At 37.6% G+C, this 259,896-nt stretch overlaps 1 protein-coding gene across 1 annotated transcript; it reads left to right on the forward strand.

Moving 5' to 3' along the window:
- Window positions 1-62,165: 62,165 nt before the first annotated feature.
- On the forward strand, window positions 62,166-236,117 carry ABCA12 (ATP binding cassette subfamily A member 12). The gene is made up of 53 exons (XM_008690501.2): window positions 62,166-63,187; window positions 76,403-76,496; window positions 116,731-116,884; window positions 128,453-128,544; window positions 131,498-131,595; window positions 135,744-135,929; window positions 137,415-137,593; window positions 143,567-143,679; window positions 148,893-148,968; window positions 152,298-152,413; window positions 153,469-153,575; window positions 159,626-159,882; window positions 159,980-160,092; window positions 161,312-161,436; window positions 163,336-163,509; window positions 167,005-167,169; window positions 167,495-167,705; window positions 168,659-168,798; window positions 170,574-170,693; window positions 173,702-173,792; window positions 175,949-176,128; window positions 176,695-177,010; window positions 180,206-180,320; window positions 186,093-186,422; window positions 187,510-187,579; window positions 187,668-187,802; window positions 189,217-189,363; window positions 190,290-190,476; window positions 192,774-192,992; window positions 194,187-194,383; window positions 195,149-195,309; window positions 196,700-196,936; window positions 197,462-197,609; window positions 199,969-200,221; window positions 200,814-200,900; window positions 201,725-201,818; window positions 204,520-204,647; window positions 207,217-207,304; window positions 209,027-209,132; window positions 212,946-213,000; window positions 213,588-213,765; window positions 215,729-215,844; window positions 216,852-217,011; window positions 218,128-218,381; window positions 220,423-220,627; window positions 221,704-221,813; window positions 222,110-222,251; window positions 223,241-223,375; window positions 225,423-225,526; window positions 226,936-227,028; window positions 228,305-228,410; window positions 231,294-231,431; window positions 234,526-236,117. The coding sequence occupies exons 1-53, from the start codon at window positions 63,119-63,121 to the stop codon at window positions 234,631-234,633; spliced, it is 7,782 nt and encodes a 2,593-aa protein (XP_008688723.1). The 5' UTR covers window positions 62,166-63,118; the 3' UTR covers window positions 234,634-236,117.
- Window positions 236,118-259,896: the final 23,779 nt, after the last annotated feature.

The raw sequence follows: 259,896 nt of genomic DNA on the forward strand, positions 1-259,896 counted from the left end.
CACACACACACACACACACACACACACACACACAAATCCATCACAGGAAATTACTAAATTTAACTGTTCTTTGTGAAGGTCTCATTTTAAAAAAATTAACAATTGTCAATAATGAAATAAACCCAGATCACCATGTAAAAACAAACCTACTAAGACCAAGAAACATCTCATCAAATTCTGAATTCATGTTTTCTTCAGATGCTGTAAGACTTCTCCAATATGTGTGTTCCACCACTTTCCATAAAGTTCATGATAAATAAAAAAGACACCAAGCAACTAAATTCTAGGGGTTTTTTTGTTTGTTTGTTTTACATGACATATTTCAACCACATGTCTTGAAGGTAATGAGCTTGAGGTAAGGTGGAAAGAAATTAGAACAATTCCCTAGAACCGACATTTCTTGTATTCCAACCCCAATTAAAAGTTAATGAGTCTTCTTCTTAGGGAATTGGAGTTCAAATAATGGGTTAAAAGTTCACAGAACAGAGTTCAGGGGAAAACTGGAAGGCAGTCAAAAGAAAAATGAAGAGGGGAAGGTGAAAGAGAAAAGTTTAAAGCAAAAAAATATTCTGAAATATATTGCACGCAACAGCACACACTTAGAACTAGACTAAAAACTTTCAAAAAGAAAGGAAAACGAGGTCATTCCCCATTGTCCTCCATGGCAAGAGCTATTGATAGACATTGCTTAGATGAATATCAAAAGCTATAATTTTTATTCCAATGCCCTCTCATGCTAACATGAACAGTCACCTCCCTCTGATAACATTTTACAAGTAATTATACCAGTTCATTCAATTGGGGGATGACCTGGCCTTTTTTTTTTTTTTTTTTTTTTTTTTTTTTAAAGAGGGACAGAGGGAGAGGAATAGAGAGAATCTCAAGCTGACTCCACGCTGAGGCCGGAGCCCAGAACCCAACCAGGGGCCGATCTCACAGCTCTGAGATCACAACCTGAGCTGAAACCAATGGTCAGAAGCTCAACCAAATGAGCCACCCCCAGCCTTGCAGTCTGGATAAGTCATCAATACTCTACTCTGCCTCAGTTTCTTGATCTCCATTGGAATCATTTCGCAGCCCCCCACTCCATAGGGTGTGAGCTAATAGCACCATAGACCTTATGCACATGAAATTAGTACTTCCCCAATGGTATGCCTATCTAGAAAAATAACTCATGGGGATTGCAAGGCGTGAATAGAATGCAGGGATTATTCACAGCTTTGGTGGAAAGACCCATAGCACAAGAAATAAATTTGAATAGATTCGATCCATTACTCAGGTATTTTCTGAGCTGTGCTTATTTACCCACCTCAGAGAAGAAATAGCTGAGAAGAAACACTATTGGATAATAGGGCGAGAACAAGAAAAATAATAGGAAATGGCTCAGTGGAGCTATTTATGGCAACTGTAGTTCATGGCTATGTTTCCTATTTTCCTCTGCCCTGAAATTAGAACAGAATGCCTTTGCAGGGTGACTTTTTTCAGAAGTCCTTGGAATGGTTTTTTTTAGATTTAGAAACAAGCCACTGGGATTTAGAGTTAATGTTTAAACTTTCTGTTCTCCTATATTTATTTATAGGGGAGCAATCTGAGATTTAGGGATAGACAACCTTCTCATCCCAAACATAATCTTGGCTCCTATGGCTTTTGAGACTAGTCATCAAATACCTTACTTACAGAAATTTTATTTTTTTCATTTTTTCTTATGCTGTAACTTTATTGCATATCCATAGACTTGATTCTATCTGATAAGTTACCTTTTGATTCCTAAAGCTGAATGCATAAGGAAGGAGAGAAAAAGCTTTAATAATTTACTGTGTTACATTTTATATTCAAATAAATTATTATAACCAATGTGAGCTAAATTGAAAGCACACATGGGGAGGGGGCAGTAAAAACTTTTTTCATTGATATTCTCAGGACTATAAACTCACCAGAGGTACTTTGGAGCAAACCAATCAAATCAGAGTTCATTCAAGTGTCAACATAATAATGTAGAAAGGGCATCTACTCTGTGTGAAGGCAAGACGGAGGGACAATGCATTATCTACCAATAAGGAATGCCAAGATGGTAGGCAGTGTCTCTGTTGCTATTTTTGAAAAATATGTGGGTCAGCATTTGCAAGCCTGGCAAAACAAACAACTATTTCTTCACAGACTAGTACCAGTTCTTTAATGATCAGAAAGTACCTTGTGAGTTGGTCATGATTATTACAAAACTGGTCTTCTACCATTTGATTTTCGTGTTATTTCATATTTAGGAAATGGATTAATTATTATTATTTTCCCTATTTAACAGTTGGTAGATTTATATACAAATGGTATCAGAACATAAAAACTTCTTTGCAATTTACCTTACTTTAACGAAATATCAGGAGCATCTTTTCATGCCAGCCCACACTACCTGGTTGCAGAGTATTCCAGATTCTGTGTATAATTATTTACAAAGGCAGTCCTATATTGAGGTTGTACCCCATCTCCATTTTTTCCTGTTTATACAATTACTCATTCAACTGATTTTTTTTTTAGTCTCCAAGTATCAAATTTTATTTTATTTTTTAAGATTTTATTTATATATTTGACAGAGAGAAAGAGAGTACCAGCAGGGGGGAGCTGCAGAGGGAGCAGGAGAAGCCGGCTCCCGACGTGAAGCTCAATCCCAGGACCCTGGGATCATGACCTGACTAAGGGCAGAAGCTTAACCGACTGAGCCACCCAGGCGCCCCTCCAAGTATCAAATTTTAGAACAAATTTTAGAGGGGTGGTGAGCCTGGATACCAGTGGCTTGGTATTAATTAAATACTGAGGTAAGCCTGGCATGGTCTAATTGCTGAGTTCTGAGAGACACGAGTTGACCTGATAAAGGTAGCAAAGATTTGATTGTTTAAGCAGTACTGATTATCTCTAACTTTGTGTTAAGTTTTGAAGGATTTTTATATATTCATGTAAACCTTCTATGCATCAGCTGTAGTGCTGTGTTTTCTTCTAATATTAAACTTTTATCAGAGTGAGGTATAGAATTAAATAAAATAACAACAGCTGGCATGTATTATAAATTTTCAAATTTTAATTGAGACAGATGCATTACCGTACATATGTGGCAGGTGCGGTTGCTGCTATGTATAGTTGCATATACCATATATGTACTAAGTAAAGAATCATAGTAAAATTAATACTTACATCCTCACCACTCAAGTTAGGAAATAAAACTTGGTTAGGGCTTTAGAAGACCTCTCGTGCTCTGCCTTGATCACATCTCCTCCTTCCCCACCCCACCCCCGGTTACCACTATTGAATTTTGTCTTTATAATTCCTGTCATTTTCTTAATAATTTAGCCACCTAGTTTTTGTTGTAGGAGTACCTAGGTATGTGCTCCTAAGCAATATATTTACTTTTCCTTATTTTTGAATCACGTAGAAGTGGTATCATAACAGTATAGATGCGGCTGGGACTTGCTGTTTTTGAGATTCATGCATGTTTATTTTGTAGTAGAGTGTTCATTTTTACCTATGTCCTGCATTACATGAACATACCACATTGTATTGATCCATCCTACTGGTAATGAGTACTAACATAGTGGTGCTGTCATAAACATTTTTCTACTGTCTTCTAGTACATACATGTAAGACTTTCTGTAGACAGTGGCATTCAAACTTTTGCCTGAGATACACAGAAAAAAATGTATTTTTCTTCACAATTCAGTTAGTACACATACATGCTGTGTAAAGAAAACAATTTCACAAAACAATACTTACTAACTGTAGTGCATTCTGATATTTCTATTTAATTCTATTTTTAATTGAGTGTGTCATAATGTGCAGTTTGAAACACACAGACTTTGAATACATATGTGGGAGTGGAAGTATTGTGTTATGACATATACACATGTCCAATTGTATTAGATGATGCCAAACCCTTTCCCAGTGACCTTTTGTGGTTCCTTCTTCATTTCCTCATTCATTCTTTCAATTCTTTGACTATTTTTCAGTTGGTCTGCTTGCCTTTTTCTTATTGATTCATAAGGTATACTTTACGTGATTTGGATGCAAATTCATCATCAGTTAAATATATTGCAAATATCTTGGCCAATTTGTAGCTCATTTTTTTCACTCCTTTAATGGTGTCATTTGATGAGCAAAAGTTCTTAATTTTTAAATCTTCCCTAAAGTTGTTGATTTTTGCTTCAGAAATCCCTTTTTACCTTGAAGTCATGAAGGTATTCTGTTATGTAATCTTTTGAAAGTTTTATACTTTGCCTTACAAATCTTTAACCAATCTGAAATTGATTTTTTATACGGTGTGAAATAGACAAATTTCATTTTTTTCCCAATGGATACACTAAATTATTCAGAATTCTTTCTTGCAGTACCTTTTCTTTACGTTTGCAGTGCCAACTGTATTATTCTGTGTGGGTCTGTTTCTAGACTCTATTCCATTGGTCTATTTGTCTCTGTACCAATACTATACTGTCTTAATTACATAGCTTTGTAATAAGACTTTATCTGGTAGGGTCAGTTTCTTTAGCTTGCTGTTTTTCTTCAGTTAACTTGACCTTGGTCCTAAGGTCTCCTATATAAATTTTTAGAATGACAATTTCCCCAAAATAACTTTGAGATTTTGATCAGAATTGCTTTGAATCTCTAGAACAATGTGGGAAGTAGTGACCTTTTTGGGACAGAAAGTTTTCCTAACCAGGAAAATGGTCTAACTCTCCATTTTATTTAGGTCTACTTCAGTGTCTCTTAATATGTTTTATAAATTTCTCCAGAGAGATCTTTCCACTTATTGAATTTATTTATTAGTATGTTATGTTTGTTATTATACATTTGTTATGTAAAAATGTGTTGTATTTTAAAATACGTATCTTGTATGTACAACTTCCTTTTCAGTCTAATAGTCTTATTGTAAATCATTTGAGTTTTATACTGAAAATGTCATGTGATTTATAAATGATGACATTGTTTTTCTTCCTTTCCAGTTTTTATACTTTTTCATTTCCTTATTGTAGTATCCTGGAGAAGGTCTCAAGAATACTTGGAAAGGAAGTGATGATAGCAGGCATTTTGTTTTGTTCCTGATCTTAAGAAAATCTTCACAACTATTTATCACTAAGTGCTGTGTGTACTTAGTTTTCTTGCTTATAGACATCACTTTGTGCTGTATGTCTTCCATTATCCCTCTAGGTTACTTTCCACTTTCCCCACCAGCTGAGTGCCCTGGGTGACTGACCTATATGGGCCACTTCAATGGCTTTTCTTGGCTTCCATTTGCTTCTTGGGTTCAGTCACTGGAGATTGCTAGAGGTAGAAGAAGTGCAGAGGGAGAAAGAAGAGGTGTCAGAGTTCACTTGGTTCTTTGTAGGTTCTTTTGTGGGCCAGCTGCATCACTAAGGGCTTCAGCTTCTTCCTATCTCTGTGTTGTTGTTGTTGTTTCTCTTTAATGTAAAAAACATAAAAGTAATGTAAAAAAAGACTTTTTTTTAAAGAACAATTTTAGGTTCATAGCAAAATTGAAGGGAAGGTAGAGAGATTTTTCATATACCCCGTGCCCCTCTGTATATATGGCCTCCTCCATTACCAATATCACTCACCAAAGTGGTACATTTGTTATAACTGATAAACCTACACTGACACATCATAATCACCCAAGTCCTTAGTTTACATTAGGGTTTACTCTTAGTGTTGTATATTTTGTGGGTTTAGACAAATGTAAAATAACATGTAGCGTCATTATAGCATCCCACGGAATATTTTCAGTGCCCTAAAGGTCCTCTGTGCTCCACCTACTTATCCCTCTCCTCCCACTCCAGCAACCACTGATCTTTTTACTTTTTTCCGTGGTTTTGTCTTTTCTGGAATGTCATAAAATTGGAATCATATTGTATGGAACATTTTCAGACTGACTTCTTTCATGTAGTAATATACACTTATGGCCCATCCATGCCTTTGATAGCTTGGTAGCTCATTTCTTTTTAGCTTGAAATAATATTCCATTGTCTGGATGTACCACAGTTTTATTTATCCATTTACCTAGTGAAGGACATCGTAAGAGGCTGCTTCTAAGTTTTGGCAGTTAAGGATAAAGCTGCTAGAAACATCATGTGCAGGTGTTTGTATGGACATATGTTTTCACCTCTTTTGGGTAAATACCAAGAAATGTGATTGCTAGAGCATACCCTAAGAATAGGCTTAGTTTTGTAAAGAACTGCCAAACAGGCTTCCAAAATGGCTGTCCCATTTTGCACTCCACCAGTGAATGAGCATTCCTGTTGCCTCACATCCTTGCAGCTTTTGGTGTGGTCAGTGCTCTGGATCTGGGCCATTGGAAAAGGGTTAGTGATAATTAATTGTTGTAATTTGCATTTCCCTTATGACACATGATGTAGGCCATCTCTAGTCAACTTTTAGTGGATAATTTTAACTTAATTCCTCTGTAGTCAGAAAGTGTGACATGTTTGATATCTTTGAAATTTCTTGAGGTTAGCTTTATGGCTTAGCCCATGGTCAATTTTTGTGTAGTTTTTATGTATGTTTAAAAAATGATATTTTGCAGTTGCCAAATGCAATATTCATTCTGTCAACAGAATTTATTGAGGGTCTACTATGTGCCAAGCATTGTTTTAGTTGATATAGATACAGCATTAAATAAAGGGACAAAAATTCCTGCTTTTTTGAAGAGTGTATCTAGGGGGAGGAATTAAATTAAAAATTAATTAAACATTAAAAAGTGGAACATACAGGATATGTAATAATAATAAAAAGGTAGTGGGGAAAATAAAGCAGGAAAAGGGTCAGAAGTGCTAGAGGAAAATTTGTTAGTATTGGTCAAAAATGGCCTCCCTATAAGAAAGACACATTTGAGTCAAGTCTTAAGAAAGAAAGTCATTCAACTATTTGTGAGATCGAATAAATATTAGCTATTTTATTTGTACTTTATTCTAATTATCTTTATCAGCTATATATTCTAGAAATTTATTTTAATTGTAAGGACTTTGAAAATTTCTAGAAGTTTTTGTTTTGTTTTGTTTTAATTTTATTTTTAAGTAATCTCTACACTCAACATGGGGCTCAAACTTACAACCTTGAGATCAAGAGTTGCATGCTCTACTAACTGAGCCAGCCAGGCACCCCTAAAAGTTCCTTTTAAAATCACTACAACTGTTCATATTTTCTCCATCAACCTGAAAATAAGCCTATTCTTTTTCTAAAGAAACTACATTCAAGGGAAATTTTGGAAGTTTCTCCCAGTTTGGATATCTCCTCTCCCCCCCCCCCCAGTAATATTGTAACAGTGGTGTTTTATACAATATTTTATGGTAAATTCACAATATTTAAATTATTCATTTAATCTACTAACATGAACACTTAATGACATTTTCCTCCCTAAGAAGATACTTTCTCAGTTCTGAAAAACCGATTTACAATTGGATCAACTATCACTATAGATCCCTGAATTTAATTTGCACTTTATTTGATTAAAACTCCCCCCTCATCCTATTAGAAAAGTTTTAATGAGACTAAAATAAGTCCTTTTTAATATTTAATTTGAATTTTCTAATTTAGTGTAAAATAATTTCACATATTACAGAAAAAACATATTTTCTTTAATGAATTAATTAATATATGTGAACAAATTATTTCTGGGCCTCAGATTTTTCATCTATAAAAATCAAGTTGATGTTCTGGTTTGTTTTCCTTTTTGATCGTCTCCAGTCTTGCTTACCAATATATCTTCCAAGATAAAGTTGGTACCAGTATTCTTATCGACGAAAGATCTTTGTTTTGAAGAATAATTCCTGAAGTTTCTTTGCTAATGGGGAGCAGAGTACATATTGGAAAGTGCCTTGTGTAGAGATGGAGGGAAGCAGAAAAAACAGGAGTCTAACAACATGGTTGGAAGTTGGAACCTGAGTTGATGGAAATAGCCAGAGGAGATTTTAAGGAAGATGCTTAATATTCAATTTAAAATCTTTTATGTTTCTTCAATGTAAATTCCCAAATGGTCAGAATGGTCTAGTGTAATTTTCAAAAGTTAATAATACGGCTCTCATGCAAATATAAAATGAACGTATGTCAAGGATTTTATTCAACTCATTAATTAATGCAGGAAACTATGAATTAAGACTAGTTCAATTGAGAATGTGAAGAACGGTGATAAATAATGAAATCAACTTGCTAATAGATATAAAACTGGTTAATTTCTTACAGAGCAATAACATCGTGTGTTTGGGATTGATCTTTTCTATAAAGCAGAAATGAATTGTATCTTTACTGGGCACAATTCATTCCCACCGCTTTGGACAAGAATCATTTGCATTACTATCAGTTTTTTACAACCTTAAGGGAGTTGTAAAACAGCCTAGTTAATAGAAAGATAATCAGAGGTGCATACCTGGATAAAATCAGATAATCCCTAGAGGTCCACTAGACCGTGCCTAGGCCTTCACTGAAAGGACACACAGTATTCTCAGTATTTTCTGTTGCTCATTTTGAAGTCATAGGCAGTTTTTCTTGGCGGAGAGGACAAGTAGCACCCACCAAGTCGTATGAAAATTATGGTGGAGGATTGAAATACTTGTTTGAGTTGATTGTGTTAAGGAAACAAAATAGCATGGGCAGAATGGTGTGAGAGTCTATGCACTAATCTAAAAAAGTAGAAACTGGCGTTCCAACTGGAGTTCTTAGGTGATCCTAAGAACAGAGACTGTCTGGGAAGTCTTGGAGGAGGAATTTGGACTGCTTATGAGATGTAAACTGGGGGCCAGCCAGTCTCATCTGGATTTTAATTGACAAGGAAACCCCAACCACAGCTGACCTCTTGGCTGTACTTTTCATAAAATGATACTTAATTGTGAGAGTTAACTTCCTTCAACTTCTGTGGGGAAGTTTTGGAAAATAAAAAATTCTAAAGCCTATTAAGTAATGGTAACCTCTTCAAACATAGCAGCAATTAACATTGCTTTTTCAAAAGCCAGTCTAAACCTCCTTAAAGACCATAGTTGCTCCTGATTTGGTAGCTAATATTAACAAAAATCATGGGTAGATAAACAGAGATGCGCTTTTATCAGCAATGGCTTTTGAAGTGCACCCACTCCTAGTGGCTGAGGATTCTTCTCATCTATTTTGTGCATCCCTACTCCTAGCAGAGATTGCAGATCACTGTTTGATAAGTTTGGAGTTAACCGAGAGATAAGAGACCTAGCTGGATTTGGTTCCAACAACCAAATCAAAATCTGAAGTTGGCTGTTCTAGACTTCTTAATTCTACAGTGCCATTTTGTAATCTGTGGGAGAAATTCAGGACTGGTTCCTAGAGGCAGCATAACAGTGTGGTTAAGAGTTGTGGTTCTATAGCCATATTCCTTGAGTTTGAATCATGATTCTACCTCTTACCAGTCGCGTACCTCTGGTGAGTCACCTGACTTCTTTCTGGCTTAGTTTCCCTAATTGTAAAACAGGATAACAGACATACCATTTTCATAGAGTTGAAAAGAGCATTAAATAAATCAATTTGTGTAAAATAAACTTGACACATATTAATTACTATATGTGTGTTAGCTTTTGTTCTAAGTTGATGGTTTTATCTCACAAGATCAAGGTTGAAAACTGTTTCCATGAGTAATATACCTTCAGATATGTTCAAATATACATATGTATGTACACCTATATGTATGTACATATATACATATATATACGTATATACATATATACACACCTATAAGTATATACACATGTACATACATGATATATATGTGTGTACATGTACGTATATGATATATATATAATATGTATTATATATGTATATGTGTGTGTGTGTATATATTTATCAGAGGTGTATGGATCAGAATTCTACCAGAGAAATAGAACAGATAAGATACAAACACACACATATTATATATTACACATAAAGAGAAAACATTTATGTAGCACATATTTTATATATTGTGTGTATACATGTATATACAGAGAGAGAGAGATTGATTTCAAGGAATTGGCTTCCGCAATTGTGAGGTCTGGCTGGACAAGTCTGATATCCATAGGGCAGGCCCAACAAGCTGGAACCTCTTGGGTAGCAGCCAATACTGCAGAGCACAGGCAAAATTTCTTCTTTCTCAGAGAAACCTCAGTTTTGCTCTTAAGGCCCTTCAACTGATTAGATGAGGCCCACCCATATTATTGAGGAGAATCTCCTTAAAATCAACTGAGTGTAGGGGCGCCTGGGTGGCTCAGCTGGGTAAGCATCTTCCTTGGGCTCAGGTCATGATGCCAGGGTCCTGGATTCGAGCCCCAAATTGGGCTCTCCACTCAGCAGGGAGCCTCCTTCTCTCTCTCCCTCTATTGCTCCTCCTGCTTGTGCGTTCGCTCTCTCTGTGTCCAATAAATAAATAAAATCTTGGGAAAAAAAAGAAAACTGAGTGTAGATGTTAACCACATCTGCAGAATACCTTTATAGCAGCAACTAGATTAGTGTTTGATCGAATAAGTGGTTACTGTGGCCTAAAACTAACCATCATTGGAAGCTTTCAATTCCAGACTGCACTCCCTGTTGTCTAGGCTTTTTAATAAAGGATTGTGAGGGAGACTTTCATCTGGGCACTACCACTCCTATGATGCTGGCATCTTTTGTTTTCGATTCTGAGATATATAATTAAGTAGTTACTTGTTTTGTTAACAAATAACAATATCCAGCTACCAATATCCAGAAGTTATCTTTCCTCTATTTTTCTCACTTGAGAAGTACTTTAAGAAAATTATCAAGAAGTCAAAGTGTCTGTCACTTTCCATCATCCTCTTGGGGCACAACTTTCCAATAGGACCTGAAGAAAGCCTTGAGGTGATAGGAGGGGCTTTCTCTCATTTCTCTCATTAAGATCCTTGGAATCATTTCTCTCATTAAGATGCTTGGAATCACAGAATTGCAGAAGCCAAAGAGCCACCCTCCTTTCCTCATTTTTCCACAGAAGCACAAAAGCCAAAGGATTCAACATCACACAGCAAACTGGTGTCTGAAACAGGAATACAAAAAGATTTTCTAACTCCCTGGGGAGTCTATAATCCCTCCCAATCTGTTCCACTCTCCTTTTCTCAGTCTACACATTTTCCTCAGGTACTCAAAGTATAATGACAAAAAGCTTAGCATTCAGCCCAATGATGCTATAAAGCATCTTGAGACTTTTTCAGGAAACTTAATGTTAAGTCAGGTAGTTTTTTTCCTTCTTACGTATAGTAGTGGGGTGAATGGTAGAATACTTGATAATATAATGCTGTAGATAAGCACAAAAAATCTAAAGAGAATAGATAATTCAGTTTGAATCACTAAAAACGTAAATGAGTGTTCATTTCTAAAATGTCTCACCCTATGTAAAAATGGGTAGAAAGCTTTGTTTCATTAACATGTAGACCAATAATAGCTACAAAGGTGTCATCCAAAATGAGTGGATTTATTTCAAGTGAATACTCATCTATATGGACACGAAGGACATAGTCAGCCTTGTATGAAAATTACCCCTGAGCATGTCTGTCTCCTTACATGCTACAGAAGTCCTTGGATAATCAAATATCATTCAACTGTTTTAACCTCTAAGGCCTAGAGCAGTCCTTGACACGTATTTGACGATTAATAGATGAGATGAATGTAGTGCTCTCCTAGAATTAAGGCCTCTACTTGCCGTAGTAGAGGTGGTTGGTAATGACAAAACACTTCCCAGTTCTTTTGAAATGGAGCAAATAGCCATTACTTCTTACTTATTTATAAGATATACTTTCTGAAAAAAGTTTCAGCGTATTTACACTGGAGCTATCAACAGATGTTTTCAAAGAGGAATGATAACTTTTAATGTCATATTAACACCATGAGTTATTACTTTGCTTCCTTATATAGAGAATGGAATATGAGCTATATTATGGTTTTTTGGTGAATAATTTCTCTTTTTTCCATTAAAAAGGGGCTTAATGGGGCGCCTGGGTGGCACAGCAGTTAAGCGTCTGCCTTCGGCTCAGGGCATGATCCCCACGTTATGGGATCGAGCCCCATGTCAGGCTCCTCCGCTATGAGCCTGCTTCTTCCTCTCCCACTCCCCCTGCTTGTGTTCCCTCTCTCGCTGGCTGCCTCTCTCTGTCAAATACATAAATAAAAAATCTTTAAAAAAAATAAAAAGGGGCTTAATGATAAATACGAGAATTAATATTTAGTATTTACTTAGTACTCTATTGCACATCTAATTAAATGTTGGGCTTGTAATATATAAAAAAGCAATGCTCAAATTTTTATAGCTTTGTTACATGTACATAGGACTTGTATAGTTATGTTTACACTACTGCAGGGTCGAACGTGCAGGAAGAAAAAAGTGAAATGGCTAAAACATAGAGGAGTTTTTTTGGAAGAGAGATGGAATTACATGATCCCACCAGTAGGCATTGTAACAGACCCTCTCCTTGTCTAAACCACAGGCAGATGTCATTATTCAGTAAGATCTTAGCTAGGAAATCCTTTGTGGGTAGTACTTGTTGAAGGCTGCAACTATTTCCAATTTGGTATTTATAAATCAATCATTCTTTGATAGACCTGAGTTCTTAAACATAATTTGAATTCTAGGACAAGCTCAGTCTCAAGAAGCTCATATGTTTTAGATTAAAGTCTGTGAAATGCACTCTACTTGACTTTCTTAATTTTCAGTGCTTGGGACCAACCTTATATTATCATGGAGAGGGTTACGCATTTCTCTGTAAGATTTGAGCCACAGAAGGGCAGGGACAGTGTACTTGTCTCTTATGTAGTATAGTACTTAACATGTAATAATGGTAGCTGCAATTTCCATTTATTGAACATTATTTAATGGTCAGTAATTATATTAATTTAATAATATCAAAATATCAATTAACTTAATAAATTCTATTTAATGTAGGCATGGCTCTAGGCCTTGGAACACGTTTAAGTATTTGATGCTCACACCTGCTTAACAAGGTGGATTTATTATCTCCATTGTAAAGGGGAGAACTAGAATCAGAGAAATATGGGAATCTAACTAGGAAGTGGCAGAGCCAAATTTCAAGGTGAGCTTTGTCAGATTCCCCTAGGTCTGTTTCCTTTCTTCCATGGGATCTGTACTCAACAGATGTTGAATGAATGAATGTTCTTTTTAAAGTCTTTATGAACGACGTGACAGTTGCCTAGTATGCATGTAATTTTAAGGATCTAAGGAGACATTTATACTTTAAGGAATTAATACTGTGTTCTAAAGTAGACATTTTATTTGTAGTAGCACAAAAGCAAATGTCTGGGTATTACATTCATTCATAAGGTTTGGGAGTGTTTCAGTGGTTCTGATAGACCTTGTTTGTTCACACCTCCACACAATACGTTGATTTGCTATTGTGCACCCACCAGGGAGGGGACTCCTTATTCACACACGCAAGATAACTTCTTTTTAGATCATCACGTTGATAAGCACGGGTTCAACTGAAATCATCTTGAGTAAGGTTTAGAATATAAAAGTGTGATGAATCGACGCATAAATCTCATCATGATTACAAAGTGCAAAATGTTACAAAATTCTCCTGACCTCTATAGGTAAAGAGTTTTGCCGAACACTCTTAAGTTGTCTCATCACTACAGGAAAGAGTTGGCAAGCTGTCACCCACCACCAAGCTTAAATCCAATCTTGAGAACAAAGAGGAAGTGATCCTGTGTTCCATAAGAATAATGTAGAGTTTTTATATGGGTCCTTATTTTAAGTAAGGTTGAATAAAGCAGTGAATAAAGAGTAAGATTTATAAATTGTATATACCATTTACTATATGCCAAGAAATATTAAAAGTGGTCTACTTAAATTTTCTCATTTAATCCTCCCACTTAAACCTATGAGGGAGGTATATTAATTTCATTTTACAGATGAAGATGCTGAGTAGAGAGAGTAACTTGCCAAGAGGCACACAAGCTGCAAGGAGCGGGGACAGGATTCAAACCAACATCTGCCTAATTCCTGGGCGCATGTTCTTAACTTCTTTCCACACCGCTTCTGAGAAGTCTTCCTTGTCTCAGGGATTGAGGAACTTTGACACGGTGTAGGATCTCTGTGAATATCTGGGCCTTCACGTTCGCAGCCGACTTTCCTCTCCTATCCCACCACCCTGGGCCTAATCATCCTCCTCTTATTCGCCTTATTCCTTTTCATATGGTCCCAAACATGAAAAATGAGCCTCTCTCGGTGCCCTACTATTCAATTTGTTGCCAAGCTCTGTGACTTTTTCCTGCAGTGTGCCTTGAATCTGTCTCTGATTTTTCCTACCTAATTCCCACTACTTCAGTTCAGAGCTCATTGCTTCCCATCTAGAAACCTAAAGTCATTTTCTGACTGTTTTTCTCTACTCCATTATTATTATTGTTGTTCTTGTTAGTACTATTATTGTTATCACATCTTATCATTGTTCTAAGAGTCATCCCACAGTTAAGCTATGATGATTCCTGTCTCCTGATTTTTAAAAACAATCCTTTCATCTCTTTCACATTTGGAATTATGCCCAAATTTCTCACCTAAGATTGTGGGGAGGTAAATTGAGACCTCTCTTCCCAGGGGCTATCAAAAAGTACTTGGAGATTTTTCCATCCATTCTCAAGTAAGGCTGGAATTCAAAAAGTCCCAGGAAGTAGTCACATGCTTCTTACCATAATGAGTCCTGGGTTGTTATTTCACAAGCAGGGCCATCAAGGCCATGTTACAAAGAGAAACATGATTTCCTCATAGAAGACTAAACTGTTGTGTTTAGAAGAAAATTAATGTTTGCTCTAGTGAGATGTGTTTGCCTTGGAGTAAACTAGGGAGGAACCCAGCTGTGACCTTTGATGGTTCAGTGTCTTCTGCATCTCGAGGGAGGAGAACCCACTTATCCTTCCTCAGAGCCTGAAAACTCTAAGAAAGAAAAGACTGCCTTAGTATTTGGTTGAAGATCAAGGCACCAACGCTGGCAAAATTAAAAAAGGAAAGTAGCTTTCTTTTCTTAATGAGAAGGGGGTGAAGCTTTGAGATGAAAGAGTTTGGAATTCCATGTGTGGAGAATTGAGATTAAAAAGGGATTATGAGGTGATGTGCAGAGGCATCTAGAAGATAAACCATGGCTGGGAACGAGAGGGGCAGCCTCCTTCTCCATCACTCTATAAGCATAAACTCTTACTCTGATTTTTCTTTCTCCTCCTTTTCTCCCCCTCTTCCTCTTTTTAGCAGTTATACTCCATCATCTATAAATTTGTTTGTCTGGTTATTATCTATCTCCCTCTACTAAAATGTAAGCCCCATGAAAGCACAGAACTTTATCATGGTTGTCTCCCAGCAGAGCCTGGCTCAAGTTAACCACTGAGTAAATAGTGTTGAAAGAATGAAGACTAGAACGAAGGAAGGCATGAACGAACCTTCAGAAGGCACAAACTGTGAAGTTTTTCCCTATCACATATCCTGTGAGGTACTGAGTTGGACTCAGTTTTTCTATACTATTCTGCTTTGGTAAATCTCACCTGACCTTTTAAGAAGTTAGCTACTTAAATAAACCCCATATTGAGCAAAAGAAGTAAGGCACAAGAGAACGCATACAATATGAGTCCATTTACATAAAGTTTCAACAGACAAAAGTAAGCTATTTTGTTAAAGGATGCCTTCAAGGTTTGTAAGGACACTTAAAAAAAAAAAAAAGTCAAGGAAATTATTCCAAAACCTCCAGGATAATGAAAATTAGAAAGAAAGTGTGGTGGCCTGGGCTATTTTCAGCCAGTATGTACCCTTACAGTTCCCACAGGTAGGTTGCTCTCAGTTGGTGCTCTTCTGTCTTTTCCATGAACTAGAACATATCTTGAATAATACCCGGAGTGGTTTGGAAGGTGTTATGGTTAATGTTATTGTATAGCAAACCGCCCCAAAACTTAGTGATCTAAGAAAAGATTCTATTATGTCCATAGACTCCACTGAAGAGTATTGGACTAATTACTTCCTGATCTAGGGCTTGAGTAAAGCCCCTACTTTGTATACTCTGGCCCTTTGCTTCTCTTTCACTGCATTTTTCCCCTCTTCATCTCCACTTATTTTGGTTTTCAGGTAAGCAGAAACAATAAAGGATGCCATTCTTTTACTACATAAACTTGAAAGCTGGAGATGGCCTTTGACCTGTCTGTTGATTTGTCTGAGAGCTTCCATCCTCTAGACTCTACCTTAGGCCAGTACTTGGTCAAGATGAAGAGAGATCAGAACCCCCAAAAGTAAGGTAAGGGAAATAAGTCAGCTGAAACATTAAGTAAAAATTTATTATTACAATAAGAGGGAGGACCAGTTCTTCTAAATAAACTAGTCAAAGAGAAGTCATAGGTGAGATTAGACAGTGACACGTACATCCTGGAATTCCAGACTTTGAAACAAGGCAGTTTGTTGTTTTGGTTGTATAAGGCATCAGTGTGAACTCATGGTAAACAAAATCTAGGATTCCCACCGGGTTTTATCTGTCTTTATGCTGGGCATGCTCTCTTACTTGGATGGGATGTTGACAGATTCACTGACAGATTGGCTCTCCCTCTGTCTGGAGCAAAAACACATTCTCTATGTGGTATCTGGAGGCAAGACTGTAGGGTAGAAAAAAGGTTCAGAAGAGTTAAAAAGCATAGATCAGACTGGCCATTTATACTCAAAGTGTTATTTGCTTGTTACTTTCTCAAAAATGGATTCTCAAAGTAAAAAGAAACATGCACCCATAAAACACTATGATGGATCCCTTATCGTCATGCTAGTTACTTGTCTCATTTCAAAATTTTCTCACACTCATATCTGCCTACCCAGTGGACAAGAACACATTGTCATAGAGCATGTGGTGAAGTGTTTGCATTTTTAAAAAATTGGGGGCGAGAGTAATTTCCTGTTGCTTTGGGGACTGCCGCAGAGCTAAAGCATCGAAGAATTTGTAAAGGCCACCTACTCAGGTTGTTTACACTTGCCATCAAAAATAAAATTCCCATGCTTAGAACGTTGATGACAATATGAAATACCTCTTCAAATACTTTTTCTTTTCGACGTGACTTCCAATATACCAGCCAAGCCTGAGGGTTCACATCACTGCATAATTTTTCACAGTAATGACTTCTGAGCCCTTTTCCATCAAATAGTGTGTAAATGGCCGTATGGTTTGCACTTGAAGGGACTCTCCTCACAATGCCCGTCATGGAGCATTCCTTGCTCATTTCTGGATGGCCACCTGCTTCTTTCTCTATACCTTTGCTTTCTTGTACCTCTTTGTTGGCTCCAGGTCACCCACACATCTCCACATCTCTTGACTTCCTAGGAGGCAGGGGGTCATCTGCATGGGGAAGGTCCCAGCTCACATTAATATTGCTCTTCTTTCTGGCTCTTCTTCATGATATGGCTTTTAAATGACTTTCAGTGGAAGTTAGCAAATAGTCATATATCAATAAAAGACTGGCAGTAGGCTAAAAAAAGAAAAGCCAAAGAAGTCTGGATAACCCGTGAGCTATTGTTAATTATACTGGTTTCTTTAAGCTGTTAATTTTTTTTAAAGATGTTAATTATACTTTTTTTTTTTTTTAAGATGGTAGGAGTAGAATTTTAAAAGTTAGGATAAAAAGAACATTTCATTTTGGATCAACCAAACTGATTGTGAAATCTTCCAGAACCGAATTCTCTCTCCATATCTCTCTTTATGATTTTTTACTACATTTTGGCTCTTGGTATTTTTGAAGTGGTACACTAATTACATGTAAAATGTAATAGTTGAGCTTGATTGCACATATCGTTCCAACAATCTCTAATGCATTTTATTGTTTGCCCAAGGGTTAAATATAATTGTTTTAATTCTTCACTTAAAGAAGTAGAAGGTGAAATGACTGGCACACAAGGTGGTTTTCTTCAATATGTAATTTGTTAACCATCCCTAAAGTATCTGGTATTAAAGGCAATAATTTGAACAAGAGTTGAGCATCCAGTTATATATAATAAACTGTGCACTGAAATATGTCTGCAAGCTAATTAAAGATACTGAGACATTTTACACTGCCCAGTACTTTTTTTATTCCAGCAATTTGGTATATATAGGCTCTGTCTGAGCTTCCAAATTAACGTTTACAGCATGAACATAACTTTGCCTGCTAGACAGCCAATCACCAGTATTGTGTTAAAAACAAAAGCAAAAACCAGCTTGTGAACGTAAAAGGCTATAGGGAGAAGTGGCCCTGATGGATGAAACCATTATAAAGGATCCAGAGAGTGTGGCTATTTAGTAGTTTGAAACTTCAGAAGAAAGCAGAAATCCATGTTTCGGTGCAAACCAGGCACTATTTACGCAATCCTCCGATTAAAACGGGAATAATATTGTAGTTGATCCTCTACAGTTAGGAGCTTTATTATGGAATAAATTTAAAATCAATACATGCGAAGTTCAAGAGAGGGTCATTGCATGAAAGCATTGCTAGTAGTAAAAGGTCCTACAATAAATGCCTAAAACACCGAAGTTTGCACTAAACTTTGCATTTAGAGATGAAGCTAACATAAAGACTAATGTATAAAAAATGGGGCTGTGTAGAGGATTCTTGAAACCTAGATCTTGAACAAAATTTGGGGGTCCTCTCGCAGGAGAATGTACCTTTCCTCTTACCTAACCCTCACCTGGTAACCCATTAACACAGGCCGGGCTCATCCTCACAGCTGGTCAGAGTTACTCTTTCACAGGTACCACTTGGTGAGAGGCGGGGGATTTCTCTCTCCGAGACCATCCAGAGATGAGCAGTCCCGTTTTGTTCCTTCACTGTGATTTCCTTCCCCACCAAAGTATTTGAGGTTTTATGAGAACAAGTGTGCTTATCTCCAATCGTAAGTAGGTTGTACAGCCTGGACTAGACATAAAGCCCCAGAAAGTCCCGTCTAGCAACTGCGACTCCTTCCCCCAAGTCCTCAGGAGGCCCCTTCAAAAGGTCTTTGCTATTGAGGTCAGTGTGTTGTCTTTTATTCCCTTTTACTTCTTGAAATGAAAATTACTTTACTTTTTTGTCTTTATTATAAAAGTTTCATAATGCCGCTCCTTTTTGTTGCTAATAGATTTCATTGGCTATGCCTAAGATCAAAGCTGATGTATCCTTCAAACTTCAGAGATTGTTCCTGGCTGGGTACCAGGTGAATCCCTCACCAACCCAGCCACTCTGCCGTTTTATTCTGTTTGGGGGAAATCTTGGGCTACTCATTCTCCCCATTATGAGAACATAGATTCTTTTCAGACACATTTACTGAGCTGAACTGTCTGTCTGTCGCTGAAGGACTTTTACATTCTCCCTTTTGCTTGTCTACCAGTAGCACAAACAATTAGCACATAGCCCCACAAAGGGAACAAAAGCGTGCAGGAGAACGGAATTCACCAGGTATTTGTAGACCATCTGAAAAAAAAAATGACTCCTAATTTTCTAATAAATAACCTTGTAATTAAATACAAACTTATGAATATTTTTATGAGTGATTATTTGTTAGATTCATTTGTTACTGTTGGGATTCATTATGAGTTTTTTTTTTTTCCAGTCTTTTTCTTTTAGTTTTTGAATAGGCAATACGTGTATATGGTGCAAAACAGAAAAGTATATAAAAAATGTATACTCAGAGAAGTGTCACTCCCATTTACACATTCATGTAGATAACCTTTGCCATTAGTTTCTGGTTTATTTACCCTGTGTTTCTTTTTCCAAAAATAGTAAACATGTGTGTGCTTATGTATATTATGGGTATTCCTTTTTCCTTATGCAAAAGATAGCATAGTACATACATCTTTTGTTCTTTCACAATAATAGCATTCATAGAGACCTTGTTCTTTTAGTTTCTGCAGAGTACTCCCTTATGTAAATATTGTAATGAATATTTTTGGTCAAAATATCACAAAATAAAATTTCAAATGATAAAAACTATACATTATAAAAATTGTTAAAAGATTAAAAATCTATGAAAGAAGCACATTGGGAAAGATTACACAAAATCAGAGTTAGTATAGGTAGTGATCATAAAATAAAACTAAAAAAGCAAAAACTTCACATAATAAGGTTTATGAATCACTAAAATCTGTTACCAGAATAAAATCTGCTATCAGAATATTCTTAACAAAATTTAGACATGTCAAATTTGACCTGGGAAAATTGAGTTTGTTAGAAGAGCTTCTAAAGAAAAATCGCAATAGCAGAAGTTATAATTGGGAAAATACGAAGTTTTCAAGAAATCCAATAGAATAATCATAGTTTGAGAGTAATATTTAAGTTGGAAAAAAATCAATTTCAATAAAAGTAATTTCAGTTACATTAAAGATAAAAATGGAAAAAAAGAATTAACTACACTGTATAGAAAATTGATCAAGGAATCAAGCTGGCTTAATGAAATAAGCTCCAGAAAATATTTTCATGATGAAAGCTGATCATGTTTGTATAATCCTGCTTAACATATCTTATATGGGATCAGATTATCTACTGGGGCATAAAGTGGTATCAAAATAAGCTGTACTACCTTGTCCTAGGGTCCTTTTCTACACGTTCTGCCCTTGATTTTTTTTTCTCATCTCCTCTTCTCTTTTCTAGAGTCTTTGATGTATCATTTCAGAGCTGCTTAATTGTGAATCAACTCATCTTTTCTTTGACGGACTTCTTTCTCCCTCCCATTTCTCAACAACTCAAAGCCTCTTTGCTCTTCCACCCCTTGACTTCATCTGGGAGGTTGGACCTCCTTTCTTCCTTTCATCACACATCATCTTTGTCAATTTGTTTACATTTGCATATTTAAAATATTCATTAGCATGTTGCACAAAGCAACCAGCCTTCCCTGAAAGCGCCCTTATCACCTTTCTTTGAAATCTACGCTGACCTTTCTGGCTCCCTGACTCTTTTCTATCTCCTCACCTAAATTCCTGATTCACCAAAGCATGGTTAGTCGAGCTGCAGCTCTCGGGCCAGTCCTTTGCTTGGTTCGGGCAACTCTAGGAACCCTTGGTGAGGAGCTCCAATGACTAAGCATCTCACTAACCCTGATGCCATTTCTCAGTTGGCAATGTGCCCTGAGTTGGCAATCATATTGAGGCTTGTGCTTTGATATAGCTTCCATCATATACTCTAATTCCAGAGTTTATATTCTTGTCTTCTTACTTGTTGCTGCAGTTTTTTTTGTTGTTGTTGTTGTTGTTGTTTTTAAAGATTTTATTTATTTATTTGACAGAGAGGCAGCGAGAGAGGGAACACAGGCAGGGGGAGTGGGAGAGGGAGAGGCAGATTTCACGCTGAGCAGGGAGCCCGATGCGGGCCTTGATCCCAGAATGCTGGGATCATGACCTGAGCAGAAGGTAGCTGCTTAAGGACGGAGCCACCCAGGTGCCCCATGCAGTTTCTGTTTTGATAGCACGCTTGGTACTCCTGTCTCACTAAGACTGCAATGTCAGCCTTTATTAGGGTCTAGAGTCCTACCCTTGACTTGTAGCCTCAGATCTGGGGCCCTGTTTCCAGAGATTCCTGATGTCTGTCAGCCAACTGACTGGCTGACCTCCAAGTTTTATCTGCTCTACACCACCCATTTCCAGGCTCCTCCTATCTACTGGAATGCCTACCCCTTATGCCATGTTGAACTTCCCAGGCACAGACCACTTGGCTAGAATCCTCCCCCATCCCCATACAGTTTTCTCCATATAGAATCTAGGTCAGGTTATGCTTCTTTCCATTTCTGGATGCTGGCTTCACCCTCTAGTATCTGCTCAATTCTGGGAAGTAATTTCTTGTCCAAAGCTCAGGTTAAGCCTTCATTCCAAATTCCCATTTTGACAAAACCTTTAATATATTTAAGTACCTAGATTAACATTTTTAGTGTGTCATTCTCCACTCTTTTTGGAGTTCATCTGTTAATGCTTATTTCCTCCTAGGAGAGACTTTTTTGATTGATTGATTTTTATTTATTTGCTTTGTAGTGCTTTTAAGTATCTTTAAGATAACAAATAATTCACTTATTATGTACAGTTGTCCAAAGATTTCATATCATCACTGTAACTAAAATAGATTTATCCATAATTAATTTATTGAAAACTTGTCATGTGCCAGTCCATGTAGGAAACAAGGATAAGTAAATAAGACTCCTTGTCCGTAGCTAGCTCAGACACCGTAGAGTTAAAATAAAATATGGATAAATGTTCTAGCAGGTGGGATATGCAAGGAACTCTGGGAGGTAGGCTTGACTTACCTACTTTGAAGTAAGAGTATCAGGGGTTGCTTCACAGCTTATTTGAGGTGGTTGCTTAAGAGTGAGTAAGAGTTTGCTGTAAAGGTAAGGATATGCCTGGCAGAAGAAACATGAAGGAGGAAGATACGCAGGCATGCCAGAGCATGGCACATTCCACTGGAGGAAGCATGAATAATTTGGGTGGCCCCATTGTAAGCTCTATTGAATGGGGGAGGGGCAGGAAATATGCCTGGAGAGACAGGTTGGGGACCACTGGTGAAAGATCTTACATGCTATGCTAAGGAATTGGGACCTGATTCTATTGGTAATAGGGACCTATCCCTGACAGTTGAGCAATTCAGCTGCCTGGTAGAGTAATCAAGCCCTTTTTGCCTGCCTCAAAACGTATTCATAGCATTTGAAGAATCAGCAGGACTTCTGTGCTCTGGAAGTTACATTTTATCAGTGTGACTCTTCCAAAATGTAGGGATCATTCTAGACATTATCCCTACAGATATCACATTTTACATACGAATACCTTTCCCTACTTTGTAGATACCTTGTAGAAAACTACACTTAATAGCACTTAATATCAGATTAACCTGATATCTTGATATTTATTTATTGACTTACTTACATTTGAATATTATGGTGACTAGAAAATTTTTTATAAAAATGGTAACTTTTCACACGCATGCATGTGCACAAATGCAAAAGAAAGACAGAAAGTGAGAGATTGGGTTTTTTGATTTGGCAGTGTACATTTTGTATTTCTCTTAAGTCGTATTGATCATGTATGGCTTCTTCCCTGTCTTGTTAGGATAAGCTGTAGAAATTTTCTGGCAAAAGACTAAAAACTTCAATTTTATCGTATAGTTCTATAAAAGAAATTATCTGTCAAGTAGCCATGAAGACATTTCCAAAACTCTTCCCTTTCACAAATATTTTCAACAGCTGTGATCTAGAGAAGCATGAAAAAGTACTCCTGAGAATGGTGGATTTTCTGTCATGTTTGTTCATGTGAATCTTCGTGAAATGCAGCAGGATGGATCATTTATGTGTTCAACATTATTTAGCATTTACACTGGGCACTTTTCTAGGTGCTAGGGTGAGGTTTACAAAGAAATAGAGTGATTCCCTTCTTTCCAGTGCCCCCTTGGGAACTATTAGTGGCTTTCTTCTCTGTCCTCTGGCTTGAGGCTACTTCACTCAGCAGGCTTTCCCCTGCATTCCACCAGGGAGGATAGTACATGGACATTTATGTACTCTCTGGGAGACTATAGCCACTGACAGAGGGAGGAGAGTTCCTCTGAAATTGCTTCTGTGACTGGCATCCCATTCTCTCTCTTGTGTCCTCCATTCCCTACCAGTTTTTCCTGGGAGCACTGGGGACAATGGATGATGGTAGCCACGTGTATAAACCAGGGTTCTTCAGAGAAGTAGAACCCGTAAGAGATAGATAGCTACATATTTATGCATATATACATGCCATTGATTCTCGTTATTCACAATGCACAGTAGTTATGTTCTGTTAGTTGCCACAAACACTGAATTAGCAAATACTGAACCATTGGTCCTAGAGGAAATACAGGATTGGTACCTGGGGCCAACACTGGCAACATTTTCCTCAACTGATCAACACATAACCTTGTTTAATGTGTATTTCTATTTTAAAGACATCTTATTTAATATATATATACTGGATTCATTAACCCTGAACTCAACTCATGCCTAACACGTCTTTTCTCCACAAGGCATATCCTAGTGTCCCTGCACTTAGGAACACAAGACAGCACGTTAGCACTATGCTGAGGGACCATTTTAAACAGCAAAATCAATAAAAGCACAAAAATGCAAAAAATGGCACTAAGTAGACCATGAAAAGGATACTTGTTTACAGTCGTGAGAGCTGAAAGAAGGTAGAGATTTGCCTGTTTGACCTCAGATGAAAACATGTGCATTGGGCAACTTAGACTTTTCACTACTCTGTGCACGATGTCTGTGAGTGATTGCAAAACCATCTTGAGTATTGGTTTGGGGGTTACTAATAAATCTTAATGAGTAGGCAAATTAGCAAATACAAAATCCACCAATAATAAGGATTGACTGAATATATTTTGTGTGTGTATTGTATGTATGTGTATATATATATACACACACATACACGTATGTTGCATATGTATATGTTACACATGCATGTGTATAAATGCTATATACATATGTGTGCAATTATACATATATAAATATATATACATTATATATGATGCAGGTAGTCTGGGTCCCACGACCTGGAGGAGGGTCCCACAGGACCGGCCAAGAGAGTCCTTGGCTTCACGCAGGATAGAAATCAAACACAAGCCACAGAATGTGAAAGCAAAGTTTATTGAATAGCGTGGGCGACAGGTAGAGAATAGCAGATGGAGAGTCTGGGAGACTTGGAAAGGAAAGAAGAATGAGTCTCGTCATTGCTTAGAGTTAGGGATTTATATTGTAAAGGGGCCCAGGGTATGCGTTCTTCAGGAATCCAGGGTAGGGTCTGATGAAGGTGAGTGTCAGGGGAACAGTAGGTGTTATTCCATAAATCATGGAAGGTAGGGGGTACTGATGCCAGTGTCAACTGAGGTTTGTTCAAAGCTAAAGTCCTGGGATGTGTTCGGGGACATCTAACATTCTTAAGTGTTATTGGATGTTTGGGGTCTAGGACAAAACTCAGAGAACAATTAACTTCCTTGTTTTCCCCCTTGAAGGAAGAAAATAGCTTCTTTGGCTTATTCAGAGGAAAAAACAGAACGTGAATAAATGGGGCCTAGCAGAAAAACAGCAGAGATGGAGCCTTTCTAAAATGGAGTCCTTTAAGGTTCCCTACGTTTTATAGATATAGATACAGATACAGATATAGATATAGATATACACACACACATACACATACAAAATATATATACACAAATATATATATATAATGTATGTATAACATATGTATATAATGTGTACATGAAGTGTGTGTATAATGTCTAATATATGCATACTATATACACACATGTATACATACATACATATACACATGCACACGTGCATACAAGCTAGAACCCAGGCAGGAGTTAATGTTGCAATCTTGAGGCAGAATTTCTTTTCCAGGAAACCTGTTTTTGTTCTTAAGGCCTTCAACTGATAGGATAAAGCCCAACCACACTAATAAAAGTAATCACCTTTATTTAAAGTCAGCTGATTATAGATGTTATCCACAGTTACAAGATACCTTCACAGCAACACCTAGACTAGTGTTATTAATAACTGGGGTACTAGAGCTTAGTCAAGTTGCCATAAAAACCAATTCTCACACCATGTAAACAACTTTAACCTGCAGTTGGTTTCTCCATTCCTGAAATATCTGTGGCTATGCAACCACCTGGTAATTCCACTGGCAGTTTCCGGCAAGGTCTTTATCTTATCTCCTACTAGAGATCTTTCTCTTTCCTTTCTTCGAAAGAATAGGGTAACCATCATTTTGTTTCTTGGGATTATGCCCTATGTCTCAAGAAGTTTAGCCAAGTATTTTCTTACATAGCTATAAAAAAAATTCCCCGTGACATCTTGTTTTATCTGGATGGGGGATCAGAAATAAAGGGTTTGGGTAGATTTGCAATGGCTTTTGCAGAATGAATAGGATTGGAGGAGACTGAGCTAGACTGGGTGTGAGTAGGGGGAGGGACAAGTGTGAACAAAAGCACAGGCGTGAGATAGGTGCAGAGCACACTCATTGGAGAGAAGTTCTGAGCTGGCTGAACAGGAAAATAGTGTCTGAGGACTGAGGGAGATGGACATGGAAAGGTGGGCATGGTGCACACTGCTAAGATTCCTGAATGAAATGATGAGTGATGATGTTACAGGGTTCTTGTCTCATGGAGTTGAAGAATGAATCTCATGGACACGGAGGAGTGAAGTGATAGTTCATTAAGTGAAGGTGTGAACAGAAAAACAGAAAGCTCGGGGTGCCTGGGTGGCACAGCGGTTAAGTGTCTGCCTTCGGCTCAGGGCATGATCCCGGTGGTCTGGGATCGAGCCCCACATCGGGCTCTTCTGCTATGAGCCTGCTTCTTCCTCTCCCACTCCCCCTGCTTGTGTTCCCTCTCTCGCTGGGTGTCTCTATCTCTGAAAAAAAAAAAAAAAAAAAAAAAAACCAGAATGTTCTCCAGGGTGAGAGGTGTCTTGAATGGGTTGCCAATGAGGGCTTTTACTGGAACTCTTTTATTTAAAAATGATCAGGAAACTTGTGGCCTCAAAATTCCCGTGACATGTTTTATTGAGGAAGGATTTATGGTTAGCATCTTTAATGGTTAACTTCTCCTTTGAGGCCTGGTCGTTTTCCTTTGTGGTCATTTTCTGTTTTCTGTGGTCGCAATGTAATTATCATCAAACATTCCAGCCCTAGCGGTTGGGGCAGAGTGGTCTGATTTTTCTTCCTGGTCTTTGGTTTTTTTCTGTCTCAGTGTCTATATACCTGAAATACCCTCAGAGTCCTGTTGGGGCCCCTATTCTTTCCCTACCTAAAGTCCCATTCTTTCCCCAGTCGTTGAGGAGCTATTGTTTGAACATAGCAGCTTAGGCATTGTATCTGTTTTTATTTCCACCTCTCCCTGCCACCTAGCCTCCCTCTCCTCTCCTTAAAAGAGGCCCTGCCCGAGCTCAAAGTCTTTCAATGTAGCCTGTTGTTATGAGTGCCTGGCTGAAGGTCTGGGAACACTGGTTGTAAATGGGGAGAGAGGTAATAAAATTGAAAAGGAGGATTTTGGGGGCTAAACACTTAAGAAGTCCTAGAGAGTGTGATATATACCCCACTTTTCACTTGCCACTTGAGTGGAAAACCAGGAGAAACTCTGATAAGGCAGCACGCATGCAGACAGGGCTGTCAGGCAAAGTGCAGCAGACTGAAAGGAAAGGCATTTGCAAATGTAAAAAACCGCCTCTTCCTCTCCATTCCAGAGAGTGACCCCAAAGAGAGTGGAGTGCATCCTCTATTCTATTCTCCAGGCTGTGAAATACAGAAATCACAAAGCACTGACTGAAAATGGCTGTTTCCTTTGTTCTCCTGCATACAGCTAAGGGACTTTGGGAGGTATTTACAGGCAGTTCAAGTGCAAATGGATGTTGAGTAGTTCTCACTTTCCAGAAAAAAAAAAAAAAACAAAACCAAAAAACTCGAACAAGTTGCCTCCAGGTGCATTCCAAATGGCATGTTGATTGACTTGGTTCAAAAAGAAATTAGGGATGTAAATGTGTTTGAGAAAATTATTACCCAAATCACAACATCCTCTTCAGACAGTTGTTTGATTGAATACTGAAAAGAACATTAAAAATCTTCCAGCAAAAACCTTTGCCAAAGTATTAAATGATAAACTGGTATGAATTCTCTCCTTGCCCTCTGAGAAAAAGATCTTCTTTGCCTTTGATATTAATTCAGGTTTGTTTGCATGTATAATTCAGACACATTTGTAGGTGGCCTTCTGTCAAAATGTCATGAGATTTCATAGTTAAAATTACTAATACTTGGAGTGATGTAATGAGTATTAATTATTGGCCTAGTCAACTGTCACTAGTATCTTCAAGCAAATGGGGTGCAATGTGTCCCAAAGTGAATATGCTTAACCAGACATGATAATAATAAAAATATTTTTCATTTGTATATTAATCTTACAAACTTTTCTTTACTTTTATTATCTTTTATGTAGACGTACTAAACACCTGAAGTTTCCCTTGATCAAAGATTTCTGCCTTATTAGTTGATTAATTGATTCATTCTATAAATAAAGGTCGGTTATTGTTAGACCCTAGAGAAATGGCAGTGAACAAGACAGTCAAGGTTGCTGTGTATGTAGAGTTTAAATCCTGCTGTGGCAAAACAGACAATATAAATCAAACAGATGCGTAAGAACATCTGAGAACTTGAGCTTCAGTTCCCCCCTTCCACCATTAATCTACCATTGATGATTAATTTCAAAAAACAACATCATCCATCACTTTAAATTATTACTGGTTATTTCATAGAGTTTTGACAGTAATTTTGTAACATGCATGTGTTGAGTTAGGAGGAAGGAGGGAACAAAAAAGAATGTGTAATTTTTTTCTGATGTCACTCTTTTATAAGTACCTAACAGGTTGACTTCTCTGTGTTCCCTCAAGGATGGTTAATGGATAATTCTGGAAAGATAATGCTGTTATTTTATTATCACGCCACTAGTCCTTTCATGATGCTCTAGTTTCTTGCAGATTTCTGAGGACTGTGAGAAACATGTATAAAAGCCCATAAACAAACAAACAAAAAATATATTGATTAGCAATGTATTCATTTGGTCAATGAACCAAAATTATATATTGCAAACTGCTCTGAACGATGTTCTGTAACTAATAACTGTAGTTTTCGGTACTCAACCAAGTGAAAAAAATCCATTATCTTTTAGTTGGACTGAGTCTCTCTCTCCCTTTCTCTCTGTCTCTCTTTCTCCCTCTCTCTTTCTCCTTCAGTAGTCTCTCCAAGAACCACAAATTGAAGGCAGGAGGCCAGCTTCCACAGGGCAGGGCCATCTCTGACTTTAATCCCTTACCCCATTTCTTGGATCTTTGTCTGCCTTTTTTTTTAGGGACAATACACTTTTTGGGGGGGGGCGGTAAACGGATGAATCACTGCATACAGAGAATTGAGATTTGGTTACACAGTTAATTGAAGAGGTTAAAGTCAGAGAGCAACCTTCTTAGGAATAAACCAAGAAATAACCTATTTAAATGAAGAACCTGCTATCTATTTCTGTATGCAGATGTGACACAGAGCCCATGACTCTGGTCTGGTTTCTGTCCAGATACAACTTTCCACCTATAAGAGGCGGGGGAGAGAGAGACATGCTGTCTGAGAACTAATAATGGATTTTTTTCATTTGGCTGAGTTCTGAAAATTGCAAAATTATAGTTATTAGTAAAAGGACACTGTTTAAAAAGGATTGTATTTTGCCACTTTAATAAAATTTCCAAATATACATATTTTCCCCCACTGTGTCATAGAATGTTTAAATTGTACATTTGGGGCTGTATCCTCCCTTCTTTGGAAAGAACAGCAAATTGTAGTTTTGTAGAAAAAAGAAAAAAACAAAAAATAAAAAACACTAGACTTGGAGGCAGAAGACTAAATTATACAATTTAAGAATTCTGAGACTTTGGCAAGTCACTTCATATTTCTGGGCCAGTCTTTTTCATCTATAAAACAATTGGGATCCTTAGATGATCTCTAAGCTGGCTTTCAAGCTTAATTATTCACCTACTTTGGATAATCAGCCTGCAGTAGTCGTATTGGACTCCCAGATTGTGTCCCCATCTGAAATTCGCTTCCTTCTTGTCCTCTCTTATTAGTTATGCCCGTTGTCCTCGAGTGAATTAGAGAACACTCTAAGGGTGAGGGAAGGGAAGAACATATTTTTTTAAATTAATTATTGGCCTCTTTCTGTGAAGATATTGTGTTTGTATAATATTTTTATTAAAAATTATTTTCATATGGAACAACCGTATGGAAATGCTGTGGAAAATGAAAAGTTCACTTAAAATCAGTTCCAAGCACATTTTGTTTTGCTCACTTGTCTCCACACATTTATAACATGGGAGATTCTTTCCATGCCTCTATTCCAGAGACAGAAATCAATGCGCAATTCTGAAATGATTTTTCTTTTTTAATAAACTGGAGCTGATTCTCAAGTAAAGAAATGCTTCCAGTTTTCATGACTGTACTCATACCTAGACTGTGTCACAGATAATTTCCTTCTGACAGTCCTTTCCTTGGGCCCCCACCTGTCACCATATTTCTTAGGGTCTGCTAGTCCTCTGCTCATAACCACTTCCACCTTTTCAGCTAAATTCAGACTGCTGACCTGCTAGGTGAATCTGTCAGTCTCTTCATTTTAAACAAATCTTTATGGAGCTCTGTGTGTGTGTGTGTGTGTGTGTGTGTGTGTGTGTATACACACATACATTTTTTTTTAAATTTTAATTTACTTTTTTTATGTATAGTTATGTAACTTCTGACCAATGCATAGTCACATGACCAGCACCACAATTAAGATATAGAACAATACCCTACACCAAAATTTTGTTGAGCTGCCCCTGTGTAGTCAAACCCTTCCCCTACCCCGACCCTTGTCAATTACTGATTTGTTTCCTGACCCTAAAGTTTTACATTTTCCAGAATATCATCTAATTGGAATAATACAGTCTTGATCTTTTGAGTCTGATTTCTTTCACTTAGCATAATGTCTTTGAGATTTATTTCTGTTGGTGTGCGTACTGGTAGTTCATTCCTTCTGATTGCTGGGTAGTAGTCCACCACATGGATATACCACAGTTCATTAAGCCACTGAAAGGACGTTTTGAGTTGTTTCCATTTTTTGGCAGTTACAAATAATGCTGCTCTAAATTCATGTACAAATTCCTATGTGAATGTAAGTTTTAACTTCTGTTGGGTAAATACCTACTGAAATTGTTGGGTTATATGGTAAGTATGTGTTTAATTTTATTAGAAACTGCCAAAGTGTTTTACAGAGTGGCCATACCATTTTTACATGCCCACCAGCAATGTATGAGAGTTGCAGAAACTCCTCTGATAATACTTGGTATAGCCAGGATTCTTGGTTTTATAGGTGAGTACTGAAATGTGCCTTTTTTACCACAAGAATGTCTTTTACATTGTGAAACAAAATACTTACATTCCAGTTTAATGTATTTGCACTTGTATTAAATCACCAGTATCTCGAGCAATCCCAAGGGCCCTGAGTAGGCATTTGCCTCACTTCTGGTTAGTCAAGAGGATGTATAAAAGAGATGCATCCCCAAGCAGAGACAGGTTCCCATAATGGTGAACTACACATCCCGAGCTATATAGGAATCAAATGTGTAGTTTTAGACTAGCCCGCTTGCCCCTGTAGCCTACTATGAAGTGTTCAGAAACAACTAAAGACTCATCAGATCACACTTCCATACAACTAGGGAATATTTAAAATAATAAGAAAGAGACATTTGCTTTATAGCACATGTTAAAATACAGAACTGCCAGGTTTAATGTCAGACACAAGACACCTTTAGTCTTATTTTTAATAGGAATTACATCTGAATCCGTTCTTGGAATTGACTTCTCTCCTGCTGTTTGCTGACTGCATAGGACTCCTGGTCTTAAGTGAGTGAGTCTCAGATTTATGATGTTGTAGGTGTGCATTAGAATAGCTGATATCCTTACCATGACTTTTGTCCTAATAGCATCTGAAAATCTTACTGACTTCCTCATTTACTAGATTAGCCTAATACTCATGGCTTCCCCCATCTTGAGACTGCTTAGAACCTGGTACAGCTGGGTTATATCTTAAATTGGAGTTAGGTTCTCAAGTCAGGGAGAAAGGAAAAGTTGCCTATAGTCCCAGTTACTACCAAAATCCCTTTAGGATGATGCCAGGTTGGAGGCCACCGCAGCATCTCACAGCTGAACTCAACTCAGCCAGTTTTTCCTCCAGCTTTGGAACAAGGTATTTTTCTTCTGTTAAGCACCAGATGAAGGAGTTGGCTTCTGTTTAGGGGCCATGTTGTAAGAAAACTATCTTCCGTGTCTGAGTACCAGAATTCTATTTAGTGCATCTGATTCTCACACTTGAGAAGCTCAGAGGAACTGAGATAATTGGAGAGAACAGATTCATGTCTCCTACTTTTACTCATCTTGGGCATACTTTCAGCATATCGAGAGATGGCAGGTGGATTTTCTGGCACCATCTTAACTGTTATTTTTTCTGTCCTTCCTGCTACCCTTTGCCTACCTTCCCAAGGTATATGGTGGGATTTCCACTAGAAAAACATGTTATAAATGTGTTGCTGCTGTTCTGTACTGGCAGTGTAGTTGCTGGCTACTATATTCTTTTCCATTTCTTCACAGCGAAATGGGGAAAAGTGGATAGGTTTTACATACCTCTTGATATCTAATGGCAAACTTGGCCAGCTGTACTCCTGCCCCAGGCAGTGCCCCCTGCAAGTCGCATATTTGATGAGCTTGCCGGCAGAGCAGTCATACCCAGCACCATTCTTGCACTAGTGAGAGACATTCTCTGATGCTGCTTCTCGCCTGAAGCCGTAGAGTTCTCCTCCTGAGGTCTATAAATGCTCAGGCAGATTATAGAGTTGGGCTTATTAAAATCTGGCTTTAGAGCAGTGGTGGTAACAGAATATGATGTGTTATTACTTCCATTTTCATTTTCTGAAATGACTGTGGCATTACTCATTGGAAATACATTAGACCTTTTGGACATGTTTTTATGCAATTAACTTCACGGAAGTAAAAATGCCAACAAAATTTCGAAATATGGCAATGCAAATTTCCAAGTCTGGTTTAATAACACAAAATAACTGCTGTTTACATGTAATAAATAAAGTATGTAGAAATAGGTAAAGACTCATAAATGCACTTAATAAACACACTATTTTAAAAATAGGTAGATAAGAATTGAAAAATTGCTAGCACGAAGCCTTACATAATAGGCATTCATTAAATATTAATCTCCCCGTTTTCTTTCATTTTTAACCCTCTGTATTTAGAAGATGGGTTTGTTTAAAAGTCCTATTCATAGCAAAAAGGAAAAAAAAATGCTTAAGAAGAGTTAGTCCTTGGATCACCCATTTCATTGTTTATTTTGGGAAAGAAATGTGATACAACAGAAATATTATTAATCAGACCAATCTAGATTCAAATACCAGCTAGCTGTGAGGCCTTAGGTAAAGTATTTAATTTTCTGAGGATTGATGTCTTATTGTTAGAATAAGAAAATAATCTGAATATTCAAGGCAATGGTTAATAACACTGCCTTGCAGAATCATTCTGACAATTTAGGATGAGGCCATTAAATATTCAGTTCATTGCATTTGTGTAGTTCTGGTTCCAAGCAACCTTCTACCCATGTAATTTCCTAGGTATCTCTCCTTAGAGGGAGATTTTGTGGTAAGCACATGGGCTTCTGTACCTTCTCAGTCATTACTTAGTGGAAACCAAAGACTCTCATTTACCTAACCATGTTGCTTTACCATAGAAAAAGAATGAACCATTTTTACGGACATAGGATGCTGATTACCAGGATAGTGGGGCCTCATCCTAATTATTATACTTTATCTCATGCGTGTGATTGACTTTCACTGCTTCTCTCAGAGGTGTTTTTTTAGGTGCAGATGAAATTAAATTTTTGAGCCCACAAAGCTGAGAACTAGAAGCTGAAGGTTATACATTTAGTAACCCAAGAGATTTTCTGGATAGAATGGGTGAACTTCTTTCCCTGACTACTCTACTTCTGCATTGCCATTAAAATTTAAATTTAATGATTATTAAAGTAATGAGTGAATAATTTTAAAAATAAAAAATAATACTTGGCTTATAATGAAAAACTCCTAACCCCTGCTGCTCAGGGACAACCACATTCAACTTTTTAAGCTATTTCTTCCGGTGTTTGCCTCCATATTTCTAAATTGCGTGCTTCTTGTATTGATTTCTTGGTTTTTAAAGTTTAGACATTTTCTGTTTATCATACTAGAGAAGAAGAGGATTTTGCCACCCTATACACCAACTAATCCATATCCCTACTGCCAACACACACACAGACCCCCCATATGCTTATATTGCAATTTTTGTTGAGAACAGTTGAATGATTATAATGGTTATGTAAACATTACTCATAACTGAGACATTGTTCATTTGAGTATTATAATTGTACATCTTTTCTTGCATTAATTTTTTCTTTTTTCTAATTAACATTGAGGAAGGGCCACTGTATGAGATCATGCTGTATGACCTAGTTAACAAGTGCTAGAGTCTCAGCAAATGACGTACTCTAAATATTCTACTGGAACAGACTCTGGGGTCCTTTTAAAATGTTCGCTGTCCACACCCCCTTCAAATGCCCATTTTGAAATTTGTTTACTTACACCTACAAGCCCTATGCTCTGAAATCTCCTCTCAACCTGGAGATTCTGCTGATTCCGGGGCAATTCCTAGAAGAGACCTTAGGTTTTATTCAAGTACACTAAAAAACAAACAAAGAAACAAACAAAGAAACATACAACACACACACACTGCTGTGCTGAGAATTTGGGATGGGATAGTTTCAGCCTCTGGCTGGTGAACATCTCTCTTCTTTTCTTGCCTGCTCTTCTTCTTAATGACAAGGGTTATTTCTAAATTCTGAGTTTGGGTCTTCATTTCCACAACAGTTAATACTGTTCTGGTTTTGTTATGCTTTTCACAAACTCTTCTAAATAATTTCAAACGTATTAGAACTTTATCATGTTTATTTTTTCTTGGAGATAGGTCTCCTGAGGCCTTGCTCCTGCTGTAATGAGGACTGGTTGGTCCAAGCCTGGTGGCAAAGCTGTCGGGCTAGGAATCCCCTTCCCCTCCCCATCACAAAGAAGGCTGTCCACCTCTCTCCTCCTTGAGGCTCTGTTTCCTGCAGTGCATGCCTTTCTATTTCCTGATTTACTCCTTTGTTTCGGGCAGCACATCCTTAAGTAGATTTCTGGGAAAGGACTCATGGTAGGTACTTCTATTTACTTTTTTTATGACCTAAAATATCTTTGTCCTATTTTCACACTTGCTAGTATGACTGGGTTCAAGTATTAGGGTAGAAATTCCTTTTTTCAAATTTTGAACGCATTGTTCTGTTATTTTCAACTTCCAGTGATGAGGTTGGGAAGTCTGATGCTGTAACTGATTATCTTTTCATTATTTTTATTAACAGCTTTATCCAATGATCATTTTATACTGATTCTTGATCCTTTATAAAAGATGAGGATTTCTTTCTTTACTCCCTGTTGTTTAAAATAATCCTTTATAGCTATTATTCATGAATTTTGTATGATGTGGTTTGATGTAGGATTTATCTGTGGGTGCCTTAAACCTAGAAATATATGTGTTTCAATTCGGGAAAATATTCTTGTTTTATCTTTCGGTAATCTGGTATCTTCCGTTTACTCTAAATTTCTGGAACTATTATTTATTTATTTATTTATTTATTTTTAAAGATGTTATGTATTTATTTGAGATAGAGCTAGAGAGAGAGCATGGGTTGCGGGGGAAGGAGCAGAAGGAGAGGGAGAAGCAATATCCCTGCTGAGCAGGGAGCCTGATGTGGGGCTCAATCCCAGGACCCTGAGATCATGACCTGAGCCGAAGGCAGACATTTAATGGAGTGAGCAACCCAGGTGCCCCTGGAACTATTATTATTTAGATGCTGGACTCCCTGAATTGTTTCAATAAACAAAATTTCACTATCTTTGTATTTTCATTATCTCTGTATTTTATTTCTGCTTTGTACTTCATTTTTCAATGTTCCTGCTTGAAAGGATTCAAAACCCACCACCCCAAAATATGCCAACTTGGTATATTGACCCTTTTGAGTTAAAAGGAACTTAGGAAACGACAGGTGCAAGAAAGGCACTCTGACCCTTCCCCTTTTTTCTCCCTAAAAAGAGAAGATAAAACTTCCATGTGAAAGATACTCTCCCTGAACATTCTCATCACCAGAGACAGGAATCAAGGCTGAAAAGAATCTGGACAAATAAATCTTGTTAAAATAACCCTTACCTTCCTGTAGCCATCCTGGATATTTTAGTTACTCTTTTCACAATTACTGTTCTTGGTGCAGCCTAGCACGTGAGCACGTAACCCTAACCACTTTGTGGGTCTTGAGAAAAATACAGTTTGTATACTTTTTTCCTATTAATCTTTCTTATGCAAACTTAATTCTCAGGCCCAGTGACAGACCCTAAGAGGGTAGAGGAAAAGTTTTGCCTCTTTTACATGTTGAAAGGTTTATTTTTTATTATACTTTTAATTTTCTTTCTTTCATTTGTAGCAAACACCCTTTGCTTGTTTCGTGTATGCTGTAGCTTCTTTTAGACTGTTGTAGCATCTGCTCTTATGTTTTTAACAACATTAATTTAAATGTTTTAGAGTTTCCTTTTGTTTCCTCCCTTATCTTTGTTTTCTCTGTGTTTCTTTACTTCTGTTTGTTCAATTTCTGCCTTCCATGCTGAAACTTCCCTTTCCTGGTTGCTTAGTTTTAAAGAAAATGTTACTGGGAACTCTGTTTCTGGGAACACATTTGCCAGTTTGTGGACCTTGCCACAAGGTGATTGGTTGCAGAGTCTGGCTCTCCCACCAGGACACTCCCAAAGTACTTTCTGAAGTCTTTTCTTTTGGGTAGGTCAGTTTCCCCAGAAAGAAAGCCTCCAATTTCTTACCTAATTATATAAAATTGACTGAAAGCATATTAGGAGTCTAGCAGGGAAAAGGTGCTGGTGAAAGGAGTGGAGAAGGGGGAACAGCAGATTTTTATCAGCCCTCTAAAAGGAGCTTTTTGGAGAATGAGCCAAATCTTACTCACTTTAGTATTCTTTGTGGCATTGAGTTAGATCCCGTATATGTTGTGACATGGGGGCACATGGGCAGTTTGGCTGGGATATTTGTCATGCTTTTATTTGTCCAGGTTGATTTGAGTGTAGGCTTGAATATCCATGTGCGACCCTTTAAGAACTGAAAGAGGGTGAATGGCCTTCACCAGTAGAGAAAGGCTGCTCTTGGATCATAGTGAATACATTGTTGAGTATCCAGCTAGAAGACAGAAGATAAGGTAGTTAGCATGTATAAAGTATTTAAATTAGTTCCTGGCACAGGAACTATTATTAGATTCATAAATCAATGATTTTAAATCAATTATTTATGTCTTTTGAGCCTACATATGTGTGTGTGTGTGTGTGTGTGTGTGTGTGTGTATACATTTGAATAATACTTTTCCCTCAAGTATCTTACATTCTAGGAGAGACGCAAGAAATATTGGTAAATTAAATAAATAGATTTGCAATAGTATCGAAAATAATAAAATCTTTAGGATTTTATTCCTTAGGAATAAATGTAGCCAAGGAGGTAAAAGAGCTATATGCCAAAAATTGCAAGACATTGATGAAAGAAATTGAATACATAAATAAATGGAAAGATATCCCATCTTCATAGATCAGAAGAATTAATATTCTTAAAATGTCCATATTACCCAAAGCAATCTTTTGATTCAGTGCAATGCCTATTAATTCCAATGACATTTGTAACAGAAATAGGAAAAAAAAATCCTAAAATTCATATGGAATCACAAAAGACCCCAAAGAGCCTAAGTAATCTTGAGAAAGAAGAACAAAGCTAGAGGCATCACACTTGCTGTTTGAAACTTTGTTATAAAGCTATAAATCAAAAGAGTATGGTACCAGCATGAATATAGACACATAGCCCAATAGAACAGAACTGAGAGCCCAGAAATAAACACACATACATATAGTCAACTAATATTTGAGAAGGGACTCAAGAAGACTCAATAGAGGGGCACGTGGGTGGCTCAGTTGGTTAAGCCTCTGCCTTCAGCTCAGGACATGATATCAGGGTCCTGGGATCGAGCCCCAGTTTGGGCTCTCTGTTCAGCATGGAGTCTGCTTCTTCCCCCTCTCCCCCCCCGCTCATGCTCTGTCTCTGTCTCTGTCTCAAATAAATTAGTCTTTTTTCAATAGAAAGTGGATACTCTCTTCAATAAATGGTGCAGGGAAAACTGGATAACTGCATGCAGAAAAATAAAATTGGGGGTACATGGGTGGCTCAGTCAAGTGTCCTCCTCTTGATTTCAGCTCAGGTCATGATCTCAGGGTTGTGAGATCAAGCCCTGCATGGGGCTCTGTGCTCTCCCTTTCTCTCTGCCCCTGCCACCTCCCTTTCTAAAAAGAAAGAAAGAAAGAAATTGTGTCAGTCACAAAAATCAACTTAAAATGGATTAAAGTCTTAAATCCATGACCCCAAACTATAAAACTAGAAGAAAACATGGGGGAAAAAGTGCCTGGACATTGGCCTTTGCAAAAATTTTTTGGATATAACATCAAATGTGTAAGCAACAAAAGCAAAAATTAAGAATAGTTGGATTACACCAAACTAAAAGCTTTAGCACAACAAAAGAAATGATCAGCAAAATAAAAAGGCAACTTATGAAATGGGAGCAAATATTTGCAAACCATTTATCTGATAAGGAGTTAATGTCCAACATATGTAAAGAGCTTATATAACTCAAGAGCAAAAAACTAAACACTCTAATTAAAATATGGGCAGAGAAACTGAATAGACGTTTTTCCAAAGACATAGAAATGGCCAATGGATACATGAAAAGATGCTCAACATCACTAATGATCAGGGAAATGCAAATCAAAACCACAATGAGACATCACCACATAATCTATTAGAATGACTACTGTCAAGAAGACAAGATAGAACAAGTGTTGACAAGGATGTGGAGAAGAAAGAACTCTTATGCACTATTGCTGGGAATATAAATTGGTACAGTTTATGGAAAACAATATGGAGGTTCCTCAAAAAATTAAAAATAGAACTACCACATCATCCAATAATCTCACTTCTGGTTATATATCTGAAGAAAATGGGATCACTACCTCTAGGAGAGAGGTGCACCCCTAGTTTACTGCAGCATTATTTATAACAGCCATGACCTGGGAACAACCTAAGTTGTCCCATTAACAAATACATGGATAAAGCAACTGTGACACACACACACACACACACACACACACACACAGAGTATTCTTCTACCATAAAAAGGAAGGAATTCCTGCCACATGTGATAACTTGGGGGCACTATGCTAAGTGACATAAGTCAGAGAAAGACAAATACTGTATGTTCTCACATGTGGAATATAAAAAAGTTGAACTCAAAGAAATAGTAGAATGGTGGTTGCCAAGGGCTGGGAAAAGGGAGAAATGGGAAGTGGTTCATCACAGGGTACAGACTTCTAGCTACAAGATAAATAAGTTTTGGGAATTTAATGTGCAGCACGATGACTACAGTTAGCAATGTTGTGTTACATATTTGAAAGTTGATGAGTAGATCTTAAATCTTCTTTCTCACTACATGTACAAAAATGGTAGGTACGTAAGGGGAAGGAGGTATTAACTACCCTAATTGTAGTAATCATTTCACAATATACATGTGTATTAAGTCGCTGAATTGTACAACTTAAAATTAACATATGTTAAATGTTAATAATATCTCAATAGATCTAGGAGAAATATAAATAATTGGGGATAACACCCATAGGATGAAAAGCAGAGAGTGAGAGAATGAATATCTATGTTACTCAAGAGAATAACAGAGACCCAAAGAAGTCACCTTGCTCAAAGGTAGAATGAATCCTTTCTCCACTCAGAAAGAATCAAGGACTCCTTCCTGCCAAGTGTCTGGGGCTTCAACCAATACACATTTGCTTGGTTTTTATTCTACTTCAGAGAGGTGCTCTGGGTTCCTTTAATTCATGTAACCCAAATATTTCCTCTGAGAGGTGGCTCACTCGGATGTTTGTTTTCTCCTTGATAGATTATATATTTAAAGATGTGCTAACATTTAAGGACAGGTTTTATTTTTATAGAAACAGGAAGCATACCCCACTCAATACTTTTGATAAGAATTTTAGCTGTTTTCTGTTACCCTTAAAGAAACAAGGTGCCCAGAGGACTTTAGCAATAGGAAGCTAAAATGAATAGCATTATCCCACAAGAGGATTAAATACAGTAGAGGAAAGCATTAGCACATAATATAAAATGATGGGAAACTAGGTTAGTCCTTTTAGCAGGCTGGACTGTTGTCCTTTGAGGGAGAACTCTGAGACCTACTAATGCGTTTCCACAGTGGCTGCTGAGCATCCCTGCATTTCTATTCCTTGCTGAGATCAAGGGCAGCTTATGTTCTCAATAAAGATGCCCGACTTGAAAAGAAGTTGATTTTGTAAAAACTAGCTTATTGAAAGGAAGATCTTGTATAGCTATTGGCATCATTACCAATATGTTGCTTTGCTTATTTGTCACGTGTACAGAGGTCATTCAGAAAGAGAGCTTCTTCCCCAGGCAGTGGCACTTGACTGCCTTCAGTTTAAAGGGAATATAGGAATGACTTAGGCAAATATTTACTCAAAAAAATTCGCTGAGAATCTTTCTTGTGTGAGGCACTGTGTAGGCCTCACACAATATGATTCCAGTATGTCATGGATTTTGATAGATAATTCAATCCAGTGGAAGAGACAGCCAGCGATGAAGTAAGCACACACCAAAATCTAAATTGCAACAGTAATAAGTGCTATCAAGTCCATAAGCACAGTGCTATGGATTTTAGATTAGACATTTTTAAGGAAGTAACAAGTAAAAAGGAGCGAGTCGGTAGGAGAGGACAGGAGGGAAGTGTGTGTTAGGCCCTGGCCCTGGGGTGGGAGGAAGGGTGGTGAGGGGCACTGACAAAAGGCAGGTGGAGAGAATTTGGGAAGAGGATGGTATGAACACTGGCGTCAGACCATAGCAGCTTTTCACTGTGATAGGCTTTGTGGATCATTAAGGTGTTCTGTCTTTGTCCTAAACACAAAGGAAAGGCATTCAAGGGCTTTAAAAGGGGGTGTGTATGATGTCTTTACACCTGTGTTTTGAAAAGATCATTACGGCTGCAGTCTGAAAAATGATTTGGAGAGGCAAGAGTGGATGATAGGGCATGTATCACTGATCAAACCTTATTGAGAACTGTTACATGAAAGTAACATGTAATTTATAAGAGAATAAAGCTGAAAAGGATGTCAGGAAATTTAATCTGATATTCTCCTTTCAGACCAGCAGATGTTGCAAACTTTCAGGACAAATGACTTCATAAAGTCTCCCAGAAGAGAAAATCTACCATATCTCTCGGGAACAGATACTGACGTTTGACTTTATTGCAGGGGAGCTCATTTCAGTGTTTTAAAATGCTGTGCATCTTATTGGATAACCTTCACAATAGTATTGAAAAGCAAGTTGATATCATAATTTCAGTTTTACCGATGCGGAGTTTAAGAACTTAGGCACAGTGAGTAATGTCGTATCTTGGGTCATTTAAAATATTTCGTAGCAGTGCTAATTGGTGACTTTCTTCCTAACCTTCTGGTTCTTAGAGTTGTCCAGATGACTTCACCAGAAATGTCCCAGAGCACTTAAAATTGGACAAAGCCAAGTATAATGTTTTCACTTTTGGAGCATCTCCCTAAAATTACTCTAAGCATGAGGCTACTCCCTCCATGCTACCTCAGTTTTTACTTTTTACATTCACATTATGTGCATTTTTTTTAACTGAATTTCACTAACTCTCCTTGTAACTTATTAACCTTCAAAAGCAGGTTTATAAACAATAGTTTTATGAACTCATACACATTTTGTTAAGTTCTCCCCTTCTCTATATGCACCCAGCAAAAGCTGTGTGTTCAATGCAGTGCAAGTAGGAACGTTTTCAAAGGGTTGATGTGTGTTAGTTAACCTCATGGAAAATGATGTACATAAACTTTGGCCTTCTAATGCAAACTTTGTCCATTTTTTTTCCTTATGTGATAAAACATGAAGTCTATTAATTATTTTAAACATGAAAGTATAACTAATATCTTTCCATAAGGTTTGATTTTAATTAGTATCTCGTTTGACCTAGGTTTGTAATATTGACTTCCCATGTTCTAGCATTTCCAAGAAGCTTTAAATGTATTTTGTGTTATAAAACAATTCTTGTAGAATGTGAATGGGAGCACGTTCCTTCTTTCTTTCTCCTCCCAATTTAGGCATAATTTTGGTTTAGAATCTGAACTCAGGACTTTTCATTACCTCTTTTTAAATGGCATTAGAGAGAGTAGTTTAAATAGTTTGAGTATTTATCATAGTATGGCATTATCAGAGAAGAAAGTATTCATATCATAAAATATATCATAATAGATGCTGAAATTCACCTTTGATGTTGGCAAAGCATATAATACTATATTTGGGTCATTCAACTGTCATTTCCTGGATAATGTAGGCAAAACCACTTATTTGTTTTTAACTGTAATACTCAAGTAAGAGAGAAAAGCCTGGGGCTTTTTTGAGATTTTTTTATCTAAACCTCTATACCATGTCAGGCTAGTACATTTTCCTGAAGAGATTTCTAATTTTGCCATTATTTAGTCAAAGTGTTTTGAATTCTTTAGATCCCATAATGATCCAAGTAGCAGTCTGGATGAGTGAACTTAGTGGGTAAAATTAGTAAATAAACGTTTAAGGAGGAACACGATAGTGACAGGTCTTAAGGTATCTCTCCCAAATTAGTTAATAACTTTACAGTTTAGAAACTTAGCAGACTCAGTGACGCCTGGGTGGCGCAGTCGTTAAGCGTCTGCTTTTGGCTCAGGGCGTGATCCTGGCGTTCCGGGATCGAGTCCCACATCGGGCTCCTCCGCTGGGAGCCTGCTTCTTCCTCTCCCACTCTCCTGCTATGTTCCCTCTCTTGCTGGCTGTCTCTCTGTCACATAAATAAATAAAATCTTAAAAAAAAAAAAACTGTGCTCTGGAAAGAAACTCCATGCTCTTTGACCATATGTACCATGATGGAATAAAAGCCTGTGAAAATATAAATTCCATAATTCTTATAAGGCAGGGACATAATCTTTATTCAACATAGTTATCTCTTATACCTTTAGCGTTTAACAAGTATTCAGTTTTAAGCAGGTACTAATTTATTTGACACTTATTGAACATCTACAAGCAAATCTAGTATAGAACACACAAACACACGTTAAGGCAGAATTCTGTAAGAATTCTGTTACATGGTTGGGCCTACACTGGGTTCAGAATTTGACTTAAGCAAATGTGTTGGGTCTTCCCAGTCCAGGTGCCTTTAACTCTGAACTTTATAAAACCCACAAAAGTTAGTTAAGCATAACTGAAGTTAACCCAAAGAAAAAAATAAATATCCATGAGTCCATATTGATACAAATAAATACTTGAAAAACTATATAAATGGCATAGAAGGGACAACACTTCTTTATAGAAGAATTTCATTTAATAAGTGCTGCAGGAAGGTAGGAAATAGAAATTCACTATTATAGCACCACAGTAATAATTGCTACAGGCAAGACCCACCAATAGATGCTACAATTAGTGGGCGCAAGTTTAAAGAGGAACAGAATAGTCCCATGATTATCTCTTCCAAAATAGTAACTTTATAGTAAAGAAGCCTTTAAATATAACAGAATACTCTCTTGATTTCCATTTATACCTCAATTTTCCTTGCATACAAACCAATTTCAGCATTTTCCCTGGAGAAGAATGATGAGAATATCTTTAGAGCAAGCATCACGTGAGAAATACTTGTCATCTCACGATCCACCTGGGTGCTTACTTCTTCAGTAAGTTCTGGTGTCTTCAAAGTACTTTCCTTGCAAACAACTATTGGTTGTTAATAATTTTTGTTATTTGGATAATATTATCTGCAAAATACAATATTAAGGCTTTTGTTGTTCTTGCTGACTTATAATATGTAACACCTAATAGTGCTGTTCTTTTTGCTAGAGTATCTTATATAAGAAAATGATAAAACAGTTCGCAAATTTCTTGTATATCATATGGAGTATTTGTGGTAGAAGAATAATTAGAGGGGCCATTGTCTTTCTCTTTACAGCTAGTAATTTTGCTGTACTATTTTGTTCCACGATTATATATCAGTTCTGTGTGTACTTCTGAGTATACATATACACATAGCATATTCAATAGTTCTAACAATTTAATTCATATAGTATTCATAAAATTAACAATTATAACATGACATAATGGATATGATATGATATGATATGATATGATATGATATGATACAATTCAGGAAAAAGATATTCAGCAACATGTTTCCTAGAAAGAACTTTGGACCTAGGATTCATACCTTGTCAAATCTCAAAAATTCTTTATTTGCAACCATGGAAAATGTTTGTCAGTTGATAGCTTTTTGTTTGCATTTTTAACTTTTCTAAAACTCGGAACTATAAGAAAATTGTTTTTCTTTTGTTTTTTTTTAAATCTTAGTGAAGCCTTGTGTTGTGCAGTATTACCACTGTGATTAATGGGAGCCAAATGAAAAAATGAAAAACATCATTTTTCCTTAATATATTTTTTTATTCATGGTTTTCATTATGAATGAATCAAAGATAATTTATCCTGCATGTTTTTATATACAATTTTGAGGGTTTTTCTTCTGCAGAAATTCTGAAGATGCAAAGTTGCCATTTTGTTTGCAGTTTCTCCTCTCAGAACACGAAGATTGCAAACTAAGTCCTTTTCTTGATTTGATGCCTAAATGTAATTAAGTAACTAATAGAAAATCATTGTTCTTAAAAGCTATATTACTTATTGTGGTAAATACTAGTACGTTAAGCAGTTCTACAAAGATGAGAAATATGGTATAATCTAATCTCTAATACTCTGTTTTTTATTATAATTAAAAATAATTCTTAGGCTAGGTAGTACTATATTTGTAGTAGTTATGTATTATTGTATCAGAAGTTACCCCAAAGCTTAGTGGTTTAAAACAATAAGCATTTACTATCCTCAGTTTCTGTGGGTGAGAGACTTCAAGAATCTTGTGTTGGACATTCTGGGTCAGGGTCTTGAGGTTGCAGTCCAGGTGTTGGTCAGGGTTGCAGTCATCTGAAACCTTAGCTGCGCTGGAGGACCTGCCCCCAGGTTGGCGCACACAAATGACTGGCAGGCTGGTGCTGCTTGTTGGCTAGAAGCCTCATTTCTCCCTACATGTGCTTCTTCACAGGCTGTTTATGTGTCCTCACAACATGGTGGCTGGTTTCTCCAAAACAGGTGCTCAAGAGAGAGCAAGGTAGCAGCCTCAATGTCTAGTTTGACATAGCCCTAGAAATCACACTATGTGATTATTATTTACAGAGGTCAGTTTTATTTAGTAGGGGAAGGTACTACAAAAGGGCATGAATACCAGGAGATGAGGAGATTGGATCACTGGGTGACATCTTGTTACTATACTACTCTCTGTAAAAGTAGAAAGCTTGTGCGTTCTCTCTTAGCATTCATATTAGCCGTCAATCTATTTTCCTATTCACTTAATAATTTTAAGGTTCTTAATTTTTTTGTCAATGAATTAACAGCTTTGAAAGCACACCATTGTAGTAATGTGTTAATCTTGCTATAATGAATATACGTTTATATGTCAGTTGACATAGAATTTCAGTATGGCGAACATGTAAACAAATTTTAATTCCAAATTATATCTAGATATTTGGTATTTGAAAAGAACAATTAAGATAATAATAAATCCGAACATGTCTTATTCATATTAATGACTCAAATTCTGACAGGGTATAATGGTAGCATGTATGATGACGTAATTACCAGTCACACACAGGATCAGGGTTGTCTGAAATGGCAAACCCGTAAGTATTTGATTTTTCATCCTCCCATGCCTGAGGCCATAGGGCCGATTTTGGTCAAATAATGAGGCTAAAGCGAAACTTCAAGATAGTTCCACTACAAAAAGCCGTGGGAATTCTGATATAAAGCTCCATATTCCTCCTCACTAAGGAGCTAGTGCTAACTCTTATAGGACTACAGTTGTCTTAGCGGGTCAGTCTGGATTGGTTGGGATCCCCTTTGCCTTTTCCTCCCTCCAAGTTTGCTCTACGCCAGAAGGTTTGAGGTCTGAAGGGAAATCAGAGCCTTAATTCCTGATTATAAATGGCTCTTAACCTTTACCAGGAAGACCAATCTCACTTTTTAAATGTTAGGCTACATTTTATCACTTGGGTACCAAAGAAATTCTGCTTTTACTCACAGTTTCACAAGATCTTTTGTGAACACTTCTATCAGTTTTGGGCTCTCAACCCTAAAAACCTCAGTGATTAAAATTTAGTCCAGATGATTTGAAAAGGAACAGATGCCATGCATTCCCTTCCATTATCTTTCTATTCTAATTCATCCTCAAATTCTCCCACTTTTCATAGTTCTAAGACAAACAAACAGAACACCTCTAGGTGTATTCCTGGGCACTAGCCGAGGAACAGGTTTTGGTGAATCATTTGACACCACTAGTACTTTGATTTCGGTTCTTTCAGTAAAAGAGCCCAGAACACTTTTATGTATGACCACAAGGTTAAAAACAGTTCTCCAAGTTGGGTAATTAATAATACAGAGTTTGACAGTCTTTTCCAGTCTACATAGCCTGTTTCTGGTGACTCAGTGTGTTGGGGAGAAAGCCTTAGTCTTTTGTATTTCTTCTCACTCTGTGTGATCCTCTTCAGGATGATGATGGGATTTATTGAGGGCTTGTTGCATGATCTGGAAGTATCAGGAGCCAGGTTGACAATGAGGTTTGTGAAATGGGAGGCTCACAAATCCACATTCATTCTGGACCCTCACAGTCTCTGCTAGAGTGGCAGATCTTGTTTTTTCTCTGTACTTGTTACCCCTGAGATGGTTCTCTATGGTGGTTTGGCGCATCACTCTGGTTCCCACCACTCTTGGCCGTTTCCCAAGACTATTTGTCAATATCTTTCCTGTTCATTCAGTGACGTTTATAGCAATTGTTTGAAACTTTCCCAGTTTTATGATTCATAATGTTCTTTCATAAGAAGTAGAGAACATTTTAAAAAAAATATTGAAAGCAAATGCCCTTTTTTCCCTTCAAGTATTTGTTTATAGGTATAACAGTTTCAGCAATTTTTAAAAAATAAAGTGTAAAAAAAATTGAGAGTTTAGTTTTCAAATACCTACAAAGTTCTGCTGCATTTAAATTTTTATGTGGTATCAGTTCCATACAATTGCTGAACATCTGCATGCCTTCAAGTTATTAAGGTCCTGTATCCAGTTGGTTCCACCAAAGAAGTAGAACCATCAGGAAATGTATATTAAGAGATTTATTGTAAGGGGTTGGCTTATGCAATTACGAGGGGGTGGTCAGGCAAGTCTGAAATCTGTGGCCCAGGAGGTCAAGAAGGGCAGGCTAGAGCTCTGCGCTGAAGTGCTATCCACAGGGTGAATCTCTTCTTAATCAGGGAAGCCTCAGTCTCACTCTTAAAGCCTTTCAACCATTGAATAAGGGTCATCCAGCTTATCTAGAGTAATCTCTCTTACTTAAAGTGAACCGATTATAGACTTTAATCACATTTAGGAAATACTTTCACTACAACACCTAGATTAGTTTTTGGTTGAATAACTGGGGACTCAACGTAGCCACGTAAGGCATCTAGACAATCTCAGGACCCAAAGTGTTTGTTCCCAGAATTTCTTGATGTTGCTCATGATCTAATTTTTGTCCTTCATCCCTTTAATCATAGGGATTCAGTGTGCATGTTTACCTGATATTTTTGGATATTTAAATGGATTGATTCTAACCTACAAAGAAGAGTCACTATAGTCAGTATTTTCTAAATGTAGGAAGTGTGTGTTCGTGTAAGTCTTATGTAATGTCATTAATTACTTTAAATCTTTGCTAGTTCAGACTTTATATTTACCCAGAACCTTCCAAAGACCAATCTCCTCTGAATTTAAAGTGTAACCAAGAAATCTTGATTTATGCTTAGTTTTTTAAATGCCATGAACAAGTCATTTACTGCTAATTTCCTTCTGCTGAAACTGTTTTTCTAAAACATGTGTTTGCATTTGTTTTACACTACTGTGAATGTATAATTTCTGTATTAAGTCTACCTCTTTTTTTTTCTGACCCACTACAATTACAGTATTTACTTTGCTTCACTATATAGTGTTAATGATGTCAAATCAAAGCCTTAATATACAGAAAAAATAAGAATTTCAGCTATGAAAAATCATTTTTACAGAGAATTGCTACTTGTAAAGAAATGTAATAGTTCTTTTGAGTTTGAGTTCCAATAGCAGATACGTAACAACTATTATCATTTTTTATATTAGGAAGGGACAATTAGATAAGTTTATCAATTCACTAAAAGACTGAACATTTCTACCGCAGATGATCACTTGACACTTAATTGTTCATAAGGCATTCATCCAGATGAAGTGGAAGATACTTACTTTAATTTTTCTCAGATCATAAATGTGAAAGCCCCAAAATGTTAAATCTTCAGAAAGAATGCCCAAGCCCCTGAGAGTATGTCACAAATCACGGAGGGGTCTGCACTTCTACTCAAACTGCCTTAGGTATAGGAAAAAGAGAAAGTGACAACATTTCATAAGCCCTGATATATAATTGAATATTTCTTTGAGTGTGAAATAATTGCTGTGGAATTAATCTCATTATCTTCTCTGATTGTCATTGTTCTGCAGGTTCCAAGTGATCAAGCTTTATTTTAGCCAGTAATAATAGTAATTAACTGTAAGGAGTTAGTGAAATTTTACTCCTTTAGCAGCTGCTACCAGAGTTTCTTACGGAACGAGTACAGCCCTTACTCTAGTGACTTACGTATAAGCTTTGGTGTAAGTGCATCCCTCTGGAGTCTGGAGGTCAGGACGTAGCCAAGCCTCAGAGAAGGAGGCAGGATTACTCAGGAAAAGAAAAGGAGAGAAATTTAATTGTTCCAGAATGGGGAAGGAATAATGAAGAGAAGAAGGAGATGGAAAAAGGAGAGAGAAGAGGGAAAGCCGGTGACATTGAGAGTTCACATACTCTACCAACCTGTGGCCCCACTAAGGGCACCAATAGGGGCACTAAGATCACCAAATACTTCGTGTGCATCTTTGTTTTTGTTTTCCTGTATACACCATCATGGGTTGAGTTTTTCCTCTGGGGTTTATAGGGTGTTAACTCAAGCCACATGCATAGACATGGGAATTGGGGGGGCAGAGAGTCCTTAGCTAACATCTAGGTTGTTGACATTTGTCTGATCCTTTAATTCAATTCCCAAGCAAATCTTTAGACTAATCCCACTTTCTAAGTAGAGCATTTTTGCCTCAGAAATTGACCTCGTTGGGAAGTGACAGAATGGCCTCTACATTCATCTCATCACTAGATTTGCTCTGCTCTTCCCCCAAAACATTCTGCTTCCTTGTTAGTCTAAACAAGTCATTTTTAAATAAGCTCTTGTAGTGTCTCTCCCACCCAGAAGTTGATGCCTTCTCTTTCAGCATGGTCTCTGGTTTAGGGAATGAAGTTGCTGTATCAAAATTGCATCTTGCCAGTGACCTCCTGAGTCTGCAGAACCAGTACATCAACAGAACTCCATTTCATAGGCTCCTTGTGCTACACCAAATGCTTGTTGTTTGCTCTAAGCAATGAACTTTCTTTATTGAAAGAGGGTTGAAGATTTGAGGGTTAAGCTGTAGGTGAGAATGGGATTATGTTTCCCATAAGAGCACTCTAGTGGTGGGAAAGTTTGTGCAAGCCTCTTGGAGAGTTTTGAACAAGTTTCTTCTTGGTTATGGCCTATATCTAGATCACAACCAGCTTTCAAAACAATTCCATGATCCAGAGAGAAAGCCGGAGCAGGTGCAGTAGGGGCAAGATTAGCTTCATTGCAGTCATTCAGATAGTGATTTTAGGTTAAGATGTATTTGTTTTGTGTTCCATGTGAGTGTTTCCTCCTAAGAAGAAGATTAGTTCATGAACTTAGTAAAACAATGAATGAATGTGCAGTTATTTAATTTAAAATGGTTTTAAATTTGTGTGTTTAGAAAAATACTGTATAGGTGTATCTATATACTACAAAGTTTGGTTCAAAAGATCTGTCCAGTTCTCTGTAGAAAGACTTTAGTGATATCATGGCCATATGCTCCATTTGTCACATGCTATCATTAAAGCACTCATTAAAATGCATATCTGGAGGACCAGATGTTTCATTTTTATTATATACCATTTTCTTCACATTTTCAATCCATGTATGCTTATATAAAGGCTAAATTTTTGTGAATGGTTCTTTACATACATATGCATATGCTTTGTATCTCTAGTTCATAAAGAAGCAAATATTGGTATATATTTATGCTATATAAACACATGTAAAAATGGATATTTTTGAGTATGGACTTTTGAATTTATTCCACCGTACTTAAAAAATACATTCTTTTGTTCAAAAGTCAAACTACTGATACCAATATACATGACAATTGGTTATTCCCTTCCATTTCTTCCTGGTAATTTTCCTCCTCCTTTTTTCCAAAATATTGCTTGCGAAGGTCTGATTGAAGGAAGATGCTATGAAAAGAAGGCATGTAAAGGGGCAGAAAACAAAAACTTTTTTTCTTTTTAAACATTTTTTAATTTAAATTCAGTTAATTAACATATAATATATTACTGGTTTCAGAGGTACAGGTCTGTGATTCATCAGTCCTACATAATACCCAGTGCTCATTACATTACATACTCTCCTAAATGTCCATCACCCAGTTGCCCCATACCCCCCTCCCCCTCCCCTATAGCATCCCTCAGTTGGTTTCCTAGGATTAAGAGTCTCTTATTGAATGGAATATTAGTCAGCCATCAAAAAGGATGAATACCTACCATATGCATTGACATGGATGGAACTGGAGGGAATTCTGCTAAGTAAAATAAGCCAAGCGGAAAAAGACAATTACCATATGGTTTTACTCATATGTGGAATATAAGGAGTAGTGCAGAGGACCATAGGGGAAGGGAGGGAAAAGTGAATGGGAAGAATTCAGAGAGGGAGACAAACCATGAGAGACTCTGGACTCTGGCAAACAAACTGAGGGTTATAGAAGGGAGGGGAGTGGGGGTATGGGGTAACTGGGTGATGGGTATTAAGGAGGGCATGTGATATGATGAGCACTGGATGTTATGAAAGACTGATGAATCATTGAACACTACACCAAAAAGTAATAATATGTTGGCTAACTGAACATTAAAAAAAAGAAAGGAAAGAAAGGAAAGGAAAGGAAAGGAAAGGAAAGGAAGGAAGGAAGGAAGGAAGGAAGGAAGGAAGGAAGAAAAAGAAAGAAAAAGAAAGAAAGAAAGAAAGAAAGAAAGAAAGAAAGAAAGAAAGAAAGAAAGAAAGGGAAAGAAAGAAAGGGAAAGAAAGAAAGAAAGAAAGAAAGAAAGAAAGAAAGAAAGAAAGAAAGAAAGAAAGAAAGAAAGAGAAAGAAAGTCTCCTACGGTTTGTCTCCCTCTCTGGTTTCATCTTGTTTTATTTTTTCCTCTCTTACCCTATGATCCTTTGTTTTGTTTCTTAAATTCCACATATCAGTGAGATCATATAATTGTCTTTCTCTGATTGACTTATTTCACTTAGCATAATACCCTCTAGTTCCATCCACATCGTTGCAAATGGCAAGATTTCATTTTTTGATGGCTGTGTAATATTCCATTGTGGATATATACCAAGTCTTCTTTATCCATTCATCTGTCGATGGACATCTGAGGTCTTCCCATAGTTTGGCTATTGTGGACATTGCTGCTATAAACACTGGGGTGCAGGTGCCCCTTCGGATCACTACATTTGTATCTTTGCGGCAAATACCCAGAAGTGCAATTGCTTGTTCTAGGGTAGCTCTATTTTCAACTTTTTGAGGAACTTCCATACTGTTGTCCAGAGTGGCTACACCAGCTTGCATTCCCACCAACAGTGTAAGAAGATTCCCTTTACTCCCCATCCTCGCCAACATCTGTTGTTTCCTGAGTTGTCCATTTTAGCCATTCTGACCAGTGTGAGGTGGTATCTCATTGTGGTTTTGATTTGTATTTCCCTGATGCCAAGTGATGTTGAGCACTTTTTCTTGTGTCTGTTGGCCATTCACATGTCTTCTTTGCAGAAATGTCTGTTCATGTCTTCCACTCATTTCTTGATTGGATTGTTTGTTCTTTGGGTGTTGAGTTTGATAAATTCTTTATAGATCTTGGATACAAGCCCTTTATCTGATAAGACATTTTCAAATATCTTCTCCCATTCTGTCGGTTGTCTTTTGGTTTTGTCGATTATTTCCTTTGCTGTGCAGAAACTTTATATCTTGATGAAGTCTCAGTAGTTCATTTTTGCCTTTGTTTCCCTTGCCTTTGGAGACGTGTCTAGCAAGAAGTTGGTGCGGCCGAGGTTGAAGAGGTTGCTACCTGTGTTCTCCTCTAGAATTTTGATGGATTCCTGTCTCACATGTACGTCTTTCATCTATTTTGAGTCTATTTTTGTGTATGGTGTAAGGAAATGGTCCAGTTTCATTCTTCTGCATGTGGCTGTCCAGTTTTCCCAACACCATTTGTTGAAGAGACTGTCTTTTTTCCATTGGATATTCTTTCCTGCTTTGTTGAAGATTAGTTGAGCATGGAGTTGAGGGTCCATTTCTGGGTTCTCTATTCTGTTCCATTGATCTATGTGCCCGTTTTTGTGCCAGTACCATACTGTCTAGATGATTACAGCTTTGTTAATAGAGCTTGAAGTCTGGAATTGTGATGCCAACAGTTATGTTGCTGGTTTTCTTTTTCAACATTCCATTGGCTATTTGAGGTCTTTTCTGGTTCCATACAAATTTTAGGATTACTTGTTCCAGCTCTGAGTGGTATTTTGATAAAGATTTCACTGACTGTGTAGATTGCTCTAGGTAGCATAGAAATTATAACAGTGTGTGTTCTTCTAATTCATGAGCATGGAACGTTTTCCCATTTTTTTGTGTCTGAGGAAATTTCTTTCATGACTGTTCTATAGTTTTCTGAGTACACATCTTTTGCCTTTTGGTTAGATTCATTCCTAGGTATCTTATGGTTTTGGGTGCAATTGTAAATGAGATCGACTCCTTAATTTCTCTTTTTTCTGTCTCATTGTTAGTGTAAAGGAATGCAACTGATTTCTGTGCATTGATTTTATATCCTGCCTCTTGTTGAATTCCTATATGAGTTCTAGCAATTTTTTTCCTTCTTCTATTAATGTAGTGTATTGCATTGATTGATTTGGGGATGTTGAACTACCTTTCAGTCCAGGAATAAATCCCACTTGGTTGTGGTGAATAATCCTCTTAATGTACTTTTGGATCCTAATGGCTAGTATTTTGGTGAGAATTTGTGCATCCATGTTCATCAGGGATATTGGTCTGTAATTCTCCTTTTTGGTGGGGTCTTTGTCTAGTTTTGGGATCAAGGTAATGCTGGCCTTATAGAAAGGGTTTGGAAGTTTTCTTTCCATTTCTATTTTTTGAAACCAGCTTCACAAGAATCGGTATTAATTCTTCTTTAAATGTTTGGTGGAATTCCCCTGGTAAGGCACCTGGCCTTGGGCTCTTGTTTGTTGGGAGATTCTTGATTCCTGCTTCAATTTCCTTGCTGGTTATGGGTCTATTCAGATTTTCTATTACTTCCTGTTTCAGTTTTGGTAGTTTATACATCTCTAGGAATGCATCCATTTCTTCCAGATTGCTTAATTTATTGACATATAGTTGCTCATAATATGTTCTTGTAATTGTTTGTATTTCTTTGTGGTTGGTTGTGATTGCTCTTATTTCATTCATGATTTTATTTACTTGGCTCCTTTCTCTTTTCTTTTTGATAAGTCTGGCCAGGGGTTTATCAATCTTACTAATTCTTTCATAGAACCAGCTCCTAATTTTATTGAGCTATTCTACTGTTCTTTTGGTTTCTATTTCATTGATTCCTGCCTTAATCTTTATTCATTCTCTTCTCCTGCTGCGTTTAGGCTTTATTTGCTGTTCTTTCTCCAGCTCCTTTAGGTGTAAGGTTAGGTTGTGTATTTGAGACCTTTCTTGTTTCTTGAGAAAGGCTTGTGTTTCTATATACTTCCCTCTTAGGACTGACTTTGCTGCATCCCAAAGGTTTTGAACAGTTGTGTTTTTATTTTCATTTGTTTCCATGAATTTTTAAAATTCTTCTTTAATTTCCTGGTTGACCCATTCATTTTCTAGTAGGGTGCTCTTTACCCTCCATGTATTTGAGTTCTTTCCAAATTTCCTCTTGTGATTGAGTTCCACTTTCAAAGCAGTGTGGTCCAAAAATATGCAAGGAATGATCCCAGTCTTTTGGTACCATTTGAGACCTGATTTGTGACCCAGTATGTGATCTATTCTGGAGAATGTTCATATGCACTTGAGAAGAATGTGTATTCTGTTGCTTTAGGATAGAATGTTCTGAATATATCTGTGAAGTCCATCTGGTCCAGTGTGTCATTCGAAGCCCGTATTTCCTTGTTGATCTTCTGCTTGGATGCTCAGTCCATTGCAGTGAGGGGGAATGTAAAAGTCCCCTACTATTATTGTATTATTATTGTTGTGTTTCTTTGATTTTGTTATTAATTGGCTAATTTAATTGCCTTCTCCCATGTTAGGGGCATAAATATTTACAATTGTTAGATGATCTTGTTGGATAGACCCTTTAATTATGATATAGTGTCCTTCCTCATCTCTTATTACAGTCTGTGGTTTAAAATCTCATTTGTCTGATGTAAGGATTGCCACCCCAGTTCCTTTTGATGTCCATTAGCATAATAAATGGTTTTCCACCCCCTCACCTTCAATCTGTAGGTGTCTTTGGGTCTAAGATGAGTCTCTTGCAGACAGCATATTGATGGGTTTTGCTTTTTTTTTTCCAGTCTGATATCCTATGTCTTTTGATTGAGTCATTTAGCCCATTTACATTCCGAATAACTGTTGAAAGATATGAAGGTAGTGCCATTGTATTACCGGTAAAGTGACTGTATATTGTCTGTATTGTCTGTATATTGTCTGTATATTGTGTGTATTGACTGTATAAAGTTACTGTATATTGTCTCTATATATTGCCTTTGTTCCTTTATGTTCTATGTTACTTTTAGGCTCTCTCTTTGCTTAGAGGATCCCTTTAATATTTCTTTTGGGATTGGTTTGGTGATCACAAATTCTTTTTGTTTCTGTTTGTCCTGGAAGCTTTTCATCACTCCTTCTATTTTGAATGAGATCCTAACTGGATAAAGTATTCTTGGCTGCATTTTTCTCATTTAGCACCCTGAATATACCATGCCAGTCCCCGCAGTCCATCTTCCCATATATCACCTTGGATTCACTGCTCCGCAGCTCCTACCTGGCAGAAAGTGGTTGCTTTTCTATCCGTAGAGGTACAGCTCTTCTTTTCTTAGATCTCCAGTTGAGCTCACAGGTGTTCAGAATGATTTGATAGCTACCTAGCTGAATTCCTGGGGCCAGACGAAATTAAGGTCTCCTACTCCTCTGCCATTTTTGCTTCCTCATCGAAATAAAAGGCTTTTAATTGTCTGTACTCTGGCCAATTAGTGTTCGAATCATCAGACTTTTCACCTAAAATATTTTATTATTGCTTTGAATTGAGGTCATTGACCAATCCCTTGTCCCCCAGTCCCATTCTTTCAAACAAGTTTAGTAGTGACACACACAGGAAATATATAGGGAAATTGTGTGTTGCTCAAGTTTGAGAGGACAGATAACTGGGTGACTTGTTTTTCCTATACTGAAGGTTTCAATTTTAAAATTCTAGGAATGAAAAATTTCCAGTTTATTTAAGAAAATTCTATTTTTCTAAAATAGTTTCTGTTCTATTCAAGAGAATGCATGTTGCCACATGAATATAGAAATCTTTAGTATTTGTGATACTCTCTTTTAAATTTCTCTGGTAACAGGCAAATCACCAAAGACTAAAACACACCTTGAAATTGGTTCCTTGTAATTTCTTGTAATCAATAAATGGTACTAGATAAAAACATATATTTGTCTTATAAGCCACTTTAGGTTTTATGGGGGGAGAAAGACATAAGATGCAAAGAAGGAAACAATAGTATTTTTCATTTTCATTTTTTCCTCCTAAGTGGAGAATTGATTAAAACTTCCACACAAAAAGAAGACTGATCTTTTTTTTTTTTTAAGATTTTTATTTATTCATTTGAGAGAGAGAGAGCACACACATGAGTCAGGGGGAGGGGCAGAGGGGCAGAGGGAAAGGGAGAAGCAGACTCCCTGCTGAGCAGGAAGCCCGATGCAGGGCTCCATCCCAGGACCCTAAGATCATGACCTGAGCTGAAGGCAGATGCTTAACCAACTGAGCCCCCTGGGTGTCCCAGGACTGATCTTTCTTAATATTCTACCTCAAATTTTTCCTTAAGTTTTAATAGATTGGACCAAAAAGGACCAATTATTTCTTATTTCTTGTTTCTTATCCCTATAGGATTATAGCAACACATGTAGTAAAATTACTTAATTCAACATACTTTACCAGTCTAACCAAGCAAATTATTACTCATCCTGCGTGAGTAGGTGAGTAATTCTTTGCAAGACTGTAAATCACCCTGAAATTCCCAGAGTCACATGGCTCAATGGTAAGCAAGATAATCAGTTAGTTTATCAAACTGGCTTTACCAACAAGACCATGTTATTTGTGATGGGGCATTCTGTATCATTGTACCATCTTGAAGAGAGAAGCTACCTTACAACTAGCTTGGAGACAGTGAGTCTTGTTTTAAGCCCCCTTAAAATATGCCTTACTTCCTAGTTTTGTGGATCAGATTTTTACCAGTTGCTTCCTGACATTGTCCTTCTATCCACATCATCATTCAAGTGCCTCAGTGGTGATAAAGCACCTGAAAATCCTGAATCTGACACCTTCCTCACACCTACCTGCTTCATAGCACTAGATATCACCACCTTCCATCGCAGGTAAGGTGTATCTTAGGTAATGAGGTATTAGCAATTGGTGCCTCATTATCTTAAGCCTCTGAAGGAGCCCCACCCTCCTCATAAAAGAAGGATGCTGTTATTTTTGCCAGGAGTTAGCTTGAGTTTCTCAATGTATTGCACATTTCCACCTGGGTCAAATGTACACACTTGCCATGTTTTCTTATTCATGCTTGCTTTATGAGGGTCTACTGGAGAATAGGCTTTGCAGACACAGAGGCCTGGGTTTAAGTCACTGTTCGAACACTCATTAGCAGTGTGACCTAGGAAAGCTACTTACCCTATGTTTCCTCTTCTATACAGTGGAGATTCTAAAATTGTCCCTACAGGTTTATTATAAAGGTTACATCCTATATGTGATGAGCATCCTATAGCATCTTTTTTTTTTTTTTTTAAATAAGCTTTGTGCCCAGTGTGGGGCTTGAACTCATGATCCCAAGATCAAGAGTCACATTCTGCTGACTGAGCCAGCCAGACATTCCCATTCCATAGCATCTTAATGTAAAAATCAATTAATGGTGCGAGGTAAACAAGGAATTTGTCTCTGATGCTATGCATAAAAACCAGGGTGGAAGTAAAGGAGTAAAATAATGAATCTGGTTACCATTAAAATTTCTAAGCTCTTTCTCTTCATCATTGACTCAATCCCACATTTGTTTCCCATTCAAAATAGAGGTTTCAGGTCTCAACCACTTACGTTTCCTTTTCTTTCTTTCTTCCTTCCTTTCTTTCTTTCTTTTTTTTTTTAAGATTGATTTATTTATTTGAGAGAGAGAGAGTGGGGGGAGGGCCAAAGGGAGAGGGAGAGTGAGGGAATCTCCAGCAGATTTCCTGCTGAGTATGGAGCCAACATGGGGCTCAGTCTCATGACCCTGTGATCATGACCTGAGCTGAAATCAAGAGTCAGATGCTTAACCAACTGAGCCACCCAGGTGCCCCCCAACCACTAACATTTTTATCTTCCCACAGCATCAGTTTTATCTCACTTTTTCTCTTTAGAAGAGTTGGCCAGGAACTATCCTCAAAATGGCATCCTGAGTTCTTTAGCATTAAGGTCCCTCACTCTTCAAATTTTATCTGCTACCACTTCAAACCAGTTCTTAGATCTAGTGAGGTCAGAGTTCTCACCATTATCCAAAGATATAGACTTAATCCTCAGTCCAGTGTTTCTGTCCTCGGGGCTCAGAGTAGATGAGGAGCAAGACTGACTATGACAGAGGGTAATAAGGAGTTGATTATCTTCAGAAAGAATGAGTTCTCAACATTTGCTACAACATGGACGGCACTGGAGGAGATAATGCTTAGTGAAATAAGTCAAGCAGAGAAAGACAACTATCATATGATTTCTCTCATCTATGGAACATAAGAACTAGAATGATCAGTAGGGGAAGAAAGGGATAAAGAAAGGGGGGGTAATCAGAAGGGGGAATGAAACATGAGAGACTATGGACTATGAGAAACAAACTGAGGGCTACAGAGGGGAGGGGGGTGGGGGAATGGGATAGACCGGTGATGGGTAGTAAGGAGGGCACATATTGCATGGTGCACTGGGTGTTATACACAACTAATGAATCATCGAGCCTTACATCGAAAACCGGGGATGTACTGTATGGTGACTAACATAATATAATAAAAAATCATTATTAATAAAAAAAAAAGGAGTTGATTATCTTTATAAACGGAGATCTATAGTAAAGAGATGAAGAGGTGATTAATTCATCCTGGAGTGGGAGCATGGTGGGTGGAAGAGCTGAGAAAGGTTTCAGAGAGGAAGCAACACTTGAGTCAGTTGTTTAAGAATGAGCACGACTTCGTTTTGGGTCAAGGGAGCAGCACGACAGAGCCTGAAAGTGAATAGTCTTCATCCAAGGCATTACAGCATATGGCAGCAGGGATGATTGAAAGTGCAGAGACACATCTAATGGAGCTGGCAAGGGCCACACTGGGAACTTCTTTGCTGTTCTACCAAGAGCAGCCTTATTTTTCCTGACTTCCTGGTGCAATAATTCTTTGTGCACTTATTTTGGCAATAATTTTTCATTTTCAATAAATCTCTACAAGTGATTTATGGTCCCCTAGAAAACCAGGGAAAACCCCGAAGTACTTTTCTTTCCTCTCCGTTCTTCCCACACAGTACAGTATACAGGATTGGAGGCAGTGTGACACAGAGATGAAAAGTATTGATGTAGGAGTTGAGATCCCTTCTCACCATCCCCATTTTTAACTGGGTGATCTGAGGCAAGTTGTATCCTCCCTGAATATCACTTTCTTCCTCTGAAAATGGGGATAATGCCACTTTGTACATGATAGCCCTCCTATGATGATTCAGTAAGAGCTTAACAAATGTTTGTAACTCAGTTATTCAATAAGCATTAATTGAACGCCTAGTATAAGGCAAGCTCTATGTTAAATCCTATTATACAGTAATGAGATAAACAAAAATAGGCTTTATAGTCTAGTATTTATTATTATTAATGTAGATCTTTTATTAAAACAAGTTAATGTGTTTCAGCTATGTCAATACCATATTCATGGTTGGGCCCACTCTCTCTTGCCCTATTCCTGGAGTGTGCTACATGATGACTGACTGCCAAGAGCTGCCATTCCAGTGCTTATGATGCCTGTCAATTACACAGTTGTGCAGCCTTGGCCGAACCACCATTCTAACTAGGTTCAGTAAGTGAAGTGACTCTGGAGGTGATCCTAGATAAGTCCAACCTTAGGAGGATAACCATGCATGCTCAAAACTAATTCTGTACATGGCTCAGTCAGATTTGGGCTGTTTGAACAGTTCTCCAAAACTTGTCATTACTAGAATTCAGGAAAGCACAACGCTGGAATCCTAGGATTAGCTAATTTTTGTGCAAGCTATTCCATGATAAAGCTATCTATATTTTTTTGATTTTACTGTTGGTGAAGTGAGCACACAAAAGCAAATACTACCTAAGTTCTGGTAGACTCCTTGCTTGATAGAGGGATGCATCTGTTGATAACCAAGAAGTAGAGTCACCAACATCAAAGAAAGGTAGGAGAGACAGATATTATGGTTCGAGACTTGGAAGTCATCCTAAATGCAACCTGGGTCTGCTGGCCTCTGGCAGAAGCACTGGAACACTGAGTAGCGTAGCAGATCACTGTGGTCCGGCCAAATTGAGTAATTTAATTTCTCGGTACAACTGTGGGAATCAAATCTGTCAACAGTTTACTGGTAAATGTATTCATTCATGGATTGTGTATTATTCTAATTTGCCTCTGTTTATTTGCTTTTTTTTTTTTCAGTTTAGTTTTTTTGCTTTTTAAAAAACATTTTTTTTAGCAACTATGTGTCCTGGGTATGACTTATTTCTGGTTGCTAAATTGTTCTTTCTTCCCTCAAGGGGGACTCCTAAAATATCTGCCAAAAGCACCTCAATCTGTAGTCAGGTGTAGGGCACAAAGCTGTATCTTTCTCTGTGTTAAACAAAATAGAAAAGATTTCACTATCTTTAATCTCCTTCCACATTCTCTTCCATTTCCTTTTGGTTTGTCTAATAATTGCTTTAAGTTCTATTCTGATCAGAGATTATGATTCCTGATTTACATAAGCTATAGCTTCCAAGATTAATGTTAGCTAAGGCCTTTTCTGAAATGAAATCATAAAAGATGCTTTCAAAAGTAAATATTAAAAGAAATTTGAAAACCTTAAAGGAGAGAGTAAAGCAGATATGGCCAACATAGATGCTAGAATATAGATACTTAGAGTGGGGCAAAATTTGGAGGTCTCATTGTCTATGTACCCCACCTTAAACTACTTAGAATTATGTCTTATGAAAGAATACCCCAGTCCCCAAGTAAGTGTGTGTGACACTTAGAGTTGTGACATTATATGCCTTCCAGTATAAAGGAAAACCTTACATATATTAACACTTAATGCATAGTTTTGAAATTACGTTGAAGAGGTAAATCTTCTGGGAAGTCATGGGTTGTAATAAAATACATAATCATCATCAGAAAATTAGAGGTAGTTGATGAAGGTGTCCAGGCAAGAGAACAGCCTGAGAGAGAGACTCTTTAAACAAAGTTAAACCAACAACAGAACAACTCCCGTGATTACACTGGAAAGATGACAGGCAGCTACTAGGAGAAACCATTTGATACTTTTAAAGCTGACCTCTGACCTGCATCAGTCACGTGGTGAATCAGTACTTTTTAAGCTGAAGTAACCTGACTGAATTAAGTGACTCTGAGCACTTGTAATATCCCTCGATAGGTAGCGTCACACCCCCAAATCCCACCTTGACTTCACAAGTGCACAAGTGAATGGTTTGTGAACCAAACCATTAGTGAGTTGTAGACTGTGACAGATGACAGAGAAAGAAAGCAGGGAGCAGGAGCTCAATTCATCTGCAAAGCTTGAAAAAGCCGGAAGAATCTTGGACACTGAATCCTGGAAGTGGTGAAGGAGGGTATTACCTCCAGAGGCACCCAGTGTCTGAAGAGCACCTTGTCTTTAACCTTGTTCAGAAAAAAAAATTCAAGAGCCAAATTCTTGATATTCAGAACTGACTGCCTAATGGGGATTAGGCTTGGAAAGACTCATTACAGTAGGGACAGAGCCAAAGTTGAGGTAATGGGCATGTGGCAGCATGGCTCCAATCAGCTCCAGGCTGGCTGCCATCAACATTGCAGAGTTGGCATGAGGACCAGGAAGCTGAACCAGCATTTGAACTCAAACATTGAATGGAGAACTGACACATTGCTTTTTACTGATTTCACAAATAGAACCTTGATCGATCATAGAAAGGTGTGAGGACGAAAGGAGGGTTTCACTAGCCTTGTCTCGAATAGTCTCTTCAGTATTCAATTACATTCAACAGCAGTTATTGAGCATTGATCATTCTAACGTATTTTGATATAAAATAGTTTATGATCTTAGAGTTGACAATCTAGTGGAAAAAATAAGAAACACAGGGTCCTTGAGAGAAATATAAACAAAGAAATATGCTGGATTCAAAGGCAGGTGAGAGGATATCCGAAGGGTATTTCTCAAAAGGCATCATAGAAGACATCAACCTGAGGATGATATTGAGAGGTAGGATCTTAGAGAGGGAGGAGTTTATCTCAGGTTAGAGGAGATGGCATAAGCAAGTCAAGGACCAGAAAGCAGAAGTATGTTTGCACATTGTAATATGCATGAGTTTGGCAAGCAGTCAGACCGTAGTCGACTATTGAAAAAGTGGCTGGAGCCAGGTTGTGAAGGCACCGATATCAGAGGGAGTAGTTTGTCATTAAGGTGTATAAGCAAGGTTACTCCTGGAAACCTTTATGCCAGAGTTCTCCTTCACATGTATCCTGAAATCACAATTAAAATTACTTAATTAGAAAGTACCTTGAATAATTTAAGCATAGAGCCTTTTTCTTTTCTCCTAATTTACAATAGATTTCTTTTGCTGATTTGGATATTCAAGTGCACTAGAACTCTGCTATATCATAAAGTTAGTAATGTCCTGGGTCAGCCTGTGTCGTCTTTAATTATAAAAACCTTAAACAACATGACTTTCCTGCAATGGATACATGAACCCATCCCCCAAATGAGGGAATCCATTGTATGTCATTTATTCCACCCACAGACTACCTTTTATTTTCTGAAATTTGTTTAACCTAATAAATTGTAACAGAAGGTGAAACCTGGGCAACACACATAGTTACTTCCCTCCAAATCAAATCATTCAACTTAACTTCAGGCTAAAGATGGGAGACTTTCTCCATGGTTGAGGTTCAGAGTGTTTTAGCTGAGCTCTGGCCTTATTGAATTAAACCACTCTTAATGACAATTTAAATATTATGAGTCACTGGGCCCAGAGTCTGTAAAATGCTATGTGTCCTGCCTCTGCTACTATGTAGAAAAGAAGGCGAGAGAATGTAGGACAAGTCCTACTGGCCTGGCAAGAGTCCCACCTAATTCCTCATGACGTGTCCAATGCAGGTGACACCTTCTGGAAGGTGTGGATAGGCAGTTAATTTCATGGAGGGTAGGAGGTGTGGGTTCAGTTTTTTTTTTTTTTTTTTTTTTTTTTTTACAGTAGGGCATTATCTGAATGATACTTACTCATTCTCTCTTGAGGCTGGACTTCATGCAACAAGCAATAACTGGATGTTATTTTAAAATAAGCAAAGCCACTGACAGGTCTGGTCTGGGTTCTTGTTTCAGAGGGAAGAGTTGGTTGAGAAGTGCTCCTTGGTCAAGGATTAAACCGAAGGAAAAATCCAGCAGCCGAAGAACTGTGGGTTTCTTACCCCAGCCCTCAGGAAAGCTATGCCGTGAAAAGGCTTTGACCCATTGACACAGCAAGTTGGACAGGGTACCAATTCTTCTGTGGGTTGGAGGAAAAGAGAGGAATTCTTTTGTTCGTGGTGTTTGAAGGATGGCTTCCCAGTTTCATCAGCTTCGGGTGCTGGTCTGGAAAAATTGGCTAGGTGTCAAAAGGCAGCCGGTGAGTAGAAAAAGGGAAGGGGGGGCTGCCCAGGGACAGTACTCCAGGCAATCCTAAAATGTGATGTTAATGAGAGGTAAAAAGAGAAGAGTTTTAAGCCATTTTCTAAAGCAGAAATAAGATATTTAGAAAACATCCCTATATCTGTCTTATAGCTAATGGGGCAAGTCTAAACATACCCCCAAAGCTGCCTTTTGATTTCAGTAAATTAAAAGGGTAAACCAGGACATGCACTGGGCAAAGAAAAGGATGTACTTTGTGTTTGAGTTTGAACTAGTGTTGAATTCTAGGTTTCAGGTCAAAATACTTTCAGAAATTTTCTTAATAAATGTAGCTAAAAATGAGATGAAGGAAAATATCAGATGAAAGGAATAATAAATGGGAAGAAATGCATTTGAAAACCAAAAGTGATGGAAAGCTTGTTTGAAAAGTAAGATATAGAAAGGAAATTGTTTGAAGGCTGTTGGGATAGAAAAGCTTCTACAAAATTTCAGTACCTAAAAATTATTTACTAGAAATGCCAAACAAGAGTCAATATCTGTGCCATACTTCAGGAGTATTATTGAATCACTTAACTTTATGGCTACAGTCTCTCTACTCTATTGTAACATCTTTTTTGTGCTCTTACATTCATGTTTGCTTTTTAAATTACAAAGCTAGCTATCAGATCCTCATCAGATAGGGTGTAGGGAGATTGAGAAAGGAATTGGCTTCTATGGGTCATCACACATTCAGAAGAATGTATGAAAACCAGAGAAATTCAAAAAGGCTTGCCATATATTTCACTTTAGAGTGGCAGTTCCCAGACTCAAATGAATAATATAAATATCATGCAGATAATGAGGTCCTAGAAACCATCTGTGTACCTAATCTCACTCTGAGTTTGCTCGCTGTGCCTGACACCTTACTTAAGTGTTCTGATGTGTATATTGAGAAAGAGAAGGAATGTTACTCAGCTCTGTGAATGTGGTGGGTAGGATTTAAAAACCAAAAGATGTTATGTGATTGTACTGATGTGGGGTTTGGACGTAAAATTTTAAATCATTAATATTTTTTAGTTAAATCATTAGCGTTCCTTTTCAGTTGGAAACAACACAAAAGAAAACCTGCCATAATTATTCCATGGTAGGTTACATGTGGAATTCAGCAGGAAAAGAGTCTGGATATGTGGTTGTGGTCAGAAGATGAGAGCTGGTTTTTTGGTTATGCTTCTCGAAAACTGCATGACCTGAGTAGTATAGCTGTTCTCTGAATACTGGTTTTCCTCTTTGCAAAATGGGTCCATGGCCTACCATATCTGTCTCATAGAGTGGTAAGAACCAAATGTGCCAGTGTATTTCAAAGTGCTTTACAAATGGTGAGACACTTGGCAAATAGATTATAGAGGGATTTGGAGTGATGTGTGTGTTGTATTTTATTCAAAGTAATGGTGAAAGGAAATCCAGGAGAAGGGAGTGTGGGAGAGAGGAAGAAGTTTATATATAGTGCAGTTCTTAAGTGATGAAAACTCACTAGTCAAAAATAAAAGCAGAGAGGAACTGAAAACATATCTGTTATTGCTGATAAACTGAATGTTGAGGTTGTATATTTTCCTTACAACTCTATTTTACCTAAAAATTAAAAAAAAAAACCCTCAGATGAATGCATTTTTTTCATTGAGAAATTTTATCTTTAGAAACCTTAATAAGTCCTTTCCTTATCTGTAAAGTAGCTTGTATATCAATTTTCTACTTTAGAGTTTTTCTCCATTTTAGTCAATTTCTGTTGTATATGGCATATTTAAAGGAGGTGGAACTCAGGCATGCTAAAACATTTTCACCATGATGCCTTGTATTATTCTTATGTAGTCAAAATCCCCAAAAAGCCCCTGGTAATTATACTTTTGCCCAAAGAAAGAAAATACATGATCTGTTAGTTCATTTGGGGATATCAGAGGGTTCAGATCTTAAGGCTACCTTGAGACCCAGGACAGGTTAAATGTTGGTTGCAGGAAATGAAATCAGAAATAGTTCTGAATTTGGGGAAATGCAGAAGTCCCAGTTGATTCCATTATGACCAACTAGAGGAACACAGGAGACCTTTAGAAAATGGTGGTGCCCAAAGGAGAGGGAAAGACAATTCTAGGTGGAGGGCAAGAGGGCAAAGAAAGGTACATCCCTTCTTCATAGGTTGCCTCGGGCCAGCCCTATTTCCTGCTCTTGGAGAGAGGACGTGAGGACACAGGTGGAAAGGATATATATGTGATGAATGAAAAAAATTGTGAAAAGAGAAACGATAAACAAATTGAAAGAGAATGTGAAAAGAAGAGGTATATAAATTTGAGGAGAGGATGTAGTCTGTATGTAGTGACCGGACTTTTGTCATCCACCAAGCAATTATTTAAAATGCAAGTATTTTTATTTATCTCATAATCTTTCTGAATATGATACTTTAAAAATGCAGTTTGATACTCAGGAAAATAGAAATGAAGCTGTGTGACACTGGAAATATATAGTCTTTAGTGAACGTTAAAGAATAATCACTACCAAGACATCCTCCTCCACTGTGTTTTTAAGAGATTCTGTCACAAAGCAAGATGGTGGGAAGGATAGTCTGTAAAGGAAGAAGTTAGGAATCTACTAATGGAGAAACAAATAACATACAAGAAAAAAAAAAAACAAGAAAAACAAATGTATAGTGAAAAATATCAGAGCAGGGATTACTGAGGGAATATATTATAAAAATATATACTAGAATAGAAAGTGAGAAAAAGAATTTCAAACACCTATATAGTCTAAGAAATAGAAAGGTACTAGAACAAGCTAGATGTTGAGTTTGGCTACAAAAAAAAGGAAGGCAGGGTTTTCAATTTTGGAGGTGATATCCCTCAAAATTGTTCTGAGAGTAAATGTTTCTCTTTAATTTTTTAATAAAATCAAACATCAGAATTCTGGAATATTTGGGATTATCTAACTGCCTTAATTCTACAGGGCCCCAGAGAGCTCAAGGCACTTGTCTGAGGTAACACAGTGAGCTTAAGGACTCAAAGTCAGATTTCCCCCCAAAAAAGATTTATTCTTTTCACTACCTCCTGCTGCCTCCCTATTGCCACTGAGTTGAGTTTCCTTTTCCAACATTCTTGGATCCCTGCTCAGAGTTCAGTCAACCAGTGAAGAGATCATATTTGCTAAGGAGGCCTTAGATATTGCTGATTTTCTAGTATTAGTGGTTACTTCAATTCTCAATTACATGGCAGAAAAAAAAATGAATGCAAAAAGGGGTGTGAAAAAAATACATTAAGCACCAACAGAAATGTTAGGTAATACAGAAAATCAATTAGATGCAGTTGCTACCCTACTGGGCTTGTAATTTAATTCTAGAAATAATACAAACATGAAGATACATTCCACTGGAGATGGTTAGCAACAGGGAGGCTCACCTAATGAGATGCTAGTTAATGATAGGAAACTGAGTCCTGGCACAGCAGAGACTGCAGGATGAAAGACTAGATAGTGCAAGATCAGAGTTTATCTTTCATTAAGAAGATGAATTCTAAATAGGCATATCAAGGATTGACTTCAGATCTCTATAGAAGTGGAATCTAATTCCGGACTTACGACAGAAGAAGAAAAATTACCTTGAGCTATTTATTTTAATCTAAGTGTTGGGCTAGGGGGTCGCACTTTAGCTCAGTTGGTAATAGAACCAGTTTTTCTATCACATTCCCACAACTTGACTGATTTCTAACACTTAGGGTTTTTTTAAGATTTTCTTTATGTATTAGAGAGAGAGAGAACAAGCACGCACATGAGTGGGGAGAAGGGCAAAGGGAGAGAGAGAGAGAAGCAGACTTGATGCTGAGTGCGGAGCCCTGTTTGGGGATCAAGCTCATGACCCTGAATGACCTGAGCTGCACTTAACCAGCTGAGCCGCCCAGGTGCCCGATTTCTAACCCTTTGGCTAAAGTTTGATACTTCCTCCCCAATCCCCATCTTGCTCATATAACATCCCCTCACAGTGTCTAGAGAAAGAAGACGTGCTAGCTTCAAAATTTTGGAGAAGTTGGTCAATGCAGTAAGGTAATGTTTTGACTAAAGCAATTTAGGATTAAACTGTAATCTCAAATTTAATTATACATTGGATTAAAATAAACTAGGTCCTGAACAATTCAGGCAAATACCTGATCAACTGTCCCAGGCCCATTTACCTCTTCCAGATCTATAACATTTATTCCCTTAATCCTTTTAATTGTTGAAAAAAAAATTTAGATCTACCTGTTGATATTGGTGCTTGTCTCATAGCAGACATGCACGTTTTGTTAGTTTAGTCAAATGATAAAAAGCAAATGAGGGGTGCCTAGGTGGCTAAGTTGCTTAAGCATCTTGATTTTGGCTCACAGTTGTGAGATCAAGCCCTGTGTTGGGCTCTGTGCTGAGCTTGGAGCCTGCTTACGATTCTCTCTCCCTGCCCCTCTACTGCCCACCCCCCGCAAGTGAGATGAAGTTGTTTTAGGAATGAGAGCAATAGAAAAATAGATTCGTTTAAAGTCCAATAAAAGCGTTGTTTTAATATATGCATCATAGAAACTTTACCAATCTCAAGGGGTGCCTGGGTGGCTCAGTCAAATAAGTGTCTGCCTTCTGCTTAGGTCATGATCCCAGGGTCCTGGGATTGAGCCCTGCATCAGCAGGGAGCCTTCTCCCTCCTCCCCACTCTTGCTCTCTCTCAAATAAATAAATAAATCTTAAAAAAAAAGAAAGAAAGAAAATTTACCAATATCCAAAATGTATTGTAATCTGTAGGTATAGATTTCAGAAAATGTCCTCTCTCCCAGTTTTTAGATGAGTTGTTTCTATGGATGGCAGTGTTCAGTAGCAGAAAGCCCAAGTAACTGATAGCTCTGCCACTTCTGTTTGCTTGTTTTGGGGGTGGAACTAAGGTTTATTCCAGATCTAAAATAGCAACCTCCTTCTTCAGAACATGAACCTGGGAATCTTCTTATTACCACCAAGTAAACAGTCATTCTTGATTTATAGGACAATGCAAAGGAAAAGAACGGGAGAAGAAAGAAGAAACAATGTACTGTATATGTGGAAAGTTGGGCCTTTTTTACTTTGAAGCTTGTAATAAAAAGTTATGATTCTAGGGGCCCCTCCGTGGCATAGTCAGTTGAGCGTCTGGCTCTTGGTTTCATCTAGGGTCTTGGGTCTCAGGGTCTTGGGATGAGCCCCACCTTGGGCTCCACTCTCAGCAAGGAGTCTGCTTGGGATTCTTTCTCCCTTTCTGTCTGCCCCTCCCATTCGTGCTCTCTTGCATAAATAAATAAATAAATAAATAAATAAATAAATAAATAAATATATTTTTTAAAGTTATCATTCTAGATTAAGGGGCAACTTTTAAATGATTTTCAATGCTCTTATACATTGAACTAATAAAAGTATAGTATTGTGATCAAATAGAGCTAGTACTATATCCTATAGTGATTTGACCACACAGGTTAATGATTAACTGTTCAGCTGCTGAAGCCAGACTCCTGGGGTTCAAATACCAGCTCTGCCATTTAGTGGCTTATGGAATGAAGGCTTATTTAATCTCTTTAAGATTCTGATTTCCCACCTGCAGAAGGAAATGAGGTGATTATATTAAATGAGAAAAATGCATGTTTAGTATTTAACATAGCATCTCACACATTTTTTTTAATTTATTTATTTATTAGAGGGAGAGAGAGAGACAGCCAGCGAGAGAGGGAACACAAGCAGGGGGAGTGGGAGAGGAAGAAGCAGGCTTCCCAGTGGAGCAGGGAGCCTGATGCGGGGCTCGATCCCAGGACCCTGGGATCATGCCCTGAGCCGAAGGCAGACACTTAACAACTGAGCCACCCAGGTGCCCCAGCATCTCACACATTCTAAACCATCAATAAATATTAGCTATTAGCATTTGGACTATTACATTGAATTGATACGAATTATAATAAGACCACTTGACAAGAATTCATCCTGGGGAAGATATTTTGAAATCATATTATCAGAGAATTGTTGAAGGAACTGGCATTGGTACCCCAGAGGAGAGGGGACTCTGTCTCTCTTCAAATATTTGCAGAATTCTCATGTGGAAAAAGGGACCAAACTAAGAGGAAAGTGTTAGTTTCAGGAAGGAAGATATCACCTTGATATGAGGGGGGAAAAATTCAGACAATGTGAGTTGTCCAACAACGGAGTCTCTTGAAATAGTGAACTTCTAGTCACTAGAAGCATTCAAGTAGAAGCTGAGTAACCATATGGCAAAGCTGTTTTCCCTAACTTTTGATATACCAATCATTCTGGACTTACTTCTTTTCCTGGAATATTCCACCCTCTTTCCCATCTGTGGGTCTTCACCCATATGTTTCCTCTGCTTGAAAGACTCCCACTTCTTTTTCACATCCCATCCAGCACATACATCCTTTCTTCTGCCTGACCCTTCTTAATCTTTTAGGTTTTAGACTCCGTTCCCCTGCCTTTATCTTCCTTTTGCACTCTCTGCCCTGTGTCTTAGCATCATCTATTACACTTGGTTATATTATTTTAATGTTTTCCTTCCTTAAAAGACTGGATTTTTTAATTGTTCTATCCTCAGTACCTGGTATACAGTAGGTGCTCAATAATTTTTTTATTGTATTATGAATGTAAGACTCTCTAAGACCATGATTCCAGGAAGGAATGGAGAATCTTCATCTGAAACATTTTATTTTTGCTGATTTTCAAATTAGGCAAAAGAATCCCCATTGGATCTTGGAAATTATACTGATACTCAGTATCATTCATTTCAGACACAACCAACTTCAAACCACCCTAGTGCAAGGGACACAAACTCAAATGTCTGTACAGGAAAGGAAGTAACATGACTATGTGCGGTGGGCCAAGCACAAGGCAGTAGGGAATGGTGACATTTATGATGAAGACTAGAGCGTGGATGCCCTATTTAACAGCATTCAAATAGTAGTAGTTTCCTCCAAGTTTTAAATATATGGTAACCCTTATTAATTTAAAGTTCACCTGTATCTTATTTTCTTATTTACTTTCAGTGAAAATGATTTTTAAGCATAATAAAAATGGTGGATACGAATAGAATCAGATGGGCCAGCAGTAATTAGAATAAAAGGTTCTGACAAAGTAATGGTGTATGAATTCCCCAAAGCTGAAATTATGTGCTTTGCTCAGATTTTTCAGAAAATTAGATTTGAGAGGTTTTCAAAGATTTGAGATAATAGTTCTTAGCAAATGCAGAGGCAGATGTTACTAGGTAATTCAAATTAGTTAATAGGTACTGCAGATCAGCTCTAAATGAAAATTTTGGAGTGAATTTATATTTGGTTTACTCAAGGAATTTCTTAAGATTTAAATTTGAGATTTTGAGTGGATGGCTTTGCTGACTTCAAGGTCATTGAAATGTGTCCTGCCATCACCATTAATTTCCCAAACCTTGTCGCCTGTGTGCAGTGGGATAGGATTCCCGAATATGAAACATGTTTGTTTTTTTATCTCTTTTCTTGGCTCTTCATTTTTTCTCTTTTGCTGTTTTTTGAAAATTGGCTCTGGATTTTTTTTTTTAAGATTTTATTTCTTTATTTGATAGAGAGAGACAGCCAGTGAGAGAGGGAACACAAGCAGGGGGAGTGGGAGAGGAAGAAGCAGGTTCCCAGCGGAGGAACCTGATGCGGGGGCTTGATCCCAGAACACTGGGATCACGCCCTGAGCCAAAGGCAGACACTTAACGACTGCGCCACCCAGGTGCCCCTGGCTCTGGATTTTTTAAAAAGAATTAATTTAAAAATAATTTCTAAATTTTAAATTTTGAAACAGTTTCAAATTTAAAGAAAAGTCGCAAAGAAAAGAAAAGTACTGTTAAAGAAAACAGTACAAATAACTTTCTTTGTAGAGCCAGTTGAGATTGATGCCCCATTACCCTGGGTACTTTAGTGTCTCTATTTTACAAACAAGGACATTCACCTTCATAACTCAATATCACCTTCAGATCTTTAGACACAATTCAGGCTCCATTATTTGTGCCAATCATATCTTTTATAACAAAAGATTCCAGTTCAAAATCACGTTCTGCATCTAGTTTTCATGTCTCTGGTCTCCTTCAGTCTGTATCAATTGGTTAGTGTTTCCTTGACTTTTCTGACCCTCACACATTTTGAACCTTTAAGACTAGTTGTTTTGTAGAGTGTCTGTTGTTTCCTTATTTTTAGACTCTGGCTGTTTATCTTTGGCAGGAGCACTACAGAAACGGTGCTGTGTTCTTGCACCATTGCCTCACATCAGGAGGCACATGATGTCACTTTGTCCCATTTTGGGGGGAAACTATTTTGAGACTGTGTACCTATCCCTTCCTCATTAAACTTCCAATTTATCTGTTTGCTTATGTATTTATACCTACATAGATTACAGGATTCCTTGTTTATTCAGTTAAATGTAGTTTTTTATTGTGTTAATATATTTTTTTAATATTTAAATTTGGCCAGTGGGTCAAATTTGATGCTTGAGTTTGTGATAGGCTGGTATCTGTGTCGTATTGCCATCCCCCTCATTTTCTTTTCTTTTTTTTAAAGATTATATTTTTTATTTGAGAGAAAGAGAGCATGAGCAGTAGTGAGGGGCAAAGGGAGGGGGAGAAGCAGGCTCCCTGATGAGCAGGGAGCCCAATGTGGGGCTCCATCCGAGAACCCTGAGGTCATGACCTGAGCCGAAGGCAGAAACTTAACCAATTGAGCCACCCAGGCTCCGCTCTGCATCATTTTCTGACATTCTCTAAGCAGTGTATCTATCACCCTTCTCTCTCTCTCTCTCTCTCTCTCTTTGTATGTCTGTACATATATTCTGTAGCTTTGGCTGGGCTTGGAAACAGTGAGACTCCAATAGCAATGAGCACACCTAGCTCTCAGCTGTATACTTAAAGAAGCTAGGGTTTCTTGGAAAAGTGGGTATTTCCAGGGTTGGGACAGAGAAAATACATGATGAGGCAGAAACAACTTTTCTGAAACCAGAAAAAAAGGAAATAAATAAGTTATACACACCCATTTATAGCTAAGTTTCATGTCTCTCTATGCATTTTGAAATCCAGGCATTCATACCCATATCTTTAATTCTAACCCAACACTATAGCAGTCTTGTTTTCCTGTTTTTCATGTTAATAATTCCCTTGATGGATAGTGAGAAGCCTGGCTCCTCTTATGAACAATGTATTTACTTTTTTGGTCTACCTCACTGTGTTGAAACCAATCCCCTGCTTCTCACTCTGAATAGACACCCTCCTTACCCCACCTGGATTTTGACCTCCCATGTCTGACTTCTGAACTGTGTGTTTCCTCTTCACCTTGTTAGGGACCCACCTTCTCTGTGTTACTGTGGTGCCTTCTGTCCTAGTATGGAATAGCCTTTCTCTAGGCCTCTGAAAAAGGATTTTCAGGCGCTGAATTGTTCCAGAAGGGAAAGGGAAGAGAAGGAGAACAGAATGGGACATCTCAATGGAAAATAAACGCTGGAGAAATAAGAGACAAATGCTATAGCCCACTAAGGAACTTTACACTACTCAGTGTGCATATGCCTTTAGATGTCAAGAGTGCGGGGTAGGGGGTGGAACACAAATGAGATATAGAGGCGAATGTGAGATAATTAAAATATTAACAAAAATATGAAACTTTTAAAAACTGTTTTTCCCTTAGTTTTCAAGTAGCTCCAATATCTATACGTGTAAAATCAATATATCAGCCCTTTCTCCAAACAAACAAAAATGAGTCATGGCTCATTGGTTTAGTATTTGGATACCCGACACTGCATTTGCTTCTACGTTGTTTATGATAATATTTAGAATGGTGTTGGGAGCAATCCTGCTGCTATGAAAATTTAAATTTTGTTTATTTCTTTCTTTTGTGATTAACTTGTCAACCTTAGCATTCCCAAGATCATAGTATGGAGGGCTTTGTGTTTATTATCCTTCTAAAATGCCGTATGCAGAAATATTCTCCAAACCCCTCTGACCTAAAAATCCCAGGGGAAATATTTTGACAATAGATTGCTTACAGGCTTGCTGTAGTTTTTACCTATAACAGAGTCCAAATTTCTTAAAGTATTCTGATACAGATTGCATTTTTGTCTGACTTAAATCATGTCTAAAATTAATTTCAATGTTTATCAAAACATCCTCATGGAACCATCAAATTAGATCAATTGAAAGACAATTTAAAGAAATCCCATGACATATGCCCTTATTTTAATGTGAATGTACGTATTTGTTGGTACAGTTGGTCTCTGTTGCTCACTGAATTCTCAGGAGATTGCTATAGAAAATGAATAGATGCTCCTGAAAGTAACTATGGGGCACTAAACCTTCTAGATGATTTTTGTTTTAAAGAATAACTGTGACTTCAAATATAAAGCCAAGAAATCCACAAACATTAAATTTTTAAACCCTAATTCTTTGTAGTCTACATTTCAAATAAGTCATATAGAATAATAATGGTACCTGTATCTTCAAAGAACAGACTCTAATTTTCTACTGTATCAGAAACTAGGCTAGAATAACACATATTTCTATAACACTTACATTTTTCTGATAAACTTTCTGTAAGGCATTATTTTTTCCTCAGAGTAGGATAATTTTTAAAAAAAATCTAGTCAAAGTATCTTGATATTCAGATCTTCATCCCCTCTCTGCTTCCCAACTGGGTATGTGACTGTGGGTAAGTGAATGGATAAAGCTGTGCTAACCTGCACCACAGAGACTAAAAAAGAAATTTGGATCAGATCAAGGCTTCTTAGCCTCTACTGTGTCATGGATGTCTTTATCAGGCTGGTAAAGCCTATGGTCCTTCTAAGAATAGTGCTTTGAAATCAATATAATAAATAGAATTACAAATAAAACCAATTATATTGAAATTCAGTTATTAAAGTAGTAAAACACAAATTTATATGGTAGTTTGTGTGTCTTTATTATAGCACTAAAGAAATAAACAAATATGGTAAACCCGTAACTACTGTAATTTGTAACGTCACCATGAGTAGAAACTGACCTTTGAGGTATCTGCAACAACACTAGTGTGATTTGAAAATATCTGTGATTTTTATTTGTAACAAAGTCACAAGTACTTCTAAGAACATTGTGGCTTGTTGCCCACATTCATCATTAATGGAAATGCTAGATTTTGATCAAAAGGTAGAGAAAATAGAAGTGTAATTTTTTTTTCCTTTCCAAGTTTACAAATGCCCTGAATGAATTCTATCCATTAGTTAAAGGAACTTTCCTACAAAAACATTCTAGGACTTTATAAACGATCCTGCCAGTTAGGTAAGGTGGCATACATTTAGAACTGCTCTACTCCAAGTGTGGTTCATGGACCGCGGCAACAGTGTCACCCACCTGCAGCTTGTTAGAAGTGCAGAATGTCTGCCCGACCTCAGATCTACTGGATCTGAATCTGCATGTTTCCAAGACGCATAGGTGATGTGGTGTGCACAGTAATGCTTGAGAAGACTGCTACGGATGAAGCTGTTCAGGCTGTCTGGGAGCTTTTTAGCTATGATCAAACCAAGTATCCTAGGATTGCTTAGATCTACAGTCAACTTCTTCCATTTGCTAAAAATTTGCTCTTAAACATGCGGTCCAAGAAGTTGGTTACAGGCCTTTCAGCAAGGCCAACAGTGCTGTAGACACCCAATTGAGATTTTCATAGTTACTTCAGGATCAATAATTGAGCAAGATGCCAAGAGCCCCAGGCAGTAGTTTGAGATTTGTCAGAAGCAGATTGTCTCTGAAGTGGTAGGGTGTGGGGGAGAAGTGGTAACAAGTCTGCATAGAAACATAGGTCCGAGTTGAACTTTATTAAGCATAGGCGAAGCAGAAGAAGGTGGTTCTTGTCTCACAGAGTTGAAGAATGAACCTTGCGGACAAAGGAGGAGGAGCAAAGTAATAGGATTTTATTAATCAAGGATACAGAAAAAGCTCTTAAGAGTGAGAGGGGTCCCAACCAGGTTGCCAATGTGGGCCGCCACCAACAGTCTTTTATTTAGAACTGACCAGAGATCTTGTGGCCTTAACATTCTTGGGATGTCTTGGTTTGAGTAAGGACTAGCCATCTTTAATCGCTTACTTCTTTGGAGTCTAGTCATTTTTTTGTCTGCCATGAAAAGAACCCACCTCTGACAACCAAGGCAGGGTGGCCTGGTTTATGCCTCAGCATTTCAGGGATTTTTGGTGAGCCTAGTCATGTAGTCCCCTACCTATCCCTCTCTACCTAACCCCGCTTGTCCCTTACTCATTGGCAGTGTTTGTTCTGTAGGGTTTGGTTTGAGCACTGTTAACTGTTTGCATATCACAGTTGATGTTCTTGTGAATATGTGTTTCTCACTGCTCTGGAACCAGTTTTATAGGTATGTAAAATATTAAGTAGTTGACGTCTTACGAACAGAATCATGTCTATGTGGATAGAAAAGCCACTCCTGAAGTGTCTTCTAGTGAAATCCTCTAACAGAAACTTCGGTGCAGTGTAAATTTATTGAGCATCTGTTTTGTACGAGTGGAAATTCAGAAATGAAGAAGACACTGTTCCTGCCTTAAAAGAATTGCCAATTTGTTGTAAGCCAAGAAAAAAATATATAGATAGTTAGATAGATGATAAGAGTTTAAGTTCTATGATAAAAGCAGACACAAGATACTATTTATAGTGGTATGGGGGGGTGCATAGAACTTTTTAAGTTCCCGTTTACTCATCTACTCATTGACCCACACTAATTCATTCCTTTACCAATGTTTACTGAGCCATTATCCAATGTCACACACTGATCTTTATGGCTGACTGTAGAATGCTGACATTGGAAGTGGTAACATAGGTCTAGGTTGAGATTGTTTTGGGGTTTTGTATGCCCTGTTTAGAATGTTGAACCTTATCCAACAAGGAACTAAAAGATTTTTAAGTAGGGAAATTACTGATGAGATTTGAATTTTAAGATCATCACTCTTGGGACAGAGGATGAGAGGTGACTCTAAATGGGGCTTCTGAAGCTCATTTTAAGGAAGATAGCATTCTTGTGTTCACTTCAAGTTCTCTTGTAGCTTTAAAAATCTCTCATTCGTTTCTAATTAATAGTGTTTACAAGCAAATATCTGGTTTGTGTTGGAATTTTATGTGTTGTACTTTTTGTGAAATTTTTAGTTCAGCAACATAATTAACATTTTTTTCCTGTCATTATTTTGCAGCTTTGGACCCTTGTCTTGATTTTATGGCCAGTCATTATTTTCATAATTTTGGCTATTACCCGGACCAAATTTCCTCCAAAAGCAAAATCAACTTGTAAGTAAATGAGATTTGTTTGTTTCCCTAATTTTAGGATTTGGGGATTCTTTTTTTTTTTTTTTTCCAAGATTTACTTACTTAATTTGAGAGAGCAAGAAAGAGTGTGTGTGTCTGTGCACATTGGGGAGGGGCAGAGGGAGAAGGAGAGAGAATTCCAAGCAGACTCCTCACTTAGAGTGGAGCCCGACACGGCACTCAATCTCATGACCTTGAGATCATGATATGAGCCAAAACCAAGAGTCAGACGCTTAACCAACTACGTCACCCAGGTGCCCCTAATTTTGGGATTCTAGTTAAAATTTATTTTGATACCTCCTTAGTGTTCTATTCTAAATTTTTAAATAGTGTTTCCACTTGAAAGTATTTGTATAAATACTTAGTCTGTTTTATTCTCCTGCTTTTTGAATTAGTTAGAAAGGTAAGACTGTAAGATTTATCTAAAAAATTATGAAGCAGGTAGGAGCCAGAATATATTTTAATCTTCGTAAAATTTTGACTCATTTATTAATCACCTCATAAAGTTCATTATGGTATGTATGACACAAACAAGTGGCGGTCTCAAGCCAGATCATCCTTTACTTTCATGTTGTAGCAGAAACCATAGACTGGTATTTGATCAGCTGGCCAAATGAAATGCAGAGTACTGTACGAATCTCTTCTCTCTGTTCAGGGCTGGTATGAGTGGTGCAAACGTATCAACACATTTAGTTTGAAAGAACATTGTTCTCCAGTTGGTGTTATTTTAGCTACGTTATTGTCATTACCTAGTTGAAAAATGGGCACCATGCCAACTCAGGCCATTATTTCCTTTGGATCCAGAATGGAGATGCTGGAAAACCTCAGAGAAGTCCTCAGAACTGAGGGGGATGAGCTTTTTAACCCCAGTGATCTGACCGGTGGCCTTTTTTGCTTTTGTTCTTAAACTTTGGAGCAGTTTTCTTTTTTTTTTTTAAAGATTTTATTTATTTATTTGACAGAGATAGAGACAGCCAGCGAGAGAGGGAACACAAGCAGGAGGAGTGGGAGAGGAAGAAGCAGGCTCATAGCGGAGGAGCCTGATGTGGGGCTCTATCCCAGAACGCCGGGATCACGCCCTGAGCCGAAGGCAGACGCTTAACCGCTGTGCCACCCAGGCGCCCCGGAGCAGTTTTCTGGGTAGAGGAGTGAAGGTTAGGTGAGATGTTTGATGTCTCACAAAGCAGTCATCTTCTGAAAAGCTTCTCGTAGGCCAAATTTCTGTAAATCAGATTGTATTTCAGATAAATTATGGTAATTTGCTATGTAAAAGAAGACTATACTGAATTATTTGTAAAGAGAATAATGAGCTAGTGACTTTAAAAAAAAAGGGTTTTTCAATCACCCATTCCTAAGAAGATGACAGCCATGGCAGAACCTTGATTCATACACAATAGAATAATTTGGAAGAGAACATCAGTTCAATTAGTGTAAAGTATTTAAACTCTTGGTGCTAGAATAAATAATTCCTTACATCTGAAAAGCACCTTTCCATTTCTAAAGGACTTTTGCTCAAGTTATTATGCAGAGTTGTTGATGAGATTTTATTAAGTTGTTTATAAAAGCAGCATAATTGTGTTCTCTTCATACTGTGTGTATATTAGTTCTTTATAACAGATTAAGTCCATTGTATATTGTTGAAATTTATGTATTCTTGCTTACCTTAAGTAGCATGGACTTCAGAAATAATGCATTCAGCACATAAGGATAAACACTTTTTGAACTGGTTTAAGATGCTGATTATCAGTTCACTAACAATAGTGACAAAAGGAGTTTATTAGCTTCTTTCAACAACTTATTTCTGCCAGTTTCTTGTTTATAAGGAGTTTTTCAGTTATGTAATGAGTTTCTCTTAAAAAACTTACAAGACAGAAATACAAGGTGTGTGAGTGAGTCTTAACTGGCGCTACCTGATGGAATTTAGAGATTCATGGAGGAAACCATGGAGAGCACTTACAGTTCCACTAAATTATGAAGAAAAAATTGGAAAAACCATGTGATGAGTGCTTAAGACCTAATCTTTCAAAGGTTCTTCAAAAACACAATATCCAGAAGGAGATGAATAACCACCTTTTACTATGGACTTATGATTTTATGCTAATAATAGTTATGAGGTGATTGTCTTTATGTTTGTGGGTAGGAAAGAACAGAATTATAGGGAAGTTCAAACATTGGAAGTATTTTTGCTAGTCTCTCAGACCTTATAAGACTCAGTTAAAAAATAGTTTATTGTTTTTATTAGAACTTTTTGAGAACTATTAGAGGGAAAGTACCCTCTCATTTTACAGAGGAGAACACTGGGACCCAAAGAGAATGTAATTTTTCAAAATTCAGTCATGTGGGATAGGAGAGAAAGGTTTTGGGAACTATCTTTACTTTGTTCTTGAGATTTGTCTCATATTTTACCCTCTTATACGTAGAGCCAAAATACAAACTGTGTCCAAAATGTCAACTCATCCTCTAATCAGGCGAGTATAAAATATAATTTTATAATTGAAGGTGCTATCTGTAGAGCAAAGTAGAGAATCTGAAACTGGTATAGATGCAGTTGCTTTTTCTCCCTGTTGTGGTAGAGAGGGAATAACTCCAAAATGAAAGTTTGGATTCAGGGATTTTTATTCTTTTTTTTTTTAAATTATTGTTGTTTTTCTTTGTTTCTCATATCTATTATAGTGAAAGATTAAAGGGAGTTCATAATAATCAATGATAAAAATAAATATTTCTTGATTTCATATGAGCCTGATGGTTAGAGTGGTAATGGCCATGTTACTCAGTTCACAGTGGAGAAAACCAGTGCACGGAGAGAGTAAGTAACTTGACCAAGATTGTACAGTTAATAAGTGGTGCTGTCAGGATTTGAACCCAGGCAGTCTGACTCTAGACTCTCGTTTTAAGCTTATGGATTCACATTTCTTATATCTGTGAGTCAGTACTAATTTCTCTTGTTGCATTATTTAGGTTTCAGAAAAGTAGACTAAAAGTTAGAGATTAGGAACGTAAACACCCCATCTCTGTCTCTATCATGAAATCAAGAAATAGGAGGAAAGGTACATTACAATGTATGAATCAAGAGTCTAATGAAGACATACAAATGGCTAAAAGACACATGAAAAATTTTCAAAATCATTAGCCATCAAGGAAATTCAAATCAAAACCACACTAAGATACCACCTTACGCCAGTTAGAATGGCAAAAATTGACAAGGCAAGAAGCAGCAATCGTTGGAGAGGATGTGGAGAAAGGGGATACCTCCTACATTGTTGGTGGGAATGCAATTTGGTACAGCCACTCTGGAAAACAGTGTGGAGGTCCCTTAAAAAGTTAAAACTTGAGCTACCCTATGATCCAGCCATTGCACTACTGGGTATCTACCCCAAAGATACAGACGGAGTGAAGAGAAGGGCCATATGCACCCCAATGTTCATAGCAGCATTGTCCACAATAGCCCTTCAACAGATGACTGGATTAAGAAGATGTGGTCCATATATGCAATGGAATATTACTCAGCCATCAAAAAGAATGATTTCTCAACATTTGCTGCAACATGGACGGCACTGGAGGAGATAATACTAAGTGAAATAAGTCAAGCAGAGAAAGACAATTGTCATATGGTTTCTCTCATCTATGGAACATAAGAACTAGGAAGATCGGTAGGAGAAGATGGGGATAAAGAAAGGGGGTAATCAGAAGGGGGAATGAAGCATGAGAGACTATGGACTCTGAGAAACAAACTGAGGGCTTCAGAGGGGAGGGAGGTGGGGGAATGGGATAGGATGGTGATGGGTAGTAAGGAGGGCACGTATTGCATGGTGCACTGGGTGTTATATGCAACTAATGAGTCATCGAACTTTACATCAAAAACCAGGGATGTACTGTATGGTGACTAACATAATATAATAAAAAATATTATTATAAAAAATAAAAAAAGAGTTATCCTAAATATTAGTATTCAGTGGAGAATTCTGCCTTTCTCTGACTAATTCTTCATGAATCATTGTAGTTGTAATAGCATCGAAATCGGGTCCCGTTTAACAGAGTTAAAATCCTTTCTGGGCTACCGTGACTGCTTCAGTGCTAGTTGGGCAACAGAGAAAGGAAGAAACTCCAGGCTACATCCCAGCTGAAACTCAGCTATGGTGAGAAAGGAGTTATCTTGTGGGCACATTATGCTCCCAGAATAGCTGGGCAGGTGTGTAGGACTGATACATCATTTAGAACAAATATAATTAGTGACTCAAAGGGCTCCCTCCACGGTTTTCTTACTGATGGGTGTCTGGAGAAGTGTGGATGTTTGGTGAGCCAGGAAGCTGCTGCAGTGTCTGCCGTGGTGAGCACCTGTCCTGTGCATGATACTTACTTCTGGCACCGCCTGCCTTCACTTACGCCCTTCTGTGTCACCAGACACAGCTTCGTAACTAGCTTCTGCAAATAATAAGTCCCAGGAAAGGAAGGCTTCCCAAGCCTGGCAGACGGGCCCGGATGCTTCTTGTTCACGTAGAGAAGAAATGGGCTAAGGCACCACATTTGAAATAGTTCCAACCTCTTATAATCTTTACATGCAGTGACTTGTCAGGAGGCAAACTTTAAAGCCGAAACATCATGCTTAGGAGCAAAGATAAACAAAACAAAACAAACCCTCAAATGCCTTTAGACTAAGCCCAGCTCTAATGTAGTGAGTAATCTTTGTCTCCTTTGAGCGCGCACATACCCACGAAGTGCCAGCCAGCAATTCCTAATTACTGCGGAGCCCACTACTTTTCAAGAACAACAACAATAAAAAAAAAAACCCTGCCATCATGAGATAAGTGGACTCCAAAAATTGCAGTCTTGCCAAATAAGGAGTCGCATTTTTATGAAGTTAATGAAAAACAGTATTTTTCAAGTAGTCGAAAATACCACTAAAAGCACAATGGAAATTATACTGTGTAAGTGTGACATAGCCTGGATTAAACTCTATCTCGAGGCCATCACTTTTAATACCTCGCCTCCCCCAAAGAGAAGAAATTCAGCCCATCTCACATCTGAAAATGAGCTGCTGGTGGAAGGCAGGATCCAACCGCTAATTGAATTGTATCCAAATGTGTGCCCGCACAGGGTTACCCTGAGCACTACCCATCTGGGTGTGACTGTAGCTTTGGTAAATGCACGATCACCATGACCAGCATGTCTTTTGACCTCCAGAGCATACCTTTTGTCTTCAGGGATGCAATAAAAGTAATAATGGGGTGCAAATTTATTGAACACCTTAGTACGTGTCAGACACCGTGCTGAGTCCTTCACATAGATTTCCTTAGTGGATACATCGTCTCTATAAACTACATAGTATGATTGTCCCAATTTTAGAGATGACAAAACTGAGGCACAGAGATGTTAAGTAATCTATCCATATTCGCACGGGTACTATGTGCCCGAGCCTGGATTTTAAACAGAGTTTTACCTGCAGATTCAGTAGTTGTATTCAGGTCGTGATCGCCAGCAGTGGCAGTCCTAAGGTCCGGCTCACTTCCATTTACAGCACCTCCTTTTCTTCCTCATGCCACCTGTTAGCACTAGCATAGATGGAACATGGCTTTAAAATTGAACTCTATTGGCTTTTCTACTTGTCAGCAGCTCTAGGAAGAAATGTGAGAAGGAAGATTGAAATTATTGATTAATTGGTGGCTTGTGGGATCCCTGTGTGTTGCTGTACCTACAGTCCTGAATTGTTAAGAGGAAGCTATTGTGTGGTTTTATGTTGAAAGAGCCGATGAGTCATCACTCGAGAGAGTTGTGAAAGTCAGATGAGCCAGGCTTTTTCTGGCCCTGCTCTTGCTTCTGACGTTCCATGTGGCCTGTTTTCAGCGAAGGGACGGCAAGTGCATGAGGACAGGATTCCATTCTGGGGTACACCATGCTCTCCAGCATGCTCATGATTAAACAGTAATAGTTGAGGCACCCATAGTAAATATTTTCCTTTTCTATTTTGATTGGCTCAAAGTTAATGCAAGTTTTGTTCTGGGAAGCTCAGAACTCATCATCATTTATCTCCTGCCAGGTGTTGCCCCACCTGATTTCTCCATTCTCACGTGTGCCAGCAACACCAGGCATCCCAGCTTAGAAACGTCTGAGTCATCCCTGACTCCTCCCGTTCCTTCACCTCCCATAACTACGAGCCTTCGAGACAGAATCTATCTTGTGAAATGTGTCCTGGAGTTACCCCTCCCTTTCCATCCTTCCTGCAGTCCCTTGCTTCAAGGTCTCATTGTATTACACTTGTGTTTCTTCAGTAGCTTTTTATTGGGGGGGGGGGCACTCTGGAAGTCCAGCCTCTAATTCTTCCCACGGTGTATCACAGATAATCCCTTAAAATTTTCTTTGGGTCTATTAAGTTTCAACTCCCCTTTGTCCTACTTTCAAGACCTTCATAATCAGGATTCACCCGCCCTTCTGTTCGCTGTGCTCTGCAGTATGAGGCCTTTGCCTAAAGAAGCTGTGTTCATTTCCATGTTCATTCCCACTTGGAGACACATGCTCATGTCTCTTACTTCTCGTCTATCAAAAGGCAAGCTCACATCTAAGGCTTACCCTTTTGTCTTCCCTGCTCATTCAAAACTCCAGTTATTTGTCCTTATATCTCTCTTGTGGATGTACAGGCTAATGGTGGTTTTTGAATGCTTTATGCTTTAATCTCGACTCACTCATTAGACAGATAGTACATCAAGAGCAGAAATCATGTCACAGCCTCATGCTGATATCAGATACCGCACGATTCCTACCAGAGAGAACAAAATAAGAATGTAATAAATCATTCAGAATTTAGTACAGTTTGAAAGATACGGGTGATTGGATTATAAAATTCACCCAGAGATGCATAGTAATAAAGTTCAATGTGAATCTGAGATAGGTAAAGGGCAAGAAGTTAGCTTGCTTTTGGTTTGGTTTTACTTCTCCGATCCAGGTAAATCTGACTGTCCTATCAAAAATATCTCTAACATTAATATCGGGGCAAGAAAAGGGGTATAAAGCTCCCTCACTCCACCCCAGGTAGATCCACTTGGGAATTTCCCTCACAAATACCTAAGAGTTTGTGTGAATGTGTAGCAAGATTGTTTGTGTGGGAGAGATTTATAGTCTGCTTCTTGCTTAAGTTTCAGAAAATGTGAGAGCAACTTTTGAATTTCCCAGCCAAAGCGCTATCATTTACTTCTTTCATCAGCAAATCAGTAGTTAACAATTTTGGAGGGAAACATTACCCTTTAGATGGCACCATGGAGATAAACTCTGTGAAATTCAAAAATGGAGATTATGACTGTGTCCCCTTGCATTCCGCACCGAGCTGGAGGAACCCAGCAGGAGGGAGGCAATGTGAACATGGCCTGGGCACACTCCTGCATAGGGGCAGCTGCAGCTTCTGCTGGGGGCTGTCCCTCTCCCCCTGCTCCTATGGGAAATTCTGCGGTGCTCTCACGCAATGCCGATGGGCACACCCTGATGCCAGATAACAGGACAAAAGGATTTCTCAACTAATGCCCTGTTTGGCTTGGTACACAGAGTTGCATCAGAGAGCCGGAAATATCTTGAAGTACAATAAAACTTAATTTAACAAGTAGGAAAATAGGGGCACCTGGGTGGCTCAGTCAAACATTGGGCTCCTGGTTTCGGCTTGGTTCATGATCTCAGGATCTCGGAATCAAGCCCCAGGTTAGGCTCCGTGCTCAGCCCGGAGTCTGCTTGAGATTCTCTTTCCCTCTCCCTTTGCCCACCCACTCCTCTCCTCGTTCTTTCTCTCTCAAATAAATCTTAAAAGAAAAAAAAAGTAGAAAAATACAGAGTAAATAGCAGCGGCTGATTATACAGCGGAAGATTTCTTGTCTTTTGGGTTTTATTCGCCCATCCTTTCTGCATCATCCCTCCTTCTGATGACTTACCTTACTAGCTTCCCGGAGGTGACAGCCGCACTGGCATCGTCTCTGGGGGCTACATGTCTTCTCTTTTTCACTCCTTATCTCTCTCCTTCCCTTCATAAAGAGCAGAGGGGCTGCTGTTACTCTCAGGTAGGGACTTCTAATACTCAAGTCTATATGATAAAGATACATAATTTGTTATTTATAAAAGTCTCACTAGTAAGTCATCTCACTCAGTGGATGTTTCCAATATACTCCTGAAACTAAGAGGCAGATTTAACAAAGTTCAACCTATTCTCCTTCACTTATCCAAGAGCACAGAGCCCAGACACAGGCTCCAGGTGAGGGTCTGGCTCTGTGGTCAGCTGATGGTGTGTTTTCCCAAGTAACTATTAAGCATTCTACTAAGTATCCTACTAAGGAAACCTGGCCCAGCAAACCTTAGTCATTTTATGTTGCTCTCACTATTCAACTTTTCTCATGCTCTTTGATTAGGTCAGATTGTGTCTTTTGCTTTGATAAATGAACCAGTGTATATTTTTAGAATAGAGCAGCCCTCATGGAAGAAATGGCATAGCATACGATATTTGCTGATCTTAAGTCAGTTAGAATTTCATTGTGGATTCAAATGACTTATAATATTTTTACATTAAGAAAAATAAAATCTGTGGTTATTTAAAAATAAAATCTTTTGGTTTGGGTTATATATTTACATATTTATATTTATATGTAAAATTATTATTGTGAGAGGCAGTATAAGGGCTTAGAGCACAGACTCAAGATTCATACTGCCTGGATTCAAACACAAGCCTTAAGTAAATCTCTTGGATGCTCTGAGCCTCAGTTTCCACATTTAGATATCGAAACTAATAATAGCACCCACTTCACAGAGTTACTGTGAAAATTGAATGAGTTAATATTTGTTAAATACTTAGATAAATGTCTGGCACTTAATAAGAGCTGTAATTGTGTTGGATTTTATATTTTATATTTATATTATTTATAATATTATATAGATATAGGGTATAACATCAATCATTGACTATCATTGAGCTAATCTAGCATCATATTACTTGACAGATAAGATAACTGAGACTCAGAAAATTTAGGACTTGATTATAGTTTCACATTTATTCTTGCTTCTGTCCCATATTTAAAGGGTACCTGTTATGTCTGCGCTGATCAAGAAAGCCATGAACCCTCAGAACAATCAGATCTATAGGAGGTTAATAAGTGTGTCAGAATCTGTAATAAATAAATACGCAATGTGGTAAATTCCACAGTGGAGGTAGGCTCAAAAGCGAATCTGCAGAGGAGAGAGAGTCCAGACAACCTTACCTGAGATCAGGGCTGGGACTATGGGGATACTAGTGCAAGCAAACTTGGAGTGGTTAGCAAAATCTCAGTAATCAAGGTCAATCATATTTCAATGCAATATTCTAAAATATAAAAATTAATTTAAAAATTCTATGATGAACAACCATGAGAGACTGTGGACTCTGGGAAACAAACTGAGGGCTTCGGGGTGGGGGGGGATTGGGATAGGCCATTGATGGATATTAAGGAGGGCACGTATAGCATCAAGCATTGGGTGTTATACACAAATAATGAATCATGGAACACTACATCAAAAACTAAGGATGTACTGTATGGTGACTAACATAACATACATATAACATAATAATAAATTATTATAAATTAAAAAAAATTCTATGATGAACAAAATATTAACATTTCAGATAAAGTCAGGCTCAGTATTACTGACTTCTTTTGCCTTGGGCTCCAGTATGACTCGCACAGCAGTGCCTGTGATATCAGGAACGTCTTCACAAGAAGTCCTACGTCTTAGCATGAGTTTTAATGAGGAGGAGTTTGTCAGCTAGGCAACCAGTGTCCGCATTCCTCACAGACAGCGACCAACATGAGTGGGGCCACAGGACATGACAGAGTTAGATGTGCCAGGAATTAGGAGTTTGTTTTGTCTGGAAAAGGAGGATTTTTATTGCAGGTAGGGAGCTGAGCCTATTTGGTCAGTATCGAGAAGATTGAACTTTATTTTGGAGAGGATGAGAAGCCATTGGAACTTTTTCGTAAATTAGCTTTGTTTTAAATGTAAAAATATAACATTTATATTTTTTCTGGTCATGGATATACATGCTTATTATTTAAAAATAAAATAAGTATGCATATTGTAAAAAGCAGAAGTCCTGCATAATCTTGCCTTCTGAAGATTTAACTGTTGTTACCATTTCAATGTACGTTTTCTCAAGCTGTTTTCTATGTATAAACGGATTAACTCAACCACTCTACCTTAATCCAAATCATATAAATACACCTGTTGAAAGATGTGGATTACCCTGGCCTTTCTAAACAGGCGTCTGGTGGTGGTGGTGGAGGGGATGGCAGAGACGAGCTGGATGATGAATAGATGAGGTGCTGTAGTGAGTGGGGCCATGAGGACCAGACAGTCTACAGAACTCCCCAGGTGATGCTGATGCAACTTCAAGTGTGAGAGCTACCTTTTCCTTTCTTTTCAGCTATCTTCTCAGTTATCTTGTAAATCCGTTGCTTTTTTACTAGCTCACTACTGTGAAAGTCAACCAGGGAATGGATTTAATTCTTTGAATAGTTTCGGGGAAAACTTTGCCAGCAATCCCTGCTTCATTTTAGCACTGGATCTCTCACTGTAGTCCTCAGGATGCTAGAAGTCACACACCATTTTCATGTCTTATGAAGATCACATCTTCAGGGCAGTTGAGGAGAATGCCTCCACTCTGATTAGATTGGTAACTAAGGATGAGAGTGTTCATGATTTCCTGAACTTGTATGCACATGGGTTTGTCAAAGATGCTTTCATAAATGTAGTTGCATGGGAATCTAGTTCCACTTTGACAAGTACTTCACACGCTAACATAGTATCACTTGCTTCTAGCTTCATAAATGCCAGGGGAATGAGATAATGTCAAAAATTTTTTTGTGGAGGTTCATACTGTACCAGGTGTGCGTAGGCTATGAAGAATAGGTCTGTGTTCAGTCCTCAGGTTGCTTACAGTCTAACTCTGGAGTGAAAACACACACACACACACACACACACGTTATATGCCATAATAGCTTTAAAAAAAAAAAGTTAAATGTAACTAAAGTAAATGTTAAATATAGCTCTGGGTACAGTGCTTTGCACATAGTGGGAACTCAAATATTTAGTGATTAATTGACAGTAACATGTAGTAACAGTCCAAATACTTAGGAAAAAAGTATTAATAAGTCATATTGGCAATAAAAACTACTGAAAGTTTTAAAATTATTGTGCGCTAGTTTCATGAAGAATTACTCCAGGACTTAAATTAAGCTTGAAAGGAAGACAAATGAATGTGCTGAATACACAACAAGAAGAGATGTGCCCTTCAAGACTGAGGAAGGTCATGATCAAAAACTGACTGAGGATAGGCAGACTGGATCGGCCAATGGAGAGTGTCAGTGCTGGAGAGTAGGAGAGACCAAGCTGCTTCTGATCATGTGAGCCTTTCAACACTAGACCGAAGAGTTTGGATTTTCACCTTATAGGAAAAGAAACACTAGAAGGCTGTGAAGAACTATTTAATTTTTCTTTTCCAACACGGGAGATAAACTAAGGGAAGCTTGAAAAGGTCATCCACCATAATTGTTTATCTTCATCCAGATGTTTCTATCATAGGCTCAGTTATCTATCTGTAAGAAATTGCCTCCCCGAACTCAACAGCAACAACAGTGAACATTTATTATCCTCCTGTTCCCATGGCTCCAAAATTTGGGAGCGGCTTAAGTGTGTGGTTTTGCCTTAGGGTCTCTCATGAGATTGCAGCAGTTTTACTGGAGTTGGCTTCCTAGGATAGCTTGACTAGGGCTGGCGGATCTGTTTTAAAGGTGGATGGCTGACATGCTTAGCAGGTTGGTACCAATTGTAGGTCCCAAGTTGTGGCTTCTCTCCACAGGCTGTTTTAGTGTTTTCAGGACAGGGCAGCAAGCTTCCCCAGACCAAGCAATCCAGGAGACAGTCAGGCAGATGCTAGTCTTTTTATGACCTAGCCTCGAAAGACTCCAACCACATTCTCTTCATTAGAAACAAGTCACTAAGCCCGCGCTCATATTCAAGGACAAGAGAATTACGTTCTACCTTTGGAAGGAAAAAGTGTCAGAGATACTATAGATACATTTTAAAACCACCACACAGACTACCAAGAGTCAGTGATGTAATAGTAGTATGTGCTGAACATGCTTGAAATATTCAGCCCCACCATGGGCGAGTTCCTATCTGCTCGAGGCCATACTGCATTCCTCACACCTAGCACAGTGCCTGCTTGTGGAGGCATCATTACATATTTTTTTAACTATTACTGTTTTATAGATGAAGATTCTTATTTTCAGAGGTTGTAGCGACAGATCTCACTAAGTAAGTGTTGAAGCCAAGATTTAATTTGGTCTTACTACTCAAATCCCCTTCCTACTCCCAATGCTATCTGTCAAGCAGAATCATTCATCTCTATTAGAAACACTCACCTTGCTGTTGGCATAGCTACCAGAACCACTCTCCGAAATATCGCCTGGTACTTAGTCGTCACCCAACAAATATTTGTTGAACAAATGAACAAATCTGGTACAATACCTGAAGTCTAGAGATACAAAGAAATCTGTTCAAATTTACTTACAAGTCAATGGAAGACTGTGAAATACAGGCCAGAATGCTTGCCTCTTGAGCAGGTTATCATTTTGTCATATTCATTGAAAGTATGCTGTGTTTAAAGTGTAGAAGTGAGATACTAAAAATAGAGAAAATGTAGAGTTTCTGTGTTTTGAGCAGCTTATGATCTGATGACCACCTACAAGGAATCTATGGAGAATGAACTTTATATCATTGCGTCATTATTTTGAATATAGTCTCTTTGAGAGTGGGAGTGGAATAGAGTAGAAATAACTGTGCATCATCTAGAATTTCCCTCATATGAGTAGTAGTATGCTTTGACATTTAACCCATAGACAAAAGGAAACAAATGCATTTGAGTAGAGCATGACAACTTAAGCTCTCACACACCTTTCTACACAACTACTAATGCTATTACTCTGACAGATTTTGTACCAAATTGAACCTAATCTGCTTTGAAAACTTCACTCGCCTCCATTGAATCCTGTTAGCTCTAATTAGCTCTTTTAAGATTGCATGCTAAGCAGAACTCTGAAAACTAGAAACAAAAACAAAGTAACAGAACTTTGTTTTAGATCACATTTCTTTTGGAGGCATGCCAAGAGCTGAGATTTAAGGTCTTTATTTTGTTGATTTATCTTTAGTTTTATGTGGAAATTTGGCATTAAGTAGATAATCTGGAAGGCAAATGACAGGGATGAGTGGATCTCATTGGCGAGCTCAGTTTCAGGTTATTACGAATCCTGTGGTAACATTAGGTGATGTAGCCAAACCTCCAGAACAATAAGCAGTCCGTTTTCCTGCAGTGTTAATTCAAAGAGTATCAAATATTAGCTCAAATAAAACCTAAAGCAAATGAACAAGAGTGGGATTAGGTTAATCTTAAGCAATGAAGGTTGCTTAAGGTATTAGAGCCATGTTCCTGATCCCTACTTTTGTAGCCTAGATTTCTAGACATCTAGATGCACACACCCACTGAACACTCAGCTTTTCATTAAACAAATACCCATTTATCATAACACTGTGGAATCTAAAGGTGAAGAACACAGGCTTTTTAGATAAAAATATCAATAATCAAGTTGTGAGGGCAAGACTTACCGTACCTGACCCTAAAGCCCATAATCTATTACATAGTCAACTTTGATAAGGAACAAAGAACAACAGATGCACTAATTTTTTTTAAAAAAATACAGTCCTTGCAGGCTAGAGAAGTTAGCAAAGCTTCATATTGTGAGTAGGACTTAAACGGCATCCTGAGGAAGGCTAATAGGATAATTGGATTTGCGTGGAGGAGAATGGGACTTTTTTTTTTTTTTAAGATTGTACTTATTTTTTGAGAGGGGGAGAGAGCACAAGCAGGGGGAGTGGCAGGCAGAGGGAGAAGCAGGCTCCCTGCTGAGCAAGGAGCCCGATGCGGGACTGGATCCCAGGACCCTGGGATCATGACCTGAGGCGAAGGCAGACACTTAACTGACTGAGCCACCCAGGCACCCCAAATGGGACATTTTTCAAGGGAAGGAAGTTCATGGTGTTGGGGATGTAAGGTGAATGGTCTTTACCTCAGGCAACCTTCCCTGAACCTCTGTCCTAGGTTAGTTTTCACCCCCACTCACCCCTCCTCTATATAATTGTGATCTACAATGCATGTATTTATTTGATGCTTGTGTCTCTGGTCTCTAATTCATGAGGCCCCTGCCTAAGCTTGTCTTCTCCACCAAATATCAGCAGTCCCTCCCACTAACAGACACCCACTAAAGAAGTTTTTCCTCCCAGTTCCATTAGATGCTACTGAGAAATGAGTTTGAATGGGTGATACAGGTCCAAGAGACCCAGAGTCTCAAATACCAGGGTGATGTCATTAGGATGCCCTTACCTGATAAGCAATAAAAAAGATCACATGGTAATGGGAACATTGTATTTTGTGTATATTAATCAGATAGCATGGGAGATTATATCAGAGTGAGTAGAAGGCAGGAGCAAGAAAAAGAATTACACATTTATTGAAATTACAAAAAGTGGTGGGCACTGTCACTAACACAACTGATGAAACAAATGGGAAAGAATGAATGATATTGGGAAGTGTCAGTAGGGGATGGTGGAGATTGGTTTTGGGGGATAAGGAAATAGTTGGAAATGAGAGAGCTCTCATAGTTTTTAATCTGCTATAAAGAGAAAATAGAGCAGCAAAAACTATAACAATAGTAATGATCCCTTTATGTAATATTGTCTCAATTATTATAAAAATCTTGAGATTGAGAGAGTCATTATTCTGATTTCCATTTTACACATGAGAAACTCAAAACTCTAGGCAAATTGAGCCTACTGATCAAACCCATGGGCCTTTGGTCTGGTGTTTAAGTCCCAGTTCAACCTTTGTGACCTTGCAAAGTCACTCGACTTCTCTGAGCCTTGGTTTCTTCATCTGTAAAATGAGGATAATCAAACTACCTATCTCATAGCATTTTGGAGAGAGTTAAATAAGATAACACATCTAATAAGATAGCATGTAATAAATTAATCTGTGATATCAAAGAGCTTACCTATAGTCTACTGATGTATATAGTAAGTTCTCAATGAAAGATTTTGATTAGATGGCTTATCAAAGATTAAACAGCTTGTAAGTGGAAAAGCTTGTGACTTGAACCCAGGCCTTTTGATGTATTTATTATACATATCTGTTGATATTAGGGGGGGGGAATAAGACACAAGGATAGAGTGGTGAAAATATTAGTTGCTTAGTAGCCAAAGGACAACCCTTGTTTATTGCAGTCCATGCATTAAGAAGTTGCATCAGAAACTGGGGATGTACTGTATGGTGACTAATATAACAAAATAAAAAAAAAAAGTACTTATCGATGATTGAAGAGAAAAAGAAAACCGTGGTTCTCATCTTAGTTCTGCCAATCTAAATTATCCTAAAATTTGGGAAGCGATGTAAATTGCTCTTTGGTTTCTATGCTTATGTGCTTGATCATATATGTGAAATTGTGCCAAGAAGCACACTGGATAAAAATCCTCTTAATGCTAAATTAGTCCTATAATCTTCAGCAACAACCAGTGTTAATGGAACTTGTTTCTCTTCGTGAGGCTGCACTTTAAAACTGAAGGCAATAAAAATGTTACATCAACTGTTTATAGTTGAGAAGCCAAGTACATTTTAATAGAACCAACATTTGAAAGAATTCTACTCCCTCCAGTAGGCCCCAGACAGCAATCACACAGGAAGGGGAAATTGATGAGAAAATGTTTTCTGAGAGCAGAAATTCAGAGGATTTCTGGCCTGCACATTCATTTGTAAAAGATAGCCCTTGTTTTATTATCATATCCTTGCTAATATTTGTTTCGATTGCCTTGCATAAGGGGGTTCCTAATAGTTTTAGAGTATCAATAATCACGTTTCTCATATTGAGATGTTCTCATCCCATTCTTAGGAGAAGGCACATGGATATCACAAAACAATAAGCAAGAAAAGATTATACAGTTTATAAGGAACCTATTTAAGCATAAGTAAGGCTTAGGGGAAAAAAGAACAACTTGGGCTACAGTTAAAAAGAATCCAATCAATCCAGAGTAGGTATTCATTCACTTTAGTTATATCTGTCATATCTCTGGACCCTTATTTATACAGTAGAAGTCTGAAGCACTAAAACCTTCTTTGAATGAGTTCTGGCCAAGATTTGATTTTTTTTTTTCCTTTTTAAATTTGTTTCAACTCTCCCAGCTATTTCAGTGTGCAGGGACCTTAGCAGATGCCTAGTAAGTATTTACTAGATGGATGGATATAGGAGTGCTTTATGGAATGACTAAATCAATGCATCACAGAGGTTTCCCCCAAAATACCAACTTCCTGTTTACTACTAAAACTCATTTGAGGAGCCACTGTGTTACATCACCAACATCATTCAGCATTACTAATAACCAGTGCATGATCATATCTAGGGATTAACAAGCCTTTGCCCAAGTATAGGTTTCTTCATTCTCTTTTCCCTTTCTTAAATTTCATCTCCTCCCATTTATTAAAATCCTTGTTTTGCACTGATGACAAAGACCCCCAAACTAAGCCTCTGACAGCTTTGTTTCCAAATCTCCCAGTCAACTCATGATGTATCTAATCTAGCTCAGCTCAAGCTACTGAAATCGAATGGCTTTTCATTATGGTAGACTAACCCAATTGCAATACCTAAAGAGAAATAATTAAGTAATTGTGGGTTTGTTAGAAGTGTTCAACAAATCTATTAATAACCCCCTTTTCTTCCCTTTCTCCCAAACTGGCCATTTCGTAATGTGGGGAATGGATCTCCCATCCTCCGAGTGATCCATAGCAATAAAATGGTACCATCCTTTCCCTTCACTTTCACACCCTCAGTTACCAAGTCCAGTCAGTTCTTGCTTCTTAATGAAACTCTTCTGTCTTTACCTCCACTGCCACTGTCTTAGTTTAGATCTTCCTCCTGTCTCTTTGCTAGGACTACAGCACCTTTTTATCTGGTTTCTGCACCCCTGATCTAGCTCCCTTTGGTCTATCATTTATACTGACGCCAGTTCTTTTCCTTTTTTTTTTTTTTTAAGATTTTTTTTTTTAATTTTTAAGTAATCTTTACCCCCAATGTGGGGCTTGAACTTACAACCCTGAGATCCAAAGTTGCCTGCTCCACTGACTGAGCCCACCAGGCACCCCTAATGCCAGTTGTTTTTTGAAACAAATATTTCCATGCCATTGTCATGCTTAATATCATTCTGACTCAACATTACTTTTGGGATAAAATCCAGACTCTTATCACATGGCACCTAAAACTGTTCATGTTCACGCCTAACTCTTTAGCACCCTCTCTGGCCGTAATTCCCTCCCTATCAGTCACAGCCATGTACTTCGCACCCCAGCAACTTTCAACAGACTACGGAAATTGCTGCCATTACGTTATACGTGGGGTCCAGAACATCCAGTCATGTAAAATGCAGGAGCCTGTTTTGCAAGGATAATGAAATGACCTGGTGAGCCAATTGCTTTATATCTGAATTCAAGTTTTTGCATTATCGTGGAGTTTTATTGTACTTCAGCCTTCTCAAGGGCTTGCTTACATTTATGCCTTTGCATATATTATTTTCTCCTTTCCCTGTCATTCTCTCCATTAGCTCCAAGTTGTCCTTCAAAACTCATGGTAGATGGCCTTCTCTACCCCACCTGCCCACTTTACCTTCTGCCACAAATTATATTAGAAGTCCAAATTTCATACTTTAGTATCAAACACAGTGCATGACCCTGTCACATAGCAAGTATCATGCCAATGATAATTGTTTAGACACATGCTTGTCTCTTTTCCTTTATCTTCCCAAACCCCTCATCTCACAGACACACACACACACACACACACACACACACACACACATCGTGCATGTGCACACACCATTTAGGATAAGAATTTTATTTTTCATATCTCTATTTGTTCTAAACACACAGCCCAGTGGCAAGCACAAAGAATAAATTCATAATCTAAGTAGAAGCTAAAGATCTGCATTTGCAGTAAACCATTTGAATAAATATTTGCTGCTTCGTGCTTTCTAATCTGTTAGAAATATCCTAAGCCGGGCACCTAGGTGGCTTAGTTGGTTGAGTGTCAGCTCTTGGTTTCAGCTCAGGTCATGGCCTCAGAGTTGTAGGATCAAACCCCGAGTAGGGCTCTGCATTCAGTGGGGAGTCTGCTTCTCCTCACCCTTTCCCTTTCCCCCTCCCGCTGCTTGTGTTCTCTCTCTAAATAAATACATAAATAAATAAATCTTAAAGAAAAAAAATTCTCTCCCTCCCTCTCTGCTCCTTGGCCCTCCCCACTCCTTATCCAAATATATGTATATAAATATCCTAAGCCAATTTGGCCAATCATGATCTCATTAGATTCTTCTTCATAGACAATAATTGTCTGATAACTTGAGATAAGTGAACCTATGGGTTTCCTCCCTCACAATCTTTTTGGCAACATTTGCAATGACAAGTCTTGCAGTTTGCCATCCATAAAAACATTTATTGGCAAGCATGCACGAAAGAGGTCACATGAACCTGTTCATGAAGTTCCATAGAGTCCCAGTTCCTTGTCCTTGCAGGCACTCTTAACAAAGGCCTTCCTGGAACGTTGCATTGGAGACACCTGCAACCATATGTCTAGTAGCAGTGGGCTTTAGCCCAGAATCACTTAGTTACTGCTAGAGCACAGGACTGAATGGGACTCCTAGACCACACATACACTCCTGAGGGTATCAGGACCCTGGGTTTGCTGATCTTCACACCTTGTTCATGCAAAGATGGAGGTACATTTATAATATTTTCTAGGCAAGCCACATTAACTTCAACACCATTCATTTCACCAATGAAAACTTACCTCTAACACCTCTTACGCTTCTTAACACATTCCAGGGCTGCCTGAAATAAAAGCAGGAGAAGCATTGCCTTTGCAGAATGTCATCCTAGCTTGGGTCCTCCTAGAGTTTCTCATTTAGATTTAACTTCTCCTGGACTGGGTATCCCTGATTTGGGAACTTCAAAAATTAATAGTCTCTGGATTTTAGGTTAGAATTAACTTCAAAATTAATGGATAGTTGCTAGGTTAAATTTAAGGAACACACTTAACCCACTGTATCCTAATGTATTTTTAAATAAAGTATCAACTATGTAACTTCAGTTACCTCTTAGATCTTATGGACAATCGCACTGATTTTTGCCAGCCCCCTCCTAAAGATGGCACACAATAAATGCTGCTGACAGCAATGAATTTTGGCAGAAGGATTGGTTAACTGAGCAAATACTTTCCTGTCACAACCTAAAACATTTCCCATTTCTTACTCCCTCCTATGTTCACCTTAAGTTGTGAATGCTCTCTCATTGTCCTGTCTTCAACCCGGGGGTTCTGACTTCTTCTACCACCATTATTACTTTTTATGTTTTATATTAAAATTATAGAATGGGCTTCTCACTCAAATTTGAGGTCTGTCGATTACATAGTATCATTTGATTCTTCAAGCGCTTATATGTTTAATATCCTTGTGGAAGCATATTGATGCTTTGTCAAACATTTCTGCCCTTCCTCCTGCTTTTTACTTTCCCTCCCTGTGGCAGTAACTCTTTGTAGCACTTTTACATGCACATATAAAGTGCTAGAATGTCTATAGAATGAATGAGTGACATTCCAAGTTATGGAAAGGAGAAACTTATCCTTGTCTGCATAATGCTAACATGAAAGAGATGGAATTTCTGCATACAGAAGCCAATTAATTTAGGCTAGTTCTTGTTGGAGTAAATCCCATTATAAAACTATTTGTGCATGAGAAATTAATATTTATTGTACCAGGACTATGATGAATCTTTTACATATAACATCTCATTTGAGCTTTACCATAGCACTTGGAGATAGATGCTGGTATCGCCTTTTGTGTCCTGAAGAAAAGAGGAAGTGAAATCAATTGTTTCAAGTCACATAGTGGTGAAGCTAAAGCCAGGCTCTTAATTCCAGGCCTGGGCTATCACCATACAAATTCTTTTTATAACCTATTGCCAAAAATATTTTGAAATCTTGATCTGGGTCACTTAATTTCAATTAATACTTACAACAGCAAAATCTAATACATCTGAAGTACAGGGAGCTCGTTGTAATTGAGATTTAGATGCTGTAGCGTTAGCTTCTTGCACAAGCACCAGACACTGTATCATAAACTCATTGGTTCATTTGTTCAATCAATAATATTGTTTGAGCTCCCATTCCAACCATATTTTGACAGCTCTATCTATGGCATAATATGCATTATAAACCCTTGCCGGCAAGTCAAATTGACCTTCACGGAGAGTTTGTAACTAATAGGTTCCTAAGTTCAAATGAGCATATTGATCTCTATGCAGTTGGGATAAAAGTTATGCCCCAACTCCCTCTTTGGAGGGAGAAGGATTTTAGTCTTAGTCGCTGCAAATTTTGGCTTTAATCTTACAGCCATTTCAGGTCAGTAGAAGACTATCGTTGATCTTAGCGTTTGTATTTCCTTCTCCAATTTTAAATCTTAGGCTTTAAAGAACTACAGAAAGACAAAAGCAAACATTTTCTTTGAGTAATAAGACAATCAACTATTGTTACTCAGATTGACATTTAATAAGTAAAAGGTCACTACGCTTTTTTGCTCCTTGAAATAATGCTGTCTATAAGTGTAAGTTGTGATTCACATGTAAATTATATATTGACATGTTGGGTGCAGTTTGAAAATATTCTTTATAAGAAAAAGGGGAAAGAGAAACCCATAATGATAACATTAATATAAAAATATTTCCATTTTGAAATGGTGGCTTACGGGGATAAGATACACAGCAGTTAAAGCTAAGTCATTCAGCATGGCATACCACATAGCTTTGTCATGGGACTGAATGCCCATTACTATTTTTTTAAAGATTTTATTTATTTATTTGAGAGAGAGGGAGAGATCATGCACGGCGAGGGGAGGAACAGAGGGAGAGGGACAAGCAGACTTGGTGCAGAGTGTGGAACCCAACCTGGACCCAATCCCACGACCCCAAGATCACAACCCAAGCCACAATGAAGAAACAGAAGCCCAACTGAGCCACCCAGGCTCCCCTGAATACCCATTTTAAGCCACTTGACATGCCACCTGATCTACTCTTCCTCAGCACATCCACCTGAACTACGGGTTTCAACCTCATTGTCCCCAGGAGAGCACCATGATGGTAGTATATAGAACTTCCAGTTAGTATTGACATAGAAAAACAATGAAAAGTGGTATTATGCTAATCCAAAAGACAACTGAGTGTGGTTGATTTTTTTTCCCTTCTTGCAAATTCTTTCTGGTTTTTCAGTGTAAAGGGACTTTGCCAGATAATCTCTTAAGATGCTCAAAATCAACCAGTGTTTTTAGATCACAGGGTATTCCCAGCCTTTCTCTTTGGTTCCTATGTTGCATCCAGTCCTCTCTGATACTTTTGTACTGAATGCAGATGTCTAGATCTCTCATTCTGATGTCTTACTCAGGGACAGCTTCATGCATGCTCAGGACAATTTCCAGCTTCTTTCTCAATCAAACTTTCACATTCCACTCTTCATTGCCCCACACACCTGTTCTCTCCTAGGTGAATCTACATGTTAATGACTAATAAACACTAATCCCTGTGAATAAATCAGATATCCAAAGCCTTACATATTTCAGGTAACATAATCTGGTTTAAAACCATACATATCCAGGGGTGCCGCTGGCCTGCTCAGTGGTGCGTGTGACTCTCGATCTTGAGGTTGTGAATTTGAGCCCCACGTTGGGTGTAGAGATTATTTAAAAATAAAATCTTTAAAAATAAATAAACAAACAAACAAACAAACAAATAAAAGCGCACATATCCAGAGAGCCATTACTATATGGAAATACCTATCATTGCCAAATTAGAGAAGAATATTTAGAGGTGGGAGGGCACCTGGACCTCCATCAGCTTTCAGATCACACAATATAAACAGACTGATATGGAGGAAAGAGTATGGGATTTGAAGCCTAGTTTAAAGTTCCAATTTTGTTTACCTACAAATGTCACTGAGATTTTATTACCTAATCTATAAAAGAGGAAATGATGCTTACCTCCCATGGTTATGTGAATGAGGCTCAAATGTGATGTTATTCATGAAAGTCCTTTTAAAGCTGAAAAGCATTAAAACATGCTAGAGTTACATATAGTTACGTATGTTATTATAATAGTTACGTATGTTATTATTATAGTAATTGAAAAAGACACTCGCTTGAGCCAACTCTTCAAGATCAAGCAAGTTGTATGTATTCCAAGAACTACAAGAGGACTGGCAGTTAGCAAGGGGTTTGTTTTGGAATGGTGGGTCACAGGCTCAGGTGTTTTATGCATCAGCCTCTTCATTGACTCTTCACAGGCCATTGATCCTTCTTGCCCCTCAGTTAGGCCTGAAGACCATCAGGCTGGAAGCACTGAGGTGAAAGAAGGCAAGTGCTTGAATAAGGAAGATTGCCCCAGGCCTATACTCCTGTGAACTCTGTAGCACAATTATAAAAGTCTTATTGCAAAATATAAACAAAATGATTCATTTTAGTGGGTGGGAGAGACATCCTGTTGTTGGAAGTGAGTTGAGCATGGGGGCTAGGAGGAGCCCTACCTAGCGCTAAGGTTTGGACTTGATCCTGAAGGTGGGAAGGCTGCTCAGAAAAGAGAGCGTTGACACCTTATGATGGCATTCCATGTCTGTGTTTGGGCACTCATGTCCTTTCAGCTGAGGCCTACATAACTGTGTAACACTCTCGGTGAGGACAGTTCCAATAGTCTAGAAACAAAAAAATACCTAGCGCCTTTTTAAGGTTGGTTTTGTGTTAGAAATTGCAAAATCCTCTATTTATTTCATAGTAGAAGAGAACTCCATTCTGAATCTCTTCTTTCTGAACACCCTTTTTTTCCGTGTCTGAATTTCCTCTCTTGCCTTCTCTTCAGCTCTCTTAAAGACATGTAGGTGTGTGTGTGTGTGTGTGTGTGTGTGTGTGTGTGTGTGTAAGTACACAAATAGATATAAAACATATACCATGCAATAACAAATATATATAATATGCTTAAATGTAAAATGTTTAATGTTATCTCTGTGATGCATTATAAAGTAAGTAGTGTGTATTAGGGTATCCCAGTGTTTAAAAGTAATTCACCATTATTTAGGGGAAAACTAATTGTAAATCCTCTCATTTTTGCTTGTTCGTTTTGTCAAGAAGTGAAGGTAGATAGACTAAAGGGAGCCCATCAAGATTAATTTTAACTGAAGCTTTTGAATACAAATATGTACAACATCGAATTTGACGAGATAATTAGTATCTTCCTTTTCTTGGCCAGAAATTGGCACCGTAGAACCAAATTAAGGATAAACCAAATGATTCTCAACTTTGATCATCTAATTCTTAATTCTCAACCAACTAATGGGGGAAACATCCTAGCATTAGTCAAGGAAAGATTGAAAATAAGGTAGTTCTGAAAGGAAAGGAAAGAGAGGCTTAACTTACACCTCCTTCAAAGAGTTACCTTGTTATTCTAGTCCTGTCGGTATGAAATCCCAGTTACCGCAGTAAGCAAGAAAATGGAGTTGAGTGGAATATAGCACTTAAGATAACAATCTTGACTTCCCAACAGAGCATCCCACTGGACATGGGAAGGAATGGTTGTTACTTATGGCCACTGACTGGGCTGCCTCCGGTGTATCATTCACTCCTGCCCTGTCTTTCTTTTCTAATCCATAAGGTGTAAATAAGTAACTTTTCTTGGGGCGCCTGGGTGGCTCAGTCAGTTAAGTGTCTGCCTGCCACTCAGGTCACGATCCTAGGGTTCTGGGATCGAGCCCTGCGTAGGGCAACCTGTTCGTGGGAGGCCTGCTTCTCCCTCTCCTCCCCATTCATGCTCTTTCTCTCAATCTCTCTCTCAAATAAATAAATAAAATCATTTAAAAAAGTAACTTTTCTCTTTTAAATCTCCCAGAGCAGTTGTTTCTTAGATTTTTAAATATCTATTTTTAAAGCATTTTGAAACTTAATCAGGAATGTTTTAATTTATGATAAACCATTGCAAATTTCTGACTCTTAGCTGCATCTTAAGGGGAGAGTATCCACTTAATATTTTTTAAGGAATTTTAAGAAACTACACTAGTAGTTATTAATAATAGACCTTATTTCCCTGTCAACAAGCAAGAAAAATGATGTGGGACTGAAGATGCAAAACAGACCTTCCAAATACAGGCAGGTTACTCTGAATTACTATATGTAACAGAAAAGAAAATCACTTTAAAGAGCTGTTGTAAGAATTACAAATGATATATGTCACATAAAGGAATAATTATTAGAAATACAATAAATTATCGTCATCCATTTACCCATTTATCCTTTGCGGCATCCAGTCCCAACCAGTATTCTGACATCAGTCCTATTATTATGTCTAACTTTAATTTCTTCCCAACTGTCTATATTGCACCTGATTTCATCAGCCTTTTTAAATATCAGAAGTTATTGGCCTGGAATTTAAAGTCTGTTAACTATTTTCTAAACATTTTATTAAGTAACACAGAGTAAGAGCTGTTCAGTGTTGCCAAAAGGAATAATTAAAGAGAGTCTGGTGCTTTGAGGGAAATCGGTGCCTGTCTAGTAGCAATTAAGCAAAAGCTGGCAACTCATTTTGTTGACTTGAATGATACAAAACAAGAGGGACAATGATCAGGAAGAGATAAAATTGAATTGGAAGAGTTTGATGGAATTTACCCTGACTCCACTGTTCCTTTGAGCATAGTAAGCAGTCAGTGAAGTCACATCAATTTTGATATTTGAAAATTGAAGATTGGCTTGAACTTTCAGATATCTTCCATGTTTCATTTCTATTATTTACCAGTATTCTCCAGGACTGGCCCTCCATGGTTTGATATTGAATAGCTAGTAAGACCCCCTGATTGACACTTTATTGTCTCAAAGCCAGAAAGAAAGTGTTGTGACTTCTAAGTTTTAGTCCTTTAGCTTCATGTAGTTGCTCATGTTTTTCTAAAAAGAAACCCACCAGTGTCTACAGAAGGGTTTTCTTGTGTCTTATGGCACAGCTTTGTACTTCTTTCACCATTTCCAGGTATCGAATTGGGAAGAGGGGTTGGTGTGAGGAATGCAATTTCAGTGTCTGTTATCTCTGAAGATGAAGCACTTGGAGGCTTTTTGCATCCTTCTGTTTTTCTCGACATCATTAGGCTGAGAGAGTAAAAGCATCTGCGTGCCTCAGATACAAAAGAGGCTGCTACAAAGTCCACTAAATATGCATAAAAAGAGACAAGAAGGAAGAAAAAAATTATATATACTAAGCTACTCACCTAGTTGATGTGCTGATTCATATTCCAGTTTATTTTAATTATTAGATGTATGGGAAGAATTTAATTTCATTGTTAGCCCAGAGAAGTCTAATCCTGGAAGGGCAGTTCCAAAATAGGAAAAGGGGGGTGGGGGTGCCTGGGGGTTATTGTGTCAATTACATATAATTCTCAGTTGTTAATGACCCCAAAATAAAGATGGGGCGGCTGGGGTTTGTTTTACTAACATGGTGAGCTCCCATGTTTTCTCCTGCCCCTCATTAGTCTTAAAAGTGAAGGTAGTTATGGTTCTCGGGTCCACCAACAGCATTTCCATGTTCTGTCCGTAAAAGGTGTTCAGTGGCCATTCGTGGATTGAATTGAATGAATAATGATGCTGCATTGCTAATGTAGATAACACATATTAGAATAATATCTACCCAGAAAGGATAACAAAGGGCAAATTTATTAGCAGGGCTGCATAAACTAAGACTTTTAAAATTAAGAGGGGATCTGAAGGCAATATTGCTTCCAACTCAAAAGAGTAACAAGAATTCTCGGATAGCAGGCATGTGGTAAAGTCAGAGGAGTCTATTAGAGCAAGATTCTCTCAGATAGGCAAGAAGGACAGAGGCTAAACACAATGCCCCATGATCTTGTGTTACTCTCATCCACGCAATGATGGAAACCACTGACCTGAGTTTGGCAGTGAAAGCTAAAGGAGCCTGAGAATGACATGGTATTGCTTCCCTTGGTTATCATTTTTAAAAATGTGAAGAAACTGCAGAATGAAACTGATCCACTAGAAAAGCTGTATCATTCACCATTAATTGTGAGAGTATCTTTAAAGAGCTGCCAGCTGGCTAATAGCTAACCTGTTTTGTTTTGTTTTGTTTTAATGTGAGAAAAGAGATCCTGGGAATTCACATTAAGTGTGGGCCAATTTTTCCTTTAAGATAAAAAAAAAAAAACAAAACTGCCCAAGCAGTTCATTTGATATAGTTTTAATAAATTCAGTTATGTCTTTTTAACCTGCTGAAACTCCTTGAAATAATTAACTGAGTATTTGCAGTTAGATAAGCCAGTAGTTGGCAGTTTGTTGTGATCTTCCCACAGGACTCTGAATGAAGGGCCCTTTAAATAAGTTGGGGAACAAGTTAATAATAGATAAAAGGTTAGATCCCAGATAATTCTGAAAACCAGTTGAGATATGCAAATATGTAAAGTGAGAGCATGACAATCAGTTTGAACAGTGTGATGACTTTTAGAAGCCTAGAAACAATTTTAAAATGTATTTATTAATGATTCAGAAGCAATGCAAATAAATGGTACCTATTTGCCAACAACAGGTTTGGAGGATTATAAGAAACTCTTGAAGGACTTAATTAAGCTCAGTAATGGGGTAAACACAATAGCAGATGATGCTCAGTGGAGAGAGGATAGAGGTAATATATAATGAACAGTTTGGAGTCGTGCATTTAATGAGTTCTGAATTAGCCGTGCCTCTCAGGAAGAGAGACTCCCGGCTAATATCGTAATAAACAGGGCAAGGAGGACAATGGATTAAAAAAAATAGATTAATGAGTTACTCACAACATTGACAAAAAGTGCATGGAATTTATCAACCCAGAGAGCATTGTTATAAAGCTATTCTTGAACTGGCTTGTAGGTTAGATTGCATTATAATGAACATTCTGTGATATTTCAGTAACTAAAACTTCCTAAATTTTAATGTAATTCCAGTATACAGGTAGTTCCCAACTTATGGTGGTTCAACTTACGATTTTTCACCTTTACTATGGTGTGAAAGCAATATGCATTCCGTAGAAACCATACTTCGAATTTTAAATTTGGATCTTTTTCCTGGGCTAGCGATATGCCTTAGGATCTTCTCTCATGATGCTGGGCCAGCAGCCAGCTGTAGCTCCCAGTCAGCAATCAGCTGTGTGTTCAATCATTTTGCTCAACTGTAGGCTAAATCTGAGTGTTCTGAGCACATTGAATGTAGGCTAGACTAGGCCATAATGTTCAGTAGGCTAGCTGTATTAAATGCGTTTTTGATTTTTGACTACAGCATTTTCTTTTTTTTTTAAAGATTTTATTTATTTATTTGACAGAGAGTCAGAGAGCACAAGCTGGGGGGACTGGCAGAGGGAGAAGTAGAAGCAGACTCCCCACTGAACAGGGAGCCCCACATGGGGCTCAATCCCAGGACCCTGGGATCATGACCTGAGCAGAGGCAGACGCTTAACCGACTGAGCTACCCAGGCGCCCTGGCATTTTCAACTTACGATGGGCTTATGGGGATATAATGCCACCATAAGTAGAGGAAGATCTGTATTATCTTTAAAAAGAAAAGTGTGTGCTATTTCAAACACATTGGCAATCATAAAAGCAGCACAAACATTCATGTATCGACTTCCGAACTTGATCAAACCCTAACATTTTTAGCCATATTTCTTTCAGGATCATTTGTTTAAAAGAAATGAAACATTAAGCTACCATTGAAGCCCTTGGGTAAACCACTCAGATTCTAAGTTCTCTCCTGCCTGCCTGAATCCCTCCCTCCCTTCCTGAAGGATGTCATTACAATTTTATTTGGTGTATAGCATTCCCATGCTTGTTTTATATTTTTTACTATATATTTATATACCTGACTACATTATATAATGTTACTTTGCAGGTTTTATAAAAAATTCTGTCCTTTCTGGGTTTTATTTAACTTTGTTGTTGTTGTTGAATAAGTTGAATAAGTTATGTTGCAGCTAGGGAGGAGTGCCCATGGTGAGAAACTGTAGAGTGACTCAGTAAGAGGGTGCTAGAAGGAACCTATCATAGGAGTTGGACTTCGGGTGACAACTGAGGAGGGTCCTAGGAAGCAGAGCTTTGTTCTGAAATGGGTGCTGTGAAGAACCAGGGATCATTCCAAGATTCTTTGCCGAAGGATGTCTTTGATAAAAATTTCTTTGCTATGTAGTATATCAAGTGGTTCTTTCTCTTCTTCCCCTTTTATATGTCTTCTAATATAACTGTAAGGGTTTTTTCGAGCTTTATTGAAATATAGTTGACATATAGCATATTAGTTTCAGATGTACAACATAATGATTTGTTATGTGTATATATTGTGAAAGGTTCACAATAAGTGTAGTTAACACCCATTACTTCACATGGTTACTAATTTTCTTCTCATGCTGAGAGCTTTTTTTATTTAGATTCAATTAGCCAATGTATACTATACCATTAGTTTTTGATATAGTGTTCAGTGTTTCATTAGTTGTGTATAACACTCAATGCTCATCACATCATGTGCCCTCCTGTTGCCCATCACTGAGTTGAGAACTTTTAAGATCCACTCACTTACCAACTTTCAAATATATAATACAGTATTGTTAACCAGAGTCACCATGGTACATATTAAGTGCCCAGGACTTATATATCTTATAACTGGAAATTTGTACCTTTTGACCAAGGCTTTTAAACTTCATAGAAATGGTACCCCAACCTAGCATCCTTTTGCACCACACTTTTTAGACTGGACACTATGTTATTGCTCAGCATGGCATTTTGTATGTTTATCTCCATTGATTTATGCAGCTTTAGTGAATTCATCTTGACCACGTATGCCCCATACATAGATAGATCACAGTCTTTTTATCCATGGTCTTTTGATGAGCACCTAGCTTATTTTTTCAGTTATTTCCAATGGTATTGTGATGGATGTTTTAAATATGTCTCTTGGTGCATGTGTGCACATGTCTCCGGGGTATATTCCTACAACCGTACATATTTTAAAGTTTGTTCAATGTGGTCAAATGCATTCTGTGGTGACTTTACTAATTAACTTTTTCCCCACCATGGGATGAGACTTCCCACTGCTGTGTATCCTCACCAACACTTGATATTGTCAGACTTTTTAAATTTTTGCCAATCTGATAGGTAAATGGAATCTTGTGGTTTCTATTTGTATTTTTCTGAATTATTTCCTTTTAGGAAAAAAAATTTTTTTTTCTTAGAAAAAAAATCAGAAAATACTAATTACCATGTTAGCATTTTTTTTCTCTACAACTTAGGAAAATGCCCCTTAGGGATTTTTCTCTTCTTTCTTTTTTTCCTAATGATGAAAAGTGATTTGATGAAAAGCGATTCTACATAGAAGGAGAGAGAAGGCCCTTAATATGTTGTGGTTACAAAGCAAGCCATAGGTCACTTAAATTGTCTCTTTATGATTGGCAGAGGTCTTGGTAAGAGAATCTCTGGTTTAGGAGAAAGTCAAGACTGACAAGAAGATAACGTTGCTACCTGCCAGCTGTGCTGCTTGAAAGAAAAGGTTGCGACATACATTTTCCACTGGCAGGTTGTCACACGTATCATTTGCAAATAGACGGAATATGAATACCAAAGACATAAATATTACACAGGCTGTTGAGAAGTGATAGGGTCCAAAACCAGACCCTTTTTTTCCCAAGTGAATAGACCATCTGTTGAATTAGAGGTGTTACTAAGCTTCTGTGTTTACGGGACTTTCTTTTTTTCTGTGCAATGATCCTGAGAATGTACTTCACTGGCTTTTATTTTTACACTATAACACATATAATTCTCTGTGATAACTGAGTCAGATTTCCAAATGAAAAAAATAGTTCTTAGTAACATACCTTTATAAGGGTAATTACTGAAATTCTTTTCTCCATATCATTACTCTTAATGGGTTACTGAGATCACATTTTAATTTCCAAACATAATTTTCATCTTAGGTTAAGTGCTTAATACTTCAGCATGGCTAATCTCCTTTTACAGGAGATGCTTCTACTTGTAATAGTTTGATGGATGGGTGGTCCAGATTTATGTTTCCTGCGTAAGTGAGGAAATGACTCAAGGTAGAGGGTCGTGGTTGCATAATAAATCATTTGCATAGGATTAGAATGATGCTTTTTTAACTCTTGCTCCTGCTTGGTGCTTCACTCACAAGAGTAATTCCTAAAATTTCTGCCAATATGTAGTTCCTGGCGATGACTCATAACTTAGTCCAGACACCAGAAGGGCAACTATTTGGGAAACGAGTTGAAAGGGACCTTTTTCCTGGCTAACTCCCAAACAACTTAGGGACAGGACCCATTAGGGATGGGTCACTGGGATGGTGAGTCACTTTCATTGGTGCTCCTTTTCTGGGTGGAAGCAAATACACTAAGACCCACTGAAGTTCTTGGTGCCTAAAAGGTATGATTTCTCTGAGTATGGGAAAAGCTATACCTCCCCTAATACGTTTATTTAGTCCTATTTTATTCTGGGACATTCTAAATGATTGTTTCTGTAGTTCCTTAGGTCACTCAGATTCAAATTTGCAGCCAACTTCTAATAACACACATACCTTTGGCCCTTATTATTGTGCTGGCTTTATTCTTTTCTGTGCTTGTTTGCTCTCATTCTGATTCCTCATTACCTTATTTTTTCCCATTATGGAGTGTGTACTTTTATAAGCTTCCCCAAATCCTTCTGGAATGAAATTCTCTCCCCCAAGCAATGTCTTAGACAAGTTTTACTGAAGGACTCCCACAAATAATAGTCAGGCACCGTTGTAATGGACTTTCACAAATAAACACCAAGGTTCTTGTTGACTTACTGTATTTAAGCCAAGTTAGTGAGGTGGCAGCTTACAAGTAAGTTCTAGTACATCAAGACTCAAAGCCAAGATATTTCCTTACATTAAAAGTTCCCTCCTGGAGGGGAAGGAATAAATAAATATCCAGTTCCAGATTCCTTTTCAGTTGGGAATATGTGGGATCATGAGTAAAGGTACTGTTTTCCAAAGTGTGACCTATGGAATGTTCATTCCCAGGAATCTTATATAAAAGCAGGAAGAAAAAGAAAAAAAAACAATTAATATTCTGTACTCAGGTTTGTGGAAATGTGGAATTAACTAAAGGTATTCATGTTTTTTACTGAAAAACTTCTCAGAATCTTTAATATGCAAATGTATTCTGGCTTTCCCAGAACAGGAGATGAAGCTTAGTTTCCTAAACTCATTTGGCCCCAGAGCTTGGTTTATGGAAATGCTTATGCTCCCCCACCCCCTACTCCCCCAGCCACAACTGCAGCATCACACTGGAGACCACCATGGTGGAGGGAGAAGAATCAGTTCTGCAGTTCATCCCTGCTGACCCCCCCACCCCCACCCCATGCACAGGCAGGTTTGAGTTAACTCCCTAAACTGCTGAGTGCTATCACTGTGGGTAATAATTAGTGCAGCACTTCCCTGACAAATCCGAAGGAATGCAGTGGCACAGGAGGAAATACCTCCACCCTTTACTTGATGCTAACAGATGTCACTGGATCTGTGGAAGGGGGCGGTGTCTCAGGGGAGTCTGTGGCTGATGGGGTGCAGCACAGTGACTCTCAACCCACTGGTACCAGGTCTTCTTGATGTTGGCAATCAACCCAGCCATACACCAATGTGGATCCAGCTTCAGATCAGCCCTGCCCAAAGGCTGTGGGGCACTTTCCTGGTTAGCTGTATCTAAGAAGAATTAGGAGACTAAGTTTTATAGGAGGAATGTTCTACAATGGAACAAGAATCTAGGGTTCATTTTTCTTTTAATGTTAGATTTGGAAGGAAATAAAACTATTGCCAAGATTCTGTTTGCAGATGGCCATGACAAGGAAGATTTTTTAAAATGCAGTTGTGAACGTTTGTTACTGCTGAAAGACAAGCTTCAGTTGGTTACTATTAGTCCTGTCTAAGAAGACAAGTGGACCCTACTCACTCAAGAAGAGTTGTAGAACTCAAGATTCCTTGCCAAGTGCAGATTTTAATAGTATTAGTGAGTATTTTTAAACTCCAAATTCAATCCATGTGGGAGTTCATTATCTGGCATGTATGGATTACAATTATTTCTCCTAGACTTGAATCAAATAATTTTGTTTACAGTTTAAATAAATCAAGCCATGATCTTTGGAAACCATCACCCAACAGGGTCTCCTTAACCTTCAGAAAGGAAGGAGGCACATCTCTTCTGGAAACAAAGAAAGATGGGTTATGGAGCCCTTTGGGCTGACCATCAGTTCAAGTGTTCACTTAAGGATCAAAGAGGTAACATCCAAAGAGATAGCAAGGTCCCGAGTCTAAACTGCCATATCCCTTTATCCTAAAAATAATAATAAGCCAAATATATAAAAAGGGCAAGAATCTTTTCATACCTCCTGTAGCACCTGCAATTTTATAGCCAGGGTGTACATTTCAAAACCTGTTGGTTGTGGTACTTGGAGACAGCTCTGAGAATTTGTGGGAAAGCTCCCAGACACCATCTCAAAAGACCCAAGGTTTCTTCTTGGTCTCTGTGGCATAGAAAGATGCCATCCTTTTGAGCATAGGACCTTCTTACCCACTGCTTTAAGGATTAAGCATCTTGCCTCAGCTCTCACTGCCAGAAACAGTCTAACTTTTTGCCAAAGGATTTGAACTTGGAAAAGCACCTGTATGATGGAGCAAGACTTGCCTGGGGAGAATTGGGAAGAATGTATCATGGTGCCACACCCACGGAGCACGCAGTAGTTGAAGCACTGTACCAGGTGATACGGGTACATATTATGAATTACGAGGGAGAGAAACACCTCATGCAATACTCCTGACCATTCATTGGTTCAAGGCACTGAGATGGGAGGCTAGGCGGAGCAGCACAGCCCCGCTCGCTGCGTGGTAAATGACACACATGATGCAACAGCAGTCGGACGGGCAGTAGGGACTCCGGATTCCACGCGGCCTTCCCTCTCCAGTCTTCACAGTGCCTTACACAAGTTATCTGATTAATCTTCCTTGTGCCCTGTGAGGTGGCAAGGCCCATTATCCTCCATTTGGTAGATGTGGAAATAGAGACACAGAGAGGTTAATTGACCCCTGGTGATTTAATGAATCAGCATCAAAACCAGAAGTGGTACCTGTTTTTCAAATTCTCAGTCTGCTCACTCCAAGATATACTAAGACTTGGCTGAACAGAATGCTGTTTTCATTATATCATTATATCATGTCATATATCATATATCATGTAATTCTGGATCCATCTCTGGCACTTAACTTTTCATGTGACCTTAAGCAGATTGCTTGATCTCTCCGAGGTTATCTTCAAAATGGTCATAACCCTTGCCCTGCCTGTCCTATAGGACTGTCATGGGGCTTGTATGAAATGATCATTGTTTAATTCCACCAAAAAACAGGAAGTTTTTTTTCTTACCAATGTTTTGCTCTTTATTTTCAAACATATGCTATTTGTATACATAATATTTCTGACAATTTAGGAAAACAAATGACTCCATATGCATTTTATATAATGAAATTGTGATGAGCTTTGAAAATAAGTGGTCTTTCACACACACACACACACACACACACACACACACAACCTAGAGATACATTCTTAAAATGTTTAAATGAAATATTTCTTATTTTTAAAAAAATAGAAGGATGAGCCTTACTTAGCACCTTACTCAGGGCCAGACACACAGTGTCTGTTTGGTAAATACTCACTGAATAGATGATGGCTGGATTCTCTCTGTGGATAGTAATTTCGGTGGTCGATATTATAGATGTCAATGTGTACTCGCTAGATTTTCAAAGAAACTGAGACCTAAATAGCCTATAATAAGTATTACTGGTTTTATCAATATTGATTTATCCATTCTTATAAGGCACATAAATATAATGCAGTATTATCCATTGTACTTACTATCAGTTGAACTTACAGTATCCATTGTTATCTATTGAACTTATGGTAATATGGGATAAAATTTGAAATTTTGCCTTATATATAATAAAGATAAAGATGAATATTATGTTAAAGTCCTAGATCGTGTAGTCTTCCTGTGACTTTAGGGGTTCGTTCATTCATTCATTCATACAGTTAATAATTGTTTGCACTGTGTCAAGCATTGTGCTAAGAACTATGTAAGATTTTTCTTTCTTTCAAGTAGCTTATTCATCTAGTCTCTCAAAATTGCAATTTTATTGAGCTAGTGACTTTGCCTGAAGATTCAAAGTCATAATCAGTATTAAACCCTAGGCTAAAGTCTCTCTGGGTCACAAAGATTAAAAAAAAAAAAAAAAAAGCCCTCATTCAGAGAGATTAGAATCAGGAAGAGCTAGTGTATTTGAGTTTACTTGGTGAAGAGTTGGGGAACAGGACACTTCCCCTCAGGGATCAGCTCTCTCCTCCAAATGGAAAGGGCCTGTGAAGAACCAGAATAGTCCAATGGGTTCCTGATATGACATCATAAAATAATTTAAAAGGCTAGGTTTATGTCATTTATATTTTTAATTATGTCTTAAAAATGTTGTTGAGATCAAAACTTGCCGGAAAACTATAAGAATAAAAAGACTTACTTTAATAAATTATTACAAATATCCTTCTGAGATTCATTTACTTTCTCATATTTTCTTTATTCTTATCTGGTTATTTGTTTATAGGTGATGTTTCTAGATACACTTGTCTCATTTTGTACTCTTGTCATGATGAGAAATTTGTTGTGGTGTTTCATGAGGAGACTTACCACTTAATTGCTCAGAAGGCCTGATATGTATTCTGCTAATGTGACCCTGTATCTAAAAAGTTAAGAAAACTATAACATGCCAAATGAATAACTTCGTATTTTAAAAAGGCAGAATTTCCTTCCAGGGTACATCATTCACTTCTTTACTGGGGTAAAGACCAAATTCCTTTCACCTGGAAACACGAAATACCATCTAGGTTGGGTTCTGACCAGCTTTGAGAAAAACACAAAGAAACACAGTGGAAGTTCTCCAATATCTACCATTATTATAATATCTACAAATGTCACCAAGGCAGCCTACAGAATGCTTCCTAAGCCTAATGATGCCAAATGGAAGCAGCTTCATTATTGAAAAGACTGTGACATTTCTTTCTTTAATAATACAGTAAATAGAAAACAGCACATTTGTGGATAGTGCCAATGAGCAATGTGCTCCTGAATTTATTATGGAAGGGGGCCAAAATTCTCCTGTGGAGGTGAAAAAGGAAAAGAAGTAAAGGAAGATATTGGGGGAAATGTGAGTAAAGAGATACAGGAGTTGGTGAAGGGGGAGTAGCAGGAGAAAGAAAAGAATGGAAATTGAGTCAAAAGAGGGGGTGGTCAGTGGAAAGGAAAGAACAAAAGACCGAGAAATAGAGTAAAGAGGATATTAGGGATATTAAGTAAATTAGGTAAGATGAAGGAAGAGAGAAAGAAGGATGGGGAAGATGTGAAAATTTAAGAAGGGAGCAAGGCAGGAGAGGGAGAGGGACAAATATAAGAGGTCATCCCGCCAGGGGTTGGCAAACGAGAGCCTGTAGGCCAAATCCAGTCTGTTGCCTTTTTTTGTAAATCAAGTTTTATTGAAATACAGTCAGGCCCTGGCTGCTTCCATACTGCATTGACGGAGTTTAGTTATTGTGATGGAGACAGTTGAGTCTCACAGCTAAAAAATATTCACTGTCTGACTCTCCTGCAAGTTTGTAGTTCAATCCTGTTGTTGGTAAACTTTAATGTGCATCAGAATTACCTAGAAGGCATGTTAAAATAAAGATTGCTGAACCCCATCCCAGAGTTTCTGATTGAGTAGAGTGGGATCTCAAATTTTTATTCCTAGTACGTTCCCAGGTGGTGCTGATGCTATTGGTCCGGGACCTGTGCTTTGAGAACCACTGCTCTAATCTTTACATTATGTCACAGAAGTATTGTACTGAGTAAAGAATTTTGTGAAGAAAGGGAAAGGGAAACCAAACCTGATCCCCTTTTTAGGTAAACATAGATGTATAGGTTTATATCACAATTCTTTACGAGTATTTTTTTTAATTCTTAAACTGACTCTTTTAATAATGCCAGTTTCATTCTTAAAACAATGAAAACTGAATTTGATTAGTTAAAAGCTTAGCTAATCAGTGATTTATTCCTAAAAATATTTTATAGTTTGATTTGATTCAACTCCCTGAAACAATGTTGGAATCCGTCAATGTTACTATTATGTAGGTAATATTGACTGTGTCTATTTTATGAGAATAACCTCTCCCCTCCCATGAGTGTTTGCTCAGACCACTTCACTGACTCTGCCTGGAGCTCCTGAGAAACTAAACCATAGGTGAATTGGGATCTTGCTTACTACTCGCCCACCTCACTCTCAGAATATACTATAGTCTTCTGCTCCAATTTCCCCATGGAATTGCAAGGGCTTCGATACTATTTCTGCTGGAGATAGTCATGAATGTTGTTCTGAGTGTAAGACCTCTGGGAATCATGATACCAAGGAATTTATCTTGCCTTAACCCTCCATCCGAAGCCCCAGAAATGGTGTGTTTTTTTTGTTTTGTTTTGCTTTTTTGTTTTGTTTTGTTTTGTTTTTTACTTACAAGTAGTGCTGTGGTTTGCATGGTTATGGTGTTCCTCTACGTGTGTCCTTAAATTTGTGCTCTGGCTGTGAATGTGGGCAACCAGTTTTTAGCTCTAACTCTGCGTGCTCCATGCTTGCTGCACGGAAGTCCTGTGAGGGATCGAGAAACGTTTCTCTTTTTCCTGCATCCTAGCATTTACGGACATAAAGAGAAACATGATTTGGGAACCTGAAAGTGCCAGAGACACCTTCAGAATAGAATGAGTTCAACTTAGAATTAGCAGCTCTTTAAAATGTGTGATGGTTTGATTCCACCATTGCTCTGAGTGGTTACTTCCTGACACACACGTAACCGAGATGGGCAGAAGATGGGGAAAAAATCTATTCCCCTCCCTCAAAAACCACTAAATAAAGTTGAATTGTAGTTAGTTTTAGAGCATCTCCAGATTACGTGAAACAGTTTCTATGTATGAGAAACTATATTATGGGTATCAAGGAAGGATGTGACATAAATGTATGTCACTAGTCTACCATACTATGGTGAATGAGTGAACACTTAAATCAGTGATTGTTGTTGCAACAGATTTCCTTATCTTAATGAGTGTGTGGTTCTTAGTTAAAAGGTGAAATAAATAATGCAGGCATTCCATTCTGTGCATGGCACTGTGTTTACTATAACATGTTCACACCCAAACCAATTCCTCATTTGCATGAACCCATTGTAACAGGTTAAATATCAGTTGTCAGAAAATTCGTGTGAAGTATGAACTGTCTGTACTTTGAACATTGTAGGAACTTTTAAAAAGTTTTTAAAGCAACCCTGTGATGAATTTTCCTATAAAGAAGTCATATCTATAGTAATCACAGTGAGGAGTCTTGTGGGTTTAAATGCTTCCAAGTTCCTCTCTAATAATTTGAAAGTTATAATCAATGCCAGAGGAGCTAAAATTGAATGTCATGTGCCATCTCTTTTCAAATCTTCTTCCCATGATGTCTTTTCCCTTTTTTTTCCTTGTCTTCCTGTTGTGATACAGCTTCTCGTGAGTTGCTGTTGTTCTCAGCACTGCCTGGCTCAGCTGTTCCATCACCTCGATAAATGGCACACGGCAAAGGAGTCATCAGCTTCTGTTGCCCTGCTCGCTGCTTTCCATTCAAAGGACCCACTGCATGTGTTTGAGATCAAACAGGAATAAGACCATTTGCAGACCCCCACTCTGGGAGAGCAGCTGCAGTTGGGATCTGTGCAGTAGGGTAGATCACCATTAGGGCTGAAATTTCACTGCAGAATTATAAAGGTCTTGCTGTTACAGTCCACTGTGGCAGAATTTTGATAGACAGATGATGTGAGAAGTTAACGGGCAATTTGACTGACTCTCCAGCTCATTCAGCGAATTGCACTACAGTGAAAACAGGGCAGGTCCACCTCCCAATGAAGTTTTCACTGGGTTTAATGTTAGGAGAGACGCTGGTCTTTCTAGTGTCAAAAAAAGATGCATCTTAGAAGGTAGTGGTGAATAGTTTGGTGGATTTAAGGTTTTTCCAATTTCTTCTGAATTTCTAAAACTTTAATTCATACCAGTCTTATTTCATGTATTAGTTTCTTATGGCTACTCTAACAAATTACCACAAACTTAGTGGCTTTAAAAAAAATCACTAACTTATTGGAAGCAGGGTTGGGAGATGGGTGAAATAGGTAAAGGGGATTAAGAGGTGAGAACTTCCAGTTATAAAATATATAAGTCATGGGAATGTAAAGTACAGTATAGGGAATATAGTCAATAATATTATAACAACTTTGTTTGGTGACAGAGGGCAACTAGACTTACTGTGGTGATCATTTCATAATGTATATAAATGTCAAATCACTATGTCGTATACCCGAATCTAATCTAGTAGTATATATCAACTATGCTTATATTTAAAAAACCCACCAATTTATTATTTTACAGTTCTGGAGATGAGAAGTCTAAAATTTAGTCTTAGTGGGTTAAAAATTAATGTGTCAGCAGGGCTACATTTCTTCTGGAGGCTCTAGGAGAATTTGTGTCATTGCCTTTTCTAGCATATAGAGCTTGCCTGCTTTCCTTGGTTTTTGGCTCCTTCCTCCATCTTCAAAGTCAATGGTACACTATCTTTCAACCTCTCTTTTTTTTTCCCTCTTTGCTTCTGGCCAACTTTCTTATTACCCCTTCTTTTGTATTTCCAATTGTCTGTATGTAGAGCTGTATTTAAGTGACTTAGATCAAATTTATATCTGTTATTCTCTCTGCTAATATATTAATGCATACTTAACTGTGTTGCTCTCACTATTCTTTTTTTTTAACCTTTCCTCTTTCTTTTTGCAATGAAAACAGACTTGTACTGACACCCTTTTTGACAGATTCCTATAGAAGTTAAGGTTTTGCTTTTTAGTTTTCAGTTTGGAATTACTCTTATAGTTTCTAAACCTGCCTTTTTGAAAGCTCATTGTCTCCATATATCCCAAAAAGAGGAACATAGTGTTTTAATATTAGACCTAATGGCAAAAAAGTTAATGCTTTACAGTTGTCCTGTTTCTTGACACATACATGCCATCATCATATTTTATAAAGCAAATGTTAGAGTGAAGGTTACAAAACCCTTTACTCTTGCAGCTCTTGTTTTCTGTGATCTTAATTGGGAGAATTTATTTATTCAATTATTATTGGTTTTTAAATAGGAAAAAATATTGTGTGTATAGGATAATTAATCTTATTTATGTTATGTTAAATTTTGAGGAGACCAAAAATATTTCCTGGTATCAGGAAGATTGGCTGCATTTATAATGACTTTGATAACAAAAGAAGACATGTACATTGTGGGAAAAAAATAGTTACTATATAGTTAAACGAAAATAAAAATCATGTGAAATATATCTCTGAGGAAATCCCTCCAGGTTTTTTTGTTTGCTTGTTTTGTTTTGTTTCAAGATAGAGAGACAGAGATAGTGAGAGAGAACATGAGCAGGGAGGAGAGGGAGAAGCAGGGGGCCCCATACAGGGCTCAATCCCACTGAGCCGCCCAGGTGCCCCTGTTCCAGATTTTTAAATATACTTACATTTATATATTTTTTAAAGATTACAACTATTCTGGTCATGCTGTTTGTGATCTACTCATTTTAATTGGCAAGATATTATAACTATTTCCTATATTATTCGACAACATTTTTATTAGCCGTATTGTGTTTTATCATATGGATATACTGTGATTTATTTTTAAAACACAGACATTCTTGCACCTAATTCCAGGAAAAGAGATTTGTAGGGCAACAGGCATTTTTAGATTTTTTTGACACATTAGTGGACCCAGATAGTCATAATCCAGAAGGTAATTTCACAAGACAAGAGTTACTACACTTCCTTCCCTTCCAAGGCAAATGCCATAGTGATGTAATTATTGTTTTTTGTTTTGTTTTGTTTTTTAATTTCAGGTTACCTTGCACCTCGAAACCTTCCTAGTACCGGCTTCTTCCCATTCCTGCAAACCCTACTCTGTGACACAGACTCTAAATGCAAAGACACACCCTATGGGCCAAAAGATCTGCTTCGTAGGAAAGGAATTGATGACGCACTATTTAAGGACAGGTAAGGGCCTTTTCCAAGTGTGTTCAGTTGTTTTGAGAGATCAGAACTTGTTTCCTTATGAGAGATTCAGGAAGCCCTCCTGGGTTAGATATACGACTTTATTTTCTATATCTGCAAATGTGGTGATGTAAATATGAATGAACAATTTGGGTACACACTGGAATTACCATGTTTATGTGGGAGTAAGCATAATCTATTTTGGATGGATTACCCAAACTTGCTTTTTAAGCCTTGTGGCCAAGGCATTCCTCTTTAACTTCCTCAGAGATTCTCGGTTCTACCTCACATTGTCAGTGACACATGTCCTAAGCTTGATCACAAACTTCAGATACAGGGCAATGTTAGGGGTATTATCTCCTGGAAACTTGACATATTTATATTACTCTACATGGTACTTCCAGATGTAACAGACACCAGGAGATGCAAATAAGGAAATTAAAGTTTTAGAAATCGAGGGTGCCTGGGTGCTTAGTCAGTTAGGCATCTGACTTCTGCTTGGGTTGCCATCTCGGGGTCCCATGACCAGCTGAGCACCTGGCTCCGCATGCAGCGGGGAGTCTGCCTGTTCTCCTCCTTCTCTCGCTGCCCCTCCCCCCACTCGTGCTCTTTCTGTCTCTCTCAAATGAATAAATAAAGTCGTTAAGAAATAAGTGAATAAAGTTCTAGAAATGAAAGCAATAAAATTGAAAGTATACTTAATAAATAACAACCTTTAAATGAGGTTCATGTCTATCCTATTTTGTGGTGTAAGAGGCAACTGAAGAATAAAGATAACGTAGACCACTTACAACCTGACTATAATCTCAATTTTCTGTCCTGGGATTCTAAACCTAAAGAGACTCCAGGAACCCACCTGTCTGTAGAACTGAAAACAGTATTGTTATCCGAGTCAGCCATGAGCTAATTCTGGCTAGAGATTTTTTTTAAGTGTTTCTCAAGGAAAGATTACATTTATCTCTAATCAGAGATACTTGATTCTGAAATTTTAATTTAACTTCGTTGGTAGTTACACCATTTCTCTATTAACATTATCATCATGATTTTGGTCATCGAATAATATGGGTGATACTTTAATAAGAGAGAGCAACAGCAAGCTGTTTAGTGTAAAATATAAACATATCAAGAATTGTCATGGACAGTAGCTCAGAAAACGCAATTGTTTAGTTGCTAATTCACATTGGTTTTGTTGTTTCAGTAAGTTAATGAGTTTTCATGCTTAAAACATTCTGATGTTCTTTCATTCATTTATTAATTTATTCAAGAAATAATGACTGAGAAATTTCTATGTGCCAGGCACCATTCTGGGCACTATGACACAGAAGTGAATCAGACAAATCCTCTACTCTCTTGTTACTTGCATTCTAAGGAAAAGCAAGCAAAAAAATGAGCAACCAAATAAATAAATAACAGAATTACTGATAATAACAATTGTGCTAGCAAGAAAAGAAAGCAAGTTATGGGCTAGATGTTGAAAGTTAGGAAGTCAATAGGGTGGCAAGAGAAGGCCTCTGCTAGCAGATGACATTTGGGTAGAGACCAGCAAGGACAGGAAGAGACCAGCAACATCATATGAAGAGAGTGTTCCAGGCAAAGCAGCAGCAAATCATGCTCAGGGGGTGGGTGATAAACCTGACCATTTAGAGGAACAGAAAGTTAGCTAATGTTAGTGAGAAATGATACAAGGGGTAGCGAATATGTCAAACAGAAAGACAGGACAGAGAGCATGCAGAATCAAACATACAGGAAAAGGGAAGGGATTTGCTTTTTATTTTTAGTATAATGAGAAGCCATTGGAAAGTGTTAAGCAGGGAGATGACATGACATATTATGTATGAAACCAGCATGTTCTAAGTGCATACAAGCATTACCTCAACTAACACCTGCATTACCCCTGCAAGGGGACCAAAAGCTAATGAGAGCCTGTACCCTCTTGTGTAATCAGAGTAGAGCTAAAATGGAAGCATGACCTCTTGGTTGTTCAACTAATTCATAGATGGTCTGCGTGCCCCATGTGAGTGGTGAATTAGGTATGATCTGTGCCTATGTTCTAATAGAAAAGGGAGTATTTTAAACCAGTCATCATCATGGAAGAGAGTGCAATGAAGAGTACCAGAAAGGTAATGAAGGAAGACGCCTTCCATATTTGAAGCACAGAGAGCTTTCAGGTGGAGTGATCAGGTAGATCTTCACGAGGGGGTGGTTCCTGAGAGAGACGTTTCATGAACCAAGGGTTAGAACAGACTTGGAAATACTGATGTTCCTTATTAGCAAATTGGACTGCAGCTCTCTCTGGGGCTGTCAACTTTATATCTTTTTTTTTTTTTCATGAAGGACCAAGTTACAACGAGGGAAATTGTTAACAATATCTAAGACTTATAAATGTACCTTCCCCAAAAAGAGTATTTTTCTGTGTGATATCATAGAGAACCACAGTCACAGAGTTGCCTGAGATGAGCCACTGAGTTGGTTTTGGAACTAGAGTTAAAGTCCAGCTTTATTTTATCCTCCGTTGATGATTCTCTAGGCGGATGACCATGTGCACTTTTCTTTGTTTTATTCTAACCCCCAGGTAGTTTGTCTAGCTCAAACTGTATATTGCTGTATATTCAGTATTTTCTCTAAACTACCAAGTAATTGGAACTTAATTTAGAAAATTATGTTCAATAATAAAATTGCATTAATGATATTTCCCACCATGCTATTAACTTTTATGGTTTATACAGCCATGCAGTGAAACTGGGGCATGGCTACTGGGTAAGCGGTTCCACTAAATTGCTTCCCTTTGGTAAAGGAAGATTCACCAGCATAGCTTCATTAAGAAACAAAACAGTCTTCTTTTTCTGTTCTGTAAGTGCAGGGAAGAAAATGCCATCTTTGGCCTCATCAAAAGAAGCCCACCATGTTTATTTTAATAGACTCCTCTTCTTGAAGACGGGATCACACTGCTGCCACTACTTGCGGGCCAGTCGCCAAGTGTTTTGATGTTTTTGCATCGGCACCAGCCTTCTCTTATTAAATTCATACTTCTTTAGGCATTAGCTTCAGGATGAGGTGCTTTGAAATAAAAATCCAACACCATACTCAGCATCAACTCCAACTACCTGGCTGGAAAAAGAAACATTACATTTATGGTTTTCTTGCTCATTTATACAACTGATGATCCAACATCACAGGACTTACCCTTGCGGTCCTTCCTCCCTCTGCACTGCCTCTAAGAATACATCAGAACAGTGGGAGCCCCTGGCTGTGCCGTCTTTCACACAGCTGGTGAGCAGCGAAGGTCACCCTCCAGAGCTCACAGGGTCATTATTTGGAGAAGTGGTTCAGCATTCCTGAGAATCCCGTGGGAGAACTGCCTCTATGGATTCGCTCCCTGTCTCTGTCATGCCGACACACATCCTGACCTGTGCTTTCCAAACTCATGCCTCTGCTCCTATTGGCTTACACGGAACTTTTAATAGAGTTAACCGTAAGTTATTCAGGGATAATTTTATGTTTATATTGTTTAAAGATTTCATTTTTTTTTTATTTATTTGAGAGAGAGAGAGTGAGTGTGCGAGTGCAGGGAGGAGCTGAGGGAGAGGGACAAGCAGACTCAGCACCGAGCGCAGAGCCCGACGTGGGGTTTCATCTCCCAACCCTGAGATCATGACCCGAGCTGAAATCAAGAGTCAGATGCTTAACTGACTGAGCCACCCAGGCGCCCCCAGGGATAATTTTAAAATGCCAAGGCTTTTGTTTAGTGCTGGAAACTATGGTTGTGTTTAGAAACTGATCTAAAGATACCATTAGGAATGTAAGGTAAATGGAAGTGGAACAGATGTGTGTCCACATTTGAAGATAAGGGTGACGAGGATGTGTAGGTCTCATACTGTGTTAACCTCAGAGTAATATATAACCATTTTGTAACCATTTGAGAATCATTTAGTCATGTAAAAATTAAGGGCTAAAGTTTTGTCTATCAAAAAGCAAAGTGGGGAGATATTAACTGCCATGCAAGCAAAATTGTTAATTCGCTGAGTAACAGTGTATTGAATGTGTACCGTGTGCTGGAGACTCTGCAAGTCAGGGCAGATACCAAGATGAATAAGGCGTGTCCTGTGCTCTATGCAAACTTACAGTCCAGTGGGAGAAAGAGACATATGGACAGGTAAGCAGGTAAATTACCATATAACATGGTAAATGTGATGAGCATTTGTTTAGGTCTCACTGTGCCCAGAGCATGAGACAACAAAGGGTGGGAGATATGTTATTGGAAAGGAGAGAGGTTTGGGTGGAGCGATGTCTGGAGAGTTCTCCAGAGGCCTGTAAGTGTGTGATCATTAAGGACAGAGAAGGTGGTAGATCATGGACTAGAGGAAGCTGTGTTTGACATAGGCCACAGAGAAAGAATCCCAGAATTTAATGGAAGTGAGAAAGAGAGGCCCTTGCGTGGCTTGGAGGAATAGACAAATAGTGATGGAAAAATTTATAAATTCCCTTGTAGTGTTGCCAGATTAATCAACCTGTTTCAGGACTAGGTAGAACATACTTTGTGTAGTATCACCTGAAAGATACTGTGATGTTATCTCCCCCATATTCTATTTGTTTCTGACACACATCTACCCCCTAAGACATTTCCTCATCTGTCCATCATAGTACCTTTAAAAACTTTTCAAAGGTATTAGTTCAGATACATATCTCCAAAGTTCCTCCTAAGAATATAAAAAATATCCTAGGACAGAGGAACATACTAAGACATTTTTAAAACTTAACATCTTAATAAAGGTTTTTGGATTGGTTGGTGGGCCACCTAGAAAAGACATATTTTAAACGTGGGCAAGCAGGGATTATATCTGAAGCACAGATGACTCTGAAAGAATGAACATGAAGATGAAATAGAAGATAACAATGAAAAAACTTAAGATTTTCCTGTGAATGGCATCTGCTTGGTTGTAGCCAAGAAGGACAGCTGCATCAACGCAGTAAGGGGGCCTCAGTGGCATACGGCGTCTTTATTTGTAGCTAGAAGTCAATAAGGAATGTTGTCTGAAGCTGAGATCAGAACTGGCCTAGAGCACATCTCCTGTCTTCTTTCCAGGTGCCATTATATACCTGTGTAATTATTATGGGGAAAAGGGGGGAAACTATAGAAAGTTTAACTAACCCTTAGAGGCAAAAAAGAATGTCAGAATTTTCTTTCTAGGACTTGCCATATGTGTCTTCCCTGAAAGCAATTCTTTTTATAGACAAAATTTACCATGGCACACATGGATACCACCTACACAGGTAATCTTTTCCACTCACAGGAAATAGACATCCAGTATGAGTGCATAAATTCTACCATTATAATGATATCTATAAATGTGACATTTCACAAATGTTGCTGTTGGTAGACATGTCTGAGAAGATGTAAAATCTACTCTGGGCCTAGTTTCCCTTCCAGTATCTTAAATTTAACATTTGAATTTGAGTTATTTCTTTCATTGAATTCCATTCCAAAATAGGGACCTATAAATGCCACTGAGGCAGAATCTACTTCTTCAGCATCATACAGGAGAATCCCTTAGACATCTCCATGGTCCTATATAAATGTCTGGGTCCCATAAAAGGTAGTTAACTGATCCTATGGGCCACTTGGAAATGTAATTCAGGCTTTCTTGCCCCACCTAGAGGGTTGGATTTTCTGGACTCATGTGAGCCTGTGTGCTGGATTCAGGGGGTTTCTAAGTTTTGCATTTGCTTTAATATTCTTCCCAGAAATACCCAGTATGAGATAGATTCTCTGAGACTTCCTCAGAGCTTTTGGAGTTCTTGAATAGGATTTTTGGTTGTTGTTGTTGTTGTTTTTTGTTTTGTTTTGTTTTGTTTTTTTCATTATCTCTAAGCCAAGCAACCTCTAGGAAGTTGGAATGATTTTTTTTTTAAAGAAAAAGCATTTTTAAAATTTTAAGTCAATTAATTAACATATAATGTATTATTGGTTTGAGAGGTACAGGTCTGTGATTCATAGTCTTGTATAATACCCAGTGCTCATTACATCACATGCCCTCCTTGAATAGGATTTTTAAGTCTCCAGAGTTCATCCTAGGGAGTGGGAATGGGGATGAGTCATCACAGAATCTTATCTGTAATAGTCTATTGCAGGGTTTTTCAACATCAGCACTATTGCTACTTGGGGTCAGATAATTCTTTGTTGTGCTGCACATTGTAGGATGGTCAGCAGCATCCCTGTCCTTTACCCCCTAGATCACAGTAGCACCCCCCCCCCAGTTGTGACAAGGAGAAAACACATCTCCAGTCATTGCCAAATGTCTGCTGGGCAGGGGGCCAAAATTGCCTCCAGTCAAGAACCACTCTGCTAGTGAAAAAGGTGAAGGAAAATGTTTAAGGTAGGAAGAGCTTTGAATTAAGGTTGTGATTCTAGAATCTTGCTCTATATGAAACACAAATTAGATCTCTGATTTAGCAGACCCTGTCATGTGTTCTCATTGTCCCCTGTGCATATCCTTACTTAGCTATTATTATTAGCTCAAATAACTATCATTATTAGTCAAATAACTCCTTATTTGACTATTCCATTATGTTATATATGTAGTGGGAATTTAATAAATGTTGGTGAGTTAATCAATAAATATGGTAGGTACAGTGCATGATTATACATTATTGTCTGCCATGCCATTCCTGGGTGTTTTCTCTTTAAGGACCTTTGCAGAAAAAGATATGCAACAATGGAGGGCGGGCTAAGTAATTAAAAATATATGCTTCCTTAGCTATCTGTTCTTCCAAATGCTATTCCTTATTATCTGGTATTCAGTGATTGCCACGTGCTAGGCATCCTCCCATCTGCCAGTGCAGTACACTGTAGTCTTTTCTGAAGAATTATATAGCTTAAGAACGGAAAAACTAAGGGGCACCTGGGTGGCTCAGTAGTTAAGCGTCTGCCTTCGACTCAGGGCGTGATCCTGGCGTTCTGGGATCAAGCCCCACATCGGGTTCCTCTGCTGGGAGCCTGCTTCTTCCTCTCCCACTCCCCCTGCTTGTGTTCCCTCTCTCGCTGGCTGTCTCTCTCTCTCTGTCAAATAAATAAAATCTTAAAAAAAAACAGAATGGAAAAACTAATCATCACTACAAATGAAAAACTCCTTTCATAAGTAAACTTATAAATAAATAATAAAATGAAGAAGAGATTACAAAACCCTGGGTGAGATCCTTTTCCTTGTCCTACTCACTAGCCAATGCTTACAGGTCCAGATCTGTGAATAATAAGGGCACATCCATTTGGTGTCCGGAGATTTTGAAGTTTCTAGTATTCCAGAGGGATTACATCTGGAGCACAGATGTACACGAATGGGACCTCAGCTCCATCCTGAAGACTGTGTCTGTGCCATTATTTTTTGACAGTTAATATTTTTGAGTGCCTAGAATGACAGGACCCAGACAGGCACTGGATAAGCACATCTGTGTAGTACTCACAACTCTTGCAAGGTAGGTTTGTCATTCCTAATTTGCAGATGAGGAAGGCAATGACTGAAGTGTTTTAGGAAGTGGCAGAGCGGGGATTCCAGAGGTATCTTCTAACTCCAGAGCACTTTCTGCCACACCCCAGCATTACTGTCTCTTTTTATTTAATCAGTCATCTGATCTTATGGTCTAATACTGTGTTAGGTGTTTGGAATAAGAAGATGAATGACACCTGGTGCCTCCTTCCAAAGACGTCACTGCCTAAAATGGTGAAGTGGTAGGAATAGGTACACAAACAGAATGCACTAAAAGTCGGTATGCATGGAAAGAGTACTGTTTTTCACCTCTCATTCCACGGCTATAGTGTTCTGTCTATAAGTGTGGTCATGCTAATGAGAAAGTTCAGAGAGTACCATTAACTCAGTAGTACTGGCTACCTTCCTGCCCTGCATTAGTAATTTTTTAAAAAATTTTTATTATGATATGTTAGTCACCATACAGTACATCATTAGTTTTTAATGTAGTGTTCCATGATTCATTGTCTGCATGTAACACCCAGTGCTCCATGCAATACGGGCCCTCCTTAATACCCATCACCGGCCTATCTCAATCCTTCACCCCATCCCCTCTGAAGCCCTCAGTTTGTTTCCAAGAGTCCATAGTCTCTCGTAGTTCATTCCCCCTTCTGTTTACCCCCTCTTCATTCTTCCCTTCCTTCTCCTACCGATCTCCCTGCTATTCCTTATGTTCCACAAATGAGTGAAACCATATAATTGTCTTTCTCTGGTTGACTTATTTCACTTAGCATAATCTCCTCCAGTCCCGTCCATGTTGCTGCCAATGTTGTGAAATCGTACTTTTTGATGGCTGAGTAATATTCAATTGTATATATGGACCACATCTTCTTTATCCATTCATCTGTTGAAGGGCATCTCGGCTCCTTCCACAATTTAGCTATTGTGGACAATGCTTCTATGAACATTGGGGTACATATGGCTCTTCTCTTCACTACATCTGTATCTTTGGGGTAAATACCCAGTAGTGCAATTGCTGGGTCATAGGGTAGCTCTATTTTTAATTTTTTGAGGGACCTCCACACTGTTTTCCAAAGTGGCTGTACCAACTTGCATTCCCACCAACAGTGTAAGAGGAATCCCCTTTCTCCACAATCTCTCCAACATTTGTTGTTTCTTGCCTTGTCCATTTTTGCCATTCTAACTGGCATAAGGTGGTTTTGATTTGAATTTCCCTGATGGCTAATGATTTTGAAAATTTTTTCATGTGTCTGTTAGCCATTTGTATGTCTTCTTTGGAAAAGTGTCTGTTCATATCTTCTGCCCATTTTTTGATTTGATTATTTGTTTCTCGTGTATTGAGTTTGAAAAGTTCCTTGTAGATCTTGGATACTAGTCTGTTACCTGTAGTGTCATTTGCAAATATCTTCTCCCGTTTCATGGGTTGCCTCTTTGTTTTGATGACTGTTTCCTTTGCTGTGCAGAAAATTTTTATCTTGATGAAATCCCACAAGTTCATTTTTTCTTTTGTTTCTCTTGCCTTTGGAGATGTGTCATGAAAGAAGTTGCTGTGGCCAATGTTGAAGAGGTTACAGCCTATGTTCTCCTCTAGGATTTTGATGGATTCCTGTCTCACATCAAGGTCTTTCATCCATTTGGGTTTATCTTTGTGTATGGTGTGAGAGAGTGGTCAAGTTTCATTCTTTTGCATATAGCTGTCCAATTTTCCCAGCACCATTTATTGAAGAGACTGTCTTTTTTCCACTGGTTGTTTTTTCCTGCTTTGTCAAAGATTAGTTGCCCATAGAGCCGAGGCTTCATTCCTGGAGCCTCTATTCTGTTCCATTGGTGCATTAGTAATTTAATAGGGACTTAAAAGAATTAATTACTTTGCTTGGGTGAAGTAAACTGCATTTCAGTATATAACCTTAATTCATCTTTTTACCCAAGTGCTCTCTTATACATTTATTTTGTAGTTTCCATTTTGAGAGTTTAAAGACAATAGTTTTTGTTGTGCAGTGACAGTGGACATATGCTGTCACACCACATTTTGTAAATGCAAAATAAAACTGGGGGGAATTTGTAGGAAGTTGAACAGCAAAGCCCACGTAATATCCTCATCTCTCACCCCAACAAAAACGCACAGCAAGGCCACATACAAGGAGAGTGATCACCTCCCCACTATTGTAATATGTATTCATGAGTGACCATGAAACCATGGGTACTTCCCGTGGTCAAGGACAGATCTATTAGAAGAGAGACCTCCATGGTTGCTTGTCTGGAAGCAGCCATTTTACTGTTGAGTAAATTGAGACCTGCTGAGCCAGTGGCGTGCTGGGAAAGGGAGGAGCTTGTCTTTCTTTGGTCTTTAAAGAATATTTGAAGGAGTAGTTTTAGGGTGCTGCTCTGAATGTGGGAAGATGGGCAAGGTGTCCTCTGTCTAGTAGACGCAGCTTTTGCTTCTCTAAACTTACATTTTCTTAGTTTCCTATCACCTCTTCTTCTATTTTTCCCTCCCACTCCCATTTATTATTCAGTCTCTGTTTTCTCTTGCTCCTTTGCTCGTGTTGATCTTCGTCTTTCTCCCTTTGGTTTTTGGTGCTGTCCCTATTCCTTAAAATTTTTATGAAGGCAGTTTTCCCCTTTATTTTCAAAATGTGTTGATATTCATAGTATTTCAAGCCTAACTAAAAAAAAAAAAAAAATGTTGTGAAAAAGAAAAGTGAACCCGACTTCCTCAAACTTTCCAAAACTTCTGTTGAGAGAAGGGAAAATGTACAGGTCAGTTCTTATTTTTATCTGAGCAGCTTTCCCATCCAAATAGTCAGCATAAGGAATGTAAGAAGATTTAGGGGAATACAGTCATGGTCATGAATAATTCAGATATACATTAAGAATGCAGAACTTTTGGAGCAACCAGTGCATTTTACAGAGAATATTGGAAAAACACTAGGGAATGAAAACAAATATCACCTCTTCTTATCATTTTTACTAAAAGGACAGACTAAAAGAAAAAAATCCCAATTATAAATCACAAAGTACCCTGGAACCATGATTCAGATCTTACTTCTAAAAAGGAGGTTAAATTGAACCACAGCAGTGAATAGAACTTCTTGCTTTGTCACTATTGTATTTTTATATCCGTCCTTATATATCTTAAGTAAGGTTTTTTATAAACAACTACACAAAATTCACCAACTTTTAGGAATTCCAAAAAGTATTCACATCCAGGCATCTCGACTGGTTTCACTCTTGAAATATATACATTTATTTTAGGCACTTACTTTAGGTATATCAAGTTTTCAAGAAAATATGACTATTTCCATTTTGATAATCAAAAGACAGTGAATTTTTATAAAGAAGGTTACTAAAGGTCCAGTAATGTTTTCTTCCAGAAGCTAGTGTGATCACGATGTATGGGGATTCCAGGCACCACAGTGCTATTATTACCACATTGATACATGCAGTACAATAAAAGATCTACTTACATCATTATACATTCTTTAACACCTGGTGCCACCTGTAATGACAGCAGCTACAGGACTTGGCACAGACTAGATACAAAGTAAATGTGTGTTCCTTCTTTCTTCCTTAAATCTGTCTTATAAGTATTCAGTTTTGATAGTCTTCAAAAATGCCATCTATAATTTAACATATAAAACTTGTTTTTCTTTCAAGGTTGACAAATAAGCATACCTTTGTTTCAGTCCCTGAAGCACTGTTGGGCTCTTACCTATTTGGGGTCCATCATCTGTTTAAAAGGAAAAATATATATATGTGTGTGTGTGTGTGTGTGTGTGTGTGTCATGATTACTTTCAATATTTAGCTCTAATGTCTTTTTAAAATAATTTCCTTTTTATGAGATTAAAGTAAAAATAACTATTTTAAACCTCATCTAGGCCATTTTCTCTGAATAAAAATTTACCTTGTAGGACACCTTATATATTCATTGGTGTATGGTTAGGTGAGTTCTTCCATTACAATCCTAGAAAGTAGATTAAAAATTTGTAAGTCCTTGGAGAGCCCTGCAATATGCCACATAATCCATTGCTGTAACTAATGGAAATTAATGTGGGTAAAGTTACAGAGTTCTTGCTTTTTCTTCACTAGTGAAATTCTGAGAAAGTCATCCAACCTGGAGAAGGACAGCAATTTATCACTCCAGAGCACCAAAGTTCCAGAAAGAAGGCACACATCACCGGGTAAGCTATTCTCTTCTGTTGAGTTTAGGGCAGGCCTCTTGGAAGAGCCAGCAAGGTCTAGTCTTTGAAAGGGTTATGCTTTTAACTTTTCAAACAGAGATGGAATACCTAGAATATTCCCAAGAGATGTAAATATTCCTTAAGGTTGCCTGAGTGTGGCAGTGCCATTACGCAAAGTTCTTGAGAATAATTGGAAATTAAGTTCTTACTAAAATACTTTCTAGGAGCAAAAGCCTAGATGGTACTAAATATGATGTTGAGAATTACACAGTTTCCCAGAATTGGCTAGGGACTCCAGTTGTCTGCAATTAGATGATGCTGGAATGGTTAGAAAGCCCAGTAATAAAAAAAATTACCATTTGCAACAATATGGATGGACCTAAAGGGTATAATATTAAGTGAACTAAGTCAGAGAAAGACAAATACCATATGATTTCACTCCTATATGGAATTTAAGAAACAGATGAGCAAACAAAGGAAAAAGGGAAACTAAAAAACAGATTCTTAAATACAGAGAACCAACTGGTGGTTGCCAGAGGGGAGGTGAGTGGGGCAGGAGGGATGAAATAAACGGGATCACTCATCTTGATGAGCCCCGAGTATAGAATTGTTGAATCACCATATTGTACACCTGAAACTAATAAAACACTGTATGTTAATTATACTTCAATTAGAAAAAAAAAAAAGTTACTAGGTGAAATCTCAGAGATTTACCCAAACTTTTCATTTTAGAAATGAGGACTCTGAGGCCCAACAGAGTTACCTGCCCTGTCTATGCTTCTCCATCAGACTTGATTCTAGAGCAGCAGCCAAGCTGGTACTCTTTCCACTATACCCTTGTTCCTGCCCCTCAGTGCTTAGTATCACAGTCTCTCAGTGGGACTGTGTGCTTCCTTTAAAGCTAGGCCAGGGGCCTTCACACTTCAGTGTGCCGAAAACCTTCCGGCTGAGCTGCCTGAGCCTTACACCCAAGTAATTCTGATGCAAATGGTCATGAGACACTCATTAGAAGCCATAAATTGAGAATAAACTCTCAAAACAGCAGGACTGTTTTACATTCATTTGACAAATATTTATTGGATGCTTACTATCATGTAAGCTCAGTCTATGTCCTGGGGATTTATTAGTGAATGGAACAAAGATTCCTGGGTGTTTGGAACATGATTGGTGCTCTGGAAAAAAAGAAGTACTCTTTAAAATGCCATGGAATATGTAAGATTCTGTAACGTTGTGTAAGTTGGTGGCTACTGTGGAAAACAGTATGGAGGTTCCTCAGAAAATTAAAAATAGAAATACCGCATGATCCAATAATTTCACTACTGGATATTTACTCAAATAAAATAAAATACTAATTTGAAAAGATATATGCACCTTTGTGTTTATTGCCGCATTATTTAAAGTAGCCAAGACATGGCAGCATCCTGTGTTCACTGATAGATAAATGGATAAAGGTGTGATACACACACACACACACACACACACACACACAGAGACAAATACCATATGATTTCATTCAGAAGTGAAATCTAAAAAACAAAATAGATGAATAAACAAACAAGAAGAATCAGCCCTATAAATCACAGAATAAACTGATGGCTGCCAGAGGGAAGGACGTGGGGGGACAGACAAAATAGGTGAAGGGGTGTGGGAAATATAAGCTTCCATTTATGAAATAAATAAGTCACAGCAATAAAGGTCACAGAGTAAGGAATAAAGTCAATGAGATTGTAGTATTGTTGTATGGTGACAGATGAGAGAGCGTAGCATAACATATAGAGAAGTTGAATCACTATGTTGTACACCAGAACTAATGTAACCTTGTATGTGAACTATAGGCAAATAAACAAACAAAAAACTATGACTTTAAATAACATTCCAGTGCAAGTTGATGGACCAAATGACTAAGGTCCTGCATTAATGTAGCAGGAATACAGTAGTGAGTGGTTCTGAGGAGTTAATGTGTTGTGAATGATCTGAGGGTATTTGGCTGGGTAGCTTAAAGCACAGTAGGAAGAAGATCATAGTGTTGTGGTCCAGTAAGCTTTGCTTTGCTCAGTAGCCACAGATTATGTTTCTACCCTGGCCGCTCATCTCACAAATGTATTGCCTGATCCAGAGGAATCGGTTGGTAAATTCTTCAGCCCCACAGGCGTTATAACAAAACCTAGGTGGGCCCTCCTGATGATAGATCACTGTATCTTTGAATACTAAGGTTCTTTGCTGTGAGTATAACAAAGTGTCTCTGTCGAGAATTTATGAAAGGTAACATACTAGCTTACTGAACATCCCTGCTGTATAGGTATGAACATAATCTTCTAGCTAATGCTCCTAACCCAGGACACCCTGCCACATCATAAATAGTACTAGACGAGGCTACTTTGAGAATTACTTAATTAGAGTATGCTGTAGTGTGGACTAATTGCTTCATCCCATTTATTTGATCTGAAATATCTTTCAAAAGAAAACACTTTGGGGAGGAAAGAATTTATGATCCTAAGCAGATTTCAGCCTCCCGATTGAATAATTAAAAAGAAAACCATTATCACCAGATGTGCATTGGCAGATCCTTTGAACAGATGTTAGATATGATGGATCGGTGGAGCTTGTAGAGGCACCTCAAGTCCTCTAGGCCTACACAGAAATGATTCACTTTATTAGGCAATAATACTGGTGATGAAGTTTAATGACGTAAGCTGGAATGAAAGCAAATGACATCTAAAATGATTGGAAAAAACCCAAGAGCAGACCAAAACCATCACAATTTTATGTGAAAAGAAATAATGATGGGATTTGCCATTTTCCCAGTACAAAACTTTCATGGAAGATGCGTATTTGAGCACATTCTTGCTGTGGGGGATGTAAGGGCACAAGTGATATTTATGGATTCTTATGTGAATCTGCCCATTTTTGTGTTTCTGTTTAGAATGCTAATCTATTCTTTCTTCTATTACAGCCACAGTATTTCCCAGTCCAAGTTCTGTTTTGGAAAGTACTGGAACGGATACTTTCAATGGTAGTCAAGTCCTTGCCCGGATCCTTAATTTGGAAAAGGTAATTTCACTCAGTTTTGTAATGGACTGATAATAAATAGCAGTTGAACAAATGCCTCTGAGGTTAATAAAAGGACCTCCCAAATGGGAAGAGATTTGAGACCCCCTCCCATTTGGAGTAGTATCTCAGGAAGATTCTTTTCTCAGGAGCTCTTCCATAAAAAAGCTTAATTCTCAGACATTCTGAATTCTTTAAGGTCTTGGACATTTATTTATTTCCCTGTTAAGTGCCTTAATCAAACTTAAGATTTTCCTTTAGTAAGAAATAGGGTAGCATTATATATGACCTCCTAATTTTCTGAAACAGGGAAGAAAAATGGTATATGACAGCAAATGAAGCTCTAATACAAAACTTGCTGCCCCATCCGTACTGATAATGCCTTTGGAAAATTTGAAGCTATGGAAAATATCTCCCTAAAGTAGTAAAATCCTTTTCTTTGGCATAGTTTAGAGAGCTTACCCATACATCCTTCTTATTTTAAGATTCCAGATTGCAAAATAATAATAATAATAATAATAATAATAATAATAATAATAATAATTTCTATCAGAGGCATAAACTGGCAGCCTGTGAGCTAAATGTGTGTATGTGTTGGGGCAGGTGGATTTTAGGAAATTGAATTTGAATGCCTTTAGACAGAATGGGTACCCTTCTATTGACCACAGTCCCCCCTTTTCCTTACTGTCTTTCATCCAGCCAGATTCATACATTTATTTGGCTGGCCTTTGCTTTATGTGCTCTTCAGAAATTAAAGAGAGATCGTTTTTCAACATTTGCTAATAGACTTTCTCTCTCTTTCACTCACTATCTCTCTCTGTCGTACACACATGCACACATATGCACATTAAATAATATATTCATGTTTTATGCAGTAGATATTTCTTCCATCTGGATGGAACATAGATTATAGAACATAGCTTTAACTTCTGTTCATACTCCAGTGATCATAACCTCTGCTGCTTAATATGTCTCTGTTACCTCTGAATTAACATTCTGTGTAAGTGAGGCTTCTCAATAAACTGGCTTATGTAAGCAAGCCAAAGGACAAGGCAAAAAGGGATTCCAGGAGAGGCACTATTACCCATCAAGGCAATTCTGCCAGTGCCGGTTGAAATAGAAGACTTTCCCATTCAGTTTAGTGTAGATGTTGAAAGTCTAGTTCTAACAAGAATAATATTTGAGATACCTAAAACTCCCTATTTGGTGTAAGAAGCCCCCAATATGCTCAGTTAATTCTAATTTAAAGGCTCCCTAAATCAGACCAGTATATAAATGGGAGAAAGTTATTTTATTCCATTCTGGTTCCTCCATATTAGTTCCTAGAAGCACAAAGTCTTCATTGGATCAGTTAAATTCTTTAATATCTAGAGTAACAACACTGTTCTTAAAAATACGGCTTCATTGTATTGAAACTCCCAAGTTCCCTTTCTCATATGGAATGAAATTTCAGAATTCTGTGAGGCAGCACAGAGTCATATATCCAGTGGAGATAAGTCAAAAATGAATTTTCTATGTATAGATACGTATTTTTAGAGTAGTTGGAGCAGGGAAGGGATGTAAAAATTAGGATGACATATTGATGCCTGTGTCAGCAGTCTCTCCGATTCCTCTTTCTTTCTCTACTGCTTTTTGCAACCTTTGCAAAAACGAGTAGAGAAATCATTTAGGAGTGAGTGTATGTGTAATGTTAAGAAAGAGATATGGATGAATGACTAGGAGACTTGGCACTTAGAGTATATTCTAGAATAAGTGGATCCCGTCTGGTTCCATTCACTTAGAAGTTGTGTCACTGGAAGGCAGAGTGTAGCTTTTGTGACGTAATCTTAAAGGGGAATATAAAGTTAATTGGCCCCCACCTCACAGGGTGTTAAGAATTAATTGTCAGACACATAGACCAATGGAACAGAATAGAGAACCCAGAAATGGACCCTCGGCTCTTCAGGCAACTAATCTTTGATAAAGCAGGAAAAAACATCTGGTGGAAAAAAGACAGTCTCTTCAATAAATGGTGCTGGGAAAATTGGACAGCTACATGCAAAAGAATGAAACTTGACCACTTTCTCACACCATACACAAAAATAAACTCCAAATGGATGAAAGACTTCAATGTGAGACAGGAATCCATCAAAATCCTAGAGGAGAACATAGGCAGCAACCTGTACAACATCGGCCAAAGCAACCTTTTTCATGACACATCTCCAAAGGCAAGAGAAACAAAAGATAAAATGAACTTGTGGGACTTCATCAAGATAAAAAGCTTCTGCACAGCCAAGGAAACAGTCAAAAAAACTAAGAGGCAGCCCACGGAATGGGAGAATATATTTGCAAATGATGCTACAGATAAAAGACTGGTATCCAAGATCTACAAAGAACTTCTCAAAGTCAATATGCGAGAAACAAATAAACAAATCATAAAATGGGCAGAAGATATGAACAGACACTTTTCCAATGATGACATACAAATGGCTAACAGACACATGAAAAAATGTTCAAAATCATTAGCCATCAGGGAAATTCAAATCAAAATCACACTAAGATACCACCTTACGCCAGTTAGAATGGCAAAAATTGACAAGGCAAGAAACAACAATTGCTGGAGAGGATGTGGAGAAAGGGGATCTCTCCTACATTGTTGGTGGGAATGCAAGTTGGTACAGCCACTCTGGAAAACAGTGTAGAGGTCCCTTAAAAAGTTAAAAATTGAGCTACCCTATGACCCAGCAATTGCACTACTGGGTATTTACCCCAAAGATACAGATGTAGTGAAGAGAAGGGCCATATGCACCCCAATGTTCATAGCAGCATTGTCCACAATAGCCAAATCGTGGAAGGAACTGAGATGCCCTTCAACAGATGACTGGATTAAGAAGTTGTGGTCCATATATACAATGGAATATTACTCAGCTATCAGAAAGAACGAGTTCTCAACATTTGCTGCAACATGGACAGCAGTGGAGGAGATAATGCTAAGTGAAATAAGTCAAGCAGAGAAAGACAATTATCATATGATTTCTCTCATCTATGGAACATAAGAACTAGGAAGATCGGTAGGGGAAGAAAGGGATAAAGAAAAGGGGGGTAATCAGAAGGGGGAATGAAGCATGAGAGACTATGGACTATGAGAAACAAACTGAGGGCCTCAGAGGGGAGGGGGGTGGGGGAATGGGATAGACTGGTGATGGGTAGTAAGGAGGGCACGTATTGCATGGTGCACTGGGTGTTATACGCAACTAATGAATCATCAAACTTTACATCGGAAACCGGGGATGTACTGCATGGTGACTAACATAATATAATAAAAAAACATTAAAATAAATAATTAAAAAAGAATAAAAATATAAAACATGTTTTACTAAAAAAAAAAAGAATTAATTGTTAGGAAGGATCCATTAAACATTATAACTAAATATTAATTGGCTCTGTAAATACCTAAACAGCTTAAAATGGTGAATGTGATCACTATTATACCTGAAATTAGTGCTGTGTCTGGTGTCTGTGACTGGTCTGTGCTGTGAAATATATGGAGGATGTAGGATTCCGTTATGAAAATGCTTTTCAATTATTGCTGTTGTTAATTATATACTTTTATGTGTCTTCATGTATATGTTTTCCTTTTCTCTTCATATGTGTAATTCCTAAATGGAATATTTGCTTTATAAATGAAACATAATCCATGTTGGTCCACCTCTCTAAAAAAACACTGTGGGTGTTGTATACCAAAGCTCATCCTCTCCGGAAGTCTTCCAAAGATGGCAGCCAGTTTTCCCGTGAACTGTCACAAAGAGTTAGGACACCCAAGTTTGCTGCTAAATGCCCCGGAAAAACTCAGATTTTTTAATCTGAAGATTTTTGTTAGAAAAGATCTGTGCATTTAGTTTCTCTGGTCAGAGATAGGAAATTAGCTCAATTAAACAAATCATATATGCCTCATTTAAAGCATAAGAATGACAAGAATTAACACATTCACACATTCTTTTGTAACTTTTCATAAATAAACCAAATGTATTTTAGTGTTATTTTAATACTAGATATAACGCAGGGCCTTAAAATGGCGATTGTGAAGGCAAGTCAGTTTCCTTGAAGACTAGACTACTTTGTATCTCTATTTATTAACATTCTTATCCCACTCTTCTCACACATATTTTTAGCTGTTAGAGCAAAATTCAACTTCAGAAGACATACGAAGAGAACTGTGTGAGAGCTATCCATACTATACCGCTCATTACGCCTTCTCTTGGACAACTCTAGGGAAAAACGTTTTTAACAAATTTTGCCTATCCAATATGACCTTTTTAGAGTCTTCTCTCCATGAACTAACAAAGCAATTCTCTCAGGTGAGTGTAAATATTGTAATTTGATCAAGACCTCTTAAGCAATGAAAGGAAATGCATTGTTTCCATTCTTGTATCCACAAAGTGATTGATCTTAAGTTGGAGTTAAGTCCATAGCCCACATGGACTGGGAAATGCTGACTGGAATATTTGCTCACCCTTGGCATGGATTCCTCACACAGAGATTCACACACAATATCTAATTCTAAGTCATGTCTGCTTTCCATTTAAAGGTAGTGTCAGTTTAATAATTTAACTATTGGAGCCATATAACTCTCAGAAATTAGAATAATGGGTTATCTTTTTAATTTTTCTCACTAACCTCAAACCTACTTTGAAAAGCTGAATTTTGATGAAACAATATATCCCTCTCCTCAAAACATTGTACATTAGGGACAAGGACTTTGTACTGTAAAGTAGTAATGACCACTTTTATATGCTATTCTTAAACTACGATATGCAAAGAAGGCACCCATAGTCTTTATTTAATGAAACCCCACACACAATGAAAGACCACAAAAACACTGAGAATTTTCTCAAAATTTTATCCTCTTGATTCTCTGAATTTTATTGTAATTTTTGTTAAGTACCAGAATGCTTGAATTACCTTTAGTAATCTGAGTTTTCTAATGCACCAGATGAGAGACACTGTTATAATAACCCAAATTCAACACAGAGCACTTAAAATGCTTTCTAAACAAATTCAGTAGTCATGTAGGGTAGAATGTATGCTTAAGAATACATTGTTCAAAAATCACATTCTCGGCATGAAAGAACTAGAATTACAACTGAGCAAAAGCCTGACTTTACCAGTATGAATGAGTTTATTAAGAAAATTACTTTGGGTGGGAATGTAATGAAGAAATACTTTACTTTGAAAGTACTTGCTGGATCCTATGATCCAGAGCAGGAACAGAAGTCACGGTTTTTATTTGTTTGCTAATAATGTAAGATGTGATTATTACATAGGTTCACTTGCTATAAATCATTTATTATAACTAAAGTTCCTGGTATGGCTGCAGAACTTTGGAAATATTTTCTTCCATTAAGTATGTGTGTATGTGTAATTATATTAGCAAATATATGTAGATTTAAGGGTTCTGAACCCAAATAATAAATAATATAAAGTCTGCTAATAGATACAGAGAAGATATGTCTAGAAGTCCTAAACCAGATCCTAGGGAAAAGCAAAAACATTACTCAGAAGCTAATTTCATTTTAAGAAATCAATTTTATTTCCAAAAATGCAATTTAAAATATTTTGTATAAATACAGCTCTGTTAACCAAAATTTCTGGAGGTATAGGAAAAAATCCAATTATGTTTAAGGATATTAGAAATGGTTATAATTTTTCCAAGTAAAGAATGACTTAAAACTATATGACAATCAGAATTACGTGAAAATCTAAATTTTTAATGCTTTTGGAACAGTACGCCATGTGATTACAAATACTGCATTCCCATTTTGCCCTGTCTGTCATTTTGTAAGCTATCAAGTGATCCCAACAACCAGAAGACAGTATTTCAGGAAATAGTCAAAATGCTGTCCTTCTTCTCACAAGTCCAAGAGCAGACCGCTGTGTGGCAGCTTCTTTCCAGTTTTCCAAATGTGTTCCAGAATGATACAACACTAAGCAGTCTACTTGATGTTCTTCGAAATGCAAACAGGTAAGAAAATATAAGAATGAAGTGGGACAAATAGGTCTTTTTTAAAATTTTTTTATTATTTAGGGCATTAGTGAAGCAAAGAAGAAACACACACTGCAGTCATCAGAGTTATCCAAGAGTATATGAGGAAGTGAGGAGGGACGCTAATCTTAACAAATCTATTGTCAGTTGTTATTGCAGACCTTCTGAAAACGAGGTGTGTAACGGGACCAGTAGTAGATTACAAATTGGCTCAGGCTCATTCAGGGACAACCAGAACTCTGCATATAGCATTTAAAATGCCCAAGAATAAGCTGTCCCATTGGGTTTGAGTTGATACCATCCAGTATAAAACAACCTTTTGGTTGGAGTTTTAAACTGAGCTGCCTCAGTGGGGTTGGCTCCCCACATGTGCAGCCAACCTATAAATGCTCTTTCTAAACCTGCATATCGGGTTGGCTTTATTTGACATAATATGACCAAATATTTGAAATTATTTTTGCAGGAGAAACCCCCTTTAAAGGCTACTTTCCTTATAAAAAAGTTCAGACTGTAGCCAGCATTTAAAATTTAATGGACTTGTACTTAGGTTTCGACTTTGACTCCTGTCTAGTTAATTTGGAAATGTGCATTAAAAAGAACAACAACAACACGACATCAACAACTATCAATTATTGTGTCTGTTACATACCACTTTACTGAGCCCTTTATATATACCACATTAAATCCTACAACTAAACTATTAGTTACTTTGTCAATGAGGTGATAAGAAGGTCATGAAAATTAAGTATTTGATGATTATACAGCAAGGAGGGTTTAAACCTGGGTTTTCTAACTCCAGAATCCAGGCTGCCTCTCTGGTGTGTCATTAAGAGTGCAATGTATTCTGTCCCTAATGTCTGAGGTACCAGAAGAGAGTGTTCTCATATTCTTTGGAAAGCTTCCAAGAGCTTATGTTTGTTCAAAGACCTTGTAATAAGACCTTATGTTGGTACATTAATCTCATTTGATCCCACAACAATGCTTTGAAATTGAGACAACAGATATCCCCATTTTGTAGAAGAGGAAACAAACCCTTTCCAATGACTTGCCCAAGGTTCAAGAACTAGTAAGTGTCAGAGACAGGACCTGAAGTCAAGGAATCCGAATCCAAGCACGATGCTCTTTCCACAGTAGCCCATCATAAGTAAATTACAAAAGAAACAAGATATTAAGAAGTTCGGTTCTCTAGACTGGTCCTCATTTTATTACATAGGGTAATTTTTTTCACCCAGAATTTTGGCGCTTCATCCTCTTGCTCATATTTATATTCTGTCTTAACAAGCAAACAGGTAAATCAGTTAAAGCAAAAGGAGAATCATTTGAATCATACAACATAGCAATAAAAAAGAGTCAAGGTAATAATCCGACCACAGTAAAATATCACTACACACTCACTAGAATGGATAAAATTTTAAAAGATGGACAACCCCCAATTGTTGGCAAAAAATGTAGAACAAATAGAACTCTGGAAAAGATATGATAGCTTCTAATGAAGTTGACAGTAGGCCCATATGATGTAGCATTCTACTCTTGGATATTTACCCAAGAAAATGAAAACATATGCCCACATGAAGACTTGTGTGCTATGTTTACAGCAGATTTATCTGTAATAGCTAAAAATTGGGGGAAAAGAACAAATATCCATAAATAGAAGTGCAAAAGAATTATAGTTCATTTATACATTGAAACTACTCAACAGGAAAAACAGATTACCAAATCACACAATAATGTAAATAAATATTATGAATATTATGCTGGCAAAAGAATGTAAACACTCCACCCCCCCAAAAAATAATACCTACTGCATGTCTAGATATTACCCCATTTATATGAAGTTCTCAAATGATAGAATTAATAATTTATAGTGTTACAATTTTGATCAGTGGATCCCAGAACAACTGGTGGGAGTACAAGGAAACTTTCTGGGGATTATTGAAGTGCTTCATATATTATTAGCATGGTGGCTATGAGAGTATATACATTTGTTAAAAGTCACTGAATTATCACCTAAAATAGGTGCATATTATTGTGTGTGAGTTATACCTCAATGAAATTTGGTTAAGAAACAACAAATAAAAAAAATTCCACTAAATAATATTCTATAGAACATAGGAGATCCAAAAAATAATTTAGGGTTAAAAATAAATAAGTAAATAAAATATTTTAGGCATTATTTTAGTGAAGTAAATTATAGAGGATGGTCATTTTTTGTGGTTATTTTAATTATCTTAAAATTTAAAATAAAATTATTACATATTATATAGCATTATGCAATAGAGCATGCTGTCTGGTAATGATGACAAATGTCGTAAACCAGTCTACATAATAATGAAAAAGAAGACAGAAATAGCTTCAAATATTTTAAAGTAAATGACATATCAGGCACTTGGGTGGCTCAGTAGGTTAAATATCCCACTCTTGATTTTGGCTCAGTTCATGATCTCAGGGTTGTGAGATTGAACCCTGTGTAGGGCTCCGTGTTGGAGCCTGCTCGGGATTCTCTCTCCTTCGCCCTCTGCCCCTCCCCGCGCCGGAAAAAAAAAAAGGTAAATGACATTTGACTTTAAACAACTCTTTTTTTAAGTTGTAAATAATTTAGTTTTTTAGTTTTTTATTGCTAATTTATACACTTGTTCTTTCTAATACTGTAGCCTTTGGCTATCTAATATGGCTTTCTAATGTGGATTTTGACTAAAACTCTGAATTTTTAACTTTATTTAAATTTTAAACACTTATATTTGATTCAGTTAATGGTTTTCATCTGTCATTATAATGAAATCTAAATACAGATTAAATATTTTCTTTTTTTTTTAAGACTTATGTTTTTTAGAGAGAGAGCGTGCACATGCACCAGCAGGGGTAGGGGCAGAGGGGGAGAGGGGGAGCAATCCTCAAGCAGACTCCCGTCTGAGTTCCTCAGTCCCCTCTGAGGGCTCAAGCAGTCCTTCCCAGGACCCTGAGATCATGACCTGAACCGAAATCAAGAGTCAACTGCTTAACCAACCGAGCCACCCACACTCCCTGAGATTAAATATTTTCAGTGAATATTGAGCATCTGAGTTGAGATTCTCCATAAATAATTTTGATATTGATTAGCTATTGAAGTGATAATATTTTGGATGGATTGGGTCAATAGGATATTTTATTAAAATTAATTTCATCTGTTTCTTTTAACTGTTTTAACATGACTACTATAAAATTTAAATATGTGGCTTACATTATATTTCTGTTGGAGAGCCCTTTTTAAGCCATTTTTTAAAGATAAATCTTTTTTATTATTATTAAACTGTTAGTGTTATTAAGAGCCATAATTTCCTCACATAAATTACTGTATACCAAATTAAGTTCTCATTGGTTTATCTTACCCTTGTTGATCAAGTAATAGAGATAAAGGAACCCCACAAAAACTTCAGTCATTTTCTTCAACAGCTTTTTATTTTTTTGAGTTGTACATCATGTTTTTTTTTTTTTTAAGATTTTATTTATTTATTTGACAGAGAGAAACAGCCAGTGAGAGAGGGAACACAAGCAGGGGGAGTGGGAAAGGAAGAAGCAGGCTCCCAGTGGAGCAGGGAGCCCGATGAGGGGCCCGATCCCAGGACCCTGGGATCACGCCCTGGGCTGAAGGCAGACGCTTAATGACTGAGCCACCCAGGCACCCCAAGTTATACATCATTATTAACCCATCACCAAAACCAGATTACGTAATGTTAATCTCATGACAGAAATTAGCAAAAATGAGCAATCTCAAAAAATTCAAGAAGTATATATGGAAAAATTATATGTGCTTGTCACCATTTATAGAAAGCTGTGAAGAAATACAAATCATGAGAACTCTTTCATAAAATTATCTTTACTTATAAGATGACTTTTTTGGATAACTTCCATTTTTATACGATAAAGAGCAGGGAAAAATCTATGAAATAAAATAAAAACATTTTGATCAATAAATGGTTCAAAGGATTTCAGAGAGTATGAGGGCTGGGTATCATTATTTTTAAGTTAAACGTTTTGTTAGAAAATGATGAATTAACTCTACTGACATTTTATTAATGATATTAATAACAATAATGTTCACAGTTTTAATGAGATTGCCACTTGTTCAGTCTTTGAAGGTGTTACTATGAGACAGCAGAGCAGGTGATTCTGGCGGAGGGCCAGCTTGGGAGAAGGCTGGCAGAAGTCTATAACCTGAGACCATCTAACTGGTCCCCACAGTCACCAGGATTCAGAAGCACCCAAAGTCTGAGAACCAGGAGGTTCTTAGGGCAAATATAAAAATGCCTGAGGTATCCACTGTTATGTATATAGAGCAGAGATGAAAAAAACACAGCTGTGCCTCTATGGCCAAACACAATAACTAGTTAACAATGCCCGTGGGCTCTGTGCAGAAATGTTCTGCCCTCTCCCCGCCCAGCAGTGTTGGGGCAAAGTTTCTGTGCCAGAGGCAAGATGTAGAATGGAAAGAACATAAACTCTGAAATTAGACAAAATCAGCTGTACTTACGAATAGCTGGGTAACCTTTGTCTACATTATGTATAATTTTTTGAGCTTTAGCTTTCTGATTGTAAAACAGGGCAAATAAAGTGGACTTCATGGAATTATTAGAGGACTAAATAAAATTATATATACATTTATTTATACATATGCACATACCTATATGTGTACCTCATACTATACTAGAAACTAGAAGACACTCAGAGTTTACTTTTCCAGGGACGCCTGGGTTACTCAGTCAGTTGAGTATCTGCGTTTGGCTCAGGTCATGATCCCAGTGTCCTCAGGCTCCTTGCTCAGCAGGAGCCTGCTTCTCCTTCTGCCTGCTGCTGCCCCTGCTGTGCTCTCTCTCTGACAAATAAATAAAATCTTTTTAAAAAGTTTACTTTTCCAAATACAGCTGTTATTCATAGCTAGGGAACTGAAATTAAATGACCTTAATCTAAATATTAAAAATTTCAAAAATATTGTAGAAAACCATGAAAGTATGTGCACATACAATATCTATTGCTGGAGTGAGCCTTTAGTTGATGAAGATACATAGGGAAAAACTTAGCTAATTTGTACATTTAGCCCTATGATGGCAGATTGTTAACAAAGCCTGTTGTTCTAGTTATTACTCATATAAGTTAAAGCATTCCCCTAGATTATTGATATAAATCACAGTATTTGGGGAATTCAGATGTACAGTGACAACTTTTTTTAAATGGATAAAAAAGATTTCGTAAGAAACAAATTCATTTTTGAAAATATGGAATGAACTCAAATATAAGTGAATTTTATGATTGGCCTTGGACAGTGCAGACTACCGATCTTACTTGTAACATAAACATTCTAGGAAGATAATGCCAGTTAGTCTCTATTACTTTTGAGCTACCCCTGGAGTAGTGCATATGGAACACTTAGAGATTAGAATGCTGTCTATAATTAGGACAAGCTCCATTTTTTTTTTCGAGAACATTACCATTTGTTTAGCAAAAATAAATTTTAATCAAATGCTTAAATAATTTTTATTCTTGAAACAGGTTCCTTTCTCTCTGGGGTTGATTTTTAATGAAAATCATTTTTAATGAAAATAATTTCCAATACTTAGTTTTTCCCTTAAAAAGAAAAAAAAGGAAACTTTGCATTGGAAAAATGCTATTCCTAACCACTTTTAGTCTTAACAGAAACAACTGATGTGAACTTTACTCCCTTACTTGTAGGCTGTTGAGTTCCCGAGTCTTTAGAATCTGGGAAACATCTTAAAACGCTCTGTCTGGTCCAAGAACATTTGGGGGGGATTTTGTGGATGAACAGACAAACAAGTAATTAAGTGACAAAAGCAGCATCTTGTCTGTTATGCTATAAGAATAATTTTCTATACTGTAGCCATTTTCTCCTTGAATTAACCTTTCGTTTTTGTCTGCAAACCCTGAAATGCGATCTGGTTTAATTGTTTTTCAACTTGTTAGTGCGCTGCTGGTCGTACAGAAGGTTTATCCACGTGTCACAACTAACGAAGGTTTCAAAACTCTCCATAAATCTGTTAAACATCTGCTGTACACTCTGGACTCCCCAGCTCAAGGTATTGTACTTGCACCTAACTCTATTCAGTTACGGGACACGAAGCCTCTTAGAAATATAAAACAGAGTGCAACTGAAGTAATCATTTGTAGATGATACTATTCTTCGATAGGCAAATATGCCTTGACTAAATCTGGATGTCCAGCTAATCAAAGAGAGGGAGAAATGGCTGAAAAAGAGGCTGTGACTTTCTAGAATTTTTATATTTAGGTGGAAATGATCTTTCTTAGCTTGTAAAACTATGTTTATACTTGGCATGTAAAATAAATATGAGGACCAAGCCTCAACAAATAGATTTCTACCACTTTTTGGAACAAAAGCCTACACTGAATTGCAGTATTTTTACCCTCATTTCCAAATTTTGGCTTTTTAATTGGGATGAATCTTTCATTGGTAAAAATATGTCCCTCAGTGAGCCATCTTGAAAATACATGATGAACATCAGCATATGAATAGATTGATATAAATCTGCTGTCATTCCCAGTAAGACATGCTATGGCATGTTGCTAGTGAGTCATACAATGTCGCCTTTGCATATATACAATAGCATTATATACCACATACATGCAAATACACAGATGTATACACACAGACACATAGAGACAAAAACTGAGGGCCATAAAGAATAAATCTCTACTTCCAACTACCAAATAAAATGGTTAACATTTACCTCTTCCGAATGAGTTTAGAATTACGTTTTCTCAGCTGATTTGTCAGTTTTCAAATATGTGGATTTTACCTTTGGATTACAAATTAAGTATCCTGAGAGCATCAGGTCACAAGCTGATTGTTCATTATACTCTTGCTCATTAAACTGTTAGTTTTCATATGGATAGCAAGTTTGGATAGGCTTTGAAGAATTCTCATTGGATCATCTAACATGCCATTGGAAACCAATTTCTGTTAGGCTAGAGCATTTTTTATATCTACAATTACAGAATTAATGACTAGCTTGCAAGATTGATTGTTATTGAATTTAATGGTCTTGACAAACATTGGGAAAAAATGCTTGCTCTTTAAAAAAAAGTCCAGGCCAGAAAACCAGACTGTATACTAACAAACACTAATTATTTCCTCTACATTTTTTTTATTTGCATTTTGAAGACTTGAGAACTTTGTGAGTTTCTTCCTACCATTCTTTTTCTTTTCATCTTCAGATTCACACCTTATAATTTTATAAAATAAAGGGATAAAGTTAAAAAAATTCTTACAAAGGACAAAAGCCCATCAGTGGTCTGCTTAGAAGCCAGAGAAGTAAGCAGCACTTCTAATTAACTGAGGCATCAAAACATTTTTCCAGGTGAACAGTACAGATCAGTTTTCAGTATTTAAGAATGGCCATGTCTTTTTTTTTTTTTTTTTCCAGTTCACTGTTTTGTTTTTTGTTTTTTTTTTTTTTTTTTAATGATTTTTTATTATATTATGTTAGTCACCATACAGTACATCCCCGGTTTCCAATGTAAGGCTCAATGATTCATTAGTTCTGTATAACACCCAGTGCACCATGCAATACGTGCCCTCTTTACTACCCATCACCGGTCTATCCCATTCCCCCGCCCCCCTCCCCTCTGAAGTCCTCAGTTTGTTTCTCATAGTCCATAGTCTCTCATGTTTCATTCCCCCTTCTGATTACCCCCCCTTTCTTTATCCCTTTCTTCCCCTACTGATCATCCTAGTTCTTATGTTCCATAGATGAGAGAAATCATATGATAGTTGTCTTTCTCTGCTTGACTTATTTCACTTAGCATTATCTCCTCCAGTGCTGTCCATGTTGTAGCAAATGTTGAGAACTCGTTCTTTCTGATAGCTGAGTAATATTCCATTGTATATATGGACCACAACTTCTTAATCCAGTCATCTGTTGAAGGGCATCTCGGCTCCTTCCACGATTTGGCTATTGTGGACATTGCTGCTATGAACATTGGGGCGCATATGGCCCTTCTCTTCACTACGTCTGTATCTTTGGGGTAAATACCCAGTAGTGCAATGGCTGGATCATAGGGTAGCTCAATTTTTAACTTTTTAAGGGACCTCCACACGGTTTTCCAGAGTGGCTGTACCAACTTGCATTCCCACCAACAATGTAGGAGGGATCCCCTTTCTCCACATCCTCTCCAACAATTGTTGTTTCTTGCCTTGTCTATTTTTGCCAAAGAATGGCCATGTCTTATGTCTATGCACATGCTAATGATTTTGGCATGTATTAAAACATGTCTTTGGATGGTCAGGTTGACCAGGAAATACATTCAAAGAAATGTGTTGCTGTTTATAAAATTTGAGGTGCTTACATTCGTTTGTTTTTTTAATTTCCTACACTTGTGACTTCATCAGTCTGGAGATTAATACAATAGCATTAAAGTAAGTTCCTGAAAGTCATTAGCCCCAAATCCCTACCTGCTTGAGCAGAAATTTTCTGGTCTTTGAAAAATTCTTCTAGGTATTTCTGGGAATTCTTCAGGGAATTAAAACTTGTCATTTAAGGCCCAACCAGTGACCCTAGTTCAACAACTCAGGGGTCTCTAGCCCCAGGAACAGATACCTGCCATGTTGGCAAGGCCACCTGGTGCTTAGTCTTCATGGCTTTTAGCAGTATTTGTGAAAACAGCACACTTCTCCTTTGCTTTGTACTCAGTTAAACAGGAGTGGGGTGGTATCTCCCTCATAGTTGCCTGGGCGATCTATTGTATATGACAGAGCTCAGGTAGCTTCGAAAGTCTCATACCACTCTTTCAAAGAAGGAAAATAAGAGGTAGTACTTTTTGTGTCAATGCCAAGTGCTCTACTATTTTAAATCACTTTCTTCATGAAAATAAATCTATGAGATAGAATTATTATTCTATTTTACAGACAAAGAAACTGAGGCATAGGGAGGCTGGGCACTTTGCCTGTGTTAACCTCCTAGCAAGTGACGGAACTGAGATTAGAACCTGGATCTGTCTGTCCCCAAAACCAGTTGCCTTGAACTCTTTTGCCAGATGGCCTTACTCACATTTACTTTCTGGGACATACACACACCTGATTCCATGATACTTCTTGTGGTCATGCAAGTACCTGCCATCATCGGATCTCAGAATGGCTCCCACTTTTAGCCACTGTAGAGTTTGACTCATCATGACAGATTCCTTCCCACATAGGTTTTTCTACAACCATCCCCCCATTCCTGCTCTGATTCCTACAAACCTTTCCCATCCCCTGTCTGAGATTCAACACTCTTTAAGGTTTCTTTAGGAGACGACTCAGCAACCCTGACAATATGGAAGAAGATTGTCTCCTAATGTCCTGTCTTAGGGATCTAATTCTCAGCTCTGCCCCAGTTAATATGCTTTAGTATTTCCATTTATAAACACTGAGTTTTGAGAACAGAGATTATCTTTGTGACTCATTGAAGTTTGCTCTTTTGCAAAGTAGTAAATATATGAAATTACTTCTTTAAATGGAAAGCCATCCTTACTGATGAAGAGGTTATCTGTGCACTAGATTTCTATGTCTATGGGCGCCATTTTTAATTATGCCTAATCCTACAAATAAAAAAGAAGTAAAATCTTACTTTTTAAAGATCTGTAAAGATTTCCAGTCTGTTTAGTACATGATTTCTTCCAAGGTATTTTATAGTCCAGAGGGAAAAGTGGCCGGGAAGGGTCCCTACACAATGCCAAGTCAATCAATGTCAAGATCTGTACAAAGTTAATTTCTATTAGTTATTCATTTTAATAGCTTGATGAGGAAGAGAAACTCCATAACCATATAGTATACAAATGCTAATAAACTTCCTCAGCATTACATAAGAATTCAAACTGAGCAAGATTTGATCTTGGAAAAATGGTTTATATACTTTTACATTGCAAATGTATAAATCTCAGCAGAGCCCTATCCTTGATTCATCTATATATGCATGCCAACAAACAATAGGTATTACCATTATTAATTAGTCTTATTTATTCTGGATATCTTCATTCTTGGTTCTTTAACTCACTGATGCATTGCTATCTCTAGAGTGATAAAATTCAGCTGTACCTTGAGCAGAGCACAGGAAAACTCTGCTCTGCTGAACAGGAAAACTGAAAAAGCCCTGTGCCAGGTACTAGGAATGGTACATTACTCATACATCACTGATAAAGAGGTGGACAATGAGGTCTTCCATTTAGTGATAGTCTTTTTTACACACGTACTAATTTAAATAAACTCATTGATCAGCACCAGAAAAGTATGGATGATTGCATAGTTTTGCAATAGGACCTTTATGGAAAGCCTTTAGAACATACTAACCAGGGACAATGGAGGAATTATTAATGCCAGTAATAAAATATCCTATTGAAAGAAATTGGATCAGTGTTAAAAATACCAGCACTGAAATATACTGGATTATAAGGAATAAGTAGTATCTCAAGAGAGGCCTACAAGAATTGATCCCATTTCCCTAAGGGGCTGAATGAAAGGTTTGGATTTATGATTTTTATTTATGCAGTAGCCATTAAAAGTACTCTCATGTTCAATTTTTCATGTGAATACTGTTGCACACTTACTCTTTTATGATGCAATGTTATGTGGCAAGCTGAATCAGCAACGTATTTAACTTCGAGGGGCAATTGACAGTGTTGAATTAGACCTTCCCCTACGGTTTCTCTTAGTTAGCGATTGCCTTCCACACTTTGAACCTTCATATTATTTGAGACCACTCAGAACGGTTCTGTTAATATGAGCAAATCTGCATTCACAGCTGCATTCAGTTGAAATCAGTGGCTGCTTTTTAAAGATGGAAAATATAGATAGTGATAGCAGATGTTGCCTAAGGCTACATTCTTGACAACTGAAGGCAAAAAAATCCAGTGACCTGTAAGACTGAAATTGGGCCTCATTTGTTAAACAAATCACATGGTAGACAATCTGCATTATAGTATTCAACAAGAGTCATCTGCGGATACAGGTCTTAGGATAAAATAATGTAACGTTTTGAGAGAGAAAGAATTTCTTAGAAATGCATGTGCTTGACCACTGGGGTTATTCTGATAATGAGGCATCTATTAGCTGTAAATATCATGAATGTTTCCAACAAAAAGAGCATAGATATCTTTTGTAAAATCCTTTGAAGAGGAAGTCTGTAGATTTTTCTGCATTTTCTTCCCATTTATTTACCTGTGATGATTTTTGCTAAGAAAAATAAATCCTTGAAGCAAGTATGTTAAGCACTTACTTATATAAATGTCATTTCTGTAGGTGGCTCTGATAATGAGACACATCTGTGGCATGAGGAAGATGGGCAGTTACTATCCCCAAGCAGCCTGGCTGCACAGTAAGTCTGTCTTTGTTGGTCTGTTGGTTTTTGTAAACTAGTAGGTAACTTGTCTGAATAAGCAATCAACACAATTTATAAACGTAATTGATTTATCAATTTGTAAGACTGAAATAGAAAAATCCACTATTGGCTGACGAAGGAAAGGACATAGCTGAATGTAGTGAGGTTGAAATTTATTTTTTCATGTTATCCAGTGACACTTTTGGAGACTGCAACACGAGCATCTCTTTTTCAGTTGTATCATCATATATAACTAGATCTAGTGTGTCCTGTCTGGATTGGTTGCCTTATGTCTCTGAGGAAAATCAAGGTGGAGGTCCAATTTTCAACTTTAAGGTCTTTCATTATGAAAGTTGCAAAAGCATCCAGTTTTTCACTTTACGATTTATTTTGGTTTTTAACAATCACAATATTTTGTAAGCCAATCAAGGTAATACAAAATTTGTTTGCTTCCGTAGCATTCGCTTAGGTAAAACTGTTTATAGATAATTTAATTTTGGACTCTTATTGGGGCATGTAAATATGTTGTCCCAGAAATAGGCAGTGGAAATGACAGCAGCAGCGTTGGCTTCTAAAGACCATTAACGTAAGCAGTTCTCTGAAGTAACTGTAATAATCATGGTAGGGAATGCATGAGGTCGCCTGTAGAAGCTGACTAAAGTAAATTCCTATAGCTCAAGGCAAATTTAGAGACTAGATGGCCTGTTATGTAAACGTTGTTTGGGCCTGATAAATGATACTGTTGAAATTTTTTTACTTTAGTCCCAAAGGATACATTTCTGTGCTAATGGAAATTTGTACAAATAAAATCAAATGGCAGGACTTACTTTTAGCCATTTTTTTTTTCTGAAATAGTATCTATTCAGTTGTTTATAAACTTCCTATTATTTAATGAGAAGTTCTCCAACTCTGGGTAAGTTCTAGGCGAATTCCGTAAACAACCACCTCCAATGTCTGCTCCCACATTTTTCCTCCCCTAAGGTGGCTGAACCAGGTGCTCTTTCCAGAGCAATCAAGCAACCGTGGACAATTTCCCCCTAGTTAGGATGCTGTGTTCCAAAAAGTCAGGTCTTTTATACACATTCCTTATAGAGCCATCAAAAATACTTTTAAAAAAAAACTTTTGTATTGAGACAAATGTATGCTTATTGTTGAAACCAGGTACCTTTATCAGAGCCTTGAGGCATCCATAGCATTGATAATACTAGCACTTCAGAACACAAATTCCACAAACAGTGTATTTGCTGGCAGCTAGCTGACAGTTTATTAGGAAGAATTCAATACTTTTAAGATGGTTCTTGTTGAGATTAATGAAAGTAAGGTTTTTTTTTTAATCTTTGGACTTCCTTTCCATTCCCATTTTAAAGTTATCACAGAGTGGGAATGTTTGGCATAAGATAAAAGATATTTTTGGTCCAGAATTTTCTAAAGAAGGCTGCTTAAAAATATTTTTCCCTCATTACTCTTCTCTCTCATTATTTTTGTCCTAAGGTTATCATTTGTATTATTCTGTTTGTGTGTGTGTGCACACTCATGCATGCACACACACATAAGTTCATCCTTCATTGCAAACATTCTTGGAAAATAGGTGGGATTATATACAAAAGACACATAAACTAAATGGTTAAAAAGAATAATTAGATGTTTATGCTAAAGCAGTGCCCATACATATGGAATCTTAATTTTCAGAATATATTAAATGTAATCGCCAAAATCTTGGCAATCAAATGTTCTTCCTGAAACTAAGAGAGTGGCTTAGATAATATTTCAAGGTCACTGTTAGTGCAATATTCTTCTACTTCTATTTTAAGCTTGAAAATTCACCATGAGAATCCCTTGTATCATTCCACATGGAAGAATATTTTGCTATTGAGCACTATACCAGGATGCAAATGGCTCTATGCTATAAAAACTACAACACATGGAAATGGTTACTTTTTTTTTTCCCAGTGTGGAGGCTATCAGTTGTACTTATTTTTATTTTTTTTTAAACTTTTATTTACCTGAGAGAGCAGAGTGAGAAGAGCAAAGTGGGGGGAGTGGCAGAGGGAGAAGCAGACTCCCTGCTGAGCAGGGAGTCCCACTCCAGGCTGTATCCCAGGACCCTGAGATCATGACCTGAGCCTAACTGACTAAGCCACACAGGCGCCCCTATCAATTGTATTGAAATGAAGGTCAGCTATCTGACCAATTAACTGTGCTCTGACTGCCATGCTAGAGAATTCTCTTGCCCTCTTGCCATAGATTTTTTTTCTCTTTAAAGTTCTTCAAGGATCCAGTGGTATTAATCCACATCTAAATACCCTAAGAGTGCTTTTACCTTAATGCAAACATTTTCCTACATGTTTACTAGCTGTGCCAGGATAAGTCTCTTCCCTCAGGATTTGAATAAAATCTAAGTTAAACATCTGACAGAACTAGTTAATTTGTGTATTGTGTGGTTTAATTCGAAATAGATGGTCCCCAAATCAGCTATTGATGTTTATTCTATCTCTCCTGTACATGAAATTCAATCATAGACACTAAGGAAAGATGTTACAAAATAAAGAGATACAACCTTATAGTTGAAGTGACACGACACACACAACACACACGTATGTACTCACTCCTACCGATGCCTCCGAAATCCTCGGCTGTATTTTCACATGCCGGCCAGGTGGAAGGGAGACCTGAAAGTGGTTAATTTGGAAACACTGAATTGGTGGTTTAAAGAAAAGGAAGGAAATTATATTCAGTTAGATTCCACTATTTTTTTAAAATCACAATTAAATAAATTTAAATTTATTTGAAGAATGTTGTAGGTGGAAGGGATTAGCAGATCATGCAGCCCCCTACATCTCATTTGACAAGGGAAGAAACTGAGGCCCAGAGGGGTTTGCCAGATTTAAAGGAGAAAAGAAAAGAAAACATAGAGGACTCATAGGTTGTACTTATATTGAAAAATTATTCATTATTAAAAAAAGAAAAAAGAAAAATTATTCATTGTTTATCTGAAATTCAGATTTAACTGGTAGTCCTTTATTTCATCTGGCAACCCTAGCCCTGTAATTTTTTTTCTTTCGTATGAATGTGCCTAGAAATAATCTTAAGATCACTTATGACTGGATATTTAAGTAAATCTAAATATAATGCCCACGAAGAAGTAAGTGCTCAGAGGATACAGAGCCAGTGTGCACTTTGGCCAGAAGGAAGAAGATGTTCTGTGTCACAGGTTCAACGCCCAAGACAACTGATGCCAAACAACCAGGGACTTAGATGATCTCAACAAAATAGCTTTATTCTCTTTTTATATGACTTAATTTATATATTCTTTTCTAATTTTATAGGCTCCTAATACTGGAAAACTTTGAAGATGCTCTCTTAAATATATCAGCAGATAGTCCCTATATTCCTTACTTGGCGTGTGTGAGAAATGTCACTGACGATTTGGCCAGGGGATCAGGTAATACTCTTCTTAGTAGTCAAAATGCTGCTTAGGGTTGTAATTCTGTTTTAAAGTAGTAAGTCTTTTAAGACATTCGCTTAAAAAATCAAGAGAAAGGTTTTTAAAAGGTTTTAGTTTCCATAAGCATGAGTTTCAGCTTGGTAGTTTGGTATATGAGGGAAATATCTAATTGTATGATTATATTATTACTTCTGTTCCTGCTGCTGGTACCACTGGCCACCTGGACGAACTTTAATGAATGAGGGCCATGTAACAGAGACTATGATAACGACCACCCAGACAAACTTGCCAAGTTTCTGGAATTAATAGTTCATAAAACCCTTCATGACATTTTCTGTGTCCTTAATAATCTTAGTTATCAAGAATAATGAAGAATGATAATATAGACTTCCCAAAGCAAGTGTAAATTATACAAACAAAGGATTTTTGTGTGGCAGACTATTTTTACTTCCCACGCTTACACCTTCTTTTCAGTTTTCTGCCTACATGGACAACGATGAAGATGACATTTAATCAAATGTCTCTTTTCCTTTTTCAAGAGAAAATACCAATTTTTTTCACCTTTTCCAAGGGATCTACATTCACTTTTCCCACACCAAAACAGTTTCTTGAGACTTAATGGCAAGCAAATAGCACAAGTATTTAAGCGTGGTCTCTGTTTACTAGGCATGAATTAATCAAGGTTGGAAGGGTATATATGTGTCACAGTGATTATGCAATCTATTCTCCCCCAAACACTTCAACTTAACAGTATATCCAAAAGTCAGAAATAAAAGCAGATTCAGTTCACAAAGAGCCAAAAATGCATAGCACCTTTGCTAGAAATATTTTTGTCTCTATGCAGAATATTATGAATATTTTAAAAATAATGAACTCTGTAGTCTCCATGGTTCAAGGAAAGGTTAAATTTTCACTTGTCTTATATTTAGATTGAACTAGGCCATTATCTTAGGAAAAACTTAACAATAATTTAGGATAAAGGTGTTTTTCAAATGGGTTTCCTAAATGACCTTGCGGTTCACATAAGGTAACTCTTCTCTCTCCCTTTACAGAAAATTTAAGACTCCTGCAGTCCATAATTTCATTTAAAAAATCTTTTCTTCAAAATGGTTTTTATGAGGAGCACTTTTCTTCAGTTCCTGAAGTTCTGAAATCAAAAGTAAGTCATGAAAGAAAAAGTAAATAAATAAACCTTGACGTTTTCTGTACTACTATGGCAAAATGTATGTTCAGTTTGTTTTAAATCTGTATGTTCATAAATATTGGTCCTATTTTGACTAGATTAATGCCAGAAAAGGGGCGACAAAAGTGTTCTTGTGCTATAAAATGGCATTTTGTTCTTAATTAGTGGATATCTCTATATGATATGACCCATAAAGGCCTAATTACAGTATTCACATACATAAAGGAATGGCTAATAATTTAGTTATCTCGTTAAGCTTCATAATTTCAGAATAGTATTCATAATATGATTTCTAATTTAAGTTGGCCTCAGCTTTTAAAACTATAAAAGTTGTTCTTAAAAGCTGGTGTTTAGACTTCACAGTGTGCGAAAGTCTCAGAAGTTGACTAACCTTATTTTTATTGTCATCAGAAGCAGAAACTAATAAATCATATTAAGATGTATGATATTAAACAGAAGAGGGAAAGCAACAGAAAAAGTTTTAAACTCTGAAGTTTGAATTGGTTCACATTTATCTATTATTCTTTGTTTAGCTCATGCATATAGTATCCAGGTTATCATGATAATTCATTTCATTTCTTAAATAACCCTATTAAAATTTGAAAGCAGCTTTCCTAGTAAGAACAGCAGTTTAATTGAATTTATGTGGGCAGGGATAGAGCAAAATTAGAACTGGTTTATTCAGGGCAAGCAAGATGACTTTCTGTATAGTCAACATGGTCTAATTAAGCAGGCGTCCAAAACGTATGTCCATGTGTATTATAAGTAGGTGATGCTAGTGAGATTACCTACATTTTGTCCTGGTCTTCTACACAAATCAAAATTTCTAATGCACCTAATTTAGCAGTATCTTAATTTGTTTGTGCAAATGAAAAGGAAGTTATGCATTCATCTGGAAAATTCCTATTCATCCTTCAAGGACAAGTTTAAATGTCTCTTCTATAATATTAGAGTATTGCCTTTCTCCCTGTTTCCCAGCGAGGATAATAGTTTGTGTGCACATAATATTTACCTATTCATTCATTCAATCCATCATCTCTGGTCCCATAACACTAATCTATTTCTTTAAAAGATGTAATCTCTAACCCCAAAGTCCTTATAGCAATCCACTGTAACATTTGGAAAAGCAGGCCAATAATTATAACACAGTGAGATAAGTGTTGTGGTATGTGGATGGACAGGATTCTGTGTATGGAGGTGGGAGATTTAACTCTGATTGTAGGAGATGGAGGTGAAGAGAAGAAATTTCATGGAGGAGATAATGCTTGCTCTTACAGGCTGAGTAGGATTAGGTTACAGTCCTACATTGCACACATAGAGACCTGAATTTGTTAAGACAGAGGTGTGAACCTGTAGGACAGATATAGGTTACCTGTAGTCATGTGCTCATCGGGAGCAGAAGGTGCCTTTGGGAGAGGCAGAAAAGGGGACTGCAGAGAGTCTGGGCCCAGATCCCAAAGTCCTTTCTGCTTAGTCACAGAGTTTGAGTCTGGTCTGGAAAGTTGTGCATTTGAAGAAAGTAAAATTTTCATTTTAGAAATAGATCTATCTGGGAGAACTATGGAGTACAGATTGGAGAAAAGCCAAGTAGGTAATTTTTTCAATAACCTAAGCAAAAAGTGAGCCCTGCCCTTTGTCAATGGCAGAGAAAGAAGGAAGAGCTGGTTTCAAGAATGGGGTAGGAGGTTAGGTGACACAACACAGCAGCCAGTGGGCAGAAGGAACAGGGATCTGATAGCAGTGAGATTTCTGGCTATTGGAACTTATTACTTAGCATTATAACTTGTTGTATAAGTAAGATCTGTTTCCCTCCCTAAAGGCTAAACTCAGATAAAATGTTGCTTTCTGTATCTCTAAGGCCCCACATTTAGCACATAGTAGGAGCTTAAGACAACTCATGGATATGTAAACAAATGAGGGTGTTAAAAAAGAGCCCTAGTGATGTAATTGTGTCACCTGGACAATTATTCATTGTAGTTCTCAACTTATGAAGAAACCAGGCAGCACAAAATATACACCAGGGAAATTGAAACAATATGTTCTCAATCATTTACACTCATGGAATGGGAAATAGATGTAAGAATAATTTAAAACAGCATCCAAGTTTAACATACTGCTCCACTTGGAGGTTACACTATGAAAAAAGTTCTAGAAGCCACAGAAGTGGAAATAAACTGCAGTCCTGTCCCTTGGGTAGAAAATCTGTTGTCATTTACAGCAAGCATGGCTGCTATCTGCAATCGACAGAACCGCTACATTCCAAGACTGTGAGCTCCGTGAGGAACGTTGCTAATTCTGTCCCTCTACTAGTATATTCTCAGCACCAGGCGTATAGTCTGACGCATGGAGAATATTCAGTACATGTCACTGAAAGAATGAAGATAAATTCTTAGAGTTTTACAGAAAGAGATGATTTAACTTCCTTGCTTTGCCTTTTCTGGTAATTAGTGTCTTAATTGTGACAGTCAGTTAGGGCCTACCCACTCTAAAACTTGTGGCATTTCTAAGAAGGTTTAGACCCTCCAAAATATCAAATGCTTGTCATCCGAAGGTGATCTCTCTTTCTGTTCCTACCCCTCTTTCCTAGTCCTAACATTGGACTCTTCCCGAGCATTTGTGTTTTCTCCTTCCTTCATTGAGAGAGAGGTGGCTTCCTGATTGGGGAACTACACATAAAGTGAATATTCCCCATATTGGGCAGAAATATGGGTAACACAATATTTTTATTATAACACCTTCAAATTTTTAAATAGGTTCCTTTCCCCTGCCAAGAGCCCAGGTGCATTGCTGTTTTATCACTTTTATACCTATGATATTTTGAGGGTTTGTTTTGTTTTTGTTTTTGTTTTTGTTTTTGAGGGGGGTGGGGTCAGAGGGAGATGTAGAGAGAGAATCTTAAGCAGGCTCCATGCTGAGCTTGAGCCCAGTGCAGGGCTTGATCTCGCCGCCCTGAGATCATGACCTGAGCCAAAATCAAGAGTTGGATACCCAACCAACTGAGTTACCCAGGTGCCCCGATATTTTGAGTTCTTATTTAAATGTGACTGCATTTCTGATTCAGATGCACTCAAGGACCACGAGCACTGGGGAATCCAGTCACAACTAGACGTGGAGTGAGGTATGGGTCATTGTTCAAGATTGACCTGAGCACTTATTCATTATGTGGACTAGGGTCATTATAAAGGAGAGAAGGACTGCACATGAGGTTCTGACAAACCTACAATCTGGATCTGACACACTTTTGAAGAGAGAATTTTAATTCTCTGAATTTATGATTCGTAATGATCCATGAAGCTTCTAAAAATTTAATGCATGTATTGCTTTTAGAAGACAGTAGTAAATAATGACGAATACTAAATGACCATCAGCTTGCTCCTTGATAGATGTGCCCCACAATACATTCCACATTATTGACCCTGAATTAAACCCTTATTTCAGAGAACCAATTCTACTTCAGTAGCAGGGCTAGATTTCCAATTTCTCCTTCAATAACTTTTATCTTATCAAGCCAAGATTATACTGTATAGACTTTTACTGGTTTCCCATACATGTATGTCAAACTTGCAATTAAAAAATATATTTGGGTCAAAATATATACATATATATACACATATATACGTGTATGTATATATATACACACATATATACATGTCTCTACTGAGTAAAAGTCTCACATTTACTATACCCTCAAAGCTTGATTAAAACAAAGTTATTGGGCTACCAGTATTTATCCTTTTATTTAAGAAATCACTAAAAGCCACTGGAAGATGTGGCAGAAAGGCTTCCCTCCATTCGTTAAAATTTAATCATATCTACTATTTGGAAAATCAAAGGAAGGAATAGAGTGGCAAACCCATAGTTACAGCTGGTAAAACAATTGGACCTGTAATGGAAATTTTCTCATAGAAGTAAGACTAGTGAGTAGAATTTTAATATGCATGAGGCTATTTTAGATAGTTCAAAGCCAGAAGTCAATTAGAATATTAAAAATAGACCAATGATATTTACTCTCTAAGATAATCAGTGTTTAATTGCTACTGTCTACATGTAGTTATTATAAATCTTTCATCTAAGACACATAATTGTGCCTTTCCCATTTGATATATGGAAAGAAACATCCCTAAACATTTGCCTGTATCATAAAATATTTCATTTCTATTGAAATGCAAATTCTGATTGAAATTGAGTTGCAATGACTGACACAGATATTTGCTTCCTTAGGTGTTGCTCCAAATTATTTGACTTCCATCTCTCTCTCTATGTCTCTTTTTTTTTTTTAGAGACAGAGGAGGGGGAGGGGCAAAGGGAGTGGGAGAGAGAATCTTAAGCAGCCTTTACACTCAGTATGGAGCCCAGCGTGAGGCTTGATCTCATGACCCTGAGATCATGACCTGAGCTGAAATCGAGTCGGACACTTAACCAACTGAGCCACCCAGGTGCTCCAAATTATTTGACTTCTTAAAAGGAATATCTTCCAAGCACAACAGAACTTTCAAGCACTTCCAGAGAACAAAAGCACCCAGTTTCCCTCGATAGATAAGAGGGTAGAAGATAATGTCCAAGACAGTGGAGACACTTCTGAAATTCCAAGTATATTCCCAACCATATTTTAAATGCAGTCTTATTAAAATGCATGTGGTTCACATGCTGCATTTTAAAAAAGCTTTTTTCTTGTCAATGAATTTTTTGTGGTAAAATATACATAATGCAAAATTTACCACCTGAAACATTTTTTAAAGATTTTATTTATTTATTTATTTATTTAGAAACACAGAGAGAGAGAGAGAGACAGAGAGAAAGCACAAGCAGAGGGAACAACAGGTAGACGGAGGAGCAGGTTCCGCTGAGCAAGGAGCCAGGTGAGGGGCTGGATCCCAGGACGCTGGGACCATGACCTGAGCTGACGGCAGCCGCTTAACTGACTGAGCCACCCAGGCACCTCCGACCTGAAGCATTTTTAACCGTACAGTTCCGTCTTGCTACATACATCCACATTGTTGTGCATCCAATCTCCGGAACTCTCAATCTTGCAAAACAGAATCCCTGTACCCATTACAATAACACCTATTCCTCTCTCTCCCTAGCCCCTGGCAACCACAATTACACTTTCTGTCACTACAAATTTGACTACTCTGCACTCCTCATTTAAGTGAAATCATCCAGTATTTGTCTTTTTGTGATTGGCTTATTTCACACAGCACAAAGTCCTCCAGGTTCATCCGTGTTGTAGCACGTGTCAGAATTTCTTTTCTTTTAAGGCTGAATAATGTCCCGTTGTGTATCTCTGTGACTGCATTGTGCTTATCCATTCACCTGTCAGTGGACACTGGGGTTGCTTCTGCCTCTTGGTTACTGTGAATAATGTTGCTATGGACCTGGGTGCACAAATATTCATTTGAAACCCAACTTTCAATACTTTTGGGTATATACACAGAAGTGGGATTGCTGAATCATACAGTAATGCTGTTTTTATTCCCGAGGAAACTCCATACTGTTTTCCACAGTGGCTGCATAATTTTCCATCCCCACCAGCAGTGCACAAGGGTTCCAGTTTCTCCACGTCCTTCCCAACACTTGTTTTCTTTCCTTCCTTCTTTTTTACTTACAGTAGCCGTCCTAATGCGTATGAAGGAAAAAGACTTTTTTTTCCCCAAACCCACTTTGCTGTCTGCCTTTCCACATGATTTAACATACAAACTAAAATATAAAGTAGTTTAAGTATTTGTGATTTAAATGGGATAAAAATAAACCACATCTTTTTTAACCTTTGAATCTACAAGATCTGAGTCCAGTTGGGAAATACAGATCTAATAGGTCCAAAAGTTTTATGAAATTTTTAAGAAAGGAGTAAACTCAAGTGACAGAAAATAATGCTTTGTGGTTAAACTTACCAAATGCCAACTAATTAAACACATATGCACAATGGTTTTTTTTGAAGTAAATCAATTTTGGTTACTTATTATCAATTACCAAATATTTATAATAATGTAATTAATCTACTTCCACTCCTTCCCCTTTCTGGAAAGCTGTCTCAACTTCGAAACTTGACCGAACTTCTTTGCGAACCTGAAACTTTCAGTTCAATAGAGAGAATGTGCCAGCTTTCTGACGTGAGCTTTGGGAACCTGTGTGAGGAAAGTGCGTTTCATGTGCAGCTCCTCGAAGCAGCAGAGCATGGCACTGAGATAGCAGCCAACTTACTGAACCAGGACAATATAATATCTAAAAAACTGAGGGATTTGCTCACCGGGGATCCAAGCAAAATGAATGTAAACATGGATTGGTAAGTGTCTTCATTGCCTGTTTCCTTGGTGAAACCCATGTCAAATAATTATGCCGGTGCTTAGTTCAGTTTGGTCTTCTCTTCTGTTTTGTTTCAGGTTTCTGGAACAGGCACTGCAGATGAACTACTTGGAAAATATCACACGGTTAATGCCGTCCATAGAAGCCATGCTGCATGTCAATAACAGCGCAGACCCTTCTGAAAAACCAGGTGTTTCCCCATCCACATTTTAAGTGCTGTCTCATAAGAATACGTGTGATTCTCATGCTACAGTTTAAGAGAGGCTTTTTCGAAGTTCCCAAGCAAATCTACTTTGTAACTGCCCTTACACGTGAGAAATCTGAAGCTTTCAAATATGGTTACTTGTCTAAAATAAACACACAGAAAGCCAGTAGAGGATGAAATAGGGAAATTTGATTTCACAGCAACAAGACCTTCAAAATTTTAACTAGTTAGATCATTCACCTTTTATTTCTCTGATATATTAAAGCACATTAGCTAGGCTGGAATTTATTTACTTCCATGAAAATAATCTGATTTAAAAAATAAAAAAGATGCACTGCTGTCTATAGAAATCTCAATTCAGAACTTCGTATTAGTATTCTGAGCATCATGCCCCATGCAATATGTTTCTTCTTTGCATAATACCTCAATACTGAAAAGAAAGGCATTCAGAATTTTGGACAACAGGCAGCCAAAAAATTCAAAGGGCACGAAGTCCAAAAATAAAGAGGGTATATTTGCATAAGGAATACCTCATGAAGAAATCAAAAGATATTTGCAGAATGGAGATTATAATCTGCTAAAATAAAGTCAAAATATCGTTTGTTATGCATTAAGTGACCCAGATACAAAAAAAATTATAATCACTGTTCTAAAAAAGTTGGAAGTTAAATACATTCCATTTAAAAGTGAGGTAGTGACTATTAAAAATCCTTTATAAACTGTAACATGCTGGGCAAAGTTAAGGGAAAGTGCTTTGCAGCAGTATGTGGCGGATTTAGCAAACCTCGTCCTAAGTTGACAATATTATATGATCCGAGGTTGAAAAGCATTTTGAATTTCTGTGATGTTTTAAATCAAATGGAGGGATATATATTTCGTGCATTATGTGATCAAAGTCTGTGAGGAAACCATATTTTTTTTGAATCAACCTTGTGTTGTAGACATCCAAGGAAAATTTGTAACCCAGAACGATCTATTACCTTGGGTCAATGATACCATAATTGGAACAAGGCTAAATCATATAGAAATAGATCCTAAAGATGCAAAGTTCACCAAAACTGAGAGACCTCTGCTCCTCACACAAGACATATATGTGGAGCGTATGTTTTAGTCTAGAAGATTTCTCTAATGTTAGTACGACAACTTAAGAAGAATTACACTGCAACCAACACGTGTTTTGTTTTCTTTCTTTTTTTTCTCGCAGGTCAGTTAATAGAAATGTTTAGAAATGTTGAAGAGCTGAAGGAAGAACTGAGGAGAACGACGGGCATGTCCAATAGGAGTATCGACAGTCTGCTGGCCGTTCCTATCCCCGATAACAGAGCTGAGGTGGGGCAAGATGTATTTGTACTTACAGCCGGATCCTAAAAGTTTAAATCATGTGTAGTGTTTGTTGAGCACTTGTCAGTAAAACACTGAGAAGCTGCTTGCAGATCTGGTGCATTTTGCATGCAAATGATAAAATTAGAGGCTGAATTCCTAGTGGGGTTAGAAGAAAAGTCCTGAAGCAAGACGGTCACCACTATTTTTTCCTTTCCTTCTAGTTTTCCTTCTCCTTCATCTTCCCTCCTTTGTCCTCACCTTTTCCTTACCTCTAGAAGGTTTTCTTAAATCAGTTGGTGCCATCAATAATTCTGTATATGCACAATCGCAATCACATTTTCTGAGACAAATTTACACATCTGTTATGATGACATCAAAGATCTCAGTAATCTAATTGGGAGAAAAAAACAAAACAAAACAACAGACCATTTACAATTTGTTGAAGTGAATACTCAGTTTTGCTTTTCTAAAGTCCCAAGACAAGACATAGTATATAAAATAGATAGCATCCAGGGAACTCTGGGCAAGTTTGTGGGTATAGTGAACATGTTTGGGTGTGAAAATTAATAAGTCAGTTCCTCATAGGCTGATAATAGGGTTTTCCACTCGAAATGTCTCTTCTTTTATCCCTTTTCCAAGTCCATTGTCTGGAAATGTCATAGAAATTTACCAAAAGAACTGTAGAGCTTAAGGCCTCATCCGTTCAAAACTTAATGTGACAGAGTGTGTCATTTCTAACCACAGCCCAGCTATTCTCCAATATTGGATAAAGTTTTTTGAAAGCCTTGAAGACTGCCTTTGGGAAATATTTAGGTTTACTTGTGTCCTCTTCATTGGTTCCCTCCTATAAAAACTAAAAGTGCTTTGCCGTCCCTTTTTTCTTCTTGTTCTAGCAAGTAGTCGTCATTGTCCTTTTCCCTTTGATCTCACCTTTTATTCATTTTATCCTAAGGTCTGAATTTAATAATCAAGCGCTTGGCTTCTGAAGAGTAGGTTCATTTTGCTAAATAAAAACATGTAAATGGGGAGTGTACATTCTTAATATTTTCAGAAGGAAAGAGGAAAGTTTCAACAATCTTGAATTTCCTAAACTTTTCTCTTGGTTTCAACTCAATGGCAAGAGAGACTACTTACTTCTCACATACACACCTCACTTTTCAGATGGCATCACTGGCCAAGATGGTTGATTCATATTATTACATAATTCTGGGCTTTTTGGGTTTTGCCCTTTATCTCTTCATAGAGATACCTAAAGGTTCCTGTATAAGATTATAACTTCAAATGATTTTAAAAACAAAATGCAATTTAAATACACTAAATAAAATTTTAAAGGGAAAACGAATCTTAAATGAATATTTTTCCCAAACTTAACTCCAGATCAATTCTTTCTTGGTGCCATCACTCACCCAGTTATTCAAACAAGAAATCTCAGAATCATCACAGACTCTTCTTCGTCTTTTTCTCCATCTTGTTTCTTAAGCTTTCCAGTGAACTCTGGGCTCTCTATAGTTTTATTGATAGTGGTTAGTGCTTTATTTTTGTTTTAAAGATTTATTTATTTATTTGAGAGAGAGTGCGTGTGTGCACAAGTGGGGGGGAGTGGCAGAGAGAGAGAGAGGGAGAGAGAATCTCAAGCAGACTCCATGCTGAGCATGGAGCCCAACGTAGGGCTTGATCTCATGAACCTGAGATTGTGACCTGAGCTGAAGGTAACTATTGGACACTTAACTGACTGAGCCACCCAGGCACCCTGTGATTAGTGCTTTAAATGGGGGAAAAAAGTTGACTTGGAGCATAATTTATCATATTTTTTAATGAAATCTAAGAATAAAGAAAAACCTTTCTTTTGAGAGATAGCTCTCAAAGGATTCACAACTAAAATATTCTTCTTCCTCCAACTTGCAGATTATTTCTCATGTGTTCTGGTTGCATTCTTGTGATGCTAATATCACCTATTCTAAAATGGAGGATGCGATGAAGGAATTCTGCAGCCTGCCTCTTCCAGAAAGATCCCGGCAGTCTTACCTCATTGGACTCACCCTTCTGCACTACTTGGACATTTACAACTTTACATACAAGGCAAGTTGCTGTTGCTGAAATATTTCATAGTCACAGTTTAGTATAAAAATATTTGATTACATGAGTATGTTCCCTGATACTATAATAAATGAGATCCATTTATACAGCTTTTGGAATTATAACTTTATTTTAGAGCTAAATAGGACCTTAGTGATCATATACTGCAAATCTGCACATTTTATAGATAGGAAATTAATATTATTGCCTGATTAACTCTGTTTGTATATCCAAGGCCACATATTAAATTTAATATATATAATACTAAAGTATGAAATACAGATGTTTTGTGTGTGTGTGTGTTTTTACAGTGAATGAACATTAATTTGATAGGATAATAAAGATTAGAGCAAAGTTTGTTGTTGGGTTTTGTTGTTGTCGTTTGTGGGTTTTTTTGTAAAAGAAAGTAGGGGTTTTTTTTTTTTGGTGTTAAAAATCTGTGTGTGTGTGGTTTTTCCATCAATTTAGAAAGAGGCTAATGACTTCATCTAACAATAAGTAGATGCTTCATAAGTACTTGTGTAATACAAAACTGGACAAAAAATATAAACATAGAAGAATTAAACACCCTTTCCACCTAGATCAAAGTTATTTACATGTTATTACAAACACCGAAAAAAATGTTTTTCCCTTTAAAGTAAGAAGAACCGGAAACAACATGGCTGACTTTTGTTGTTATAGCAAAGGGGGTGAAAATGTTTAGGACTAGTTATCAATAATCCTATTCTGGGCCATCATTTTCTCACACCTGTATTTCTTTTTTTTTTTTTTTTTTAATGATTTTTTATTATATTATGTTAGTCACCGTACAGTACATCCCCGGTTTCCGATGTAAGGCTCATGATTCATTAGTTGTGTATAACACCCAGTGCACCATGCAATACGTGCCCTCTTTACTACCCATCACCGGTCTATCCCATTCCCCTGCCCCCCTCCCCTCTGAAGTCCTCAGTTTGTTTCTCATAGTCCATAGTCTCTCATGTTTCATTCCCCCTTCTGATTACCCCCCCTTTCTTTATCCCTTTCTTCCCCTACTGATCATCCTAGTTCTTATGTTCCATAGATGAGAGAAATCATAGGATAGTTGTCTTTCTCTGCTTGACTTATTTCACTTAGCATTATCTCCTCCAGTGCTGTCCATGTTGTAGCAAATGTTGAGAACTCGTTCTTTCTGATAGCTGAGTAATATTCCATCGTATATATGGACCACAACTTCTTAATCCAGTCATCTGTTGAAGGGCATCTCGGCTCCTTCCACGATTTAGCTATTGCTCACACCTGTATTTCTGTAATGGCCTCTTAATTGGCCTCCCTGCCTCCACACCTGCAACCTCCCCACCACCACCCTGCCCCACCATCCCTAAGCAGCCAGAGTGATCCTTTTAAAACTTTAGTCACATTATGCCAACCCTGTGCTCAGTACCTTCCAGTGGCTCCCCAGTCTAAGTATATCCCCCAGATCCTACAGGAACCCCATGATCTGCAAAACCCTTCCCATCTCTAAAATTCTCTTTCCAAATTGGTGACACCTTGGGCCCATGGCTGCTACATGGAACCACTCAATATTTCAAATGCCAAGAATAGTGCCAGGCCCAAAGAGGCCCTCATCAAATACCCATTAACTAGACAAATGGTTGTTTTACATAAACTATAAACTTAAATGCATATGAGGTGAAATTACCAATTTAGTTCATCTAAAATGTTAATCCTTATTTTATAATGACTCTGTGGAGCAGATACCAAGCCAAATATTTTTTGTTGAGTCTAGTAATTAAATACAAGCATTTTGGGCACCTGGGTGGCACAGCGGTTAAGCGTCTGCCTTCGGCTCAGGGCGTGATCCCAGCGTTCTGGGATCGAGCCCCACATCAGGCTCCTCCGCTATGAGCCTGCTTCTTCCTCTCCCACTCCCCCTGCTTGTGTTCCCTCTCTCGCTGGCTGTCTCTGTCTCTGTCGAATAAATAAATCTTTAAAAAAATTTAAAAAATATAAATACAAGCATTTGACAAGCAGAAGACCATTCCTACTTCTTTTAGGTATTGCAAAGAAAAATAATGAAAAATTTCTTATCGTTAGTCAATTTGTTTCACATCAGTGTAGGAATGCCCAGAATTTTGATAGAACTGGAAAAAAAATTGAAATGTTGATTGTAATTTAGAAAAAAAAATAACTGAAATTAGTATCTGTGCTGGTGAGGTAATTGTGTCTTCACAATATCTCTCCAACTGCATCTTGTGCTCATAATGGTGGTCTTTGACTTTCCTGGATATCTTAAGAGCTTTCCCTCTTCATGGGCCTCACACATCTTTCCTGCCCTGCCTGTAACATTCCTCTGCTTATTCTTCCTCTGCTTTGTTCTCCATTGGGGTGCCATGTGGGAGAGATCTTTCTTGATTCTTAGCTAAACTCTCTCTACCTCCTCGTATTCCCCAGTCTTTTCTTTATTGTTTTATTTGAAATCTGTTCCTTCTATTAGACCAAGGCTCCTTGAGTGGAGGGACGGTATCTCTTGGTGTACCACCATATACCCATCCCCTCACCCATGCTGGGGACATAGCAGGCACTCAATTAATGCTTGGTGATTAAATGAAATAGAGAGTGAAATTACTTTAAAATTTTAAAATGTTTCCAGTGTATCTTCATGCAGCAGAAAAGCATTGTAGGATTATGATTAAACTTGAATCACATGAGCTTTTTGACAGAGCTTTTCTGATTTTAAGGATCATATTATGTGATTTTTTTAGCAACAGTATATCCATGAAGAGTTATGTAATTGACATTTGCCCTTCTGACTTTTAAAATCATTTATTTTTGGCAACTTTATTGAGGTATAATTTATGTACTGTAAAATTCACTTATTCAAAGTGTCCAATTCAATGATTCTTTTGGTAAATGAATGAAATTGTGCAACTATTACCGCAATCTAATTTTCAAACATTTCTATCAGTCCCAGAAAAAAACCTCATGTCTATATGCAGCTATTTCTCATTCTGACCTCTAGCCCGTGAGACCCCTGATCTGTTTTCTGTCTCTAGAGATTTGCCTTCTTTAGACATTTTATATACACTGAATCATACAACACATGGTCTTCGTTTGGCTTTTTTTACTCAGTAGAATGTTTTTGAATTTCTTGCATATTGCAATATGCATCAGTATTTCCTATTTCATATCTTTTTTATTACCAAACATATTCTGGTTAAAGGACGTACATTTCATTTGTCCATTCATTTGGATCGTTTCCAGTTTTTTGGCTATTGTGAACGATGCCAGTGTGGACCTTCACATACAAATCTTGGTGTGGACATATGTTTTCATTTCACTTGGATAAGTACTTAGGAATGTAATTGCTGGGTTGCATTGTAAACTTATATTTAAGTATTTAATAAACTTCCACATTTTTTTCCCAAAGTGACTATGCCTCTTAAGATTCTTACCAACAGTGTGTGCGGGTTCCAATGTCTCCACATACATCATTTATTTTTATTCTGTTCCTGTTAGGTGTTTTTTCCTAGGGAAGATCAAAAGCCGGTAGAAAAGATGATAGAACTCTTCATGAGGCTAAAAGAGATTCTCAATCAGATGGCTTCTGGCACACATCCGCTGCTGGATAAAATGACATCCCTGAGACAAATGCATCTGCCCAGAAGTGTTCCATTAACACAGGTAGGAAAGTCACCCAGTAATGTGCTTATTGGGAAATTCCTTTTGTCACATTAACTTTTATTCGAGATTAGTTACAATACATTCAGCTACAAATATAGTACATTGGGAAAAAGCACCTGCAGGAAAACTCTTTTACTCTGGCAAAAGTTGTTGCCACTTAAGTCAGTGAAGCTCAGCATTCTGCATTTACATTTGGGGTACATGTTTTAAAGGAATTATGGAAGCTATAAGGTTACTCTAAGCATTACCAGGTTTTTGTCTATATTGTTCTCAGCAGCATTTATAGCTTTCTAATGTTAATAAATCATGGATTTTTATCTCATAGGCAATGTACAGAAGCAACCGGATGAAAACACCCCAAGGATCATTTAGTACCATCTCCCAAGCATTGTGTTCCCAGGGAATCACCACTGAATATTTAACTGCCTTGCTGCCCTCTTCTCAAAGGCGAAAAGGCAACCACACCAAGGATTTTTTGACTTATAAATTAAGCAAAGAACAGATTGCTTCCAAATATGGAATTCCCACACATACCAGTGAGTATACCTCGAAATCAACGTAGTAACGTCATCTCCTGACAGCATTGTCTGCTGTAGCTTAGCCTTTTATAATCAATGAAGTATTAGTTCTCCTCAACGCTACTACAGCACTTACCACACACCAGACATGTTTGCGTATTCACTGATTCACGCTTTACAACAAGCCTGGGAGATGTTCTTACTAAGGGGAAATGAGGCACAAACACACCAAGGAACTGGCCATGGTCACCCAACCTGAATGCATCAGAGCCGTGATCGGAACTCAGCGGTCTGCTGCAAACTCTAGCCTCTTAATTACAACATTGAGAATTCATCCGTCACAACATCACCGTCCTTGCTAGTAAATAATACTTCTAAAAACATCCTTTAAATCTGCTTAGATAATATTTTTCTTAACTTTCAAGAATTAGAAAGTTGTACCACACATGGAGAAGTTCTGAATGCAACAGAACTATAAATGTTTAGTGGCACATCGACCCCACGATGCTTGGAATGTGAAATTCCAGCAACTGGGCTCTTCCACATAATATACAGATATTTACTATAGCAATTGGATTGACTCATTTCTTCATCTTTTTACTCATTCAGCATTCATGGACAACTCTTATGTATGTGGTACTACTATTCTAGTAGCAGATTTTTGTATATTTCCTGAAATTAAGCATTGGTGAGGTGAATCTGTTGGAAGATATCCTGAAATGTGATTTTCAACCTTTCTAACTCCTCTTGACAAATGCCATCCCTTATTATAGGCTTGATTATTGTGTTAAACTTTCACAACTAAAAAAAAAAAGATTTGTTACTATACTTTCTTACTTTGATGCCAGAGGCCTCACAATTGTTAATAAGGGATGTATCTTTGGGTGTGATGATAATCTGTGTCAGTTTACCATAATGTAATAGATTTTAGATCCACATACTAAATGGTGTTTTCCCCTTTTTCCTTCCAGCACCATTTTGCTTCTCCCTTTATAAAGACATCATTAATATGCCTGCTGGACCTGTGATTTGGGCTTTCTTGAAACCTATGTTGTTGGGGAAAATTTTATATGCACCATATAACCCCGTCACAAAGGCAATAATGGAAAAGGTTTGACCATTATAACTCAGAGTTTCTGTCTAGAGTACTAAGATGATTTTAAAGTAATCAACTTCCAAATTTACTATAGTTGACTCAGCTTTCTTTATATCTTACCTACTATTACTGTTGACTTTCTGAAACTCTTAATTCTCAAACTCTGCCCTGTATATGTATAAACAAAATAGACTGGTTGGTAGACCTTTGAAGAGACATGAATCGTGTTGAAACTTGAGAATGAGGTTAGTCGAAGCAAGACTTCAGATTTTTCAGCTTATCTCCAAAAGCAGAAATTTTTTCTACAACTTGTGTCTAATTTTCAAAGTGTGTAAAAATAATGGCACTAGAAAAAATAACATTGGAGCATTATATAACTAGTTTGAACAAAAACAGTCCCTAAATTATAAATTATTGGCTTCATATTAGGTTGCACAATTCAGCATGTTATGTTTATGTAAAAGATAGCGATTGAGAAAGACAACATTATTAATAGTAACTATACTTATCATCTACCCAATTTAACCATAATTACATTTCTCTCCCCAAATTTTAAAGTTAGCTTTAATGATTTGAATTATTAACTTTCTACTTTTAAAATGATAGAGTGAAAGTAAAAAAAAAAGGAGATCTCTGCTTTACCATTTCTTGGTCATTAGACCATAGTTTTGGTGAATATAACGTTATTTTAGATCTATATAAAAATGGACATGAGTTCATCACTGGTTTCTAGAATGTTCTTTATTTCTGTTGTTTGCATTTTGATACCTTATTTGCTTTATTGGCTACACTTCTGTATAATTTTTGCATAAATGAAGTGGTTACCTGCTTATTTCCTAAGTGCAGTCATTTTTTTGTCTTTCCTTTTTGTTTGGTTCTCTTTTTCTCTCCTCTTGATCTTACTTTTTCTTTTATGTAACTAGTGATTTTTAGCACTCAAGGATGTGTTTTTCTGTAATTTATGCACATTTCTCTAATTCTTTATAAGTTATTATGCTATGCACACATTCATATGCAGAGTTTTTTGTCATTGTTTGCATTATTAAAATGAGGTTACATTAGAATGCTTTTCTATATATTGCTTTACTCACACAACAATACCTTGTGGAAATTCTTCCAACTCAATTGGTATAGCTTAATTCATTCTTTTTGAAAATTGCAAACTTTTTCATACCATAGAATTTACTCAGCCAATCCTCAATTGTTGGGCATTCATTTTGTTTCCAGTGTTTCCTTTTTATTTTTTTGCTAATGTAAATAATGTGACAACAAATACTCTCATGCATATTATTTATACAGTGGTATTTTTATTTCATTGAGATGATTGTTTAGGATTGAGGGATTGAGGAATAATGTATTTTATTTAATGACTGTTGTCAAATTGCTTTCCCAACAAGGCTGTAACACATCCATTTCCACCAGTAGTGTATGTAAGCATCCTTCCCCTATCCTTGAACTAGGGTGCTTCTGTAGTAGTAAAGTGAAATGTATCATTGGAAAAAATGACTAACTTCTGGAAACTCCAGAAGGTATGTCTTCATTTTGACTGTAAATTCACTGTGGATAGTGAAGCAAACCCTACATTTTCCAGAATTGTTAAAAGTGATTTTGACCCTATTAAAAGCTGCCATTTAAAAACTTCTGACCATGTGGGAAATTTCTGACACTATTTTTTTTTACTAGCTCCACCTTTTAGAACTGTTTCTTAAAGCTGTGTAACAAAATAAGATACCTTCCTGAAATATAGGAAAAATAGTAATGGACCAGATCTGTTTTTCTTTGTCTTTTAGTCTAATGTAACTCTGAGGCAGCTGGCCGAATTAAGGGAAAAATCTCAAGAGTGGATGGATAACTCCCCCCTTTTCATGAATTCTTTCCACCTGTTAAACCAGACAATTCCCATGCTCCAGGTAGGAGACGGCTCTTTCTCTTCCATAGGAATTATAATTCTTTGAGATTTTAATCACTTTCATTATGGGAATTCGCAGATAGTAACTCAGAATCCATATTCAGTAGATTAAATTGCCTGTCCTCCAGAGAGAAAATCTGAGACAGGATAACAGATCTGTCACTCACATTCAGAATCATCCTCAGCTCCCATGATGCATCCTTTCTCTCTAATTCAGAGATAAGCCATCTTACAGGTTGAACTTGATTCATAAATACTGACATAAATCTTGTTTTCCAAAACTAAAATGCGGTAAAAACTACTTTAAAATATGCTTATTTTATTTGTTCCTCCACTTTAAATTATTTTTTTGCTATCTTAACAGAACCAGAGTTCCTAAAATATTAATATTCTGAAGAAGGACATTAAATTTGGGGAGTTCTTCGGTTGAAACATACGACACTCTAGGTTAAAGATTTGACAGTGCAACTCAAATACAATGCACAATGGTTAAAAAGTGTAACTGGAAATTCTTGCAAAAGATACAAGGTTTTCTGAAGGTGATAAAAATAATGTGAGGAAATGGTCGGTCCAATCACAAACAGAGATGTCGACAACCAACGATGGAGCAACAGAATCAGACCAGTTACCAGCTAGAGAAGAGAAAACTGGCAGGAAGGAAGGCAACATAGGAACTTCAAGAGAGAATGGCTTGCATATCGAAGTATTGAGAGAGGCCCAAGGAAGATTGATGGAGAGCTAAAATATATTTGCCACTGCTTCCCCAAAAGGCCTTCTTATAATCATGCTCAAGAAGCTAAATATAGAATAAAAGATTTGTAGCACACGACTTTGTCAGAAAAATTACACCCAAAGATGCTTTGCTCAGTCTTTGTTTTGACTAACAATTGGCACATAGTTACAATTACAATCTGGCTCTTATTATAAATAATATATAAAGTTTATGTTATAATATTATAAATAATAAAATACATTTCTGAAACAGATATTTAATAAGTTAATTAATTTAAAAAGTAAACTTCGATCAAACACCTTCCCCACAATTTACTATTAAATTTGGTCCTAATTTTAAGTATGTTCATTTTAAGTGGCCCCCCCCTTTTTTTTTTTGATGAATCTTGTAACAAAGACCACTTGAGTAGTACTTTATTGACATATGTATTTTCCTAAATGGAAGATTGCTCCTTTTTTCCTAAAACTTTTTTCCTGTGGAGCAGGAAAAAAACCCTACACATGTGATTTCATTAAGGAACGTTTTGTTGGCTAAAACAGTGAATGAACAAAAGACACGATCTATGCCTCATAGTTCCAAAATGCAGTAATTTGCTGTAGAGAAGCTCTGTGACCATCTCCATAAAGAGGCCATCATCTAATGGAAGCAACTTTATTCTGTTCTAGACCAAAACAAATCATTATTCTCAGTTATTGAGGACAAACTTGTTTCTACAAATGTACACAGAATTTAAAATTCAAAGCTTTTAGCGTCACACCTGGCTTTGCCAATGTGAACCTCTAGACAAAAGATGTAAGACACTCGATCTACAGTTTATAAATCTCTAAAATGAGTGTCTTGATAGCCACTACATAGATGTGTGAGGATCATATGTGTGGAAGCATGTAAAAATATTACTTATATATCCTAGGACTGATTGCAAAAGGAGTGGTGGGAGAATGGCCATGTGGCTCTGTGGATCATCTCTGAATTGCAGCTAACACAGGGCTTTGTTTATTACTAATGCTCTGATTCAGTTTTTCCCTGATGCACAAATTACTTCCTGGTAGATAGTGAGACTTTAAAGGATTTGGCTTAGCGCAGTCTGAGTATATCATAGCCATTGGTCTACATGCTGCCAACTACTCTTGGATCCCTCAGCACCTGTGGATTTAGCAAATTAATTCTATTGTATATATGCTCTGTTAATACATATTATTCTTAATCATATATCTCCATGATAACAAAACTGAAGATCTTGGTAGGAAGGACAGAATAGTAAGTAGTACTGACTTGTCCTCTAAAGGGAAAACCAACTTAAGCCTGGCTCACATAAAAACTAGGCAATGAATTAACACATAGGATAAACATCTTTTTAATCAAGTTGAATTCTCTGCCTTCAACTTTCCCCTTGGCCCTTACTGATTTTGTGTCCACAAGGGACCTCAAGGTGTTATGGAAAACTGTGTGAGAAAATTAAGGTAAACTGTATTAGACAGTGCCCAGTACACAGTAACATCTCAGTAAGTGTTACCTAGTTGTACTTCTACAGTGGTAGAAGCTACATCTACTCATTCAGAAGATAGCTATAACAGTCTTTATATGTCAAAGCATTTATGAAATTTTCAGTCTTTCCATGGATATAGAGTAATTTAATGTTTTATCATCAGTTCATTTTTCTATGTTCACATAATTGTGCCTTTTACAATATAAAATGATAGTGTAGCAATTTACATTTGACTGTCCTGATAAGATGAGTCATTTCTACCTGCTTTACAGAAAAGTAACACGAAGCTGGAAAAAGCCAAGTGCTTGCTGAGAGCCAGTAGCTAGGAAGTAGTAGAAGTAGGATACATGGTCAACTGTGATATGAAATTCCATGTAGACATCACAATTTTTAGAAGTTGTTTTAGTTTGTTTCTGTTGAACAAAATTCAGCTATGAAATTCAGCCACTGCAGTTATGCACAGCATATATCAAAAAACAAATGATGTAATAGCCATGGGTAAACTGACTGTTAGGGTAAATATAATTTCTTACTGTTGATAATTAGATCTGGCTACTTTAGCATGCTGACCAGTTTGTCTATAGATAAGGAAAAAACCAGCCTTTCTAGTCATGAGCAGCCATGTACCTTCTTTTTCTTTCTCAAGGACTTGTATGTGAGCACCACAAGGTGAGGCACTGGTACTACAGAGTGGGGGTTACTTCATTTCACTGAAGGTATTATTAGAGAGACAATCATTAGACACGTTTTCCTCTTGTATTGAAACTGATTCCCTATTATCATTTGTTAGAACACTCTAAGGAACCCCTTTGTGCAAGTTTTTGTGAAATTCTCTGTGGGACTTGATGCTGTTGAACTATTGAAACAGATAGATGAACTCGGTAAGTCCAGATTCACAAAACTTCTGTTCACTAGTCGTGTCAGAAATGTGAAAAACATGGTTGCATTTGAAAACGTTTTGTTTTTTTCCTGTATTTTATTTTTAGCTAGTTATTCTAAGTAGAATCTTGGATATATCTATCCGTCTTTTCCCCAGGTAGTTGTATAATTACAAGTAGTAACAACTATGTGGATACCCAGTATCTGCAGTTAGTTTCAACAATTATATACTTCATGTAAATGCAGCTTTTCCTGCAATCATTGGTAGGTTGGTAGGTTGCTAGAAATAAGAGGACATTTTTTTTTTTTTTTGGTAACTTGATGAAAAGCAGGTCCTTAAGGACAAAGGAAAATGAAATGGTTTATGTCTGGCTATATTTAACATTTTATCTCCACTGGCCTCAGTATCAATTTGACTAACCCAGAATGTACCTGGAAGAAGTTATTGAGTTAGCAAAAGCAAAACAAAGCAATGAAGAGACTCAAAAGAAAATAAACGTGAATCAGTATTCAAGGTTGGATCCTCCTCTCACGGTCATTTAAAAGGAACAGGCAAAGAGGATCAAAGGAAGCTGTCTGAACTTATGCATTCCCTCTGCCACATCCCCACCTTCAACCTAAGGGATACAAGACATCTAACTCAGTCTGTGTCTGACTCGCTGTTGCTATGCAACCACAAGTATGAGGAAGGGATTGAGAGCATCTGAATTTGGCTGCAGTAGAGCAAGTGCCCCTCCTCCTCCCTGGTGCTACTGGGACATAAGTGACATAGGTTGTAAACCAGCAGGGAAGAATTATGCTTACATTTGTCTTGTATATAGTTGTGTGCACTTCATGATAGTTGCCTGAATTTGACTGAAGAAAGATATTAGTGGATTTATTCTCTGAAAGTATCATTTGGGTAAGAAACCATTTGATAAAAATATCAAAAATATACTACAAAGTTCACAAGTTTTATCTTCCTAACTTTAAATATAGAAGGGGAGTTCTAGAATTTAAAATTAGACTAAAATGAATGTAGCAGAGACTTGATGTTCCTATAATTGTATATGTAATTTAGTATCTAAGAGTTTATATAGTTTGAACTGAGGGAGTACTGACCCTCATAGCTCTTCTTTGATCCTCTCTGCCAGCATGTCTAAGGAATCCTTGGTGTTGTGTTGATTTCCAATGGCCACTGGAGGCCACTGTTCAACCACAGTTTTGCCCCTCCCCCACCAATGTCTATATCAAACAAACCATTTCACTTTAAATTCTAATGAGAAATGCATTTAATAAGCTGCCCTCTGTGAGAAATTAAGTCTTACATTGGACTGTGGAAGAGTCATGTTTGGGTTCTGTGAGGAGGGATTTATGATACTCACAACATTCTTGGTATTCATGACGATCAAGTCAGTGAAAATTTAATTGGCCAAGTGATTTATTAACTTGCAATTTCATATTTACCCTTTGTCTCGGTTGATTTCCTCATAAGGAATCATGAAATTGAAGAGCAATTAAATCCTCTTTCTTCCAGAGTAATTACCTAAAATAAAATCTTGATCATTTTGTCTAGATTAATACAGATATCAATAGAGAGAACTCACATAAGGTTTTAAATCAAACAGTTTTAGAGAAAGTTGTTCACTATGTGGCGTAGATTCTCACAGTCTCCTAAGAAACTATTCTGTAGCATGCCTTATTGAACAATATAGTTTATTTGTTCTACACAATCTACGTAGATTTTCCTTTAAGTTCTTACATTCACATTATCTGAATAAAGTGAGTGTGTCCATTTACTGTAAACTTCCATCTCTAGTTTTCTTCTCATGTGGATGTATTTTTTAAATTATTCACCTTTAGTCACTGGCTAACCAAATTGTAGCAGAATATACTTTTAAGTTGGCTCATATCACTCTTTGAACTTGGGTCTACTATCAATCCTAGCTCAATGTTCTGTTCAATGAATATTTGCACATCTGGACCCATTTTCCCAGGTGTTACTAGATATTTTTATTACCAAATATTTTAAATTCTAGTAAATTCTACAACTTCCTATTACTCATAATCTAAGTAAGTACTGACTAAAAAGTCAGTATTTTGTCCCATTACTACTAGAAACAATATTACAGTACAACATTATAATATATGTTTTGTCTGTTTTGCTTTGTTTCTTTAGATATTCTAAGGCTGAAATTAGAAAACAGCATTGAGATCATTGATCAACTCAACACGCTATCTTCCCTGACAGTAAATATTTCCTCCTGTGTATTATATGACCGTATTCAGGCAGCAAAAAGCATAGATGAAATGGAGAGAGAGGCCAAAAGGCTTTACAAAAGCAATGAACTCTTTGGAAGTAAGTGGTATTCTACTAGAGTGTGAGCTTCTCTTTGTACTAAAATTGGCCAAATTCTTCCCTCACCCCTTTCATCGAGAACTCAGGAAAGTAGTCTGGAGGGGGGGACGGTCACTGTCCCCTCTGATGTCCTTAGAAATGAAAACCTTTCATGTAGTTAACCCACTATATTGTCTGACAAGACTTCCACAAAAGTATGATTTTGTTGGCATGGTTAAAATGAAGACTGAAATGGATTACATAGTTACAGGGTGAGGTTGAGTCCATAATCAGTCAAGATTATTCATTTTATCGTGGTGGTTTTTTTTTTTAATTTTAGTAAGTGGCTTAGAGTGATATATTTAATCTGGCCACTTAGTTTGTAATTATATTCTCAAACTCCTGCTTTGAATCTCTGAAGTTGTCACTTCCAATTAGCCATCTTTTCTGTAAATTAGGAGCCTGAACTTACTGTCACATTACAAACTCAGTTGCCTGTTTGGCTGCCCCCTAAGTGTACCCTCCAAACAATGAATAATGTCAACCATAAAATAACCTTTCTGCTGTTGTTGCCATTTTATTTTTAGGTGTTATTTTTAAGCTTCCTTCTAACAGAAGCTGGCACAGAGGCTATGACTCTGAAAATGTCTCTCTTCCTCCTGTCATAAAATATACCATCCGCATGAGTCTCAAGACCGCACAGACCACAAGAAGCATAAGGACCAAGATTTGGGCTCCGGGGCCACACAATTCTCCATCCCATAACCAGATCTATGGCAGGGCCTTTGTTTACTTACAGGATAGTATTGAGAGAGCAATCATTGAATTGCAGACTGGAAGAAACTCCCAGGAAGTAGCAGTCCAGGTCCAGGCAATTCCATATCCCTGCTACATGAAAGACAAGTAAGTCCCTTTTAATAGCCAACCACTTTTCTGAGAACTCATTTCTGTGTATTCATTCACATGGATCAAGCGAAAGACTCTTTCATGAAATTTTTGTCAAATGCTTGTTTCTAGGCAAGGGTCCACACCACAGGGCACAGCTCCACTCTGGCTGCCTGTTGTTACCAGAATGATGGTCAAGTCCTTATCAAGTGGTTCAGGTTTTCTCGATCATAACCTTTAGCTTTCCAAGTACTGTGGCACTTGATGCAGGAGAATTGGACTCCAGACCTGAGTGCAGCGCTGCACGATTTGGATGCTACCCACTCTCTAGTGGTCTTCCCTTTCTCTAAGCAAGACAATCTTAACATCTCTTCCAACTCTCAAATTTCAGTAAAAATCTACAAGTGCATGGCCAGTCTTAAGGAAGAATTTTGATAAAACACATTATGGATCTCTTAAGATAAATATTATGCCATCTGAAACTATGTTATGCACTACCAGTCCACGTGCTAGGAATCTTCATCTAAAATGGTTTGCTGGGGGGCGCCTGGGTGGCACAGCGGTTAAGCGTCTGCCTTCGGCTCAGGGCGTGATCCCGGCATTATGGGATCGAGCCCCACATCAGGCTCTTCTGCTATGAGCCTGCTTCTTCCTCTCCCACTCCCCCTGCTTGTGTTCCCTCTCTCGCTGGCTGTCTCTATCTCTGTCGAATAAATAAATAAAATCTTTTAAAAATAAATAAATAAATAAATAAATAAATAAATAAATAAATAAAATGGTTTGCTGGGGTGCCTGGGTGGCTCAGTTGGTTAAGCGTCTGCCTTCAGTTGAGGTCATGATCCCAATGTCCTGGGATCGAGCCCCAGCTGGGGCTCCCTGCTCAGCTCCCTACTCCCTCAGCCTCTCCCCCTGCTCCTGCTTTCTCTCTCTGTCTCAAATAAAATCTTAAGAAAAATAAAAGTAAGGAAAATGGTTTGCTAAATGGACAAAAAGTGTAAAGTATGGTTTAGACAACTGAATTTGAATGGTCAAAAACTCTTCCAGTCGAGTAGCAGTGACTGGCTCCTCCACTCTGATCATAGTAAGGCTCATCCTCCTGCGTAAAAGCTGGAGGCTGAATATCACTTAACAGAAATTGCATTTGCTATCCAGCCCAACTACTGCAGTTTATATACAATTCGGATGGTTCTGGGCTTTTTTTTTTTTTTTCATTTTTATTTCTATCGATGCATCTGTCTCCTCTGGCTGCTTCAAGAGCTATAGATGAAATGAGGTCAGGTGACCCTCTGTGCAGCAGTGATACGGGGAGACGGATGAGGATTCCATCCATGGGCTGCCAAGGTTAGCTGCTTATTGTGGAGGCCGGTCAGTTCCTTGCAGCCTGAACTGTGTGTGAACCACAACGGCTTGCGTGAACAGTAAAGACCTGTGGGTTCAATTAAAAGAAAATTCTCATCTTATTTTCCTGCTCATCTTTTTCCCCTTGTAAATTTTGGCACCTAGGATGGTGGGTACCTGGATTTTCTTTTTTAAGAAGAAAAGTAACTGTACTCTGCTTTCTTCATGGGAGAGTATGACCATAGTATCTTCCAAATACATATAAATTCTTTATTGCATACAAATGCTCCCACATATATTATTTCCTTTGTTCTATCCAACAACCCCAGTAAGGTAAGAGGGGGCAGGTGGTATTAAGCATATTTTCCTGATGAAAAAACTGAAATCCAAAAGGGTTAAGTAACGTGTCCAAAGTTGTATAGCTAGTACCTTACTGGCCCTTCAATTAGGAAACCAGCATTTTCTCCTTATATTAAACCAAAGCTAAACCAAACCAGTCTTAAAATGCACAATCACTTGGAAGAAACATTACAGGGAATATGTTATTAACGAATGAGGGCCTTTGCCTAATTCTACGGCCAGAAACACCATTAGGGCTGGACCTGAACCAAGAGAAAATTCATTCAACAAATATTGTTTAAGTGCCTACCCCATGCCAGGCAGTTTCCCAGGAACCAAAAAAATTGGATATGGCCCCAACCCTCACTCTTCCCTCTTCCAAAGAAAAAGCCCAAATAATCCTCATGTCTTTGATGGTGATACACTTCTGATGTTAAAGTTATAATGAATGATGGTGATGTCATGTTCCATTAATATTTGCATTTTTCATGAGGAACTTGAAGGTAATTCCTTAGCCTTACAGATTAAAAAGGAAATGGCCTTGGTACTGTTCTCCAAGTGAAAATGTCAGTGGAGACTACTATGGAAAACAGGTCAATTTAGAGTTCCTCTCATTGAAAACTATTCATTTGCCTTACCCCATAGAAAGGTGGCTAGTGTCAGAACCATGGTTCTCAAACTATGGTCCCTGGACCAACAACATGGACATCACCTGGGAAATTGTTTAAAATGCAAATTCTTTATCCCACTGCAGATAAAATAAATCAGAAGCTCATGGGTGAGGCTCTGAAATCTGTGTTTTAGTAAGCCCTTCAGGTGATTGTGATGCATGGTTAACTTCGAGAAACACTGCATTGGAACTTTCTGGTGTCATGGGAGACCACTCAGGAGTATATTTGGAGCCCGATGCAGCCATCCAGTGACTGCCTAGTTTAGCACATTATCAGGAAAGACATTGCTATACTGTGTATGAAACATCTCCTGGGGCATGATTTTGAGGAATCCGGGTTCTTTGTTTGCATTTTAAATTGAATGCTTTGAGTTTTATTGTATTTCATTTGGGAAATTTAGTTTAATAATAACTATGAGCTTCTAAAGAGTAGATAAATACAGTAATTTGGGAAGATATAGCTTTTAGCTAGATAAACTAATCATCATCTAATTTTATATCTGCCTTTTAGATAAGAATTTGGTTTAGACAGAAGGGTTTTGAGCTTTGCAATTATATCTATGTAATAATTATTTTCCTAGACAGGACCTACTCAAACACGCTCTAAACAATATGGTAATTTTATCTAACAGTCCAGAGCTGTTTTTCACTTTTGCAACATTACAGTAAGAAAATCATAGGTGTACTGTTAAGTCAGCTTCACACTTCATAAATAAGGGAGCAATATTAATGACTATTCTCAATTTCAAAATAGGAGTATAATTTCACTGTAAGAGGGGATGTGTTCTTTATATATTACAATCTGCATAGATGGTACTCATTTGGGTTGCTGAATTTTTGTTTTTATGTTTTTGTTTTTCTTACAGCTTCCTAACCAGTGTCTCTTATTCTCTTCCAATTGTGCTCATGGTTGCCTGGGTTGTATTTATAGCTGCATTTGTAAAAAAGCTTGTTTATGAGAAAGATCTCCGGCTTCATGAGGTATGTCGAGACTCTCCTCGTATTATGAATAAGATCCGTTTGTGTAATAATTACTATGATTTTCATCATGGCTATACAAACTCAGAAAGCCTGACCCGCTCCTCATGAATTTAAAAAGAAATATTTTATGAATCACAAAGGCAGCTGATACGGCAATATTTTTTTTCTTATAAAGTTACATAGAAGTCATTTTATAAGTGCCTCTGAAAAATGAAATATAAATAATTCTGAGTAAAATCTGAGTACAATTTATGATCCTAACAGTAATTTTGTCCAAGAAGTTCCTATAGGACTTAGGATTTAACTCAGGAAGTTTAAATAATAACAGTAATAACTAGTAAGGCAGGAAGACTGTTGGCATGGTAACTAAATGAGTCCAAATGAAAATAGATACAGATATATGGACATAGACACATAGCCATAGACAAACAGATGGCTTGTTCCAGCTCCCATGAAGCAAATTCTCTTTCTGGTATACCTTGTCTTCTTCAATTTTCTTCTTCTCTGTCTTCCACTGACTCATGATTTATAGCAACTAAGAATTTCATGTTATGCTACTGACCAGGCTAATAGTATAATGATGAAAGACAGGACCTGGGATGTAAAGCATGATCTGTTCTGGAGCATGTTCCTCGTCATTATCTCCAGATCCCAGGTATCTTACTTTTTAGAATTTATGAAAAAGCGTTGTGTGATTTGGGGGTTGTGTTGGAATAAGAACTATGTTATCTGCTCATCCTGTAATGAGTCCATTCTTACACTCACTCCTGCAGCGAAAAGAAAGCAGAAACACTTCAAAACTGGGGCACAATAATTCTTGCAAGGCCTGGCTGACAATCTGACATAATGAGGTTAGAGTAACCTGTTAGCCCACTTGCGCTTTCCAGACCGACTTTGCCAGTGCTTCCAGGCTATTGATTCTTTCTCCTCATAAGGTACAAATTACTGCTTCATGTTTTCTGTGAGCTCAGCCTCGGGTTTCCAGGGGTGTCCTAGAGTTTGAACCTATACTTCTTACCTTTTGTATTTGAATTCTGGCTGATCCTCACAGCTGCATTTTTATATTTCAGTTATAATTTGGTAAACTCGTTATCAGCTGGTTTGAGCTCTGTTGTGTTCAGGACTGTGTGCAATGCATTCTTAATTCCAATTTAGAAACTTGAATCCATGCCCTAAACCAGAATTTTGGTTGCAAGCGCCTACCTTATATTTCACTTTCAGGTTCCTGGTACTCAGAAGTGACTCTTCACAGACTAAAGGGAAACTTTAAAGTAGGAAACTGTGATAGAAACTGAGTTCTTTTCTACTTCAAAGTAAATATCTTAAAAGCAGTATTTGTGGTAGAAACACCCAGTAAATATAAGTATTCTATTGTGTATATATCATACGCACACTGTATTATTTTGTGTCTGACGATGATGCTCTTTGAGTGCATCTGTAGATGCCACAAAAAAATCAAAGCATAATGAAGAGTTCTTTCTTAACTGAAGACATGAAAGACATACTTTTAATGACGAACCAGTTTCTGTTTGGTAGCTTCATGTCTTCATTTTGCATGCATCTACCTACAAAATTTAACTACCCGATCTTGGCCGTCAAAGTCATATAGTGGAAGATCACTGAACTTGGAATCAGAGAATCAGGCTTTGAATCTTCCAGTTCACTTGGACTCAATCCGTTAAACTTTCTAAGTCTTACCATCTAGACTTAATTCAGCAATATATTTCCAGAATGTGGCTCTCTCACTGCCATAACAAGAAAGGCATTCAATCATCCATACTTTATCAATTCTAAGGTCAAGATTTTTTTCCTTGCTTCTTAAAGCCTCTGAAATTGGGATGCATTTGATGAGGTATCATCATTTATTTGGTGGTGATTTTTCTTTCTTGCTGCCATGTCAAATAATGGCATGTCTTAAAATCAGCAGCATCCTAAATTCAAAGGAATGCATTGTATTTGTGAGATGAATTGATGGAACCAGGGGTGGAATGAGTGGAATATTCTCAATGCCTCCTGCTCAGCCTTCCTGTACTGCCCATGGTTTTCATCTTACCTCCTGCCTTTTAGAAGTGAAAAAGCTAAGCCCAGTGAGTGAGAGGTGGCTTGTGAAAACTGAGGAGCTAGTTAGTGGTAGATCTAGGTCTGGAACTCAAAATGTCTTGACTTTCAACCAAACCTTTCCACAGCATAGCTGCTTTTCTTCTCACAGTCTTATTTTCGTGGCATAGACCCTTAAAGGCTTTTGAAGATGATGATGGAAAATCTCTTAGGTTACCAGAGACTCAAAATCACTTTTTAATACCATCATTTTTATCCACTAAGTTCTAAAGCTTTTAATTCCCTGCATCCTTCTCATTCCAATTAAATAAAAAAGGTAAAAAAAAAAAAAAAAGAAAAACCTTTTTCGTTCTGTAATTGTTGTTAAATCTGGGCAAGAAAACCAAGGTAGTTGCTATTTCAATGAAGCCCTTAATCCTTGCCCTTGTTAAAGTATGACTCCAGTGAATTCCTTTAACTTGAGGAATTAGCGCAAATATTAATGCCCAATAAGTTTGTCGATGAAATTAAGCCTGTAGTTTAAAAAAGAAAAGATAAGAAAACTATTTTGAAATGGCTTTCAGTTGGGTTTTGTTCTGTGTTCCTTTCTTTTACCAATTAAAAAATTAAGGCTATACAAAAACTGATTTACAACACACGGAAAAATACTTTCTCACATTATTTTCTTGATTTATGAGTTAGCTTCTAATATAAGTCATTTATGGGGATTTCGGTACTTATATTCAGCTGGAGACAAAATTTGGAGTTCTTCTATCTCAGTTCAGATAGATAACCTAAAATATCTGTGGTCTGGAAAGATGTTACCAAGAATTATGTAAGGGATTTAGTTCTTTGGTGCTTCACTTTAGACAGTGTTTAGCTTTCTTGATAGACACTACCCATCATATGAGTGGGGATTTGGAACATTGCAGGCAGTGCTCACAACATCCTTTATATCTCACTAAAAAACAATAATATAAAAATCTACTGTTAAGAAAATTTTTAGTTGAGGTAGAAAATGGTATTACTCCTTACAAATTAGTGCTTGACAGATATGAATATTTGTGATTTCTTTCCCTGAAAGCATTAATGTCAATTCCTGTGCATAAACTTCTCTTGAATGTGGCAATCTTACAGAATCCCTTCTCATTATTTTCTGCTATAAACTTCTCTTGAATGTGGCAATCTTACAGAATCCCTTCTCATTATTTTCTGCTATAAACTTCTCTTGAATGTGGCAATCTTACAGAATCCCTTCTCATTATTTTCTGCTATAAACTGGAGCAAACTCTGACCACTGTAGAGGGTTTTCCTTGAGCAACAGGTTATCAGATATTGATGAATTGCTTCAGGCAGGTTTGGGAGGCTTGAGACAAGTGATTCTTTGACTGGAAAGCTGGCACCTGACATATGTCACTCTGAGGAGCATCCAACGACATCCAGGAAAGCGTAGCCAGACGTTCTCTGTGGGCCATCTTCCATCAGCAACTTTGGTCTTATTTATTATAACGAAGCTGGCAGTGAATCTGGATAATTTATGGATAACTTACATGCTCTCATTGCTCTTTCTCTTTATGAATAACAGCTGTTCTCCTCATGGCATAAAATCGTGAAGTTTAACACTGAAATTTCATGCTAGAATGTTAAATAGTAAACACTTTCGGAAGCACCTAACTCAGTCCATTTCAGTAAGAAGCAGTGATCATTCTCCAACTTTTACCGACTCTCAGGAATAGGAATCTGATTTCGAGTCTTGAAAATTTCAAAATTACAGTGATAAACACCTGTAGTCTGGCCTTCAGGTTTGCCAGATTATCTTTTAATAAGGCTATGAATGGAGAATTTTCTGGATATATAAATGTTTTATACTGCAGCTATCAGTTTTTGGGGAAGCAAGACATGTTTGGTCAGCTGTATCTCATGTCCTTGATAGTGTCCTAGACATTTTACATCCACCTTGTGAAATGTTTTGACATTGTCTCCTACTGACAGACACTGCTGGAGAGAAGATATTTTTCATATAAGCCACATGAAATTAGGTAGTGAATATCAGCTTTGGAGTAGTTATATGGGTCCCATAACTCCCCAGTTAATTATAAACTCAGTTAAATCTCAAAACACAAATAGGAAAGGCAATAAAAAAAGCTAACATATCATGATCGTATTTGAATAGGCGAGTGTCTCTAAAATGCAGTCATCGAACATGACATGGTAATTTTCTCAAATGGATTGGGGAGCAGAGAGAAAATTTCGAAAATAAGACCTGTGAGGTATTTTCTCATACCGAAATGTAATTTCGTTTTCAATGATAGATGCATAGCAACTGGAGGAAACCTTCCATAGTGCGTCTTTGCTCCATGCTGGTTTTTTTACTTTGACCCACCCTTCCATTCCTATGGAAACATAAGTTGAGTCTTTACTGCAAAGGGCGGGAGGGCCTGGGAGGAGAGAAGCAGTAAGGAGGGAGGAGGGTAAGGAAGAGGGCAAAGTTAAGAGGAAAAGTCACAGGCTTTTTCTCAGTGGTGATTAGCTTAAGGCCCACAGCTTAGACTGTTGGCAGTCAGGTAGCTGTTTCCATGGCAACAAGAGGAGCAGCAGAGTTATCAAAATGTGATAAGTTGCAAAGGCAGAAAGTAAAATTCACTATTTCACGTGTAGAGCAAAAGATTCAGCACATTCCTTCCCCCCCCCCCCAGACAAGTTAGTTTTAAAGGAGGAGGACATTGAAAATCCTTGATTTTTACCCAAAACACTGGATTATAAAGCTGTTAGTGGAGCACTTCTTTTGTTCTTTTTTAAAATGGACTGTTAGTTTCATAAGCTTAGCGTTAATCATGTATTGTTAAAACTGGAAATGAGGCTCTCCAGGTTCCCCCGAAGTGCAACATGTGACCAAATTCAAGGCAACCAAGATCCAGGGGAATTTACATCTTTCAGAATCTCTTTGAGTTAACGCTCAAATGCATCATGCTGGCTGTTTTTCTACCTTAGTGGAATGCCTCGGCCTCCAGGGATATCACTGAGTTATTAAAGAATATAAATTGAGAGAGAGGTATAGATGATCTCAGATACATGAGTTCATTTCAGGTGCATGAATGTCTTTCTGGAAAACATAGGTGACAGACCTGCCCTAAACACCCAGTGATCTTAAGGATGGGGAAACTGTGCCAAAACACAGAAAGTCTCACTTCAAAGTTGCATGTTTTAATTCTTACGAGTCAGGTTTATTCTCTTTCTCTCAGGAACAAGAGTACTGATTGTGTTGTCCATTAATGTATCTTTTTTTAAAAAATGGAGTTTTATTATCTCAGTCCCTACACCAAATTTGAAATCAACCATGTTTTTCTATGAGCTTGAAATACTCATAACTGTACAAATGTCAAATTCATGTTGTAAAATTCTGCAGGAGACACCATAAATTTTGATAATCCATTCTAAACTACTTTAATCTGGATCCATCAGTTAGATACCAGTTATAAAATGAAATTGGAAAAAAAAAAGAACCTCACCATCCAAATCATCCATTACACTGGGGCACTCTGAAAGCATATAATTTAAAATGGGCTGATGTAAATGGTCATATTAATTTTACAAATCCTTGACTTATGAAAATCATTAAGATGTCTGGTTCTGTATATATGAAGAGTATCGTGGGCATTTTGGCCCGGTGCAGGAATAATTGCTATTTGAGAGAATGTTGGCTCAAAAGTGGCTAACGCTTTTTCCTTTCTGCAGTACATGAAGATGATGGGTGTGAACTCCTGCAGCCACTTTTTTGCCTGGCTTATAGAGAGCATTGGATTTTTACTGGTGACCATCGTCATCCTCATCGTTATACTCAAGTTTGGCAATATTCTTCCTAAAACGAATGGGTTCATTTTGTTCCTGTATTTTTCGGACTATAGCTTCTCAGTCATTGCCATGAGCTATCTTATCAGTGTCTTTTTCAATAACACCAACATTGCAGCCCTGATTGGAAGCCTCATCTACATCATTGCCTTTTTTCCATTTATTGTTCTGATTACAGTTGAGGATGAGTTGAGCTATGTAATAAAAGTATTCATGGTGAGTCAACTGTCACAACTGAATGGCCAGGGTGTGATAAGAATTGATTCTCCTTATGTTTTTAGACTCTTAAACTGAAAGTTCATTTATCTAATTGAAAGGTTCTATGATTGCAAAATAAGCTTAACTATCCTAATGATAGTTTTTCCTATATTGCTGTATACTGTACAAGCATAAGACAATGAAAAAGAGACTTTTCTTAACAGCAATTCTGTTAAGAAATAATTTCTGAAGAAAGAATAGTTAAAATGTACTGTGTTACATTTTAAAGATCATCAAAAATTCTGACTTCTTCTCTGGTCCAATCCCTTAAATATCTTAAAACCTTTATAACTGGAGTTATTCTCCTATATAAATAATTTTCATGGTTTTCATAACTAACATACAGTATTACTTATAGGCATAAAGACAAATGCACTGACAGTATATGATCAATTTTGAGTTCTTTTCTGCCTGTTTCAATTCAAAAGTATTGAATTAATTTAAGAAACTTAATGAAATCGTTTAAGAATACTTTGAAATTTGGAAAGTAGAAAAATAAATCTCACTGAGAGTCGTATTGAAACTTTGGTGTTTATGGAAATAGTGTTGAATAACTTTCATTTAATATTAACTGCTTTGGGTTAAAAGGACATTAAATTTCTAATGTGTTGCATTATAAGTATTCAATCGATTTGTATTTTAGTGTATTTTAATTCATAGTACTTCTGTTAACCTATAATCAATTTATGAAGTAAAAACATCCTCTGGCTCCTAATGGTTTATTTGATTTTAGTCTTAACATTGCATTACCCTGTAATTATCTATTTTATAAATTTCTAAGCAACATTTACTAAGTATAGATATATGTTTTGGATTTTTGACAAATATTTTTCAAGTTGTAATTTTCCTGCTTTTGTTTCCTGCTATTCCCTCCTCTCTTCCTTCAGAGTGGTAGCGTGCTTGATAAGAGACCTCTGTATTTTTAAATGCACTTAGGGAGTTAGTGTCAATTTTTCCTATGTAAGTGTCCAAAGTTTTAAGTATGTTTAGATCCCTCTTTTACAAAATCTTTAAGAACTATCATTGCTGTTTATTTTCTTCACAGAGTCTGCTGTCCCCAACAGCATTCAGTTATGCAAGTCAATACATTGCAAGATATGAGGAGCAAGGCATTGGTAGGCTCACTTCCTTTAAAACTGGATTTTAGTGTTCACAACTGCAGTATGTCTCACAGAAGAATAAATATATGTGTTCACTTTTTAGGTCTTCAATGGGAAAATATGTACAGTTCCCCAGTTCAGGATGATACCACTTCATTTGGCTGGCTGTGCTGTCTAATCCTAGCTGACTCTTTCATTTATTTCCTTATTGCTTGGTATGTCAGGAATGTATTCCCAGGTATGAACATATTTCCTACAGATATATTTTTCTATATAGTTTTCATAATTACAAATCAGCTAATGTAGATTTTCTAATATTTGGTTTGCTATATACAGTCTCAAAAAAAAAAAACAACTTAGATCCCAGAATTAACCATAATTTTCCAGGATGAGATAATACACTGGTGACTTCTTTCTCTAATGTTCCTTTATTTTATTTTATTTTAATTATAATTATAATTTAAATTTTAATTAGTTAACATACAGTGCAATATTGGTTTCAGGAGTAGAATTCAGTGATTGATCACTTACATACAACACCAAGTGCTCATCCCAACAAGTGCCCTCCTTAATACCCATCACCCATCTAGTCCATCCCCACCCACCTCCCTCCATCCACCCTAAGTTTGTTCTCTATTGTCAAGAGTCTCTTACGAATTGCTTCCCTCTCTCACTTTTTTTACCCCTTCCCATATGTTCATCTGTTTTGTTTCTTAAATTCCAAATATGAATGATACCATATGGTCTTTGTCTTTCTCTGACTGACTGACTTCACCTAGTATAATATACTCTGGCTCTAGCCAAATCATTGCAAATAGCAAGATTTCATTCTTTTTGATGGCTGGGTCATGTTCCATTGTCTATGTATACCACATCTTCTTTATACATTCATCAGTCGATGGATAATTAGGCTCTCTCCATAGTTTGGCTATTGTTGGTTATCTGATGTTCCTTTAAAGGATGAAGTGGATTAAGAAGCATGGAATCCAGTCTTTTCAAATAGGCTTTTAAGATGTGATAAAGCAAAAACCAGGTCTCTTAATTCTAAGGAGAATTTACCAAATTCCAGTGGAAAACACCAGTTGAGTCCCCCATCCTAGGTCTCAAGTAGTCACCACTTTTAACATGCTTGAGAGCTTTTCCATTCAGTTTTATTGATGTTTGTATATTTTCCTGATGTTCTAAATGAGTAAAAGAATATCGTTCCATTTATATAAAATTCCTATAAAAGACAAATATAGAGATAGAAAGCAAATCAGTGATTGTCTAGAACTTGGTAGAAGCAGGGGTTATCTGTAAATGGTCATGAGAAAACTTTTTGAAGCTATAATGCATGGGTGGTGGTTCTAATGCATGGATGGTGGTGATGGTTACACAACTTTATATTTACTAAAAATCATCTACCCCTATACTGTGATGACTAAATTTTATGCCATATAATTATACCTTAATGAAGCTGTTTTTAAAAAAGAATAAAAGAGAGCTTTCCTTTTTTGCTTTACTTTGGAAACTGAGACTACACTTTAGTTTGCTATAGATCAAAGACATGAAAATACTTTCTGAACCATATATAACGTTCTGTTGTTTAGTTTCTGATGTTTCATGTTAACAATCAACTAATATTTACTCTTCCTAATACATTTTCATTACAGGTACATATGGTGTGGCAGCTCCGTGGTATTTTCTAGTCCTTCCTTCCTATTGGAAGGAGCGATTGGGATGTACAGACGTGAAGCGTGAGAAAAGCAATGGCCTTATGTTTACTAATATCATGATGCAGAACACCAACCCATCTGCTAGTAAGACAAGTAGGTCAACAACAAGCATTATTATGACAGAAGTGATATAAAATTTACATGACTGGTGATTTTAATTAGGTTTTTCTAAATGGTGAAATTATCATCCTTTTAGTCATGGATGAATATGTCTACACATATGTGTTTAGACTCTTATGGAGATTAAATTGTGGCTTTTTCTGGGCTCATTAGCTCAGTTGGTTAACATATGGAGCTAATTAGGCCAAGATTGTAGATCCCTTTGTGGTCCAGTTAGACACACACAGAGAAAAATTTTGTTCCTTGGCCACAGACTACACCCCTAACTCCAGCCATCTGTCACTAGTCAAATAGAGTAACCAAGTTATAAGTACAGATAATTTATCATAACCCATCACCAACACTGGACACAAACAATTGAAAGCTCATGACTTACTGACATTGGGTAAGTAGTGCCATCTTTACAAAGTAAGGATGACCCATATCCATGGTCTATTTGTGATTCCTGAAGCACATGTAGATAGTAATCAATCAACTGGAATCTATAAGCCACAGATCTGAGCTGGCCTTGTCACCATAAAATCACACCTTGTAGACATTTTTTTCCATAAGTTGGTATTATCTTTTCTGATGAGAGGAACAAGACTTAAAAAGACTAATATTTGAGATCTTTGAATAAAGGAGAATTCATTATTATGATACTGTATTCTAGGACTACCTATTCTGACAGAAGAGTGATACCAACCTTAGAAAACGTGGTTCCTCACTCTCATTCATTCTTTAACCAGATGACAAGGAGGCTAAAGATAATAGATCATTTGTTTCCAGAATTCTTTTTACTTAGAGGGCTGTATTGTTATAGTCTTCAATTTTTAATTAAGGAAAAGTCTAGCTCTAGCTGCCTTTTCCTTCTTTGCGAGCTTAGAATTCTTTTCTTGATTTCCTTCCAGGTCCTGAGTACATTTTTCCCTCCAACATTGAGCCTGAACCTAAAGATCTCACAGTTGGGGTTGCGCTGCATGGGGTCACAAAGATCTATGGCTCGAAAATTGCTGTTGATAACCTCAATCTGAACTTTTATGAAGGACACATTACTTCATTGCTGGGGCCCAATGGAGCCGGGAAAACTACTACAATGTATGTTACTTTTTGAACACTTACTGTCATGGAAGCGTATTACTTAATATTTCCTCACCTCTTTTATAAAGAATAATGTTATTACATCTCCCAGATGGATTAAGATAGTTCAATTTGTTTACTGTAAAATGGAGTCTAAATCATAGGTCCCAACCTGTGTGCTCAAAAGCCAGATGAGACCCACCCAGTATTTCTTAAAATTTTTAATTCAGTGCCAATATTTTAAAATGGAGAAATGTCCCAATAAAAAGAAATGTTCTTGACATTTCTTGGATAATAGGAAGTTCAGGCAACATTGGGTCCACAGTCCTAGGTAAGGACAGTTGGTTGGGGCTTAGTGGTGACTGTTCTCTTAAAGGGGACATCTGCTTTCTGATTTATTCCTGTTCCCACAAATCTGCACTGTCTCATATGCCCAGTCTGTTCCCTTTATTTGCATTTCTATTCTGGCCTATGTATAATTTTGAGTTTACACACTCTGCTATAAACACACTCAGCCCCAGCTGCTCCTCGCCTTGATTCATGAAGAAAGAAAAGAATCACCAGCCATCAGATACAGATCAAAAAGGCTAGGAGCGGTACATGGGCTGTTCTTTCTCACTCTTCACTTAACCAGCATTTTCCTGTGTCTAAAAGGAGAAGAGATTCAAATGTTTTTAAAGTGACATTCTTTTGAATTTTTTTTGTGACTCACTGCCAGTGCTCCACATGACTTCGCCGGAAGTTAGTGCTAAGATGCTGTTGCTGCCCTGGTCCTTATTTGAGAAAAAGTGTCAGATGCTGGATATCCTATTTAATATCATCATAAGTAAGCTCAGTGACTGCCAAAATATATTCAAATTAATTTTTCTTTTGTAAATAAGAGGGGACAAAGGAAGGTCATGAAATGAGTGAATGTGCAGTTGCTCTTATTTATAGGGCCTGTTTAAATTCAAAGTTGGCTTTCTAGTGAGCATACAGTGCTTAAAAGCAGGATTTCTAATAGGCAATAAGAGACCAATGAAGAAAAGAGATGGAGAAGGCTCTTGAAGAGGCTGTAATTTTAGCTGAGAAAGTCTCAATTTTAATCTTCTGAATATAAAGAATGAAGTATATTGTTTGTAGTTCAGTGTGTTTTTATGGGAAGAATTGCATATAATATCGATGCCCTATTTAATCCATGGTAGTCATTTAAGGTCTATTATGCACAAGGAACAAGGTACTAGTTAAGTACTGAGAGAGAGAGTGGTGAAAAAATAGGTCCTTTGCCAGATTTGTGGAGCTCACATTTTACTGGAGAAGAGGGATATTAAATAGTTGCCCAGTTTACTAACCATCTGAAAGATGATGAGCAACCATCTGATAAGATAGAGAATAATCACAGTGTAGAGAAAGGGACTGAAGGTGACCAATGTTCACATGGGAAGGTGAGTTAAGAGACTCTGATGGGGGCACCTGGGTGGCTCAGTTAGTTAAGCGTCTGCCTTCGGCTCAGGTCATGATCCCAGGATCAAAGCCTGCATCGGGCTCCCTGCTCAGTGGGGAGCCTGCTTCTCCCTCTCCCTCTGCCTGCTGCTCCCCCTGCTTGTGTGCTCTCTCTCTGTGTCATATAAATAAAATCCTTTAAGAAAAAAAGAGAGAGACTATGGTAATCAGGAGCAAGTGGCAGTGTGGCTTGCGCTGTGGTGTGGCTAGGAACATGGGACATATGGTGGAGGTAGAAAACTAAGATAGAAGGAGGATACAAACACAACTTCTGGATTCCAGGCTTGTGCAGCCGGTATATAGGTTAATCATATGGTGAAAGAGGAACATCAGTGGGAACACAGGTTTGAGGGCAAAGATCCTGAATTAAGTTTTAACCATGTTGAGTTTGAGGATCCTGTAAGATGTCTCATGGAGAAGTGACACTGTCTGTTGGATGTATGGTGCAAGCCTGGAACTGAGTGATGAGGTCTCGGCTAGAGTTGTAAGTTTGAGATCCATGACTAGAGATACCATCTGCTGCCAGGCAAGTGCGTGAGTTTTCTCAAGGAGAGAGCGTACTTGCAATTAAAGTGCACAGCCGTGACCGTCATTGCTACCACAGCCCCATTCCCGTCATTGTCACTGGGTAGTATTTATGTAATGCTCTAAATAATTAAAAGCTTAAAGGTAATTTCGTATTTGTTCCCATTTAATACCATTTTATTTTGTATCTTGAGCTTGCCTGAGGAAATACACTGTAATATTGTTTGCTAATGACTGAGATACATTTAGCCCTAAAATCTAGCCTAAATGCTTGGTTGACACCTATTTTATCATTTCTTCATTTTCAGCTCCATGTTAACTGGGCTGTTTGGGGCCTCAGCAGGTACCATCTTTGTTTATGGAAAAGATCTCAAAACAGACCTCCACACTGTAAGGAAGAATATGGGGGTCTGCATGCAGCACGATGTCTTGTTTAGTTACCTCACTACCAAGGAACACCTGCTCTTATATGGCTCCATCAAAGTTCCTCACTGGACTAAAAAGCAGCTACACGAGGAAGTAAAAAGGTCAGTTATAGCAGCAACCAGGATGTGCATTGGTAACGCCTCTCAAAAAGAGGTCAAGCTCTGGTAATAATGCCAATAGGAACATTTGGTCACAAAACAATTGGTTTTTAGTTTTTCTCCTTTTCTGGTATTGTATACATTTTATGTCATTATCTTCACCAGCCAATTATTACACTGAAACTGTATAACTCTCTTCATCTCAGGCTACCATATTGCCCTAAATCCTCTGTTTCTAATGACTGCTATACCAGGCCAAGCCTCCTAACTGGACACCCAGCTTCTCCTCTCCCTTATACAGTTTATTGTTCAAAGAGCAGCTAGAGTGACCTTTTTAAATGGCAGATCAGACCATATAACTCCAGGGTTCAAAGCTCTCTGTGGCTTCCCACCACACTCAGTGTGGAACTCTGTAATGTCCTTGTCAAGGCCAAGAGGCCTTACATGACCTGCCCATATCTCACTTCTGATGTCATTTCCATCTACTCTCCTCCCGTTCACTGTGCTCTGGGCACACTGGCCGAGTCACAGGCTGGCTTGTGTTCCAGCCAACAGGGCTTCTCACTTACTGTTTCTTCTACCTAGAGCAGCCTTCCCCAGACAGCCACTTGACTCACTCCTCCACTTTCCTGGTCTCTGATCAAATGTCACCTTCTCTGAGGGGATGACCATATATAAAATAGATGCTTAAAATAGCATGCCCCAGGCACTCCTTGTCTCAGGTACCCTGCTTTATGTATTTTTTTATTGCACTTGTCGCCACCTAGCAAATTATAAACTTACTTGGGACTATGTTTCTTGACTGAATTTTATCTGCATCCCTCCTGATACATACACACACTAGAACCTAATCTCCTTATGGGTAGGAATATTATCTTCACACTAATTTCCTCCAGCAGCTAAAACATGGTCTGGCACAGAACAGGCAGGCCCTCCATAAATATTTTTCAAAGAAACAAGTAAAAAAATGAGCCATATATATATTCTGTTGTTGTATGTTCTGGGTATTAACTTTGTGCCTCCAACTAGATGATAAACAATTAAAAAACTATATCATGAATCCTCAGCAGTGTATTGCACTTTGCTGAATTTTTAATAGTTGTTTAGTAAAGACCTATTACTTAAAGTGCTTATTGTATTTTTTCAATATTCAAATATTTAACTGTCAAAAGTAACCACCATACATTATTTTTGAAGGACGCTAAAAGATACTGGACTGTATAGCCATCGTCATAAGAGAGTTGGAACCTTGTCAGGAGGCATGAAGAGGAAGTTATCCATATCTATAGCTCTTATCGGTGGATCAGGGGTAGTCATTTTGGATGAACCGTCCACTGGAGTTGACCCATGTTCTCGCCGAAGTATATGGGATGTTATATCCAAGAATAAAACTGGTATGAGTACCTTCTTACAATTTCTGCACCCAACAGTCATAATTTTGCCCTCTGGGATGCATACAACCAAGTTTACACCTTTTCTATTTAGAAGCTCCATTAAGAGTCTCAGATGAGGTCTTCCTCTTCTCAAGTCTTCTCTTCCTGCCACTAAATTTCTGAGTTGGTCAGTTAATATCCATGTCGTTGAGCACTCCACTGGCCTTTTTGAGAGCATGCACAGCTGATAGAAGTCCCAAATTCTGCCTCCAGGAGCTTAGAATCTAATTAGAGATACCAAACATACACAAACGAAAATAAACTGAAAACAGGCTAAACAAGTGCTAACAGGATGTGAAGCAAAGAAGCAATCAGAGTAGAGTGGATTAATCAGAGAGGAATATTCAAAAAGTGTTTAAAATTGCTTCTTCATAGTGAAGAAAGTGGGGGAGAGAGACAGAAACAGAGACAGAGGAAAAATGAAGACAAGGGAGCAAAGAAGGAGTTGCTAACGCGCGAGCTCTAAATGATGGACGTTTAGCCCTTCGGCACCATAAATGCGTATTCGCTGCCAACATATAAGAAAACAGCCCTAGATATTTAGTAACACCTCTTCTGAATTCCTCTTTGTTTATTTTGAAAGCTTCTTCTGGTCAGTTTTTCAGTTAGTTCATAAAACGTGCCTCTTCTCCTCATAAATCACAGGATTTACTTGTGCTAACTCTGTAGATCTCGAGAACAGTGTCTACATTTTTCATTCTCGGTTGTTTCCTCTGTATTTTCAAGCCAGAACAATCATTCTGTCGACACATCACTTGGACGAAGCCGAAGTGCTGAGTGACCGCATCGCCTTCCTGGAGCAGGGCGGGCTGCGCTGCTGCGGGTCGCCATTTTACCTCAAGGAAGCATTTGGTGATGGGTATCACCTCACGCTCACCAAGAAAAAGGTTTGTAAGCGAGAAAATATACCTCATTATAGGGTCATAAATTAATTTTCTGTGAAATGGAGGCAGAATCTCTCCAACTTTATTAACTGCTAAAATTCATTACTAATATGTTAGTTTCATGTTTCGCAAACTTGAGGGAGCGTCAGAACACCTGGAGGTCTTGGTTAAACCCAGATTTCTGGCCTCACCCAAAAAGTCTGATTCAGTAGGTCTGGGATGGGGCTCCAGAACTGACTACATTTCTAACAAGGGCCCGCGTGATGCTGATGCTCCTGGTCTGGGATCTAACAACGAGAACCAGTGCACTAGGTTTTTACATTAGGCTATAGATCCTCTAAAAAAAGGATCTATAGCTTAAGGTCACTGGTGGAGGATCAGCCTTCTAGTTTCCCTAGCATGTCAGTCTATAATGCTAAAAATTAGATTTTTTGCATTAAAGCAAATAAAGAGAATACTATGTAGTTGTGTATGCACCTTCTGATCAGTACCCCTCAAGTGACAATGTGAAGACCAATTCAGGCCAGTGGTGCTTTGACATCTTTGAAGAACAACAGTGCTGACTAAGGACCCCTGTACCACCTAAAAATAGCATATGATTATCAATACTGTGCAAGATGTGTATGCCATTAGGTAGGCTTTGACTACAGTAATTTATTTTACATCTGAACATCCTGACATGACTTCCTAATAAAAAGTAGTTTATTGTTATATTCATTAATTCATTAAGAAATGTATGTGTTATGCCTTAGTGTGTGCCCAAAGCACTGTTCTAGATCCTGGGGATATAGCAGTGAACTGATGATATTAAAATCTCTACCCTTATGGAGTTTATATTCTGATAGAGTGTGGGGAATTCAGATAATACCATTGTTACGTGTATTATTAAGTATATTAGTGGATGATAAATGCTATGGGTAGAAATAAAGCAGAGGAGGGGGAATAGGGAATGCTGAGTGGCGCCATTTTAAGTAGGGTGGGAAGAGAAGGATCTCTGAGAAGATGACAGTTGAACAAGAGTTGGGGCTTGGGAGAGAAGGAGCCATGTCACCATCTGGGGGCAAAGGAAAAACAATTGAGAAGGCCCTGAGGAGGGTGTGCCTGAGTTCAAAACTCCCAACAACACAAAGAGGCTGCTATGGCTGGAGGAGGGCAGTGAGTAGTGGGCAGTGAGGCTGGAAAAGGGATGGGGCAGGCGGGTGAATGGAGCCAATAGAACAGTGACTGTAGACAGTTCTAGGGACCCTGTGGGACAGGGAGCCATTGGAGGAGGGATGTGTCATCTGACTCAGGGCTGGGTGGCCCAAAAGAGTCTCACCACCCTCTGATGAGGGCCCTTGGGCATCAGCACAGTGTAAAGACAAGGGAGTGGTGACTTCTGGTTTGTCCCTAGAGTCCAAATCTAAGTGCAAATACAACATGCGACACGACGGCCGTGACAGCAATGATCCGATCACACCTCCCTGAAGCCTACCTCAAGGAGGACATCGGGGGAGAGCTTGTGTATGTGCTTCCTCCGTTTAGCACCAAAGTCTCAGGGGCCTACCTGTCACTCCTGAGGGCGCTGGACAATGGCATGGGTGACCTCAATATCGGGTGCTATGGCATTTCAGACACCACCGTGGAAGAGGTGCGTTTCCTCTTTTCTTCAAACTGATACAACTTCCTGTTCCCTGAGAATAAATATGCATAGTTCTTTAAAAAGAGAAAAGAAATATTTTAAATAAATATTTCACAAAATCAGAAAATCTTCAAACTACCTCAATACCATTCTTATGTAAGATTGACTTCTGAAAACAAACATGTTTATCCAGTTAGAGGACACGTATCCTTCACATACCAAAATGTTTACTTGGGTGGGGTGGGGGGATGACTGAAACAGGGGAAGGGGCTTAAGGGATCCAAACTTCTAGATAAAAAATAAATAAGTCACAGAGATGAAAAGTACAGCATGGGGAATATAGTCAATAATATTGTAATAAAATTGTATGGTTAAAAAAAATGTTCACTCAAAGTCACTGTCAAAAATATTTGTTTAAAGTCACACTATTTGTCTCAATAAATGTAATAAAAATTCAAAATCAAAATTGATCTTAAAAAGTAGATAGGACAAACATGTTTTATGTTAATGAAGTGTTCTGGCTTCTCTTTCTAGGTCTTTCTGAACTTGACTAAAGAGTCACAAAAAAATAGTATGAGTCTTGAGCACTTAACACAAAAGAAAATTGGAAATTCCACTACCAACGGCATCTCAACTCCCGATGATTTGTCTGTGAGCAGCAGCAATTTCACAGACAGAGATGGTATAAATCTAATGTGCATATTTTGCTTAATTCCAATAAATGACATACATGAGAAAATCACAGGGCAAAAATTCAGCTTCACATTTTCTTTCTAAATTCAAAAAGAAGAAAGAAATATAAGCTTTTCTTTTTTTAATATGCCTAGTATTAATTAAACAAAATCAAATTCTCTATTTCAAAAATATTTTGAAGAACGTGAAAGAACTTGCTTGTTAGGGTGCTGGTGCCTACTCCTTATACCCACCGGAAGTCATTTTCAAGATGTTGTTACTACTGTTTCAGATTTGTGTTCAACAGGTTAAAATCCTTCCTGTGATTGGTACTGTCCAACAATGGACAAAGTTACCTTGGAAGGTAGCTGACTCACTGCTATTAGCCATATTCAGCAGGGGAGTCATCCGAAAAATGTTACAAGAAGGGAGTCATCACTCTTTAAGGGGGCCTCTTGGAAAACATATCTAAAATCTTTCCCCTCTGTGAATAACTCAAGTGCTGAGAATATTCAGGCTCTGAGAATAAGCTTTTGGGGGAGGGTCTTAGATTTGATGAAGTCAGACTCCATGGCTAAGAACCGGTAACATTGGTTGCCCCCCACCCAATTCTTCACACAAGATACGTTGAAAAATTGTGCTGCTTGATATGACTTTGAGGAATTGGGCTCCTTTGAAAATAACTTTTATCCTCTCTTATTCTCTTTCTGACAGTTAATTTATGCCTTTGGAAACACTATTTACTTAAGGAAGCATATAGTAAAATGATACATAAATTATGGAATAGGCATTTCAACAGTTTGCTTAACTTGGAAAAAATCTCTAGGAACAGAACTTTTAATTAAACATTTGCCTAGCTCTAAAACTTAGAAAAGATCATCTCTGATGTTTGCATAGTTTTGGAACTTGGGAGTCTCATTTGTCCTCTGCCATATTGCTCATTTATCATCTTTTGGGGAATATAATTGTCGAGCCCATGGAATTGAGGACTTTGATTAGAAAGTGGTCATCTGCTTCAGGAAGTAAATGTTATGTATTTGCCTCTGCATTTGTCTCATAATTTGAAACTATTCTTCAGTCAAAATGTTTCCCTCATTGACATTATCTTTTAGAAAGCACATTTGCTCCATTTGATACACCTGTAAGTCATCCACATGTAATTTCTCAAGAAACAGAAAAGCATACTAATTACCTTAAAACATTCAGCTCCTTCTACAATTCCCCTTTGCAGAGATATGAGTTTGCATTTAAACTTGTTCTCTCTGTTTAATTGGAATTCATTTTAAATTAAGCAGCTTTGTATTTTTCCTTATCAGCTAAATGAAGATCATGATTTTTTGTGCTGCATAATTTGTGATGGAGAATTAAAAATATCCACAGTGTTGACGGTCATCTTATCACATGTAGAGAAGTGCTCAGCCGCAGGCCCTCGGAGAGAATGTTATATTTGTAGGGAGGGCTATGGCATTATCAGTTGTAAGAACACCATTGAGGGAGCAACAGTTTACGGCCTTCACAGCTCCTCTTATGTTCAGAAGCCAGGGAATTTTTCTCCACACCTGAACAACATTCCGGGGGGTGGGGGTAGTGTAGACATTTGTTTCCAAAGAGTTCTTTTTTTGTGACTCTAGTGGTAAAAATGGAGTTTTGAACTGCCATATATAATCAGTCCAAATGTCTGAAGAGAATGTAATGAATGAGTGTTTGAACTAGAATCACACTTTGGAGGAGAGCATTTCCCTTTTCCCAAGTGTAAGGTGAATTCACTGAACCTCACATTAGGATGAGAGCCAATTAGACTTAGAATCACTAAGTTACCCACAGTAGGAATGAGTTAGACTAGGCAGATGGTTGCCATTTATCTTTTTTTTTTTAACTGAAGTTATGCCTTGTATTAGTTTATTTCATAGTAGTTTCAGGTATTAGTTTCTGTTTATCTTATTTGAATTCAGTCTCTTGATAGAAGCTGTCTCTCGAATATCTGTAATTAGCAATACATACCAAGTAGGCATTGAGACTTTGGAGATCAGGGACAATATTCATTTATCAAATTGTGGATCTCTCCTTTTGATGTGTAAAATGACTATGTATATAACTACTAATGTTTTATATATAGTGATTTATAATTCACAAAGCACTTTTATATACAATTCTATGACATGGAAAGGCTCGGGCCCAAAGTTAAAAAAGGAAGAGATGAACCTCATTTCAGAGCCTTTAAAATACAAGCTGTTCCTACCACATTACATTATACCATCCACCCATGGTTTTTGAAGTTACCTTGTCACATGATTTATCAGTCTTTTCCAGAACCATATCAAATCTCTCCCTCTCTTTCTGTTTTTCTCCCCCCCCCTTTTTTTAATCAGACAAAATCCTGACAAGGGGAGACAGGTTGGGTGGTTTTGATCTGTTACTGAAGAAGATCATGGCTATCCTCATTAAGAGATTCCACCACACCCGCAGGAACTGGAAAGGTCTCATTGCTCAGGTTATCCTTCCCATCGTCTTTGTCACCACTGCCATGGGCCTTGGCACACTGAGAAATTCTAGCAACAGTTATCCAGAGATCCAGATCTCCCCATCTCTTTACGGTACCTCTGAACAGACAGCCTTCTATGCGTAAGTTTCTCTCCTTTAAAACATCTCCCCAGTACCTCCATGACTGCATGCAATGATGAAGAATAAAGAATTATGAGGCACTGTACCTGATTCTGCCAAAGGAATGGACAGTTTTAATTTATTGCAATGTGACACTTCTGTTGCCAACAAATAACTTTTTAAGAGTTTTTGTGTTTGTCTTAAAAGTAAACTTATCATACGTCTTTATTTTTAATGACTAGACTTTAATCAAGAAAGCCAGGCTAGATGTGACTTCCCAATCTGTTGTAATATATAGCAAATAACTTCTTATCGGCCTCACAAATATTGGATAATTAGGTCAGAATTCTGCATAATGTATTCTGTACATATAATAGGTGATCACTAAATGTATGTGATGGTTAGGAGAATAACAAGGCAGCCAAGGAGAGAGATGTGCTGATTTTTTTCCATGATACTTCTTTTTTTTCCTGATACTGAGTCTTTCTCAGGTTTTTAAGAAGACTATCCCATAGACAGCATATTTTATTTTTCCAAATTACTCATAAGGATGACTTTCACATGAAAGAGTAGTGGAGAATCAAGAATTTATTTCTGTCCCTTACTATTGTAGGAATTCTCACCCAAGCACACAAGGCCTGGTCTCAGCAATGTGGAGCTTCCCTGGCATCGACAACATGTGTTTGAACATCAGTGATCCGTAAGTGGTCCTTGGCATTTTTTGTTTTGTTTCTCCTTTGTTTTTGACATTCCAGTTTATCTGTGTACATGTGTGTGCGTGTGTGTGTGTGTGTGTGTGTGTGTGTGTGTATGAATGGGTGTGTGTTGCAGGCTGGAGAAGGGCCGCCCCTGAGAGAGATCTGTATCGAACAGATTTTCTCTCTCCCCTCTAGTTCATTCCATGGCTAGGCTGTGCTGTAATAATAAATGTCAGGGCCTTTATAATTTTAGAGTTCTCTCATGTGCATATTTCCCTTCAACAGTCACAACAACCCTGTGAATTATTAATCCCATTTTTAAGATGGAGAAACTGAGACTCATGTGGACTGAGATTCTTGCCAAAAAACAATCTAGATTGTAAGTTGTTCAGCTAAAACTAAGACACAAGTCTTTGGACTCCAATCCCTTTGCGCTATGCAGGATTGCCTATTGGACCTTTCAAGATGGTACATGGTGCATGTGAACCTGACATTGGTGCATTATTTTGCTAAAGTATCCCCTTCCTGTCAGAGAACAGGATAAAAGAGCAGAGAAGAAAGGGGTCAAAAAGCCCCATTCTGCCACATTAAAACAGTTCAGTGAGCTTTGGTTTCAACACTGTTCTATCAATAAGTGCTCTCTTATCCCCTGTAAAATGTCAAACCATTTGAAAATGGTAGTGTAATGTATATTTGAGTTATGAAAAACCAGCAAACTGTACCTAAGACTGTGTACCTGAATTTAATACCAAACACTCGCTTACATGCTCATACATAAACATGAGAATGCACACATACCTCACTTTAATATAATTTTTACTTGCAGAAGGTGTTTAAAGGAAGACAGTCTGGGACAATGGAACACCAGTGGGGAGGCTGTCACTAATTTTGGTGTTTGCTCCTGCTCAGAAAATATCCAGGTAAGATGGAGTTCCATTTCCGTGGAGTAGGAAAAAGAAAGGAATAAATATTGAAACTTGAAAGATCTATCCAGGTTACCAAAGAGTCAATATAATTTCATTTTATGGAAGCTAGTAGCTCAGAGATGTGGAGCGGGGCAGCTCAAAAATATTGCCTTTGAACTTCAGGTCACTGTTTTAAATCCATCTCAGAACAAATTTCCAAAGGCAGATAATTCTATGACAGTCTTTGTGGAAACCAACTAAAAATGAATTTTTGCTCTCAGTTCAGTTCTAACCAGAAAGCTCTATGTTTCAGACAACAAAGCCACCATAACCGTCATATTTGAAAACAGAGTGAGACTGCCCATTTGGTGGTCAGCTATGAAGTTAGTAATGTGTAAGTCCAGAACAGAACTCCATTTGTCTCTAAGGAGCACCTCTAGCATGCAAGAAAAATCCACGTCCTGATAGGAACAGAAAAGATTATCCGACCATCCCTTATGCCATCTGTATTTTATAGATACATACCTTACTTTTCTAGGCCTATCAATTCAACATACTTTTAAGAAAACCAAATTCACTGGGGAAATGACAGATTGTTGAAGAGAAGAGGTCACTGTTAGTTTCTGAGAGTGACTATGTGGTCAACTTCCTTCCCCATAAAAGAGGAATCTAGTGGTGTTTTCTTAATAGCGTTGTGTCATTGAACCTTGAACTATTTGTACAATGTTTTGGAATGAAAATGTTCTGTAAATGCAGCCCATTTTTATGTTATCATGCAAGACAGTTACTAACAATGAAAGCTGAGATCCCACAACCATCTTCTGGAATCCTTGCCTTTTTTCAATACCAGTCTTACCCACTACTCAAAGAGTTTTCTAATCCCTCATTTAATCTGGTTTATTTCTGAAATTCTTCATGAATTTTCTGTAGGTCACTGTAAGAGTCAACTAACCTAGTATTTAAAGTTGGAATCTAGATAAATTTCATTAACTGAAGGAAAAAATGAGAGAGAGAGAGAGAGTGAAAGCAAGAAAAAGACTTTCTAATTAAAGAACAATGGTTACAATGATGGTTACCAGAGGGGGTGGAATGGGGGATGGGTGAAATAGGTGATGGGGATTAAGGATCGCACTTGCTATGATGAACACACCATGATGTATGGAACTGTTGAATCACTATATTGTAGGCCTGAAACTAATATAACATTGTATACTAACTAACTGGAAATAAAACTTTTTGAAAATATGTAAATAGATCACCAAATATGTATATAAAACTTTGGACTACCTACTCATGCTGAAGATGTACATAAACTATGGGATCAACAATTCCATTTGTATTATATTCCCATCAGAAGTGTGAATATGTTCACCGAGAGGCGTATACTAGATATTCACAGCAATACTATTTGTAATAGCCACTCAGATTCCCACCAACAGTAGAGTGGATAAATCAAATGTAATATATTTTCACAGTGGAATTCTACATACAGCAAAATGGGAATGCTTGATCTAAACTACACACATCTTACAGAGGAGCTCACAAGTGAATAATGAGTGGAAAAAGCCAAATACAAGAGAGTATACATAATACAATTCCATTTATATAAAGTACAGAAACAGGCAAAACTATTCTGTGCTGGATTCTTTGGGAATGGTAGTGATTGGAATCTGGTTTCTGGTTACATGGGTGTTTAGTTTGTCAAAATGCATCAAGCAGCATACTTACATGTGCTTTTCTGTATTTCCACAAAAGATTAAAGCTAAATAATTACATTGTATACATAAGGGTGTCTCTAATTTTGGAACCAGTAGCATTCTATAAATGTGATCTAAATGTTGACCCAACTTGATGTAAGGTGAAATTCAGCATTCATTTTTTAGAGCAGTCTGCAGCTTTGTCTCAGTGCACACATGTGGTGCTCCCCTCAGGCTCTGGGGCATCATGTGAAGGGATGGAAGGAAAAACTGGAAAAAAGCTAGGCTTCTTCCAAGCTAAACTTCATGTCAGAGAAGCATGGGAAGCTTCAGTGAAAAGTAAGTGGTCTCAGAAAGTGCACAAACTTTTGAGTATAAAAATAAGTGGTTAAAACTAAGCTCTGAGGTTGGTTAATAGTAATGTACCAATGCATTTAATTTTGACAAATACGCAATGGCAGTAATGTAAGATGGTAACAATGGGGAGAACTGGGTGAAGGGTATACAGAGACTCTCTATTAAATTTACAATATATGTGAACTTGAGCTCTGACACTCAGGTTTGGTACCTTAAAAATGATACAACACAAACTTCCCCATTGCTGTCACCTGAGAACTTATGTCCCTTAATGTCATCTTTTCAATTCTGGGCAAACATTTTTTTCTTTCCTGTGAATTATTGAGGGAATTTTGATTTATCTTAGAGTTTAATGTTATTCTCCATGCATATCAAACTTGTTATTAGCACAGTGAAAAGAAAATTGCACATTGGTTTACTTGTATTCTTTTTGGCTTCAAGTGAGTCCTAAACATACGTAAGTGTTTATATAAATAATAACTACTCTAATTTCTTGGAATAGGAAAATGTGTTCCTTTTCAAAGCTCTTCAGAGTCAGAAGACAGTCTTATCACACCCTACTTGTTGGACCAATAGACGAGTCACGAGACTGAGGCTTCTTGACATCGTCTATTTGCAAAGCATCGGTCAGAAAGAACTTAATTTTCAACTTTATTTTTCAGGAGTGTCCTAAATTTAACTATTCTCCACCTCATAGAAGAACTTACTCTTCTCAAATAATTTACAACCTCACTGGGCACCGCTTGGAAAATTATCTTATATCAACTGCTAATGAGTTTATGCAAAAAAGGTAAAAATACTCTATTTATAATATATTAATTTAGCATATCTTGCTTTCAAATTTTAATGGCACCTGCCTTCTGAACTTGAGACAATAGATGAAAATTTCTGGGGCATCTAGGTTGTTCAGTCGGTTAAGTGTCCGACTCTTGGTTTCGGCTCAGGTCATGATCTGAGGGTCTTAAGATCAAGCCCTGCATCAGGCTCCTCAGTCGGCAGGGAGTCTGCTTCTCTTCCTCTCCCTCTTCCTCTGCTCCTCCCCCCTGCTCATGCTTTCTCTCATTCTCTCTCTCTCTTTCTCAAATAAATATCTATTTTTTAAAAATAGATAAAAAGTTCTATTATTTATGTGGTTAAATTCTCTATTTTATCTTCATACAGTCTTCTGTATGAATTTTTTTTTAAAAGTCAATCTCCTCAAATTAATACTCATTTGAGAAAATTGAGAAGCAGTGGGGGTTTTTTAGGCTGCAAAAATGTATTGTTAAACATATATATATATACACATATATATTTTTTTTCTTCTTGAAGCAAAAATGTTACTGACTAGATTATGCCAATTTGGAGAGGCTTTTTTTTTTTTTTAACTTAATCCTAGGACCCTGGGATCGTGGCCTGAACTGAAGGCAGACACTCAACCGACTGAGCCACCCAGGCACCCCCAATTTGGAGAACTTTAAGGCATGGCTTTAGGTGACAGTTGGCCTTGGTTCCAATATGACTCTCTCAAATTTAGATTATGATCTCTGTGTGTGGATAAAATGTCCAAATATAGCAAGGCCACAGGCTCATACCTAAGCCACCTAAACGTTTGCTGTGGATGTAGGGCTGTGGTAGGCTTGTATAGGGGACACCGTGGATGGACCTGGAGGACACTCTGTATGCTGAGTGAAATAAGCCAGACACAGAAAGGCAAACACTGCATGATCCCACTTATATGTGGAATCTGAAATAGTCAAATTCATGGAAGCAAAGAGTAGAATGGTGGTTGCCAGGGTCTGGGACTCGTGAGAAATGGGGAAATGTTGGTCGAGGGCTACAAAGGTTCAGTTATGCAAGATGAATAGATTCTGGAGAGCTAATCTATAGCAATGTGACTATAGTTAACAACACTGTATCGTATACTTGAAATTTGCTGAAGAGAATGGATCTTAAGTGTTCTCACCACACACGCACACACACGCATGTGCTCACAAAAAGAAAACGGTAACTGTATGAGGGGATGGATGTTTAATTAGCTTGATTGTGATTATTTCACACTATATACATATATCAAAACATTGGGTTGTACACCTTGAATATCTACAATTTTTATTTGTCAGTTATACCTCAGATAAGGCTGGGGGGAGGGGAGTTCGTCGTTTTGCAATAACTACTGTTTCCTCCTTTCCTCCATATCTTCCCTCTTTTATTTCTCAATGTACATAAATGCCTGATGTTCACTGTAACATAATTAAAACTACATGTAAGCAGAAATAAAAAGAAATTTCTCTCTATCCAGATATAACCACTATTGATTGTATATCCTTACAGAAATTTTCTAGACACAGATACATGTAAATATATTCAACAAAATGAGGTTTATTATAAACAAACATTTCTAAAACCTGCTTTTAAAGAAATAAACAATACACTGTCGTGTTCTTTGCAGGTCAAAAATACAGCTCTGTAGCATCCATCACATTTAGGGTGATCGTCACAAGAAGATGAGTCGACTGTGACTGCACCATTATTTATTCAACCCAAACCTAATTTGGGACATCGAAACGAATCTGTTCTTAAAATTACTGTTCAGATTTTTTCAATCCACTTTTTATTTTTAAGAAATTATGAACTATCAAGTACCAGGGAATTCTATGGCACAATTCACCTTCAAATACCCAGGAAGAGAAAAAGTATAGCACCAGGGGACAAGCTAGGGGGAAAAGTCTGGAGAATTGAAGAAACAGAGCCATTTGAAAAAAGATGAGAACTGCTCTTTTATCACTTTGGTATTAAATCATTTCTTAAAAAAGGATTTCTCAGGGCTAAAATACTGTAATTTTTGACATGGTGCATGATCCAGTTAAGTTGAAGGAATTGGTTAGATTACATATCACTTATTTTCAGAATGATTATTCCACATATGTAATTGTTTAAAAGGACTTTTTAGGGGCGCCTGGGTGGCACAGCGGTTAAGGGTCTGCCTTCGGCTCAGGGCGTGATTCTGGCGTTCTGGGATCGAGCCCCACATCAGGCTCCTCCGCTATGAGCCTGCTTCTTCCTCTCCCGCTCCTCCTGCTTGTGTTCCCTCTCTCGCTGGCTGTCTCTATCTCTGTCAAATAAATAAATAAAATCTTTAAAAAAAATAAAATAAAATAAAATAAAAGGTCTTTTTACTTCTAGTTATAATGTACACTTTAGATTAAAATGTAAAAGAAATCAATAAAAATATAAAATATTTGTCAGGTAGTATTTATTTCATAGTTTAAATGTGTTCCTAATGGAAAGAAAACATTGAGCCGTTGGTTAAACATTTTAGATCCATTTGTGAGTATTTTCTCCATTAAAAGAAATATAAATTTTGTTATTCTAAATAGGTATGGAGGTTGGAGTTTTGGGTTGCCTTTGACTAAAGACCTTCGTTTTGATATAACAGAAGTTCCTGTTAATAGAACACTTGCTAAGGTAAAGTATAACCTTTCTTCTAGGATGTCATACAAATGAAAATGTGAACTTGAAATGCTCAAGCATTTTCATGAGGCAAAAACAAAACATGGGTGCAATCAAGGTGAGAAGCTGTTCAGCATAATGCTTTCCTTGTAGCACTAGGGTTCCAGTCCTGTGTATTTACCCCAGGGAAACATGGATACACAAGCACCGGGGTACATATAAAAATTCACACAACCCCAAATGTCCATATACAGTAGAATAAATGAATTGTTGTGTATTCATTCAGTAGAACTTTCAGCAATGAAATGAGCTCAGTTCCATGCAAGCAGGTAAATACCCAAACATTACTAATAAGCAAAAGAAAAAACAACAAAAAAACCCCACACTTAACTATGATTGCATTTACCATAAACTTTAAGAGTAGCAAAACTCTACCACATCGTTTAGAGAGAGTATTGTGATGTTGAGGGACACAGAGAATCCTGGAGAAGATGTTCCAGATGCTGGCAATTTTTGTTCCTTAACTTGAGTGATGGTTCAATGGGTATACTCATTTTATAATTTTTTATTAAACTATTCATTAATATTTTATGCATATTTCTTTATGTATGTGTTATATATCGTTATCCTTGTTTCTTACAGAGCATGGATACTTAACAGAATTTGATGGAGATAAATGCTCCTATTGGCTTTCTTTTTTTTTTTTTCCTTTTTTTTTAAACTAGATCATACCTATGCTTTGAAACAAGCTAGAGTCACAGAATCACACATAGATGATCCGTAGTAGTCTCAGGAATTTTAAACCGTCCTTCACATATTTCTCATTTGGTAGTAAGAGACGTATATAGACTTGGGGGAAGTGGAGAAACTCGTAGTTATTTAGTAACTGTGATAAGCCAAGCTCTAGTATCACCTGTTACACAAACTGCCCAATTACATCCTCACAACATTCCTATGAGATAGATATCATGGGGCCTATTTTAACCAATTTTCATAAGGTCATATAGAAAGTAGACAGTAGATTTGGAGATTTGAATGCCCTCCTCCCACCATTTGTTCCTTTTCTTCCTCTCTTCACACACAGAGTAAACATTCTTGCATAAACAAAGTTCTAATATTAAATAATTTCTCTCTTGAATTTTAAACTATCAACTGGGTTTCTTGAATTGAAACACAGCAGTATTTTAAATTCCTCTGTTTTTGACAGAGAAGGTAAGGTAACTCACTTCCATATGGGTTATAGGTGGGAATGGAAAATTAGTGTGGTAATTTACAGTTTATCAATCTTGTTGCTAAGGACACAATATTTGTGTATGTATTTGATTTCTTTGTACAGCCTGGCCTAGATGCCATTTGTTGTTACTATCATTATTATTGAGGATGCCTTAGCCCAGTCCCAGACTCCCTAAACACTAGCCACAGAGATGGAGATATTAACAGTATCTCCAGTTTATTTCAAGTTTTGCCTATGGAGAAGGTACAGAATAACTAATAATTTACTGCTATCACACAGGAGAAAAAAAGTGTTTTTCCCAATCTCTGCCCATCTCTAAATTGGAGACATGGATGTGTGTGTTCAACACTCTTGGGGAATGGTTCTAATCTTCCAAGATAAAATAAGTTATTGGGAAATTTGTGCTCTTCTTTTAAACATAAATTCTGTGGGCTGTCAGATGTAAGGGCAGCCAAATTTATTTGAACACAATACTGATCTTGCCTCCTTTTGGAATTTAACAGGTATGGTATGATCCAGAAGGCTATCACTCGCTTCCAGCTTACCTCAACAGCTTGAATAATTTCCTCCTGCGAGTTAACATGTCAAAATACGATGCTGCCCGACACGGTAAAGTTACTTATACAGAAGCTTTCTTATATTGCAAATTTGCCTCTCTCCATATAAAAATGCATGTTAGATCCTGTTTCCTCCAGGTATTTTCTGGTATCTAAATCACAGATCTTCAAAAGGAATCTGAAAGTAGTAACTACCACCAGATGGAACTTTCTGGATAATCTCCTTAACTTCGGGTTCATTTAGTTTCCTCATTTATCAAGTCAGGATAATAATGCTTACTTCATCCTTATTGCTGCTCTCACATCTAGTAGTTATAACTCATAGGAAAACATATTATTATTTACTTGTATATAGGCTAGGAAATTAAAAATACTTACATGTTAATAATTCTAAATGTGAAGCCAGAACTTTTAAACTAAAAAGTTCTATACCTGACCTAAACTGTTACCATTGAGCACTTACCATATGATATGTGCTTTATATGAAATATTGCTAATCCTTATAAACAGCCTTTCAGGATTAATATTATTAGTCTCTGCTATTATTTCTCTAAGGCTCAGAAGTGAGATTTGAACCCAGGTCTGTCTGACTCCTGCCTCTTCATTTTTCTAATACTTCTCTGGACTCACCCAGGTCTACCTTCCGTTGGATTTCCCAGGAGGCATCCACACAGTTTTCAAAGCAGGGTTTGGGATTTGAAAGAGACTGATTTACTTTTTTCTAACTCAGTTACTGTTCATCAAACCAGAAATGCCAACATCTTCTTTCATCTCCTTTCTGTTGGGCGGAATATTGTGTGCTGGATATTCTGGTGATTGTAGAAGTAAATTACAGAGTCAAATACTCATTCTAGCAAGAGAATCTTTCAGTCTTCGTTTTAGAGACAACAGTATTTTTTTTTCCCCAGCTGCTTTGGCATTTTCCTAGCTGGGGGAACCATGAAGAAAATGACAAGACTGATAGACAGCCCTTAGCTCTAGAGCATAATGAAGGGCATAGTCAAAAGCGGCAAATTAAATTAAATGGTGACTAAAGCTGGATGGGTTTGGTATAACCTGGTTTGAAGTATGATTAAACACTTGACTTTTGGTAGGATGTCTTCATCAGAACAAAGGATGTTTGCTTCTGTGACAGATAACTAAAGTATAAGAGCTGTAGAAATGCTAAGTAGGTGAGAACAGGAGACCAATGCCACTTTCCAAGGGTCGACTTTTGAAACCTGTGTTCAGTTTCATTTATTAGTAGTATTCTTTGCCAAGACCAAGGCAATGTGGATCACTCTGGACTCCAGCAGACTTGTTGTGGTTCCTACCACTGCATTTTTCAAGTTACAGAATTTAAAGAATTAAGAATTCTGAAACATAAACTTTATATTGACCCTAAAAGAAAATTTATATTTCAAGTTTAAAAATAAGGCTTAGTTTGAGTTATGTAGAAATTAGTAGTGGTGTGGTGCATGTATATATACGTGTGTGTGTGTGTGTGTGTGTGTTTTTTTTTTTTTTTTTTTTTTTTTTTTACTTTTCTTGTGTAGACTCATGAAAGTGGTAGCTTTCCACCCTCTCAGGAAGGAGTTTGGTTTTCTTCAAAGGAGAAATGTCACCTAAAATATTACTATTGTTTTGTAATGCATGTATGGGGTCTGCCATGGTAATACTGTCTTTAAAAATCAACTCAAGTTACTCTCCTGCCATCTCCCTCCCCCAGCGACACCAGCTGTTTTAAGGCATGTTTGTTGAATTCTGCATGAACTGGGATTTTGCTTTAGCTATAAAGTGGATTTTCTTTGAATTCTAACATGCTAGTAAATATCTTTTAATTAGTTTTCCCTTGCGATGTCAATATCTATTATTTTCATGGGGTTCCCTCTAGTGGTTAGTTTAACATGAAAATTCTGTTTTCTTCTCAAACAACATAGGTTTGCTTGTTTTCTCTAACAAATGTTCTGCAACTACGGTCTTTTCCAAATATACGGGCACATTATTCCCTCCACCCTCATTTTCATTCTGACACTTTATTGCATTAGTAGTAATGGTGAACGGCAAGCATCTCATTTTAGGTTGACAACTTATAGAGACAACAGAAACAGATAGTGTGTTATTTTTAACGTATATTGTATATGGGGGAAATCATTGAAATTTTGAAATTGAATTTGATTTAATAAGTATTCATTGATCACTGTACTCAAGACATTATGCTGGATGCTGTAAAATCCACAGAGAAGATTTCCATATACATCCTTAACCCTAATGCATTTACTTTCTGCTAAAAATACGTATATATGTATAAAACAATTGGTTCAGCATCATTCTTCATAGTGGAATAAATGCATTTGCAAAGATTCCTCTGGTGAAATAGAGTAAGTTCTTGATTCTGAAATACCAATCAGAAATAAAAGAAATGTTTTCCCCCTGCCTATATTGTAATTCAGCAATAAGGTTTAAGTAGGGCCCCAAGGAAAACTCAATCTCAGTAAAGAAAAAAAAGAGAGAGAGACCATTAATTTACACAAAAGAAAAGTGCATTCTGCTATAATGTGATTATAGTTATAGGCTGCATTGATTGTTGTTAGTTTCTTTGTTTTGCTTTAATTTATTTTTTAACATGTAACTATTACAGAATTCAATCTCAAAATATGTTACATTCTACTTAGGAAAAATTGTAAATTTAAGTTAATGGAGAGAATATAACTTTAGAATAATTTTTATTTGGCTGCTGTAAAAGGGTCTTAATATTCTGATATAATAAACATACACCATATGAGCAGTAAGTGAGAAAGTCCTCGCTCAGCTTAGGACTCTGTAAAAACGAGTGTTTAAGGAATAGCCTCACTGCCATCCCCTGCCGTTCTTTTCCAGTTACTCAGACTGTATAGACTTCGCCTTCACACTGCAATCCCTTGAGAAACTGTTGCCAGCCGCCCATTTTGACTATGGCTAACTATAGCTATCAGCATGCTCTGATAAGAGGAGAAAAGAACCTTTCTTCTAGCTCAAAAACTATAACTGACTATGGGACATCTCAATAATTTAGGATTGTATTGGATTTAAGTGACTACTTTTTCAGAGCCAGCTAGTTCTCTGAATTCTCTTGGAACTTTATGTCTCAGTGAAAATCCCTCAGGGATGGCTGAAACCCCCAAGCCTTACCCTGGTAGAGTTCTAGAAGAATAGTTATCTTGGAAGTAGTAAAAGAGGAGGGATCTTCTCAGGCTACAGTATTTTCCCAGCAAAAGACAATAAACAGGAATGGTGTGGTCAGTGTTGTTTAGGAGATCCTCATATAATTGGTCTAAATACCAATACAATAAGTGCTACTGAAATACAAACATATGTGAGTAGATGGAGAGAATAACATGGAAAACAAAAATGTAATAAAGGGGAAATGCTACATAAGAAATGTAAATTCTTGGGGCGCCTGGGTGCCTCAGTCGTTAAGTATCTGCCTTCGGCTCAGGGCGTGATCCCAGGTGCTTTGGTCGACCCCCACATCGGGCTCCTCCGCTGGGAGCCTGCTTCTTCCTCTCCCACTCCCCCTGCTTGTGTTCCCTCTCTCGCTGGCTGTCTCTCTCTCTGTCAAATAAATAAATAAAAATCTTTAAAAAAAAAAAAAGGAAAAGAAATGTAAATTCTTGCCCCCTCTCCCAAAATTCTGTACAGAATGTGAAAGCATTTTTTTTTCATTTTATATGAGTGCCATTAATTATCTGACATCGATGAGACTGGGTGCGAGGAGATAATTTTCCTTCCAAATAGTATCCCCAAAGTAAAATTATAGCATAAGGAGGAAAGTATTATGTATTATTCATCCAAAAATTGGTATTTCTGAATATTTACTAATGAAAAGAACTGTCTCTTCTTCAAGGCATCATCATGTATAGTCATCCCTACCCAGGAGTGCAAGACCAAGAACAGGCCACGTAAGTAGAAATAGCTGGCATGACTTCTCACTCCTTGGCATATAGTCAAGCCTCTGTATAAAGTACTATAATTGGAAATCACAGTTGTATCCGAATGAATGTCAATCTAGAAGAGCTGTTAATATAAGTCACTGACTGGGATAAAAGGAAGTTTCTGAAAGTCTGTATAGTGAGGTTGCCAAGTGAGCTTGCTGACCATAGAGTCAGAATCTGCTGCTTTTATAAGTCAAGTGCGTAAGTGCTTCATCATTTCAATTGCCCTGCATAGCATTTAAGTACTATTTCTATGCTCAAGAACTGAATATTCCTTGCATACACCCAGTAACTCTTGGAGACCGAGGTTTATTTATTTATTTTTATTTATTTAATCAAATATCCCTGATCATTTCGGATGCACTAGAGCTCTATTATCCGGGGTCATAGCCGAGTCATGTAGAAGATATTATCTGGCTGCCTTGCAGGAAGGCTTATTTGTGTCACAGCCAAGTCTCATACTGTTCGTTGATGGTTTCAGTCATGAATCTTTCTGAAAAGAAAAGAGTTCCAAAAACTTATGTATGCTTTCCTCTTCCTATTGCTCACTACAGAATGAGCAGCTTAATCGATATTTTAGTGGCGCTCTCCATCCTGATGGGCTACTCTGTCACCACCGCCAGCTTTGTCACCTATGTTGTGAGGGAGCATCAGACCAAAGCCAAGCAGCTGCAGCACATTTCAGGCGTCGGTGTGACATGCTACTGGGTAACAAACTTCATTTATGACATGGTGAGTAACTTGTGTCATTGAAGGAAAGACAGGATTGATTTGGGTAGAAGACATCAGTTTTAGGGCCATCTGAGTGGCTCAGTCGGTTGAGCGTCCAACCCTTAGTTTCTGCTCAGGTCATGATCTCAAGGTCGTGAGATTGAGCCCCATGTCAGCCTCCACTCTGAGTGGAGTCTGCTTGAGATCCTCTCCCTCTCCCTCTGCTCCTCTCCAGAATCACACTCGCTTACACACTCTCCCTCTTTCTAAAAACAAATAAATAAATCTTTTTTTTAAAAAAAGATTTTATTTATTTATTTGACCGAGAAAGACAGCCAGCGAGAGAGGGAACACAAGCGGGGGGAGTGGGAGAGGAAGAAGCAGGCTCCCAGCAGAGGAGCCTGATGTGGGGCTCGATCCCAGAACGCTGGGATCACGTCCTGAGCCGAAGGCAGACGCTTAACGACTGTGCCACCCAGGCGCCCCTAAAAACAAATAAATAAATCTTAAAAAAAAAAAAGGCAGCATTATTTTTATTCACCCTACCTTGTTCAGATTATTTCAAGTCAGTAAATCAAGAAAAAAAAATAATTTGCCTCAGTCTTACAGTCATCTGATAGTTAGAGGAAGGATCCACCTCCCCTCATCTCCGTGGTCTGAGGACCGTCTATATCAGATTCCCCAGGACATTGATTGAAATGCAGATTCCTGGGCCCCAGTCCAGACCTACTAGTTCTGTATCTTGGGAGTGGAACCAGGATATGCTTTTTTAGCAAAATCCTTTAAGTTATTTTATGCATACTAAAGTTTGAGAGCCACTGCTGTGGAGCAATAGAAGTTAGCAAAATAGCCTTGCCCAATGGTACCAAGTAATCAAGCTTATAAAAATTTAATCAACTAATAGTAAAAAATTTGAAGTAGTGGTCCCTGATGAATGACATACTAGAGAAGATTAGTTGGGACAATAAAGGATGAATTTCATTGACAGCTCTCTCGTTTGCATAAAATGGTCCCAAAGTTCAGATGGGTTCTCTTGATTCCAAATGTGCCAGTGTTGGCAAAAAGCCGAGGAGGTGGTATGCATTTGCCTGGTGATTATGGCAAAATTGTCTGAGTTGCTATATAGATCATTGGCTTGAAGAGCTGGAGAGTAATTAATTGCATATCCACTTTGTTAACGTATCCAGTGAGGTCTGAAATGCGTTTGTTGAAGAAGTCAAATCTAAAAAGAATCGTAATGACTCCTCTGTACTTAATAGGAGCTTTGAAGCCAAGAAGGCTTAAAGTACACATTTCTGTGAAGGGCTACTTACTACTTAGATTCTGTTGTCATATACCTGGTGCTCATTCCGATTCTGTTGTCATATACCTGGTGTTCATTCCGATTTCGGAGATTCCCTTCCCTCCCCCAGCAAATTAAATTACCATCTCCTTCATAGTGTGCATCTTGCTGCAACCTGCACAGCATTTAATATTTCTGTTTGTCAATAAAACACTGAGTTCTTTGTTCATATACCTGTGATTCCAAGAATGTGTGGAACCTGCCGCCCTGCAGTTTTACCCAGACTGGCTCCCACTGATAACCAACCTTAGAAATCAACCACCGGCCAGCTCTCCAGCATTCAAAATGAAATCACTATTTTGAGGACTGAATCTAATACCAAGATACCCGACTGTCTTATCTTTCTCATTGAACCCCTGTCACCGAATGATCCCAAGTCTCCAAGCCTGGAGGCGGGAACACCGGGGACTCCGTGTACCTCTATAAAGATGGAGACTGGCTTGACCTTCTATTGCAGGAAGCGAAGTCTAGAGTGAAATCAATCTAAAATAAGCTGAACATTGCAAGCAACAGGAACATAAATAAAAATTCATTCCTTCACCTATTTCAAGGTCAACTTGTTACAGTTTTAATTAGATGGCTATTGATGTTTTTGGAAAAATATTTGCCGTATATCAAGCCTTGTTTTACATATTCCCACAGGCCTTCTACTTGGTGCCTGTAGCATTTTCAGTTGGTGTCATTGCGATTTTTAAGTTACCCGCCTTCTACAGTGGAAACAACCTAGGCGCCGTATCTCTCCTACTTCTGCTGTTTGGGTAAGCTGCAGTGAAAGAAGAATGAACAAAATCAAGTGTTCCTAGGCACAAACAGAGCCTAAATCTCATGAGCTAATTTACAATTATCTTGGGGTTTCAGTAGCCATGAGTGGTGACTAACAATGCATTACAGTTGCTAGTCTGCAGTTTGTAAAGTACAATACTTCTGAAAATGAATGTTATTGTTATTAACAGTAATATCTAATATTAACAAGTACTTACCGGGTACTGAGTGTCATGCTTAGCAATCTACACATGTAATTTAATTTACATAAAAATGGATGCTTTAGAATGCTCAGAAAAATGTGTGCATATGTGTGGATTTATGTACTGACAAGTCATGAACATATAACATCATAAGGTATGTGTACTCATGTATGTGTTTTTATAGATGTCTGACACATACAATACTATTTCTGTGTTAGGGCAGTACAGGTAGCACAGGTTGATGTAATCAGTGCGAGCATAGCCGTTCTGTCTGCCCTGAGTGCATGGGTAGTATCGATTGACTTCGCAATGTAGCTGATGAAGGATTACTTTGTCTCTAGCTCTTCTTCGTCACTGGAAAGGTTGCTCCAATATTTGCTCAAAGCAGGACATCCAGCTTCTGAGCATTCCCTGTCTGCTTAGCTAGCTTGCAATAACATCATTATTTTTCCTTAGCTTTAAATTGTAAGATTTATATTGATTAAACTCTTATTTTTGAGAAAACAAACAAACAAAAAACTTCCCTGGGTAGGACGACACCATGTCTGGCAGGACTTAATCTGTAGTGATGGTCTAGAACTACTCAGGTTTCCTTAAAACAGAAGCTTCTTACTATCACCAATTTAAAAAATCCAAAGAATTTGTCAAAAAATGTTATAAAAGAGAGATCTAACTATAAGAGATCTAGCAACTTACCCCAAATGTTTATTTTCAAAACCCTATCAAAGGTGTTGTTTGTTTCTTTGTTTAAAGGATAATGTTAAGGCATAATTTTAATCCTTAATATTATTAACATACAGGTATGCCACATTTTCTTGGATGTACTTGCTGGCTGGGCTCTTCCATGAAACAGGAATGGCTTTCATCACTTATGTCTGCATCAACCTTTTCTTTGGCATCAATTCCATTGTTTCCCTGTCAGTGGTGTACTTTCTTTCCAAGGAAAAGCCTAATGATCCGGTAAGGTCCATTATTAGTCCGCTAAACTTCAATAAACGTATGAAACGTTTCAACATGTTTCAGGTGGAAAGATTTTCTGTGTTTTCCATTATCTAATACAAAAGAGGAATTTCATTTAATTCTATTAAATTTAGTAGAGGAGAAACTACAGCCTTTTAAAATTCTTTTTAGGCTCCATCTAGGTTAATGCCTATGATTATACTTGCCCAGTGTCAAAACTATTGACATTTGATAGGGCTTGAGTGGGGTGATGGAGGTGAAATCAAATATATTGTATGACACTATAAAAATCATGCAACCAATTGGTCAGCTACACTTTTTACTTATTAACAAATTGGTATGGTATGGTAGTAGCAAGGACAATGTCTTCGTTCTATGACTGTGGGTTAAGATTTTTTTGAACATTCATAGAGAAAAAACCTTATTCGTTCCTTTTCAATCATGTATTGGAGTCTACTTCATTGTAAGCATCACTTTCCATTCAGAACTGACAATTATAATTAGTGAGAAGGGAAGCACTAACAGTGCTAGGTGATCGAATGGGAAAGAATAGAGAGGAAATGAAGTGAACTGAGGAATAGACAAGCACACTCCAGAAGGAAGAAGACAGTTCATGAGTTGTAAGTGGTTGGCCCAAGTGTGAATAATGTGAAAATGAGCCATTTGTTCCCCATCGAGATAAGATGCATCTCTTTTCTCACTTCACCATTTTAGTCCCTCTTCAAGTACAAATTACCTAAGGTTCTAAAACTTTACCTTACCAAATACCAACTTTACTCAGGCACAACTAATATCCTGTATCAGACCCCAACACCTTGGCTATTTCTGCATTCCTAGGGTATAAGGCAGGGCTGGAAGTGATTCAACCTCCAGGATTCGGCCTGACCATAGATCATCTCAAGGAAAAAATAATCCTTTTCTGCTTGTATTTTAGTCATAAATCTCCACTGTTTGTAATAAATACTTGCATATAAATGCAGCATACATGGGAAATAATTGCCAATCTAGATGAATTTCTCGAGTTTTCGTATTTGTCCACATCTAGTTTTACATTTTTGTCAATTTGTTAGAAGTCTAACCCTGAGCTTCATTTTTTTTCCTCTTCTCTCATTTCAGACTTTAGAACTTATTTCTGAAACCCTCAAGCGCATTTTCCTGATTTTTCCACAATTCTGCTTTGGCTACGGTTTGATTGAACTTTCTCAACAACAGTCGGTCCTAGACTTCTTAAAAGCATATGGAGTGGAGTATCCAAGTGAAACCTTTGAGATGGATAAACTAGGTGCAATGTTTGTGGCTCTGGTTTCTCAGGGCACCATGTTCTTTTTCTTGCGGCTCTTAATCAATGAATGGCTAATAAAGAAACTCAGGTAAATAAAATGAAAACATAGTATCTGACATCTGTGATAGAACTCAATTCAGATTATTTAGGAAGGGGTCCATAGTCCTCTTTCCATTAGTAAAATGGAAATGTTGTGCTCAAAAAACTTTAAAAAACTGTAAGGTGATTCACCATCCAATAATTCAGTAAATAGTTATCAAACCTTACTATAAATCTGCGAGTATTGTTGTAGAGTGAGAGAAAAAAAATTAAAGAAGCTCAACTATTAGGCTTAAAGAGACTAAGATTCAGTGGTGGAGAGAAAATACATACATAAACAAAAGATGTAGTGTTTGAGTTAAGTTTTAAAGGATGGATAGAAAGTAGAAATGAGGAAAGAGGACTGAGTGAGTAGCATATTAGCAGTGGGTTTGGGAGAAGAAGATTGAGTAAAGAGAAAACAGAATCATAAATAAAAAGAAGTACACATACCATTGACCCAGCTACTCCATTTCTAGGATTTTTTCCCTACAGATATGCTCACACACATGCATAATTATGTATGTATAAAATCATCCATCATAGCAACCATTCTTAATAGCAAAAGAATGTGCTATTAACAACCTAAATGTCCTCCATGTAAGGATTGGTTCAATAAATTATATATGTCTTTTATAAGTGAAACACTATGCAGTCATTATACTAACACAGTTCTGTATGTAGTATTTGGGGTTCCTGCTGATATTAAGTAAAAAATGCAAGTTCAGAACTTTATGTAATGTTTATTACCATTTGGGTTAGAAAAGAACTATAATTTATGCATACATATGCATAGACTATCTCTAATTATAGGTGCCCTGCTGAAGAGAACTGTACAGAGTTGAAGGAAACTTATTTCTCACTCTGTATTCTTCAGTACCTTTTTAATACATGATGTGCACACATCACCTAAGGAAAAATAAAACTTAAGTTAAAAATAATGAAAAGAATGACGAGCAAAGATCGAGCAAAAAAATCGTGGCTTGTATTTGAGAAATGAGTAATACAATGGATTAGGACATAGAATAAATGCAATGAAATAGTGGGAGCTCAAGCATATGGCCAGAAGCCTATGGAGTCTATTGGATACTTGGTTAAAGAGATGATTTGGACTTTATTCAACAAACAAATAGTAGTCCAATAAAGGTTTTGACCAGAAAGCAACCTGATGAAATCGTGGTTTAGGAGATGTGATTCTGTGGAGGTCCTACAGATTAGAATGGAAGAGTCAGAGACACTGGAGCAGTTTGAGATTCCTGAAGAATTTAGGTGAGAAAGAGTGAAAGCCTCTGACAGTAATTGAAATAGACAGAACATGATTGATGACTGGGTGTTCCAGGCATTTCCAGTGCTAGGAGACTGACATGAGTAGATTTTGGAATGGGGAAGATTTCAAAGAAAACATCACAGTTGGAATCTCTGGGGATATCATGAAAAGAAACAGGGACATTGGGAGGAAAACCTGAATTGATTTGTTGAGTTTTTAAATTTTGTATTGTTTGGTTTGCTTTATTATATGTTAAGCAAGATACTGAGGTGGGTTTGAGACTTAGTTTTCAGGGCTGATAACCTTAATATATTGGCTATAGCACCTAGGTAAGACATTGACAGTAAACAGAACATAGAGGAACATTCATGTCACTGATAAAAGAAGAAATAAAAAGGATTTTTTTTAAGAAGATGATAATTGATTGTGGGCTTGTAAGTGTTGGGTCTTACTAATGACTCTAGTCTCACTTTTAGGAAGTAACTTTCAAACCCAAACGGACACCCTCATTACTAAAATTAGGATTCTGAATTATAACAGTGGATCTGAAAGCATTTAAGGCATGGAAAGCAGAAGCTATTTTCCAAATACTATATTGAATATGGTGAAGGGCATCTGTACTAATTTTTAACTTTTGTTTAATAGCATAATGCATAACAAATTTAAAACAAACCTAGTGTGTGATCGCACACTTTTAGTGAAGTGAAACTCCATTAAAACATGTCAGAATTGAGTAGTGCCATTTCAGAATCATTGATGCAGAATTACTGGGTCCACTTTTTAGACTCCTCTTCAGAAAATTTAATTCTTCACCTGTAATGGAGACAATAGATGAAGATGAAGATGTGCGGGCTGAGAGATTCAGAGTGGAGAATGGTGCAGGTGAATTTGACCTGGTCCAGCTCCATCGTCTCACAAAGACCTACCAACTGATCCACAAAAAGATCATAGCTGTAAACAACATCAGCATCGGGATACCCGCTGGAGAGGTGAGGAACACTGCTTCATTCCGAACGGTCCTTTATGTTGGCATAAAGTGACAAAAATCTTTATCTTTTCCTGTTTTTTTCCTAGAAACATGGAAGTCAACCCCTGAATATCTTGATGGATTCTGTATATAAAATTTACACATGTCCATTTGTTATTTACCCTCTAAGTCTTCCCTCTAACAGGGAGGATTCACCATACCTCAAGTCCTGAGCCCCATCCCAAGCTGCTGTCCTCCCTGGGGTGGACTTTCAGTCAAGCATAGTGAAAGCTAGTGAAAGATAGCATAAAAGGACCAGTGGTCAGAAGTGAGGTCCTAAAACTGCATCCATATTTATTCTTGCTGTATTTATAGAAGAAGTACTGGAGCACCTGTGTGGCTCAGTCAGTTAAGCATCTGACTCAATTTTGGCTCAGGTCATGATCTCAGGGTCGTGAGACTGAGCCCCACATTGGACTCCTCCTTAGCATGGAGTCCGCTTAAGATTCTCTCTCCCTCTCCCTTTGCCCCTCCCCTCGTGTGCTTACTCACTCACTCGCTCATAAATAACTAAATCTTTAAAGACAAAAAAAAAACTATTAAGGCAGCTTTGAAAGGAGAAGGAGAATGTGAGCATTGCCCTTAGTTTTTGGAGCAGAGCTGCAGACCAAATGCATCGAATGTATTCAGCAGCATAAAGAAATTATTGCTTCAGTGGCTTATTCAGTAAAGTTGTGATTTTGTGTGAATAATGTGAAATCTATAAATATAATTACTTTGTCAAGTTAGCATATCTTACTTGTGGGATGTTTTGTCATGTCACACAGATAATGTAATATAAGATAATATGTAAGATAAGTCCTATGTATATATACAAATGTTCAGATGGTTAAAGGAAAAAAAGGTGTAAGTAACCATTTGTTAAAAAGAGAAAGAGAAAGTTTTATCAAATGCCAACAGAACATTACAATATCCATGAATATTCCAATGATTTTTTTTCTTTGTAATTTATTTCACCCAGGGAGAAAGAGGAAAAGGTTATAATGCCTTTGGTTTGGATTAAGATTTATACCTTTTTTTTTTTCCCTCTCTAACCAGTGCTTTGGCCTTCTTGGGGTGAATGGAGCAGGAAAGACAACTATCTTCAAGATGCTGACAGGAGACGTAATTCCTTCAAGTGGAAATATTCTGATAAGAAATAAAACTGGGTATGAAAAACCATGGCTTCAGCTTATCAAGCACAACATAATGACGTGAAAAAAATAATTTAAATTAACTCTTTGTTATTTTGTAGTTGTATTATTAAGTCCTTAGGGAAAAAATAGCTATTCCAGGAGGTGGAAATTTTTAAATCTCTACGTGTGATATGATGGTGGGATATTTTACCTTTTTTATTAGAATCACTAATTGTCATGACTGACACATAGTTGCCTTCCCCATATTTGGGGACTAGAAGGCACATACCTTTTGAAACTTATCTGTGTCTTTGCTTCTCTGAACTCAGATCCCTGGGTCATGCTGACTCACACAGCTCACTAGTTGGATACTGCCCTCAGGAAGATGCCTTAGATGACCTGGTGTCTGTGGAAGAACACCTGTATTTCTATGCCAGGATACACGGAATTCCAGAAAAAGATATTAAAGAAGTGAGTATAAGTGTGAAAACTTGTTCATTTGAAAACCATTACTGTTTCTGCTCCCTTCTCACTCTCACGACTAAGTTGACATCTGGAAAACTATGGCATTTTCTTCCTGTCGGTGACCACTGAGGCAGTCTTACCTCAATTGTGAATATCAGATATACGCCTGTGAACTCAGCTGCAGAAGCTCCTTTACCTGTGTTTGCTCAGTTGCCTTTTAAGAACTGTCTGATAAAGGATCACACTTGCCGTAGGCTCAGGGCTAAGCATTGGTCGGTGATGTCTGCACATCCTCCAGTGTTTCGATAAGTTCTGAAACATGGAATTCCCTGCAAACTGCCCACATAAAATCTAATAGCTTCCATTTAGATTTTTTAAATGTGGTTTTGGACTTCACTGCCACTATTTGCCTTTTTAATGGACTGGCTAACCCTTCGGGCAGCTCTATTTCTACAACCCTGAGGACCTGTTGAAATCATCCTAGGAGTCCACTATTTGCCAGAGCTGTTTAGCTACAGAAATAGACTCAAGAACTCATGATTCCTAAGTTAATGTGCTGAAGTTTTGATACTGGGTCAGTTTTAAATAGACAGAAAGCCTTTGTGACAACTTGCCCCCTCCGTAAGAAGAAAGATGAAACAGTGAGAAGCCTGCCTTGTGGAGGGTAGAATTCTGTTTTAGCGCTTTTAAGTTGTATAAAGAAATCCTGCAGAAAGTCCAATCCAATTGTAAACACACACACATTTGGGGGGAAAAAATCCCATTTGAAAATGAGCCTCCACAGAATTGCTTTTATCTCTTTAAGTGATTATTAGTTTTTAGGTGGACCTTTAAAAGTAAAAATAAAATATGTTGGGTTTAAATATTTGAATTGTTTTCAGGTATGTATTTCTTCATTATAGAACTCTCTTTCACAATGATCTTTTTTCCATGTAGTGCTGTTAGGGTTTTGACGGGGGAAGGTCAACAACCTAATTCCTGTTTTCCACCCACAGACTGTTCATAAACTCCTTAGGAGACTTCACCTGATGCCCTACAAGGACAGAGCAACCTCTTTGTGCAGCTATGGCACAAAAAGAAAATTATCCACCGCACTGGCCTTGATCGGGAAACCTTCCATTCTCCTGCTGGTAAGAGGATCATTGTGGAAAGGGGACTGCATAATTAGACCCATATACCCAATAGCGTGTGTAACATTTTATTGTCATCATTGCCGTAAACCTTTCCTGAGGTCTTGCTGTGTGCTGGTTATTTTGCAACACATTTTACATATACCACCTCATTAAGGGAATTTATTTGTTTTGAACATTTTGTTTATTTGTCAGAGAGAGCACAAGCAGGGGAGCATCAGGCAGAGGGAGAAGCAGGCTCCCTACACCCAATGTGGGACTCGATCTCAGGACCCTGGAATCATGACCCGAGACTCAGGCAGATGCTTAACCAACTGAGCCACCCAGGCACCCTCATTAAGGGATTTTATATCAGCAAAGAGCTACGGCTAGTCCATTTCAGAGGAAACACTTGTTACGGGAATAGGAAGTAGCCAGAACAAATTCAGGATGTTCTAATAAGTAACGTTATGGAATACGGAAGAATTTGATTGCCCATTATTGGAGAAATCTGTTGTTAGTAACTCATCAGGTGAACCAACATATTTTCCAACTTCTCCTAAAATGGAAAGACACAGCTTAGGGTGATGGGTTGGGCTAAATTTTCATTTCCCTGTTACTTACCTAAGTTTGTGATGTGATAATATGAGTCTCTATTTTATTTGAATTCTTTGATGCAAGAAATGCATTACACATTTATACTTTGGTTAAGAGCTGGAAAATTTAACTTATCACCTGGAAATACAAAGTACCCATAGAGGCGATCGATACGGCATCCTGCTCTTCAGGCCAAACGTTGTGAAGGGGCTTATTTCCGAGAAATGAACTTGCCCTTTTTTTTAGAAGATCTCCTTCATTCAAGGAACTCCAAACTTCAGAAGAGTTTTAACTGTATGCAATACAAATTCAGCTATAAACCACCACGTTATTCCAGGGATTAAGTCCTACAGAGGACCAGATCATTTAAACCACCCATCTACATGATGTGCAGCCTATCTCTCCATAGTACCAGAAGCTTACAATGCACAACATCCCTGCCCATCAATGCTTATGGTGGAATTTTATTGTCTAAGTGTCCCTTAACTTGAACAAAACCATCCTTAAGCACCCCTTTGAGATAATAGAAGTAAAATACTTAAAATGTTTAGAAGTGCTATGCAAATGTTACATATTAATGAGCAGAACTGAAATACAGGCTATGAGAGAGTACTATCATATTTTCTGCCATATGCATTTGCCCTATATGCTCTCGTCTTCAAAAACAGCAGCAGTGACAAGCTATCCTTTCCTGTTTCCCCAAATCAACAGTCATTCCTTTAATCTCTTACTGTAAAGACAAGCCTCAGATAATCCTACGTACATACTCTCCACTGCAAATATATATCTTTAATGATGACCTAATCTCGACTTCCGATTTGTTAATCATCTCTTAGAATCTATTGTTGTTTGTTTAGATTATCCATTTTTACATTTTGAATTTTGTGTCTGAACAATTTTCCAAACCATCATTTATTTTAAAATATAATTTATATTTTCTACATGGCAGTTTCTGCAGATCTTATTTTTATTCCTCCAAGAGGATTCAATTTCAATTAATGACATAGAATTTAAAATACACCTCAAACATATTAACTGAAAAATCAAATTATGTTCTGTGGGCATCACATGCTGTATTATCACTCAAAGCCACAATTCTGCTATCAGGAGCAAGGTAGCAATCTTGTTGATGTAGCTTCAGATAATATCTGTGACAATGTAGTATTAAATGCAGAAACTCCACTTTGTCAGTAACTGATGCAGATTTTTTTCCAAAGAAATATGAGACAAGTGTAAAGTAACAGGGTGTCAGCTTCACTGAGACACTTTTTAAACAGATTGACAATTTTAAATGATTAATTTTGAGCTTTTTGACAGCAGCAGAAAGAAGCCTATTAAGTATAAAACAAGTTAGTCACAGGACTTCGCAAAGTGATTTCTGTTCTCGGCAAGTGAGACGCAGTGATTCATGTAAAGAACCTCATCAAAAATTAATTAATTTGATAAATTTTTCTTGTAACTTTCTATTAAGGATGAGCCGAGCTCTGGGATGGATCCGAAGTCGAAACGGCACCTCTGGAAGATCATCTCAGAGGAAGTGCAGAATAAATGCTCCGTCATCCTCACATCTCACAGGTAAACTCGTGTGGGAACTCGAAAGCCACAGACAGGATTTTAGGAAGAGAGCTGGAAGAGAGAATCCTACGTATGTATGATAATGAACCCACAGTTGGATTAAAGTATTTTGTGTTCATAGCCGTGGGAGCAAGTCAGGCAGGTTTCATGTGAGAATGCAGGTCCTGTGGTGGGTAGGATAGGACCTAAACTATCTTTTTAAAATAAATTTCTCTTAGGGCACCTGGGTGGCTCAGTCTGTTGAACGTCCCATTCTTGGTTTCGGCTCAGGTCATGATCTCACGGCTCTTGAGATCAAGCCCCCTCCGGCGGCGTCTGCTTGCAGATTCTCTCCCTCTATTCCTCCTGCCACGTGTGTGTGTGTGTGTGTGTGTGTGTGTGCACATGCTCGCTCTCTCTTTCTCTCTAAAATAAATGAATAAATCTGTAAAAAGAAATTTAAACACAGAAAGTAAAAACAAACTTCTCTTAAATGAGGAGGCACTTATGACTCTCTTAATTTAACGCTTCTTCCCTATTGCCGTAAAGTTCATCATCCTCAGCCTTGGTATGAGAGGCCTTTTATTGTCTGGCCTCGTCTAAATTTCCAGTCTTTTTTTCCTGTGACACCCCCACTCCATTCAGTCAACGTGAATGACTAGTGGCTCCACATACACTTACTGTCCTTCCTATCACTGTCCCCTCCCTCTGCCTGTGTCTTACCTAAAACCGTCTTTTCACAAAATCCGAATTCTGATCTCCCAGCCTGCCTCCGTAAAGTAGACCCTTTCAGTCAATTCAGTAAAAAAGCTACTGAAGCATTTTATCTGTGCCTTTCTTGTAAGGTTGGCCTTGTATTAAAGTCATCCCTTCCCTGCAATTATCATCCAGTAGAACAAGTTCTAGATTTGTTTATAATTAAGAGATGTGTTCCTATCCTAGCTTTGCCAGGCACACTATAGGTTCTGAAGCCAATCTTCCAATTTCCATTCACTTTTGTATGAAGTGGAGAGGATCTCTACCAGTTGTCATAGTTCTTGAAATGGGAAATTATATAATCAAGTACAGGTTAACTGGTTATAAATAACAAAACATAAAAGCCAACTGAATATGGAGTATGAGGCATCATGAAAAAAGTTCAGGATTATTTTGGAAACATTGCTCAGGGAATGTAGGTCTTGAGCCTAAGCTTGAAAGAGGTTGAAAGAAATACTGTGTTTGATGAGAGGGCATTCCAGGTGAGAGAGATGGCTTCGAGCTGGAGAATAAAGAGTAATAAACCCTATGTGAAGACATTTAATTTATATTTTAAAATGTATTTGTTGTGTCCTTCAAGGGAAAAGACATTTTAAGGAACTAAAATTGTATTTCTAAGGTGCCATAATGAAACTTTTCTGTGCCCAGAATTCTGATGTGATTCTGTCTTTCAGCATGGAAGAATGTGAAGCTCTCTGTACCAGGCTGGCCATTATGGTGAATGGAAGGTTCCAGTGTATTGGGTCTTTGCAGCATATAAAGAGCAGGTGAGGGGCTTCTGGGTGGCTCAGTCCTTTAAGCGTCTGAATCTTGCTTTCAGCTCAGGTTGTGATCTCAGGGTCATGAGATGGAGCCGCACATCAGGCTCTGCGCTGAACGGGGAGTCTGCTTGAGATTTTCTCTCCCTCTGCCCCTCCCCACAGTGCTTGCTCTCTCTTCACGCACGCTCTCTCTCTCTCTCTCAAATAAATAAACCTTAAAAAAAAAAAAGGTGAAGAACAATTGCATTGTTGAACATACGGTGTGAGGAAGTCAGTCTAACAGTACTATACTTACCTTCAAGGATTATTCAATAGCTTGTCCTGTAATGAGAAGTAAAACTGGAAAGAAAAAGTTGATCTTCGATTCGATTCACCTTAAAGTTAAATTATCTTACTAAAAGGTCTTTAAAAAAAATCCACAACACAAATACTCTCAGAAAGTAGTTTTCAAGAATTTACTCAATAACAAGTTAGACCTTGACAAGTACATAAAGGCATAGATTTTTATTTAGCATGTTCATGTGCCATTTGCACAGGCTTTTAGTAAGCTGTTCAACATTTTTACTGCATTCAAAACCTTTTAATCAAGAATACATTGGGGGAATGTGCACAAATATCATAATATCAAATTAAAATTGAATTAATATTTTATATTTGCAAGAGTGCATATGCACTTATACATATCCATGTTAATCTCCAAACTTCAGGGTGTTACTTTATGCCTTTATCTGTACAACTTGGCTTCTTATAAAATAGTATTAACCAAGATAAGTAAGAAAAAAGGATGAAAGAGACGTTATTCATTGTTCTTAAAGAGTCTGTTCTGACTTCTTTACAAACTCTATTCTTGGGCAAACAGCTAGCATATTGATTTAGTATTCATTTTTAAAACCCTAGTGACTTTAATCTTCACTTTGGACACCAAATCTCCAATGACGTGCCTTTTAAGACCATGTTTGTTTTAAATTAGAAAGTATTTAACCCCAGATATTGACATCAATTTCCAATTCATTGATGTCAGTGAAAGCCAGGTTTTTGTTTTCTTTCTAATGCAGTTTTTGTTCAAGCAGTGTGACTTTGTATAGCGTAGAACTAAATAAAAAATCATGGCAGTGCACTATTTCCAGTCGTAACATACCTTGAACTTTTATGGCAAAATGGCAGTCTTATAAGAAAAGGGTCTATAATGGTCAGCTTGGGTCCTATCTCATTACCTAGAATTCCGGGGGAGTTATTTCAGCAAAATGTAACTCATACCTCATTTTGCACTTTTTCTTTCTAGGTTTGGACGAGGATTTACTGTCAAGGTTCACTTAAAGAATACCAAAGTGAGCATGGAGGCCCTCACAAGGTTTATGCATCTGCACTTTCCAAAAACATACTTAAAAGTAAGTAGGAAACTATCCTGCCTTTTGGTCTTGATTGGTTTTGATAGTCATAATCTAATATGGATGCTTGCCATTTTCAAGTTGAGCGTGGCTTTATTATTAATCTTAATATATTTATTAGTTCAAGGTACAGAAGGTACTCTGAAACAAACTTAGTATGAACAAATAGAATCTTCAAATTAATCATATAATTTTATAGCTATTTAAAAGTAATGTAGTCCTGGGGCACCTGGCTGGCTCTGTCTGTAGAACATGGGACTCTTGATCTCCAGGTTGTGAGTTCGACCCCCAGGTTGGGTGTAGGGCTTACATTAAAATACATACATACATGCATACATAAAATGTAGTACTTTTATATATCTTTATTTCTCCCTCACAAAGACTTTATGACCAAACTATTAGTTTTTGAGTTGTGTACATACTAGTTTACTAATTATATATGTTAAGGAGCTGAGGGATGACAGATATTATATGATCAAGGACATTTCTTCTTACCAAAAAAAAAGTGTAGAGTTCAGACTGTCATAGCTAGAGAAGATTACCTTCTTGTTCCTCTCATTTGGAAGATAAGCCCACAATGGTTTGAACAAAACTGCTTGGAAATCAAGTTCTTAATTCCCACACTAGTTGAAACATCGTTCACTTAATTTCATCTTGTGTATATATATCCACAGGATGGACAAGCACAGATACGTGTACGTATCTCACATAGCACATACTTAAAATAAATGCATGTGACAAAAAAACCATCTTTATAACATCTTTGATGTACAGGTAGTTTGTACGAGAGGATTATAGCAAATGAACGTCTTTAAAAGAAATCAGGTGCGGAGGTGCCTGGGTGGCTCAGTGGGTTAAGCATCTGACTTTGGCTCAGGGCATGATCTCAGGGTCCTGGGATTGAGCCCCACGTTGGGGCGGGGGAGGCTGCTTCTCCCTCTGCCCCTCCCCCTACTTGTGTTTTCTCTTTTCTCTCTCTCAAGTAAATAAGTAAAATCTTTAATAAAATAGAACAAAAATAAAAGAAATCAGGTGAGGAATGGTGGCAAGAAAGTTAAAGGCTTGGGCCAAAATCCAGCTCTGCCTGTGTTATTTCCAGCAAGACATTTAAAGTCTCTGAACCTTCTTTTTCTCCTTTGTGAAATAGGAATAATGACATCTACTTCACAAGATTGGTGTGAGAAACAAATGATAAAATGTCCACAAAGCTACTTCATAAACTATAAGGGACAGTATTAATGTGACGTGATTGTAGAGAGCAAAAGAGAGTGCATTTTTTAAAACAATCCTTTTATCTTTATAAAATACCTTTGCCTCGACCTCCCAAACCTTGGCTAACTTCTCCAGGAAATAATAGCTTTTACGATCCTTATCAAAGTCCATTTTCTACCGTATTAATTAAAATCAAATTTAAAAATTAAAGGACACTTTGCTTTACACAAATCACACTAGTGCTTTTTCTTTTGGTGAATTTCCAGGTTGAAATCTGTGTTTATTCACTGAGTGATGAGATTACATTCACCTTGGTCTGTTCCTTGTGGGACCAGGGCTATACAAAGCAAATGCAGTGATCGTAAAAGTCTCATTTCTTTCTAAACAGACCATTCTTTACATGTATGTGATGGTTTCTAGATCTCTAGAAGAGAAATAGCAAGAGCAACATTTTGGGAATAAAAATAAGATAGCCTGATTGTGGTGACAGGTGTGATGCACCCACAGGTGGATAAGAGGGGTTAGGCAGTCAGCAAGGGAGTGAGAACAGGAGGGGTTTCCGGTAGCGGAAGTCTTGAATCCCAGGTGCAATTCACTATCTCGATCTGAGGCATAGAGGTTGCAGGAGTAGGTGGTGGCATAAGAACGTATCTTGATCAAATAGCGCTCAGGAAAGATGATTCTAGCTGCTTCGTGCCGAAGTGTATGCACGTATGCAGGTTCTCGGCCACAGAAGAGGCTGTGGCAGTTACTCAGGTACGGAGTGGTGAGACTGGAATTAGTGTCGACGGCGCAACTAGAGAGGAAAGGTTTAAATGTGAGACTCATGTTAGAGGATATGGTAACTGATTAAATATGTAGAAAAGCAGGATGTTAAAGATGTTTCAAGGAAACAAGAATAGATTACTAAGTAGATGGTGATGCTATGGACTAAATAAAGAAATTGGAAAGAATTTTAGAGTGAGTTAAAAAAGAATGTGGCATTTTTTTAAAGATTTCATTCGAGAGAGAAAGCTGACACGAGCGAGCACGAGCAGGTGGTGGGGAAGAGCAGCAGGCAGAGGGAGAAGCAGATCCCTGCTGAGCAGGGAGTCCAATGTGGGGCTCGATCCCAGGACCCTGAAATCATGACCTAAGCTGAAGGCATACGCTTAACCGACTGAGCCACCCAGGCTCCCTGAATGTGGCATATTTTAATGAGATTTTTCCTACACAGTGCTTTTGAAATCTAGTCTCTTTAGCCAATATAAATTGAACAGTTAATCCCTAGCTTTTTAGAACAGTTCTAACATTAAAACAAAAAAAAATTTTTTTTCTAAATGTGATCTCTGAATAAAACCTTATGTGGGCTGACCATAATCTGACATCTAAAATACCATTTCACAATATTTTTTCCTAGGCAAGACTGTAAGGACTTTATAAGTGCACAGGAATGTAGACTACTTTGGAATTTTCATTAGGTTTTTAATTTGTTTTCTCTTTGACATTTGTAAAACTTCTCATCTCATCTTTGCAGGTGGTTAGCTACAAAACCGAGCCATCCTTTACACTGTCTCATCATGGTCAATGCAATGAATTTCAGTATTTTCCTTAGCTCTGGGTGAAGTTATGTCTAGTCAACTCAATATTATCTGACAGTGCAGAGTAAATTTCTCCCTTTTGTCCCCGCAGGATCAGCACCTCAGCATGCTGGAGTATCATGTGCCAGTCACGGCAGGAGGAGTAGCAAACATTTTTGATCTTCTAGAAACCAACAAGACTGCTTTAAATATCACAAATTTCTTAGTGAGTCAGACTACCCTGGAAGAGGTAAGCTGGATACCATGATCCATGTACATAATGTCACATATTAATTATTACACATTCTGGTTATTTCTTTTTAATAACATTCAATTTGTTTGTAATTGAAACAGTTTCTAAGCTTGCACCTGAAAAACTTAATTTATTTTTAACTGCATTTTGGGATGTTCAAAAAAAGTGTGAAAAGCATTAACTATTTTTTTAATGGAGAAAAGAAGATTTTTCCTTTCTATAAGACATTTATAGGGGTGCCTGGGTGGCACAGTCATTAAGCGTCTGCCTTTGGCTCAGGGCGTGATCTCAGAGTTCTGGGATCAAGCCCCATATCGGGCTCCTCTGCTGGAAGCCTGCTTCTTCCTTTCCCACTCCCCGTGCCTGTGTTCCCTTTCTCACTGGCTGTCTCTCTGTCAAATAAATAAATAAAATTGTTTTAATAAATAAATAAATAAGACATTTATATCCATTAGGTTATATAAATATGTAAAGCAACAAAATGTTATTTTCACCTGTTAAACAAATAGATATTAACACTTTCCTCACTTTCTCCTTGTTAAGTTTCTTCCCCCCTCCCCCCTCTTGGTAGGTTTGCCAGTGCACCATGCAATACGTGCCCTCCTTACTACCCATCCCCAGCTTATCCCATTCCCCCACCCTCCTCCCCTCTGAAGTCCTCAGTTTGTTTCTCATAGTCCATAGTCTCTCATGTTTCATTCCCCCTTCTGATTACCCCCCTTTCTTTATCCCTTTCTTCCCCTACTGATCATTCTAGTTCTTATGTTCCATAGATGAGAGAAATCATATGATAGTTGTCTTTCTCTGCTTGACTTATTTCACTTAGCATTATCTCCTCCAGTGCTGTCCATGTTGTAGCAAATGTTGAGAACTCGTTCTTTCTGATAGCTGAGTAATATTCCATTGTATATATGGACCACAACTTCTTAATCCAGTCATTTGTTGAAGGGCATCTCGGCTCCTTCCACGATTTAGCTATTGTGGACATTGCTGCTATGAACATTGGGGTGCATATGGCCCTTCTCTTCACTACGTCTGTATCTTTGGGGTAAACACCCAGTAGTGCAATGGCTGGATCATAGGGTAGCTCAATTTTTAACTTTTTAAGGGACCTCCACACTGTTTTCCAGAGTGGCTGTACCAACTTACATTCCCACCAACAATGTAGGAGGGATCCCCTTTCTCCACATCCTCTCCAACAATTGTTGTTTCTTGCCTTGTCTATTTTTGCCATTCTAACTGGCGTAAGGTGGTATCTCAGTGTGGTTTTGATTTGAATTTCCTTGATGGCTAATGATTTTGAACATTTTTTCATGTGTCTGTTAGCCATTTGTATGTCTTCATTGGAAAAGTGTCTGTTCATATCATCTGCCCATTTTTTGATTTGTTTATTTGTTTCTCGTATATTGAGTTTGAGAAGTTCTTTGTAGATCTTGGATACCAGTCCTTTATCTGTAGTGTCATTTGCAAATATATTCTCCCATTCCGTGGGCTGCCTCTTAGTTTTTTTGACTGTTTCCTTGGCTGTGCAGAAACTTTTAATCTTTATGAAGTACCATAAGTTCATTTTATCTTTTGTTTCTCTTGCCTTTGGGGATGTGTCATGAAAAAGGTTGCTTTGGCCGATGTCATAGAGGTTGCTGCCTATGTTCTCCTCTAGAATTTTGATGGATTCCTGTCTCACATCAAGGTCTTTCATCCATTTGGAGTTTATTTTTGTGTATGGTGTGAGAGAGTGGTCAAGTTTCATTCTTTTGCATGTAGCTGTCCAATTTTCCCAGCACCATTTATTGAAGAGACTGTCTTTTTTCCACCGGATGTTTTTTCCTGCTTTATCAAATATTAGTTGCCCAAAGAGCCGAGGGTCCATTTCTGGGTTCTCTATTCTGTTCCATTGGTCTATGTGTCTGTTTTTGTGTCTTGGTAGGTTTCTTAAAAAACATTATTGATTGGCTTCCTGGGTTAGCGTAGGTTGGGGGTTTCTAGAGAGAATTCAGTGCCAGACCTGTAGATGTGCTAGATTCAGGCAACCAAAGTGGTAAATGGAGAATTTTTTTGTTTCACTCACATCATCTGTCTTAATTACGTTATATTCAATAACTAGAGGCTTTACAGGTCATCCTTCATCATCTTCACAACGTGTTGATCTTGTACAGCTCAACCAGCCTGATGTACAGAACATTTAATAGCATCTATCATCACGACGGGTCTAAACGTTAGGCCTCAGGGGCCTCTAAGTACTGTATTTTATGGACAATTTTTTATGGGGGCTTTAGGCAATTACGGCTTTACTGACCCAGAAAATTTAGCCTTTGACTTACAATCAACTACAGGACCGTGTCTGACACAAAATAGACTCAGTTTCTAGAGAAATCTGTGACTAATAGACTTAATGATTTTAAACCAAGTAATAAAATTCTGTCTGTTAAATAGTTGGCTTACTGAACGTAATGTGGGCTCTCTGTACAAATTTTATTTTGGTACATTAACTCTTGAAACTAGTGAAATTTCTCTCAACATCATCATATAAACATTTGATAATGGCTTGGCTTGGGTTCCTGGATTATACTTGATAGAGATATTAATGTGAATCTTAAAAATACAGATATATGGTTTTAGGGATTTAATTATAGCTTTAGATTTATATTATGATTATAGTTATAGAATAGGTTTTATTTTCAAACCCCAGTTAAATTTTTTAAAGATTTTATTTATTTAATTTTGAGAGAGCGAGAAAGAGCATGAGTAGGGGGAAGAGCAGAGGGAGAGGGACAAGCAGACTCTGCACCAAGCACAGAGTCTGACATGGGGCTCAATCCCACGACCCCAAGATGACAACCTGAGTTGAAATCAAGAGTGTGACACTTAACCAACTGAGCCATCCAGGCAGTGCCCCCCTCCAGTTAAATTTGAATATGTAAAAGGAACACTAGTGAGAGTGTGTATTTTTTTGTGGATATAACTCTATCATATCTAGTTTTCTTTTTTTTTCTCTTTCACTGTGTGTGTATATGTGTATGTATATGAATTAACCTTATTTCTTCCTTTGGCTTACCAAGTACTAATGAGTTTATTTCTCTTGAAAAATCAGGTTTTCATCAACTTTGCCAAAGATCAAAAGTCCTATGAAACTGCTGATACCAGTAGCCAAGGTTCCACCATAAGTGTTGACTCACAGGATGACCAGATGGAATCATAGTACCACCAGAAAAGTCAAGCTCAGCAAACGGCCAATGTCTTCCTTTTAAGGAAGAGCCACAGAAGATATTGCTTCCTCAAACTATCTTAATTTTAAAGTATTATACTATATGGAAGGTACAGTTGTGTAAGACTAGCAAGTAACTAACCGTAAGTGGAAAGTTTTTTTCCTAAGTCAATGAATGTTGTTGCTACTGAAATGAATTTTGGTAAACTCAGTACTCTGAGTGTGCTGATGTATATGTTGGTGGTTACAATGCAAAGGTGAAACCACTTGAAGATAAATGTCTTAATTTATTACTTTTAATAAAAAGACAACTTAAAAGGCATGGTTATTAGTAGCTGAAAAGCAAGAGTGGAGAAGAAAAGTAAGATAGTTTGGGGTAGATAGAATTGGGAGAACAAACAAAATAATTTATTTCAAAAAAACAACAGAATGAGCATCATCATTGGGTACAGATTAACAGTGGCAGGAAGCAGTGAGCACAGTGTCTGCAATGTACGTGGTATGTCACTTTCAGTGCCTGTAAATATGTGGGGTATGCTGATTCCCAAAAAAGTGCCTTTCCACAAGAATGCCATAGTAGGACAGTTTACCCTGGTGGTAAACAGAACTTAGATTTACTCCTGCCAGGCCTTAATAGTAGTAAGGCACTGAGCAGAGCAAGAAGCTACTTGTTCTTCACGTGAAACGGGCGTGTCAGCCAAACAGAAACAAATACTAAAAACTGATAGAAAATACATGTGCTGCTGGCAGGCGACATTTTTTTAAGATCTTACAGAAACCCTCATATTGTGGGCCTCTCTGCAGGAAAAATTCCTGTGGAGAGAAAATGAATATGGAGATAAATTTCAGCTAACCACCCGGCTGACCCAGAATCATGCACATGGCTATAGGTTAGACTTCATAATAATGCCAAATTATATGGCCCTCGGGGAAGGTGTTTTATGTAACGTGTGTGTGCGTGTGTGTGTGTATGTGTGTGTACACATTTGCCAACTTTGGCATGATTGTATCGGTTTCAAAAACCAATAAATTTGAAGTTTAGAAAAAATAATTCATGAAGTCATTTTATTTGTTAGGGAAGATTCAGGAACCTGAAATTTGGAGTCACGTGACCTACAAGGTCCCACGTGATCAGGTCCCTCGTGATCAGATCCCTGCTCACCTCTCCACCTTCATCCCTTTTTTTCTCTTCTTCCTCTTTAGGGTACAGCCATGCTGGCCTCTCTTCAGTTTTTCCAGGGCACCAAACCCCTTCCCATCTCCAGACCCACTACTTGAAATGTTCTTCCTTCCTCTTTGTCACTAGACTATGCTAACAGTCTTCAGAAGTGTTACTCTTTCTCACAGAAGCTTTCCTTTTCTACTTCCTCAGTTTACGTCCAGTCCCTCTGTTTTAATACTATACTTTATTGTACCTCCTACTTTTCTGTCAGAACATGCATCCTAATTTGTAATATATCCAGGCTAAAAATACACATCTTAACAGATGGCAACAGAATTCCGCTTAGAATAGAAAAGCCTACATTGAATATAATATGTAGATATGGCTTTCGGAGTAGAAGTTGTAACTCAGAGAGCATGGATGTCTTCAGGAGCCCAAATGACAAATGACAAAAAAGGTGGGCGGGCTCCATGAAAGAATAAAAGGATTTGTTTATTGTTCAGTGTGCTTTATTGTGGTGAGAGTGAGTGGTTGGTTGGTTGCCTGCTTGTTTCTGAGCAATGGTAGGAAGGGAGGCAAAGGGCAAGGAGAAAGGTGGAGGAAGGAAAAAGCAGGGAAAGCTGAGTATTAAAGAGAGATGAAAGTCCAGTGAGAAGGTGGAGTGTTCGAGTGGACTTTCAAAACCATGACTATCCAAATGCATTTTCATATTCATTCACTGTGGAACCGTGCTATGAACTGTCCTCATGACTTCTAAATCTTCATTAAAGTCAGCCACACTTACAAATGACTGTCGAGTAAAAATTGAGGAAGGAATGGGTGGTTGTCTTCTTTGAAGGAGATGAAGAACAAAATCCAACAATACATTAAAAAAATCATTCACCGCCATCAAATGGGATTTATTCCTGGGATGCAAGGGTGGTTTAATATTCAAAAATCAATCAACATGATATATCAATAAACAAAAGGATAAAACCCATATGATTCATTTCAATAGACTTAGAAAAAGCATTTGACAAAGTACAACATCCCTTCATGATAAAAGCTCTCAACAAGGTAGGTTTAGAGGTAATATACCTCAACATATTAAAAGCCATATTTGAAAAACTCACAGTGAACATCATACTCATTGGGGAAAAACTGAGAGCTTTCCCCTGAAGGTCAAGAACAAGTCAAGATTGTCCACTCTACCATTTTTATTCAACACAGAACTGGAAGTCATAGCCTCAACAATCAGACAACAAAAGGCACAAAAGAAATAAAATGCACCCAGATTGGTAAGGAAGAAGTAAAGCTCTCACTATTTGCAGACAACATGATACTATATATACAGGAAACCTGAAAGACTCCACCAAAAAAACTATTAGAACTGATAAATGAATTCAGTAAAGTCATAGAATACAAAAATCAATGTGCAGAAATCTGTTGTGTTTCTATACACTAATAATGAAGCAGCAGAAAGAGAAATTAAGAAAACAATCCCATTTACAATTGCACCAAAATAATAGATACCTAGGAATAAAAGAGATGAAAGACATGTATAAAACACTGATGAAAGAAAATGAAGACAACACAAACAAATGGAAAGACAGTCCATGCTCATGGATTGGAAGAACAAATATTGTTAAAATGTGTGTACCACCTAAAGCAGTTTACACATTCAATGGAATCCCTATCAAAATTCTTCACAGAGCTGGAACAAACAATCCTAAAATTTATATGGAACCACAAAAGACTGAATAGTCAAAGCACTTTTGAAAAAGAAAAGCGAAGCTGGAGGGATCATAATTTCAGAATTCAAGTTTTGTGGTAATCAAAACAGACACAAAAATGTGGTCTTGTCACAAAAATAGACACACAGATCAATAGAACGGAATCAAAAACCCAGAAATAAGCCCACAATTACATGGTCAATCTTTGACAGAGCAGGAAAGAATATTCAGTGGAAAAAAGATAGTCTCTTCAGCAAATGGTGTTGGAAAAACCAGTCAGCTACATGCAAAAGAATGAAACTGGACCATTTTCCTTACACCATACACAAAAATAAACCAAAATGGATTAAAGACTCATATGAGACCTGAAACCATAAAAGTCCTAAAAGAAAGCAGAGGCAGTAATGTCTCTGACATTGGCCATAGCAACATTTCTCTAAATATGTCTCCTGAGGCAAGGGAAATAAAAGCAAAAATAGACTATTGGGACTGTATCAAAATAAAAAGCTTCTACACAGCAAAGGAAACAATAAAATTAAAAGGCAGCCTACTAAATGGGCAAAGATACTTGCAAATGACATATCCTATAAAGGGAGTATCCAAAATATATATAAAGAACTTACAGAACTCAACACACACACACAAAATCTAATTTAAAAATGGGCAGAAGACATGAATAGACATTTCTCCAAAAAGACATCCAGATGGCCAACAGATACATGAAAAGATTCTCAACATCAGTGATCATCAAGGAAATTCAAATCAAAACCACACTGAACTATCACCTCACACCTGTCGGAATGTCTAAAATCAAAAGCTCAAGAAACAACTGTTGAACCACTGTGGAAAACTGGTGTAGCCACTGTGGAAAACAGTATGGAGATCCCTCCAAATGTTAAAAATAGAACTACCCTACAATCCAATAAACACACTAGTGGGTATTTACCAAAAAAAATACAAAAACACTAATTCAAAAGGATACATGCACCCCTAGGTGTATAGCAGCATTATTTACAATGGCCAAATTATGGAAGCAGCCCAAGTGTCCGTCAATAGATGAATAGATAAAAGAAGTTGTGGTATATATATTCCATATGTGCAATGGAATAATAGTCATCCATAATAAAGAAGAAACTTGCCATTTGCTATGACATGGATAGATCTGGAGAGTATAATGTTAAGTGAAAAAAGTAGAGAAAGACAAATACCATATGATTTCAATCATCTGGAATTTAAGAAACAAATGAGCAAAGGGGGAAAAAAGCAAGACAAACTAAGAAATAGAACCTTAACTATAGAGAACAAGCTGCTGGTTACCAGAGGGGAGGTGGGTGGGGGGATGGGTGAAATAGGTGATGGGGATTAAAGAGCACACGGGTTGTGATGAGCACTGGGTGATGTATGGAAGTGTTGAATCGCTATATTGTCCTCCTGAAACTAATAAAACACTGAATGTTAACTATATTGGAATTAAATTTTTTTTAAAAAGTGCAAAACAGTGACGGCTTCACCACAGAGAAGCCTAAAGGCAGAGGAGACCCTGAAACAAGAGGCCTGGATATGCAGAGTGGAGCTTCTGACCCCACCAGTGATGGATCTGGGGGGTCCCGGCCAGTTTTATCTATCCCTCCATAGACAGGGAAGCCCAAGCTGGCCTCTGCACTGTAGTCGTTGCACTCTTATTTGAATGTTCGTGTAGTATTTCTCTCCCTCACTAGACATGAAGCTCTGTGAGGACAGAAAATCTATTTTGATCTTCCTAATTTTCCCACCTACACACACAATGTGTATTTGTAGCACTCAACAAGTATTTGTTGGTTAAATGGATGAATGAATAAATGAATGAGAAACAAGAAGCTGGCATGATTGGTATGAAAAAGAAGCATCTTTTTCAGTATAAATCTCTGAAATGCAGTGAAGTTTCCCAAGGGGTAGTTTATTCATGGAGAAGAAAAAGGAAGTATGCTTTCTTCCAGATTAGGTATTACAGTGAATCCACTAGCGTGGGAGGATTTCGGTATCTTCTTGGGAATCAGAATTCTAATGCTTTGCTTTTGTACATTTCTGCCCATTATTTCTTTGTCTTTTTGTCTGTAAGGATGCACCGCATAAGGGTTTCATGACATTTTTACATATAAGTAAGGAACATACATGAAAAAGTATTTGAACCCACATACCTTTGGATTGCTCTGCAATAGAGAAAATGTTTTGAGAATTCCCAGTTCTCGGAGGACCGCCTCCACTCTGGATAACATGAACAGCATCTACTTTTTTATATGAGTTATATGAATTACTTCTGAGGATTGTGGCAGTCTTCAATTCACCTATAAAACCTGATTCTTATAATATTAAAACATTTGGTGCAAACTCAGAAGAATAGAAAGATGATATGTACAACTACTTTCTCCAACAATGCTCTCTGCCTGAATGATGGATCCATTCTCCTAGGAGATAATCCCATACTCGAACAGCAGGTGTCCTCCTGGGCGAGGGTTGGGGGGACAGAGCAGGTTTGCGTTCTCTTACCCCCACAGGGCCTTGGGAGCTTGCTGCCTTCATTAATGTAAGCTTCTCAATGAAGTTTTTAAATACAATAATAGCAAGCTAAAAGTGAATATTATTTCCTTTGAAATCATTTGTTATGAAATTAATCCCATCCCTCCCTTGCTTATAAAGCCAGACTGGTTTTCTGTAATCTGTAAAATGAAATGCAGACTCTAACCAATAATCCTCAAAGTATGTCATCATCCAGCTCCCAGTGCTTCCACTTCTCTTCTCCATGTAGTCTGTGCTCCCACTTCAACGCATTTCTTGCCGTTTCTATCATGTTAGACCTTTCCTCAGTTCTATGGCACTTTGCTCATACTACTTTCTTCTTGGAAGACCTCTTCCCTGTCCCCACTTAGTTTTTATCGAGACACTTCTCTTCATCTTAGTTACCACTCTTCTCCTGGGTTTTCTTTTTAAGGAGACCTGCCCAGAAAGCCTCAGGCAGAGTTAGTTGTTCCATCTTCTGTTACAAAAGCATTTTGTGCAGGGCTCTGCAGGAAGCAATCCTGTGTTGCCTTCCTCTTCCCACTACTCCCTATGTTCCTTCGAATGGTGAACTCCTTTCCTTCATCCTTGTATCGCCCACATCCAGCATAATATCCACATACTGTTGTCAATAAATCTGAGAGACCAAGGGAGTCCATGTCAATTTACAAATATTTTCATAATTTTTGTTCTAATTTTTTTGCAATTATGTTTGTTTTTAACTTCAGAAGAGTAGCCATGAAAATTTAAAATTAACTGCTGGGGAAAACTATGCAGATGGCTAATATTTTAAATTAAAATGTTGATCCCACATAAAACACATCTCAACAAAATGCCAAGCATTAGACATTATTTTATTAACAGTATTGCCTAATACAGCATTTGCCCAATAATATTAAAATAAAAATACTGTATGAAATCAAATACTTTCACCCAGATAGAGTGATGCTTAATCACCCTCATTGCAAAGTGTTAAAATCAAGCTAAATTAGGGGCACCTGGGTGGCACAGCGGTTGGGCGTCTGCCTTCGGCTCAGGGCGTGATCCCGGCGTTATGGGATTGAGCCCCACATCAGGCTCCTCTGCTATGAGCCTGCTTCTTCCTCTCCCACTCCCCCTGCTTGTGTTCCCTCTCTCGCTAGCTGTCTCTATCTCTGTCAAATAAATAAATAAAATCTTTTTTAAAAAATCAAGCTAAATTATACAATGAAAATAACAGCAGCTACTACTAACAATTGTTATGTGTGAAACACTGGGTCAAGTGTGCCGTATTTGTTAATTCTGACAGCATAGTTTCAACTTACTAGCCCCTTTCTATTGACAAGGACACTGGAGATTGGGAAAAGGTCATTATCTATTCCAGAATGATACAGCAACAAGGTAAATTTGATTCCAGGGACTACATTCTGACAAGAAAAGAAAAAAAAGAAAAGGAAAGAAAGAAAGAAAGAAAGAAAGAAAGAAAGAAAGAAAGAAAGAAAGAAAGAAAGAAAGAAAGAAAAAGGGAGGGAGGGAGGGAGGGAGAGGAAAAAGCAAAGGAAAAAAAAGAAAAAAGATTGAGTGTGCTGACTTAGATACATAAGGTCACCGATAATTTAGGTATGCTATATTTATGTCTGTGTTGACCTGGTGAGTGAGCTGGTCCCGGGGGCCCTAGTTACTGCTCCCTTGACTACTGCAACACAGATCTCTGGCATGAATGAAAAGACTCTGTCCCTGACTATCCTCTCCCCCCAGGAACCCTCCGGAAAAACCCTAGCCTTCAATTCTGCCTCCTCTGAAATTCCTCATGAAGAAATCCAACCATGTCAACTAGACATACAAAGATTTACTAATCATTTACGTTTATTTTAAAAGAGTTTGCTTCGTACTTACTGAGATTTTGCTGTTGTTTTCAATATAGTAGATAATTTTGTTATTTGATTTATTTCTCCATCTTATATCTTTTTCATTTTTCTGTTTTCTTATTCCATTCAAAGGGGAACAATCTCCCAGTGTAAGAAATCCAGCACTATGAAATGGTATATGCCCTAAACAATTTATGTCCAGAGTGTCTCTTTTGACACCATAAAACAGATTTTCAATTCTTGTTACCTGAGGCCCATTGAGAAGTCTCTAGGAAGAGAGGAAAACCTCTCATTTAAACTACTGCTCTTGGCAACTCAGAATCCTCAAAGACAAAAGCTCCAATAACCAGCCCAAAAGAAATATTTAGTCCTACCAGAGACATTTTCCTTTCCTTTGTCTGAAACAATTCAGCCAGCAAATGAAGATATTTGTTAATTAAATATCATAGGACTAAACAATTGGAAGCAAGGTGCCCCAACCAACGCACATGGTAGTTCAAGAATGAAATAAACGGAAGGTCCTACCAAAGGAAAACCTCCGCTATAACTTCAGATTTAAATCCTACAAATTTCTGTCAGATTCTTTAGTGAGAGCACAAACACACCTTAACTAAGCTAAAAATTTTCCTTTTTACACTAACCTGCTTTAAGAACTTATCTGATCCCGTTTTAGGTAAAACTTCGGAAGTGTTCTCCCATCATAGAGGTCTTCCAAAACCCTTTCTTGATAATGAAACTAAAGTATGGCTCATCTTATTAAATAATTTATCTTCGTGAAGGGAGCTTATAACCTTTCTTAACAAGTATGACCTGTGAGGCATATCAAGATTCCTCTGTGAACAGACGATCTATAATATGACCTACATGTATAAAGTATATTATCTATTGAGTACAGAGAGTTAAGCACTTTTTAATTAATAGTAGTATTCTTTTGCAAATCTAAGGAGAGAAAATAGGCTGTCATAGCATAGTGGACCTTGTGAGATGGCCCCATTCATCCTCACCTACCGTTCTCATGTGCATGGGCCATCAGTTCTTTCTTGAGTGTGCATAAGATCTGTGACTTGCTTCCAACCAACAGAATATGGCAAAGGTGATTATGTCACACCAGACTATGACACTGCCTTGCTAGGAGCCTCTCTCTCTTCCCGGCTTTGATGAAGTAAGAGGCCAGATTGTGGCCCACTTGGCAAGATATTGCAGGCAGCCTATGGCCCACAACTGATAAGGAACTGAAGACAGACTCCAGCTGACAGCTAGCAAGAAACTGAGACCCTCAGTTCCTTGAACTGCAAGGATGCAAAGGCTGCTAACAATTACCTGAGTTTGGAGACAGATTGTTCTCCAATTAAGCATGCAGATGAAAAATAGCGCTGGTCAGCTGGTCAACACTTCGGTTGCAGCCTTGTTGATAACATTCTTCCCTCAAATAATCCTTCTCAAAGTTACTCATTACTCATTAAGTATGCTATTAACGATCCTATTCACCCTGGTCTTCAGGATGATTTTTCTTCCTCTCTCTCTGCTTAAGATATTAACTCTTTGCATAACTTTTGTCCATACCTAAACCATTGTTATAAGTTACAGAAGGTCATCCTTTGGACCTAGCCATATTTTATCAGCTACTGATGGACCAATCTCAATGAGAGCTAACAGTTACATTACAAGGTATGTAATTTCATTTTTTATAAAGCAACTTTATATGTATGAAATCACCTGACCTCACAGCAACCCCACGAAGTGTTATTGCCCCAGATGAATAAACAGGATCAAACTGATTTAATAACTCACGTAAAGCAACAAACACATGTATTAAATTACAGTGCTAGTTATATTTTGTGTCTGCCTTAAATTCTTTCCCAGTTTCCCTCTTCTGATTTCTGTGATTTTCTTGCTCCTATACAAGGTTATCTCCATGAGGCTGCCAATGATGGTGGCCCCATACCATCCCAGGTTACTGTGGGCACCTGACCCAGGTTGGCCGGAGTACCTGATTTCTCTTGACTGTTTTGATTAGTTTAGATATTAACACATGACCCAGTGAAGTTAGTCAATCATTCTCAAATTAATACTTAATTTGGGAGGGAGAGATGTTTCCTTTTCCTGGGATTGCTAAACTGGGTAGAGATGAGTCTAGGGCTCCCAGTTCCCATCTTATCCATAACATAGAAAGAGCTTTCATCCTTAAGTCAAGCAGAGACAAGCAGAACTGACAAAAGGGATAGTGGACAAAGTCCTGCTGACATTTATTTAGCCACAGAATCCAGCCAAGCCTGAAGGACTACTTTGGCATCTGTGGAGGACACACCGTAGGGAGGCAAAGCAGAAGTCAGGCCAATCTGGGAAACTAGTGCAGCAAAATTAGGCAGTAGTTGCAGAGATGATAAGAAATGGTCAGATTCTGGATATACTTTGAAGGCAAAGTTATAACTTGCTGCCAAATTAGTGAGGAATGTGTCAGAAGAAAGGGAGTCAAAGATTAATTCAAGGGGTTTGACCTGAGCAACTGTGTAAATGAAATTGTCATTTGTTGTAGAATGGTGAAGCTGGAAAGGCAAAGGCAGGTTTAGGAGGGAAAATCAAGAACTGGGTTAAGGTACATTAAGTTATGCTTATTAGACATTCTAGAGGAAATGTTGAGTGAGCTGATAGATCTGTATATCTGCAGCTCAGGTAAAGGTCCGTACTGGACAAAAGGGGGTGAGTCATTGGTATATAGATGGAAATTCAAGGCACAATTGTGGATGGGATTATTCAGGGAGATGAGTGTGCCTAAAGCAGAAAGACAATCTAAAGAGAGCATCCTGGGGCATTACACTATTTTTGAGGGAGAGAAGGAACATCCAGAAATAATTTGTAACATGTAAGTCAAGAAAGTGTTTCTTAAAAGTAGGGAGTGACTCGGGTGCCTGGGTGGTTCAGCAGGTTAAANATCTGATGCTTGGTTTCAGCTCAGGTCATGATCTCAGGGTCTTGAGATCAAGCCCTGCTTTGGGCTGAGGGCTCAGTGTGGAGTCTGCTTGAAATTCTCTCTCCCTCACCTTCCCTCTATCTCTTCTTCTGCCCCTCCCCTGTTTTCTCTCTCTCTCCCCCAAATAAATAAATAAATCTTTAAAAAAAAAAAGAAAAAAGTAGGGACTGACCTTGTCAAGGCAGCTGCTAAGTAGATTAAAATAAGAACTGAAAATTGGCCATTTGATCTATCATATTCGTATGTGACCTTGACAAGAGAAGTTTCTGTGAAATGATAAGTAGGAAAGCCTCAGGAATGAGTGCAATAAAAAATAGCGAAATTGGACATGAAGTATTTAGTTAACTTTTTCAAGAGAGTAAAGGAAAGGGAACAGAGAAATAAGTGGTAGTGGGAGAGAAATTACCAGTTACATCAGAAGAGGGATCTCACATGTTCTTATTGGGGCAGGAAAGGGTCAAGTTTGCCAGTGGTAGCGCCCTCTGCCTCTGATGGTCTTTGGAGTAGGCAATGCCACCTGCTTCTTGGGTACTATTTTCCCCGTAGGACTAATGGGTAAAGCTTGGGCTGACATAACATGTAATCTGGTCTTTCTTGGCTTGGTCAGAGTCTGGTAGTGCTTCCTGGCTGACTCCTTCCTCCCCCTGGGCTGTGCAGTTCACCCTTAGCTCAGAGGTCACTGGTCCTTCCAGAACGGACACTATGATAGGAACATGGCTCTCAAGACAGGGACCACGCCACGCTCTAATGAAGGTGGCTACACTGAGACCCAATGCTCCTTTATCATACTGTCCTGCACAGTCTAGTTTACTTTGATGTGGCCTGTCCCAGAGTGATAGACAGCAGCTCGCCTTCCACATTGTTCATTTAATGAATATTTAACACCCAAGGACACCCACGCTCCCATGTCAAGGGAGAGTAGAAAATTGTCACTCTTCTCTCCTCTTAACTTCTCTTTCTTCCTTTTGCACTTAATTCCCCGAAAGAGAAAGCAGGCAAGCTTTCTCTACGTCTGATCCCCCTTTTAAAGGAACAGCAAATCCTAAGACAGAAAACATATTTTTTCATCATAAGAAAACCCTGTGATCTTGAACTCATTCTCTAGTTTTCCAGGCTAGCTTATTAATTTAAATGGGTCAGAGGAAGGAAAGTCAAAGAAATATAGCAAGTCCATTCTTAAAATACTGCCCTGTCCTTCAGAGTCACTGTCCTGCCTCATATGCCTATTGTGTTTGTTATAAACTGAAGAGTATCTTGGCTTTTTCCTCCACATTTTTTTCCCTAGAACTTTTCCATTCCCTAATTTCCTTCCCTATAATCCTCCCATCCCTAGCAGATACATGCCTTGGAACGGCTTGATAATCAGAAAGACAAATGAGAAAAATCTCCAAAGGAAAGGGCTAGAGCAGGTCTATCCAGACAGATCTTTCCACACCAGCTGACTTGTGTTACCTGTCACTACACTTCAGCTCTGCAGGCTCAGAATCATACCTTTACAGCATTAAGGAGACATATCTCCCATGGGTGGACTCACATTATAGTCCAGAACACTGATGGATAAAGCACGAGTGCCTGGTTATTGATTTACAATGAGAACTTGAACTGAACATTCCTACCACCCAGCCGATGCATTTTCTCTCCCCGCAAGCATGCTGCCTGGGAAGTCAGACTTTCATCAGAAGGTTGCTTGCTGAGAATAGACTCAGGGCAAGTTGAGTTAATTATATGATTCCAACATTTAATGTCATCAGGCCTCAAGCCTGGAGCCTCCATCTCCATGGTGTGATATACCTTCAAAGACCCATCCTTCATTCTGGAAAATGTCTGCCCTTGTCAGAGCTAAGTGAGCCCTGAGCCCTGCCATCTTTTGTCTCTGAGAAGCTCCTTTCAGTGCTTCTGTGGCCAACAAGGTTCCTTTTTGAAGAACACTTATTTCTTTAGACATGATAATACAGCACTTTCAATCTAGATATAGTTCTTCAAAGGTAGTGATTTTATGTCTTCAATATTTATTGATTGTAAAGCTTAACTCAGAGCAATGTGCCCAAACTTCCCTCATAATTAGAATCACTTAGGGCCCTTCATTAAAAAATATTTAGAGAGAGGTGCCTGGGTGGCTCAGTAGGTTAAGCATCTGCCTAAGGCTGAGGTCATGGTCCCAGGGTCTGGGATAGAGCCCCGCATCGCATCAGGCTCTCTGCTCAGCAGGGAGCCTGCTTCTCCCTCTCCCTCTGTCTGCCACTCCCCCTGCTTGTGCTCTTTCTCTCTGTCAAATAAATAAAATCTTTAACAAAATATATATATATACAAATATATAAAATAGACTAGATAGATAGATAGATAGATAGATAGATAGATAGATAGATTTTCAGGCCTTCCCCTGGAGATTCTGATTCAGTAGGTCAGTCATCAGGGAACAATCTGTATTATTAACAAACACCCATGTGATTTTTATCCACAGGGAAACTGGAGAACCATTGTTATACAAGACAATCTAACGCACCTTATTTCTGTGTTCTTGACTGGGCTCCTCATTATACCAGCCTATACCAACAACACCATATGTCTACACTTTCATAAGCAGCTCATAAAATTGACCATATCGGATCTAACAGACAGCTTAAAACAAGGATTAGAGAATTACTTCCCACACTTAAGTATATATATGAATTACCCAGGAATCTTATTAAAACACAGATATTGATGGGCAGGGCAGGTATGAAGCCCAGGTTTCTGCATCACAGGGATGCCACTGGTGCTGCTCCTCAGACACACTTTGAGACTAGAGGTTGACCTCAGAACCAGTTGTCTTGGTTCAACTCCCGGTTTTGAAGTTCATTGCCCAGTTTGGAGGTTCACTTCAAGTTGCCCTAGCTGGGTGACCTTGGACGTTTTACTTAGCCCTTCTGTAACTCAGTTTCCTTGTTTTAAGAGTGAAGATAATGCTAGTATCTACCTCCCAGGATTGTTATGAGGATTGCATGGATGTCAAAAGTGCTTAGAAGAGAGGCCCTATGGTAAGTTCGGCATAAATGATAACTTTCATTAATATCTTGGTTCCACGGCTTGTTTTCAGCTATCAAGACCAGTAATGAATGCAGCTTTAAAGACATTTTTTTGTTTATAGTGTGTCTTCTAAAGGAAAAAATCATAAAAGCAAAATTTTCTATGGCTGACCTGATGACCCTTTACGCTTAACATAACTGTTCTATAATGACCTCTATGCAATTTGTTGATTCCAGGAATCCCCTTAACGGAATTTCATTAAGCCCATTCTGCTTAAGGTATCTTTTCATGCAGAAGAGAGTTACAACAGAAGACCTCTAGTTGACAAAATAATTTCCATCTTAGTCTGAACTGCAGTTGTTACGAAACTATTCCTTTGCTTCATTTTTTTCAGGTTACATTTTCACAAGAAAGGATCAAAAGTATATCTTTTTATCTTCAAAAAGAGAATTTCCCTAATTTAAGATGATAAACTCAGCTCAGTTTGGCACATATTGGAATTCAATAAGTGCTTGTTGAATAAATGGATGCATGGACGGATAAATGAAAGAATAAATGTGATAAATCCTAAAAATCCTGTTTCAACTTTCTTCTCAACAAAATCTAAGAGTGAGCTTCAGAAAATAACATTTTAAGAGAAAATTACTTTTGGCATACTTTATTATGGTAGCTTCTAACTCAGTGATGCTCAATTTGAGCTGCCCATTGAAATTACATGGGGAAATTACACCGATTCCAGAGTTCCACCTTCCCTGGAAAATCTAATATAACTGATCAGGGTATGGTGTGGCCAATGGGAGTCTTAAGAGGTCTCCAAGTGTTTCTAATGTACAGTCATGGTTGAGATCAATGGTTCTATCTTCTGTGGATAATTGATACCTCACTGAAAAAGTTCAAAAACAATATATAACTCCTTATACTCTTATCAAGTTTATATTAGTCTTTGGTTCCATAGATAGAATTATACATTGTATTACCTCAATATAAATCCCAGGTACTAATGTCCCTTGAAAACTTGTATTATAGTCATGCCATTAAAATTATAATTGGAAAGAAGAGCCTTTTGAGACATCAGATACTGGTTTAAAATGATGTGGGGGCGCCCGTCTGGCTCAGTTGGAAGAGCATGAGACTCTTGATCTTGGGGTCACGAGTTTGATCCCCACGTTGGGTGTAGAGATTACTTAAAAATAAAAGTCATAAGGGGTGCCTGGGTGGCTCAGTTGGTTGAGCAGCCAACTCTTGATTTCACCTCAGGTCATGATCTCCGGGTTGTGGGATCGGGCCCCCAGAGGGCTTCACACTCAACGCAGAGTCGACTAGAGAGTCTCTCTCTCCCTCTGCCCCTCCCCCTGCTCACTCATGCTCTAAATAAATAAATGAATAAATAAATAAAATCTTTTTAAAAAAATATTTTAAAAAATAAAATAAAATGATGTGAAAATTAATTTATGCCGTAGCCTTTTTCCTCTTAAACTTATATTTAAAAACTAATGTGGCTTTTAAAAAAATGGATATGCACCAACTGCCACATGCGAGAGAAAGACACAGCTGAATCTCTTTGGGGTCATTATATCCCCCCAGGAAGCTCTTCCCAACAGCTATGCTATGTAAGATCACCACGATGAGCACGCGTTTGCTTCTTTAGCCAGGTGGTTCTACAAACCTTACAGGTACCAAAACAGCTTCTGAAGTATTTGTCCCATCTGCTTTTATAATTGTTGCTCTATTCTTTCTCATTTTCTTAAAATATAGTGCAGGATATGAATCACGTTGAGCTGTTCTTAAAGAGAAGGCTTTGTCTCAGCATCATATGTGAATCATTTAAATCTTACCTAACAATCCAATTAAGGTATTGAGGCATGATGTTACGTGTCAGTGAGTAAGAACCACCACAGAAAGTGGAGTCTTCTTAGTAAATTGATTACTTTCACAAAAATGGGGACAGAAGTATACTTCTATCTCTAGATTTTAGACTGGAAAAGTAAAGGGTTCATTACAATACTTTAGTGAATTACATTTTTTATACATTGTGAATAATTTGTCAATTTTTAAAATTTAAACATCTTTTAATAAAAACAAGAAGTGCAACAACGTAATATATTTTTTTAATATTTTTAAAATTCCGTTAAAGTAACATCACATAAGTAGACAGATTAAGATTTAATAGAGGTAAAATTTTGCTTCTCAGTTAAAAACTAAAAAAAATAAAGCAGTAGGCATTTATAAAATACTTTCATTCCTCATTTTCATTATTTTATTTCATTAAGATGTTTATGTGAATTTTAAATTACTTAATATATTTCTACAATCTCCCTCAAAACTTAAAAAATTACATATAATTTGACACCACTCCCAATTTAGGCTCCATCTTTATCTCCCCAGAGATAACCACCACTGTGTTGCACTCCTGAACTTTTTAGACTTTTAAATAAACTTACAAATGAGGATGCATATGTACATGCCAATAGAAAATAGAGATGCTGGCTCTAAGTCCAAGCTCTGGACCCACCTTTACTGTAAAAACAGAATAATGGTAGATGAAATGTAATAGATAACACAAAACCTTAACTGGACTCAACAATAAGATAAACAGACCCATGGACCATAAACAGCTGAAATAAGAGCCAATAGCAGGCAGTCATCATGGCCCCACATTCAGCCCCAGGGGAATAAAGGGGACTAAAGTTACCCCAGGTGAGCTGAGGAGTACCATAGCTCAGTTACTTAAGCACCCTCAGTAATCCCTCATCCTCAAAGACAAACAATGGATTACCTTAGCGTATATAGAAAATCAGATTCCGAGGGTAAACACAAGACAATTTGCAAATATCTTCATGAAAGTGGAGAAAGGTCACACGCATCTGTTACATTCTTCCTCATCGTTTCTTTTCCTCCTTCTATTTACTACTGTTTTCCTACAGCCTTTCAAGGGTGGCTGTGGGATCTGTACATGCCAGTGCGGACAAAACTGGGGTATTATGTGTGTAGAGAATTTAAAAATAATAATAGAACCAACTATAAGACATTGTTTTTTATTTTCGCTTAGCTCCAGCAATTCCAAAGAAGGTCAGTAATAAAATACTCCTGCCTGAAAACATCTTCTGTTGATATGAATGCTAAAACCTGAGGTGGTTACTACTGAGCTTTAATAATAAATATATATGTAGGGGCGCCTGGGTGGCACAGCGGTTAAGCGTCTGCCTTCGGCTCAGGTCTTGATCTCAGGGTCCTGAGGTCTCTGCTCAGCAGGGAGTCTGTTTCTCCCTCTCCCTCTGTGTTTGTGCTCTCTCTCTCTCTCTCTCAAATAAATAAATAAAATCTTTTAAAAAAAAGAGAGAGAGAGGTGATTTATCCTTTGATAACCATTGTATTCTTTATGGAGGAAAATTTGGAGAATTCTTGGTTATGAGTCCAGAACAATTCAGAAAACTTCAAGCTTGTGCGGGTAGAATTTCTGCCCCCAAGCCCTCTGGAACTTTGTATTCCTGCATGTAAACAGGTTTTAAATAAACAATGATAGTACTGTAATTGTAAAAATGATGAAACAGCACTTGTTACTTGCATTCTGCTTTTTTATATAGCCACTTTGAGTTTTATTTATGTTCAAACATTTTTGACTGCACAGGCATTTGAAAGCTGCTAGAATCAATTCCAAAGAAAGAAAGATGTGGTGAGTATTGGGATTGCTGGAATTTATTGTGAAATGAGTTTCATAAATTTTTGACAAGCTTTTCCTTAAGACTCACCCTATTTGTACAATTGTTGGTTTGAGAGTAATATTCAAAATTGAAATTAATTAAAAGCGTTCTTGGATTGATGATGGGCAAAGATAGATGAAACCATCTGGCCACACTTGTTAGTGAACTCAAGTATGCTAAAGTGTATTCTACGGGAGCCACTGACAAATTTGCAGCAGGTGAGGCTTGAACATGAAACCATAATGTTATTATTCATTTAGCAACAGATCACTGTGTAGATATGTTGTTTTTCCCTTTTTACAGCAAAAAAAAATTAAGATCATTAAAAGGAATCAATCCATCATATTTTTCCTTTGTTGAACAAAGTATTTATTTTATTCTCTAAATATGTTAGTATTTTTTTAATGGCATGACTGTGTGTGAATAGAAGAAATCGTCACTGTTTTGATTATTTTTCTGGTGACTATTAGTTTTTTTCATGATAATTATTAAAAATAATTGTGTCAGATAGAGGAGGGAGATATTAAAAGGAAAGTCCACTCTCAAAGTCAAATATGCTAGGCAAGCACCGCTCACCCACAGCGAAATCTCCCACTTTCTGAAGCTGATGGCTCCCAGGCGTTGATGTAACAAAAACACAGTTTTGAAATTGAGAATGAGGGAGAAGGTTAATAGTCTCGGTATTATTTATATCAGAAAAAGAAGAGTTAATTTATCCTAAATCATTTACAAATGGTAGAAGATTTAAGACTAGAGGTCACAAATGGGCCATCCAAAAACCAGATCCTGTGCAAAGACGTGTTTTACTTAAACTACACGTTATGGAAAAGAAGAAAGAGCCAACATGTTACATTCTAAGTTTGGGTTTGAAATTCAAGCATCTAGTCTTGAAAAATTGCAAGGTCTGACATCACAAGACCCTCTACCTTTGCGTGACAGCAATTAGCTAGAGATACGGGTTTTGGTGGAGCACAATGCCCACCCCTCCCACCATGTAGACCTTAGGATTGCCCCTGGCTGTGTCCATTCCATTCTGTACCTGCCCTAAGAGGCCCTACAGAACTTCCCCACCAAGTTTACCCTCCTCCTGCCTGCTTCGTTTTAGTTTTTAACCAAATAATGCTCATTGGACATGAACAACATTCATTCATTCATTCATTTAACAAACATTTATTGAGCACCTACTATGTTCTGGGCAGCAAAGATACAGCAATAATAGTATTTACCCCTGTGGAGCTTACATGGTGCTTGAGGAGGGACGTGGGACAGAAAACAAACGTGTAATGATATATTTTCGGACAGTGTAAAGAGTGGCTGAGAGAGTGGAACAAGAAATTCTCACTACATTATCCCCCAATTTTGGTGGGTGACTGGTGTAGTGTATAGTGTCATGCGCATCGGAGAAGTTATTGATGTTGAAAATTTGAACAGACAAGGTTTCCCTATTTATAGGAAAGGGGAATTGATGGTTTCATTTGCTTACAAATATGAACTCTAAATATAAATGGGAGAAAGTTGCCTGCTTGGCTGAGGAACCTTAACTCTCCCTCAGCTTGAGAACATGATCAGAGGTCGGGAGAACGGGCACCCTGGTTGCAGAGGGCAGTCCTGCTTTATAGCTGCAGCCCAAGCTTAGATACTCGTAATGCTCCCTTACCTGCTCCGAAGTGTTATTATATGATCAGTCATTTATTGGGAGGACTGTATAACATAATAAATAAATTATATCAGGGGCGCCTGGGTGGCACAGCGGTTAAGCGTCTGCCTTCCGCTCAGGGCGTGATCCCGGCATTCTGGGATCGAGCCCCACATCAGGCTCCTCCGCTGGGAGCCTGCTTCTTCCTCTCCCACTCCCCCTGCTTGTGTTCTCTCTCTCGCTGGCTGTCTCTCTCTCTGTCAAATAAATAAATAAGATCTTTTAAATAAATAAATAAATAAATAAATAAATAAATAAATAAATAAATTATATCAAACATTTAAAAATGGTTATACTATTTAGAGGGCAATAAAATATCATATAATTTAAATATTAATTCTGTCAAATACCATTCATCAAATGCATCTAATTTTGAATGAACAAAATACTTTCAGGAATTACATACTTCCCAGTAGCTGAGGACTGTTGGTTTTGTGCTCGATATTACATCATTGTTTATTTCCTTTGAGAGCGACTAGGCAGAAGGCATGAGGTTTGTGAATAAAGGACTTGCTGCTAGAGAAAAGGTTATTAACACTAGAACGTATGGATAAAGAAGGAAGCAGGATTTCCTTCCAGGGGGTGTTTTAATCATTGAGTGCATCACGTCAGCTGTGGTTAGAGGGCAGGTTTTATTTTATGCTGGAGGATGTGGTCTGGAGATGGAATAAGTAGTTCTCTGCCGATGGAATGATAAGTAGCTTGAAGATGGGGATTTGAACGGAGGGTTCTGAGAGCTTATAGGAACTGGGAGCTATTCACTCAGCTATTTGCTTACTTTCTTTAAGGAACTTAACAATAATCAAACTACGTCCTCAGCAGCCAAACTAAAGAGAACAGATTCTCAAAGAGCTGCTTTGAGAGACAAGATCCAAACCTGCCCGGCAAGGTCTTCCCACAGCCTAGTCCACACTCACGGCTCCTCACCCGGATACCAGCTTCTCTAAAGAGTCTGCACAAAATTCCTTTTTGAGTGTAATTGAAGGCCATATTTTCTGGTCACAGTTCAATATACGTAGTTATTAATAAATTGTCAACAAATATCTCGCCCTCCTTTTATGATGTCTTATGAGATATTTTATTTAAAGCGTAAATTCTTAAGTACTGTTCAGATGTAAGGTACAATTAGTACTGTTGTTATTTCTATATTACAAAATTTTAAGATGTGTAAAGAAAAAATTTACATGGCAAATTAGTGATGAAATTTGAATGGAATTGGAAGGTAGACTCCATGCTACTTCTAATATTAGAGAAACAACCATAAATGAATCAATATGAACCCTGAGTTGTTGCATCATTGTTATGCAAAAAATGTAATGGTTTCTTTTATCCTGTTTACCCTTAACTGAAGCCCCCCCTCAGTTCCTTAGCAAACTAAAATTTGAAATTGATATCAAAACCCAACTTTATATGTATAATTTGTAGTGTGTAATTGCACTAATAAACTGCATTAACGTAGGTTCAAAAATCCCTTTTTGAACCACCATCCAACTTCAAAACAAGCTCATTTTTCAGAAAGAACAGCTGTAGCCTATTATATCCCCCAAATAGACAACATAGCAGAGAGGTCAAATGGCATTCTTTAAGAACAAACAGTTTTCTTCATTTTCTTGGAAAGGAAAGTCTATACAGAGGATACTTTTCCTCTGGATCGATATTATGTGTTTTATCCTCTTCAAAGTACAGAACATTCACTAAGACTTTCAAAAGAAAAAGAAATATACTGCAGGTAATTTCTAAGTGGCTGCATGCAAGGCATAAATTTGCTAACTGAAACAGCCTGCTCCTCCAGTGATCATAAGAAGGACCATGAACATACAGAAAAATAAAAAACAATGAACTAGAAAAAAAAAACAACTAAAAACAATGAAGGCCTTTGAGTCAGGTGTGATTTTCATAACAGTGTTTGTCTCACCGTTCATGGTCCTAGTTTTTATTCAAAATGAACTGGTTCCAATGTTAGCTTTCTAACCACATGGGAGATTTTTATCCTTAGTTTAGCCTCAGAATTGTTGCTGTCATTAGCATGATGGAAGATCTCACTGCCCCTTCCTGATACCATCTGTCCTTGTTGAAAAGTAAAGAAAGATTCCTTCAAAAAATGGTTTATCTTATTTTATTTCATTTCATTTTCTTCTTCTTCTTCTTCTTCTTCTTCTTCTTCTTCTTCTTCTTCTTCTTCTTCGCCATAAAATCTAAATAGGGTAGTTATTTTAATTATAAAATATATTTCTTTCTTTTTTTTTTAAGATTTTATTTGACAGAGAGAGACACAGCAAGAGAGGAAACACAAGCAGAGGGCTGAGCAGGGAGCCCGACACAGGGCTCGATCCCAGGACCCTGGGATCATGACCTAAGCTGAAGGCAGACGCTTAACAGCTGAGCCACCCAGGTTCCCCTAAAATATATTTCTAATGGAAATACTTGGTTTTCCAAAAGAGTTTATTCAGACAGTTTTGACTCAATTACTTTAATAATTATTTTCAAAGAAAGTTTTCATTATTTAATATATTCTAGGGTCCAATTTTCCTTTTTTTATAATAATTTTTTATTATGTTATGTTAGTCACCATACAGTACATCCCTAGTTTTTGATGTAATGTTCCATGATTCATTACTTGCATGTAATACCCAGTGCACCATGCAATACGTGCCCTCCTTAATACCGATCACCAGCCTATCCCAATCCCCCACACCCCCTCCACTCTGAAGCCTTCAGTTTGTTTCCCAGAATCCATAGTTTCTCATGGTTCATTCCCCCTTCTGTTTACCCCCCCTTCATTCTTCCCTTTCTTCTCCTATCGATCTTCCTATTTCTTATGCTCCAAAAATGAGTGAAACCATATGATAATTGTCTTTCTCTGCTTGACTTATTTCACTTAGCATTATCTCCCCCAATCCCGTCCATGTTGCTGCAAATGTTGTGAAATCGTTCTTTTTGATGGATGAGTAATATTCCATTGTATATATGGAACACATCGTCTTAATCCAGTCATCTGTTGAAGGGCATCTTGGCTCCTTCCACAATTTAGCTATTGCAGACAATGCTGCTATGGACGTTGGGGTGCATATGGCCCTTCTCTTCACTACGTCTGTATCTTTGGGGTAAATACCCAGTAGTGCAATGGCTGGATCATAGGGTAGCTCAATTTTTAACTTTTTAAGGGACCTCTACACTGTTTTCCAAAGTGGCTGTACCAACTTGCATTCCCACCAACAGTGTAAGAGGGATCCCCTTTCTCCACATCCTCTCCAACATTTGTTGTTTCTTGCCTTGTCAATTATTGCTATTCTAACTGGCGTAAGGTGATATCTCAATGTGGTTTTGATTAGAATTTTCCTGATGACTAATGATTTTGAACATTTTTTCATGTGTCTGTTAGCCATTTGTAGGTCTTCATTGGAAAAGTATCTGTTCGTATCTTCTGCCCATTTTTTTATTTGATTATTTGTTTCTCTTGTATTGAGTTTGAGAAGTTCTTTGTAGATCTTGGATACTAATCTTTTATCTGTAGTGTCATTTGCAAATATTTTCTCCCATTCCGTGGACTGCCTCTTAGTTTTTTTGACTGTTTCCTTGGCTGTGCAGAAGCTTTTTATCTTGACGAAGTCCCACAAGTTCATTTTTTCTTTTGTTTCTCTTGCCTTTGGGATGTGTCATGAAAAAAGTTGCTGTGGCTGATGTCAGAGACGTTGCAGCCTATGTTCTCCTCTAAGATTTTGATGGATTCCTGTCTCACATTGAGGTCTTTCATCCATTTGGAGTTTTCTTTGTGTATGGTGTGAGAGAGTGGTCAAGTTTCATTCTTTTGCATATAGCTGTCCAATTTTCCCAGCACCATTTATTGAAGAAACTTTTTTCCACTGGATGTTTTTTCCTGCTTTGTCAAAGATTAGTTGCCCAAAGAGCCGAGGGTCCATTTCTGGGTTCTCTATTCTGTTCCATTGGTCTATGTGTCTGTTTTTGTGCCAGTACCATGCTGTCTTTGTGATCACAGCTTTGTGGTATAGCCTGAAATCTGGCAACATGATGCCCCCAGGTTTGTCTTTCCTTTTCAACAATTCCTTGGCGATTCGGGGCCTTTTCTGGTCCCACACAAATTTAAGGACTATTTGTTCCGGTTCTTTGAAAAATATCATTGGTATTTTGATCACGATGGCATTGAAAGTGTAGATTGCTCTGGGTAGCATAGACATTTTAACTATGTTTATTCTTCTGATCCATGAGCATGGAATATTTTTCCATCTTTTTGTGTCTTCTTCAATGTTTTTCAAAGTGATATGTAGTTTCTAGAATATAGATCCTTTACGTCTCTGGTTAATTTCGAGATAACGTATGATTTTTGGTGCTATTGTAAATGGAATGGATTCCCTAATTTCTCTTTCTTCAGTCTCATTGTTCATGTATAGAAATGCAACTGATTTCTGAGCATTGATTTTGTATCCCGCCACATTACTGAATTGCTGTATAACTTCTAGTAGTTCAGGGGTGGAATCTTTTGGATTTTCTATATAGAGTATCATGTCATCTGCGAAGAGAGACATTTTGACTTCTTCTTTGCTGATTTGGACACATTTTATCCCTTTTTGTTGTCTGATTGCTGTTGCAAGGACTTCTAGTACTATGTTGAATAATAATGGCGAGAGTGGGCATCCTTGTCGTGTTCCTGATCTTAAGGGAAGGGCTTTCAGCTTTTCCCCTTTGAGAATGATATTCGCTGTAGGCTTTTCATAGATGGTTTTTATGAAATTGAGGAATGTACCCTCTATCCCTACACTCTGAAGGGTTTTAATCAGGAAGGGATGCTGTATTTTGTCAAATGCTTTTTTTTATCAGTTGAGAGGATCATACGGTTCTTGTCTCTTCTCTTATTAATGTGATCTATCACACGGATCGATTTGTGAATGTTAAACAACCCTTGCATCCCAGGGATGAATCCCACTTGGTCGTGATGGATAATCCTTTTAATGTACTGATCCTATTAGCTAGGATCTTGTTGAGAATTTTGGCATCCATATTCATCAGGGATATCGTTCTGTAATTCTCCTTTTTGATGGGGTCTTTGCCTGGTTTGGGGATCAAGGTAATACTGGCCTCATACTGTTTCTATTTTTTGAAACAGCTTCTGGAGAATAGGTATTATTTCTTCTTTGAATGTTTGGTAGAATTCCCCAGGGAATCCGTCAGGCCCTGGACTCTCATTTTTTGGGAGGTTTTTCATCACTGCTTCAATCTCTTCATAATTAATCAGTCTGTTTAAATAATCAATTTCTTCCTGTTTCAGTCTTGGTAGTTTATAGGTTTCCAGGAAGGCCTCCATCTCTTCCAAGTTGTTTAATTTATTGGCATAAAGCTGTTGATAAAAGTTTCTAATGATCCTTCCTATTTCATTGGTGTCAGTTGTGACCTCTCCTCTTTCATTCATAATTTTATTAATTTGTGTCCTTTCTCTAATCTTTTGAATAAGTCTGGCCAGTGGCTTATTGATCTTATTTATTCTTTCAAAGAACCAGCTTCTAGTTCTGTTCATCTTCTCTACTGTGCTCCTGGTTTCTAATTCATTGATCTCTGCTCTGATCTTGATCAACTGCTTTCTCATGCATGGGTTAGGCCTGTTCTTCTGTTCCAGCTCCAGCTTCTTGAGGTGAGAATATAAAAACTGCATTTTAGATTTTTCTATTCTTTTGAGTGAGGCTTGGATGGCTATGTATTTTCCCGTTAGGACTGCCTTTGCTGTTGGTTTTCATAAATTATTTAAATTGATTTTTAATTTCCTGGTTTACCCAATCATTCTTGAGCAGGATGGTTCTTAGTTTCGAAGTGTTTGAGTTTCTTCCAAATTTTTCCTTGTGATTGAGTTCCAATTTCAAACCATTGTGTCTGAGAATATGCAGGGAATAATTTCAGTGTTTTGGTATCGGTTGAGACCTGTTTTGTGACCCAGTATATGGTCTATTCTGGAGAAAGTTCCATGTGCATTAGAAAAGAATGAGTATTCTGTTGTTCTGGGGTGTAGTGTTCTGTATGTATCTGTGAGGTCCATCTGGTCCAGTATGTCATTCAAAGCTCTTGTTTCTTTGTCGATTTTCTGCTTAGGTGATCTGTCTATTGCTGAGAGTGGAGTATTGAGGTCCCCTACTATTAACATATTATTATCTATATGTCTCTTTATTCTGGTTAAGAGTTGGCTTGTGTATCTAGCTGCTACCCTGTTGGGGGCATAGATATTTATAATTGTTAGATAGTCTTGTTGGATACATCCTTTAAGAATAATATCGTGTCCTTCTGTATCTCTAACTACAGTCTTTAGTTTAAAATCTAATCTGTCTGATATGAGAATTGCTCCCCCAGCTTTCTTTTGAGGTCCACTGGCATGAAAAGTGGTTTTCCATCCCTTCACTTTCAGTCTGGATGTATCTTTAGGTTCAAGATGAGTGTCTTGTAGACAGCAAATAGATGGGTCATGCCTTTTTATCCAAACTGCAACCCTGTGGGATTTTAGAGGAGCATTTAGGCCACTCACATTGACAGTGATTTTTGAGAGATATGATTTTAATGATGTCATATTGCCTGTAAAGTCTTTGTTTCTATAGATTGTAAATTTCTGTTCTGTATCACTCTTGGGAC

Source organism: Ursus maritimus, unplaced genomic scaffold, assembly GCF_017311325.1.
Source record: "Ursus maritimus isolate PB19 unplaced genomic scaffold, ASM1731132v1 scaffold_1, whole genome shotgun sequence".
Taxonomy (NCBI): Eukaryota; Metazoa; Chordata; class Mammalia; order Carnivora; family Ursidae; genus Ursus; species Ursus maritimus.

Excerpts from the sequence above, each read along its gene's own strand:
- ABCA12 (XM_008690501.2), top strand. The coding sequence starts at position 63,119 with ATGGCTTCCCAGTTTCATCAGCTTCGGGTGCTGGTCTGGAAAAATTGG. Across the intron at positions 215,845-216,851 it reads CTCCTACTTCTGCTGTTTGG|GTATGCCACATTTTCTTGGA; the intron begins GTAAGCTGCAGT and ends ATTAACATACAG. Across the intron at positions 217,012-218,127 it reads AGGAAAAGCCTAATGATCCG|ACTTTAGAACTTATTTCTGA; the intron begins GTAAGGTCCATT and ends CTCTCATTTCAG.